The sequence below is a fragment of the Suncus etruscus genome, chromosome 17 (assembly GCF_024139225.1).
Source record: "Suncus etruscus isolate mSunEtr1 chromosome 17, mSunEtr1.pri.cur, whole genome shotgun sequence".
Classification (NCBI taxonomy): Eukaryota; Metazoa; Chordata; class Mammalia; order Eulipotyphla; family Soricidae; genus Suncus; species Suncus etruscus.
Genome location: NC_064864.1, coordinates 37,002,442 through 37,246,234, shown reverse-complemented (window position 1 = coordinate 37,246,234; position 243,793 = coordinate 37,002,442). Strand labels below are relative to the sequence as shown.

Here is a 243,793-nt window from a genome sequence, read left to right as displayed (position 1 = left end):
TCCTGGCTTTGCGGTCAGAAATTGCTCCTGGCTTGGGGAACCATATGGTACTCCGGGGATCAAACCACAGTCTGTCCTGGGTCAGCTGTGTGCAAGGCAAATTCTCTACCACTGTGCTATCACCCCAGTCCCTCAATACGTTACTTTTAAGCTGGGTAATATCTGCCATTCTACAACCCTCCATGCTTTTTAAGTGACTTAAAATCACAGACTTAAAATCACATCTCCAAGAACTTTAACCTTAAAGTGCCCGGTCATCATGCTCTCTCAGCTCTTTGTACAGGGTTTTTCTATCACTTAAAAGCCTGCCCTTGTCCTTCAAATACCACTCTCCCTACTGCACCCAAATGTAGCCATTTTTTCAGGGATCACAAGAGCAATGCTCTATGTGGTAACACTGGAAACTGAGCCAACAGACCTTTGAGGCCACAAAATGGAACTGCCGGTGGAGACCTCCAGGAGATCAAGATGGTAGAGGTCATCCCAGGCAGCCTTGACCAGGCCTGAGGCCAGGGACTTGCACAACTCAGAAAGCCCTGGTGCCTCTCACTGCCTGAGAAAAGAACAGACCCCAGGCCAGAATCTGTGGTCTCTGAGCTTTGTGGACACTGGTGGGGAAAACCCCAGGGCTCTGAGTTTCAGCATAGAAGGAGAAGCCCGCCCCCTTGTGGATATCTTGGAGGTGGCAAGGTGAGAAAAGCACGCGAAACCCCGCCAGAGATTTTCTATCCCTGCTGCCGTTGCACTTCTATTGACCTGCGAGAGCCCATCTGGATGGCCACTCGCAGAAGAGTGAGGACAGAGGACACCGGGAGAATTAAGAGAAGACCCTGGGTCAAATTGCCAGGCTCCCCAGAAAGGTGGGGAGCAGTGTGACAGATGTTGAGAAAAGAGAATTGGGAGAGTCAGGTCTTCAGAGAAGACCTGGGTGGCCTCAGTCACTTCCAGCCCTTCTCTAACTGAGTTTTTCATCCCCCTGATTTAGCTTGCTCAGGAGGCTTTCCCAGGCCAGTCCTGAAAAGGGTCACCCCTTGAAGGTACTCACAGCCCTGAGGAAGGAAGAGAGGAGTTCAAGCAGTAGCACAACTTACCTGTGGGGAGAGACAAAGGGCAGCCCCTTGTCCAGGTGGGCAACTGATTCAAGGCCCCAGAGAGCCCAGTGCCTTCCAGCTCTGTGCCATAATCAAGATCTCTCATGTCCATAATCAAGAAGAAATGTAGAAGCGATTTTCTCCAGAAATTCACCCCCTTCCTTTGATGTGTAGACACTGAGACACCGACCAGTCACTCCGTGTCCAATATGGCAGAGGCTCTCAAATAATACCTCGGCCTCAGGCTCACCCACCTCTAAAGAGCTCATACAACACCCAGCACATTAGTCAAGATTGTGGGTTCTTTGGGGGGGGTTTGGTTTTTGGGTCACATCCAGCAGCATTCAGAGGTTACTCCTGACTTTAAGCTCAGAAATCGCTCCTGGCAAGCTCAGGGGACCTTATGGGATGCGGGAATTTGAACCACCGCCTTCTGCATGCAAGGCAAATGCCCTACCTCCTTGCTATCTCTCAGGCTCCCAAGATTCTGTTTTTGTTTTTGTTTTTGGTTGTTTTTTTTTTTTGTCCTATTTCACAATAGGATCTTTTTTTCTTTTTATTTTTCGGCCACACCCGTTTGATGCTCAGGGGTTACTACTGGCTAAGCGCTCAGAAATTGCCCTGGCTTTGGGGGACCATATGGGACGCCGGGGGATGAAACCGCGGTCCTTCCTTGGCTAGCGCTTGCAAGGCAGACACCTTACTTCTAGCGCCACCTCACAGGCCCCCAAGATTCTGTTTTTAATGCGTTTTCTACAGTACCCTGTAAACAATAAGTAGAGTTGGGCTAAATGTCGCTATGAGAATTGCAAGCCAGGTTCTTGGTCCAGGAGTTCTCAATTGTGCTTCCATTAATGCTCTCCAGATAGAAAATAAAGGTGGGCTCTAAAATTTGAAGGACAAAAATGATTCTGGTCTCATCGCATTCTCATTGTTTCTAGAGACTCTCATTCATAGAACCACCAAAAACTTTTGTTTTTAAAAGCCAACTTTCCTCTTGAAAAATAAAAAAGTGGGAGTAGAAGATAATTTTATTGAAATGCTCTGAAATGACCTATAATGAACATGGGGAACAGAGGTGCTCTTCACACACCACCATATCCTAAAGCTTTGACTGAACTAAATCTTTTCTCATAGTATATTTTAAAAGACATTATAAGGTTATTGCGAAGGTGTCAATTATTATGTAAACATCCCTTAAAAATCAGGAAACTCCAACATTAAGAACCCAAGTATTCCCTAAAAAGCTAAGTTCATGTAGACCATGTAACTCTAATTGTAGGCAGAACTCTTTGCAAAGACCTATTGGGACCACCCACCAGGTGCTGCCATTGCCAAATCCTAAAATTGAAATAAAAATTTAAAGTCCAAAACCTACAAGCCATCAGAGGGTCAGTAAGCAGATTGTGCCATTTCCAAACCAAAACTGTGCTGTTTGCAAGTCCCCAGGGCCAACCTTTCTGGATGGAGTCTGGCCTTCCCTTCGGAACATGGCCGTGCCAAGATCAGAAATGTGACAAGATTGGGCTTTTGTGGAGGTTAGCCAAGGTTCACAGGGTCATGACTGGGCCATTTTATCAGGCATGTCAGGCTCACGCCCTATTGCCTGGCACAGATAAAAAGTGTTATCTTGTCAGTCTGCTAAATCTACTCTTGCCTTTACTCTCAATACCAAAAGCCTGAATTCACTTAGCTAAAACAGAGACTAGCCTCTCAAAATGCCTTTTTCTTTTATAAAGCTTTTGTCAAGAAAACATGGCCAGGATTTCTGATCTGATGTGAAGTGATATCTTCATAATCAGAGTGACAAGCTTTGGGGCTAAAGCAATATAGTACATTTGGGAAAGTGTTTGTCTTGCCTTGCATACTGCTGACTTGGGTTCGATCTCTGGTATCCCTGAGCACCTCCAGGACTAATTCCTGAGTGCAGAGCCAGGAGTAACCTTTGAATACTGCTGGGTATGTCACCCCTCCCCCAAAATACAGTGACCAGCTTTGTCTTTTTCAAAATCTGAACTTGAGAAAGCAATGCTGGCACCACATGACAATGTAGATTTATCATTTTACTTGTTACAAATAAGTTTTTGGTGGAAAGTTGCTATATTCGAGTGGAATAATTTTCAAAGTAATATAATTTAAAAGTCATCCTTTCCGGGCCCGGAGAGATAGCACAGCGGCGTTTGCCTTGCAAGCAGCCAATCCAGGACCAAAGGTGGTTGGTTCGAATCCCGGTGTCCCATATGGTCCCTCGTGCATGCCAGGAGCTATTTCTGAGCAGACAGCCAGGAGTAACCCCTGAGCACCGTCGGGTGTGGCCCAAAAAACAAAAACAAAACAAAAAAAAAGTCATTCTTTCCTAAAAAAATATCATACTCAAAAATCTAAAATTAACTTGGATACACTTTTTAATGAGTAAATATAAATGATCATAAATGTAGGGTTCCAGAGTAAAAGGATAAGACCACACAACTGGAATAAAGTTTAACACTTTAATCCATCTGCCAACAAGATTCCCCAGCCTGGCCAGCCAGGGGCCATCCCCTGAAGGAAATGAGCCCTGCCCAAGGCCATAATGAGGATTATATAGGGAAGGGATATAGGAAGGTTCTAGCTTTCTGATGATCCTTAAAGTAATTGGCTGTCTAGGGTTATCTTCCTACTGCTCCCTTGACCTTCCCTGATAGGTTACCTGGTACAGCCAGGTAGACTGACGTGGGGTCTATGGAAATAGGCTCACAACATGTGGTCCTTACAAAATGGTGTTTCTCCCTGCTCGGAACCTAAGAAGCCTGCCATGTGCCTTTTACAAAATGGCGCTCCTCCTTATTCAGAATTCAGGTCCCAACAATAAAAATTAATAAAAATTATCTTTGGACTACTGTAATATACATGTCTCCTAATAACGGCTAAAAGGAAAAAAAGTTATGTAAAAATGAGTAAACCCTGGGTCCAGAGTGATAGCACAGTGGTAAGGTGTTTTGCCTTGCATGTGGATGACCCAGGACAAACCTTGGTTCCATCCCCAGGGTCTCATATGGTCCCCCAAGCCAGGCATGATTTCTAAGTGCAGAGCCGGGAGGAACCCCTGAGCGTCACTGGGTGTGGCCCCAAAACAAAACAAAACAAAACAAAAGAGTAAACCCTAAGCCCTGAATGTAGACATTTAGAAAATCTGGCTTAGCTACAAATATCAGAACTGTATAGGGCCAGAGAGGAAAGTATACCAGGTAAGTCACTTGCTTTGCACATGTCCAGCCTGGGTTCATTCCCAAATACCCCATTTGGTCTTCTGAGCCCATCAAGAGTGATCTCTGAGTGAAGAACCAAAAGTAAGCTGTGGATACAACCAGGTGTGGCCCCCAAACCCAAACCAACAAACTGAAAAGTTGTGCCCTTAACAGGAGTCTAAGATGCAAGATAAGCACCTTCAGATTGTACTTTATTTGAAAATAATACAAATTTATTATTATATTTAAAGACTGTGGGACCATACTAGAGTCACATAAATACTATCATATACATTTAGAAATTAAATAGAATAAAAATCAATGTGGTACTATGTACTCCTATGTACACTTCAAGTGAGTCTGAGGTCGCTGCACTCTCACCCCTCAGATTTCTCCCTGGAAAGGGGTGAAGCTGGCAGGGAGATCATTGACAGGGCACATCGTGGGACTGGTCTTCATGGTAGGGGGTCCATTCAGGAGCTGCCAGTCACAATGCCTCGCCAGTTCCACCGTAAATATTTTGAGGAGAATTTTTGCGAACTCTTTTCCTACACAGCTCCTCAAGCCTCCTCCGAACGGAATAAAGCTGAACCTGGAGGCAGCTTCTGGGTGGAGCAGCAGGAATCGGTCAGGATTAAAGTCCTCCTTGTTGGTAAAGATATCCGCCACTTCATGCGTATCACAGATGCTGTAGATAACATTCCAGCCCTTGGGGATCTGGTATCCCTGCCGAAGATTATAAAGGCTCAAGGGTTGACCAACTAGAAGTGAACTTTCCACAACAAAAACCACGGTCCCAATGCCCTGGGAGGTGTAGGAGTTTAAAAGGTGAGGGGAACAGATATTCAGGTAGCTGAATGGTGTATCCACAGGGGGCAGGACCATGTCAGCAAAAGCATAAGGACTTCTAGCCACTGCACAGGGAAACAAGGGAGGTGTAAAACCACAACAAAAGAGGGGGAGGGAGGCAGAGAACTTTTAACTTACATTTAATTCAAACGTCTTAAGAGCAACCCGAAACCCTCCTGGAACCGGGGGATTCAGCCGAAGGGTCTCTTTAATAACACACCCGACGTATTTAAGCTGTTCCAAAATTTCCATATTCAACTTGTTGCCTTGATTGCTCTTATAAAGTAAACCCTATCAAAACAGGCAGACAGAGGTGAACGATTATTTTGTGCTCCAATAAAGTCAGCTTTCCAGTTGTAAATAGGGCAGCCTAAATGCAAAGGACCCCATGGTGGGAGAGTGGAAGGGGAGGCTATTAGTGACCATTTGCCTCACCCCTTGACTCAAATCCACTATTTACAACACCAGGAGAATCTGCTCCCTCCACCACTGACCTAATCACCACCACCACCACCACTCATTCTCCACTCTTACTGCCTAGAAGTCCTCTAGTCACACCCTTAGATACGCAGGTCTACATGGGGTCAGAAGTGGAACCAACCTATCAGTAAATCTCCAAGGTTCAGTAAAAAAGTGAAGAAAGGGTAGTAATAAAAATGCACTCCCTGTCCTGGGGGAAGACCTGTTTACTAGTCCCCCCCCACCCATTCCAGTCACAAAGTGAATTCTTTTATTTATTTATTTGTATTGGGCCACCCACCCTTGGCCCTGCCCCTTAGAAATCCTGGACAAGGCAGCCCAAGCACACTTACTTCCTGGGAGCGGTGCTAAGCAGATTCACTTTTTAGCTAAAGGAACTCCCAGAATCCTCCTACCTTACTCTTGAGCTCCTCTCGCACTTTCTGAAGGACCTCAGGGTAGAGACCCAGGTAAGTGATCAGAGAGGTAGCGGCGCTGGCTGTGGTATCATGCCCTCCAAAGAGGAGTTCCGTGGAAGTTTGCTTTAGTGCCTAGGAATGAAGTCACAATTACACTTTGGACAAGTCTTGCATTGCAACTTAAAAAAGCCAACCCTCAGATACAGCCGAGGGAAGTAGAATGAAAAGCAGAGTGAGAAGGGCAAAACATTTATTGGAAAAAGCCATGGAGAGCAACATTTATAAACAAAATGCCAAGTCCTGTAATTCAATGAGAGCCGATGGAGCTAAGACCCTTCTCAGCAGGGAACTCCAAGATTAAACTCATTTGGGTTAAATGGCCAGGCGTGATTAGCATTTTATGAATTCCAACTTTCGATTAACCACCACATCCCCAGGGCTGGTTGGTGGGTAAGTTCCCTAGTTGCCTGCGGCTCCTTCCATCTCTTTCCCCGACCAGTGGTCTGAACTTTCCTGTTGGGGTGCCATCTTCTAAGTCTGGACCCAACTCCAAAAAGCCCGCGGGACCAAAGTGTCCCACGCCTCTGCCGAAAGCTGCGCTCACCTGCATGTCCAGCCTCTCTCCCTTCTGCCACGAGTGCTCGATCAACAGCTGCAGCACGTCTTTGTGGGTCCCGCCCGCATCCGCCGCCCGGAGCCCGCAGATCTTGGAGCGAATATTCTCCTCGATGCGCGCGTGGATGAGGTTCCGCGCTTTTACGCCCTGATCGCCAAGAGCGCGCGGCCAGTGAGCGAGCGGACAGACGCCTGGCCCGCGCCTCCCCCGGGGTCTCACGCTCCCTCCGCACCCTGCCACAGCCGCCCTTACCCGGTACAACCCGCTGAAGGGCACATCGATGGGCAAGGAGAAGAGGTTGCGGATCATTTCCTCGAAGGCCTCCACCAGCTCTTGCTCGGCGTCCCCGCCGCTCGCCAAGCCGGGCTCGCAACCCAGCAAGATGCGCATGGCGATGCGGAACATCAGGCGCTTCACCTGGGGGTAGACCAGGAGGCCACGCTCGCCGCAGCTCAGCCACTGCTCCAGGCAGCTGCCCACTTCCTCGGCAATCACGGGCACGTAGCACTCGAGAGCCTCGCGGCTGAAGGCCCGCATGATCACCTATGATTGATGTTCCCAGGACGGAGAGGGTTAGAGCCGGCGCCACCCGCCGCGCGCTTCTTCCAAACCCCGCAAATCCCACTTTCCTCTCCTTGGGGAACAGAAAAAGAAAACCCAACTCGGTTGGAGAGGTTCCTGGCTCACGCCATCCATCCTCTACCGACCTGAATTTCTCCCCACCCGCGCTCCCTGGTGGTCCAGGAGACGCCACCCGCACCCTCACCTTCTTGCGCTGCTTGTGCAAGGAGTCGTGCAGGCTGGAAAGGCAGCCGGAGCCCAGGATGGTGCGCACAGACGCCGGCCAGTGCACAGATACCAGCCGATGCTCCCCGAGCAAGATGCGCCGCACGTTGTCGGCGCCCATCACCCGCACCGTGGGCCGCCCGAACAGATGCGTCTTGTAGATGAAGCCGTATTTCTTGCGTTTCATCTGCAAGAACTTCCTTCGCTGCGCGAGGAAAGCGGGACGAGAGAAAGAGGCGGACCTGAGAGGGGGTGCGGGGGAGCACTACCCCTCCGTCTCAGTCCAGATCCTCACTGTCGTCACCTCCCTCCCGGGGGGACGTCTACCCGGGTTTCAGTAGAAGCCGGGGAGCCGAGCCCAGCTCTCTTACCTGCAGCACCATCTGCAGAGTTTCTCCAAAAAAGGGGAAACCCATGGTCCCCGGGGGCAGAGGGAGGGCGCAGCTGCGGTCCCGGCTGCTCACGCAGTACAAGTCCCAGAGCTTGACCGTCGCCACGAAGAGCAGCAGCGGCAGCACGAAGGTGCAGAGCGCGGTGGCCAGCAGAGCCGGGAGCCCCATGGTGCGCGCCTTGGCCTCCCGCGCCACCTGCCGCCGTCTCCAACGCGGCGAACCCCGCCGCGCGGCCGCTTTATAGACGGCCCAGGTTGCTGCCCACGTTACCTTGGTCAGACAAATTAGTTCACCCAAAGTTCATCTTTAATTGCGGGTTGGGCCCCTGACTCCTCCCCCCGCGAGGCACTGCCCAAAATTTTTAACCGTTTGTTCCGCGCTCAGGCAGCGACGGCGGTGGCACCTCTGGCCTTGCTTGGAGCGCGCCTCCTGAGGCGCAGGACTTGGAGAGCTCGCTTCTCCCCAGCCAAGGTGTGTCGGGCTCCGGGACCTTGCCGGCGCGGCGGGAACTCCCGAGCTCTGGGGCTTCTTGATGGTCCCTTCGAAATTCTTCCCAATTACTTGGTTTGGGGTGGGGGGGGGTGGGGGTTAGCCTAGAGCCTAGACTGAATTTTCACTTAGAAGCCCCAGGGCTCCATTTCACCTGCCCGGGAATCATGTCCTGGAATGGTGCAGCCGCCTGAACCCATGAGTACCAAAACTTCGATCTAAATGAAAGCAAAACTCAGACCTTCCCCTTCAGAAGTGTCTTTTTTTTTTTTTTGGCACCCCCAGACAGGAGCCTTGTGGAACCCAGTGCGCTCCTGTACCCCTTTTAACACTGCCACGGAGGCGCACTTAAGGACATGAGAGGGTCACAGGGCTACTGGTTTATTTGAGATTAGCACCTGCACTTTGGATTTCATCCATGGAGGCCAAGATTTGAGCCCTCTGGGCCCAGCTGGGGAGAGGGGAAAGGGTTTCTTTCTCGGCCCTAGTAGATACATTCTTAATGTCTGGGCCCAACTGCCTGCTTGAGGGAAGGCACTTCATGCCCCATTTGTGTATGTTTTGGAGTAGTTTTGAGTTTCCAACTGTGGCCTCCAGTGACAGTTCCTAGGCCCTTTCCCCTGCAGTTCCCGCTCCCTTACCAAAAGCTGTCCTGGGCTCTTGGAGGTTCTCACCCAGTTTGACACCAACACATGTGGAGATGCTCACTGTGTATGAAATCGGGGCCACTGGGGACCGCTAATGGGAGTGTTGGGGGATTCCCACAAGGAAGCACCGGCGTAGGGGACCTGCTGGGCTGCGCACCTGGTTCTAGCAACGCCATTTCGCAATCTCGCGGCGCTGGAAGCCAGGCAGATTGGGGGTGCTTTCGTTCCCCGCGGAGCCAGGTCTCTACTAGCCTCGCTGCACGTCTGTGAAAACGTTGCTTGGAGAAGGAATACCCGCTTCCTTCAATACTTGGCCTTCAGGGTTACAAAGACAGGAGAGACGGAATACTGTCCGCGTGGAGCCTCCGAAAAATTCAGTGCCCCAATCGCCCCGGGCAGGGGATCCCGCAGATCCTGGGCACAGACCCAGAAGGGTCTCCCCCGCTCAGCTCTTTCTTCCAACGACTTAGGCGCCTGTCGGAAGCCGACCTGAGCGCCCGCAGGAACCAAGGCAAGATGCGCTGGAGGTAATTCTCAGAAATCCCTCTTCTGCCCCCCTCTTCTGGATTGCGCCTGGCAGCCCGCGCGGGCGATCGGGGGCGTGACCTGGGGCCCTGTCCCAATCCTTGGGGCTGACCTGCCTGTGACCCCTGCAGGCCGGACCATGACATCTCGATGAACTCCGCAGGGCCACCTCGCCAAGTTCAGCGGCCGCCGGGTCACCAGCGAGCTGGGCCTGCGAACTGGAAAATGCCACGGGCGGGGTGCGCCGGGGGCGGGGGGCGCTGCGGTGTTCTCATTGAGCCCCGCGGGGGCGTGGAGCGGGAAGGATGAACCCGGAGAGGGAAGATCATGGAAGCGGGGGAAGGGCCCCCCCAAATCACTAGCCTCCCACGAACTTTGATCTAGAAACTTTGCCCGGTTTTTTGGATGGTGGTGGGCGGAGAGGAGGGTGGTTGGTTTGCTGGAAAACAAAATGTTTCCAAGATGTTTACAAAACAGCTTTCACTGGGCTGGGGTGCAGAGGGCTCCCCCAACGGTGTTTTGGGGTGACTGCGTTTGTTTTTCTTTGGCTTTCGCCGGTAGGGGAAATGAGCAGCCTTTCCCCCCTCCCCTTAATTCACTTTCAACCGCTTCCCAGCTCAGAAGTGTGTATTGTCTGCTCAGGATTCTGGACTTGTTGTGGCCTTTGCTTGGGGTACCCGCACCCATTACTCCCGCTGCTTTCCTTCCAAAATTGGCACCCCTTTGAGAAATCTCCCTACCCACCTTAGAGTCTCCATAGGAGTCTCCAGCACTTTTGCTTTCCAGGCCTGCTTTCTTTCCCCCAATGCTCCACAGGAACGCATTCTTGCTCTTTTGTTTACTACCTGTTTATTGTGCTTCTCCTCAGGGAGCAGATCCGGCTCAAGGAAGGTCAGAACTAAGGATTCCTGACACCTGGGAGGGAGAGCCACTATCTCCATAAAGGACCTAACAAGCAGGCTGGGTGTGAGCGAGGGTGGAATGAAGTTGGAACTGCCCCCTAGAGGCCCTAAGCGCAGTGCAGACCCTGTGAGTACAATCCAGGGGAAATCAGTATCTTGTAACCCATGACCCCATCCTAGCTTCAGACACATTTCTCATCCACTTTAGAATCTACCCCAAGAGAGAATCCTTCCACCATTTCAGCCAACTTGGAGAGTCTTTGGCCAAGATGTCGCCTCTGAAGTCTCCCTCATGAGAGCCCCTAGGATAGACCTTGGTTCCACTGGCTCTGGGGCCTGCAAAGCCCAACGCCTGGCACCAGTTGGCTGTGGGTGATGAGTTGTGGCATATGGAGATTATGGCGAAGTCAGCCCAGCTTAAAGGGGCCTGCTGTGCTCGGGAGCTCCCAGCCCTGCCTGGGATTGATACTCCCTCTACTCCTCTGGTCCCAGGAACCACCTTAAACCTAAGGTCAGGAGGGCATCTGCTTTCTTTTGGTTCACTACAGGGTCAGCTAAGCTCTGGCTTAACGGATCCAGCTGCGACCTGTGCGCAGGTGGGTCATGGCGCTGGGGGTTGTTGGTTTGGACTAAAACACTGGTGAGAACTTGTTTTGGAAAGGTCCTGAAAGAGAAGTCCTGTGGGACAAAGGCCAAAAGGCTGATGTGGTCACACCCAGAGGCTTGAGCAGGGAGAGGGATGGAGGTGATTGGGGAGAACAGACCAAGAGCCAAGCAACCCTGCAGTGGAGTCTCTACTATTGAGAGGCATCTCCCTACAATCATGCAAAAGGACAGACAGCCCCTCCCCCCCCAGTAAAGCATTCTGGATTTTGCTCCGAGTTTATTGCTGTGGTGGGGCCTTACCCCAGTAAACATCTGTCCAGCTGTCCCTTTTCTTGGCTTCCCCATTTGAGACACAAAGACTCCCTCACTCCCAACAATCCAGCCTGGGAGATCTCGAGCCATCTGTTCTCCTCCAAATAAATATGAGTAAACGTGTTCTCAGAGTAGGATACCCACCCCCCAAGACGTGGCCTGCATAGACTAAAGCTGTGGAACTGTCTGGAGAACTGGCGGATGAAATGACGAAGTGGCCTGGGCTTATCAAGTCCAGCTCAGCGGAAAGGCACCTTCTGATCCAGCCCCCCAACAACTCGCCGGCCTTGGCGCGCGCGCATCTCTGGTGCGGGGTGCGTCGGCTCTGCTCGCGCTCCTCCTCCCGGAGCGCAGTCTCCAGCAACTTTGGGGAGGGTGCGATGCGATGAAAGGAAGGGCGGGCGAGCCCCAAGTTGACCCGGGGAGCCTCGGAGCGTCTGGGTAGCTCGGTGTTGCCGCCGGCCGCGTCCAGTCCCGCAGTGCGGCGGGGTCAGTGGCGTGCCCCGTCCCGCGCGGCGGCGGGAGCCAGCCGGTGGAAATAGAGCCTCAGGCCGTCCACCGGGTGCACGATGGGCACCGTCTGCATGGCGGGGAAGGCGGGCGTGGCCAGCTCCCAGCGCGCGGTGCGCACCAGCTCGACCGTCAGCAGCTGGAGCACGGCCTGCGCGAGCTCCTGGCCCAGGCAGCTGCGCGCGACCGCCGCCGAACGGGATGTAGTGGAAGCGGCCGGCGGTGCCCCGCGTGTCGTCGCCCGCCGCGCAGAAGCGCTCGGGGTCGAAGCCCTCGGGCGGGCTGCGGTACACTGCGGCTGTCTCGTGCGTGTCTCGGATGCTGTACATCACGCTCCAGCCTTTGGGAATCTGGTAGCCCTGTGAGGGAACCCAGAGAGATCCCTGACCACGGGGCTCCTGGCGAGAACCCGTCAGACACCCCACTCCACCCCACTCCTGGTCTTATGACTATCTCTGGGCACAGACAGGGAGGGATAGGGGGTTAGAGGACTGCTCTGCCTTCCAAACTGGTGAGCCTTGGCCCAGGGAAGGGGACTCGCGTCTCCAAAATTCCCCTTTTTAGAGGGTCACACCTGGTGGTGCTCAGGGGTTACTCCTGGCTCTACACTCAGGAATCATTCCTGGCAGTGTTCAGGAGACATATCCATATGGAATATGGGGTATTGAATTCGGGCCGGCCTAGTGCAAAAATAAGCACCCTGGACTCGCTGTACTATGTATCTGGCCCCTGAAATTCTGTGTTTTTTGGGGGGAGGCACACTCAAAGGTGATCAATACACACTCTTGGCTCTGTGCTCTGGAAATTACACCTGGTAGGCTCAGGGGACCATATAGGATGCTGCAGATTGAACCCAGTTCTGCTTATGCAAAGCAAGCGCCCTATAGATGATGTATGATTCCCTTGGTCCCAAAATTCCACTCTGCAATGCTTCAAATGAGAGACCGGTGCCCATTTGGTTGCGAAAATCTGAATAATGGATCTGGTATGTATTTCCGGGATCAGTCAATGTGACCTAATATCTCATTATTTATATTTCAGTGTTTTCTTTCCCTTTTTTCTTCTGACCATTAGGAAGTCTAGATTCTAGTCTTGTACGAACTATCTGCCTGTACCTGGGGAAAGGACAAAAACCTGCCAATCCACACCACCCACATACATGCACAATGGTCAGCTAAGCCATAAAGCTCTTCCTTTTTGTGTGTGTGTGTGTGTGTGTGTGTGTGTGTGTGTGTGTGTGTGGTTTTTGGGTCACACCTGGCAGTGCTCAGGGGTTATTCCTGGCTCCAGGCTCAGAAATTGCTCCTGGCAGGCACAGAGGACCATATGGGATGCCGGGATTCGAACCGATGACCTCCTGCATGAAAGGCAAACACCTTACCTCCATGCTATCTCTCCAGCCCCATAAAGCTCTTCCTTGTACTGCACTAAATCTTGCTTCTGTGCTTCTCACCTATCAGCACCACAATACTCAGCCACCTTCTAACAGAGTCTTCCAAGTTGAGAAAGAGCTTTCCTGCCCCTTTGTTACCCCACACCCACTTCCCATCATTTTTTTTTGTTTTATTTTGATACCTCTTCTTTCCAGCCTTCACCAGTACTGGTGGCTGGTGTCTCCTCTCAGGCAGATAGAGCTTCTGGGGACAAAGTAGGAAGCTCTCCCCTCTCCTGTTCCCACCCTGCAGGCCTGTTTCCCAGCCACCCAGAGGCTAGACTCTGCAGCATCCTTAGATGAAGTCTGACCTCTGTCATTCAGTATGGCACAATCTGAAGCATCAGTGAATCAAATCTCCTTGCTTGAGGCTGTCCAGTTTCTTCTGATATACATTCCCCCACCACAGAGGCCCTAACACTCACTCCTCCGGTTCGGGGATCTCCAAATGTTTTGGGATCTTCCAGCCTGAGACTACATTTATGCACACCACTTGGGATGAAGTGGTTGGTTCTAAGCCCCTTCCCTCCACAATCTCTTCACAAATGTGCCTTCAATATTTGGGGGCTTAAAATAAGCTCCAGCAAGTTAGTCTGGAGAGGTAGCACACTAGTTAAGGGGCTTGGCTTGCATGTAGCTGACCAGGTTTGATCACCGGCACCTCATATGATCCCAGGCACCACCAGACCTAATCCCTGAAATTAAGCAGGAATTAGCCCTGAGCATTGTTGGGTGTGGCCCCAAACATAAAAAAAACATCAATCTTGGAAAAAGGAGGTGGTTACTCTGGGGACAGAAAGATAGTGGCTACAGTTCAGGCAAGTGTGCTCAGGCAACAGCAGGCCCTCTCCCCAAGAGTGAACAGAGCCTGCACTGAGGAGGGATTGCCCAAGAGATGGAGCCAGACCATGACTTCTGCCCAGTGCAAGCCAGATTGATCAGACCCCATTCCCCTTATTTCATTTCTTTCTATCCCTGGCCTCTAGTCCCAGATATACTGGGTGAGTGACCATAATCATCACCCATTTGTTGTTGGAGTCACAGACATGAGGGGATGGAGGGAGAGTTGTTCTGCTTTCCACCAAGTGTCAATGTCTAAGTAGGAGTGGAGGGTTCTTATGGGCTCACCAAGGAGACCCAACCTTGATGCAAAGCAGTGCAACAAGGTTTGACCCATTTTTGCAGCTGGTAAAGTAGAGGCTTGGAAATGGGACAAAAAGACTTGGATGTTGTAGGGACCTAGCTCCGGAGGCCCAGGGTGGGTGGCCTGAACACTTACATCCAGCTCAAAGGTACACAGCGCTGTGCGGTAGCCCCCAGACACAGGGGGCAGGAGGCGCAGCACTTCCTTGACCACACAATCCACGTAGTGCAGGCGGCTCAGCACAGTAAGGCTGAGGTCCAGCTCGCAGCCGCAGTCCCAATCCGACTGGAGCCCTGCGGCACCCCCTGTGGGCCCAATCACACAGCTGCAAGCAGGTTCTAGCCCCTGCACCTCCAGTTCCTGCTTGATCTTAGCGATGGCTGCAGGGTGCTGCAGGAGCAACAGGACGAGGGATGTGCTGGCACTGGCTGTTGTAAAGAAGGACGCAAAGAGGAGCTCCACAGCTGACTCCTGAAAGACAGTCCAGACTGATTAATGCATCATTGTCTCATGGTGAAGGCCCCAGGATCCCCACAGCTAGCAAGCTGGCAGCATTGGAGGCCCTGTATGAGCCTCCAGACTGGCACGTGATGGTCATAGAAGTGGGTACTCTCTGTGTCCTTTGCCTGCTGGAGCAGTGCCAGTGGGGACTAAACCTCAGTCTGTTCTGCCCAGGAAGGAGTCCAGAGCTTTATCTCTGGGCTCTCAGCCCCCCAATTCCCAGTGTGTCCTCCAGGCTATACTAATCTTTATTTCTGGAAATTCTTTTATTTTTGTTTTTGTGTTTGTTTTGGGGCCACACCCGGTGATGCTCAGGAGTTATGCCTGGCTATGCACTCAGAAATCGCTCCTGGCTAGGGGGACCATATAGGATGCCAGGAATCGAACCAGGTCCATCCTGTATTGGCCACATGCAAGGCAATTGCCCTGCCACTGTGCTATCACTCCAGCCCATATTTCTGGAAATTCTTAATCATTAACCATACTTAACCATTCTATGCTTATCCCTGTTGTCTAGAAGTGACACAGGCTGTGTTCTGTCTCCTATGCCTGGTGGTAAAAGTAGCATTTTGTTCACTCTTGTGCTCCCCGTCCCTGCATAAATGCTGGCACTAAAGCAGCTTCTAAAAGTTGAGGAATGGAATGTCCTGGCTCAGAGTTACCTTTCTATTCCTGTCTGGGCTAAGATGGAGAGAAGGGACAGAGCCCCCTAGGAACTTCATAATCTCCCTTGGAAAGGGGAAGTTCCTGGCCTGCCCCAATGTCTAAGCAAAACTGAAGCATCTTCTGAGAAGAAATGAAGATTGGTCCCCAATCCACCTTTCTTTTTCTTTTTCTTTTTTGGGTCACACCAGGCAGTGCTCACGGGCCACTCTGGCTCTACACTCAGAAATCGCTCCTGGCAGGCTTGGGGAACCATATGGGATGCTGGGTCTCAACCACCATCCTTCCACATGCAAGGCTAACTCACTACCTCCATCCATGCTATCTCTCCGGCCCCCAATCCACCTTTCTAGGCTGGCTGGTGGCAGGAGGGGAAAAGGCCCAGGTAAAACAAAACATGGGAGTTGTTTACAGAAGGAAGGACCCCATTGCTACCCCACCTCTCATCTACACTCTCAATTTGGATTCTCAAGCAAGTCCCAGGGATGTAGTCTAAAGCTTCTCTTCGTGTAGCCACTGCATGGGCTTGACTGGTCATGCAGGTGCACAGTGTCCACCGCAGTCAGTCAGAGGTGGGTGGTGACAAGATAGCTTATGGAAGGAGTGTATTGATTTGGGGAGGAAGAGGAGCACCCCAAAAAGAAGTGAATGTGTGCTACAAGCTTTTTGAGTTTATAAAGAAAAGAAGTAAAAAGGTTTCCTAGTCAGGGGATAGCAGAAGCAAAGCATGGGGCTCAGAGAAGGGCCAGAAGAGGAGCTGTTTGGCTGGAATCTGCAAGGAAAGACCTGAGAATCAACCTTCACCTCTGCTCCTGAGAGCGATGGCCCATGGCCAGGCCACAGAGCTAGTTGGAGTACTGAGTCATGACTGGAATTCAGATCTCTTTGCTCTCACCCCAAGGTGTGCCTGTGGAGATGCAGCCCATGGACAGAGAAGAAATGTGGAAGGGCAGAATGGAAGCCTGCCACCTACCTTCAGCTCCTGCATGGAGAGCTCACCTCCCAGCTCCCTAGTGCTACGGATGATCATAGCCAGGGCATCACCTGGCTCTGTAGCCTTGTCTTCCAGAAGCTTCTCTGCAATAGCCTCCTCCAGGTGTTGATAGAGCTGGTCCCGTGCCCGGATGCCCTAGTAGGGTTAAGGGGATTTGTGGGGAGAGGAAGGTGGAGCAAGAAAGCCCAGGGGCCCATGGCTTGGCATCTACCCCAGCAATTTCTGGGGGCTGCTGTTCTCCGGAAATCCTGGTTTTAGCCATTGAGCATCTTAGCTCCTTGCCCTGGCTCATGGCAGGGGATCAACATATGCTTAGGTATTTATTCTTTATCCCCATCTCTTGTTTATCATAAGCCCTCTTGGAGGCAAGGGTGGCAATATTCTGAGAAGAGGAGGATGAGGCTGAGAGGTCCTGAGATTGTGCCAGATTACACTGCAGTCAGTGCCCATTCATATCTAGCACAAAGCCCCATGGGGTTGGGGTCTGTGCTCTTTTCCACACTAGGCTCTGGAGGGGGACAGTGGACAATGGAGCAGAGAGATCACCTAACACTGCCAGCAAAGTTCTGACTTAGATGACACCAATAGATGTTCTAAACACCTAGTCTATGAGAAGGGGTAAGATGGAGGCACTGCTCCTCCAATTCAGAATCGAAGTAAGACATAGAAGGAGGAGGAGGAGGAGGAAAAAAAGGAGGAAGAGGAGGGTTATTTTGGTTTTATAATTGCTGTGTGCTCTTGGGTGAATCGTTTAACCTCTCTGACCTTCAGTTTCTTCCCCCAATAAAATAAGACTATTTACATTTTGCAGGCTGCAAGATTTAATCAAGAAGCAAATCAATTTGCCGGTAAATATGCCAAACTTACTTTTTGTTTAGGTAATTGAAAACCAGGTCACAGTACCGAAAGAAGCCCCATCTCTCTTTCTCTCTGGGGCGGGAGAAGACATGGAGTCTCCTAAGTGCGCCTAGTGGGGCGGGTTGCTCTGAAGTCGGAGGGGCGGCGGCTCTCAGATCCCGAAACTAACAGGTCAGCCTGAACCCCCGGCCAGCCTGCACCCAGCCCCCTTCAACCAGGGCTGGCGCCAGGCTGGGCCCCGAGGGCGTGTCCGCGCCCCCTCACCCCCAGTCCTACCATAAGTTCCGCAGCCCTTTGGAAATTCCAACCCAGGATTGCAGGTTGGGCCCAGAGAAGCCGCTTTAGGGAGCGTTTGGGCCGGACTGGCCAAACGCCCGCCCCCAAGACCCAAAGCCTGGAAGCCACGGGCTAAAGATTTGGAGCAAATCCCAGCAGGAGAGGCCCCGAGAGGGCCTGTGGCCCGCAGCAGGTCGCACAGCGAATGAGAACAGCGTGCCAGCCTTGGCGCAACACCCCCTCTCCCAGCCTCTTCCCCCCATGGGCCATGCCTCCCTCCTCTCCTCGGGCAGAGGTGACCATCCGCACTGGGGACCCTACACTGCGTGCGACAGGGGTCCAGGATGTCGTTACCTTGCGCAGGCCGCTGAAGGGCACGTCGAGGGGCAGCGAGAAGAGATTCCCCACGAGCTGCTCGAAGGTGCGGGTCAGCTCTGCGCACTGCGCTTCGTCCAGCCGCAGCCCGAGTAGGATGAGTGCGGCCATGCGGAAGGTGAGCGCTTTGGCCGCCTGGTAAACCACCACGGGCGCGCCCGTCGCGCACCAGGAGCGCACCTCGCGGCGCAGAGCCCCTTGCAGGCGTGGCACGTAGCGCTCCAGCGCCGAGCGGCTGAAAACGCGCGCCAGGACCTGTGGGAGCGGGTGGGTGGGTGGGTGGGGGGCATCAGCCCGGGTTCAAGTCCCGCTCCCTCTTCCCGCGAGTCCAGAGGAGCCAGAAGGTCCTTTCGGTCCCCACCATCTCCTCCAAGTAGCCTACATTCGTCGTGATAAGTGTACTCGCCATTCCATTTAGCTCTCCAATGGACACAGCCCCTCCAGGTACTACCTCCTCCTGGCCCCTTTCCAGATCTGAGTCCCCAATGCTTTCGATAGCATTATAGGCATAGAAGACAGGACGCAAGCCACTGACGGAGATGGTCCGTGGCCGCCTACTGGTTAGCCTGGGGTTCCCGCCTGGTTCATTGGGACCTGCAACTGGCCCTCCCCGGGTGCGCCGGCCGGAGCAGCGGCTCTACTGTCCCCTGGGCAGTCGGCCTCCCCGCTTGGAGCTCACCTTGCGCCGCTGCCGGTGCGGCTCGCCAACTGCGCCCAGTAGCGTGTGCGAGCCCAGGAGGATGTGCGCACTCTGCGGCCACTGGCTGCGCACCAGGCGGTGCTCGCCCAGTAGGATGGTGCGCACGTTCTCGGCGCCGCTCACGCGGACCACCGGCCGGCCCAGCAGGTGCGTCTTGAACACCGGCCCGTAGCGCTCCCGGCGGGAGCTGTGGAAGCGCGAGCCCTGAGTGGCGAGGCGGAACGGGGAGGGAGGGCTGAAGGCAGCAGGGTCTGGCCCAGTTCCCTCACCCCTCCAAACCCTGAGTCTCCACTCCTTCCTGCAGGCCGGCGCCCAACTCCTTACGGGGCAATCCCACAGGGGCCTGGCCACGACCCAAGGAGCACAGAGAGTCCGTCCGGGAACTCCTGTTCCCATTGATGAGAGAAGACACTGTCGCATGATAGTGACAAGCTCCTTCCCCCAAACCCCTCCGCACCACTACTTCAACCCAATCCGCTTTGTTTGGGGCCGCGTTTAAATTGTTCCGCCCCACCCCCAAATAGGGGGCCTGGAGCGATAGTACAGCAGGTAAGGCGTAAGGCACTTGCCTTGCAAGCGGCCAATTTGTATTCGATCCCCAGCATTCCATAGGATTCCCCAGAGCCCGCCAAGAGTAATGCAGAGCCAGGAGTAAATCCTGAGGATTGCCGGGTGGGAGTCAACCCCCTCACCCTCAAATTATTCTGGGAAGCATCTCGACCATAAACGCCCTGCTCCCCCCAGCGAGGAATCGGCCGGGCAAAGGCGGATAAGTGGTCTGGCTATGAATCCTCCAGCATAAGAGCAAGAAGAGCCAGATGGGGCCTCTTAGAGCCCAGGGAAGAGGGACGGGGGTAGGGGGAATGACGCTGGACGCTCACCTGTACTAACCAGTGCAGCGTTTCACCGAAGAAGGGCCAGCCCATGGAGCCCTTGGGCAAGGGCAGGGAGGACGCCGGGTCTCTGCTCAGCGTCCAGCGGAGGGTCCAGAGGTGCTGGGCCAGGCTGAGCAGCAGGCAGGCGCACAGAACAGCGGTGCCTGCCGCCCCCAGCACGGACAGGCAGCTCAGCACCCAGGGGAGCATGGCGAACAGACCTGGACTAAGTCGCTCAGGGCTCGAGAGTTGGAAGGAGGCCCTGATGGCGCTCAGTGCTCATCTGAAGGTCCGTCAAGGGCCTGGTGTTTGCGGACCCACACCGGTATTTTTAACCTCCAAGTTGGTGCAAGGCCGCAGGACCACGCGCCTGTATGGAACGTGCCTTGCTCGACGGCGGCCCAGGACTTTAGGAGAGCCTGTGAAGACTCCGGGGCCAAATGACAGTTCCCAGTACCCGGCCTCGGAGGCCCTCCCACCACCTCCCGGGCCAGCACTCCTCTGCTAGGAGCAGGAAGGAGGGCGAAGAAGGAAGCACCTCGCAGGCACTGCCAACCTAGGCTGGAGACCCCCGTCCCAACCCTCTTTATCGGCTCCCTCCCTAGGGACTGAGCCCCATTCGCACCCGACGCGCCCATGCATATTTAAAACGCGCCACGCGGAGGAGTGATTGGAGGCGGTGGGCAGCGGGCGCGCCCCGAGGGGTCAGGGAGAAGGGAGTGGCAGCCCTGACACGCCCCGCTCGCATCCCTGGGCGGGGCGTGCGCTTTCGCACCCCGAATCCTCGGCCTCACACTAGAGCTCCACGGGTGGGCGCACCGGGCGCCCCTCGAGCCCCACCCTCCGGCACCGCCCCTCCGGAACTCCAGGATTAAGGGGGGCTTCTCCTCCTTTGCTCCGCTTTTCTTGTTGGGGCTTTGCCACGTTCCGCGCCAGCTCTGGCATCGACTGCGCCTACACCTAATACCCCACATTGAGCTGCTCCAATCTGTCCCCATCTTCAGATTCTCGGAATGACCACTTACATAATGAAGATCCTTCCAAGGGTTATAGTGTCATCATTCCCCAAAGTTGCCCGAGACACCCAGAACCCGTAGGAGCAAAACACACTGGGCATCCCTCGGGCATCTGGGGGGGGGGTCCGATTCGTCCCGGGGCCACACCCACTCTCCGGCTGTCGGTCTCAGGCTGTGGGTGTCCGTCTGTGGTTCCTACTGTGCTGCAGCTCTCCCGTGGCCCTCGAGCATGACTGTTCCACCAGGTTGGGGGTGTGGGGAGCTGGTACTGAGAAGTGCGCAGCCCACAGAACCAGCGCAGGGGAGGGTCTGTACTGGTCGCTCCCAGCAGCCGGTGCCAAACCAGCTCTTGGAAGCCGGGACTAGTACCCGGAAGGTAAGGCACGAAACCGTCTTTGAAGGGCGCAGACTATTCACTGCACCGGTTGTGTGTGTGTGTGTGTGTGTGTGTGTGTGTGTGTGTGTGTGTGTGTGTGTGTGTGTGGCTGTGGGTGGGGGTGTGTGGTGGGTGGGGGTGTGTGGTGGGTGGGGGTGTGTGTACATGCGTGTGCCTGTAGAATTCCCACATTCTTCCATGTGGAAGTTTTTGTTTTCAATACGTTTAGTAGGATATAGAGATGGTCAAGAAAATAACTGCTTCTCTGTTTTGGTGACATTAGGGAATACTAACTTTCTGCGGCAGCAGATGTTTTAAATCAAGACGCGCTGAATGGATGCAATTGCAAAGCATTTTCGACAGCTTGCTTAATCTTTTTAATTTTCCATCACAAAAATCAAAAAAAGTACATAGAATTCTTTACAGTTTTGTTTTTCTTTTTACAGAGTCAACTATAAGGTTCCTATAGGCAGAAATCCTGAAAATGCACAAAGGCGCTTTCTGCCCAAATACGAGGAAGAGTAAGGATAAGGCCGAGGCTCCCTGTGGATGGCGGTAATTTACACAAAGGAAAATGTACATTCGCTTTAGGCTGCGCAGAGTTCATTTGGTTTGGCTTGTTTCCATCTATGATAGGTAGCGAGACCTGCTGTTTGAAGAGAGTAATCTGACCCCACTGCTAACTTCTGGGTGCTGGAACGTTCTAGCCTGCGAGCTGCGCCTGAAGCAGTAAGCCTCACTTGGGCCCTGCTCTTTCTTTATTTTTTTAAATTGGAACCAAACCAAGCCAAATAAAAAAAATCCTACGATGGGGTTAGCTACAAACTATATACTTTAAAATAGTGCCTCTAATAAACAGAAACAGTCTTGCATTTTAGGGAAGTTACACACCTTTTCTTCATATGCAGAAACATGAAATCAAACCACCCAAGAAAAACAAATCATTCCCATTTTTGGGGGGCTAAATCGTTTGAGTTTAGGAAGAATTAGAAATTTTAGTCTATTTAAATCAGACTGTGGTGAAATTAAAGCTAGAGGAGCACAACAGTGAAATACTTGCAGATTTCATTTCAAAACCAAATGCTAATGAAAACAAAAAACTCAACTCTAAATATTAAAACAAATTAAATGTATGGGGCATGTTTTTAAATTATTTAAATCCATTTTATACACGACTTTTTATGATTTATATATTATATATTACAGTTTTGCCTTTTGTCCTTAAAAGTCAAAAAATTAATGTTACATTTTCCATATATAAAATAGTATTCGCTTTTTAAAAATTCATACAAACTGTATTTGTTATTGTTTATTTGCGCTCTCGTCGGTGTCTTTTTTCCCTACTGTATTTCTGAATTCTGAAAACAAATGATGTATCATGACCAGTCCCAGTGAGAAACTAGTGTGGCATCACGGGTTTGGTGTCACAGAGTGCAAAGCCACGCGAAGTCTACGTGTGCTGGGACATACCATTCACCAAACTTCTCAGCTGCTTCACCACTGTCTCTATCAACTTCTGCTTGTCTCGATCATTCTTCCTGAACTGAGCAAATATATTGTTTTTTTTGCTAGTATCCTTCATCCTAGGAAAAGAGGTGAATAAAGAAGTTGTATAAAAGAAAATTAAAAGCTATGCTGTCACAAATCAGATGTCTTGGTGTGCTCTAAACCAGTTCTCCCTAATCCTCTGCTTCAAAAAATACACTTAAAAGAAAACAGGTATTCATAAAATTACAGAGATAGGAACCCCACAAAAAGCAGCTTTATTTTCATCCCCTCTGAAGTAGTGTTTTGGCATTAGTATGTGAAGTGAAAGTATGTCAAGTTTTCTAGTATTGTACTATTTCCTTTTTTCTTTTATTTTTCTTAAAATTTTTTACAATTTTTAAATTTTTATTTATTTAATATCTTTATTTAAAAACCATGTTTACAGACATGATTAGAGTTGGGTTTCAGTCATAAAAAGAACACCCCCTTTTCTCCAGTGTAACATCCCCATCACCAATGCCCCCATCTCCCTCCCCCCCAGACATGGCTTTCTACTTCCTTCACATACTGACATTGTTATGATAGTCCTTAGTGCAGTTATTTCTCTAAAAACCCATAGATGCACTATTTCTTAATCTAAAATATATGCTACAATCCATACTCTATAGACTGGGACTCATTTACAGGAAGATAAAGGAAAAGGAAAAACACATTAGACACTATATAGTACTTTTTTACCCCGTTGTCTTCTCAAACTAAGTAAACCGTGGTTAACTGAAATGTGGAAAAATAATATTTTTAATTCAAAAATGAAAAATTTGAATAATGGTACTTGAAATGAATGGGTGAAACACAAATCTATTAACATAACAAAGAGGGAAAGTAACATCTAAACTTGTACTGTTATTGTCAGGATACATCAGGCAATGTCTTGCTGTATTATTTTCTTATGAAATTATTATTATTTTTGAATCACATAACTTCTCTATCTGGAAGAGTCAAAGTATATACTGGTAGACTTTAATTCTATGACAAACATCCCAACTCCTTAGTCACGTTACAAAATACTTTACTTTCCTGCATTATATTTAAATATACGTAAAATATTTTAAGTCTATTCTATTTTTTTTAAGTCTATTCTCATTGTACCTTACTCATGCCTCCAAAACCATGTCTTAATATTTCTGTTTCTCTTTTTTCCCTTATTATTACATTTTTGTTATTTTCTTATTTCATTTTTGTCTTTCTTGGGTAACCATTTCTAAGGCCAATTAAGCCTCCATGGTGGATATAATAGGGAAAAATGTTTTGTTCATCTCACATAAACCCACAATGACATGAAGGGCAAGAAGAAGGTTAGCTTTGGTCATTAATTTGAACTGAGCTTTTAGGCTCCATCTATGTTTCTGTTACGATGAAAATCTCTAGTTCTTCAAGTATCACAGGATCACAAAAAAGTAAGATGTTAGCAATAAACATCATTTTCAGAATATACGTACTTTTCCAAAAGAGTAAGGGCTGTGTTGGGATTCACCCGAAGGTACTTAGAGGCTGGCTGTCCGTAGTCAGCTAGGTAAGTTGACCAATCCCAAACCATGAACAAGTCAAGGAGCTAAGTGAGGAAATTAAGGAAAAGGTTAGAACAACTTTATTTTTTTACAACAACAAAGTATTACCCCAGCTAACACATATATAAAGTATATACCATTCTTGACCCACTTAAATGCTCTGCTTCTTCAATGGAACGAAACAAGAAACGTTATTTTTAAACTCTAATAACAACTCAATGAAAATAGCATATTCTATCTTTTCACTTTCAAAATTACTAAAATTAGAATAAGTTGCTTCTTTGATCAAATGGTTGCACTTTCAGAACACTAAAATAATGAAAACAGTATTATTAACATAGTAACACACACTGATTGAGACAACTTTTATGCATTATACAAATTGTACTTGGATAAATTTAATAAATAAAGCTGGTGCTGCTAACTAAAGAAGTTTAAAGAACTCAAATTGAGCCTTTTTCCTTCGAGGTTAAGTATGTTTACCTTTCAAAGAAGCTGTTTGCACCTAGACTTTTCCCAAAGTAATTTAAACCAAAAGCTCAGATAATCTCAATTAAGTGCATTAAACAACCTCTGCTGGATTCTGCCTGGTGAGAGATCCTTGGGAGTATTATGAAACGAAGGCTTCAGAACTCTGCCTGTTAACTCTGGGTTGAGTATTTTGTATAAATAAACAATAACAAAAAAAAAAAGGAAATGCTCTTGTTTTTCATAGTGTTTTAAAATTATCTATTTGCGTTATAATCTCCAGTTAGAATTGATGTCAAATATAGAAGTAATCTTTTAAAAGCAATGCCAGGCCTAAACCAAAGCACCCAACTCTCTATCCAACTTTAAGCCCCTAATCCCCTTTAAACCATTTAAAACCAACTTCCTATCCCTATTTGAATGGTTTCAGAAAGCTAAATGCTTCCTACCTTCCTTCGTTTTTTTTTGTATATTCTTACCTTTTTGTTTCAACTTTGTATGTAAGGAGTGTATTGGTTTTGTTTTCTTATGGAATATTTCCATTTACCCATAGGATATGTGAGCTAAACCACTGACTTAAGAAGAATAACACTTCTACGGTGATTCAAACTTAAGGAAAGGTTCAGGAAACTAGCTCTTCCTAAAAGAGGTTAAGAGCCTTGTCTGAGTCTCCCCATCCAATTGTGATTAGTAGAGATTTTCTTACAAAGGAAGAACATTCTACAAGGAAAATATTCACTACTAGAATTAAAAGTTATTTTATTTTCTTTCAAATAAAATGAGTTGAATCAATGGGAGGGAAATGAGAGTCTTCAAAGAATATTGAAGAATGCACTGACTGAAAAAAAAAAAGCTGTGCATTTACTTAAATTTTTTAAATTTTTGACTGTTGCTTAGTGACCAGCACATTTTTCCTTCCATTCACAAGAAGGAAAAGTTGAGAGTTTAGATGATGAAAGTATAAGTTGTTACAACTTCTCTGGAATGTGGTTTTTGTCATACTAATAGCTTCATCAAAACGGCTACTTCCTTTGACCCATTAATCCTATTTCTAGGAACCTAACTTGAGGAAACACTAACAAAGGAAAATAAAAATGCATGCATCAAGATACTAACCTTAAAAGTTTTGTGTTATCAAAAAACTTGAGAAAAAAACCTGAAATCACCTTACATCAAAAATCAAAATGTTAACAGTAAAAAAAAGCCTACCCAACTATAAGATGGATGCCATAGAGTTATTAAATTTGTTTACACAGATTTTAAAGTGGAAGATATTTATAACTGTTACTACTAAAATTACACAAAAACAGCAGGAGAGATAGTATAGCAAGTACGGCTTTGCATGTAGCCAAACTGGGTTCAATCCCCAGTACCGCATAGAGTCCCAACCATTCTCAGAAATGAACCCTGAGCAGAGCCAGGAGTAGTTCCTGAGCACAGCAGTGTGATCCAAAACCCCATAAGTAAATACACAGAATTACATAAAGCCCCAAAACACATTAGAAGACAATCTGAGAAAATGTCAAGAATGGTTGTTATTTGATGGTGGAATAAGCATGGTCTTCTTGTCTATTTTCATATTCCATAATAAATACATGTGAATTCTAGAGCTGGAAATAATGTTCAGATATGAGTGTCTGGGCATGTGCATAGTCAACAGAAAAGAATCACTAATATACAAATCTTCCCTCCTCTTCAACAGGCATTAACCATATGACCTTTGAAGACACTTTAAAAACACTTCTTTCGGAAGGCCATTGCAGTAGCACAGGATAGGGCATCTGTCCCCAGAATCCCATAATGCCAAGCTTTAATGCCAGGAGTGATTTCTGAGTGCAGGGTCAGGAGTAACCCCTGAGCACTGCTGGGTGTAGTCCCAACCCACCCCCAAGTTCATATTCTTGACTTTTTCTTAAAAAACTAATTCCATTCCACTTCTCTTCACTGTTGTCTTTTTCTCAATGAGTGTGTGGTTTAACTAGAGGAAGATGTGGAGGGCCATTCCAGGTTGGGGACCATGTGGTACTGTAGTTAACACATGCATGGAGAGTGTTCCAGTCCTTTGACCCACTTCTCTGAGCCCCCAATTTGTTGTTGACATGCTGTGAGCATGTGAGAGGTCTCATACACATACCTGACAATGGAGCAAATACACTTTAGCCTTGGTGCTCTAAGAGAGGCAGGGGCAAGACCCTCAGCTCGTGCACTTGGCAGCAGTGCTCACTGTGTTGTCACTTCCTTGATTGCAGAGTTTGGAAACATGCTTAATAGAGACTACACTCTTAGTTGAGGTGGTTCAAGTTAGAGTTTCATGTTTACAGGGGTTGCATTTACATATACAGTGCTCACATAAATACCTATCAAAGGGTATACTTGCTGGTCATGGGTCTGCACATTTTTTCCTTTGTGGCTACAACCAACTGTGCTCAAGGCATACTACTGAATCTGTACTCAGGTTCACTCCTGAGTACTTAGAGTTCAAACGTGGAGCTCAGGATAGAATTTGGGTCAAAAGCATGCAAGGCAAGTGTTGTATTCTCTTTTCAACCCTTGGCATGTCTAATTTTATTTGTGGTGCTGACACACACCTGGTTATGGCATAGCAAAAATCCCGTGATACCAGGGACCACAGTGAGCAGAGTGCCAAAATTTCTCAGTGCTTTTAGGATATCAAGGATTTAAATTCATGACCAATTGCTTTGCAAAGCAGGCACTCTAAGTCACAGTCTGTCATTCCTTTTGTTCCTTAAGTGCAATCACTTTTTCTCTTGGGCTGATATACCTTGGAGTGGGAAAGAAGCAATTCATTTAATATAAATCTACACCAAATCCAATTATGAATACAGAACAGGTTCTCAGAAGGCACAAAATGGGAATTTAGTTTTTTGTTTCTTTTTGGGAGATACCCTGAGGTGGTGCTCAGGAATCACTCCTAGTGGGTGGTAACACCAGGTAGAGGGGTTCAGGGGAGGGTAGCTGGTAGGGCTCAGGGGATTAATATCATATTGATGCTAGGGAATAAACCCAGGTCAGGTGCATGCAGGGAAGCACTTTACCTGCTCATCTCCAAACCATAATTTTTTAGCTACAGTAAATAATATACTAATTCTCACATATGGTCAGAAACCCATATGCAAATCTCTTAATACTAGAAATTGCAAGAACCAAAATATTTAATCTACTTGCTCAGAGAAAGACAAATCTAATCGACATGTCTTCAAATTTATTTTATTTAATTTAGTTGGTTTTGGGTTTGCGTTTTGGGTCCCAACTGGTGACACTCAGGGGTTTCTGCTGGCTATGCACTCAGAAATCGCTCCTGGCTTGGAGGACCATATGGGACACTGGGAGATTGAACCGCGGTCCATCCTAGGTTAGCATATGCAAGGCAAACACCCTACCTCTTGCGCCACAACTCCAGCCCCTTAATTTAGATTTTTTTTTTTAACTTTTTTGTCTTTTGGGTCGCATCCAGGACTACTCAGCATTTAACTCATGGCCCTGCATTTGGAATTAGTCTTGGTGGTACTTGGGGTACCATATGGAATTCCAGGGATCAAACCCAGATTGGCTGCATGCAGGGCAAATATTCTACTTGCTGTACTATTTCTCCAGCCCCCTTGCATTCATATTTATACTAATTATATACTATATAAGACTGCCCATATATGTATATAGGTATTTACATATATACAGTTAACTTGTATTAATATCGGAAATCTGTGTGCTTGTCCAGTGATGGCAAAGAAACATACTGCAAATGTGGTTAAAAGAATATTGGATTTACATTGTACTTGGCATCAGCCTTATAGGATTGAACAAGTAAAATCCCTGTCCTCAGAGTTTACAAGTACGGAAACTATGGATATAGATAGAAAACAAGGAATCAAGTAACCTTTTAATGTTATCGTGAAGAAAGTATTAAGGAAAAAGAGCAACTAATAAAATCCTAGTATGTGACAGTAATTCATGTCAAAGCTATTATGAAGCTAGTATTAAGAAACTACTGACTCTAGGGATATACCCTAGGAACACAAAAATACAATACAAAAATTCCTTCCTCACACCTATATTCATTGTTGCACTATTTACAATAGCCAGACTCCAGAAACCACCCAGATACCCTTCAACAGATGAATGGCTAAAGAAACTGGTACATATACACAATGGAAAATTGTGCAGCCATCAGAAAAGATGATGTCATGAAATTTTCCTATACATAAATGTACATGGAATCTATTATGCTGAATGAAATAAGTCAGAGGGAGAGAGGTAGACACAGAATAGTCTCACTCATCTATGGGTTTTAAGAAAAACGAAAGACATTTTTGCAATAATCCTCAGAGACAAAGAGAGGATGGCTGGAAGGTCCAGCTCATGACATGAAGCTCACCACAAAGAATGATGAGTGCAGTTAGAGAAATAACTACACTGAGAACTATCATAACAGTATGAATGAATGAGGGAAGTGGAAAGCCTGTCTAGAGTACAGGAGGAAGTGGGATGGGGAGGAGGGAGATTTGGTGATGGGAATGTTGCAAGATGGGGTGTTCTTTACATGACTGAAACTCAACTACAATCATATTTGTAATCAAAGTTTAAATAAAGATATTAATAAAAAAAGAAACTACTTACATTGGTAATAACTTCTGGCTCATTATTCTTAGCCCATGAATCCAAAGGCTCTCAACTACAATTTAAATTTTTTTGGTTGGTGTTTGTGGCCCACACCTGGTGGCGCTCAGGGGTTACTCCTGGCTCTGAGCTCATATATCGCTCCTGGCAGGCTCGGGGAACCATATGGGATGTTGGGAATCAAACCAGGGTTGATCCTGGGTCGGTTGCATGCAAGGCAAATGTCCTACCACGGAGGTATCGCTCCGGCCCCCTCAACTACAATTTAATAGTTATACCTCAAAGGATACATGAATGAAGGTTGAGAATGATGGTTTTAGTAAGCATACTACTTTACCACTCAGATTTCTCATTTCCAAGACTGTAATTTTTCCAAGCAAATAAAGCTGCATATAATAGATCTAAAATACATTCGAAACACAATAGTTATTAAGAAATAATGAACTTGGGGCCGGGAAGGTGGCGCTAGAGGTAAGGTGTCTGCCTTACAAGCGCTAGCGTAGGACGGACCGCGGTTCGATCCCCCAGCGTCCCATATGGTCTCCCCAAGCCAGGGGCGATTTCTGAGCTCATAGCCAGGAGTAACCCCTGAGCATCAAACGGGTGTGGCCCAAAAACCAAAAAAAAAAAAAAAGAAATAATGAACTTAATGGTATCAGGTCATTATTCAAGTTTACTTAGGAACTTTTCCCTCGAAAATCAGCACTCTATTAGTTACCTCATTGGGGAAGGGGAATGGTTGAACCACGCCCATTGATGATCAAAGGCTAGTCCCAGCTCAAGTGATCAGAAGTTGTTCCTAATGGTCCTTGTGGAAATATGTGATACTTGAGCATTCTATATGTATGTGCTTCAGCCACGTGAGCTATCTCCTTAGTTCCATTATAAACTACTTTGGTTTATGTTAACAGTTCTGTGAAAAGGACGAGTGTTGGTTTAAAAGCAAAGCAGGCGAGGCAAGTAAAAGATATCAAGGGTATCTGCATAGGAAAGGAAGAAGTCAAGCTTTCCCTGTTTGTAGATGACGTGATGCCATATTTAGAAAATCCTAAGGACTATACAAAGAAGCATCTAGAAACAAGAGATTTGTATAGCAAAGTGTCAAAGTACAAAATTAATATGCAAAAACCCACAGCTTTTCTGTATACAAATAAAGTAAAAGATTAAATAAAAAAAATTCCATGGGGCCGGAACGGTGGTGCAAGTGGTAAGGCATCAGCCTGTGCTAGCCTAGGATGGACTGCAGTTTGATCCCCCAACATCCCTTATGGTTCCCCAAGTCAGGAGCTATATCTGAGCACATAGCCAGGAGTAACCCCTGAGCATCACCAGGTATGCCCCCCCCCCAAAAAAAAAAAAAGAAAAAAAAATTCATTCACAATTGTACCTTAGAAAATCAAGTACTTTGGAACCAACTTAATGGTGAGAGATCTATAAATGATACTCAGAGGCTATTTCTGGCTTTGTCTGTTCTTGAGAGTGACTTTTGGGGACTATGTGTAGAGGTAGGGATACAAACCAAGTTGGTGAGATGCAAGGCAAGCACCTAAACCCTGGTATGATCTCTATAGATCCATGAGGGTGATTTTTAAAGAACTGGACTGTACTAGAGCCATATAGTTGGAAGGGGAAGGGAAGAGGAAGTAGTGGCAAGCACAACCAAGGACACTTTTGTTCCACTCAGAGACACTGTTTTGGGGACTGACTCTCACATTCAGTCAGATTTTTCAGAATGAACTATGACCTTAATGTCAGAAATAAATTGTGGAAAAACCTCACTTTCCTATCTCCAGCTACTGTTTCTTTTATACAGCACAGCATGAATGATACATATTATTAATTATATAAAATCACAGTCTTGTAGATAAACAAGAAGACATGATCCCAGCAAATGAATTCCTTAGTTAACATATATTGCTGAAATTCAAAGATGTAGATCAAACATAAAGAAAAAGAAAAATCATCAAGATTAACCAAAAGCAACTTTCCAGTTACTTATTAAAGGATAAAGCCAAGCATATTATAATAAAAATTACTATTAAGTTCTTTAAGTGGGTTTGTTCCAATAGTCAAGTTAAGTAATTCCTCCTTAAATCCTTTTGGGAAGTAAGCAAAGTATGGATCATATAAAAATGAATAACAAAATAATGTGCCTCAATTCTTTCTCATCATGATTTATAAGATTACCTAAAATTAGTATCCTAGCCTTCTGTTTCTAACCAAGGATTCAAAAATACCCTTCAGAGCTAATCTGATAACATACGGTGGACGTATGCCAATATTTGTGAGTTGAAATTTTCATTTCCTCAGTTCTCCTTATGTAGGCCAGCAAACAAAAAGATTCAGAGTAAGGAAAGAAACAGTTGCATGGGTGGTCCCATTTATGCTCAAAATAGTTGAATCACTTTAGAATCACTGAAGAATTCGTTTGTGTCAAAGCATTTAACTTGCTGACAGTTTCCCATCCTAAGTCTCACTCTGGACTACACAGGGAAGAAACCTGGGGTCTCAGACCTGTTGAGACCACTGTGCAAATGACAGAAAGCATCTAGGCCTACTTAAAACCATTCTATGGAACTCTTGAAATGACTTTTTGCCTTTGTAACAGTGAACCCAGAGTGCCAGGTCATTTTTTCCTTGAATCTGGTTTAGCTTTCTTTGTTTTGGGTCTTTTGGGTTTTGCTTTTGAAGCACCTCAGGGGCAGTGACCCAAAACAGAAGATAAATAAAGTTAAGCCAACCTCAAGAGAAAAGCAATTGGGGATACCAGGTTTGCTTTTGTAAATGTGAACAGTGACCAGGGGGCTAGGGTCAACCTTAGTCCCCCAAATTCCCCTTTCCAAACATCAAATCCACCTGGGACCTGGAAGATGTGGTACAGATTCCAAAGGTAAAATCAGGACATCATTTTTTCTTTTGCCTACAAAAAATCAAAAGGGCAAATGTTCCTAGAATGCTTTAGAAAATTCAACAACAAATCCTAAACCAAAATGTAGTTTTCAGGAAACAATAGGAGTAATTAAGTAATTGAGAGTCCAAAATTATTTAATTTTTTACTAGATCAATTTTTAACAAAACTTTAAAACACTGTAGTTACAAAATTGTTCATGATTGAGTTTCAGGCATACAACATGCTTCTCTCTCTCTCTTTCTCTCTCTCTCTCCCATTTCTCTCTTTATTTTCCTTTTCAATACTGTGGTCTGTACTATTGTTAATGAAAGGATACTATGCATATCATTTTATCTCTTTTCAGCACCTATTACTTATCCAGAGTGATCAGTTCCAACTATCATTTTATAGTGACCCCTTCTCTATCCTAACTGCACTGCTTCACTGTTTGTGACAAGCTTCCTACTATGAACTGGTCCTCGTGGCCCTCATCTATAATTGTCTCTGGTTATTATTACCATACTATTTTTTTATTTTTGTTATATCCCAAAAATGTTGTGAGATTATTCTATATCTATCCCTCTTCCCCTGACCCATTTCACTCAGCATAATACTCTGTATATCCATCCAGGTATAAGCAAATTTCATGACTTTATAAAATCCTTTTTGAGGGCCCAGAGAGATAGCACAGCGACGTTTGCCTTGCAAGCAGCCAATCCAGGACCAAAGGTGGTTGGTTCGAATCCCGGTGTCCCATATGGTCCCCTGTGCCTGCCAGGAGCTATTTCTGAGCAGACAGCCAGGAGTAACCCCTGAGCACTGCCAGGTGTGGCCCAAAAACAAACAAACAAACAAAAAAAAGCAACAAAAAAAATCCTTTTTGAAATGGTGTTGAAATCAAATGATGAGCTCTGCATGATTTTTAAAGAATATGTTTTTCCTGCTTCCCAACTAACTTATTTCTCCATATGGAAAACTCCAGGCAACACAGAGGCAAATTTCAATAGCAGCTAGAAAAGACCTGAACAAAAAACAGTAAGAAGTCATTTTGTGCTTTCACTGACTCCATTTATTGCCCTCCGGAGTTCAGTGCTCCCAGGTTAACTTTGGTCCCCAATATGCCAGGCCACTAAAACATAATCTGCCCCTCAGATGTCCCATTTGCCAAATATGTTCTTCACCAGCCTACAGCCCATATCTTTGTGAGCAGTAACTCTAAGCGATTTGTGCAGTTAGAAAGTTATTTAAAGGCCTTGGTCTTTTCCAGTCACTTCACTGACTATCATCAACATATAGATCATTCTGAAATTATCTCTTTTTTATGGTAAGCTATGGAGAAACCCTAGGTAAGTACTATGAGCATTTGAAATTCAAGGGGAAAAGGGAGCAAAGAGTAAAACTCACACAATTGGGTTTATCTGCATTTTGGGATCATAGTCATGGCTCTAATGACAGACAGATCAATACATATATGTGATTTTTGTGGTACTTTATTTTATTTTTGGTTTTTTTTGGGGGGGCATACCTGGGAAGGCTCTAGGGTTACTCCTGGCTATGTGCTCAGAAATCACTCCTGGCTTGGGGGACCATATGGGACCCCAGGAAATTGAACCTTGTCTGTCCTAGGTTAGCCTGTGCAAGGAAGATGCACTTCCACCCCGTGCTTTCTTTATTAAAATGGATTTCATCAATGAATACTTGATTAATAATCAAACAGGATATATCACAAAAACAAATATGCTGCTTCAACTTTCCCATTCCTATGAACAATCATATTAAATTCCTATTTATTTTTTTTAATATGGAATGCTTCACGAATTTGCATGTCATCCTTGTGCAGCGGCCATGTTAATCTTCTCTGTATCATTTCAATTTTAGACTCTGTGCTGCCAAAGTGAGCACCTATTTAGTTTTTAAAACTTTTTGTTGTTGTTTTTGGGCCACACTCGGTAGCGCTCAGGGATTACTCCTGGCTCTGCACTCAGAAATCACTCCTGGTAGGTTCAGGGGACCATATGGGATGCTGGACCCATATGGTCCGAATCCGGGTCCATCCCAGGTTGGTACGTGTGCAAGGCAAACACCTTAATGCTGAGCTATTCTCAGACTCCATGTTTTTAAAACATTTTATTGATCTCCTTTATTTTCCCTTTTTTTTTTTTTTAGTTCACACCCAGCATCGCTCATTGGCCAGTCCTGGCAAGCTCGAGGGACTATATAGGATGCCGAGATTCAAACCACCATTCTTCTGCATGCAAGGCAAACACCCTACCTCCATTCTATCTCTCTGGCCCCTTCCCTTTTGTGCTCAGGGGTTATTCCTGGCTCCATGCTTAGAAATTGCTCCTGGCAGGCACGGGGGACCATATGGGACGCTGGGATTCGAACTGATGACCTCCTGCATGAAAGGCAAATGCCTTACCTCCATGCTATCTCTCCGGCCCCTTCCCTTTGTTCTTATTGTGAAGATCCAAACTTGCACACTCTTGGTTTTGGTGCTCATGAATATTTTGGTGGCAGTGTCTATCCAAGTAGTTTATCCAGCAGGTTATCTCTTTGGCAAATAGTGTCCACTGAACAAATTTCTTGAGTTCACTTATTTCTTTTCTTTTTTGAAGGGGTGGGGGGGGTCAGGGCTTACTCCTATCTGGGCTCGAAGGATCATGTGAGGTGGAGTGGATAGAACATGAGTCAGTCAAGTGCAAGTGCCCTATTAACTGTACTACCCCAAAATTATTTTGTATGCCTTCTTTATTTTCAATAATACAGTATAGTGCTTTCCTCCTTTCCATTTGCTTTGTAAGGATCTTAGAGCTAGAACTTGTTTTACTTAATATTTATCTTTCCAATTGGATCGTTGCCTGGAATATTAGTATGTGCCAAGAAAATAATGCTTAGGAACTACACATATCTTTTAGCACAGAATTTTATGTCTACACTGAATCACATAGTACTTACTAAAAGGATAGCCTTACATGGTGACTACTAATAATAAGGAGCTCTGAATATTTTGGTAATACTCCATAATTATTCTGAAAGTTAAACACATTTAATGGCAGATTTAACATATGCTATAGAATGCACTATAATATTTCACAACCAAAGTTCTGCTCCTGAGATTATCTTTCATGAACGAGTAACACCACCATCCAACTAGCAAATAAACATTCCCAGGTCATACACTGAGCTTTCTGACCAAATTTATTACACCACTTGCCTTACTTACATAACAGGAATTATGTGATGACTCCCCAGTAAAGCTCAGACCTCCAATAAAGCACACCTTGAAGCTCATGATGAAAGGTATTCACCTGACTTTCAGTTCTCTATTATGAGTAATTTTGTTTCACTAAAGCTTTGAAGAAACAAGATCTGCTCGTATGAATTAACTTTGGAAGAATTTTAACAACAAAGGCAGACAATATGAATTAGTCAATAAAGAAAAATTGCATGCCAACATGGCTATTTTCCACAGTGCAGTTGTTTGAACAAAGAAAAAGGAGAGTAAATTATGGTTTCTCTACACACTCCTTTACAGTGTGATTGTTAAAAAAAAAGAACAAAAAGGGGGTTTGGAGAGATAGCATGGAGGTAAGGCATTTGCCTTGCATGCAGAAGGATGGTGGTTCGAATCCCAGCATCCCATATGGTCCCCCAAGCTTGCCAGGAGAGATTTCTGAGCATAGAGCCAGGAGTAATGAGCATTGCCAGTGTGACCCAAAAACAAAACAAAAGAAAAACTAAAAAAAAGAACAAAGGGGAGAAACAATCTTAGAACAATTTGTAAGAACCTAAGGGGATAGTTCAATCTCCAATGCCACCATGATTTTAAATTAGGCAAATAAAAAGTCCAATAGCTAACTCAATGGCTCAAAATGGCCTGCCTTGCACTTTGAGTTTTATGCCACCTATACATGCCCATCATGGTCCCTGCAGCTCTGGTGAGTCTATTTTGCTGTGACAGTGTATGATCAAGCACCAGAAGACAAGTGTGTGACCTAGATCAAGAGCCACAATTACAGGATGTTGTGAGTTATACCAGGAATGTGACACTGTAGAGTGCATTTAACACCACAACAACCATAACACCACAATGACCACAGTAAGTGATGCAATCAGAGCCTGAGAAAGCATAATTTAAATGAAACTTATATGGACCCCTACCAAGTCTCACAACCACCACATGGGCACCCAATAATCATAACAACAACAAGGGGAATATATGCCAAAAGAATCAATGAGAGAAGAAAAGTTAGGAGATTCTAACAGCTAGGTTAATTTAGTCTTCAATAAAACTTGTCCTATGTTTTATTATAAAGTTTTAGGAAGCCAAATCATATCTCTCTCTCTATATATATATATATATTTTTTTTTTTCCATCAAATACTGACTTTTGAAAAAACAAAGCTGAACTAAAGTGAAACCACAATATTCCAGTTCCCAAAGACAATTTATCATGCGAGTCATTAAAATGGAACTCAAGCCTATTGATAAGAGATGAGACAAATTAAGACATTGGATGCCAACAGTTTAAGTATGAAAAGGGGGCTGACTAGCTCTATAATACCTTGAAAGGCAGTGATAAGAAAATATGTTAGATTAAGTCCTGGTAGAAATCTTTGATGAAGGGACGGGAGGGATAGCATGAAGGGAGGGTGTTTGCCTTGCATGCAAAAGGATGGTGACTCGACCCCGAGCCTGCCAGGAGTGATTTCTGAGTGTAGAGACAGGAGTAACCCCTGAACATTGTCAGGTGTGACCCAAAAACAAAAACAAAAAAAAAAAAAAAGAAAGAAAAGAAATCTTTGATGAAGTGAAATAAATTTCAGACATATACTTTGTTTATTTAATTTTTAAAGATCTTATGTCCTAGAAAATAAACATAAATCCTTCACTATTTTTGCCTTAGATTTGTAAAAGAAGACAGAGTACCTTCGGAAAATTATTTTAACAATATGAAAATAAGGAAGATCTTTGTGGTCTCCATTCAAGAAGAATAGTATAATACTTAGATAAATACTGACACTTAGGGGACTCAGGTCTTCTTGCTATCTTGCATATCTTTTTACAGATTTTGGAATCTTTCCTCAAATGAGTTAAAAATACATGGACTCATTTACTTTTCTAGAATCTAAAAAAGCCTCATTTCTCTTATGAGAGACAATTTGTTAACCCCTAATTATCCAGCTACTTCCAAGCCTAATAGTACATGTAATTACTTTTCTTAGCTATAAAAATTTGGTCCACAAATATGTCAGCACACTTACTGCTTACTCTGCTTCAAAAGATAAATTTGTTTTCTACCCGCAACCTCGGGGCATAATTAAATATGAAAGAAAGAGCAGTTTTCTCACTACATTGGAGCTTATTCACTAAAGTAGGAGTAAAAGCATGTGGGCTGACTTTGGGGTCTGAGTGCTTAGGAAAATATTTCTGGGACAAAGGACAAAGACAGCGCTGATAATGACAGATAGCCAAATGAACACAAACTTAGTTAAGAAGCGTCTATTAGTAATTAACTTTTGGCATCACATTTTCATGATAACCTACAGCAGTCAAATACAAAAAGAGAAACTAAGTAAAACGAGCTTTTTTTAGTAAGAACTTTTCTTTTTTTTTAGGGGGGGGGGTGCAGGTCACACCATCCAGCAGTGCTCAGGTGTTGAGGCTTTGCACTCAGGAATTATTCACAGCAGGCTGGGATCTTTGGTGGGGGTACATCTAGAATGCCAAGGATCAAACCTGGGTTGGCCTCGTGTAAGCCAAATGCTCTACTCTCTTTACTATTGCTCTGCCCCCAAGAACTTATTTTCTTGGGAAGAAAAATAAAATCAGCAGAACAGAACGGATTGTGATCCAGGTCCTACCACCCTGGCATGATATGACCCTAGTCTATGGAAGTACAAGAAAAAATTCCTACCTGACCTCTGGATAACCTAAACAGGAAATTAGGACATTTCTAAGCAAACTAGGCTGTGTCATCCTGTTAAGATAATTGTTTCCACTGACACTTTGCATAAACATCTTATTCTGGGCCTTCAAGAGGGAACTCCAGCTTTAGTGTCTCTTCTTTGTAATACAAAAACCAGTCCCTGGCCTGGTGACTGCCAACACAATTGAGGAGGTAAAAAGTTGGCTGATAAATAAATAGAACAAAGAAGGGGAGAGAACAATAAATATACAGGTAAGAACGTGGCAAGTATTCTTTAAGTATTTAGAAATTACTTGGAAATAATTTTTAAAAGGACTATCAATCTTACCAAAAATCTGGGGAATATTCAAGAAAATATTCAATGACTTAAAGGAAATATTCAACTATTTATACACTACAATTTAAAAACAAAAATTTCCCCTACAATAAGTATTTATTTTTTATTTGATCATTTTCTTTCTCTCTTGCCTTTTTTTTTAATTGAGGCACCATAAATTACGATTCTGTTAAAAGAAGTCACTATTCTTCCACCTTCTGCTTTTCCTCCTTTGCAAACTCAATTCTGTATGCTGACACTCATGTTCTTGCTTGTCAATCCCTTCTATGTTTTGATTCCCTTACTATGTCCCAGGATCATTTTCAAATACTTGATATTTAGTTCTGATAGTTAGGAAGGGTTAGAAATCAGCACTGTTTGAGAAAAATCAATATCCTTCAATGTTCCATCTAATCCCTAAGAGTGTTTATATTTTACTAGGATAAGAAGAGTAGTTTCTTATGACACCAAGAGTTTTTTCTATCAATATCTTATAAATTTCCCTTTCAACTCAGCTGTTTTTAATCAAGCAACTTTCCCTTTAAATTAAGCATATAAGGAAGTTGCAAACTCTATGAGTTCCAACTTGTTTCTATAAAATGAAATGATTGTTTGCATTTGATAAACACTTCAGTACTAAAAACAACAAAATAATATCCATTCTTTGCATTCAAGGAGCTAATAAATGTAATAGAGAAACAGTCACAAAACTCAATAATGAACTAGCATGATAACTACATTGGTAGTTTATAGATTATTATTTCGATCTTGCTGGACATGGAGATGAGAAGTCAGTTTAAGGTTTTTAGGTGGCAATCAAACTGAGTCTTATAAAGAGATTAGCCAAAGGAAGGGTAGTGATTACTTTAAAGCAAGAAATGACACATCCTTAGAAAAACACAAGGATAGCCAGAGATAGCTCAGTGAGTTGAGCTCATATTTGCACGCAGGAAGGTTCATGTTTAATCCCTAACTGCACAGACCCATGAAAAACATCAGGAACAACCCTTAAGCATAGAGTATAAGTAGCCAATGACCACTTTCAGCATGGCCCAAAAGAAGGAAAAAGGGAGAAAAGAAAGAAAATACACAAAGATGAGAAACAGGAGTGCTGGAGTGATAGTGAAGCAAGCAGAGTGTTTGCCTTGCACACAGATAGCCTGGATTTGATTCCCAGCATCCCATACAGTCCCCTTGAACACTATCAGGAGTAATTCCTGAATGCAGAGCCAGGAGGAACTCCTGAGTACCACCGGGCATGGCTCTCAAAAAAATATATATAAGGAACAGTTGTGCTTATGGGAAGTGTCTGGCACTTTCCGTGTTGCTAAAGTGAAACGTGAGGAAGAGAGAAATATAAAACAAGCTAGGAAGGAAAACATGGCTGGGCTATTAAAAAGAATGGCTGTATTTCATCTTTAAGAAATTGAGGGGGGGGGTCACTGAAATGTTATATTTTATTCCCTCCCTTTTTCTCTTTCCCCTTGTTGTGATTAAGGGGAGATTCCATGTGCATGTTTGCATATACTCACTCACTCACACACACACACACACACACACACACACACACAGACACAGTTATGGTGTTTGCTGGAAGTTGAACGAAGCTTGCTGAGGTATGCACTGCTTTCTTGTAGTGCTTCAACACATGATCAATGGAGTTGCACTCTAACTGTTGTCAACATGCTATGGCTATACTACTTGCAAGATGAAGGTCGGTAGGGTGTCACTACAGTGTTCACACGCTGACTTACCAAGAGACTCTAATATCTGGCCATGGCACTGGTACAAGCTTGCCGATAATCATATTCCTTTATAGTGCTTATATACACCTAACAATGGAGTGGTCATAAAGCGACCTATGGCATCAGGGATGGCAGAACACAAGGGCTTTTAACTTAAGACCCTCTACTTGTAGTGCAAGCTTTCTACCCTATGCTATTTGCGAATGAAGGAAGAGAGATCAGTTAATAGTACTGGTCACATAGAATTTGGGAACTAATCCTGTTGAATAATCTACCTGCTAGTTAGATATAAACACAAGGCATATAGCAATTTGGGCCAGAGACCTGAGAAAAGTCAATGAGTTTACCCAAGCAAAGGGTATAGAGAGCAGTGTTTTAGTTTGTTTTTTTTTTTTTTTTTTTTTTTTGGTCACACCTGGCAGTGCTCAGGAGTTACTCCTGGTTCTACACTCAGAAATCGCTCCTGGCAGGCTTAGGGACCATGCTGGGATTTGAACCACCATCCTTCTGCATACAAGGCTAACACCCTACCTCTATGCTATCTCTCCAGCCCCTAGAGACCAGTGTTTTAAGAGTGGAAAATTCAGGGACACTAACTTTAGAAGGAGAGAAAGGAAACCACAAATAAAATAGAAAAGTAAAGTTAAAGGGAGTACAACTTGTGAAGAAGAGAGTGACCTCAAGAAGACACATGTAGAACAACAACAAAGAGCTTGCATCAGACTCAGATTCATGGTGAGTGCAAACCACATGGTAGACTGGCAAAAGCAGCCCCAACAATGGTATTGTGGCCTACCCATTCAAACAAGTCAAAGGCCAAGTAGGTAGAAGTTTACAAGGCCACAAATAATATACATTCTCCTGAGACCTCTAACATTGACAGTGACATAGAAAAGAAGCACCTGGGGCCAGAGAGATAGCATGGAGGTAAGGCGTTTGCCTTTCATGCAGAAGGTCATTGATTCGAATCCCGGTGTCCCATATGGTCCCCCGTGCCTGCCAGGAGCAATTTCTGAGCATGGAGCCAGGAGTAACCCCTGAGCGCTGCCGGGTGTGACCCAAAAACCAAAAATAATAAAATATAAATAAAACTTAGAGCAGAAATTAATGAACTGGACATTCAAAATAAAAAAAAAAAAAACAATCCAAAAGATTATTGAAAGTAAGAGTTGGTTCTTTGAAAAAACAAAAAGCAAGATTGATAAACCACTAAGACAGGGGTGGTGAACACGCGGCTCTCGAGCAACATGTGGCTCCCAGCCAAAATTAATGCGGCTCTTTGCCTCTTATCATTATTTTGTATACTGTGGCTCTTTACCAAGTTTGGATTTTGTTCTGTTGCTTCTGAGGAGGGACCTCTGAAGAGAGATCTCCGAGCGCGGAGTCCCGCCCCCAGGCTGCGTCATCCCGTCTCCCATCCCTCGGAAACAACTGCACGGGCCAGCGAGTGGGGCACCCGTGTGTCATATGTTGGGTAACATCTTGCCATTAGTTCTTAGTGTGGAGGAACGCAGCACACCCTCACCATCACTGCAGGATCTTGACCCTCACTCAAAATGGCAAAATGCAATATGTGTTTAATAGATTATTGTTAAAATTAGATGCTTTTGTGTGAGTGGTTGTCTGTTTTGGTAGGTCACTGTGTGGTGTGGCTCTCTGACTCTCACAGTTTAAAATTTTGGTTCTTTGTGTCAAACTTGTTCGCCAGCCCTGGACTAGGAAGAAACAAAGAGAGAAACTTAATAAAACCAAATCAAAAACTGAAAAGGAGGACACTGCAGCAGATACTACAGAGAATCAAAAGATAATCAGATTACTTTGAGAATCTTTATGCCACAAAATAAGAGAACCTGGAAAAAAATGGATAAATTCTTAATACTCCTAAAACCTCCCAAGGATGAACCAAGATGATCATGAATACCTGAACAGACTGATCACTATTGAGGAAATTAAAATGGTAATCAAAAGGCTTCCCCAAAACAAAAGCCTAGGCCCAGATGGATTCAGTAATGAATTCTTTCAAAACTTCAGAGAGCAGGGATGGAGGGAGGACAACACTAGTGGTGGCAATGGCCCTGATTCATTGTCACTATGTACCTTAAATATTACTGTGAAAGATTCATAATTCACTTTGATCACAATAAAAATTATTAAAAAAAAAGAAAAAATATATTAAAACAAAGCAACATCTTGTCTGCAATGTAGACAATTGGTCTACATTGGTTCAGGAAAAACTGTATGTCTATATGTATAACACATATTAATAAAATACAGAGAAAAGACAGAGAGAAAAGAAAAACTTTAGAGAGGACTAACTGCCAATCTTTTTCAGGTTCTTCCAAGATACTGAAAAAATAGAAACATTCCCAAAGCGTTTTTATGAAGCTAACATCACTCTGATATAAAAAATAAAGACATCATTAAAGAGATTTATAGGCCAATATCATTGATAAACATAAATGGAAAATTCTTAATGAAATACTAACAAGTAGAATCCAACAACTCATCAGGAAGGTTATATACCATGACAAAGTATGATTCACTCCAGATATTGAAGGAGGTTTAACATATGGATGTCAATATATAAACCATATCAATAAAAGAAAAAATAAAAACCATGTAATCACAGCAATAGATTCAGAGAAAGCATTTACAAGGTCCAGCATCCATTCATGGTAAAAACTCGCAACAAGTTGGTAAGTGGAGGAACTTTCTGCGAGATAGCCAAAGCCATTTATCACAGCTCTAGCAAACATTATACTCAATGGAGGAAAACTAAAAGCCTTTCCTCTGGGATCTGGCACAAGACAAGGTTGCCCCCTCTCACAATTTCTATTCAATATAGTACTGAAAGTACTTGTCATAGCAATTAGGCAAGCAAAGATATTTAGGGTATCCAGAAAGGAAAAGAAGTCAAGCTCTCACTATTTGCAGTGATATGATACTATATTTAGAAAATTCTAAAGACTACCAAAAAACTTCTAGAAACAATTGATTAGCATATCAAAGTGGCAGGCAACAAAATTAATACACATAGTACATGGCTTTCCTATATACAAATAATGTTAGGGAAGAGACATTTAAAAAATATCTCATTCACAATTGTGCCTCAGAAAATCAAGTGCCTTGGAATCAACCTAACAAATAAATACAAGAACTACATAAACAAAATGACAAAATACTATTTCAAGAAATAAATAGTGAGAACATGGGGAAATGGAAACATCCCTTACTTATGGTTTGGGAGGATTAACATCATTAAAATAGAAATACTCCCCAAAGCATTGTACAAATTCAATGCAGTTCCTATAAGGATACCCAAGATGTTTTTCAAAGAAATAGTTCAATCAGGGGCCGGAGAGATGGCATGGAGGTAAGGCGTTTACCTTTCATGCAGAAGGTCATCGGTTCGAATCCCGGCGTCCCATATGGTCCCCCGTGCCTGCCAGGAGCAGTTTCTGAGCACAGAGCCAGGAAAAAACCCTGAGCACTGCCGGGTGTGACCCAAAAACCACAAAAAAAAAAAAAAAATAGTTCAATCTGGGGCCGGAGAGATAGCATGGAGGTAAGGCATTTGCCTTGCATGCAGAAGGTTGGTGGTTTGAATCCTGGCATCCCATATGGTCTCCTGACCCTGCCAGGAGTGACTTCTGAGCATAGAGCCAGGAGTAACCCCTGAGCGCTGCCCTGTGTGGCCCCCCCCCAAAAAAAAAGTTCAATCTCTTCTGAAATTCATAGTGAATTTATAAACAATAGAACAATAAACCTTCACGAATAACTAAACCACTCCTTGGGAAAAAGAACATGGGACGTCACCTTTCCCAACTTCAATCTGTACCACAAAGCTGTTGTAACTAAACTACATAGTATTGGAATAAAGACAGACTCTCAGATTAGTGGAACAGAATTAAAATCCTGAGACAGATCCCTAGGTATACATTAATGTTTAATGAAGGAGTAAAAAATGTGATGTGCAGCAAGGAAAGCCTCTTCAACAGGTAGTGCAGAGATATCTGGTCAGCTGTGTGCAAGAAACTGAACTCAGACCACTTGCTGACACCCTGCACAAAGGTCAAATCAAAATGATTTGAAGACTTTGATATCAGACCTGAAAACAAAAGGTATAAAAAGAAAAAATAGACAGAACTCTTCATAATATTGAAGCTAAAGGTATCTTTAGGGATGAAACACCACTGTCCAAGCAAATAGAAGCAAAGATTCACAAATAGAACTATATTAAGAAGTTTCTTTACCTCAATAGAAATGAGGACCAGAATACAAAGACCACAAATACAGTAAGAGAAACAATTAACTGAATACCCAGGTGATAAAGAATTAATATCTAAGATATACCTAAGGCACTAGTAAGTGCCTTACTTACTTACTAACCCTATCAACAAATGGGAAGAAGAGATAAACAGATATTTCCTCAAGAAGAAATCCAGATGGCCAAAGGCACATGAAAAATGTTCCACATCATTAATCATTAGGGAGATGTAAGTCAAAACAACAGTGAGGTATCATCATCTCACATCATAGTATGACACACATCAAGAACAAGTGCTGGCCGGGCGGTGGCGCTAAAGGTAAGGTGCCTGCCTTACCTGCGCTACCCTAGGACGGACCACGGTTCGATCCCCCGGCGTCCCATATGGTCCCCCAAGCCAGGAGCGACTTCTGAGCGCATAGCCAGGAGTAACCCCTGAGCGTCACCGGGTGTGGCCCAAAAACCAAAAAAAAAAAAAAAAGAAAAAGAAAAAAAAAAAGAACAAGTGCTGGCATGGATGCAGGAAGAAAAGGAACTCTTGGGGCCGGGCGGTGGCGCAAGAGGTAAGGTGCCTGCCTTGCCTGCGCTAGCCTTGGACGGACCGCGGTTCGATCCCCCGGTGTCCCATATGGTCCCCCAAGCCAGGAGCAACTTCTGAGCGCATAGCCAGGAGTAACCCCTGAGCGTCAATGGGTGTGGCCCAAAAACCAAAAAAAAAAAAAAAAAAAGAAAAGGAACTCTTATTCACTACTGATGGGAATGTTGACTAGTCCAGCCTTTATGGAAAATAATAAGACATTCCTCAAAAAACTAGAAATTGAACTCCCATATGAAACAGTAATAGTGCTCCTGGGAATATATACTAGGACTCCCAAAACACAATTCAGAAAAAGCATCTGGATTCCTATGTTGATTGCAGTACTATTCACAATAGCCAGACTCTGGAAACAACCCAAGAACCTGAGGACAGACAAGTGCATAAAGAAACTGGTACACAATGGAATACTATGCAGCTGTTGAAATAAACAGTCATGAAATGTGCTTATATATGGGTAGATATCGGGAGTATTATGCTGAGCAAAATGAGTCAGAAGAGAGGAATAGACATAGAATAATCACAATCATTTGTAGGATATAAAATAATATGGTAATACCCAAAGACAATAAAGACAAGAACCAGAAAAATGATCCATGGTAGGAAGCTTGAAACAGAGAGCAGGGGTACAGTTAGAGCAGAGAAGGGACCACCATGACAGTAATAGTTGAGAATGATCACTCTGGAAAAGAACTGGGCTGAAAGGAGTAAGCAATATCAATATCTGATTTTAAAAATTCTAAGTATTATAATAATTACTAGAAAGGAAGATAAGTGAAGTATACATGGGACCTCTCTGAACTATATATTTCTTGTGTCTATAAATTTCTTAAAAGTAAAAATGATTCAGAGGTACAGGCTTGTTAAGGTGCAAATGCTACAGATCCCAGTTGGAGCCCTGGCGCCACAAGGTACCCCAAGCACTGCCAGTAACAACCCCCTTGAGTGGTCCAAGTGTCCCCTCTCCAAACAGTGATCCTATACTGTTCAGATTATATAATGTCTGCTTGTTTTTTAAAAAGCATCTTTGAGGCTGATTTTCCAAGGACGACATAGTTTTAACCTTTATTTTAAAAATAATTACAAGAATAGGGTCAAACATTTTAAGTCAATAACTGAATACTAGCATCTGTTAAATAAATACTTGGGAGTACATAAACTTCCAGCATACTTGAGCAAAAAGGACAAAAGAGCAACTCACTTGAGTTCAAACTAATCGTTTATAATCTAGGCTCTCCCAAAGGGCAGCATACTTTTCGAATATCTGGATCCTAAGGTAAACTTTGAAATGCCTGGTCTTGTTATATTCAAGAGTAAACCCAATACATCTTCCTTTAATTCTTTAGTACTTAAAATGAATTTAGAATTGTCAGAGGAGAAAATGCTTGCTGGAGGAGCTGTGTGAACAAGCTTGTTGTCCTGCTACTGTAGCTACTCAAGAATTCAGATACTACAACTCTGGCAAATCCTATTAATACTTTAAGAAGTCAAAGACTTTAAAACTTCTAAAGAAAGTTCCTGTGAAGAAGTCACAGGAGCAAGTTTAAGCAAGCACAGTGTGTATACAACAGAGTAACAAATATAATACAAACAAAAGAAGATTTATTTAATTATAGTGGAAATAATTGTTATTTAAAAGTATCTTCTTCCTCATCATAAAAGAATAAACTGGACTAGTGGCAAAAGAATTGTATGTTATGATGCATTAAGATTAGAAACAGAAGACAGAAATTTCAAAGTCAAGTCCTGGCAGTCGCCCAGTCTCTGTGTCAAGAATTATGGCCAAACAATTCCTTTATAACTTCCAAGGCTTATCCATGTCCCTGTAGGTAGTTGTTCATTTTGAGTTAAATATAGTATATATTTATCAGGGTTTTCCTATCTTTCTATGAGGACATTGTATTTGATTTCTTTCCTGGACTTTGCTACCATTTGGGGATATGGTAAGTAGGGGTTATCTGACCCTGTAGAATGTGACCGTTGGTGGGGGGCAGCAGAGGAACTAGAAGGAGAGTGCGGGGCACCTTTCTTTTCATACTGTGAAAGTGTCAGCACTATATTCTGGTGGCTCACCATGATGGAGAGCAGTATTGTTATTCTAATAAGTACAGAGAAGGAATGGCAAGCTCCCAACGGATCCCTAATTAGAGCAATGAGGATTAAACATGCCATGAAGAAGGTGTTTCCCAGAAGCAAGCTGTACATTTTTACTCACAGATTTCATGAAACCACAAGAAAAAATTAGCTGAAAAAGTTCAGGAAATAATTACTCAGTGTCATGTAGTAGTTATTATAAGAAACAGAACTCCATTCTGTGTATAAAAGAGCTAATATGATGACTTTGTTGGTATCCATGAAGATTTCTTACAAAGCAGTGTTCTGTTACATACACTAGTCAAATATTTCGCTAAGTTTCTCCTCACATTCCTGAAGTTCTACCCTTTGGTTAAGAAATCTTCTAGGATGCCAGAAAGATAATACAGGAGGTTAAATGCTAAACTTTTGTGTAGCTGATGCCAGCTGGAATTCCATGCACCACCTATGGTCCTGAGCACTGCAGGGGTTATTCCTGAGCACAGAGTCTGGCTGGAATAGCCCCTGAGACCACCAGGTGTGCCTCCAAAATAAAAAAAAAAACATAATTAAATCAGATGGGACAAGAGAGATATTACAGGGGCTGGCTAATGTGTTTGCCTGGCATGCAGCTGATCCCACTTCAATCTGCAGCACCAGAGATGGGCCTTAGAGCACTGCCAGGGTCACAAAATAACTTTTAAAAATGTGTTCTTTGGCGAAGGGCACATCCAGCAGTACTTGGGGGTTACTCCTGGTTCAGTGCTCTGGAGACCATATGTGGTACTGGGATTTAAATCAGGGTGGGGTGTATACAAGGCAAGGGCCTTAATCTTTGTACAATCTCTGGTCCTAAAAATGAATGTTAATATAAAATCAAAGAAGCAGTAGCAGAAAAATATATATAAATATATATTTATGTGTGAAACACCTCCCTAGCCTGGTAAAGAGAACTTGTGGTCAAATAAAACAGATCAATTGAACAAATTAGCTTACTTTCTCTCGTGCCCCCCCCCACTTTGTTAATTTTGTTAGGGGGCCATATCCAGCAGTGCTTAGAACTTACTCCCTGCTCTGTGCTCAGGGATCACTCCTGGCAGCACTTGAGAAACCATATGCAATGCTGAAAATCAAACAAGACAAGAATACACTGTACTCTCAGATTCCTCTTTTAATAGGTATTTACACCTAAGTTAACTTGTAAACTAAACTAAGTAAACAAACATTTTCTGAAAGAAGGATCATAGAACTTTCTTCCTGTACAACACTTTATTACTAAATACTTCTTTTGGAGGGTTATACACAGCAATTCTCAGGGCTTACTCCTGGCTCTGTGATCATGGGTCATTCACAGTGGGGTTTGGGTCCACATAGGGTGCCAGCAATTGAACTCGGGTCATATACAAACAAGGCAAGCACCCTGCCCACTGTTCTCTCTCTGGACCTCTAATACTAATTTCTTTGTGAAAATTTTAGATTTGTTGTAAGGTTCAAATTTTGAAAAATATTAGATTTTCTATTTTACAGAAATGTGCAATTATTTTAAAAAAAAAGGCGCATCACCTAAACTTCTTTTTTCTTCTCTTTTCTTTCTTTTGTGTGGAGAGAGAGAGAGAGAGAGAGAGAGAAGAGAGAAAGAGAGAGAGGAGAGGAGAGGAGAGGAGAGAAGAGAGGAGAGCGAAGCGAGAGAGGAGAGAGGAGAAAGAGAGAAAGAGAGAGAAGAGAGAGGAAAGGAGAGGAGAGAGAAGTGAGAGAGGAGAGAAGAGAGGAGAGAGAGGAGAGGAGATAAGTCATCCTACACTTCTTATTAATAGGAGATTATTTATATCACAAAAACTTAATTTTTCCTATTAGGATATCTGTCCTTTTAATTTTCTCTCATTTCATTTATAATATATGCATGCTATTAGTAAGGGATAAAAGTCACAGTATATCCTTTCTCTCCAAGTATGCATATAATGACTTTATAATAAAATAAACACGACAATTCACTGAAAACCTGACAACTCTTAGGATTTGACTTTCACATGAGCTGGTATTTTAATTTCCCACTAAATCTTTTCCTTTGTCATGAGCAATCCTGTGTTACCATTTTATGCTCTTAAAAAACAAGTTATTCTTTATGATGGTTTGCTGAAGCTAAGTAGCATTAATTCTTTAGTAATTATCATCCTTTATAAGATTCACTAAATTACTTTTTAAAAGGAAATTCAAACAATTATTTTTAAAATTCACTGTTTCTATCATATTTTATTATTTTTATTTAAATGTTTAAGATTATTTAGCTACTGATCAGCATATCTGCTTTCTATGCTAGCCCTCTATTTTAATTATGTAGTTTTAGGAATCCATAGATTAATATAATACAATTGTGATAAAAATAAATTCAGTGTTTTATTTTTTGTTTTTTTTTTGGGGGGGTACGGTTTTGGGTCACACTCGGCTGCACTCAGGGGTTACTCCTGGCTCTACCCTCAGAAATCGCTCCTGGCAGCCTCGGGGGACCATATGGGATGCCGGGATTCAAACCACCGTCCTTCTGCATGCAAGACAAATGCACTACCTCCATGCTATCTCTCTGCCCCCCCACCCCAGTGTTATTATTTTATTTATTTATTATCAGTTTTGGTGCCACACCAGGCTGTGCTCAAAGCTTACTTCCGGCTCTGCACTCAGGAATCACACCTGGAAAGTTTGGGGAACCATATTGCGGTACCAAAGATTAAACTTGGGTTGTGCAAGGCAAATTAAAATTATTTATTAAAAGTTAAGAAGGTAGTTCAAAGGAGTTGAACACATGCTTTGCATGCTGGAGCCCTGGCTCAATTCCTGGTATTACATGGTTCCCCAGTACTGAAGGGATGACTCCCAAGCACTAAACCGAAAGGAGTCCCTGCACACCACTGAGTGTAGCCCCAAAACAGTTTAACTTTTCTGATGTTCACTCAAGCATACTAAAAGTACTTGGATTTTGTCTTCTACCATCTTGGGCCTCTTCTAATTTTGTGTGATCTTTATCTAATATCTTCTATATATGTACAGATATATGTATAATATAAACTTAAGTCATTATTTTTTTAAATATATTGATCCAGAACTATTCAAAATTCCCATAAAATGGTGCCAGAGGGATGGAGTGATATCACAGCATGTAGGATATTTGTTTTGCATGCAACCAACCCAGGTTCAATTCCTGGCATCCCATTTAGTCCCCAAAACTCCACCAGCAGTAATACCTGAGCACAGAGCCAGGATTAAGTCTTAAACACAGTCGAATATATGCAATCCCTAAACCCAAAAAGCTGAAAATGAACAAAATAACAAGCAGACAAACTATATTTCTTTAAAACAGCACTTCCTAATGTATGTTTCACAAAATATAAATCAAAATGAGTAAGGGAAGTATTGTGTGGTAAGTTTGGGAAATTCAGTTCTGTAGAATCTTTGATTCTAATTCAGTTTAATCTTCAGTTTAATTCTAATGTATATGGAGGTCTCTTATGAAAAGATTAGAGTATAAAGTACTTTTTATAAGCAATTTTTTCTCATTTGGAGAAAACCAGTGCTACTGGAAAAACACTTTGGAAAATACTGCTTTAGGAATGTAATGAGAGACTGACTAACATTCTTTGGACAAGACTGTTTCATTAGTTTCAAACCTACTTAACTGCACTATCATCCAACCTGTCTATACTTTTCCCTGTTGTCTAAGAGATTATCAAGATACTGTCAAATGCAGCAATACTATTTTACCAGTTTAATTATCACAAAGTGAAATAGGACCAGAGAAAGAATATTAGGTTTAGTGAACCATGGGTACTTAATCTACTGTGAGACTTTTGCTCAATAAGAAGCTATGAAAATGAGAAATTCTTTAAACGTCTGCTAAATTAGCATTTTAAAAAAAGTTTTGGTGATTTAAAAATCTTTATGGGGGGGCCGGGCGGTGGCGCTGGAGGTAAGGTGCCTGCCTTGCCTGCGCTAGCCTAGGACGGACCGCGGTTCGATCCCCCGGCGTCCCATAGGGTCCCCCAAGAAGCCAGGAGCAACTTCTGAGCGCATAGCCAGGAGTAACCCTGAGCGTCACAGGGTGTGGCCCAAAAGCCAAAAAAAAAAAAAAATCTTTATGGGGTCAGGTAGACAGCTCAGAAAGCTGGAGTGCATAGAGCTCTTAAGCTCTGGTACTAATGACCCCCAGTGCTCTACCAAATATATCCCCAGGGGGCCCCAGCACCAGTGGGTCAAAGATGGAGATCAACTGATGTCTTAGAGCATTTCTCTGATAAATGTAAGGCTGTGAGTTCAAATCCTTGTGCCACTGTATGCAATGAGGAATTCTGACAGACACACTGGGAATCCCCTCAGTGAAGGGGCAAAAATAAAAGTAAGTAGTTCCATAAATAATCACTGTATTATGTATTATATAGCCTTATAAAAGGAATAGATTTTTAAGTTTGTCATACATAACCAAAAGAATGTTAAAATATTTATCTGAAATCAATTTGAAAGATCTTTCACAAAATAGACACAGTAAAAGGAAACTGATACAGACCAAAATCAAAATTAGTAACTTGATTTTAAAACTGGGAAATAGAATGACTGGATATTTTTTGGATAAAAGTTTATATATGAATGGCACACCTCAGTGTATTATGTTCCAAGATCAATCACACCTACCAGAGAAATCACTTTTTAAAATGTGTACACATCAGTCATGTTCACACAGCACACGGAAAATTGGCATAATGTAGTGTTTTATTGCTAATCTTTCACCTGGTATATGGAGTCAGTGTGCTTTAATATATTGTTGAGATAACTGGCTTCCATTAACAAGCATGTGATTGGCAGGATGCTAGTCTTCTCACTCACAGGTCTGCTATTTCCTTTTCTTAGAAGAGGGCAGTTCTGATGATCCATCTTTTAGCTACAGTCTCTCATTGAATCCCAATTCTCTTGCCGTCAGCTTTGATATGGCTCTAACTTTCCTCTTGTATCAGCTCATTCTTGTCATCAACTCCTCTATTCAGAACAGCAAATATCAGGAGTTTGACCTCAGGGCAAAGTCCGGGTGGGCAGGTAAAATTTGACCACTGGACCTACTTCCTAATCTTTCATACCCAGCAATTCATGAAGCAGTATCAAATTCAAACTAAAAAACAGAAGCATGACCCCTTATAAGTACTATGAAAAGGGCTCTTTTGCCTTTCTAAGTATACTTGAAAAGAACTGTCAACCACCCTATTAAGACAGAAATGGATCACAGACTAGAAAAAAAATAAAGGAAAGTGCCGAAATTCAACTGCAATGTAAATAAAAGTGTTAGCACTCTCTTTATGCTTGATGATATACTACTTCATATAAAAGTGTTAATATGTCAAGAAATCTCTATAAAGACAGGAACATAAAAACAATACAGAAATACTAAGGTATTTTTATTCAAATATCCACTGAAAGTTGTCACAAAAATCTTAATATTGCATCATATGAGACTTTGGTTTTCAAAACTAATTTTATATTTAGCCAGTTACCATATTTGGCATTTACTCACTTAATGTTTATAAACTAATATGAAAAATATATATGTGAAAATAACTTATCCTTATCAATTGATATTAAATTCAGACCTCTGAAACCATAAAATTCAAGTTCTCATAGCGGTTCAGAATCTAAATACAAGAATTATTTGAATCTTATAGTCTTAAAATACAAAAGTACAAAAAAGAAAGTATTTTTAAAAGAATAATATTAAAATTTAGTAAATTACATCTTAGGCACTATTTCTGTTGAGGTGCAGAAGTTTCTCAGCTTAATATAGTCCCATCTGTTTATTTCTGCTTCCACTTGTTTCCTCCTTGAAGATGCCTTTAGGCTCAATGACATATAGTGTTTTACCTATGTGTTGTTCTATGTATCTTATGGTTTCAGGCCTGATACACAAAAGTCACCCACAGAATGGGAGAAACTATTCACCTAATACCCATCGCACAAGGGGCTAATATAGAAAATATCCAAGGTACTGATAGAACTTAACGAGAGAAAAAAAAACATACAGCCCCATCAAAAAACGGGCAGAAGAAATGAACAGACACTTCCTCAAAGAAGAAATACAAATAGCCAAAAGACACATGAAAAAAAAAATGCTCCACATCATCTGGGAGGTGCAAATAAAACTACAATGAGGTACCATCTCACACCACAGTGACTGACACACATCACAAAGAACAAGAACAATCAGTGCTGGCTGGGATTTGGGGAGAAAGGAACTCTTATTCACTGCTGGTGGGAATGCCCTCTACTCCAGCCTTTATGGAAAACAATATGGAGATTCCTCAAAAAACTCTGAATTTGAGGTCCCATATGATCCAGCTATACCACTCCTAGGGATATACCCTACAAATACAATTCAAAAATCTCTTCCTCTCACACCTATATTCATTGAAACACTATTTATAATAGCCAGACTCTGGAAACAACCAAGATACCCTTCAACAGATGAATGGCTAAAGAAACTGTGGTACATATACACAATGGAATATTATGCAGCCATCAGGAGAGAAGAAGTCATGAGATTTTCCTGTACATGTATGTACATGGAATCTATTATGTTGAGTGAAATAAGTCAGAGGGAGAGGGATAGACACAGAATAATCTCACTCATCTATGAATTTTAAGAAAAATTAAAGACGTTATTGTAATAAGGCCCAGAGACAATAGAGTTAAGGGCTGGAAGGGCCGTTAGGACCAGCTAACAATTTGAAGCTCACCACAAAGAGTGGTAAATACTGTTAGGGAAATAACTACACTAACAACTAGCATGACAATGTTAAAGAATGAGGGAAGTAGAATGTCTGTTGCGAATACAGGCAGGGGTGGGGAAGAGGAGGCATTGGTGGTGGGAATATTGCTTTGGGGAAGGGGAGTATTCTGTTTATGAGTGAAACCCAACTACAAACATGCTTGTAATCATGGTGCTTAAATATTTATTAATTTAAAAAATTTAGTAAATTAAAATAGCATTATGAAAAAATGACTTTGAGAACCTCCCCGTTTTTTGTTTTGGGGACACACCTGGCAGTGCTCAGGGCTTGCTCCTGGCTCTTAGTACTGGGATCACTCCTAATAGGGTTTGGGGTACCAAATAGGCTGCTGGGGATCTAACTCAGGTTGGCTGTGTTCAGGACAAGTGCCTGAGACCTTTTGTGATAGAAAAATTAGTTCATCACGTTTTTTTTAATCCATTAGTTACTTCAGCTATATATTAACTGCAATCATTTACAATTGTTTTAGTTTCATCCAGATAAAATCTTTCAGTACTTTTTTGTTTGTTTGTTTTGAGAGGGTCACACCCTGCGGCGTTCAGGGCGTTGCACTTAGAAATCACTCCTGGCAGGCTCAGGGATGCTGGGAATCGAACCAGGGTCTGTCAGGTGTTGGCCATGTGCAAGGCAAATGCTCTACCACTGTGCTATTGCTCTGGCCCCAAAATTTTTTAACATATTTAATATATTTAATAATTCTAAATGTTTCCATTTTTTTTTTTTTGGTTTTTGGTTTTTGGGCCACACCCGGCGGTGCTCAGGGGTTACTCCTGGCTGTCTGCTCAGAAATAGCTCCTGGCAGGCACAGGGGACCATATGGGACACCGGAATTCGAACCAACCACCTTAGGTCCTGGATCGGCTGCATGCAAGGCAAACATCGCTGTGCTATCTCTCCAGGCCCAAATGTTTCAATTTTTTATTCACTTAAAAGTCTCTTAAAAATTACATTGTGGGGCTGGAGGGTAGAGCCAGGAGTAACTCCTGAGTGCCTCCATGTGTGCCCCCCATCCAATAACATTGAACTGAAAAGACAATATAGCAGCTAAGGCACTTGTCTTGCATTCAGATTACCTGGGTTTATCCCTGGTACTGCATTTGGTTCTCCAAGCACAATCAAAAGTGACCCTTAAGCACAGAGCCAGTAGTAAGCCAGAGCACCACTGGGTATAGTCCCAAACAAACAAAACAAAACAAAATTACATTAAATGAGCTGGAGAGATAGTACAGGTGTTAAACTCTTGCCTTTCACAGAACCAACTGCATTTGATTTCTGGTTCTCCAAACTCTGCCAAGAGTGATCCCTGAGTGCAGAGCAAGGAGTAAGCCCTAAATGCTACCAGGTATATCCCAAAATATTAAACAAACCACAAAGACTGAAGATGCTTTTCAATATTTATAACTACTCCTCAATAGCACTTCTATAGGAAGGTCTACATTTGATTAAAAAGTCCACTTTGCTGTCAAATGAGGATTGTACTTGCAGGAAGAAAGTACCTAGGATCAGTTTAATCTGCACTGTGCTAACTACAAATCAAGGAACTAAATCTTCACCATTTCCTTTTTTCACCCTTTTCCTTTCTATTATATTTGAAGTAACGTAGCTACAACAGTGTTTATATTCATGCTAATGGTATACGTAATTACTGTCCTTCCTCCACCACCAAAGTGCCCAAAGAACATCCTACCTCTGTCCTATTGTCACTACTAATCTACTTCTTCCTTGAATCCAACAATTTCATAAAATATATACTATTAAGAATCCAACAATTGGGACTGGGGGTTAAAAAGAATCCAACAATAATATTACAAACTAGTTAACTATATAAATTCAAACAAAACAGAATTTTCTCTATTTAAAATTTTCTGTGAATAAATTATGAACCTTTCTTGACATATGATGAAATTGTTTAAGACAAATTTTTTTTAATAATGAGAGATGGGCCATATCCTTGGCAGAGCAAAAGGTCAACTCTTGGCTGTTTTCAGGGGTTATTCCTATGGGTGCTCAGGGGACAATATGCATTTCTGGGGATCAAACATGTCAGCAAATGCAATGTAAGAACCTTAACCCCTGAATTATCTCTCTGGCCAAAATCAGGTTTGTTTTCTTTAGGTGGGGTTACACTCAGCAATGCTCAGAGGTTACTCCTGGCTTTGCACTCGGGAATTACTCCTGGCACTGTTCAGGGAACCGTATGTGATGCCAGTGAGTGAACTTGGATTGGCTGCATGCAAAAAAAAATGTCCTACAACTGTATTATCATTTGGCTTCAAAATTACTTTTTATAAACATGAAATAATATTTAATATTTTCATCTGGGTTTTTGTTAAGCTAAAAATACCATCAGTCAAAAATGCTTTGAAGTGTATTCAATTAACCTAATTTATCACACATCAAAACTTATCCTTGCCTAACTCTAACAAGCCTGGTTGGGCAAAAATCACCAAACATAAAACTTATATTGAATATTTAAAAAATTCATACATTCCATTGAATACTGAAAGTGAGAAGATGCCTGTGAGTATTAGTAGCAGCTGTTTCCCCCATGATCATGCTGTTGCCACCTATTCTTCTGAGAAAGAGTCATACTGCAGAGCACTAACCCAAGAAAAGGTAAAAAAAAAAATGAAATATGGTTTCTACTGAATGCATACAGTACTTTTGCACCATAGTGAAGGTAAAAATCATAAGTTGAAGCAATGTAAATCACAAACTATCAGTATTCATACATAATGGGACCTAGCTTGAAATTACAAACTTTTTTAACCAAAGAACATACGCTTAAGACCCTTTAACAGGAAAACTCACTCTTATAAGTAGTCATAATTAAACTGAAAAATGAATGATACAACTAAACTTATTTTCAAATTTGAAAGGTTTCCCCTTTTTTTGTGTGTAATAAATCATCTTGTTCAAGGCTGCAACAGAGAGATTTCCTTCTGAGGACTAATTTTGTAGACTGGAAATGCAAGGCAGGCAGAATGGATCATCTTAATTTTGGAGGAGACACACCTGGCAGCATGCAGGGGTTACTCCTGGTTCTTTGCTCAGGAATCACTCCTGGCAGGCTCAAAGGACCATATGTGATGTCAAGATCAAACCTAGGTTGGCCTCTGCAAGGCAAGAGCCCTACCCACTACGCTTTTGCTCTGGCCCTATCATCTTCATTTTCATCCCCAATTTACTAAAGCAAATCATTTAGTTTATATAAGAAAATAATACTTTGTTAGCATAATATATGATCACTAATTGCAAACAAATAAATACAAATATATTCCATACATTCAGTATGTTGCTGGCAAAACTGGAACCCAAGTGGCTTTTTTTAGTGCTTTTTATAAAGATGAAACGAGGCCCCTTTAAAAAAATACTTTAATTACCACTTACCTGTAAACAGGAAATATAAAATATATTATTTCCTGCCTATCAAGGGGGAATACTTGGGAATGGATGGGAATCCAGGACAATTGTGGAGAGCATTTTTACATTGGTGGTGGGATTGGTATTGGAACATGAGTGGCAGAAACACATGTATTATGTGCAACTATGCAATAATGGACTTTAAATAAAGTAATTTATAAAAAATAAAAGTATATTAAGTCCTATTAAAAAACAAAAGACATGTTAGGGCCAGAGTGATACCACAGCAGGTAAGGTGTTTGTCTTACACGCAACTGACCCGAGTTTGATCCCCAGCATCCTATATGGTTCTCCAAGCCTGCCACCAGTAATTTATGACAATGGTGCCAGGAATAACCCGTGAGCATCACTCAGTGTGGCCCCCAAACAAAAATAAACCAAACCAAGAAAAGCAAAAGACATGAAGGTATACCATGTGTTTTCATATGGCTATATTCTAAATTCTCCTAAACTGGGGAATAAAGTTTTGCTTTTCTAGGAGTTCCACAGGATGAAACTATCTCCTATTATTTTTGAATTTATTTAAAGCAAATAACCAGTAGACAAAAGCTCACAAATACATACTGAACATTGGATTAAAACTGGAGCAAAGGGGGCTAGAGAGATAGCATGGAGGTAAGGCATTTGCCTTTCATGCAGAAGGACAGTGGTTTGAATCCCGGAATCCCATGTGGTCCCCTGTGCCTGCCAGGGGCAATTTCTGAGCATGGAGCCAAGAGTAATCCCTGAGTGCTGCCGGGTGTGACCCAAAAACAAAACAAAAAAAACAAAAAACAAAAACAAAAAAACTGGAATAAAAACATTTTGTTGAAATCAGGTTCCATAACTGCTCAACCTGGTCCTTTTTCAAACATCACTGTGGTAGAATCCATTCAAATAACTGGTTGAACCCTGTAGGACAGTCACTTCCAACCCACATAGGGATGGGGTTATCAAGAGACCAATATAACAATGGTTTCAGTTTCATCTCTATTTGGTTTTTCGTGACAAATGTAGTCAGTTCTGTTATCAACTCCAGCATTTCTGAGCTCTCTAACTGGGATCTACCCCTCCATACTCTTGTGCCTCCCTTCTTTACTAAGATTCTTAAACCCAGGATTACGAAGGGAAAGGAAAAGAAAAAAAAAAAAAAAGAAAGAAAGAAAAAAATATATAAGGGGGCTGGAGCCATAGCACAGGGGTAAGGGGTTTGCCTTGCATGCTGCCCATCTAGGACAGATTTGATCCCCTAGCGTCCCTCATATGGTCTCCCAAGGCAGAAGTGATTTCTGAGTGCATAGCCAGAAGTAACCCCTGAGCGTCAAACAGGTGTGACCCCCAAAACCAAACAAACAAACAAACAAAAAATATATATATATAAGGGGAAAAATAAAGAAAAGACTAAAAAAATAAGGTCCTTAAGATGATTAAAAACAGGTAACTGGAAAAAACAAGACAAAATAGATGTCAGTAATAAAATTAATAGAAGAGATAAAAATTAATTTTATCAGTATTACATTAGTAGTAATAATTTAAAATAAATAAAAATAATTTTTGACCAGAAAATAATTGTTAATGTATAATTACCATCTCAGAATTATTTTATTATTCTTTCTAGAGGCATACAGAAAACTAGTAAGAATAGCAATTTACCATTAATATTTTATGCCAGAAGTTCCCCTCTAGTCTGTTAGATTTAACTTGATAGTAATGTTGTATTAAGATTTATAAAGTAATAACTAAAAATTTCATTAAGCAAAAATAGGAAGTTATTATTGACTCATATGCTTAGCACGCTATGACTAAGTTAAATATTCACTGATGAGAATGTTCCATGAAGTAGCAGCACCGAATGAACATTGGGCCAAATTTATCATATTTATCAAATGTATATATTCATCAAAAATGTATTTATCAAAGAATCAGTTTCTGAAGGACAAACAAGCATTTCTATAGCATAGGAAAAAATGCAAAAGAAAGCAACAAATGAGAAGTGCATAATTACATCTTACTTGTCTGAGGTCAATGAATGCTAGTTGCAGGGTATCCCCTTGGAATCCTGGCACAGGCTCAGAGCTGGCAAACACTAATTGAAGGGGAAAAAATAATGAAATCATAGTGATAAAATATGTAAGAGAGTAATTAATTTCTACTCAAGATTATACATAGTTATACAAACACATAATCATGTCAAATGAAGACTATTTATAGCCTTCAATTCCCCCTCTCCATAACCAATACCACAAATATTTTAATAATTTTAAACTTATAATCTGCCATTTAATCACTGTAATCTTTAATTACAATACATTTAGGATGGTTATCCTACCATAAAATTCGGCATTAGTAATATACATCAATCAAGGAAAGTTTTCTCTTTTCTGCCTTAGTTAAATGATTATAGGAGCTTTTTGAAACTATACCAGCTTCATGGCTGTCAACATATCTAAAACATTTGCTCTATAAAATGTCAACACTGGTTAAAGCAGTAATAGACAGGAAGTAGGGTTCCCATGAAGACAACAGGTAAAACAGTGGGTTTGAAGTAGGAAAATGAAGAGGCTAGAACAACAATGTCTCACTCCTGCTTTAAGGTTAGCTTTTTCAAAAGGAATCCTAGTTCTTTAAAAACTAAAATGTGAGGGGCTGGAGAGATAGGATGGGCGTTTGCCCTGCATGCAGAAGGATGGTGGCTCGAATCCCAGTATCTCATATGGTCCCCCAAGCCTGGCAGGAGTGATTTCTGAGCATAGAGCCAGGAGTAAGTCCTGAGCGCTGCGGGGTGTGACCCAAAAACCAAAAAAAAAAAAAAATCACAAAACTAAAATATGAGCTGAACTGATAGTATAACAGGTAGGACTTGCACAAAGCTGACCTGGGCTCAATCCCAGCATCCCATATGGACCCCTGAGCACTGCCAGGAGTAATTCCCGAGTAGTGTCAGAAGTAATCCCCAAGTACCAAATGATGTGGTCCCCAAACAAATAAAAATAACCTAAAATATACTTTATGACAAGATTGTCATACATGTCAAAATATACATCTCAAATAAATACATCTCGAAATACTTTTCTACTTAAAAAAATGTAGTACTAGGAATAACAAGGCTTGGTAAGAAGTAAGCTATTCTAAAATTAGTTATCTGGAAGATAAAATGATCCACAGAAGAGCTAGCATTTTACATACACATTTCTGAGTAATAAAACCTGCAATTATCCCTTCCCATTAGTATTTCAGTTTCTTACAGAACATTCTAGATTCTCCATTTGTAAATTTACCTGGGACAGTATTTTATAAACCATTTAATTTTACAGCTTACAGATTTTGAGGGGAAATAACAAAATTAAATCTATACTTTGAATTCTATATAAAATATAGTTCAGATTACAGGGGTCTCAAACTCAATTTACCTGGGGGCCACAGGAGGCAAAGTCGGGGTGATCCTTGAGTGCAAAGTCAGTAGTAAGCCTTGAACATTGGGGGGTGTGACCCAAACAACTAAAACAAAACAAAACAAAAAAAGATTCCTCTAGAGCAAGGCCACAAAATGCTGTACGGAGGGCCGGCCGTGAGTTTGAGACCCCTGGTTTAGAAAAACTCAAAATCAACAGAATAATAAAGACATAAAAGACTATTTGACATTGGAGAAAATGAAGAGATTATTTTTTACTTTTTGATTTTTGAGCCATACCTGGCAATGCTCAAGGCTTTGTATAGGGGTCACTCCTTAGGGGCTCAGTGGATCATATATGTAGTACTGGGAACTGAATTTTGGGCTGGCCATATATAAGGAAAATGTCTTACCCACTTTCTATCTCTCTGCCCCTACCCCAAGAATGAAGAATTTAAAATTTTATTCTTTTCTGTTGTTTATATTTAAGAGGGGCTAGAGCAGTGGCATGGAGTGGTAAGACGTCTGCCTTGCCTGTGCTAGCCTAGGAAGGACAGACCATGCATGGTTTGAGCCCCCGATGTCTCACATGGCCCCCAAGCCAGGAGCGATTTCTGAACGCACAACCAGGAGTAACCCTGAGTGTCACCGGGTGTGCCCCAAAATAACAACAACAACAACAAAAATATTGTGTTTTATTTTGGGGGTACACATAAAAATGCTCAGAAGTTGCTCTGGCTCTGCAGTCAATTACTTCTGATAATATGCAGGGGACTGTTCAGGTCAGCCAGGTGCAAGGCAAATGCTCTACCTGCTGTACAACCTGTTTCCTCTTCTTCCCCCATCCCACCTTGTTGTGTTAAAATGATCATCTTAAGCAGTTCTGGTGTGATTTTGGGATCTTAATATAAAATCACAACACTTCTTTTGTCTTATTTTTTTCCCTTTTGAGTCCACTAAATGCTATTCAAACTTTCTCATTTTTCCAGATCACAATTCTTTTTTGTTTGCTTTATTTTGGGAACATATCCAACTATTACCAGGGCTTAGACCTGGCTTTTCATTCAGGGATCAAACCTGGCAGACTCGAAGAACCATATAGGGATTGATCCCAGGATTGAACCAGATCGACCGCTTTCAAGGCAACATCCTATCCTGCACTATATCTCTCTGGCCCTAGATCACCATTAAGAACTAATATTATTCCATTTATAATCCCTAGGGCTACTATAATATTGGCTCATTTTACTTACATGAAATAGTTTGAAATACTATATAGTTTAAGTTTATATGTCTACATTTGATGATTTCATGCCTTCTTTCTCGAAAACTAATAAATTTTTACTTCCTGTTTTCTTACTTATATAACACTATCTTTTTTGTTTGTTTGTTTTGGGGTCACACCCAGCAGCACTCAGGGGTCACTCCTGGTTCTATGCTCAGAAATCGCTCCTGGAAGGCTTGGGGGACCATATGGGATGCTGGGATTTGCACCACCATTCGTCCTGAATTGGCTGCATGCAAGGCAAATGCCCTACCGCTGTGCTATCTCTCCTGCCCTATAACACTATCTTTAATCTTCTTGATCTAGTAAATCAACTAAATAATTACCATAATTATGTCTAATTAATTAAGAACAAATATAGCCTAATGAAAGTCTCTGACATATATCAGGTTAACAGGTCTTATCCATGTTTTTGAGTAAATTTGCCTTCTGAGCATAAAAAAATCTTTTGAATATTTAGAGGGTCATTCTTATTTCATAGTTCTCTACCTGGTTATTAAGTAAGATATTATCCCAATGATTATACTATCCTCTGGAAAACTAAAATTTACTCAACAAAATCATGAACCTTTTTACCTGGATATTGTCTTTTAATATAATGATCTTTTATACTGAGCATTCTCTGAGCATAGTCCAGATAAATGAGTAATCGTTTTCTCTAGTTCCTAATAAAATTTTATTTCAAGTACTTCTATCTCCAGAAATTTTATGCACTTTTGTAATCTATCCTTTTTCTTCATCCTCACTTCCTTATTTAAAACACATCTTATGGATGTGAAAAATAAAATCTTAGTTAACCTAATCCAACAACATATCAAAAAAATCATACACGTCAAGTGGAATTCATCCCAGGGATGCAGGATGGTTCAACATATACAAATCAATTAACATAATGCACCACATTAATAAGAAAAAAGTTAAGAACTATATAATCATATCAATGAATGCAGAGTAACTTTTGACAAGATCCAACATTCAATCATGATAAAAATCCTCATTAAAACAGGGGTGGAAGGAACTTTCCTAAAGATAGTAAGGACTAGGGTATAACAATCCCACAACTACCGTATTTGCTGGCGTATAAGATGACCCCCTAATTTTGCAGTTAAAACATAGGTTTAGGCCTATATTCATTGCATAAGACAGAACATCTCTATGCTACAATTGTATATACTACAGAGAGCCAATCACAACAAGCAAAGGTTCAAAGGTTATACTGTCATAGACTTCCTCTCTGACTCTGGCCAATCTGAGCAGGCGTTTGACAGTGTAAATTCGGGTCCAGAACACTGTCTAATTTGCATGCATAAAAAGCCTGCTTGGATTGTATTCTTGGTGCAGATTTTTAAAAAGGACAGAACTAAATATGCAAGCCAAAGTCAACAACAATGGAATCAAGAGACAGAAACTCTAACAACCTAAACTTTAAATGGGACTGTTAAGACTGGAAGGCAGAGGGTATTGGTTGGGATACACTCTAGGAACATGGTGGAGGGAGATCAACATTGGTGGTGGGATTAGCCCTGATTCTTTGTATGTCTGAAACCCAACTATGAAGGACTTTGTAAATCACAATGATTTCAATAAAATTAAATTAAATTAAAAAATAAAATGCATTCAGTCCTATTTGCTTCTATCTACTAAACAATCTCAATCTGAATCTGGCTCTCATTCAAGTTATCATCATTCCCTATATGGATAACAAACATACTTTTTTTAATGAAAATAATTTTTTGTGTGTGTGGTTTTTGGGTCACACCCGGCAGTGCTCAGGGAAAACTCCTGGCTCCATGCTCAGAAATTGCTCCTGGCAGGCACGGGGGACCATCTGGAAAGATGGATTTGAATTGATGACCTTCTGCATGAAAGGCAAACGCCTTACCTCCATGCTATCTCTCTGGCCCCAAAAATAATTTCTTTATTTAAGCTCCACAGTTACAAACTTGTTCATAATTGGTTTTCAGCCATAAAATGCCCAACCCCCTTCACCAGTGCAACTTTCCCGACACCAATGTCCTCCATTTCTCTCCTCCTCCATCCCCTGCTTGTCTTTGAGACAGGCATTGTAATTCTCTATCATTATTTTGGTAGTTGTTGGTGTAGTTATTTCTCTAACTGTACTTAACACTTTTTGTGGTAAGCATCATATCATGGTCTGGTCCTTCTGGCCCTGATCTCTATAATCTCTGGGTATTATTACTATACTGTCTTTTATTAAGAAACACACTTCTATTTTTTTTTTGTTTTATTTTTGTTTTTTGTTTTTGGGTCACAGCTAGTGGCAGGGGTTTTGTTTTGGGGTCACAGCTAGTGGCCAGGGATTACTCAAAAATCGCTCCTGGCTCGGGGGACCTTATGGGATGACATAAATTGAACTGCAGTCCACCCTGGGTTGGCTGTGTGCAAGTCAAATGCCCTAACACTGTGCTATTGCTCTGGCCCCAAGAAACATACTTCTATCTGCTCTCCCTACTTCTTGTGAGCTTTTCTAACCACTTAGTGTGGTTTGTGCTATTTTACAATATACAACATATACAACATCGATCAATGGTTTCTCCATCTCCAAAATAAAAATGACTAAATGTCCTATGGCTTTTCACATCCTCCTACTATGGAGGCAAAACTTTCTATACCAAAGTACCAACACTTCCTTAGATTTGTTGTCTTTTGTTTCTTTTTCTTTAGTATCACCGATTCTTATACCTTATACCTATAGAGCACTTTCCCTTTTCTATCCCATAGGAAAGCTCTAACTAATCCTTTCATTAAATCGTCATCTTCAGAGGAAGACTCCCATTACCTTTTTGGTTGGTGTCGATCCAGGTCTGTGCTATGAATTATAGCACAGAGAAATTATGGTTACTATAATTTCCTAACACCAGCACCCATCTTGCTATCTAGTTATTATTTGAGTCTTCCTGACACACCATGAGCAACTTGAAAATAGTGAATGTGATTCATTTCGATAGTCCTATCGGGTGTAGTGTTCGAAGGCCAGGACCCTGTAAGTCCTTGAAGGCACCAAAGGCCATACTGAAATGCTAAGTGATGCCAAGGAACAATCTCAGAGTTTGGCTTGTGCTGGTCATGAGCTCTGCCACTCTGCATATCAACTCCATATTTTATTTTATTTTATTTTATTTTGGTTTTTGAGTCACACCCGGCAGTGCTCAGGGGTTACTCCTGGCTCTAAGCTCAGAAATCGCTCCTGGCAGGCTCGAGGGACCATGTGGGATGCTGAGATTCGAACCACCGACCTTCTGCATGCAAGGCAAACACCTTACCTCTATGCTATCTCTCAGGCCCCATATTTTATTTTTTGTTATTGCTTTGGGCCACACCTGGCTGTTCTCAGGAATTATCCCTGGCTCTGTATTCAGGGATCACTCAGGGGACCATCTGTGGTGCTGGTGATCAAATCTGGGTCAGCCACATGCAAAGCAAGTGCATTACCCACTGTACTATCTCTCATTCCCAGCTTCCCCCAATTTATTTCTAATAGGAAAATATTCTCTTCCAGTCCTCAATCAAAACATGTGTACAGGTTGGTTCAGGGGTCTTAGAAATTACTAAGAAGATAAACTAAATACTTATCCTGATAGGAGGATAGAAAATCTTCCTGAAATTAAATGTCAGGGAAGTAAGTACTTTTGCTTGTTATTTTTAGGTGACACCAGTTATGCTCATGACTTACATCTCTTTGAGTGTTTAATTATTACTCTGGTTGTGCTTGGGAGCACCATATGCAGTTCTGGGAACAGAACCCAGGCCACGAATCCATGTGCAAGAAAACCATCCATTGTACTATTTCTCTGACCCAGGAGGAGTAAGTTCTTGAAAAATTTTGTCCGAGGCAGTTATCTTTACTGCAAAGTAGTCAATATGAAGTATTTGGAAAATATCTACATTGCGTAGGAAGGACTGTCTATGGAGCTAAGAATAAAGTATGCCATGAAGCAATAGAGAAAACAGTACAAAAGATGGACAATACTGAATATGAAGAGAGTAGGCTCCAGTCTTAGATTGTATGTAGATGACAAGGCAGAACAAATAAAATGAACAGATTTTGTAACTAAGATAAATAACTAAATATGAATAAAAACGTGCATACTAAAGTTATTATTTCTTACAATCCCATTTCTAGCAATCTAAGGATTTACTAACTAAAACTTTTTGACTAGGCAAAGGAACTATGTTATGTGGTCAATATGTGCCATAGAAGGGATGACTAAGGGCACCACCTAGTGGTTTACCTGGGGTGAAGAATTCATGACTGGTAGTAGGGGGTTGGAAATACCTACTGGTTTCTAGATTTTTATTCTGTTCCTGTGGCTGGCAGTAGTGGAAAATGCAAGCATCTGGACCAATTGACCCTCTATGTTTGTCACCCTCCATTTATATACAGTATCTAGTCTTCTCCCTTTCTTGGAATTAAACACGGGCAAAGTAGCATTAATATGACAACTTAAATACCATTAAGTTATCTGGCACAAACTCAGGTAAGCAAATAGTATTGCAATATTTTTCTCATACTATCCACATAATTTTCTTTCTTTTGGGGGGGAGGGGAACATACACAGTGGTGCTCAGGGTTTTAACTGGTTCTGTGCTCTGGGATCACCCCTGATGGGGTTTAAGAAAACATATGTAGTGCCTGACCAAATCAGGGTTAACTGTGTATAAGGTAAGTGCCCTAACCACTGTACTATTTCTCTGGTCCCTCACCAAAATAACTTTCTCTGAATCCTTTTACTCTGAGTATATGCCTTTGGCAAGGCTAGAATAGATGTTCTGTGGTGTGGTCAGAACATCAATTCCAAACCCAGAAAGATGTATCACCACTTTTTGCCCCGAGTTAAATCTTTTTGTTTGGGGATTTACCCCCCCCCCCACCCTGCTCCAAAAAATTAAATGTTTTCTTTTGTTAGGGAGCCACCTAGCACTGCCAGGGCATACTACTTGCCTTGTGCTCAGTGATCATTTCTGAGGTACCTGTTGCACCATATGGGTGTCAGGATCAAACCCAAACTGATCATATACACGATTGCTCCAGCCCCTGAGTGGGTTAAGCCTTTAGTCGAAAAGAAAATATAGGGGGCCGGAGAGATAGCATGGAGGTAGGGCATTTGCATTGCATGCAGAAGGATAGTGGCTTCAATCCTGGCATCCCATATGGTCCCCTGAGCCTGCCAGGAGCAGTTTATGAGCATTGAATCAGGAGTAACCCTTGAGCACTGCTGGGTGTGACCCAAAAACCAAAAAGAAAATATTGGGCCAGAGTGATAGTCAGTGGATAGGGCATTTGCCTTGTACACAGTTGATCTGTGCTCAATCTCTATATGGTCCCCAAGTCTACTAGGAGTAATTTCTGAGTGCAGAGCCAGGAATAACAACCCCTGAGTGCCAATGGGTTTGACCCCCATACAGACAACAACAAAAAAGGAAACATAGGAAGACTTCACACCTAGAGATTCACCATTTAGCTATACTATCTCTCCCAAAATTTAAAGATCCATCAGATTTCATCATTTTCACTGACAAAAGTCAAGCTCTTTCATTCTTCTTCTCCCTTTTATGTGTCAGGCTGTTTCTTTTTTAAACTTTAAAATATTATTTAAATATCATTGTTTACAAAGTTATTCATAATCAGTTAGTAGCTTTGGGCATTCAATGTTCCAACACCAATCCTATCACTAGCATGATCTTCCATCCACCACTGTATTCACAGTTTCCCAGCACTCCATAGGCCTCACCAATAGAGTAACAGCTGCTGAGGAAAGAATCAGCGAACTCAAAAGATGAGCTGCATAATATCTCCAAACAACAGCAGAAGATGAGTAATAAAATAAATGAACAGATGGCAAGATAATTTTGGGATGAATTTAAGAGGAATAACTTAAAAATAATCAGCATCCTTAGGGCCAGGAAGACAACCCTTATGAAGAAACAAAGATATAATTGCTGAGAAGTTATCAGAACTGAAGAACTGGAGATCACATGTACCCAATTCCTGTGCACCCAAAAAGTACCAGCTAAAAGAGAAACAAATAAAAATTACTCCAAGAAACATCCTAATCAGAATGATAGAAACCAAAAAGAGATAAAATACTGAAAGTAGCAAGATCAAAGAAGGAAATCACTTACAAAGGAACATCCTTAAGATGTACAGAAGATTTACAAAAGCAAACCTCTAGGCATGAAAACAGTGCAAGGCAAATGCAGCTACTGCTGTGCTAAACACTCTAGCCCATCCCATGACATCTTTAAAATAATAAATTACACACCTAAAACTCATATGAAAAAAACAGAACTCCACAAATAGTTAAAGCAATCTTTGGGGAAAAGATGGGAGGGGCCACTCTTCCCAACTTCGAAATGTACTATAAAGCAGTAGTCATTGAAATAGCATGGTATTGGAAATAAAATAGGTCCTCAGGTATATGATCAATTAATCATATTCATAATTAAGAAATATGAAGGGAACTGGGAAAAACTGGTCATAAAATGAACTCATGCCTTTCTTTAATGCTGTGCACAAAAGTCAAATCAAAATGGATTAAAGACCTTAAACCATAAGGTACAGAGAAAAACGTAGGCAGAACTTTCCAAGACACCAAAGCTAAAGCATCTTCAAGGATGTTTCAACATCAGTGATCAAGCAAATGGAAGTACAAATGGGACTACATTAAACTAAAAAGCTTCTGCCCCTCAAAGGAAAGGATGACTAGGATACAAAGACTGCCCATAGAATGGGAGAAATTATTTGCCCAATACCCATCTGTTGAGGGATTAATATCTAAGGTACATAAAAACACGGCACAGAAGAAGACCTGCTGTGGAATTCAGACTCAGAAGAAAGCAAAGAAACTGAAGAAACAGATGTTCCTGCCAACTGGGACACTGACAAAAAATTAACTCGAGGAGAATGGGAACAACTCTTTAGTGTATCTGATGATAAATCTGACTTTAAAGCATTTTAAATAAATATTGTTACCAGTAATTTTATTTCGGTATCGTGTTTATACCAGTTTATGTTGTCAATAAATGATTTTTATCATGGCCGCACATGTTCATGTTCAACAACTTTTTTTGTCAATTACAATACTTGGCCTGAAACAAAATTTTATACTGATTTTTTTGTTTGTTTTGTTTTGTTTTTTGTTTTTTTGGGCCACACCCGGCATTGCTCAGGGGTTACTCCTGGCTGTCTGCTCAGAAATAGCTCCTGGCAGGCATATGGGACATATGGGACACCGGGATTCGAACCAACCACCTTAGGTCCTGGATCGGCTGCTTGCAAGGCAAACACCGCTGTGCTATCTCTCCGGGCCCTATACTGATTTTTAATAGAAAATTAGGGGTGCTTGTTATACATGGGTGTGCATTATACTCGAATAAATACGGTACCTATAAGATTCTGAATAATAAGTCTAAGTCAATATTACAAAAAGGTCCATGTAATGCGGCTCTCAAACAGTTCCTGGGGAGCTGAGTGAAAGAGAAGTTGCTTGGGTCTGTGCACAGAGCTCCCAATTTAGTGGATCTAGACTGAGAATTTGCATTTCTAATAAGTTTCTAGGTGACAAAGTTACTGGTCTTCTGGAAAACATGTTTTGAGTACAAGTGCCAAAGTACTCTATTTCACAACAAAAATGATGAGATTTAATTCACTTTACTAACAACCTGTCTAAGAATACTTAGAAAAGCGTGCTTATAAAATCATGATATTAAATCTTTATGTAAAAAGGCTAAAGAAACATCTTAACATTTAATATAGATAATCTAAAAAATATCTCACAATATAAACCAATCATACAAGTATGAGATAAGAAAAACAAACTGAGCTTTATTTGTTTTTTTTTTTTTTGTCCACACCCGGTGGTGCTCAGGGGTTACTCCTGGCTGTCTGCTCAGAAATAGCTCCTGGCAGGCATGGGGGACCATATGGGACACCGGGATTCGAACCAACCACCTTAGGTCCTGGATCGGCTGCTTGCAAGGCAAACACCCCTGTGCTATCTCTCCGGGCCCAAACTGAGCTTTATTAATAAAGAAAAAGAAACAATATATTTCTCTCTCTCTCTCTCTCTCTCTCTCTCTCTCTCTCTCTCTCTCTCTCTCTCTCTCTCTCTCTCTCTCTCTCTCTCTCTCTCTCTCTTTTGTTTTGTTTTGGTTTTTGGGTCACACCCAGCAGCACTCAAGGGTTACTCCTGGCTCTATGCTCAGAAATCACTCTTGGCAGGCTCAGGAGACCTGGGATGCCAGGATTCGAACCACCACCCTTCTGCATGCAAGTCAAATGCCTTACCTCCATGCAATCTCTTCAGCCCCAGAAACAATATATTTCACAGTGTCCAACTATATATTATACATTTCCCCACATTTGGTATTTCTATATTCAACTTTGGCTATCAGATAATCTAACCATTTTGTAAAAATAAATTGCTTCTAATGTAAAACTGTTATCACATGAGAACAACACAAAGAACTGTTTAAATATGGTCTTTAGAAGATTCAGATGGTTTCTAGAACAGCTCTCATTTAACTGGTGTGTGGATGAGGATTTGTTTTATTCTGTATGAATCTAAGTAAAAATGCCATATGTAATCAGATGACACTGTTAAGGAGAGGAGGGGAAAGAGGAGCACTGAAATCTAGTTTACATTCATTTGAGAAGTCATATGCCTTTGCACAGGTAAAATCCAGTTAGAAAAAAAGATCAGTTTTTTTTTTTTTTCCATTTATAAAAAAGGTAGAACTGGGGCCGGTGAGGTGGCGCTAGAGGTAAGGTGTGTCTGCCTTGCAAGCGCTAGCCAAGAAAGGACCGCAGTTTGATCCCCCCAAGCCAGGGGCGATTTCTGAGTGCTTAGCCAGGAGTAACCCCTGAGCATCAAACGGGTGTGGCCCAAAAAACCAAAAAAAAAAAAAGAACCATGGTAGAACTGGGGCCAGAGTGGTAGCACAAGTGGTAAGGCACCTGCCTTGCTCCGAACTAGCCTAGGGCAAACCCAGGTTCGATCCACTCCCCCCACTCCTGCCGCATCCCATATGGTCCCCCAAGTCAGGAGTGATTTCTGAGCTTATAGCTAGGAGTAACCCCTGAGTGTCACCAGGTGTACCCTCACCCCCCCCCCCCAAAAGGTGGTACTCTGGAAAGCTCTGGAAGACTTTTTTCCTTGTAGTAGAAATACGTTTTCTAAATGCTCCACATCACTAATCATCAGGGAGATGCAAATCAAAACAACTATGAGGTACCACTTCACACCACAGAGATTGGCACACATCACAAAGAATGAGAACAAGCAGTGTTGGCAGGGATGTGGAGAGAAAGGAACTCTTATCCACTGCTGGTGGGAATGCCACCTAGTTCAACCTTTATGGAAAGTGATACGAGATTCCTCCAAAAACTGGAAATTGAGCTCACATACGATCCAGCTATACCACCCCTAGGAATATACCCTAGGAACACAAACATACAATACAAAAATCCCTTCCTTACACCTATATTCACTGCAGCACTATGTACCATAGCAAGTATTCACTGCAGCACTATTTACCATAGCAAGACTCTGGAAACAACCAAGATGCCCTTCAATAGATGAATGACTAAAGAAACTGTGGTATATATGCACAGAATATTGTGCAGCCATCAGGAGAGATGAAGTCATGAAATTTTCCTATACATGGATGTACATGGAATCTATTATGCTGAGTGAAATAAGTCAGAGAGAGAGAGAAAGACGCAGAATGGTCTCACTCATCTATGGGTTTTAAGAAAAATGAAAGACATTCTTGCAATAATAATTTTCAGACACAAAAGAGAGGAGGGCTGGAAGTTACAGCTCACCTCATGAAGCTCACCACAAAGAGTGATGAGTTTAGTTAGAGAAATAACTACATTGTGAACTATCTGAAGAATGAGAATGTGGGCCCGGAGAGAGATAGCACAGCGGCGTTTGCCTTGCAAGCAGCCAATCCAGGACCAAAGGTGATTGGTTCAAATCCCGGTGTCCCATAAGGTCCCCCGTGCCTGCCAGGAGCTATTTCTGAGCAGACAGCCAGGAGTAACCCCTGAGCACCGCCGGTGTGGCCCAAAAACCAAAAAAAAAAAAAAAAAAAAAAGAATGAGAATGTATGAGGGAAATAGAAAGCCTGTCTAGAGTACAGGCAGGGGTGGGGTGAGGAGGAAAGAGATTTGGGACACTGGTGATGAGAATGTTGCACTGATGATGGGGAGTGTTCTTTACATGACTGAAACCCAACCACAGTCATGTTTGCAATTAAGGTTTTTAAAAAATGCAATAAATGATTTTTACAAAAAATAAAAATAAAAAAAAGAAATACATTTTCTAATTAGTACAACAGATAATTCAAAGCTCTTTAAGAGAAGTTTAGAGGAAGCCATTTAAGCTCAATATACAAACCTAAGGGCCGTAAGATGGGCCAAAGCATGGAACACACTTTGTATGCGGGATATGTGATGCCTGATATCATATGGTCCTTCTCCAAGCCAAGACTATAAGAGAGCTCCAAGGACCATTTAGAGAGTAGCTCCTGAGCACTGCTGGATCAACGTATGGCTGGATGTATAGCTAAGTGGTTTAAAGATGTCTTGAAAGCAAACCTAAGGTTCTGAGCTCAATCCGTGGTACTGCCACAAGTACTGATCTCAATTCTGCTGATTCTATGTGAGTCTAACAGTTGTGCTGTCTGTGCTCCCTACATTACAAACTATGTATGGCCACACTGCAACCAGGTGTGTATAAATACCGCAACAGAGAAGTGTGATCCTGATGAACAGTACAATTAAAAAAACAATAAATAATAATACAATTAAATAAAACAATACAATTGAAATATGTGCAAACAACGCAGCCAGGGATTATGGTCAATGGCAAGCATGTGTGTGAGTATTGCAGTAATCTCATGAGTACACAACCAGAATGTGCATGAGTACAACTGAAGTGTGTGACCCCTGGTGAGCACCTGTGCATACACAACTGAGAGAGTATAGCCATCAGTGAACACTATCAATGTGTGACACTGAAACCTAATATGCAACCCCCAGCAAGCACCACAACTAAATATGTGTGTACCACAATCAGATATATTGATGCCAGTCACTGGTAATAACATCATCTATAGTAACAAAGGAAGATGGGAATAGAGTACATATGTGTCTTTCATCTATGTATATAGAGTGGTATACAGTGGAATGGTATAGAAATGCATTTTCTGAAGAGCAGCTATTTCTTCAAATTAGATGTTAAAGACACAGCTGGACAACTACTTCTTAGGATTATTTTAGAGAGGATTTTAGAGTATTATATAAGTGTGTCATATATATGTATATAATAATATATATATATACACTATTCTAGTGGTGTAAAACACAAAAGATTTCCAGCTTCCTGTATTTTAATACCTAAATTACTTGCCTATTCTTGCCTATTCTTTTTTTTTTTTTTTGGTTTTTGGGCCACACCCAGCGGTGCTCAGGAGTTACTCCTGGCTGTCTGCTCAGAAATAGCTCCTGGCAGGCACGGGGGACCATATGGGACACCGGGATTCGAACCAACCACCTTAGGTCCTGGATCGGCTGCTTGCAAGACAAACGCTGCTGTGCTATCTCTCCGGGCCCCTACTTGCCTATTCTTAACATATCTCAGTTGACTACTATGGCATTCAGACACCTTCTTTTCACAATTCATCACGTATTCTACTTTTCTTCCTCTCTAGCTAGCTGAAGTCTTCCCTTTCTTGCCCCACTAAATAGAAAATATATATACTTCATTAATACAAAAATAAACTTTATATTTAAAATATTTTTTCTAGATTTAAATAAACAAAAACCCCTACTTAGGATAAAAACAACATTCTCTTAAATTCATTACAGAAAGCTGTTTCATTTTTAAGCGATTTAATCACTAAATCTTGAGTGGAAAGGCAGATCATTCTGTTATAGCAGAAAAAAAGTGCAGTAAATTTAAAAAATATATTTTTATTTGTTCAGTGATTTCTGTATGCCTAATACAAAATAAATTAATTAACACAAGGCATAATCTTTTTTTTTTTTTTTTTTTTTTTTGGTTTTTGGGCCACACCCGGTAACGCTCAGGGGTTACTCCTGGCTATGCGCTCAGAAGTTGCTCCTGGCTTGGGGGACCATATGGGACACCGGGGGATCGAACCGCGGTCCGTCCAAGGCTACCGCAGGCAAGGCAGGCGCACCTTACCTTTAGCGCCACCGCCCGGCCCCTACAAGGCATAATCTTAAAGTGAACTGAATTCTCTTGTGTGACTTGTTTTTGAGTTTAAATGTCACTCATTGCATACAAAAAGTGTCAGAAATACATGAAGTCTATATCAGGTTAGGTCTATACCTCATATTTAGAGTCTTTCTTGGGCTCTTCCAGATTACTTCATTTAGAAAATACTAGCATATTAGGAATAGGAGCAATAGTACAGTGGGTAGGGCATTTGCCTTGCACATGGCCAACTCGGGTTCAATCCCCAGCATACCATATGGCCCTCTGAGCCTGCCAGGAGTAATTCCTGAGTGCCACAGGGTGTAGTTCAAAAACAAACAAACAAAAAATTCTAGCCTTTTAATGGTAACTTTATTTAGGTGAAGCTAGGAGTTGAACCTAGAGCCTCACACCTGTGACACATTCAATCTACCATTGATACACCTCCCTGGGTCCAAAAGCAGCTTTCTATAATTCAACCAAAAGAAGTAACTCCCATGGCAGGACAGAAAAAAGATTCTGGGTTAAATCTGCCTGTCTCTTATACTTATATACCTGTGTACTTAGGTCAGCCCATCTTGGAGATAGTATGTGAACTAAGAGAAGATAAAAATACAGGAAAACAATGGGCAGTGTGGAGAGAAATGAACACTGGTGCAAGTTATGGTGCTAGAATAATTTATGCATGACACCCCACCAATTTCAGACAGTATGGTAAATCATGGTGCTAAAAAATATTAAAAAGAAAGCAAAGAGGAGCCGGAGAGATAGCACAGCGGTAGGTCGTTTGCCTTGCAAGCAGCTAATATAGGACTGACTTAGTTCAAATCCCAGCATCCCATTTGATTCCCCGTGCCTGCCAGAAGAAATTTCTGAGCACAGAGGCAGGACTAACCCCTGAGTGCCACCGTTGTGACCCAAAAACCAAAAAGAAAGAAAGGGAAGGAAGGAAGGAAGGAAGGAAGGAAGGAAGGAAGGAGGGAGGGAGGGAGGGAGGGAGGGAGGGAGGGAGGGAGGGAGGGAGGGAGGGAGGGAGGGAGGGAGGAAGGAAGGAAGGAAGGAAGGAAGGAAGGAAGGAAGGAAGGAAGGAAGGAAGGAAGGAAGGAAGGAAGGAAGGAAGGAAGGAAGGAAGGAAGGAAGGAAGGAAGGAAGGAAGGAAGGAAGGAAGGAAGGAAGGAAAAGAAAGAAAGAAAGAAAGAAAGAAAGAAAGAAAGAAAGAAAGAAAGAAAGAAAGAAAGAAAGAAAGAAAGAAAGAAAGAAAGAAAGAAAGAAAGAAAGAAAGAAAGAAAGAAAGAAAGAAAGAAAGAAAGAAAGAAAGAAAGAAAGAAAGAAAGAAAGAAAGAAAGAAAGAAAAAGAAAGCAGAGAGCTTCAAAGTAACTAGAATAAAAATGCAATTAACTTAAGCTAATGTAATTATTTTTGCTCCCCCCCCCTTTTTTTTTATTTGCAGTTCTAGGGATCAAATCCAGAGTCTGTACTACTGAGTTAAGTTTCAGGTCCTTACAACTTGTTAAAAGCTATTGTCCCCTCACATTTCCTTCTTATATTGGTACATTGTTGGTAGAAACGATATGATACATTTTGAAGAGCAATGAAAATGTATCCCTAAGACATATAAAATCTTAAAAAAAAATGTTATCTCAATTTTTAAAAATGAGTCAAGGGACTGGAATTAAATAGTGGGTAGAGCACATGACTGAACAGGGTTGATCCCCAGCATCCCATATGGTCCCCCCAGCCTGTCCGTACTGATTCCAGAGTGCAGCACCAGGAGTAATCCCAGAGCATCGCCAGATGTGGCCCAAAAACCAGGGGAAAAAAGTCCGTATTTTTGAAAACATAAAATAAGTATCATATACTAAAATTATATTTTAAGAGAGTAGTAAATGTTATTTTTTTAATTTGACAAAGTCGGAAAAGAAAATAAATTCTCTAAAAAATTCTTTTTTTTTTTTTGGTTTTGTAGATAAGAATTTTTCTCCTTTTAGCAGGGAATAGCATTTTTGGGGGAGCAGCACTCAGGTGTACTCGTCTGTACTCCTGGCTCTCTGCTCAGAAATCATCTCTGGCAGGCTTGAGGGACCATATGGGATGTTGGGATTCGAACCACCATCAGTCCTGGGTCTCTCCGGCCCCAGGAAATAATTTTTTAAATGTTGAATTTATCTTTTATGTGTCCTAAGAACCTGATCTTGATCTAAGAACCTACATAATTATTTCTTCTAATGTCAGATCACAACAAGAAGGTAAATATTTAATATTTACTAAAAAAAAAAGTCACTCCTTCAGTAGCAAGCTAACATTTAATTTTTTTAAAAATACTTTTCATGGAGAATGTGATTTTTGCAGAAAATGTAAAATTTTTCTTGCACAAATATTTCATAATCCTTGTTCACCACTGACTTTCAATTTATCAACAGAGATGCCTGATAGAAATGTCAGCTAAAGATTTTCAGCATTTAATCAGTGTTCCATTCACTTGAAATCATGCTTGGAAACTTCTCTGTATATTCGTGTCCTATATTTAGAGTTATAATTTAGGAATAAAACTCATACCCAGAAGCACATATTACAAGGATAATAATTAAATAACACATCCAATTTTGAAGCTAGTTAAAGTCAACAGTAGATTATGGAATCTGTTTAACCTCATTATCTCTTTTTTTCATTTTGGTTTTGGGGACACACCTAGCAATCCTCAGGGATTACTGCTCTGCACAGAGCGATTACTCCTGGAGGTACTTAGGGCACCATATCAAGTGTCAGGGATTGAACTGGGTCAGCTGTGTGCAAGCCAAAGGTCCTACCCAGTCATTGCACAATCTCTCTGGCCCCCAACCTCTTAAAAAATCACATGGGAAATACATGACAAAAGTAAGTATTTCTAAAAATTGAAAGAGAAGGGGAAGAGAACCAAAACTTCAGAATAAAAAAGAAACTTAATTTGAATTGCAGGGTCCAAAAAGGATTCTCCCAATAAGTATATTCAATATTACTAACAAGGAAAGGAAGAATGCAAACTTAGAATGGTTCCAATCATTATAACCAGTATTTGAGTGAGCACTGGCAGAAAACAGGAATGTCCAGAAGAGGATAAAAGGAGAGGTGGGTGGGAGAGGAAGGAAACCTATTTAAATATCTGTTTGAAGTGACATTCCTGCACCTCATTCTATAGGCCCTAAGTTCATGTGAAGCTACGCTATCTGCCACTTCCTGAAAGAAAGGTGCTTCTAAGAATGCTTAAAGTTAAACTGCCTCCTTTTGAATTAGCTTACCAAATAACAGCCCCCCATATAATCTAAATAAAGATTCATAGACATACACAAGACTGAATTTAAAAGGTACTTACATTCACACTGTATGACATCTAAGTTAAACTGCTGAACAGCTCCCATGCTTATCTGCTTCAGCTCACTGTCCAGAAGCATCTGCATTAGAGATGTTGACAGATGTTGACAGGCTGACATGCAGGCAGTTTGAGCAACTTTCCCCTGTTCAAAAGAAATATGCAAAACCAAGAAAATAAAAAAAACACAGAAATACACTATGAAGTATCAGAATTATCAGTATATACCTAGAATTAATTCTGTTGCCTTGTCAGGTACAATAGTGATGAATTAGTCTTTTTTCTTTCTAGAGAGCTGCTATGCCTTTTCGCATAAGGATTAAAATGAATATTCTTGCTTACTTTTCCTTTTCAGGACAGGATGGCATTAAAACTCTAACTACACAAGAAATGTTTAAACATAAGAAAGAAAATCATTACTATATCAAATCCTTGAACTGTCAAATATTTTATTATCTGTTTTAATTTTAATATTATTTTGTACTGCTGCGATCAAATCCAGACTCTCACAGAAGCAAGGCATAACTACTACTGAACCACATCCAGCTCTCAGGTATTTTTAAATGTGCATTAAAATAGATCAATTATGATATAAAATAACTTGTATGGATTGAAGAATATAGCTCGGTGGGCTAAACTGCATGTTGTACATGTGTACAGATGGGAACTTCAAGTTCAATTCGATCCCTTAGCACTGCCTGAAGTGACCCCTAAACTCTAAGTTGGGAATAGCCTCTGAACACCACCAAGTGTGGCTAAAACAAACAAAAAGCACAATAAAAATTTATCATTTTGATAGAACCTTTTATTCATATAATGTTCTTCAAGGTAGTCTCCCAATATAATACTGTTAACATATATTAAGCTCACAATAATGCGACTGGTAATGATTGACTTCCATGATAGGATTCAAAGGCTAATGAAAAAGGTCAGAAATAATGGCTTCTTATATGTTTGTCTTGGGGTCACATCCAGCAATGTTCAGGGATTACTCCTGGCTCTGCACTCACAAATTACTCCTGGCTGGCTTGGGAAAACATATGGGATGCTGAAGATTAAATTCGGGTTGGCCATGTGCAGGGCAAACTCCCTACCAGCTGTGCTATTGAACTGACCCTTAAAATAATGGTTTTTGAAAGATGCCATGTTTTATTTCATTTGTATTAGCATGTTTTATTTGCTTCATTTATATTAGAAAATATTTACTTAGTAATATTTGATAATTTTGTCCTACTTGTGACAAAGGTCAAGAAAGTCTCATGAGTAGTATTTCCTACTTGTGACAAAGGTCAAGAAAGCCTCATCTGGGGCATTGATGATAGGAATGTCACATTGGTGAAGGGAGGAGTTCTTTATATGACTGAAACCCAACTACAATCATGTTTGTAATCAAATTGTATAGATAAAGACATTAATAAAGAAAAAAAAAAAGAAAGTCTCATGAATGGTATTATCACACCAATATAAATGCTGTAATAGGCTGCTAAAAATATTTGCAAAAATATTTGCAAAAACTGACCTGTTAGAAAAGGAAGCTCCTATATATATTTTCAAGATGTCTTTTGAACAATATTTGTTCACTATGTTGTACATTTAAAGTCAGACTAGAAAACAACAGCTTGTATGAATGAGGCTTTAGAATTTAGACATAATGCAAAGTGAAATACTGTGTATCTGAAATGGAATGTCAATTTCTCAATCAAAAACTTTAAACACAAAAGCAGATGCAAACAATATATTTGACAGATACTGATGAACTGCCAAAAAGGAATTTAACGAACAATGCAAAGCCCAGCATGCTTCAAGATTCCCCCAAACCCAAGGGGAATTAGTCTGGGGAGACATGCAGTTCCAGTCCCCAAGCAGAATAATGTCAATATGAATGGGAAGGGGAAAGGCAGAAAAAGGAGATACCCATGGCATGTAATTTAATTATAATAGGCTTGAGACTTACTGAAAATGTGACTCTGATCTAATGGAACAGTTAGTGCATTTTAGTTGAATGTACTTCTCCATCAGTTCCATTTCCTACTTATATTACTACATATAATTTTATTTTAGTAACACATACTTTTAAAATCCCAATAGTTGCTCTTTATTGTTTATGTGTATTAAGTACAGGGTTATTCTTAAAGATAGAAGTTCATATATTTGTAAAATACTTTATAAATCTTCAAGGGCAACACATTCTTTTTATAGCCCCAAACTAAATTTACATCAAATGTTCTTTAAACCTTAAAAATAATCTATTTAAATTTATATCAAATGTCCATTAAATCTTAAAAATCTTTTTATGTCCATTTCCTAAAATAAAATGTGCATATTCTTAAATTTGCTCTGCTACTTATTTTTAGATGGCTATTTTTTATGCTCCAAAACTTTGAATATCCAAGCCTTACTAGTTCATTTATCATGCCAGCCATGAGTAAACATCCCTTCTGGAAAACTACTATTGTTGATATTCTTAATGATCTATCATTTTTCAGAACCAAAGTGGTCTAATAAACACCTTTATAATGATCAATAAACCATTTTTATTAGAGATGCTCTGGTTTTTTAACATTACAACAAGGCCAAAACAATTAGGTAAAGTGACTAAAAAGTGAAACAAAACACCACATTTCATAAATTTCCACCACTAGAAATTTCTGCTGGTCCCATCTGAAAAATTAATTGAAACAAATATGGTTATTCTCTTTAACAATACAAAATTTAGTAAGTAAAAACATCTGCCCAAAATTTAAAGGTAACTATCTTTTTTTTTTAATCATGTTCTAACATTTTGTTGAAAAACAACTGCAGAGAGAGGAGGAAAAAAATCCTTAGACAAACTTCTTATATTTCAAAGGAACTTGTAGAAGAGAATCTGCTGACATATTAGATCCTTTTTGCATTACCCCAAAGCTTTTCTTTTAAGAACAATTGTGGCAAAGAGACATTTGGCTCCTAGGAAATTCCCAAAGGGTCAACCATATGCATCTTTCTATGGCACCTTCACAGCACTGCTCTCTGGATCCATGTCTCAAAAGCAGCTTTCATCGTTTACTTGTGTGTCAGTCAATATGATTTATGGACTGCATTCAACAAAGTCAAAGCATATAGAATGAGAAATATGACTACAATCTGCTAATTTGTTTTGTATTGAGCCACTTAAGAGTCAAAGACCTAATGTCAGACTGAGACCAGCAACACAATTAACCAGTCGGTGACAGATTCATCCATCCTCCCTGCCAGGCTGTGCCAATCAAAGACAGCATGAGGCAACATTTGGTGAAATCAGTAAGAAAACTCATTCTCTGAGTAACCTATGTGAGCTCTTGATTGACACATTTTGAATTTAGTTTGTGGAACACAGCCACTCTTAACCCAAAAGTCCCTCAATGCAAGCTGTGAAATAAGGCTTTTAATGCCAATCACAGGAACAATAAACCACAAATCACCAAGGCTCAGTTTAAAAGGAATCAAAAAAACACATCTGTTTATATGTCAAGTCAATTTTTTAAAAAAATTACTATTATAGATTAGGCTTAAAGATAGCCTGCTTTTTTTGAAATATCATAGAATAACATGGTAACAAAAATACAACACATTTTATTAGACTATGGACCCGAACTGTTTTGGTTTCAAAGAAATGTTTTTATAAATCTACTTTAATAGTAGGAGAAATGTAGAAGACTTAAAAACTAATTTGACACATTTAAATTTTCATTTGAAGTCTTCATTTCTGCTTCACCATTCTCTTATTTCAAAGATCTAATAAAAAAAAGGGAAGGTCTGATTTCAAATGCAATTATTCGAAAGCATTTTTCAATGTTGCTTTCATTTTCTCAAATACATTTAAAAAATGTGCTCTTGAAAGCACAACCATTCTTTCTGTACTTGCCTACTTTTTCTTAATATTCCCAGGAGAGTCTATTTTCCTTATTTATATATTCCCATAAAAGGTTGATTTTGCTCAATAAACTTTTTGACTTAAGTAAAAAGAAACAGATTCAGAAATATTGTGCATTGCATTTGTTTTTTAAATTGACAACAGGTTTTGTCGAATGGTTATAAAGAATTTCACCAAAACATAAAAACCTGAAATATGGAAATTTTTAATACTACATCTAACATTGGTACGTTAGCATCAATTGTAACTATATATGGTTTCTCAAAAATACTATGTTTTTGGAGTGATTTAAAGTTGCAAAATACTGTTAAATTGTACAAACGCAGAAACTTTTAGTTTCTGAGCTTAGATATAAAAATTATGAGACTATTAAATAGTTTTTTCAAAGAGAAGGCAAAAGAGTAAGGGAAGTATTTTTGATGAACTGGCTAGTTATCTAAAGAGCTAAGACTTAGTGCCTTTGAAATTACAAAGTCTGAAAGAGTGAGTCCTTTCAATCAAATGTGAAATAAATATTAAACCTAGAAATAAATTTTTAACTGAAATTTTTTTCAAAAGGATGTGTTAAACTAGATACTCAGGAGGCAATTAAAAGGGCAAAGCTCTTTTATCTGGGATCAAAGAATTTCAATTTAGGGAGCACAGATTTAGTTAGAAACCCAAACTGGATCCTGAAGAGAAACAAAGTTAGTTTTTAATGGGGATTGGAAGGGGTGGGAGAATAAGAAATGGTCAAGGAAAGGTGTTACAAACTAAACATGCTGAGGTGGAGGGGTCAAGAAGTAAAAGCTCAGTTTTATTAGTCCTTTCCAAATAAGTTATTCCAAAACTGGGTCCTGTTGGCTTTCTGGAAGTTAGCAATTTCGTTCAGTCCAAGGGTTGCTCTTCGCTTATTTATTCTAGGACACTCAGCTTCACTCGGGGGCTATTCCTGGCTCAGTGCTCCAGGGTTTGATGGAGCTCAGCAGTGCTGGATATCAAACTGAGATTAGCCATATGCAAGGCAAGGACACTACCTCCAAACATAATTCTGGCCTCTGATGTAATTTAAAAAAATAAAGCAAATTTTTCTGTCGCAGATTTTTATCCAGCTCCATTTTTAAACGTCTCTAATCATGTAAGACTGCTAATTGAAAAGTAAGCATTTTAATTTAAGAAAGCAATAGTACAGCAAGCAGGGAGGTTGTTTGCCTTGCATAAGGTCTACCAGGATTCTATCTCAGGAAACACATATATGGCCCTCCAAGCTCTGAAAAATAGAACCAGAGTCAGGAGTATGGTGAGACTGCCGGATGTGGCCCAATACAAAAATAAAAACATAAATATCAAGATGAATCAAGAATATAATTTCAGCACTAAAAGACAGGTTTTTGAGATTAATTCAAACTCACTCTAACACCAAAATCTTGCCTCAAATACCTCTTTTACACTTCTCTGTTCCTCTCACACTGTCTCTCTGTCTGCATCTGAGTAGCTCTAGCAACCAGAAAGACAGGATTATGTCATATTAGCCACCACTTCCTGAGTCAGTTATGAATTCCCATTTCCCCCATTTTTAAATGTTTCTCCTTTGTTCTAATGATTCCTGATCAAATATTATGTAAGTAGAGCAAAGTAGATAAACCTAGCATTTCAAAAGTTATATTTAGGTTCTAACCAAGAATGACCCTAAAAGTCTACAACAAGTAAGGCATCATCTTCTCAGGCTCTGAGCAGTTGAAGCTCTATAAAATGGGGTTGGGGGAAAGGTACTCATAGACCAAATATAAAATCTTTCCACTTAAACTTGGTTTTACTGTTGTTGATAAAATGTAACTCTCATTACTGGTTGTTTTAAATTCTACCATATAACAGTTTCTGAAACAAATCCAAAAACTATACAGTATTCTCAAATATAGGTATCCATTAAGCTTTGGAGATAATACTGGTCCAATGAGGTAGTACAAGGAACAAGGCACTGCCTTGCATGCAGCCAACCACAATTCAGTTTTCATTTTTTTCCTTTTTTTGTTTTGTTTTGGGGTCAATTTTCAGCAGCACTACCAGGACTGATCTCTGAGCACAAAGCCAGGAGTACGCCCTGAGTACTGCTGAATATGGCCATAAAACAAAACAAAAATATGTTTGGTGATTTTCTTGAACAAAACTCAAGGCTGGGAGAATAGGGTTGGGAGAGATATTATTAGAGTCACTTGAGATAGTACCTGGGATAAGACTTAGAAATACAGGAAATGTATCAAATGAAGGAATTATATATATATATATATATATTAGAACAAAACATGCTTATATATAATTATATATAACATATAACAAAACATATATAGTATATTATAATAAAATAATACACAGAAAAAGTTAAGAGAGTACTATTTTTTCCCTAGAGATGATACTGAAAATAACATTAAACAATACTGAGAGTAAAGAATAAATTAGTATGGACATTAGGTTTTTTTGCAAATGTTCTTTGCTTCCAAAGAATTGACAGAGGCATTTAAGCTCAATTCAATTTCATTGACAGAGAAAATATTGAAAACAAAACGACAATTTCCCACAATACAGAAAGTATCCTAAATGAAAGTTATTAAAATGTTCTTCATTTTCTGAATTCCTCCTAGGATATAATTTTTTATAAGATTTGGCTGACATGCTCCTTTGGTAGGACTTTGGTTAGCTTTACTTTTTTCTCTTTATTTTTTGCGATAAAGCACCTTGCAAAAAATTTTCTAAGTTTATATCAGCATCTTGGCCTTGTACGTTACCTACTCACTCTACCTGGACTTGAAACCATCCTATGAGTGTACTAAGTTTGCTCCACTTCTTCCTTCAGGTCTACCTTTCCCCTTCTCTTTCACCCCCCCCCCCCAATAAGAAAAATAACATGTCTTGAACATCACCAGATCCTGGCTGATATATGGAACTTCTGATTCCAGTGCCTTTCCCGACAGCTTTTTCCTTTTCCAATAAATCAGACATCCTTTAGTTGTCTTTTTCCTGATCTGAATAAAATGTTAATTCCAACTCAAAACACTTTTTTCCACATAGTTCTCTCTCTTTATCTGTTTCTGTTTCTGTCTCTCTTCCTTCCTTTCTTTACCTCCTTTCATTCCTTATTGGCACCTGGTACTAAATTATGATTAATTATGCTGAATGAAATGAGTCAGAGAGAAAGGGAGTGACATAAGAATAATCTAACTCATTTGTGGAATATAAAAATAAAAGATGATATGGTAATAATGTCCAGAGACAATAGAGATGAGGGCCAGGAGGACTAGTCCAGGGCAGGAACCTTATGACAAAGAGCCGGGATTGCAGCTAGGGTAAAGAAGGGTCCACTATGACAATGATCACTCTGGACAAAAACAGGATGCTGAAAGGGGATAAAGTATCCCTTCATTCAAAATAGTGCAAACCACAGTGTTAAAATGGGGAGGAGAGAGAGAGAGACAGAGACAGAGACAGAAGAGGGAAAGGGAGGGGGAGAGTGGGAGAAGGGGAGAGAGAAAGAGAATGAGAGAAAGCGAGAAATGCCTGCCCAAACAGGCAGGGAGAAGAACAAGAGAAATAACTGGGACACTGGTGATTAGAAGCAAGCACTGGTGAAGGGTGGTTACATTGTTTGACTGAAACTCAACAAAGAACAATTTTGTAATCACAGTGCTTAAATTAAATTAAAAAAGTATTTCTGTAGTTGGAAAAGTGATTTTCAAATAAAACTGATTTTATTAACAAAAAATATGACATGGTATATGCTTTTTCTCATTTTTTTTTTTTTATGAATCTTCCAGTTCATGCTGGTACATTGTTCACAAAGCCTTCACCAATACTATAGTGGATTTCCTCTAGAGTTGTCAAAATGTCACGTTATAGGGCTGGGGAGATACCTCAGTGGTTGAGGTCTAGGCTTTGTGCATGAACAGAAATTCGAGCCAGAGAAATAGCACAGTGGTAGGGCATTTGCCCTGCATGCGGCCGTCCCAGAACAATGGTGGTTCGATTCCTGGCATCCCATAGGGTCCCCTGAGCCTGTCAGAGGCAATTTCTGAGCACAAAGTGAGGAGTAACCTGAGCGCCACTGGATGTGACCCAAAACACAAAAAAAAAAAGGAAAGAAAAGAAATTGGAGCCTGATACCCAATATTGCATGCCCACCCCCCAAGTGAAATCCCCTGTTGCCACATCTCCCTCCAGCACCACCAGTCCTGAGCTGTACCACTGGGCTGAGCACTGAACCATCTGCATGGAATAGAATATTGCTAAACCTCCTAAGTACTGCTTATCAAAAACAAACAAAAAACAAACAAGAATAATAAAGTATTTATAACTTTACATGCTATATACACACAAAAATACTGCATTTATGTATGTACCAACAACTAATCCAGAGATCAATCACTGTTAGAAACAATAAAACTCATTAAGCTTTCTAGACAAACAATTGTCCTTGACGAAAGCCTTGGTTGTCACTTTGCCCCACTGCCAAGAGTTCCTATCCAGCATGTTGCCCTGTCTCTTGATTAACTGATCTTAAAGGGCAATGGAATGGGACCTTCACAGTTGCACATCTCCATAATTAGTCGACAGGCTGAGAACTTCATTTTAATTATTTGCATGTGCAGCTCTGTGACCTTGTTACTGATGGAGTGGTCAGGGTTTGTAGTTCTTTCCTAATCTACTAGGTGTTTATTAAAACACATTTTGTTTACATCCAAAAGCCTTTATTGCTACACTTCTTCCAAGCCCATCATGATCACAAACGATTCAAAACACTGTTTTCCACAATTTGATACTTACAACTAACAAAATAGAACTATGAACAACTTCTAGAAACATTAATTTTATTACTACTTAAAATTATTGAAGTTAGAAAATTTAATTAAGTTCCTTTTCTTTCATTGTAGTTGACGAAAAGTGGTGACAAGAGTGTTTTCATTCATGCTTACAATATTTGTCTGGTTGCCTCTCCTCCGACACTAAAGTGCCTAGATGGCCCCTCCCACCGCTGTTCTGATATCACTCCAACTTCACTTCTCACCTCCACAAAGTGCCTTACCTCTAGTACTATCTCTCCGACTCATAGTTTTTATAACTTTTTAAGGTTCATTGCTTTTTATAATCCATAACATAACTGTATTTGCTTCCTAAATTTAATTATGGTTTAGATAACATACTTACAATAGTTTTAATCTTTATGCTTCTAATGCATACCACTTCCTGACCTCACTACCACCAAGTGTCCAAGACTCATTACCAATGTCTCCGTCTTACATCCAGTCTAACTAATTGAATGTGATTTATTTGAGTTTAGGGGTTATCCTCCAAAGTACTGAGAGTTTATACCTGGCTCTATGCTGAGGGATCACTGCTGGCAGTGTTTGGAGGACCATAAGCAGTGCTAAGTAATCATATCGGGGTCAGCAGCATGCAAAGCAAGTACTTACTCTTGTACTCTCTCTGGTCCTAAACATAAATTTTTCCAAGTGCCACTTCCACCAAATTATTTTAATCATAATAAAAAATAAAGATATCTCTTCACAAATAGAAAACTGTACTCAATCTATGATCCTGGAGATACTTAGGATAAGCCATTATATACTGCCACATACTGTTTTAATATGACTTAAATTACTTAAGATGACACATCTTATTAAAATACATTTATCCCCTAAGAAAGGAATTAATAAGCCAATGTTTAAAAAAAAAACAACACTGGCCTCAACTTAAATATGCATGTAAAGTCCTGCTGAAGTTCTGCTCCAAAAAGACAGTACTATGACTACTTCCTTTAAGATTTTAAGAATTGACACTTCACAGCTGCCATCATATAAATAAACAATGGTCCCTCTTCACAGTTTCCTTACAAAACTCAAAAGAGATGGAAGTCAATCTGCTGAAACTCATGGGTACACTGGTCTTCAGGCTAAAAGCTCTAAGGACTCCTTTGGAAGGGACTAGGCCAAGAGACCTCCCAGTTCCATTGATCCTGAAGTTTTTAGAGCATGCAGCCACATATGTGACCAGGTGACAACTCTAAATTCCACAAGGATACTACTGGCTGGATGTTCAGGAGCCACTTGGGGCCACTGCTTGGGGCCATGCAGTGCCATGAATCAAACCTGGACTTCATGCATGCAAAACAAGCACTTTAAGTCCATTGAACTATCTCTCTGGTCCTGTAAATAATGTTTGAGATACATAAAATTCAGTCAAAATAAAATTTAGCTAAAATTTAATAACTTAATTATAGTCAGTCAACATTTAACACAGGTGCCAGAGTGATAGCACAATGATAGGATGTTTGCCTTGCACGCAGCCAATTCAGGACGGATGGTGGTTTGAATCCCAGCATCCCCTATAGTCCCCAGAGCCTGCTAGGGGTGACTTCTGAGCACAGAGCCAGGAGTAACCCCTGGGCATTTTTGGATGTGACCCAAAAAACCAAAAAAAAAATTTTTTTTAACACAAGACCAATAAATTCATAGGATTTTTGATCACATTATGTAATTTTATAAATTAACATTGATAAATTAGAGCAATATTATCTGTTGCTATATTTTAATATACAAATGTGAAAAATCTATTTTAAACCCATGATTTAATTACTGTTATATTTTAATTTGATAAAGATTTGAGGTTATATTCAGTTTCCTATCTATAATTGAAAATTATAATCCTTATATTTTTAATTCAGTTCTTTCTACTATTACATAAAATAAAATAATGGCTTTGGCTCTACTCGTCCCTACTAAAGTTCTCCTTTAAAGTTTTCAGTCAAGACAACTTCATACCTATGAAGTTTCTCAAAAAAAGTGTGAACCACAATAAAAGAGGGCAAAGATCAAAGAAAATACAAGGTAAATAAGGTACCAAAATAATTAAATTTATGTTTTTATTGAGACTTTCATGTATCAATAATGATGCTCAGACAAGTGCAATAGCAGGAAGGGCATTTGCCTTGTACACAATGACCTGGGTACCGGTCCCCAGAACCATATAAGGTCCCCCAAACATGAACAAGAGTGATCCCTGAGTGCAGAGCCAGGAGTAAACCCTGAGTAGTACTAGATATGACCCCTCCCCAGAATACAAAAAGCTAGTATTAATCAGAGACCATGAGGATTATCTAATCCCATCACTTTACCCCAAAGAAAAGGAAGGAAATTATTATTAAAAAGAAGGCAGACCACGTCTACTCCAACCTTTATGAAAAGCGATATGGAGATTCCTCCAAAAACTGGAAATTGAGCTCACATACGATCCAGCTATACCACTACTAGGGATATACCCTAGAACACAAAAATACAATACAAAAATCCCTTCCTTATACCTATATTCACTGCAGCACTATTTATCATAGCCAGACTCTGGAAACAACCAAGATGCCCTTCAACAGATGAATGGCTAAAGAAACTTAGGTACATATACACAATGGAATATTATGCAACTGTCAGGAAAGATGAAGTCATGAAATTTTCCTATACATGGATGTATATGGAATCTATTATGCTGAGTAAAATAAGTCAGAGGGAGAGAGAAAGATGCAGAACGGTCTCACTCATCTATGGGTTTTAAGAAAAATGAGTGCTCACTTCGGCAGCACATATACTAAAATTGGAACGATACAGAGATTAGCATGGCCCCTGCACAAGGATGACACGAAAATTCGTGAAGCGTTCCATATTTTTGCAGGAATAAAGTTATTTTATATATAACTTGATTAAATGCTGTAAAATAAAAAAAAGAAAGATGAAAGACATTCTTGCAATAATTTTCAGAGACAAAAGAGAGGAGGGCTGGAAGTTCCAGCTCACTTCATGAAGCTCACCACAAAGAGTGATGAGTTTAGTTAGAGAAATAACTACATTAAGAACTAAACTGGGCCGGCGCTGTGGCGCTAGAGGTAAGGTGTCTGCCTTGCCAGACACCGAGGTCGGACCACAGTTTGATCCCCCAGCGTCCCATATGGTCCTCCAAGCCAGGAGCGACTTCTGAGCGTATAGCCAGAAGTAACCCCTGAGCGTCACCAGGTGTGGACCAAAAAAGCAAAAAAAAAAAAAACCCCAAAAATCAAAAAACAAAAGAACTATACTAACAATGAAAATATTTGAGGGAAGTAGAAAGCCTGTCTAGAGTGCAGATGGGGGTAGGGTGGGAGGAGGGAGATTTGGGACAATGGTGATGAGAATGTTGCACTGGTAATGGGGGGGGGGGTGTTCTTTACATGACAGAAATCCAACCACAATCATGTTTGTAGTCAAGTTGTTTAAATAAAATATTATTTTTTTTAAAAAAAAGGCAGACCAGGGCCCGGAGAGATAGCACAGCGGTGTTTGCCTTGCAAGCAGCCGATCCAGGACCAAAGGTGGTTGGTTCAAATCCCGGTGTCCCATATGGTCCCCCGTGCCTGCCAGGAGCTATTTCTGAGCAGACAGCCAGGAGTAACCCCTGAGCACCGCCAGGTGTGGCCCAAAAACCAAAAAAAAAAAAAAAAAAAGGGCAGACCAAATCAATGCTTTTTCTTCCCATCCACAAATTTCTAGCTCAAAGAGCAAGAACATATGCCATGTATGCAGAATCATGGGTTCAATCTTCAGCACAAGCACCTCTGTTTGTGACTCCTGAGCTTGGAACACCACCAGGACTAACTCCAAAATAAAACACAAAAAACAAAGGGAAAGACAATACTCAAGCTAGGAATTTGGTTAATAAAATAACACGAATTAAATTATAAAATAAAGGTGAGAATAAAAATTTTCTAATTTGAAATATTTTATACTTACAGGCAAATGAGTAAACACTTGAAAAATGCTTCTCAAAAAATTAATTAAATCCATTAAATAACCACTAGCTCTTCCATCTGGCTCAGACATTGTCCAATCATAATCAGCAAGCTGAACAAATTCATCAATTTTTTGGTTAAGTTTAGTATATATTTCCCCTTCTGCTGCATGCCGGGCATCCTGAGAGTGATAAAATAATAAGAAACAGAAACGTAATTAAACAAGTTTTTTTAAAAATCATCTTTATTGTGACCACAATGAATTATGAGTCTTTCACAATAATATTTAAGGCACATAGTGACATTGAATCAGGAGCATTCCCACCACCAGTGTTGTCTTCCTCTCTACCCTGTTCCCAGCATGTATCTCATATTCCCCTCTTTTGCCCCCTGGACTGCTAGTTTAACTGTTCCCCCTCTGTGTATAGCTTGTTGAAGATTGGGCATGAAAATAAAAGGAAACTATTGGTTTTGTTGGTAGGCAAAATAATCCCAACCTTAATATCACTGCCTTTGTGTTTTTTTGGGCAGAATAATTTATATTACTAATTCAGAATTGTTCTCACAGATATAAAAAGACCCTTAAAATAATGGACCAGATGGAAAACCATGAAATTATATTAATAATATTACAAGTGTAAGATGCCCCCAAATACAAATCCGAAACAAAGGTGTTCCCTCTTTAAACCCCTTCCTTTGATATGTAAAAGCCCACTGGATAGGTACTTTTGTCTCTCGACCTTCCCTCTCCTGGTGAGTATGGATATAATTAAAATAGTCAGTTTTGTCTGGGTGCTCAGAGACACCATGAGCAAGAAGCCACTCTGAAAGTCACTGACTCCTTGACTTTCCTGACTGGTTTGGTATATTATTTCTTCACCACTACCCTGTTTCTTCAGACTCAGCTGTGTGGGGTTTAGAAATACAGTGCCTAACTGATGAAAACTTTACAAGAAAAAAAAAAACATCTAATCCCATCAAAAAATGGGGAGAAGGGGCCGGGCGGTGGCGCTGGAGGTAAGGTGCCTGCCTTGCCTGCGCTAGCCTAGGATGGACCGCGGTTCGATCCCCCGGCGTCCCATATGGTCCCCCAAGAAGCCAGGAGCAACTTCTGAGCGTATAGCCAGGAGTAACCCCTGAGCGTCACAGGGTGTGGCCCAAAAACCAAAAAAAAAAAAAAAAAAAAAAAAATGGGGAGAAGAAATGAACAGAAACTTTGTCAAAGAAGAAATACAAATGGCCAAAAGGCACATGAAAAAATGTTCCACATAACTAATCATCAGGGAGATGTTAATCAAACAACAATGAGGTACCATCTCACGCCACAGAGATTGGTGCACATCACAAAGAATGAGAACAAGCAGTGCTGGCAGGGATGTGGAGAAAAAGGAACTCTTATCCACTGCTGGTGGGAATGCCGTCTAGTCCAACCTTTATGGAAAGCAATATGGAGATTCCTCCAAAAACTGGAAATTGAGATCCCATATGATCCAGTTATACCACTCCTAGGGATATACCCTAGGAACACAAAAATACAATACAAAAATCCCTACCTCACACCTATATTCATTTCAGCACTATTTACAATAGTCAGACTCTGGAAACAACCAAGATGTCCTTCAACAGATGAATGGCTAAAGAAACTGTGGTACATATACACAATGGAATATTATGCAGTCATCAGGAGATAAATCATAAAATTTTCCTATGTACATGGATGTACATTGAATCTATTATGCTGAGTGAAATAAGTCAGGGAGAGAGAAATAGATGCAGAATAGTCTCACTCATCTATGGGTTTTAAGAAAAATAAAAAACATTCTTGCAATAATTCTCAGAGACAAAAGAGAGGAGCACTGGAAGGTCCAGCTCATGACATGAAGCTCACCACAAAGAGTGATGAATGCAGTCAGAGAAATAACTACATTGAGAACCATCATAACAATGTGAATGAATGAGGGAAGTAGAAAGCCTGTCTAGAGTACAGACGGGGTGGGGTGGGGTGGAGAGGAGGGAGATTTGGGACATTGGTGATGGGAATGTTGCACTGGTGAAGGGGAGTGTTCTTTACATGACTGAAACCCAACTACAATCATATTTGTAGTCAAGGTGTTTAAATAAAGATTTTAATAAAAACATAAAAATACAGTGCCTAGAGTGATCTCACAATTCATGAATGTTTATTTTACAACCAACAAAAAGACTATACACCAAGCTATGTAAGATATCAAACAAGAAACATCATGAAGCAATAAAAGGCTGTTCCAGCACAGCAATAATAAACCAACTTTATATATATATATGTAATATGTGACACCTATAATTGAAATAAAAAAGTTGAACTTGCTATAATTCTATAGACTTGAACAAATATAGTGAAATGTGTCAACTATTCAAGTATTATGCAAATAATTTTCACTATCCTGAAACTGTTCTATGCTGAATCAGTTCATTTCTTTTCACCCTTCTCCCAACTCATGACCACCACCAATGTTATTACTATCTTCGTAGATTTGCCCTTTTCTGGGATGTCACATCATTGGAACATGCAATATGCATTTAATAACAGAACCTTAATAAAAGGTACTTAAAGTTCTTTCATGTTTTTTTCTGTAGTCTTATAGCTTATTGTTTATCAGTAATATTTATCCTGCCTGGTAGTCTCGAGACATACAGAATCCACAGTTTTTAGTTATAACTGTAACAAATATTGCTTTTTTTCTTTGTTTCCCTTCTTTTTCTCCTCCAGTATTCCCACTCATTTTGTAGCAGTTCTATAATCCTTGACTAGTCTGTTTTTCCTGTTTCATTTTCTGTTTCGGAAATTTACATCAATATACTCCTGCTCACAGATAGTCTCTCCTCAGCCAATTCCAGACTAGTCATGGACCTACTTTCATTTCTGTTACTGTTTGATCTCTAGTATTTCTTTTTGAGTTTTTCCTATATTTTCCATCTCTCCACTTATATTCATTAAGACATGCTTCTGGAATTTTAACTTTCAGGCTTGTCCACTAAGTCTTCAGTAATTTTTTAGTTACAGTTCAGGTTTTCCCTAATCTAGTTTTGTTCCAGCTCCAATAAACTGCGATTGTCAATCTGGGACCATATCTGGATATAGTAATCTCATTATGAGAAAGACTTATGATCTTACTTTTCTAAAAGATTAAAGAACAGTTTTCATTAATTTTTTCAATTTTTTCAGCTTTATGCTGATCAAGACAAAGTGACATTTCTTGGCTCCTTATATTACCACACTGGAAACAAGAAATTTTCACTTTTCAAAAATTTTCTTAATCTAATTATATATTTATAATATAATGGCTGTGACAATTAAATTTCAATAATTATTATTGTTATAAATCATAATACAATCAGAATCATATTTCCTCAAGACACTTAAAAGTGATGAGGTACTGATGGGGCTCAAAGGAAAAGTATTCTTGAAAGTATTAGACCAGCAAAGATTCATGGATTTAAAGTTAATAATCCCTAATACCAATGAAAGAGAGGGATATTTCTTAGTATACAGATATTTTTTTTTTTGGTAGTTGAGGGGACAGAGTGGTTGGGGCCCCATTTAGTTATAATCAAGGCTCTTGGCTCTATACTTAGGAATCACTTCTTGTGGGACTTGAGGATCATATGGTATGCCAAGAACCAAACCCAGGTAAGATGCATGCAGAGTAAGCAACCTGCCTACTATACTATCACTCCAACAACTCAGTATACAGATTTAAAAGGTCTTTACATTCCCTCCCCTTTATTCTTTTGTTTTTGTTTTTTGTTTTTTGGGCCACACCCGTTTGATGCTCAGGGGTTACTCCTGGCTAAGCGCTCAGAAATTGCCCCTGGTTTGGGAGACTATATGGGACACCAGGGGATCGAACAGCGGTCCTTCCTTGGCTAGTGCTTGCAAGGCAGACACCTTACCTCTAGCGCCACCTTGCCGCCCCCCCTCCCCTTTATTCTAATGTAACTCTTTTCAATTAGAAGAATATAAGTTAGTCTTATATTAGATTCAAATAGCTCTCATTGAGGGCCCATGTTAATTTGCTATAACTGAGATACTCTTGAGGGCAGGAACCACTAATGGTACCTCTTGTATCACTCAAGGATTTAGAAAAATGGAAGATTAACAAGATATGCAACATAAAATCAAACACTTTTTAAGTACCTGTGAGGAATTTTATTTTTTTGAGAGAAGCAAGTAAAGATGTGGGTAAAGGGATCATGTAAGTGTTTATTTCCATAACCATTTAGAAACTAAATAGTAAAATGTTTTGTACAGACTAAAATGAAAAAGGAAAACAGGTTAGGTAATTCATGCTAAAGTCTATAATAAAGACTATGCTTTAATCATCCTTGTTAAAAGACAACAGCCTAGCTATTCACTATGATTGAAAATTCCTGCCACTTCACTCACTAATTCACTTCAAAATGGATTTAGTAATTTTCCTATTGTTTCCTCTTACCATAGGCAAATTACTCTTGAATTTATCAAGATAAATTCCTCTTAAAATAATCTCAAGGTAGAAATGAATATTTTATTTTTACATAATACTGAGTTAAAACATCCCTTATTCTTATGTCATAATAGAAAGGGTTCCTGAATTCTTGTTAAAACAAAACACACACTCAAAGATAAACTGCTTTCTGTACAGAATAAACTTGATTTCATTATTATTATTATTTGGGGGGGGGGGTTTGGGTCACACCCGGCAGCACTCAGGGGTTACTACTGGCTCTACGCTGAGAAATCGCTCCTGGCAGGCTCGAGGGACCATATGGGATGCCGGGATTCGAACCAATGACCTTCTGCATGAAAGGCAAATGCCTTATCTCCATGCTATCTCTCCGGCCCAATCATTATTTTTTTTTAATATGGAACCCTTCACAAATTTGCGTGTCATCCTTGCGCAGGGGCCATGCCAATCTTCTCTGTATCGTTCCAATTTTAGTACATGTGCTGAAGCGAGCACAGAATAAACTTGATTTCATTATTTACAAGAAAACTAAACAAAGGGTATATACTATGCCTGCTATGATTTCGACTACATATCTACAATCTGAAGCACCACTGCTGAAATCAACCAAAGAACTATAGTTTCTTTTTTTATTTATTTTTTATTTAAACCATTGTTATTTAAAAAGTTATTCACAGGACCTGTTATACTGGCAGACTGGAGGAAAAAGGATGATAGCTGGGATACACTCTGGGAAAATAGTGGAGGAAGGTAGAGATTGGTTGTGGGATTGGCCCTGATTCATTGTATGTCTGAAACCCAACTATGAAGGACTTTGTAAATCACAATGATTTCCATAAAATAAAATAATTTTTTAAAGTTATTTATAGTTGGATTCTAGACATTTAAATCCCACTACCAATGTCACCTCCCTCCACTAATATTCCCAGAGTCTATTCCACGCCACCACCCACTACCTCAGTCTACCATAACAGGCACCTTTTTAAGTTTGGTTGTTAAAGTTTGGGTCTCATGATTTCATTGTTGTTGACTCTCACTTGGGTATTTAGAGAACTATAGTTTCTAAACATTTTTTAACAAGAGAATGACTATAACAAGTATGGCTCCAATATTCCTTATCTAAGTATTATTCATGCTTTGACCTATAGCTAATAAGAAAAACTGCTTGAAGATCCCAAGGTAAGACAACACATCTTGATCAAAATATATAGTAAACATAGCAAAGTTAATGTCAACAGTTAAATACATATAACTCTTGCTTTTAGTAAATCCTTTTTTTTTGGGGGGGGGGGGCACCCGGCGTTGCTCAGGGGTTACTCCTGGCTGTCTGCTCAGAAATAGCTCCTGGCAGGCATGGGGGACCATATGGGACACCGGGATTCGAACCAACCACCTTTGGTCCTGGATCGGTTGTTTGCAAGGCAGACGCCGCTGTGCTATCTCTCCGGGCCCAGTAAATCCTTTTTTTAAAAAAAAAATTTAGGGACCAGCGTGGTGGCGCTAGAGGTAAGGTGTCTGGCTTGCCAGCGCTAGCCTAGGACGGACCGTGGTTAGATCCCCCAGCATTCCATATGGTCCCCCAAGCCAGGAGCGACTTCTGAGCGCATAGCCAGGAGTAACCCCTGAGCGTTACTGGGTGTGGCCCAAAAACCAAAAAAAAATTTTTTTTTAAGAAGGGATCACACCCGGTAGTGGTCAGGGCTACTTCTGGCTATGCACTCAGAAATCACTCCTGATGGGCTCGGGGGAACATATGGCTTGCTGGGGATTGAACCCCATCAGCTGTGTGCAAGGCAAGTACCTTACCTGCTGTACTATCACTCCAGTCTAGTACATTAAATCCATTCCTGACAGTGTGTGGATATGGGTCATATATGGGCATGAGAACAAAGAACAGTAAAGAAAAAAGAAAAGAGGTTGGGGCTAGAGAGTACAATTCAGCAGGCACAATGCTTGCCTTGCATGCAGCAGACCCAGGTTCAATCCCTAGCAACCCATATGGTCCCAGAGCCCTGATAGGAGTAAGCCCTAAACACCCAAAGGCATAGAGGGAAGGAATAGGAGTAGGAAAAGGAAGTGGAGGAACCAAGCAGTTGTGGTAAATATAAAGAACAAATCTTTCCATTCTTAAAAATTGGGCTCTGATATGTAATAAGGCAATATTTATTTTTCCTCTAATCATATCCAATAAAGAAAACCTTACATTTATCTACATTTGGTGATGGTGGGGGGATTCAACCCTAGCAGCGTTCAGGAGTCACTTCTGGTTTGACGTGACTAGATGTGGTTGTGGGATAGAGTATACGTATATTGGAGCCAGGAATCAAGTCTAAGTCAGCCACATGCAAAGCAAGTACCTTACCCACTATACAACCCACTATACAATCTCTACAGCCCCTATCTAATTTTAAATTTGTGCACATAAACGAACAAACTGCATGATGCAATATAGCTATAATTAAAACATTTTTTACTACTTTTTACTTCATTTAGGGTTTTTGGGGACCACACTTGATAGTGCTTAGGCCCCACTCCAGGATCTGCATTTGGAAGTCACTACTGGCAGTGCTCAGCTAGACACGTGATGCTAGGAGTTGAACTGGATCTCCCTCATTTTCAAAGCATACACTCAGCCTGTTTAGATACCTCTATAGTCCCCTTTATCCAGTTGTAATAAAAACTGTAAAATGCAAGAAAAGAACTGACATTTATCTAGTCACTACAGACGATGATTACCTACAATTCCCCATTTTAGGAATATAACAGAATCTAGTAAATAATGAAGATCACTTTATTTTTAAAATATTGCTTATAATAACTGAAATAAACACTTTGGGTCAGATTTTCACCTACCTTAAAAGTAGAAAGTCCGTAAAGTCGTGTGGTATGAACAGTTTCCTGAGAAATATTTGTAATATTAGTTATAAAGTCCTCAAGGTATTTACAAGCTTGTTCCAGGTGTGTGGTGTTTATGATAATTTGCACTAGCTAAAAAACACAAAACAAATCCAGTAAAGTGTAGGTTACATGTACACAAAGCCATTTGTTTTTTAAACTAGGATTATCACTTCCAGTAACGCTACCATTTCTGCCTAATTATAGCATTATAGGATACACTGCTTATCTGATTTCAAAAGCCAGTTGCAATACTGCTTAGGTATGCTATCATTAAAAAAAAAAAAAGAAAGGGTCTAACTGCTCATTAATTTAAAATAACTTAAAAATATGTCTGCATATCTGTTTTAACATTTTCAACTATTTATTGTTGCCCATGTAAACCTCTTTTCCTACTTGGCTGACTTTTATTTTTATTTTGTTTTAAGTTTTGGATTTTTTTGGTCATCACAAGTTGTGCTCAACACTTACTGTTGGCCCTGTGCATGAGGGTCACTCCTGGTGGACCACATGTAATGTTGGTGTATCAAACCTTGGTTGGCCACACACAAGACAAATGCTTTATTCATTAGACTATCTTTCCAGTCCAATACTTTTATTTTAAAACAAATTAATTCATATTAGTAAAATTAAGATACAAAGCTAGTTTCATAGGGTGACATATAACAATAACTTTTTTTTTTTTTTTGGTTTTTGGGTCACACGCGGCAGCTCTCAGGGGTTACTCCTGGCTCTACGCTCAGAAATCACTCCTTGCAGGATCGGGGACCATATGAGATACCGGGATTCAAACCACCATCCTTCTACATGCAAGGCAAATGCCCTACCTCCATGCTATCTTTCCAGCCCCAATAATAACTTTATTTCTATTTTCTCTTGTTTTGTTTTATTTTTTGCCTTTATTTGGGGGCCAAGCCTGGTTGTGCTCAGGCCTTACTGCTGGCTCGAGGCTTCAAGATCTTTACTCAAGGATCTCTCTTAGTGGGGCTCAGAAGACCATATGGAGGCACCAGGAATTGAATACAGGGCAGACACATGCAAGGCAAGTGTCTTACCAACTATACTACCTCTCAGGTAAAAATAAAACTTAATTTCTATTATGGTATTACAAAATAAAATATAATATCAAAATGATATATTTACTATAACAAAATACTTAGCTATAAGTATCTTCATAACCTACCTCTGTCAAACCTATATGAGGTTTCCTAATAAGGTTCAGTAAACAGCTGCTCAAAGTTCTGGTCAACAACAGATTTGTTGATTTTCTGAGCATATCGTCTATTTCTGTTGAGCTTTAAAACAAAGGCTGATGTTATAAAAATTCTACAAGGGTACAGATTATTAGCTTCCTAAATAATTTATTATAATCTACTAAAATAATTGCTCTTCTGCATTTCTTTTGTTAAATATATCACACAAATTTATTAAATCACAAATTCAATTTAATTTCACAAAAAGCATTTTCAATACAATAAAATGTTCATTTATGTCATGATGTAAATGTATTTGGTTAAACCATTAAAATAAATCCATGAGGTACTTGATATAGAAAATATATTCTTGGGGCCAGAGAGATAGCACAGCAGTAGGGCACTTGCCTTGCACTCAGACAACCCAGAACAGAGGATGATTTGATTCCTGGCATTCCAAATGGTCCCCTGAGCCTGCCAGGGGCAATTTCTGAATGCAGAATCAGGAGTAACCCCTTAGCATCACTGGGTGTGATGCAAAAAACAAAACCAAAAAAAAGAAAATATACTCTTCTGGGTTATTTTTTGTTTGTTTTGTTTTGGGGGCCACACCTCTTGATGCTCAGGGGTTACTCCTAGCTCTGCACTCAGAAATTACTCTTGGCAGAGATTGGGGGACCGACCAAATGGAGTGCTGGGCATCAAACTCAGGTTGGCCACATGCAAGGCAAACACTTGTACTATTGCTTCATCCCCTCTCTTTAGTTTTGGGGCCAAAAGCATTGCTTGAAGGACACTCCCACCACTTGAGGGATTGTACAGTATAGAGAATCAAACTAGGAGTTTATCTATAATGTTACTGATTTTTGGAACATATAGTGAAGTACTTATGTCATTGTTTCTGGGTTGTACTTTAAAAGATTTTAAGGAAAAAAAAGCATGACAAAATGCTTAATTTAGATGCTGAGAACACAGAAGTTTCACATTATTTGTGTCTACTTTTACAGATGATTGAGATTTATATGGTAAAAATATATCATCAGAATAACAGATATATAACCCTAAGATGTCATTTAAAATCTGTAACAGACCTTGTTGTGAGATCACAGTCAATTAAATAGTCATAAAACAAACCAGCCAGCTCCATAAACTCACTCTGTTCTCAAAAGAGAAATAAACCAAGCCATGAAAAATCATGGGTACACTGTCCATGCAGCTGAAAGCTGGCAATCTTGGGAGAAGAGGGCGAGCTAAGTCCCTGCCTGATACATGCCTGCTGCACTCCTCACTCATAATCACCACTTTATCTATAAGCCCTGCTTTATCACCCCTCTACAACTCTCTATGGAGACACCAATCTGATCAAAACTCTGGATGTGCTGGTATTTGGGGTGATACCACCAGGACTTTTTCCCTCTTTACCAACCCCTAAACCAGCCTTCTTGTACTTTCAGAAGGATAGGCGGTCAAAGACATGTCCATAAACGCTGTGGTATCAATAATAGTGCTTTGATATCCTGGGTCATGTGACCATGACAACTTCATTTTTTTTAATACTGTCACTCCCATAGGGACATACCCATTTAGATGCTAATGTGTAGCTGAAGTCACTTAATATTCAGAAAAAAATGAAGTAACAGAATAATCAGCTAGCAACAAGAGGTTGCTAAATTTTCTGCCAATGCCTTAATAATCTCATTGGAGATTCAATAATTTTCACAAATGTGCTTATCACTGTACTTTTTTTTTTGGTTTTGGGTTTTTGAGTTTTTGGGTCACACCCAGCAGTGCTCAGGAGTTACTTCTGGCTCTACGCTCAGAAATCGCTCCTAGCAGGCTCAGGGGACCATATGGGATGCCAGGATTCGAACCATCGTCCTTCTGCATGCAGGGCAAATGTCCCACCTCCATGCCATCTCTCCAGCCTCTGTACTTTTTTCTTCTTTTCTTTTCCTTTCTATCATTTTTAAAATAATTTTGCTCTTATCTGCAAACAAATGTATTATAATAAAATATGTCAACTATGTAATATATGCTTTGTAAAGAAAGTAAATTTTTAAAAAAGTCATAAAACATAAAATAAAGAATTAAATAGCTATAATAAAGATCTACTTCTTATCAGCAAACTTACCTCCGATGTAGTGACTCTGAAAATTTCAGACTGGCGTAAATAAACTCTTTAACTTGACTGTAAATATGAGGCACTGATTCAGACATGGGAAATTTCTTTGGGAAAGATTGCTATAAAAAAAAACGTTGATAATAATTTTGAAACTTTACAAAAGACATTCTACTAACTTAATATGTAAAAATTAAATGTATTTCATATTTGAGTAAGTAGAGTACCTGTGTTAGAAGGTTAATTGTTATAGTTCTATATAATTGTGTTTTTCTACAACATATTTTGCCTTATTTTTATGATTTTAAAGGTGAGCAAAATATGTCTGAAGATAATAATGTGTTGCTCTTCCAAATAATTAAAATGACCTGATAACATACCTCCTGATGTACCACCTGGTAACATACCTAACTCACTCCCAATTTAAGTTCTGCAGAATACTAAATTTGAGAACTTGTTTTAATGACATTAATAACAAAAAAAACTTGTTTTAATGACAGTAATAACAAAAGATAAATATTGTTTTAGTCAGAGTTTCCACTAAGATGGTACTGTTTAATGACAGATTTTTGCATGTATGTTCAACTGTACTTTTCATACTTCACACTGAAAATAGTAAATTAAATTCCTCTTAATTTCACCATAGAAATAATAATACCAATGTTTTTCTTTTTTTTTAGAAATTATAATATCAATTTTAAATTTATAAAACAGCATTCATTTTTTTCAAATAGCAAAACAAAATTCCACATCAAAAGAAGCCCCTCACATATGATGATGTGTCAGGTTAATTTATTATGTGTAGCAAGAGATATACATTTTTGTTTGTTATGGGTTTTTTTGGCGGTCTCACCTGGTGATATTCAGAGGTTACTCCTGGTTCTGCATTCAGGAATTATTCTTGGCAATGCGTGGTGAACCATATGGGATGCCAGGTATTGAGCAAGACAAGTAAAGTGTGCAAGACAGACACCTTACCAACTGTACTATTATTCAGACCCCAGTATAAACTTATTTTTCTAGAGCAATCTTGAATTTAAAATGAGCATGTACCTTTTCAAGATCTGGATCATGGAAGGGAAATTTGCTGATGACTATTTTATATTCTTCTTCATTAACAACAGGAATAGGACTATAATTATCTTCTTCAAAAATGTCCCTGTTATGGAGAAAAAATTAGAAAATTTACTATTGGAAATTACATCAGCAAAGTGGTAAAAGACTACTGCCTCCCAAAGGAAGAAAACCTGTAACAGTTAAAAAAAGTCTGTGTCAATGAAAAATCCAAAAAAGAAAACTTATTAAACATGCAGAATTTTACAACATTACACCAAACAAATCTTGTCCTTCAAAACTCATGTGCAATCTTTTCTTTCCACTTATTTGTTTTATTTATTTTTTATTTTTGTTTAATTTTGGTTTAGGTTTTTGAGACACTGTCATCTATGCTTATGGTTTTCTCCTGGCTCTGTGCTCAGGGATCCCACCTGACAGTGCCTAGAGGAGCATACATAATGCCAAGGAACAAAACACTGGTCAGCCTCAGCAAGGCTTTCTTTTTTTTTTTTTTTTTTTTTTTTTGGTAGTTTTTGGGTCACACCCGGCAGTGCTCAGGGGTTACTCCTGGCTCCATGCTCAGAAATTGCTCCTGGCAGGCACAGGGGACCATATGGGACGCCGGGATTCGAACTGATGACCTTCTGCATGAAAGGCAAATGCCTTACCTCCATGCTATCTCTCCGGCCCCGGCAAATACCCTTTCTATAGTTCCCACTTGCATGTCTTGTATCCCCTTTGCACTTCGGCTTTAGTTTTCTAGTGTAGAATAATATCAAGATGATAGAATGAGCAATTTGTCTACAGCAAAAAATAAAGCTCTTGAGAGGAAGATTATTCCAGTTTCAGTTATTAATAGGTTTAATTCTTAAGTTAACAAATTTAGTGTTTTCTATATGCTTAGTCTCTTAACAATGTTGTCTAACGTGCTTAATGAACTAGCCATGCAATTCTTTTTCCCATGATGACAGATGCTGGGAAGGTAGAACCACAAATACAAATAACCTGTTTTTGAGACCACTAGACTATGTACATAAAAAAAGTAAAATTTTGGGCATTTTTATTACTGTAGCCTAATTCAATCCAATCTAAAATGTTTTCTATCTAACCACAGTATTTATTAAGCACTTGTTCATTCTTGGATAAGGAGTGATGAAAACTTCATTCTTTTTTTTTTTTTTTTTTTTTTTTTTTTTTTTTTTGGTTTTTGGGCCACACCCGTTTGACGCTCAGGGGTTACTCCTGGCTATGCGCTCAGAAATCGTCCCTGGCTTGGGGGGACCATATGGGACACCGGGGGATCGAACCGTGGTCCTTCCTTGGCTAGCGCTTGCAAGGCAGACACCTTACCTCTAGCGCCACCTTCCCGGCCCCTGAAAACTTCATTCTTTATGAAAATCACAAGATCTCTGTGATGCCAGAGAGCTAGTAGAGTGAGCAGGGCATGTGACTTGTACCTGTGAATGTGCCTAGCATGAGGCTGACCTGAGCTCAATTGCTGGCATCATGCATGGTCCACCCAATTTCTCCGTAATTTTGAGAACTGATGTGGTTAAGTTCCAAATTGCTGTTAGGTTATTTAATACATATTCTTATTTCTTCTCATTGAAGTTTACTGATACCTTTTTCTATCAGAGTTTTTGGGTGGCCTAAATATAAGATCTGAAGACAGACTTTCTTTTTTCTAAAAGAAAGAAAAATAAGAGAGAAAATTTTTGACTATTTTAAAAGGAGCGGAGGCTGGAGGGAGTAGGACACTAGCCTTCCATGCAGGCAACCCAGTTTCGTTCCCTGGCATCCTATATTGTTCTCTGCGCACCGCCAGGAGTAATCCTGAGTATAAAGCTAGGAGTAAACCCTAGAATCACTGGATGTGGCCCGAAAACAAACAAACAACAATATAATACAAAAAGACAGACATTAAAATACTGTTCTACTGGCAAGTTGTTAAAGCAAAACTAATTTTCCTAAAATAGTTACTTTAGGATTTTTAATCCAGTTATGTTATTTATAAAAATAGCATTTTACTTAAACAAAATTTAAGTTATCATTTTTCTCTAATACTAAATATATTTGAACATTTCAGCCTTCTAATTATCTAGTTATTTGCTAAAAAACAGTAACAAAACCAACCATCAAGATCAAAAAGTAGTACAATTGAATCAATTAGAAGAAACAGTCATTATTAAAAAGAATGACAATTCTTCAAAAACCCAAGAATTATTTACCAAATACCCACAATTATACTTCTGGGTATATTCCAAAAAAAAAAAAACTGAAAATAGGGGCTGGAGAGATAGCATGGAGGTAAGGCATTTGCCTTTCATGCAGAAGGATGGTGGTTCAAATCCCGGCATCCCACATGGTCCCCCGAGCCTGCCAGGGGCAATTTCTGAGCATGGAGCCAGGAGTAACCCCTGAGAGCTGCCAGGTGTGACCTCCAAAAAAAAACAAATAAAAATAAATAAATAAATAAATAAATAAATAAATAAAACCTGAAAATAAGGACTCACACAGGTATTTGTAGACCATCAGCATTAATTACATGAAAACAACCCTAATGTCCCCAGACACTTGGGAGGACAAATGGGTATATAAATTTTGGTAAATAGAAATAATACATCAGTCTTAAAAAGGAAAGACATTCTGATACATGCACAGTAAAATTTCAAGACAATATACTGAATTAAATAATCCTGACACAAAAGAATAACTTATAATTTTCCACTAAGATGATGTTTCTAGTGAGCCCATTTTTAGTGGAGACACACTAGAATGGTGACTGCTTGAGAGAACGAAAATAATAGGGAGTTGCTTAATTGGTAATTTCAGACTGAAAAGATAAAAGTCTAAAAATATTGTTGGCTGTTGTAATAATGCCAATCTACCTAATGCCTCTGAACTGTACATTTATAAAAGGCTGAAATAATAATGTATTCTGTACATTTTCTTATAATGAAACTGTAAAAAGTATATTTATTTATCAGGCAAAGTAGATAATTTTAACATTTGACAAGCTTTTTTTAATATTAAGGCATCATGATTTAAACTAACCTGAAAACTCCAGCCCATTTCTTAAGCAAAGTTTCATTATATTGATCTCTTATGTCAAATAAAAGATCAAAAAGTCGGTTTACTGGAAAGCCATAACCCTGAAATACAAAAAATAGAGTAGATAAGTAAAGATAATCTTTTTTAAAAAATAAAAATTCTGGGGACACAAGAGAATCATTTGGAAGTGAACAGATAGTCACACTAACTGTATTTAAAAAAAAAAAAAAAGACCCTTTTGGGGCCAGAGAGACAGTATAGCAGGTGAGGTACTGTGTCTTGCACGTGATCTATTTGAGTTCAATCCCACCATCCAATATGCACCCAAGCATGATTAGGAATTATTCCTTAGTGCAGAGTCAGGAGTAATCACAGATCATTGCTGGGTATGGCCTAAAAAACAAAAACAAACAAAAAAATAGATAAAAATAAAAAAGGTCCTGTTACCCTCCTACCCTGTGGAACAAATAGTCTACAGGTTTTGGGGGCTGAAATATTTTTCCATTTCTTCTTATCCTTAAATTGGGTTACACTGTTAGCCTGTAAAATGTATTACAAGTAAAAAAGAAGGATTATTCAAACAGTGAAAAGCCCTTTCACAATTATCTATGCCCTATGGCTGCCTCTTTCAGTCACTCTTCTCACTGCTAAACAAAATATAGCAATCTCACTATACTTACCTTACTCCTTTACCAAAGCTATTCGGCCATAATAACATTATCTCCTCTATGTAAAATTACACCATTTCCAGGCCTGAAATATGGCTCCAGTGGTAGATTATATGCCCAGCAGCACGTCTCTCCCCAAGTAGTGTCAGGTTTAACCCTGGTAGCCCTCAAGCATAGCCTAAAGTGACTGTTGTGGCCCTCAAACATTGGCTGGAAGCAAGCCTAATCCCCTAAAACTGTTGTCTATATGTTCCTCACACTCTGAAATAAAAAGTTTAACTTAATTTAAAACCCTCACTCTAGTTTTTGGTTACATTTTTGAACCACACCCAGTTACTGCTGGTTCCTTGCTCAGGGATCCGAAATAAAAAAAATTAATTTAAAACTCTCACACTGTATGCCCCAGAAACAGGCTGGGGAGAGAGCATCAGGGGGAGCGAGAGAAAAACTGGGGACACTGGTGGTGGGAAAGGTGCACTGGTGAAGGTTATTGTACATTGTATGACTGTAACTCAATCATGAACAACATTATCTTTGGGAGGGGGCCAAACTGTATTATGAACAATCTTGTAACCAAGATTAAATTAAAGGTGTTTAAATATATTAAAAAAAAAAACTCACTATTTTTTGGTTAAATTTTGGGGCCACACTCAGAAGTACTCCTGGCTCTTTGCTAAGGGATCATTCCTCAAGGAGCATTCATTCGTTCAGGGACCATGAGGTACCAGGAATCACACTGGCAAGGCAAGCAACCTAATTGCTGTATTACTATTTTAGTTTATTCATTTAACATTTTTATACATTTATCATTTTATTCCTTCTTTTGTTCATTAATCATTTTTAAAAATTTAGGCACCATCTATCATTAATGATAGAATTCCATGAATAACATAATCCAGCAACACAACCTTCACAAGGGTGTCCACTTCCCTGCACCACTGTCCCAGTGTTCAATCCATACCCAGATACATTACCTCCACTTCCCTTCCCTATGTGAAGCTTCATACTAAAGACCAGTTCTCAGTTTCTATTGTCTTTGGGTATCTGTTATACTCTTGTTTTAATTCTTTATATCCCACTCATGAGAGAAATCACTGTTTGTTTGTCCCTCTCCTTCGAACTTCACTTGCATGGTACTCTCTAGATCCATCCACGTAGCAGCAAATTGCATGATTTCATCTTTTCCTAAAACCAACCAGTATTCTGTTATGTATGTGTAATATAGATATTTAGTCATTTATGTTGTTGGACATATTATGGATTCTTACGTTGTTTCCAGAGTTTGATGATTACAGATAATGCTGCATAGGATCAGGAGTAAAAATGTAGTTTTTGTTTATTTGTTTTTTTTGCAAGGGGCCTACACCCAGCAATGCTCAGGGGTTATCCTGACTCTACCCTAAGGAATACTCCTGTCTAGCTCAGGGGACCATATAGGATACTGGGATCAAAACAGTTCAGTTATATGAAAGGCAAGCATTCAAAGAGATGAAATTTCTGGGTTATATGGAAGCTCAATACTTTTCTAAGTGTCTACATTGTTTGCCAAAAGGGTCCAGCCTCTCTTTAAAAAACAAATTTCAGTCATGCTCTAAGTACTTGGAGTCATTTTGGAGGTGCTAAGGGAACTATGAAATACCAAGGATCAAGCATGGTTCAGCCACCTGCAAGGCAAGCTCCAACCCCTGAATTTTTTAAAAATTACTTGATTTAAACACCACAGTTAGAAGGTTGTTCACAATAGAATTGTTTTTTCCCCCTACAATTACAAAGCTGTTCATTATTGAGTTTCAGTCCTATGGAGTCTAACACCCATACCTTCACAGGTGCACATTCCCTCCACCAATGTCCCCAATTTGCTTCCCACCTTCCCTCTCCCCTTCTCTAATTCCTTCCCCCTTAATCAACCCCTGCCCCAAGTCTCTGTGGCAGACATTTTTCTTCTCTCTCTTCCTTTTTTTCCTTATTAAACACTGTGGTTTGCAATATGATTATTGAAGGGGTATCATGCATATCATTTTATTTTCTTTCAGCACCCAAATCTTGTTCAGTGGTAATTTTCAACTATCATTGACATTAGTGTAGTCTTTCTCTGCCCTAACTGTATTCCTCATGTTCTTTGTGACAACTTTCTATGATAGACTGATCTTCCTGGCCTCCTTCTCTATTGTCTCTGAATATTATTACAATATTATCTTTTATATAAGCCCCATAAATGAGTGTTTATCCTATGTCTATCCCTCTCCCTCCGACTAATTTCACTCAGCAAATACTCTTCAGACACATCCACATAAAAGCAAATATCATTACTTCATTTTTTTCTAGCAACTGCATAGTATTCCATTGTGTATATGTACAACAGTTTCTTTACACATCCATCTGTTATCAGGCATTTGGCTGTTTCCAGATTCTGGTTATTGTGAATAGTGCTGCAATGAATATAGGAATAGAGAGGGCTTTTCTGCGTTGTGTTTATTGCTTTTTTTTGTTTGTTTGTTTGGTTGGTTTTTGGCTTCTAGATATATACTGGATCATATGGAAGTTAAATTTCTTTTTTTTTTTTTTTTTTTGTGTGTGTGTGTGTGTGTGGTTTTTGGGTCACACCCAGCAGAGCTTAGGGGAAACTCCTGGCTCCATGCTCCTGGCATGGAGGGGGACCATATGGGAAGCCGGATTTGAATTGATGACCTTCTGCATGAAAGGCAAACGCCTTACCTCCATGCTATCTCTCCAGCCCCAGAAGTTAAATTTCTAGTTTTGGGTTTTTTGGGTTTTTTGTTTGTTTGTTTGTTTGTTTTTGAGGAATTTCTACATTGTTTTCCAAAAAGGTTACATTAGTCAATATTTCCACCATCAGTGAATGATTCTCTTTCTCCTCACATCCCCACCAGCACTGGTTCTTTTGTTCTTTGTGATGTATACCAGTCTCTGCAGTGTGAGATATCTCATTGTTGTTTTGATTTGTATCTCCCTGACAATTAGTGATGCATAGCATTTTTTTCATGTGCCTTTTGGCTACCTGTATTTCTTCTTTGAGGAAATGTCTGTTCATTTCTTCTCCCCATTTTTGGTAAGATTAAGATGTCATTTTTCCTAAGCTCTACCAGTTCCTTATATATCTTAGATATTAACCCATTACGGATTATTATCAGATCAGAATTGGATGAATACTTTCTCCCATTCTGTGCGTAGTCTTTGTATCCTTGACATCATTTCCTTTGAGGTGCAGAAGCTTCTTAGTTTAATGTAGCCCCTTTTGTTTTTGTTTTTGTTTTTTTTTTTTGGTTTTTGGGCCACACCCGGTGACGCTCAGGGGTTACTCCTGGCTATGCGCTCAGAAGTCGCTCCTGGCTTGGGGGACCATATGGGACGCCGGGGGATCGAACCGCGGTCCGTCTCCTAGGCTAGCGCAGGTAAGGCAGGCACCTTACCTCGAGCGCCACCGCCCGGCCCCGCCCCTTTTGTTTATCTTTGCTTCCACTTGCTTGGTCAATGGTATTTTTTCCTTGATGATGCCTTTAGTGTCAATGTCATGAAGAGTTCTACCTACATTTTCCTCTATGGACCTTATAGTTTCAGCTCTTATATCAAGGTAAAGGACTTTTGTGCATGTTGTTAAAGAGGTCTGGGTTCACTTTTCTGCATGTAGTTGACAAATTTTCCCAACACCACTTGTTGAAGAGGCTTTCCTTGTTTCACTTTATATTTCTTGCCACTTTATCTAATCAGATTAATTCAGACAGGCCAGGGTAACCAACAAAAGTATACAAGTTCTATCCCATTCTACACCAGGGTCAGACCACAAGATTTCCCTGATCTAGATTCTGGTACATAGTGGGTGCTCAAAAATGTTAAGTAAATCAACAAATATTCATGATTAATCAATTAATATTTTATGCTTAATAGGCAATAGAGCCAGAAAGATACATATTAAAAAGTTTAAGCAGCAACGTGTTTTTCTGATGCTCCTGTTGTCTGAACATTGCCCATTATCTATGATTCTCATAAGAGTTCCTTGGAACTCCATTAAATAATCTAAATTCAGTGTGGGACTTAAAGTGCTAGCCTAAAAAGAGTTTTGTCATGGTTTAACCAAGAGTCAAGGAGGTTCTCTTGCATCAGAACATAAATCAATGCTACTACTTTCATCAATAAAGTTTCGCTTTAGACTGAGCTAAACTTTGTACTTAGTTGATTTACCTTATGACAGGTTTTTGCCCATATTAATTTGTAATGCTCAATAGAACATACTCAAGAATACTTTATATTGAGTCATTAAGAATAGAAAAATACCCTATTAAGTTGCCTCAAAACTGGATGCAAATTAAAGAAGTTTCCTACCAAAAGTTACCTTATGAAGAGATCAGTATTGCACATCTGTCACAAGATTGAGGAAAATGAAAATTTTTTAAACCTCACATTATTCTAATATAACAGAAGCAGACATACAAATTAAAAATGTTAACAGATAATAAAATAACCTACTAAGGGAGTTTAGAGAACCTTGTTCTTATGGTTAAGAATAAAGAATAGATAGGGCTAAAGAGACAGCACAAGGATTCAATCCCTACCACTACAAGACCACCAGAGCATCACTGGATATGGCGTCCCAGAGGTCCCAGCACTGCAGGATCCAAAGAGCATCGCCTTCTTGAACAATAGTACTGAACTGCTAGGAGTCCCTAAGCACCATATATTTGTGTAATTCAATATAGAACCAAAACCAAACAAACACAAAATCAAAAGAGAGTGGCTTTAAAAATACTAGAGAAACTGGGTGATACTGACATATAATCATCTGGCAACTGTTAAGTTATTGCCATTTATCCATAATAAAAATATATGAATGGGGCCTATATTCTGTAACACTGTAAGTGTTCAAATAATTACAAATTTAATGTTATCTTATTACTCACCTGCAGAGTATCTGCAAATATGACTATGAGATTCTTCAGCTCCAGAACCAGATCAGGGTCAGTGCAATAAGACTGGGGTAGTCGAAAACAGACACGTATGAAAATTGAAACACAAACAAATAAATTCAAAGTTATTTAGTGAGAAAACTAAGAAGTAAAACCTGAAACGTTTTTCTATAATCTTCCAGACTTACGGTGAATTTAAATCTTGATTATTAAGATCTATAATTGTTTTATTTTTACTCAGTAAAACTTTAGTTAAAACAATAATGCTAATACTTCTAAGACTTTAGATTTTAAGGAACAGTTATTTAATAATGAAAAATGGGCTTAATGTATAAGACACACAATTTTACTTTCAAATATTGATTTATTCTCTTATAAAAGTTCTACAATAATACTTCTCTAATATAAAAATGACTAAATAGTTTTAGTAATCTGTCAAAGGAAAAAGATTAATTTCAATGTGAATAAATGTCATTCTATCCTCATAAGAGCATTTTCTAAGAATTGAATGTGTTATATTTAACACAGTATGTTTTATTTGTTATCATTAAAATTATAGAAAATGTAATCTAAATATAAACCATAACATAACACATTATTCTTTATTACTGTTAGACAAAGTTTTCATCACTGGACAGTTAACTAAGAATCTATGTTCCTGATATATTTAAAATATATCTATCTATATATTTTTGAGCAGAGTGTAGTATTTGTACCACACCCAGCCACACTCAGGACTTACTCCTAGCACTGTGTACAGGGATCATTTGTAACAGTACTCTGGGGACTAAGAATCAAACTCAAGTAGGCTGTGTGCAAGGCAAGCAAGCAATTTACCTGCTATACGATCTTTTTGGTCCTCAGATAATCTAAAGATCACATATGCAAATAATCCCTTAAATATCTTTAAGAACTATTCTTTTTTTTTTTTTTTTTTTTTTTTTTTGGTTTTTGGGCCACACCCGGCGGTGCTCAGGGGTTACTCCTGGCTGTCTGCTCAGAAATAGCTCCTGGCAGGCACGGGGGGGACCATATGGGACACCGGGATTCGAGCCAGCCACCTTTGGTTCTGGATTGGCTGCTTGCAAGGCAAACGCCGCTGTGCTATCTCTCCGGGCCCAAGAACTATTCTTGATAATAAAATTATAAACAATTATTATAAAATTTTGTATGAAGTATTAACATAAATTATAAAATTGAGAAAAAACTCTATATTAAATAATTAATTTAAATTATCTTTATAATATAGTTACACTGCATTATTTCCACACAAAAATGATATTAAAAAAACACTTCATAATTTTAATTTTTTTTTGAGTGGTGGTTGGGCCACATCTAGCAGTACTCAGGAGTATTCCTCATTCTATGCTCAGGAATCAGTCTGGTAGTATCCAGAAAATCATATGTTCCAGGTAGCAAACCTGGCCAGCTGTATGCAAGGTCTTACTTAATACACCATCTCTCGAGGCCGGAGTGGTGGTGCAGAGCAGTAAGGTGTCTGCCTTGCCAGCACTAGCCTAGGACGAACCGTGGTTCAATCCCCTGGTGTCCCATATCGTCCCCCAAGCCAGGAGCGATTTCTAAGCGCATAGCCAGGAGTAACCCCGAAAGTCACAGGGTATGGTCCAAAAACAAACAAACAAACAAAAATGCCATCTCTCCAACCTGATTTTACTTGCATTCATTAAAAAAAAATTTCATTATGGGTCAAAGATAGTTCAAGGGGCTGAAGCACGTACTTCAGCCCCAGTACTGCAGGCAATTGCCCAAAAGAAAAAAGACAAATAGAAATATCTCTCATTATATAAAGGATCAATCAAATGAGTTCAAATTCTGACAATTGAGTATTTTTCTTTTTTTTGGGTGGGGAAGGCTCACACCCAGCAGTGCTCAGTGGTTATTCCTGGCTCCAGGCTCAGAAATCGCTCCTGGCAGGCTCAGGGGACCATATAGGATGCGGGGATTCGAACCAATGACCTTCTGCATGAAAGGCAAATGCCTTACCTCCATGCTATCTCTCCGGCCCCAATTGAGTATTTTTCAAAAAAATTTTAAGTGTTTAATTGCAATCAAATGATAAACACTGAAGGACAAGGTCTCTTTAATTTTAACAATGGAGTTTATTTTGTAAACAAAAATAAGAACTATCATTATAAACGTGTCATTTTACTTTTCAGTGAATTATTGAAGAGGTCAGTTGAAGTCAAGGAGACACAGTTAATTATTTTTATTTCCTACCAGGTAGGACTAAGAACATCTTAGGAAACCCTGATCAGTTGCAAAATCGCAACCCAGTATCACCAGGCAAACAAAACCCTGACATGATTACTTCCTAATCTGAATAATTACCAAAGGAAAAAATGGAGACTGATGTAGCCTTCTTATGCCTTTAAGTAATTTAAAATCCTTCAAGTAACAAAATTAAAATTTAGTAGCATAAATGATCAGACTTACTGAATGAGCTCTAAGGACAGCAATTATCTTGGAGAGTGCCATATTCCAAAGTTCATCCGTATATGCCCTGGTTACTAAACCTTTGGTTACATGTAAAATGTGATCTTCCACCACAAAGAACCTAAAATATATTAACTGTCAGCATAATGTTTAAAAATTAAAACTCAAAGAAAATAAGTTGACATTGAACTTAATATAAAAACAAGTTGTTTTCATATTAAATACTTACCCTACAATTTGAGTGAAATATCTTCTATAGCCTTCAACTGTTTCATGCTTTAGATGAAAAATTAAAAATCATTTTGTCAATTAAATACAAGTATCATAAAAGTTAACTTCCAAGTCACTATAACATTATTAATATATATGGAACATCTGCTATAAGCTATGCCTATTTTTAACCAAAAATACCTGATTTAAAAAAAGCCTTACCCCATGAAAATAGCATTTATAAGGAAAAAGAAAATAACACTACGTATGACGTCAGAACTTTCTTCTCATAAGAAGTTCAAATAACTATCATTTCTCACTCTACAATCTAATCTCTCTCATTTAATCTCATGCTTTTCCATTCACTTAGGTTTTTCTGTTCTCTTTGTTTTATGGTCTGCTATATTATAGTATCTTACATTACATACAATAAAACATTCTTTCTCAAATAGTTTCTATGTATTTTCACAAACATGCCTATTCATGTTATCCTTTCAACTAAAATAAAATAGTTCTCTCTTAATTTGTGTCCTGATTACATAATCTACTAGATTCTTGATATCAAAACATTTTGTGTTCTGTCAAGAGTTTAGAATTTGGGGAGGGGTGGGATGAGTGGACACACTCAGTGGATCTTGGGATAGTATGTGGTGCCAGGGATTGAGCTAGAGTCAGACACATTCAAGGAAAACACTTATACTATCTTATATTACTTATATTATACTATCTCAAGTCCAAGAATTTAAAGTTAAAAAATTCCGACTAGCACCATTAATTATTGTTACAGTGAAATAAAATGCACAATTTGTCGAAATGCCAGAAACTATCATTTGCTGACAATGTTGCAAAGGACAGGGGTTGGAGTCATAACCAGCAGTTCATATGCAAAGTAAGCATCTTAACCCCTGTACTATATCTTTTGCCCTTCCTGACAATTCATAAAGTAAATTTCTTTTTGTTTGGTGTTAGGTTTGGGGGACACATCCAGTTGTGTTCAAGGCAGGAGTAATCCTGGCTCCACATTAGGGATAATTCGAATAGAGATTCATGTTGAAGAAATTTCTGGAGCTAAAAAGTGACACTGTACCAATTTAAAATTTTCAGGTAATTACCATACTTGACTGGGGTTGCAATACCAGTCTTGCTTGTTTCTTTCTTTGTTTTCGGTAATAATTTTCAAATGTTTCCTCGTCACCCTAAAAAAATTAGCAGAATAATGAAAATAAAAGCATAAATATATATACACACCCCACTAAAATAGACAATTACTTCCTTAAAAATCACTGTAAAAATTTTTAAGATGAAATATAAGAACTATACAGCATTTCATACTGAATAATCACAAACAAGTTTTGACAACATATTCAAAGACAATAATTGTTTTGTTGTTGTTGTTGTTGTTGTTGTTGTTGGAAGGAAGGAAGGAAGGAAGGAAGGAAGGAAGGAAGGAAGGAAGGAAGGAAGGAAGGAAGGAAGGAAGGAAGGAAGGAAGGAAGGAAGGAAGGAAGGAGGGAGGGAAGGAGGGAGGGAAGGAGGGAGGGAAGGAGGGAGGGAGGGAGGGAGAGGAAGAAGAAAATAAGGAGGGAGGGAAGAAGGGAAGGAAAGAAGGAAGGAGGGAGGGAAAAAAGAGGGAAGGAGGGAGGGAGGAAAGGAGGGAAGGAAGGAAGGAGGGAGGGAGGGAAGGAAAGAGGAAAGGAAGGAAGGAGGGAGGGAGGGAAAAGGGAAGGAAGGAAGGAAGGAAGGAAGGAAGGAAGGAAGGAAGGAAGGAAGGAAGGAAGGAAGGGAGGGAGGGAGGGAGGGAGGGAGGGAGGGAGGGAGGGAGGGAGGGAGGGAGGGAGGGAGGGAGGGAAGGTGGGAGGGAGGGAGGGAAGGGCAAACTACATTTAAAATAAAACAATTTAAAATCTTCTATATTATTAAATGTAGATACAAGAGATACATACTTTTAATAAAAATACCAACATTTTTTAACTTAATAGTTCAGATATACATCACAAAAAAATCAACATATGATGTTGTACATTAACTTTACCACTAAAAATCTAATTCCACCCTTTACTAGACTATATGATATAACCTCTGGGCACACGACTATATAAAGCCCATTGTTGACGAAAATGTTAAATCATTCATGATTCTATGTATATGTGTATATGAAAGTCATGTGCCACATTAATAAAAAATTTAAGTCTGCAACAGAACAGACCATATAAATGATAACAGGTGCTATATATAGCTGGGAGTATAGGAGGTTTTACCATTTAGGTTAGTGTTAATAGTAGTCTTTGAAGTTCCCACATCAAAACTGCCTAATGACAAACTTCTCAAGAATATAACCCTCAAAAAAAAAAAAAAAGAATAGAATATAACCCTCTTATTAAGTAATGCAAGAGTGTATTCACAAAAGTATAAACATAAAGAATACTTACCAAAACAGAATAAATGTGTAAACATCGGTAAACTGGGGAAAAGTCAACAAGATCCTGAACAGTTAAAACCTGGAAAATAAAACAATGCTTTATTTATTTATTTACTGATTTTTTGAAAGTAAAATGAGTTTTTATTCAGAAATTCTCTCTCTCCTCTCTCCCCACCTTCACTTTCCCCCATACTTCCAGGAGACCTGGCAGCTGAGAACATGTTGTTCTTTAAATAAAGTAAATTTAGAAATATAAAAAAATATTTAAGAATCATTCAAGTGCTCTAATATTAATAGACTTTTAAATAACTTTTAATCAGATTAGGATATCTTGCAGTGGTCCTCAAACTATGGCCCGCGGGCCACATATTGTATTTGTATCTGTTTTGTTTCTTCATTGCAAAATAAGATATATGCAGTGTGCATAAGAATTCATTCATACGTTTTGTTTTTACTATAGTCAGACCCTCCAATGGTCTGAGGGACAGTGAACTGGCCCCCTGTTTAAAAAGTTTGAGGACCCCTGTCTTAGAGTATTCAACACCAATTAAAAAAAATAAAAGGTAGCTATCCAGAGTTAATCTTAGTGGCAAAGTCCCATCATGAAATTAAATGTTTGGTACAAATAATTAAAATGAGAATTCATTAGATTTAGAATTCATTAGAAACCTTTAGATTTACACTTTTACTGGTAATTACAGTTGAACATATAGGTTCACAAGTGTGGCTTACAAAAAGAATCTGCACTATATTCTGTTCATCTATCAAAGATGGAATTTAATGTTTCAGATGACTCCGCTGTTCCAATAAATCATTACCAATTTGTCTACATAATTCAGTTTGCACAAGAAAAGAGTTCAGAGTCACGGCGATGAGTACTCAAAAACATGAATTCAATAATAAAGAAAATCCATCACCTCCTCTTCATTTTCATCTTCTTCCTCAAATGCATGCTTCAATACAATATCATTCCTTTCTTCTGGAATTATGCCATTTACATGCATTTTCCTCCCAAATTTTATATTATTTTGCTTCTGGAGAATAGTAGTGAAGGTTTTCTGCTGCTGTGCCTATTAGGGCAAATACAAATTTTCTCAAAATTGTTTATGGCCAAAATTCCTTCAAATTTTTTATTTTATTATCCTTTTAATGTCTGCAAGCATAAATATATGTCATTTGTTCATGATTTGTGCTATTTTCTTTTCTGAAGTGTCTTACAGGATTTTATCAGTTTTTGTTGAAAAGACTAGGAACCAGCTGTTAGTTTTGTTGACATTCTTGTATATGTGTGTTTATTTATTTATTTCTGATATAGTTCCACTGTGGTCAGAAAACATAGTCTACATTATTTTAATTTTTTGAAATGTACTGATATCTGCTCTATTAACCCATTCTATGAACACATTCTATGAACACATTCTAAATCACAGTGTATAACACTATATATGCCAGGATTTTATTTATCTTATTTTAAATATTCTATGTATGGAACCGGAAAAATAGTACAGTGGGTAGGGTGCCTACCTTGTATGCAACAGACCTGGGTTCAACCCCAGAAACCCAAGGACTCACCTGGAATGATCCCTGTGTGCAGAGCCATGAATAAGCCTGGAGCACCACCAAGTTGTCTGACCCCCAAAAAAGCCTATAACCTTGGGTCAGAGAAAAAGCTCAAAGGACTGAGCACATACTTTACATGCAGGAGGCACAGATTTGCTTCCCAAACATCCCCAGGAGTGACTCCAGAGCACTGTATCAGGAGTAGTCCCTGAGTATTGCCAAATGTGACCCAAGAAACAAAATGCCTACTTTGATATTAATATTGAAACTTTGGCAATATTTTAATTAGCATATGCATGATTTATGTTTTCATCCTTTAGCTTTAACCTTTCTATACATTTAGTGTAACTCTTTGTACAAAACATCATTAGAGATTTGTAAGAACATATTAATACCACATTTATATAGGGCAGTAATTTTTTACTCGATCATATATCTGTGTACCTACCAAGTATTTTTAATATAGTCAGTATTTAAGAGATGGGGCACTCACTAATTAATGTTGCTAAGAAGGTCCAGGGGCCCTCATGTTACATCCCTACCAGCTAGATCATCAGGTCAATGCAAGAGTATGAGGATGCAATTTTTGCTCTGCCCCTGCAGTTCTAGGGATGTAGTGCTGGGGGATTCCAGAGCCTTCCAGCAGTATTCGGGCATGAGACAGTGAGAATTGAATGTGGCTTAACCCCTGTATATCTCACTCACTCACAAACTAAGTGTCCTTTAGTTTGCTTTTTTTTTCTAAACAAACATTGTCCTTTTGAAATCCACTTAGGTTATTTCCATTTTTGCCTGTTATGAAGAGAATTGCTATGAACACTGGAAGAATATGCTTTCACTTCTATTTCATAAATAACTAGGAGAGAAACTACTAAGTCCAGAAGTGGATATTAATATATAATAAGTGCCAATTCTTTTAAATACTTTTTCTTTTAGCTGTAAGAACTGTTAATTCAAAGATAACAAGAAAGCAATTTAGAACTTCATATTACAGGTACTCACTTGCCTTTATATATGCTACTTTCAGTTAATTTATTTTAATTTTTTTTTTTTTGTTTTTTGTTTGGGGGCCATACTCAGCTTATACTCAGGGTTGGCACCTGATTCTACACTCAGGTATACTCCTAGAGATTTAGAAACCATATGGGACTCTGAGGATTGAATCTAAGTCGGCCATGTACAAGGCCAACCTAACTCACTGCCTATGTCTCCTGTTACAATTTTTTATAAGCAAATTTGACTGTTAGTAAAGTTCACATAACACCATATCGATGGGAGATTGCCAAGTCAGATCAACTAGTGAGGGAGCAATAAGTTTAGGTTTGACTGACTTCATTTAAATAAAGAATAACTTCACACCAAAAGAAAACATTAATAAGATCTACTCTACAACAAGAATCAGGAAAGATAATGAGATAAAAGTAAACATAAATAAGCAAATTACATAAATAAAAAGTAAACCATGGCTAAATTCAGTAATCTAAATAAGTAACATTAAATTAAAATCCTACTTTATAGATCTTACCTGTTTCATAGCTGTTTCACCTATTTTGTCAGAATGTTTTCGAATGCTTTCCAAAAAGTCTTTCAAGTCAGACATGGATATTTCTTTGATATCTTCACGCAATTTAGGAAGATTTTCTATCATTAGCTGGCAAAATCGGTATTGTCTAACTTGGGGAAAATACACATTTTCTAACTGTTCCATTGTTTTTAGAGCAGAATAATACCTGTGAGAAATTTTTTTTAAATAGAGAAAGTTCTGTTAATTTTACAAATAAATTCAAATAATCAACCCTATAAGTCCTATCAAAAAAGATATTGTTCAATAAAGTAAAATTATATTTCATTCCAGTTACTAAATATAAACCATATATAATTTATATAAAATACACTATATATTTATATATTTTATATGTAATAGTTCAATTTTTTTTTTTTTGGTTTTTGGGTCACACCTGGCTCTCTATGCTTAGAAATTGCTCCTGGCAGGTTAGGGGGACCATTTGGAATGCCGGGATTCGAACCACCGACTTTCTGCATGCAAGGCAAACGCCTTACCTTCATGCTATCTCTCCGGCCCCAGTTCAAAAGTTCTTAATTAGAATATTGTCCTCAGATATGTGATTTCATATACATATATAAGATATGTCTTATCTACGTTTGAGGGCAGGAGAGATAGTAAAGGGCTTGTTAAGGTTCTTTCCCTGCCTGCAGGGAAAATAGCAGAACACTACATGATAACGTTATGTAATTTTCATGGACATTACCAAAATCACATGTTGATTAAGTTCACCACTTAAAGTCCAATTCAGCTTATCATAAAATGTTCTTCAGAAAACGTATCATCTGGAGAACACAAAAAGTAAATAGAAAAGCTATTTCAGGGGCCGGAGTAGTAGTGCAAGCGGTAGGGCATTTGCCTTGCCACACGCTAACCTAGGACGGGCCGACCACAGTTCAATCTCCCGGTGTCCCATATGGTCCACCAAGCCAGGAGCAATTTCTGAGCGCATAGCCAGGAGTAACCCCTGAGCATCACTGGGTGTGGCCCAAAAACAAAAAAAAAGAAAAGAAAAGCTATTTCACCAGTTTATCTTATAGAATTGGTTGCTTTAGTATCTACTAGCCTCATAAACAATGTCCTCATTGTAATAAAAGTTAACAAAATATATAAATAAGCAAAAAACATAGATCCATAATTAAAAGAAAAAAGTAAATAGAAGTATAATTAGGGGCCCGGAGAGATAGCACAGCGGCGTTTGCCTTGCAAGCAACCGATCCAGGACCAAAGGTGGTTGGTTCAAATCCTGGTGTCCCATATGGTCCCCCGTGCCTGCCAGGAGCTAGTTCTGAGCAGACAGCCAGGAGTAACCCCAGAGCATCGCCGGGTGTGGCCCCAAAACCAAAAAAAAAAAAAAAAAAGAAGTATAATTAGGCGGTCTAGTTTGGAAAAGCTCTAAATATCTACCAAAGAATTGAGTAAAAAAGAGTCAACAGACATAATGAGATTCCTTATGTTTTAGGAATTCCTAACACAGAAATATAAATTATAGCAAAGAATCTAATAAAAATGTTAAAAATAAAAAACTAAATGAGAATAAAAAAATGTACACGGAAAAATGAAAAAGAATGTAATTTAAAGTAGTTTATTGATTGCCAGAGAAACAGTGATGTTTAAAATGTTTTAAGTTAAAAGAAAAAAAAATGTTTTAAGTTTGAACAATTTTCAAGCAACTTTAAAAAATGAGTAAACAGGACATTTAGAAAAGAAAAGTAATTTCCTCTTTGTTTATTAAAAATTAAGTATCCCAATACATTATATATAAATCTTACTCAAAAGATTTGTCTATATTCTATCTTATATTTCTTTGCACTTAATTTGATTAGATTTTCATCTTGTTAATTAGTACTAATAGTGAATTTTCATAAGCCTTTATTTAGTCTTATTTTATATATATCGTTAATATGTATTGTAATGTTAGATTCATGTCCATATGTGAATGTTCAAGTACAAATAGCAATACCATATGTTTGTTGGGAAAAAATTAAATAAGCTTGTCAGAAAGGCAGGTTAAGGTTGGTTTTTGGGCCACACCCCAGAGATGCTCAGGGGTTACTCCTGGCTATGTGCTTAGAAATCGCTCCTGGCTTGGGGGACCATATGGGAAACCCACCGGGGGATCAAACCTCCATCCATCCTAAGCTTGCACCATTGCTCTGCCCATCCCATGTACATTTCTATAAACAGAGTATGAATCCAGAGAGACAAATCATTATCCACCCTTGAACACAACATTAACAAACTGGCTACTTCAAATGTCTTCATTCCTATGCAGTTATATTTGTTCTCATTAATACTCTGAATCTTTGACAGCATTTATAAAGAATAAGGAATCACAAAGGATTAAGAATTATTCTGAGAAAATTGTATGAATGAATAAATTAAAAGTAGTAAGAAAAACTTTCAGCAATCAAAAAGAATTTTTATCAAAAGCAGATTAGGGAATTGACAGTATTGAATGATACTGGGTCTTGGACTACAAAATTGATATTACCAAGCAAGGGAGAAAGTAGAGTGGGAAGAATGACAAAGGATTAGAATTTACAAAAGAATATTGGTGAAGGTCTTGAACACTTGAGTGGTGATAAGGTATAGTAACTGTGCATCAAAGCCATAAATATTAACACTACTATAAACATGTGACCTAAACTATAAACTTTTTTTAAAACTTTATTAGGAAAGAAATCAACTCACCTTTTTGCATTCATCTGTTCTTTTAGCTTACTGTACATTTCCAGCACTGCAATGAAAAATATGACTTATTTTAGCTTCCAAAATGAAAAAGTAATTTTGAGGTTAAAAGAATTAATGCAGGGAAGAATATAATTTAAAGTCACTAATTTTCTCTATACTAGAAATAAATTAATACTTTAATACCTACATCACTGAATATTTATCACACATATGTTAATACATTATAATTTAATGTGGAACACTTAAATATCCTGAATCCTATACAGTAACTATGACATTGAACAATAAGCTATTTATCTTATTCCAAAACTTGCTAACATCTTTTTCTGATAGAATTAAAAGTGTAGACTTGAGCTATTTCAGAGGGAAAGTAAGCAACAATGAAAATGATTTGATTTTTAACCAACTGAAAAGTAGCATAACTACACTATGACTCGCTAAACAAAATTTTACACTAAATCTACAAAGAAAGAAAAATCTTATCAGAGGATAAATTGTAAATAATACCACAAATAAATATAACAAAATCCTTCTTTATTCATTTCTATTAAAGGTCAAAAATATAAGTATTATGTAAAACTATTAAGCTTCAACAAGATACTCTGACCCCAAAAGAGATTTTACTGTAACTAAGGCTATTAATATGATCTTTAGCAAAATTTCAGTGTCAAAAATAATTATTATTGGCTCAGCAAGCCACTCATATTTTCTAGTGAAGTTTTTTTTCTCAGATTTTTTACCCTCTTACGGCTATTCTCCAAGGGTTTTCAAGTTCACAAAAATACTTTTAACAGTATTAAAAGGCATAAAAAGCTGGTTCTAACTCTGTGAAGCTAATGTATACAGTATTTTTATCACAGATCCTATGTAGTAAGGCAATAATGTTCATATTTTGCTTGTTTTTCAGCCATACCCGGTGATGCTCAGGAGTTATTCCTGGCTATGTGCTCAGAAATCGATCCTGGCCTGGGGGACCATATGGGACGCCAGGGGATCAAACCACAGTCCATCTTAGGCTAGCAAGCACGAGGTAGCACCTTACACCCTGTGTCACCGCTCTGGCCTCAATATTTTTATACTCATTTTTCAATCAAAGCATTCATGTACAGACAAGCAAAAAAGAGCCTAGAAACTATTCTGGTAAGTATAATTCTCCTTTGAAGTCTTTTGCTTCAACAATTTATGTAAATTTAAGTAAATTCATATCTACCTTAAATAATTTTACTATTTTATTATTTTTTCTTCATTTTTAGAACCATGATAGACAATTACTGAATTTCAACTAGATAAGAGAATATTTCATCAGGTCCAGTGCTTTGACAACTAAAATAATAAAAATGTTTTCATATAAAAATGCTTTCCTTAAAAATAATCAAGCAGACTAGAGCAATAGTACAGTGGGTAGGGTATTGGCCTGTAGCCAACCCAGGTTTGATTTTCAGCATCCCATATGGCCTGCCAGGAGTGAGCACAGCTGAGTGTGACCCAAAAAACAATATATATATATAAAATCAGTAAAATGTTTACATTATGACTTCTATGTTCCCATAATCCTTTTCACTTAAGAAGGAATTAGGCAACTATACATAATTGATGGTTTATCTATCTTTATTAATATAGGTGGTAAGATCCTTTAGAACGAGAACTATATAATTTTCCACCTTATACTTTCAATATCATGCCTGACACAAAAAAATATGAATGGACAGTTAAAGAATAAATGCTTGCTCTTCAAGCTCATGTTCTCCTTTGATCATGTATCTATGTTTGTTTGCTGTTTCTTTGTTTGCCTAGTTCCACTCTAAAGAAGCCGTATTCTCTTTTATGTTCCTTTGTTGTTGTTTAACACGTATTTCTTTATTTCTCCCCCCTCACATATTTCTTTTAAAAAGATAAATAAAGTAATAGATGGAAAGATATCATAGAGGGTAACAGAACTGACTTTCACACAACTGACCTGAACTTAATCCCCATAGAATCCCCTGAGCATAGCCAGGAGCGATCCCTGAGTACAGAGCTAGGAATAAGCCCAGAGCATACCCAGATGTGGCCCAAAAAGCCTACAAAACAAGACTAAATGGAATAAAGGAAACAGTTCTGAATATGGTAATTAAGAACACAGTATTTATAGGAAATCATATTGTCCAACCTTGAAATCGAAGATAGAAGTATTTCTATAGTTCAAATAGGCCCACTAGAAGAATAAACTAATTTCTGTTCTTTCTTATTTTAACATCAGATTTTTAGATATATTACTATTCGAGGATAAATCATTCAAATTTAGATTCTGTCTTTAAAACTAATTATATCTAATAGTGACAAAGAGCTCCTTTTAAACATTGCTATAAGGCAGTAAGTTTCTCAATGTCCATGCTTTACCATTAAATAAAAATTTTATCGAAACAAATGTAACAGACTGGTTTAACTCACCTGGAAGGCATAACTGCAATTTTTCTATCACAGTTGTGATATTCCTCTGCTGAATTCTACAACGAATAATCTCTTCTGTTTGAACTATAACCTTATAAAAGAAGAAATGTCCATATTTTTAAATTCACAGTTGAATTGAATCCACATGTTGAGCATCAAAAAAAAATGTATTGTTTTCTCACCTCTTTTCCAGCTTCTTGAAATCTTTGGTTGGTATCAGTAACTTGTACCTTAAAAATAATTTCATCTTAGTTAAACAGGCATAAAACTACCCTAAAGTAACTATTCACCCTTGTATTTAGATCATGCTTCCTGAGAAAGTTAGAACAAAGAAATGCAAATTCAAATTAACTCTGCAGCTTGAACTTGAACTTTTGATTGAAAAAGGGTTTTGTTAGCTTCAATTACTTAGTTTCTTTTAACAGATTCTGTGGCAAACTTCTCAAATTTTCTCAGGATTTTTGAACTTGACTTGCTTCTCGAAGTCTGTCAAACAAATCAAATCACTGACCCAATTGACCACTGGTCCCTTTTTGACAACTTCAATAAGGTCTATGTGCCATTTATTGTCTGTAGAAAATGGTGATTGCATTTTATGGTAATTAAACATTCATACTTTGTCAAATGCAAACACTGGGTGGTTGATTACCATCAAACATGGAAATCTCAATCCGCAGCAACATTTTAATGCTGCAGGTGCAGGCAAGGCTAAGCCCTCAAATTTCCCACATATTAAGTGCCTCATTAGGTCATTATAGTAAGGAACACATTCTGGTTTCTTAAAAGTCTCATTAATTTCTAAATAAAGATGCTCAGTGACCTCATTGATGCTGTACTTAAGTCTCTTGTTATCTGAATATCCTTTACATAATGTTTTCCTAACCATAATCTTTGGTGAACCACAGTCACTCTGTCAGCTAAGCACCCCAAATGTAAAGAAAAATATGATCATTCTTTCTTAACTAAATATCTTGTATTCTGACTGAAAAAATTCATGTCTGGATTAATAACATTTTGCTGTGTGGCAAAGGATGTATAAATCATATATCACTAACAAGCTTTAGGAAATGTTTCTAGATTATCAAATAATCTTTGGGAAAATATTTCTAGTAACTAATTATAGCAAATAGCATTTTAGTAATATTGTAGGCATTTCTTAAATTCTACACTGCAACTGAGACCTTTCACTAAATAGGTTCATTTCCCTGAATGCAAAGAAATCTTAAGTTTAATGCATTACTTCTTTTCAAAATAAACCAACTGTGTTGAGAGCATAAGGTGCATTCCCAAATTTTATAAGTGGTATATCTACTTCTTAAAAGTGGTAAATCTAATAGTGATATAAACATATATGCTGTAAATTAATAGTGGAGTGATTTTTCCTCACTTTTTAAAAATGAAGTTCTTGTTCAAGGTTATCCTGAGTTTTTAACTAAATTGAAAATGATGCTTGAGTGAATGTAACAAAGATAATAATAAAATTTTAAAACACATTTTACCTTCAGTTTTTCTGCATCAGTCCTTACTTTAAGGAGTTCTGTAATAGCATCCACAAAACCCTGATGGTGAAAATTACACATCTTTTCAATTTCCTTGTCATGATTTCGTATACATGCATCTAGCTTTTCCATAAACTTTTTGTGTGCATTTGGTTGATCATCATACACAGACCTGTATGTATAAAAATAGAAAGCTAACATAAGCTTGCCAGTTCACCAAAATTTATTATATATGACTTTTACAACAGCTTATTATCTAAAATAAAGTTTCTGCCTGGGTAAACTGGGTTGAAAGTACTTTAGTAGGGGGCTGGGGGCGGGGAAAAAAAAAAAGAAAGTACTTTAGTAGAAATAATTCAAGTAAAAATATTTCATTTCTTCTTGAACACATTTAAAGTAGATCAATTCCAAGTCCTCTAGATGAACCTTTTCATCTGAAATAAGTCTTTATGATTTTAACACCCTGGTACCCAAAAGGAAACATTGGGTGAATGTTTCAAGAATGAACAAATTTTTATAGCATTTACTACATGCAAGAACATGTTCTAAGTCTTTTAATCTCCATTACAAACTTATTCAACGTGTATTGCTATTACCCTTGCTTTATAAATAATGATAAATCATGCAACTGCCATAAATTCTTCAACTACAAAATGACAGAAACAAGACTCCTAATAGCCTGGCTTCAGAATTTATATTCTCAAGTATGGGACAGCACTGAAGTCAACACAAGGTTGTCTAAACATGATACATACATTCTAACTGTATCTCAGCTCATGTTCTTCATGCTACATAGAGAGGCCACCCTCCTCCCCACCTAACTATCAAGCAGAGAAAATATAACCTTAGTCAAAGAGAGATTTGGCCTACAGAACCTGGGAAGGAACATTTGGAATGTCCTATTTGAAAGACGTCATTCATTATTTACTTGTTATCATAAAAAAACATAAAATAATAAAGCATAAACAAATACTTGAAAAGAAACAATAGTTATTTCCAAAAGTCCACTGCATGTGATGCCTTGCTCTAGCTATTGATACAAAAGTATGAAGAAAAATAATTTCAGAACAAATGCATCCTGTGCTAGTAGAAACCAATAGCTTATGGGTGCTTTATTTTGGTAATGAAAGAATGAAATCCAAGGCCTTATATAGGTGCAAAAAAGTACTTTACCACTGAGCTATAGCCCTGTCCTTCATAAACAATCTCAATAATAATAAACTTTCTTCTTTCAATTGTTCTCTAGAATGTTAATAACAACTGGCCATTCTAATCAAGAGTTAACATTTGAAAGGTGATAAATTTTTCACTCGCCCATATCCTCTTATTTGTAGTGCTCCATATGTAAATGATAAAATCTTCTGCTTGCAAACTGTAATGATAATCAAAAGCACTTCATATGTAAAATAAGTTTTAAGACATGAATTAAATTAGAGACAGGAAAAATAAAATGAATTAGGCTGCACTATTTTACACAAATTTGAAATTTTGCAATGAAAAATGCATAAAATAATCAAAAGCATCGTTAAAGATATTTTAAGTTCACTTTTCTGCCTTGATTCTAATTTTCCACATCAAAGTATAAAATGTTGGTTATACAGTATTTGATCATATGCTACATCAAGCTTATTAGAAATTCTATAAGGTATTTCAGAAATGCCTGAGATTATCTTATTATCTTGAATTACATGGATAGAGCACCGCCTAGTGGTAGTAAAACATCAAAAATAAAATGTTAACATTCAGTGGTTAAAGCTCTGGCCCTGCAATAACCACCCAAGCTGGATCCCTGCCATCACATTTGACTCCCCAAGCACCACCTGGAATGAACACTAAGCACAGAGACAGGATAATTCCAGAGCACAGAAAAAAAATGTATTACTATTTGAAAATTAATGCCTTATTGAACTAAAAGACAGCAGAGGAATTTAGGTTCTTTTACACTTCAGAAAGATGCTATATTCTAGTAGTAACATAGGAATATATTAATCATATTCCCATGATTTTAAAGAAAATAATATATATGATGGAGGACAACACTAAAAATATATGTGAAAAACCTTTTCTTATGAATAATAAAATTGAGTTAAGATATTTAGGATACAAAGGCTAACCATGAAATGAAAACTATTCACCCAAAACCCATCTAATAAGGGGTCAATCTCAAAAATCTACAAGGTACTGACAGAACTCAATAAGGAAAAAACATCTAGTCCCATCAAAAATAAATGGGGAGGAAAAAAATGAACAGACATTTCCTCAAAAAAGAAATTCACTTTGCTTTGCATGCAGAAGGACAGTAGTTCGAATCCTGGCATCCTATATGGTCCCCTGAGCCTGCCATGAGTGATTTCTGAGCATAGAGCCAGGAGTAGCCCCTGAGCGCTGCCGGGTGTGACCCAAAAACGAAAGGAAGGAAGGAAGGAAGGAAGGAAAGGAAGGAAGGGAAGGAAGGAAGGAAGGAAGGAAGGAAGGAAGGGAAGGAAGGAAGGAAGGAAGGAAGGAAGGAAGGAAGGAAGGAAGGAAGGAAGGAAGGAAGGAAGGAAGGAAGGAAGGAAGGAAGGAAGGAAGGAAGGAAGGAAGGAAGGAAGGAAGGAAAGAAAGAAAGAAAGAAAGAAAGAAAGAAAGAAAGAAAGAAAGAAAGAAAGAAAGAAAGAAAGAAAGAAAGAAAGAAAGAAAGAAAGAAAGAAAGAAAGAAAGAAAGAAAGAAAGAAAGAGAGAGAGAGAGAGAGAGAAAGAAAGAAAGAGAGAGAGAAAGAGAGAGAGAAAGAGAGAAAGAGAGAAAGAGAAAGAAAGAAAGAAAGAAAGAAAGAAAGAAAGAAAGAAAGAAAGAAAGAAAGAAAGAAAGAAAGAAAGAAAGAAAGAAAGAAAGAAAGAAAGAAAGAAAGAAAGAAAGAAAGAAAGAAAGAGAAAGAAGAGAAAGAGAGAAAGGAAGAGGAGAGAAAGAAAGAAAGAAAGAAAGAAAGAAAGAAAGAAAGAAAGAAAGAAAGAAAGAAAGAAAGAAAGAAAGAAAGAAAGAAAGAAAGAAAGAAAGAAAGAAAGAAAGAAAGAAAGAAAGAAAGAAAGAAAGAAAGAAAGAAAGAAAGAAAGAAAGAAAGAAAGAAAGAAAAGAAAGAAATACATGAGCCAAAAGGCACATGAAAACATGCTCCACATCACTAATCATCACGGAGATTAAAACAAATCAAAACATCAATGTGTTACCATCTCACACCACAGAGACTGGCAACATCACAAAGAATAAGAACAATCAGTGCTTGTGGGGATGTGGGGAGAAAGGAACTCTCATTCACAGCTGGTGGGAATGCCGTCAAGTCCAGCCTTTATGGAAAACAATATGGAGATTCCTCAAAAGACTGGAAATTGAGCTCCCATATGATCCAGCTATACCATTCCTAGGGATATACCCTAGGAGTACCAAAAAGAATACAAAAATGCCTCCTGCACATCTATATTCATTTCAGCACTATATACAATAACCAGTATATGGAAACCACCCAGGTGCCAGACAATGATGAGTGGCTAAAGAAAATGGTACATCCACACAATGGAATACTATGTAGCTGTGAGGAAAAATGAAGTCATGAAATTTGCCTATACATGGATGGACACTGAGACTATTATGCTAAGTAAAATGAAATAGAGGGAAAGGAATAGACATTAAATAGCCTCACTCATTTGTGGGATATAAGAAAAAAAAACAGTATGGTAATAATATCCAGAGACAATAAAGATGAGGGTAGGGAGAACAAGCCTATGATTAGAAGCTTGCCACAAAGAGCAGTGAATGCAGTTAGAGCTCTAACCATCAAGACTCCTACCATGACAATGATAGTGAGAGAGGAAGACTGCTTGTCCCCCCCCCCCCCAAAAAAAAAGAATGCTGTCCCACAGACAGGCAGGGGATGGGGTTGAGTAGGGAAATGGGAGACATTGGTGGCAGGAAAATCAAACTGATAAATGGTGGTGTATATTCTATGACTGAAACCCAACCACAAACACTTCTGTAACAATGGTGCTTAAATAAATCATATAATAAAATGAAATAAAAATTTAAATTTTAAAAAAAGATATTGTCAAAAAACACATAATATCCTTATCCTATTTTAAGTATCTATTTTCACTGTATCTTGCAAAAAGAATATCCATCACAACTGTGCAGAAAAGAAGCAGCATTAGACCCTGAGAAATAACATTTTTCATTCATTGTCTTTTACTGAAATAATGCCTATATTTTGAGGGGGGGAAAGGCAACATTTCAAAGTACTCAATTCAAACTTCCCTAAGTTTCTTCTATTTTTCTAGAGTATTAGAGTAACTTTTCTGGACAAAGTTAAAAGTGTCTTTTATCTCAGAATCCTCTTCTACAACAGAATGGACATACTGACTGAAGAACCACAGAAAAGCAAAGGGAAGACCTATGCAGAAGAGTGGTGATAATAGTGGTGATAGATTTAATAGAATAGAATAGAATAGAATAGATAACAGTGGTGATAATTTACCTATAATAGCAACCATTCAATACCATTTGTTGTTTTAATAAATGTCAGTGCTTTCAATCAAACAACAAATGAAGCAAGAAAATGAACTTCAAAACACCAGAATACTAAATACAGAGATACTATTCAAAAATCCCTGTTATTGTTAAATACAACATTAAAAGAAATTACAAAAAAGGCTGATCAGAAATTTTATAAAGCAAGCTATTAAATCCATCCCATCTAACTGAATGGTATACAGTTGGTATTCAACTGAAAGTTTTCTTTTTTAAGTTTTGCTTTTATTGTGTGGGAGGGCATACTCAGATGTGCCTAGTTCTGTGCTCAGGGATAACTCTTTAAAAGGAGTGCTGGGGACTGAACTTGGGTCAGCTACATGGATAGCAAGTGCCTTACCCTATATTATCTCTCTGGCTCCCCAAAATAGTTTTAAAGTCCTGGGGTGTAACTTAGTAAAATGCATACTCTATTTGCATGAGACCTGGGTTCAATCTCTGGTCCCAATATGCCATCTATCTTTAATATAAATGTGAACAATAATTAATTTTTTCTCTTTACTAGCCTAATTATTCAAGGAGACAGGACCTAAAAGAAGTGGCTTCATAGCCATTTTGAGATAATGTCTCTGGAGAGGTAGCTTTGGGCAAGGTTAGGACTGCCCTAACCCACATAATATGGCAAAGCAATACATGATTTCAGAGGTTAGAAAGTCAAGTGATTTCCTCCAGACACTCTGAGGAAAGCCATCCAGCATGCAACAAATCTGACCCTCTCAGGGCTTTCTACTAGAAAGGTCATACGTGGCCCAGCAGGTGCCAGCACTAAGTCGTCTGTTGGCCATTCTAGTCAAGCCTGAGAGATTCTGGCTTGAGCTGCAAGTGCTGCCTGCTTCGTTCCTAAATAGAGGGGTATATGTGTGAACATAAAACAAATTATTTGGACATCTGAACAAAAATAAACACAAGATCTTTTCCAAAGTAATTCCTTTTTGCTTTATCTCCACTTTTGGCACTACTAATTTTGGTACTACCTTTAACTTCTTTTTTTTTTTTTTTACCCCCAATGGGAATCTCCTCCCATATGCTTCAGTTTTAAACTTCCTTTAAAATTCAGCTCAGGGGGCCCAGAGAGATAGCACAGCGGTGTTTTCCTTGCAAGCAGCCGATCCAGGACCAAAGGTGGTTGGTTCGAATTCCGTTGTCCCATATAGCCCCCCAAGCCTGCCAGCAACTATTTCTTTCAGGCCACACCCGTTTGACGCTCAGGGGTTACTCCTGGCTATGCGCTCAGAAATCGCCCCTGGCTTGGGGGGATCATATGGGACACCGGGGGATCGAACCACTGTCCCTCCTATGCTAGCGCTTGCAAGGCAGACACCTTACCTCTAGCGCCACCTTCCCGGCCCCAGGAGCTATTTCTGAGCAGACAGCCAGGAGTAACCCCTGAGCACTGCCGGGTGTGGTCCTCCCCCCAAAAAAAAGTAAAATTCAGCTTCAGGAAAGTTCATTCAGGGTTAATTCAGAACCACCAACCAGATTGGGTAGTAACTTTTTCATTACCTGAAACTGTTTTACTCCTCTTTTGGAAGGTCTATACTATCTTGTATTTACTTGTATAACTCAGTGATTTTATTCTCTAATTACTTATTTTATTTCTTTTCATTTGTTTTTTATGACAGGAATCAAAATAAAGACATCACACATACAAAGTATATGCTTCACCCGAGAAGCACATTCCTGGCCCATATTTTATCTTGTAAACTACTTTAAAGCAAAGGCGCCAACTGTTTTTAATTCTATGTACTTCCATTACTACATTTAGTCTCTGGATCACACTAGCTATGAAGATGCAAAACAACACAAACTGTGAATTTTAAAAAAGGAATACATTCACTAGAGGGCACCCTTCGCCAAAAAGTAACCTGCGTTCTCCCTTGAACAGCATTGCTTCTCTGCTTTTGCCCATTTTGAAGAAAATCATATTCTTTTTAAACACGTATTCCTCTCTTCCTCTTCTCTCTCTTATTGCTTTTGTTTGTTTGTTTGTTTGTTTGTTTTTGGGCCACACCCGGTGACACTCAGAAATTACTCCTGGCTGTGCACTCAGAAATCATTCCTGGCTTGGGGGACCATATTGGACACCCAGGGGATCGAACCATGATCCATCCTAGGTCAGCCTCGTGCAAGACAAATGCCTGACCACCACACTCCGGCTCCACCCTCTCTTTTTTCTAAATGAATTTAGTTAAATAAAATAAAATAATAAATTGCTTCAATTTAAAAAAGTAACCTCTAGCTAGCAAAAGATGATGTAAATTCCATACTCAAGCTGATAAAATTACCCCTACTTTTAAAATCTTGTTACCTATTTCTTTAAAGAAATGGCTTAAAAGAACTATGAACTGTAGGAGAAACATAAAAATTACCTAGCAATCCAGGTTCCAGTAAAAAAAAATGGGTACACTTTTATATTTTACTAGTGTCTGATACATAGGTTTTTAGATATTGAAAGAATGCATATAAATATTTTCTAAAGAATACATTAAAGTCAGTGTTTGAACTTATAATAAACATATTGAAGTTAGTATCTTAGATCAGAGAGTCCCAAACTTATTTGGCCTACCCAGCACCCTCCTGGAAATCTACCATCTATAAATAAATAATCAGGAACTGCATTAGTTACTCCTCCAGAATTTTTCTAGTACCCCTGAGGTGTGCCCACTACTTTATATAAAAACTGGTAGAGGGGCCGGTGAGGTGGCGCTAGAGGTAAGGTGTCTGCCTTGCAAGCGCTAGCCAAGGAAGGACCACGGTTTGATCCCCTGGCATCCCATATGGTCCCCCAAGCCAGGGGCAATTTCTGAGCGCTTAGCCAGGAGTAACCCCTGAGCATCAAACGGGTGTGGCCCGAAAAAACAAAACAAAACAAAAAAAAACCTGGTAGAAATTAGCACTGATTCCTAAATCTACAGAAATTGAACCTTAAGGGCTGGAGCTATAGCACAACAGTAAGGCATTTGCCTTGCACGCAGCCAAAACAAGATGGATCCCAGTTTGAATTCCGGCATCCCATATGGTCCCCTGAGCCTGCCAGGAGTGACTTCTGAGTGCATAGCCAGGAGTAACTCCTGAGCGCCACTGGGTGTGACTCAAAAACTAAATAAACAAAAAAAATTAAAAAAAAAAAAAGAAAAGAAATTGAACCTAAAGGCCAGGAGATAATACATGTATTAGGGCACAAGTTAGGATGTTCTTAGACAGGTTCAATTCATGATATCAAATGACCCCTCCAGACATCAACAGGTGCACACATAGAGGCCTCCAGTATCACTAGGGCGGCCTGAGCACTATTCCATCCTTAGACACTTGAACTGAACCACTGGCATGGTTGGTTGAGATTTGTCAGTGGGATCCTTGGACCTCTTCAAGTACCATTTTGGAGGATCCTCCCCAAAAAGGTTTGAAGGACTGGAGTGCCTACTTTATATGTGGGAGACCCACTCAACCCCATCACCATATGATCCCGGTAGCATACCAGAGGGGCCAGAACGATAGTAGAGCAGATAGAGCATTTGTCTTGCACATGGCCAACCCAGTTTAATACACAGCATCCCATATGGTCATCCTGACCATGTTACTGCCTGCAGTAACACCCGAGTTCCACCACTCTGGCTAAAAATTCAACCTCCAAAATAAAACCAAAACAATAGCACCCTAGTGCATGGCCCCAAGCATCCAAAAGAAATTTATATCAGTCAATTCAAAGATCTAAATAAATAAAATATCAAGGTCAAACAAAAATGTATTTTATCATGTCAATCAATGCTGAAATCAACAAATCAAAGATTTATGATTTGTGTTACATAGCTTATGTGAAGATAATGTTGAAGGAAAATTAATCTAAAGTTTCTAATATAATTATGAGTTTTCTAAACTTAAACTTACCTCTAACCTATACAACATTAGCAATATTTGTTGGAGGGTTCTTTGTTGTTTATGTGTTTTGTATTTTTGACCACACCCAGTTGTACTGAGGGATTACTCCTGGCTCTGAACTCAGGAATTATTCCTGGAGATGTGCAGGGGACCATATGGGATACTATGGATTGCATCAGGTCAACCACATGCAAGACAAGTGCCCTACCTGTTGTACTAAGTTAAGCAATTCAATTGCCAACTCCTGATGATGTTCAGGTGAATGGAATTCAGTTCTTTGATCACTTGCAACTGACGACTTAGTGAAAAACATTGGCTGTATAGTGCTATGTAGTTGCCCCACCTGATGTACCAGGTTTCCAGCTCCAACATTAGCAATTTTATGGAAAGAAATATATCAAGTAAAGCAAATGTTTAAAAAATAACTTTTTTAAAAGGTCATATATATAAATATGTTCTGAAATATAAACAGAAATATACTCAATTTCAAAAATATATTTAAAATGAAATCCAGATGTATATGTATTTAATTCTAATGCTAGAGGAATAGATTCCAAAAAAAGTTTAAATGTACAAATAAATATTTAAGTTTAATTTTTGAAAAAGACTAAGGATTTATAATATATTACATGTCAGAAGTAATATGGAGGAAAATTAAAATTAACCATCCTGGTCTCAATTCCCACTATCAATTTGACTACACAAATTCCATTTCACAGATTTACAAGACAGAAAGAAGAAAGCAAAAGTTAAGAAGAGAGATTAAATTTTGCATATATTGTCATAGTTGATTTCAAGAATCAACTAAAGAAGAGGATCAGCAATTGATTTTACCCCTATCTCAGAGATGAGGTAAGTAAAGTTTAGAGACATTAAAAGACTTGCTCAATACTTTGTACCTACTAAACCATCAGAGTCAGATATGTAAACCAAGCCTTGGATTCATAACAAGGGGTGGAGAATATTATACAAGAAAAGTTAAAGATGCTCACTACAATTATAGATCCAATAGGGCCAGCAAGATAGTACATCAGTAGGGCATTTGTCTTGCAAGTGGCCATCCCAAGTTTAATTGTCAGAATCCCGTAGGATCCCCCAAGTCCCACCAGGGATGATCCCTGAGTGGAGAACCAGGAATAACTCTGAGCACCACCGGGTGAAGGTCAAAAACACACAAAAAGGCCAAATATTTATCTGCCAAAATACTAGTATTAGTACTATTAAACTTTTTGGCTTTTAGTTTGGCTTTTTTGTTGTTTTCTTTTAAATTTATATAATTATACTACATGCTTCCAGAGTATCTTTGCATAGCAATGGCTCTATCAATGACACGTCTTAAAATTATGCTCATTAATATGATAAAGTTGGCAATAATATGACATCAGTATCACAGACCATCAGAAAATAATTATAAATCTTCATCCTTAGTCATGACAAAGGCATAAGACAAAAAAAAAAAATACCTGCACACAGATTCTATTTGCTTTGATCCACTACAATGGGACAAGAAGGGGTGAGGAGACCAGCAAAACTTTTTTTTAAATAGGAAAAATATGAATAAAACAGGAATAAAAGGAAAAGTGAGAAATGATGGTGTTTCCTCCCACCCCCCATAATTTTGAAGTGAAAAAAGGCATAGAAAAAATAAGCAAAAGAAACTAAAGATTGGACTTGGTAAAGCTACTGGAGGTCTGTCTCTAGTAATGTACTGATAAATTTGTATTGTTTCACAATACAATACATGTAAGTTCATTTCAATTATCTCAGCTTCCTCTTACCCAGTACAAGTTCAAAATATAGGACCTTCCCTCTCTGAGCATGGTGCTGGCAAATACTTCCTGCTCCCAGTTTTAATATATGACCCTCCCTAGTTTTACTCTTCTTATAGTTATTTTAAGAATGTTTTGATATCATAGCTTTCTTGTCTGGAGCTCCAAAATTGAAAATAAAGCATAAAGATTAAAAGGCTCAGTGCCCAGAAGAACTGTCTTACAGTACCTGCCCTGTAAATATGCAGTTACAATTGCAAATGCCCAGTGTCCATTTCTGCTGTTTGAGCCTGGCAGTTTGGGTATTTGTCATCTCTGATGCCACAAGCAACTTAGACAACAGTCAAATGTATGCGAGCACCACTAAGGAGTGTACCCCTCAATGACCTCATTCCTATTAAAAAGCATGAGAGCATCAAGAAATGTAAGCAGAAGTATGATCTCTGGTGAACATATGTGTGAATACTGCAGTGACCACAGGCGAGCACCACAACCTTAACTTGCAGCCTCAAGTAAAAGAATCCAGAAATCATGAAAAAATATCACACCTAAATGAAAGCAAACTATGACAAATACCACAGCCAAAGGTATGGGCACCGAAACGCCCAGCAAATATCTCAACTGAAAATAGGTGCATATCATCACACCAACGATAAAGGAAGAGAGGAACTAAGAGAGAGCTCACAGGTCTGGGGTACATATTTTGTGTGCAGATCTGAGTTCTATCCCTTCTGCAGAGCTCCAGGCCAAGAGTAGCCCTTGAGAATTACAAGGTATGGCTCCCAAACCAAGAAAAGATATAAAAGAGAGGCCGGAGAGCTAGCACAGGGTAGGGCATTTGCCTTACATGTGGCTGACCAAGGACGTACCTGGGTTCAATCCCTGGCATTCCATATGGTCCCCCAAGCCAGGCACAATTTCTGAGCACATAGCCAGAAATAACCCCCTGAGTGTCACCGGATGTAGCCCCGCCCCCCCAAAAAAAGAAGAAGAAACAAACAAAAGAAAAAGTTGAGTGAATTAAAAAGTAAAAGACGGGGGCAGTATAGATTCAGAACTATAGAGTAATCTCAATGAGCTAGAGCACACACTTTGAGTGCTTACTAGGTTCAATCCTAGCACCACATGTTTCCCCTACACTGCCAGGAATGACCCCCAAGCCTCAAATGGAATCAGCCTTAAACACTTATGGGTATGGCCCAAAAACAAATGAAAAGGATACAGGGACTACAGAGAGAGCACAAAGGTTATAAAGGATGTATAACCTGGCATGTAGCATGTAGCCATGGCCACTGCAAGCCTTGTTTGAATCCGGGTACTGAATATGGTTCCTGGAGCACCACCAGAAATGATTCCTGAGTATAGAGTCAGATGTACCACTAAGCACTGCTGGGTGTGGCCAAAACCAAACACTACCCTCAACTCACCCCCCCCCCCAAAGAAAGTATTAGAAGTGTTCACATTATACTGCATGACTGAGTTCCATGGGCTATCAAGTAGGCCATGTGCAAGGCAAGAATCCCACCTTCTGTACGATGGCTCAATTCAACAAGCTGGTTCAAACAGATATACTTTTTCTTTTTTTTTTTTTTTTTTTTTTTTTTTTTTTTTGTGGTTTTTGGGCCACACCCGGCAGTGCTCAGGGGTTACTCCTGGCTCCATGCTCAGAAATTGCTCCTGGCAGGCACAGGGGACCATATGGGACGCCGGGATTCGAACCGATGACCTTCTGCATGAAAGGCAAACACCTTACCTCCATGCTATCTCTCCGGCCCCCAGATATACTTTTTCAAGAATGTCTTCGTTGGAATTGAAAGACAGTGCATTGCAGGTGATTGGAAGCTACAGACTGTTACTCTCCTTCAAGGTCAGAGAGATACCCAGAAACTCAAACTTCAGAGCAAAAAGAAAATTAAGGAGATCAAACCTGGACTCCTACAGGCAAATCCACTCCCTGATTATCTCACCAATCCCTTTCTTCCAGTATGTGAAGAAGTATAACTGCCTTAAGAATTTTTCAAGATACACTAAGAATCTCCCACATTTCAGGGCCGGAGTGGTAGCACAGTGGTAGGGCATTTGCCTTGCACGCTGCTGATCCAAACAACCCGGGCTCGATCCCTGGCATCCCATATGGTCTCCCGATCCAGGCGCAATTTCTGAGTGCAAGAGTAATCCCTGAGCACTGCCAGGTGTGGCCCCCCCCAAAAAAAAAAAAAAAAAGAATCTCCCACATTTTTTATTCTTACTTTAACTTATGTCATCTGGGTATTGGCACACAAAAAAAAATAAATAAAAAGGCACAAGCAACCCTTGACAAGACAACCATGCACAAAAACACACACACTTTTTTTGTTTATTTATTTTGGTTTTTGGCCACACCCGGTGATTCTCAGGGGTTACTCCTGGCTCTGTGCTAAGAAATCACTTCTGAACACTCCTGATAGGCTCAGGGGACCATCTGGGATGCCGGGGATCAAACCTATGTCTGTCCTGGGTCGACTGCATACAAGACAAACTCCCTACCGCTGTGCTCTCTCTCCAGCCTCACTGCTTATTTTATTTATTTTGGTTTTTGGATCACACCGGGCAGTGCTTAGGGGCTAAATCTATCTAGCTCTGCACTCAGAAATCACCCCTGGCAGGCTCAGGGGACAATATGTAATGCCAGGAATTGAACCATTGTTTGTCCTGGGTTGGTCACATGCAAGGCAAACGCCCTACAGCTGTGCTATCTCTCCGACCCCGCTATTTATTTATTTTTAATAATACTTTATTTAAGCAGCATGGTTACAAAATTGTTCATACTTGAGTTTCAGTCATAGATTGTACACCATCCTTCACCAGTGCACTTTTTACACCATCTATGTTCTGGTTTCCCTCCCACCTATCCCACCTGTCTCTGGGGCACTCAATTTATGTCTGTCTGTCTCTCCTCTCTTCCTTTCTTCTTCACTCTCTCTCTCTCTCTTTCCCTCCCCCTCCCCCCTCTCTCTCTGTGGTTTGCACTATTGTTAATGAAGAAGTTCCATGCATATCACTTTCTCCTCTTTCAGCACACAGTTCTTATCCAGAGTAATCAGCTTCAAATATCATTGTCATAGGGACCCTTCTTTGATTTTTTTTTGTTTTTTGTTTTTTTGGGGCCACACCCGGCGTTGCTCAGGGGTTACTCCTGGCTGTCTGCTCAGAAATAGCTCCTGGCAGGCACATGGGGGACCATATGGGACACCGGGATTCGAACCAACCACCTTTGGTCCTGGATCGGCTGCTTGCAAGGCAAACGCCGCTGTGCTATCTCTCCGGGCCCATAGGGACCCTTCTTGACTCTAAATGCAATCACCACTCTCTGGCAAGACTCCTACCATAAACTGGTCATCCTGGCCCTCTTCTCTATTGTAACTGGATATTCTCACCATACTATCCTTTATTTTTCTTATATCCCACAAATAAGTGCTATTATTCTATGTCTGCTCCTCTCCCTCTGACTCATTTCACTCAGCATAATAATCTCCATATCCATCCATGACTTCAAAATTTTCATGACTTCATTTTTCCTAATGGCTGCAAAGAACTACACTGTGTAGATAAGCCACGGATTCTTTAGCCATTCATCTGTTCTAAGGTACTTGGGTAGCTCCCAGATTCTGAATATTATAAATAGTGTTGCAACAAATATAGGAATGCAAAAGGCTTTTATTCCTGGTGTTTTTGGGTTTCTAGGGTTTATTCCCAGGAGTAGGATTGCTAGATCACATGGAAGCTCAATTTCTAGTTTTTTGAGGGCTATTCATATTTTCCAGAAGAACTGGATCAGTTGACATTCCCACCAGAAGTAAATAAGATTCTATTTCCTGGCATCCAGTACTGGTTCTGATGACAGATTATGTTCTTTGTGATGACACATACACATTTCTTAAAATGATAAGGCATTTAAAATCTCATCTGATCAGTATCAAGTTTTCACAGGTTTTTTTTTCAACTGAATAGATTACAGGCATAAATAGAAATAATGATTATCTCAGCCCTAAAACCAAGCTTTCCATCTGTGCCAAGATTTTAAAATATAATAGGAAATATTACCGTGAGATAATTCATACATGAGCTAAAGTTTACTAATAGGCTAAGAAAAATAGTATATTCCTTAAACAATAATAAAACTAACAGTAATCATAATTACTACTTCATTTTTACACACTTTTACTTTCAAAACATCAAAATACTGTAGACATGTAGAGGAAAATATAAATATAATGAAGTATAAACATAATCCTTGGTATCTGAGTAAAGTAGGTATTATGATGTAGCTGCTGTAGATTATGATATAGATTAATTTCTAGAAATTTTAGCAGGGAAAAAGTAATAAATTTAGAATCTACTTTTTAAATTATAGGAAACTGGAAAAGATTTGTTTATAGAATATTCACTTTCTGATATTTTCCCATGAAATATTTCATTTACTTTACCACATGAGCTATTTGTTAAATAATACCCAGGTGCTTCCTCTCATTCAATTGAAGACATTCTATCAATGTCAATTCTGTCAACATTCTGTCAAGCTTTATTTTTTTTAATGAAAAGACTAGAACCATCATTTTAAAAAGAAAAAAAATGGTACAACTATATCTTTGTGAATCATACAACTATCAAAGCATTAAAATCAACCAAGGCAAAAACACATGTTTCCTATCTTCTGATGCTGAATTTACTTGCTTTGCCTCCCTCTACATCAATTTCTTTAATTTGTTATCTTGAACAGTATCCTGTTTCCATGCATAGCAAAGAGTGCACAGTCTGTTGGTTAACATTACTTCCTACAAGGACTGACATTCTGTAATAATGGCAATAACACTTACTGTAATTCTGGATAACAACACAGTACAATGATTGTTGATAGGCATCCTCTAACAGTGGTCCTCAAACTATGGCCCACGGGCCACATATTGAATTTGTATCTGTTTTGTTTCTTCATTGCAAAATAAGATATATGCAGTGTGCATAAGAATTCGTTCATAAGTTTTGTTTTTACTATAGTCAGACCCTCCAATGGTCTGAGGGACAGTGAACTGGCCCCCTGTTTAAAAAGTTTGAGGACCCCTGCGAACCCTAACTTGATAATGAGCTAACACAGATTTGCAATAGATTTCCTCCTTCCTGTTTTTACACTCCTGGCCGAGAAGATTTTTCTTCCTGTTGACTTTTGTGCTACTTGGTAAAATGCAAAAGATGAAAAACAAAACCACCCAATACACAAATTTAATTTATGTTATAGCAAAAAACTGAATTGTTAAATAAATTTTAATTAAAAATTAAATAGCACATTAATAAATGTAGATGTAAACTACTCCCTCAGAAGACTTTAAAACATTAAGCAAAAATATTTTTTATTTAAATAAAAACAGTGAAGGGTAGATCTAATGTGCAATCCACTTAACAACTTAAACAATGAGTCATATGCCATGCACAAAAGCCAAATCAAGATGGATATTATAATATATATGCTAATATATAACATATACTGTATATAAAATAATAATCTATATAAAGACCTTTATATCAGACCTGTAATATTGAGGAAAATGTAGGCAAAATACTCCATGACGTTGAAGTTAAAGGCATCTTCAAGGAGGAAACATCACTGATCAAGCAAGTGGAAGCAAAGATAAATAAACCGGACTACTTGAAATTAAGAAGCTTCTGAATGCACCTCAAAGGAAATGGCAACTAGGATACAAAGACTACCCATGTAATGGGACAAACTATTTGCCCAGTACCCATTTGTTAAGGGGTTAATATCTAAGATATATAAGACAGTAGTAGAGTTTAGCAAGAAAAAAACATAACCCCATCCAAAAATGGGGAGAAGAAATGAACAGACATTTCCTCAAAGAAGAAGAAATACAGATGGCCAAAAGGCAAATGAAAAAAATGCTCCACATCATTAGTCATAAGGAAGATGCAAATCAAAACAACAATGAGATATCATCTCACACCACAAAGACAGGAACACATCACAAAGAACAAGAACAACCAGTGCTGGAGTAAATGCGAAGAGAAAGGGACTCTCATTCACTGCTGGTGGGAATGTCAACTGGTTCTGCCCTTTTGGAAAATATAAATATTCCTCAAAAAAAAAAAAAACTAGAAATTGAGCTTCCATATGATCTAACAATACTACTACTAGAATACTACAAAGACACAATAAAGAAAGCCCTCTAAATTCCTATGTTCATTACAGCACTATTCACAACAGCAGAATTTTGAAACATCAAAGTGCCAAAGAACAGAGAAATGACTAAAGGAACTGTGGTAAATCTACACTATGGAATACTATGCGGCTGTTAAGAAAAAAAAGTCAAAAATTAAAAAAAAAGTCATTAAATTTGCTCAGACATGGATGGATCTGGAGGGTATTGTGATTAGCAAAATGATGCAGAGGGAGAGGAAGAGAAATATAATCACACTCATTTGTAGAATATTAAAAAAAAGACAATATGCTAATAATATCTATAGATATTAGAGATCAGGGCCACGACAAAATTCATAATAGGAAGCTTGCCACAAAATAGCAGGGGAGGGAAGTTAGGGCAGAGAAAGGACCACTATGACAATCATAGTTGGAAATGATCACTCTGGCTAGACAAGAATTTTGTGCTTAAAAATAAAATGATGGGCCCGGAGAGATAGCACAGCGGCGTTTGCCTTGCAAGCAGCCGATCCAGAACCTAAGGTGATTGGTTCAAATCCCAGTGCCCCATATGGTCCCCCGTGCCTGTCAGGAGCTATTTCTGAGCAGACAGCCAGGAGTAACCCCTGAGCATCACCGGGTGTGACCCAAAAACCAAAAAAAAAAAAATAAATGATATGCAAGATACCCCTTCAGTAACAACACTGCAAACCACAGTGTCTAAAAGGAAATAAAAGGAAGGGAGGTGGGAAGAAAAATGTATATGGGTAGGGGAGAAAGGATGGTGGGGGGTAGGCAGGAGAGAAATGGAGACTGGCAGAGGGAAATGTGCATTGGTAAAGAGTGTTATACATTGTATGACTAAGTCATGAACAATTTTTTTTAGTCCCACCCGGTGGTGCTCAGGGGTTACTCCTGGCTCTGCGCTCAGAAATCACTCCTGACAGGCTCAGGGGACCATATGGGATGCCAGAATTTGAGCCACCATCCGTCCTGGGTTGGCTGCATGCAAGGCAAACACCCTACTGCTATCTATGCATTCTTTTCAACAATTTTTTTTTGTTGTTTTTTGGGCCACACCCGTTTGATGCTCAGGGGTTACTCCTGGCTAAGCGCTCAGAAATTGCCCCTGGCTTGGGGGACCATATGGGACGCCGGGGGATCGAACCGCGGACCTTCCTTGGCTAGTGCTTGCAAGGCAGACACCTTACCTCTAGCGCCACCTCGCCGGCCCCAACCAACAATTTTTTAATTGTAAAAAATATCCCAACTGTATTCTGAACAATCTTGAACCGTGGTGTTTAAATAATTTCTAAATAAATAAATAAGTTATATGATCTACAGAAAACTTTACAGGAGTATTAATCTACAATTCCTTTACTACAAATTTACTTCAGGATTGTTCTCTCTACATAAAAGTGATATACGCATAACACACTGCAGTAACAGTACTACAAACCACAGTAAGAAGTTGGTGGGGAGGGCTTAGAGAATAAAATATTTGCTATAGAGGTAGGGTGGGTGTATGGAACAGGATGGAAACTGGGAACACTGGTAGCACAAAATAAAGTAACAAAGCAATAACCACACCATGGGTTGTGGGGTGGAGGGGTTAATCAAAAAAGCTTTCACTTACAATTTGTGAACTTTCTACTAAACGAAAATTGTCTGGATATTGCCACAAAATGAATTTTCCAATTCGATCCTGCACCAATCACTGCAAGGCTGCTCGGACTGCCTCTCTAACTCTGCCAATCCAAGCAGGCTTTTGATGCATGCAAATTAGACAATGTTCTGGACCCGAATCTACACTGTAAAAAGCCTGCTCAGATTGACCAGAGTCAGAGAGGAAGTCTATTACAGTATAACCTTTGAACCTTTGCTTGTTGTGATTGGCTCACTGTGGTACATACAGTGGCAGCATAGGGATGTTCTGTCTTATGCAGTGAATATAGGCCTAAACCTATGTTTTAACTGTAAAATTAGGGGGTCGTCTTATACACCCAGCCGTCTTATACACAGGAAAATACAGTATCTTTTGGGGTGGGCAAGAGGAGTTATCACTGTGTTCAGGGCTTACTCCTGGCTCTGCAACTCAGGGATCATTCCTGGCAGGGCTAGAGAGATAACAATGATGCTGGGGGTCAAACCCAGGTTGGCCACATGCAAGGCAAGCACAATAACTGATGTTTGATCTCCATCCGATGGATTGTTGTTGTTTTTAATCCACTTACTTCATTTTCTAAATTTAATTATCCCTCCTTTTTTTTTTTAGGGGTTACTCCTGGCTTTGCACTGAGAAATTACTCCTGGCAGGCTCAAGGGACCTTATGGGATGCAGAGAATCGAACCCAGGTCAGCACGTGCAAGGCAAACACCCTGCCTGCAATGCTATTGCCCCAGTCCCTACTACTTTCTTTCTCTTAGCAAAATCACCTCAAGTTCCTACTGTTTTGCTAATTAAAAAAAAAAAGTGCATTTGGTTAAAATGCACTTTTTCTTAATAGCTGAGCAGTATTCCCCTGTGTATTGGGTCATTAATTTTAGCAATTTTAGTGGAGTCTTTAGGAGTTTCTATATATAATCCAATATCATCTGCAAATAGTAATAGCCCCATATTTCTAATTTGGAATCCTTTTTCTTTCTTTGCCTCACTTGCAATGACCGTAACTTCTAGAGCTGCATTAGGCTGAGAGTGAATACTCATCTTAGAAGGATAACTTACTATTTTTCACCATTGAGGATTAATGTAAGTTAAAGGTTTCTCATTTATTACCATTACCATGCTGAGGGATGTTCCTTCCACTCCCCATTTAATAATCATTTTTATCACAAACAGATGGTGAATCTTGTGATCTCCTCTGCATATATTAATATGATAATTTTCCTTTGCTTTTGGAGGGTGTAGTGTACTCATTAATTGAGCTGTGTACAGTGAACCAGCTTTACATCCCAAAAGCAAGTCCCACTGGTAAAACTTGATAAACACATATGATCCTTAGATATATATAAGGATACATATTATATATAATTCACTTTGCTAAGATTTTCTTGAAAATCTCTACATCTATGTCCATCAGGGATAATCTTTAATTTTCTTTCTCCTTTTCTTTCTCTCTCTCATCCTTTCTGTTACTGTTGTTGTTCTTAAGTGTTCCTACCTTCAGAATCAATATAAAACCAGATATAAAATGTGCTTGGTAACATGCCCTTCTCTTCTATATTTCAGAAGAGCTTAAAAAATACTAAGTTGGGGGCCAGTGAGGTGGCGCTAGAGGTAAGGTGTCAGCCTTGCAAGCGCTAGCCAAGGAAGGACCACGGTTCAATCCCCGCGCGTCCCTATAGTCCCCCCAAGCCAGGGGCAATTTCTGAGCGCTTAGCCAGGAGTAACTCTGAGCATCAAACGAGTGTGGCCCGAAAAACCAAAAAAAAAAAAAAAATACTAAGTTGTATTAGTATTCATTAATACTAGAAGTCACTAGTATTACAATTCGTATTAGTACTAGAATTCACTAGTGAAATCATTTGGCTTTGAACTTTTGATTTGGATGAGAGATTTGATTATTGTGTTACCTTTCTTGCTTGAAACGGTGAGGTTTTGGTGAGGTTTTGTTTCCTCCTCCATCAGTCCTGTGAGATTTTAAGATACTAATAATTTACCCACTTACTATAGATTTTCCAATTTAACATATAAACTTGTTCAAAATAATCTTTTAGTGTTACTTATATCTGACATCTTTTTTATTTTTTTATTCGAGTTAGAGGGAGGTCTCTATAGATTTTCTCAAAGATTTGTCAATTTTATTTATCATTTCCAAGAAACAACACTTTTTCCAATAATCCATTTTATTGTTTTCCTGAACTGTATCATTAATGTCTGCCCTGATCTTTTCTTGGGGATGTTCCTAAGCAGTGCTCAGGATCTTCTAGAACCAACCCCTAGCAATATGAGGTCAACTGGGCCAGAGAGTTCAATGTTCTGGCCAAGCAATGCTGTGCTGTTCTGGCCCAGTGCTACTATGAACCACAAATGCCACCAGACTGAATGCTCAGGGGCCAACAGAATGATGACCAGTGATATTCAGGGAACCAGGCAGTGCTAGAAATTGAACTACGAGTTTGCATGTGTAAAGCAAAGATTCCTGACTCATCTGCTCTAACGTTTTATAGACCCTTTCTTTACTTTGTTCTTTTCTGGGTTATTTTTTACTTTAATTTGTGCAGTTAGATTTACTTAAGATCCTCCTTGTTTCTGATGCATATCTATACTGGTATAAATTTAACTTTAGTCTTAATTTTGTGCCTTTGGCCTAATAGTTTGTGCCTTTCTTTTTCCATTTCCAGAATTTTTAATTTCTTCTTTGATTTCCTGAATGACTCAATAGTTATTTGGTAACATGATTTTTAGTTTCTAAATGGCTGGCTTCTAGTTTGTGTTTTTAAGTTTTCCTTTCAGTGTGTAGTGCCAGGGGCTAAACCCAGGGTCTAATATATGTAAGGCATCATAAATACAAGGAATGTTCTAGATAAGAGTCCCTCATTTCACTTTTATACTGCTGTGATATAAAAAGACAGCAGATAAATCTTCAATTTTTATGAATTTACTGGTATTTGTTTTATGTCCCAATATCAAGTCTCTCTTGGAAAATATCCCACCGTGTACTTGGGAAAGACATAAATTCAGCTTTCTGAGACAAAGAGCCCTATTAATGTTTATTAAGTCATCGGGTCTAGCTCCTTGTATAAGACTGCTGAGCACTTATGTTCTACCTAGTTAATCTGTGCAATTATAAAAACAGGGTATTAAAATCACCAACTGCTAGTATGCTGCTGTAAATGTCTCTCTTTAGGCCTCTTAATAAATTACCTTTTCTATTGTGATGCACCTTCATTTGATGCATACAAGTTAATGGGAGTTTTAGGTCATCTTGAATAGATCCCTTAATCATTACATACTGGCTATTTCTGTTATCTAGCTACCTTTTCAAGTGTAACACTTATTTTATCTAATTTTATCTAATTATGAGTATGTCCCTGTCTTTTGGTTTGGTTTGGTTTGGTTTGGTAAACAAAACTGGTGATCAAGTACCATTCAGGGATAAGTGACTGAGGGTTGCTCCCTGAGAAAGTTCAGGGAACATGTTAATTGGGAATCAAGCTTAGGAATCCCAACATTGCAAAGCCTGTGCTTCATGCTTTCAGCCATCTCCCTGGCCTTGTCTCTAACATTTTTAAACTAACAATTGCCTCTGGGAATGTTTTCCAGCCTTGATCTTGAGTCTAATTTTGGTGCTAAAGTGTCCCCATAAACAGCAGGAGGATAGCTTTTGTTTTGTGATCTATTCTATCACTGTGCCTTGATAAGTTCAGGCCTTTAGCATAATTACTGATAAGAGTGTTTAATGTCATTTTCCTATGTGAAGTCTAAGTGTTATTGTCATATGTCTAAGCTGTGTTGTACTTCTTTTATTCTTATGACCTATCTTTGCAAGGTGAGAATTTGGGCCACACGTGGTGATTTTCGGGTGCTATTTCTGACTTGGTGCTCAGGAGTGCTTACTGGAAATATTTCAGGAGACATTATGTAGGGACTAAGAAGTAAAACTGTGGTTGCTAAGATATAAAGTGTCATTTACATATGCAAACAAGTTCTTATCTAATAGATATAGGAACACACAAATTTTGTAATGCAAAATTTGGGGTCTTACACCCTGAACATTATCATAATAACTTGGCTTAGGCCTCAGAAGAATGGGCATTGTCCATTCACCCTGAACCATGGATACCATCTACGGAAACAACCATGGTTGTCTATAACATCACCAGGAAGCAAACCTCTACCAGGGAAGACCCTATCACTGCCCTGGCATCGACTTACTCCAAAGAGGGTTCTTTTAATACTTAACAACAACAACCTGTTTTAAGGCAAGGACTCTCCGCATTGTCCTCTAAAGGTGAGGTGAAACCAGAGGATGCTCCACATCATTCTGACTTCTATGTAGGATATGCACAGAAACCAGGATCTCTAACTACAGAAACCTGACATCAACAACAGCGATTGTGCAAAAGAAATTTTACTGAGATCACAGAGAATGCTTGGAGCCCAGAGTTGGTCTTATGCCAGAATACTTCAGGGGTAAGGTCTCCCTGTATTTAGGCCAAGGCTTTTCCTTTGTATTTCTCCCTATTTTGCTGGGACTTTGCAAACTACAATTGCCATTCACATGCCTTTTTTTTTTTTTTTTTTTTTTTACTGTATTTCTTTAACTTTTAACCTTAAAAAAAAAGAAGCACTTACTAAACCTCTGCTATTGCATTAATAATGAGTTCATTGGTGATACAGTAATTTTCACAAATATACTTGTTACTGAACTTTTTCTCCTTTCCTTTCTCTTCCATTTTTTTAGTTTTTCTATTTTCTTTTTTTTTGGGGGGGGGTTTGGTTTTTTTTTTTGGGTCACACCTGGCAGTGCTCAGGGGTTACTCCTGGCTCTACGCTCAGAAATCACTCCTGCAGGCTCAGGAAATCATATGGATGCCGGGATTCAAACCAGTGACCTTCTGCATGAAAGGCAAATGCCTTACCTCCATGCTATCACTCCAGCCCCCTATTTTCTATTTTTTTAATGACTTTGCTTTTTGTCATCTTGAAACAAATGTATTACGATTAGTTATCTCAACTATGTGATGCATTTTCTTTAAAAAAATTTTTTTAAAAAAGGGGGAAAAAGAATGTAAATCTTAATCTCTATACTATCATTCCAGTCCTAGATAACTATTTTGTATGGTTATCTGGTTCCATCTGTCTCTTCTTAATGCTACCTAAGTATCTCTGTGACCTTTAAGTTTATATATAAAATATTAAGCTTCTACACTCTTTTAATTTAAAAGCAAATACCTAATTTTGAGTTCATTCTAAAATTGGAATTCATTCTAATTCTGACATTTTAGATTGTTAAAGAATCTTGCTATTTCCAAGTAAGATTTCTTATTTTCTTTCATAGAAGTTACCAAGAATTTCTTGGAAAGCCAGCTTAATGGAATTAATTTTGCTGTATCTGTCTGAAAAGCTCTCTAGTCTTTATTCAAGTTTTGAAGGAGAATTTAGCTTGAAAAATATTTTTGGCTGTGGGGCTGGAGACATAATATAGCAGTTAGACTAGAGCAACTGACTTGCATACAGCCAACTCAAAGCCCTACATAGTCTCCTGAGCACTGCCAGGTGTAATTCCTGAGTGCAGAGCCAAGAGTAACACCTGTGCATCAATCACTACATGTGGCCCAAAAAAACAAAACAAACAAAAAAGAATATTCTTGGCTAATTTTTTTTTTTTACTCAGAACTCGGTATATGTGATGTCGTTTCTTTTGACCCAAAGAGTTTCTGCTGGAAATCTGCTAAGTGTCTTATGGGTCTTCCTTAAGGAGTTTTTATTTTTTCTCTTGCTTCTAATATTTTGTCTTTAGTTTGTTTTTTACCAGTTTAATTATAACATGTTTTAGTGTGTATCTCCTTGGACTTATTTTGTTTGGAATTCTTTAAACATTCTAGGTGTAGGGGCCGGAGAGATAGCATGGAGGTAAGGCGTTTACCTTTCATGCAGAAGGTCATCGTTTCGAATCCCAGCGTCCCAGATGGTCCCCCGTGCCTGCCAGGAGCAATTTCTGAGCACGGAGCCAGGAAAAAACCCTGAGCACTGCCGGGTGTGACCCAAAAACCACAAAAAAAAAACATTCTAGGTGTAGCTTAGTCTAAGACCTCTTTCAACTTGTCTATCAGTTCTTTTACAAATTCTGTCTCTTTTATCTTTCTCTTTCTGGAATTCCAATGATGTGATTGCTGTTTCTTTGACACTCTCATATAGCTTTGATGTTACCTCACTTATTTTAATTTTTTTTTCTTCTTTTACAGGTCTTTGTAAAAGGTTACCTATGCTTCATCTTCATCAATTCAATTCTAAAATTTTCTCATATTTCCTCTCAAACTTTGTCTTTCCTATTGACCTTTTCACTGGGCATCATTAGGACTGTTTCTCTGACATCTTCAGGTACCTTGCATAGCTCTACTGTTTTTCCCAGGCTCTGTTCTGATCCACTGAATGAGAGTTCTTTCTCTCCGTTACTTCGTGAACTCCACCAGGGCCTATGTGGGAGCTCAGAGTCTGTGGCCAAGTAGAACTAGCGAAAAAAACAGTAATTCACACCTGGATGTGCCTGTGATAACAAGATTAAGTGAACCCTGTCATAATTGAGGCTTCACAGTCCTCTATACCTGACCCCAGAGGTGGTGCAGGATTTAATGAGGAATTCACAGTCACTAGTGTCTGATACAGACATGGTACTGAGTTCCAGCAGGTCTAGAAAATAAATGATCAACAATAACTGTCACCAGCTGTCCTGACAAAGTCAAGCAGGCCTTCAGTAGTAACCAGTAAGTTTGAAGTCACATCTCAGGCTAATGCCAAAATGCTCTAATCACGCAGGCCCTAACGTTTCTGGGAAGTCACTACTAGATGTGGGACACATTCCAGGGACTAACAGAAGACACGCTTTTCTGATGGTATGTAAAACAGAGGGCCACATCTAGCAACAACCAGATTATTGTAGTCTGATTATTGTAGTCAGATTATTGTATCTGAGGTAGTTGTGTGACAATCTAATTTGAGTATGAGCAGCAGACATATAGCAACTACTATATATGTCTAGGATCACAAAAACACAAAACGGTGGAAGCTGGAGATTCCATACTGAGGGCAAGTTAAAGACAGAGTGCACTTCAGGGATAACAAAGAGCAAAGACGGATGGTTGAGTGCTGGGGGAAAGAGGGTGCACATAAAGCCATGGGGCACATGCTAACTCTATGCTTGGAAAGGTCTGTAGAAAGCAGTCAAGAGGGTGTGAGTAGCTTGCTAGCTAGCAGTCAGCTATGGGCTACCAAGGGCTGAGTCTATTTCTCAGAGGTAAAAGCAGGCTTAATGATTGTCTCTCGGGCTCAAGTTAGCTGAATATTTACTATAATCAACTGCAGTCTGCAGTTCTGCTCAGGAATTTGTCCTTGGGGGTTGTTACTATGGCAACTGCAGGCTAAAATGGTGTCTACCAGTTCTTGCTATCAACTAGACTGTGAAAGTTAGTCCAACATGGCATCTGTTCAGGACTCTGATCCCTGTAAAGGCCCTAGTTTCTTGTCTCCACAACTTGGGTTAAAGTATAATAAGAATATGGGATTCTACGGGCTGGAGCTTTGGTGCAGTGATTGGGCATTTGCCTTGAATGTGGCTGACCCGGAATGAATCCGGGTTCAATCCCCAGCATCCCATATGGTCCCCCAAGCCTGCCAAGAGAGATTTCTGAGCACAGAGCCAGGAGTAGCCCCTGAGCACCACCAGTGTGACCCCATAACCCAAATAAATAAATAAATGTTTTTTTTTTAAAAGAAAAAAGAAAAGAAATCTCTTGATCACAGTTTACTTACTGCTCCAGATTGGGGTTTCCTTTTTGCTGAATGTATCTGTCTATCCCCAACATTACTAACAGCTGTTAATTCGATGATTGCTAGCAGGTTCTGTTAACTTCATTTCTGAATCTACCTTTATGAATATTAATTCAGGTTTTGGTGATGCTTTGCTATGACCACGGAAGGAGACAAACACTGGAGCTTCCTTATATTCTATCCTGGTACCATGTCTTTCCTTTATTCATTGTCAACTTTTGTTCTTTACATATCTTAGGTATGAACCTTTGGTGAGATGTATGATATACAAATACCTTCTTATAATTAAGGGCTGTCTTTTCATTATGTTGGTGTCTTCTTTCCCTATTCAGACACTTTTAGATTTGTTGTAGCCCCCTTAATTATAGCTTTTGTTTCCCTTGCAGTTGCAGTTAACTCCTCCAAAACAACCTGAAAACACAAAGGTCATGCTACGGAATCACCTACATTTTCATCAATATATTTTACAAACTCAGGTCTTATATTCAAGTCTTTAACCCCCTTTTTTTTTTTTTTTTTTTCGGTTTTTGGTTTTGGAGCCTCACCTGGCGGTGCTCAGAGGTTACTCCTGGCTATCTGCTCAGAAATAGCTCCGGGCAGGCATGGGGACCATTTGGGACACCAGGATTCAAACCAACAATCTTGGGTCCTGGATCAGCTGCTTGCAAAGCAAACACCACTGTGCTATCTCTCCGGCCCCAACCCCTTTTTTCTTAATTAGCCAAATATGTAGTTTTAAATTATCATTTATAGAGCCTGCTCTTAATTTCACTGATGATTTATGCTGACTTTTTCTTTTCAATTACATACTTATTTCTATTCTCTTTTTTAAATTTCCTTCTTTTGACTAATATCTGACTTCATTTTCTCTTATATCAAGTTAACAAATCTATTTCTTAAAAAATCAGTTAGGTAGGGGCCAGAGAGATAGCATAGAAGTAGGGCATTTGGGCCGGGCGGTGGCGCTAAAGGTAAGGTGCCTGCCTTGCCTGCGCTAGCCTCGGACGGACCGCGGTTCGATCCCCCGGCGTCCCATATGGTCCCCCAAGCCAGGAGCGACTTCTGAGCGCATAGCCAGGAGTAACCCCTGAGCGTTACCGGGTGTGGCCCAAAAACCAAAAAAAAAAAAAAAAAAAAAAAAAAAGAAGTAGGGCATTTGCCTTGCACACCCAGGATGGAACTGAGTTCAATGCCCAGCATCCCATATGGTCCCCCAGCCTGCCAGAAGCGATTTCTGAGCACAAAGCCAGGAGTAACTCCCGAGTATGCCAGGTATAGTCCCACCCCACCCCCCAAAAAAATCAGCAAGGTAAGTTTTTCATGTTGCTGTTGACAGCAATGATTATCCAGTTCTTCATACTGATGGAATTGCTTGCTGTTGTGATGATTGGTGTTGAGATCTGAATTTGTATTCCGTGTCTGCTTTATTGAGTATGAGGTCTATATGGAGTTCACCAGCACTTCTATCAGTAAAGTTAGTCAAAAACCGAGACAAGAGTGTGACCAGAAAAAAAAAAAAAAAAAACTTTTGACCTGCAGCAGTGGGAGCAGCTGAGAGCTCTGGGCAGCTGTGGATTAAAAAGCTGATGTGAGTTGAGTGCGCCCAGACAAGAGTAAGGCCACTCTGTTTTGCTCTGTGACCATACATTTCATCTAGTAAAGAAACCTCACGGGCCGGGCGGTGGCACTGGAGGTAAGGTGCCTGCCTTGCCTGCGCTAGCCTAGGACGGACAGCGGTTCGATCCCCCGGCGTCCCATATGGTCCCCCAAGAAGCCAGGAGCAACTTCTGAGCGCATAGCCAGGAGTAACCCCTGAGCGTCACAGGGTGTGGCCCAAAAACCAAAAAAAAAAAAAAAAGAAACCTCACAACAACACATAATAAAACAGTGCCACCACACTTAGTGAATAAAGATGAAGGTTTTGAAGACTTAACTAATATTAAGCACTTACATAGCCTCTCTGATCAGGACTTTAGAGAGGAAATGTTAAGGATGCTCAAAAGATTCAAACCATGGAACAGTCAAAAAGACTCAAGAGAGGGGCCAGAGTGGTGGTGCAAGCATTAGGGTGTTTACCTTGTACGCTCTGACCTAGGATGAACCACAGTTCAATCCCCCATTGTCCCATATAGTCCCCCAAGCCATGAGTGATTTCTGAGCACATAGCCAGGAGTCACCTAAGTGTCACCAAATGTGGCCCAAAAAAACAAAACAAAATAAAAGAAAAAGAAAAGAGACTCAAGAGAATATGAGAGGGGCGGGAGAAATAGCATGGAGATAAGGCGTTTGCCTTTCATGCAGAAGGTCATTGGTTCAAATCCCGGCATCCCATATGGTCCCCTGTGCCTGCCAGGAGCGATTTCTGAGTGTGGAACCAGGAGTAACCCCTGAGCACTGCCGGGTGTGACCCAAGAAACAAAAAGAGAGGGAGAGAGGGGGAGAGAGGGGGAGAGAGAGAGACAGAGAGACAGAGAGAGAGAGAGAGAGAGAGAGAGAGAGAGAGAGAGAGAGAGAGAGAGAAAATATGAGAGTAGGAATCAGAAAACTTAAAACAGAAATAACAGAACTGAAAATCTTGGTAGGCAAAATAAAAAGCTTACTGGAAAGAATTACCAGCAGAGGAACAGCTGATGATAACAGAATCAATGAGTTCAATGATGAACTGCATAACACCTCCATTCAATAGAAGAATTTGGAAAAGAGCATTAAAATAAACAAACAGAAGGTAAAAAAAAATCCTTAAAATAAATGAGCAGACAACAATAGACCTTAGGAATAATTTAACTGGACCAACATAAGAATCATTGAGGTCCCAATGAAAATCCATAGGAAGAAGCAAGAGTCAAAGACATCATTGCTGAGAGAGGGTTTTCCAAACTATTCTCAAGATCGACTTCAATGGGAATTTATTATTATAAACAACCTTGTATCCATAGTATTTAAATAATAAAAAGTGAATTTTTAAAAATCAGCATAATGGGGCCGGGCGGTGGCGCAAGAGGTAAGGTGCCTGCCTTACCTGCGCTAGCCTTGGACAGGACCGCGGTTCAATCCCCCGGCGTCCCATATGGTCCCCCAAGCCAGGAGCGACTTCTGAGCACATAGCCAGGAGTAACCCCTGAGCGTCACCGGGTGTGGCCCAAAAACCAAAAAAAAAAAAAAAAATCAGCATAATGGGGCAAAGAAATAGTATAGTGGGTAATATGCTTGCCTTGAACACAGCTGATTCTGATTTAATGTCCAGCACCACACAGCGGTGCCCTTTAAGCACTACCAGGAGTGATTGCTGAGCACAGTGCCAAAAGTAAACTCTGAGTAACATTGGATTGAATCAAACCCTCCTCAAAACAAATCAGCGAAACAAACCACCCAATAATCTAATCTGGGAGAAAAGGGCATGAAATAACAATACACTAAATTAGAATTGATTGATATAAAATTATCAAAATACAAGTTAATCGTCCTTAAATAATATATTTACACACTTCTGTCCAAATAAATTTGAGAAAGTAGGTGCTCTAAAATAAAAATAACTTACTGATTCTCTAAAGATAAAAAAAAAATCTAAAACAGACTAATTATCCAAGGAGAAATGAAGAAATTAAAAGACTCTCCTAAAGTGGGAGCAATAGTACTTGTACTGGTGTTGCACAAGGTTGACCTCCAGCACTCATGTGATCCTCCAGCACCTTCAGGAGTAGTTCTTGAGTTCAGAACCAGAATAACCCCTAGAACCACCAGTTGTAGCCTCAAAACAAAAATGTCTCTCTCCTAAATAAATACAAGATCCAATCGCACTAACAGAGTAATTCCAACAAACCTTTAAAGATCAAAGATCGCTGGGGCCAGAGAGATAGTACAGCAGTTAGGATGCTTGCCTTGCAGGAAGCCAGCCCAGGTTTGTACTTTGGCATCCCATATGGCCTCAGAGCACACCATTCCTGAGTGCAGAGTCAAAAGTAATCCCTGGGCCCGGAGAGATAGCACAGCGGCGTTTGCCTTGCAAGCAGCCGATCCAGGACCTAAGGTGGTTGGTTCGAATCCCGGTGTCCTATATGGTCCCCTGTGCCTGCCAGGAGCTATTTCTGAGCAGACAGCCAGGAGTAACCCCTGAGCATCGCTGGGTGTGGCCCCCCCCCCCAAAAAAAAAAAAAAAAAAAGGTAATTCCTGTGCCCCATCAGGTATGGCCCAAAAGTTAAATAAAGAATATCTTGGGGCTGGGAAGGTGGCGCTAGAGCTAAGGTGTCTGCCTTACAAGCGCTAGCCAAGGAACGGACCGCGGTTCGATCCCCCGGCGTCCCATATGGTCCCCCCAAGCCAGGGGCGATTTCTGAGCACATAGCCAGGAGTAACCCCTGAGCGTCAAACGGGTGTGGCCCAAAAAACAAAAAAAAAAAAAAAAAAAAAAAAGAATATCTTTATTTAATCATATCTATATTTAATTATACTATACAAAATATAGAAAAACAAAAACAAAACTGTTTACTTAATAAAATGTGTATAACATTGGTTCAAAGACTTGATAAATAAAAACTACCAAAAAAGGAAAACTACAGACTTTTCACTTTTGAATACTAAACCTTATAAGCCATACTACAAAGAAAACCCAAAAGTCTACTAGAATAATTTATCCTAACCAAGAAGAGATTATCTACAAAGACAAAAATATTCAAAAGAATGAAGCTTCTCAGTCTTTTGGCTAAGATCAAGTATAGTATCTGTTCTTATCAGTTTAATATCTGATACATCGTCTATCCGACGACAATATATTAAATGGATTTTTGGCACTAGGAACTGGAATAGGAGCTTGCTCCGTACATTCCACGCATCGACCTGGTATTGCAGTACCTCCAGGAACGGTGCAAAGAAAAATATTCAAAAGAAGATGTATTAATAAATTCAACCACATTAATGAATCAAAGGGAAAAATATTGTATGTCCATCTCCAAAATGCAAAAAGGACCTCTAATACCTTTAAGATTAGATCAGAGATGTCTGATTTGTATATCCTTATCTCTACTATTCCTTTCCACTCTTGTAGATAAGATTATAGAACAAGGTTATAAAGGGTACAAAGCTCTAGATACTGTTTTATGTAACTGGTTTTTGTTTTTGTTAGGGGGTCACAACCAGACCTCTGTACTTAGGAATCACTCCTGGTAGGACTCAGGAAACCATTTGCAGTGCCAGGGATTGAACTGAGATTGGCCTCATGCAAGATAAGTGCCTTAAATCCTGTACTATCTCTAGCACTCAGAAAGGCTTTTTGCCTCTGTGTAATAAACAATTAAAAATTTAGAGGACAAAGGAGAGTATAAGGCTAGTATTACACACAGGGTGCTTATCTTGTACAAGGCAGACCCAATTTCATTCTTTGGTACTACAAATGTTCCCCAGCTCATACAAGGAATGAACTCTAAGTGCAGTGCTAAAAGTCCTGAGCACAAGGAGGTATGGTCCAAAAACAAAACAAAACAAAACAAAACAAACAATAAAGATAATATAGGCCCTTGCATGTGACCAACTCTAGTTCAATATCTGGCACCATATAACCATGAAAACCACCAGCAGTGAACCCGAAATAGAGCCAAGAGTTTGCCCTAAGCACTGCTAAGTGGAACCCAGTTACCCCTGTTTAAGCCAGCTTCTAAAAAGCCCTAAATGTTTAAATTTTTAAATCTCTTACATTATCTTCTGTTCTGAATAGCTTGCTTTTTTCCTAAAGTACTTATAAAAATGTAATACTTATAAAAAATGTAATACTCCACATGTGCAGATCACTGAGCCACATCTCTAGTCATTTAAGTAACAGAAAACCTTGATATTAAATAAATATGTAATATTTTATTATCAAAATTTTTGTTTGCTTTGGGGCTAGACTTGATGGTGCTCAGGTCTTATTTCTGACTCTGCACTCAGGTATCACTCCTGGAGGTGCTAAGGGGGCTCATCTAGGCTGCCGGGCATTTAACCCACATCAGCCTAAAGCAAGGCAAGGGCCTTACCCTTTGTACAATCATCTCTCCACCTTCTAGTTAACTGTTAACTACAGAAGAATCTGAGATTATATTCTTTGCTTCTCATTTTTTTGAATACTATAGATAAATTATAGTTTGGGGACACATATTAATGACAGTGTTCTATTTGTGCGGTCAAAGAAGGTATAAAAGGGATGGGAGATTCTGTTTGTGTAAGAAGTGAGTGGTATGCTATGTGTTCAAGAACTTTGTTGGTCTAATATTAAATCATCTTCTGTACACAAGAGAATTATCAATAAGCCACTACAGTGTTAATTGTGAAATGTAAATTTGCTACTTTGGGTAAAAGTCAGAATCACTGAGCCAGGAAGACAAGTAGAAGAGTACCTGGCTTGAATGTGGGAGACTTTGAGTCAAACCCTGGCTTTATATGGCATTGCATGGCACTGTTAGCCTCAGCTCTGAAGGGTATGCCCCTAGTTAATAAATAAATAAATAAATAAATAAATAAATAAATAAATAAATAAATAAATAAATAAGAATCCTGAAAAACTACAGTGGTTTAGGTTATATGGGTCGAAGGGCAAGCAAAATAGTACAGGAATTAAGGAGCTTGCCTTGCATGAGTCTTCCGTGGTAGTGGCTCTGGTTAGATCCCCAGCACCACAAATAGTCCCCTATGCACTGCCAGAGTTCTCAGGAACTGTTCTCAGGAACAGCACCTGACAACAGTTGGATGTGATCCAAAACAACAACTAAAGATTATATAAAGATCAACAGTGGCAGGAAAATACAACTGTGTGTGTGCTTTTTTTTTTTTTTCAAGAGAAAGAAATGTAATTTTTGTCCTTAAGCAATAGCTTTCACAATGTTTTGTTCTCTTGTGAAAGAGAACTCTATACTGAGAACTTCACTAATTTTTCTTGTAAGTAGATTATAACTATAAATTTTATTGCACTAAAAATAAAAACGGAAATTTTTTCAACTATGTAATACCTTTTCTTTATTTTTAAACCTATTTTGTTATTTACAATAGAGCAAACCAAATGTTAATTGTGTACAGTAGACTATTAAGTAACAAAAATTTACACATTCAATAGTAGTCCTATGTACAAAATTAGAACTGAATAACAACAAATGTTGATTAATATTTATTAATTGGTTCGTTTCAAAACAGGAATGCTGAGTTCATGCTATGTGTAAGTATATTCCATTACTGGGAAAGTTTTGACTTTGATCAAATAATCCTCACGTAAAAGTACTCTAAAATACATAGCTTCAGCACAGGAAAGGGCTCAATGACTAACGAAGTGTGGAAAATGAATTGCTTTCGCCTTTGCCTGTAAAACCTGAGTTTGAAAATAAGCTATAAAGTATGTTTAAAATTTAACATTGCTCAGTTTTATTGGCCTTGCTTCCTTGTTTAACTGGTTAATGACTGGCCTATAATGTGAAAGGTTATCCTTTACTTCTGTGTTATTTCTGTGTTAAGATTATTGTTTTGTCAGAGTACTTTTCTGTGCTTTCTGTAAACATTATTATATTCTTGTTTTGTTTTATTTTGTTTTTGGGCCACACCCAGCGGTGCTCAGGGGTTACTCCTGGCTGTCTGCTCAGAAAAAGCTCGTGGCAGGCACAGGGGACCATATGGAACCAACCACCTTAGGTTCTGGATCAGCTGCTTGCAAGGCAAACACCGCTGTGCTATCTCTCAGGGCCCAAACATTCTTATATTCTTTTTTTTTTTTTTTTTTTTTTTTTGGTTTTTGGGCCACACCCATTGTTGCTCAGGGGTTACTCCTGGCTGTCTGCTCAGAAATAGCTCCTGGCAGGCACGGGGCACTGGGATTCGAACCAACCACCTTTGGTCCTGGATCTGCTGCCTGCAAGGCAAACGCTGCTGTGCTATCTCTCCGGGCCCCCATTCTTATATTCTTATTAATCAATAAAACAAAAAGTTTTCTCTCATTTATAAAGCTGAATTCTTCTTCTGTTTTGTTTTGGGTTTGGGCTTTGGGGCCACACCCTGCAGTACTCAGGGCTTAGTAGGGCTCTGTGCTGAACAATTACCCCAGGGGACCATATGAGATACTGGAGATTGAACCCAGATCTGCCATGTGTAAAGCAAGTGCCATATCCACTGTACCATTGCCCTAGGCCAAAATAATTTCCTTGTTAAATTTTTTGGGTTCCATTTCTACTTTGATTAAACAGAAAATCAAGTATTACTTCTTCAGTGAACTGATTTGCATGACTGTTTTGATATTTTGCTTTCCAAATCTGGACACTAAAATAGAAAACAGAAAGTTCATGATTTCTTGTTTTGGGGAAAAGAGTTTAAAAAATACTAATTGATGCTCAGGAGCTACTCTTGATGCAGGACTCAGAATACAATATAATTCCAGGGACTGAAATGAAGCTTTCAATATGTAAAGCATGAATGCCTGGAACTCAACAGACTGCATACAAGGCACTATTTGCCTACAGAAGGCTCCTGTTTGATCCCGAGCACAATATGGCCTCCCAAGTACAACCAATTGTGGCCTCAAACAAGACAAAATAAAAAGCATATACTCTAGCCCTTTGCTGAACTATCAGCCCAACCCCTCAGGTATCTTTTACACCTAAATGTTGTCTTTCAGAATTCCTTGAAGAATCCTGAAAGGATATTTATTCTCCCAACATACAAAAAGGGAAGTCAGAAATAATTAAGTTTGATGTGGTGGTATTGTATATTGCAAATCCACTAATTCTGATCCAAGGATGAATTTGCTTATATTTGCTTATATAAATTGCTTATATTCATAATTTTCTTATGAATTGCTTATATTGAAGTCATGTCTAGATGCCAACAGAAAGCTTGTGCTACAGAAATTTTCTCAATGGTAGTTGTCTTGAACACCATTGGCTCCAAAGTATAGTGAGGAGAAGGAAAGAAACAGTGGAAGAGGAGAAACACAAAAGCTTATATTCTCTTTTATACTTCAGTGACCTGCAACAAGGGATACAACTGTTTAGATTGAACAAGTATTCGATTAACTGCTCTTTTTATAGAGGTCTATAATAATGTTCTACTGCTTTTACCCACAGAAACAGGTATAGAATATGCTTGGAAGTCATGGCCTCCCACTACAGTGTTCACTATTAGAATGTTCTAGTGTTTTAATTTTAAAATATGTCTATAACAGCTCTTTAATCTTTTTGTTCACAGTGGTTCTTGGAGATATGAGTTGGTCACCCTAGTTTCACATTACTGTTCTATATTAGACTCTAAATATTGTGCTCATTATAATAATGTCTTGACAAATATTCTAAACTATTCATTTTCCATTTACTTATGTCTGCTAATGTGATATTTTTATGTCCACAGATATGATTGAATAGGCAATTGCATGCCACAGAATCTTGCTACAGTGCTCATTCATTGAGTATGCTTTACCATTTTTTTTTGTTTGTTTTTTTGGGCCACACCCAGTAACGCTCAGGGGTTACTCCTGGCTATGCGCTCAGAAGTTGCTCCTGGCTTGGGGGACCATATGAGACACCGGGGGATCGAACCACAGTCCGTCCAAGGCTAGCGCAAGCAAGGCAGGCACCTTACCTTTAGCGCCACCGCCCGGCCCCGCTTTACCATTTATTTTCAGTTCAAGCTAAGTTATTATTATATCAAATGCTCATGTTTTTAGTTTGCTTTCAGGAAAGGAACCTGGATGACCAAAACCCATTAGAAGATACTTCATGGTGTAGACTCCTTTTACAGTGTTCAATACCATATGCTTCACATTCTGGACTTGAAAATTATGATTGTTTTAAGAATGCTCTATGCACAATCTAACTCAGGAAGACTTTTTTCTGGTAAGCAAAGTTTACTCTCACCAATAATGATTTGCCTAGGAATTGGAAAACCTTTCCATCTGACCTGATGGCTTTATATTTTTAAATCTCTGACCCATTCTGCTGGGTCAGTTTTTCAACTGCAACCTATGGATCAATCTTCATTGTCTGTCTATGATTGTGTGTGTGCATGGTAGACACATATATGTCTGTCTAATGTCCGCCTGTCTATGTTATATATAGCTTTCCCCATTATATATAGCCCTTCCATTTCCCTCTCTCCTGCTTACCATTTTACAAATCTTTTTCCAACCTTTCACTTTTCACCTGATTTGTTATTTCTCCCTACTTAACCTTTTTTACCCTCTATTCTTAGCTCCTCCGGAACCGGAAGGTTCCTCCCATTGCCAAACTACTGCCAGCTGGCTCCCAAAAACAAAAGGACAGCCACATAGCCCTCCTTGCCTCAGACTGGGAAGATGTTGCCACCGCTGATGATGATTTGCTCTCAGTGGCCCCTTTTCTCCCACCTCCCTTTGCTGTCGATTGTTTCTCACTACTAGATTTGGCTCTTTATAGAGACCCTCAGCTCTAGGAAATTTCCTGATATGTAACTGCTGAGAGCCGATTTTCAGACCCCACAAGATCACATCACAGGCTGAAGCTGTGTTCTGGATTTTATCCCCACCCTAGACTATTTCAAAAGACTGAAAGGGGATATATATATATACATTTCCTTTGCATATTTCTTTAGGTGTTTTTTCTTAATAGGTATAATTCTTATTGCATGATTCCTTATGTAGATGTAGTTTTCCCAACCCCTTTTTGGATGTGTTTAATAGGAAATTCTAGTAGATAAGGTTCTCTTGGGTTCTGAGTTCATGTTAGAACCAGGCTATAGGAATTGTTTAGCTTGTGATTTTTACCCCCGTATGCACCATTGTGGCATTGTTTCTTTTTGCATAAGTGCATTAAAATGGAGAAATATTACATTTAGAAAAAAGTTCTTAACTAATACTGAAAGGAACTCCTAAATTTTTTATTGCAGGGGGGGATTTTCACCCTGAAATTTGTCAGAATGACTTGACTTAGGCTTCAGTTGATTGGCTATCGGTTGTTAACTTCCAAACCTTGGGTCCCACCTTTGGAACTGGCGTGGTTTTCTGCACCAGCACCAGGAATTGAACTTCTACTAAGGAAAAGTTTGAATGCTGCCCTGGCACCTACTTGCACTAAAGTGGGTTCATTTGACACCCTGATGACTTAGAAAAAGCAACAACTTGCTTTCAGGATGGATGTCCCTGCCTCGCCACCTAACGGTAAGATGAAACCAGAAGGGGCCGGCGAGGTGGCGCTAGAGGTAAGGTGTCTGCCTTGCAAGCGCTAGCCAAGGAAGGACCACGGTTCGATCCCCTGGCGTCCCATATGGTCCCCCAAGCCAGGGGCAATTTCTGAGCGCTTAGCCAGGAGTAACCCCTGAGCATCAAACGGGTGTGGCCCGAAAAACCAAAAAAAAAAAAAAAAAGGTGAAACCAGAAGATGCTTCATGACTCACTGACTTAGACATATAATCTGTGCAAAGAACCAAAGTCTCTGATTACTAAACAACAACCATGACTGAGGAGAACTTTAACTGGGACCATGAAGAAAGACTTTGGGGTTAGACAACTTAGTATGCCTGGAGACTATAATTGATCTCTGTAAGATGACACCCATTTTTTTTGTTTTAAACAGAAAGGGTGGAATTGTAAGATGACACTCAGCTATTAACCCAAAACAAAGGCAGTCCCCCAGCTTCGTCTTTCCCTAAATCTTTTGACACATAAAGCCTACGTGGATTACTCAACCTCCCTCTGTTGGTGTATGGATACTGATTTAATAAAGAAAGAGCAGTGCTGGCTAGTGGGTCAGGCAGATAGTACAAGGTGAAAAGCCATGTATGCCATTATTCTTTCCTGACTGGCTTGTATTATTAATCCTTCACGGCTACCCTCCTTCTTTTTTTTTTTTTTTTTTTTTTTTTTTGCACCGTTCCTGGAGGTACTGCAATACCAGGTCGATGCGTGGAATGGACGGAGCAAGCTCCTATTCCAGTTCCTAGTGCCAAAAATCCATTTAATATATTGTCGTCGGATAGACGACGTATCAGATATTAAACTGATAAGAACAGATACTACACTTGATCTTAGCCAAAAGGCCGAGAAGCGATTACCCTCCTTCTTTAGACACCTGTGTGGTTGTTATAAATGCCTTGGGATGATCTCACAACGTGTGGATTTTATTTTACAGGTCTTATGGCAGGATGCTTCATGGGTAGGGACACCTTGTTTTTAGGCCAAAAGTTTTTTCTTGCTATTTTCCCAAACTTCTGCTGCACGTATATAACTGTTACTCCATTTTTTTTATCTCTTAGATAGGGGCATTTCTGCGTGTTTTTTTTGTTTTGTTTTGGTTTTGGTTTTTGGTTTTTGGGCCACACCCGGTAACGCTCAGGGGTTACTCCTGGCTATGTGCTCAGAAGTTGCTCCTGGCTTGGGGGACCATATGGGACACCGGGGGATCGAACCGCGGTCCATCCAAGGCTAGCGCAGGCAAGGCAGGCACCTTACCTTTAGCGCCACCACCCGGCCCCATTTCTGCGTTTTTCTACAAAATTAAGAAGGGGGAAGAAAGAAAGGATGGGTGCCAGGGACCAAGTGGTCTCAGGTGCATTGGTGGAAATAAAAATGTACAGAACTGGGGCCGGGAAGGTGGCGCTAGAGGTAAGGTGTCTGCCTTGCAAGCGCTAGCGTAGGACGGACCGCGGTTCAATCCCTCGGCGTCCCATATGGTCACCCCAAGCCAGGGGCGATTTCTGAGCGCATAGCCAGGAGTAACCCCTGAGCATCAAACGGGTGTGGCTCAAAAGCCAAAAAAAAAAAAATGTACAGAACTAAATATTCAAGCCAAAGTCAACAACAATAGAAACAACAATAGAATCAAGACACCCAAACTGTAACATTCTAAACTTAAAATGGACCTGTTTTCCTGGCAGGCCAGGGGGCAAAAGGATGCACTTTGGAAACACTGGTGGAGGGAGGTCGAGACTGGTGGCGGTGAGATTGGCCCTGATTCATTGTATATCTGAAATCCAACTACAAAGGACTTTGTAAATCACAGTAGTTTCAATAAAATAATTTTTTATTTATTATTAAACAAGAAGTCAGCTATATAGTAGTACAGCAGAGAAGGCACTTTCCTTACATGCAACCAGCCCTAGTTTGATCTCCAGCACTACAGATGTCTCCTGAGTATTTTTTAGCACAGAGCCAAGAGTAAGCCCTGAGTTCTGCTGAATGCATTTCCCCATATGAATTTAAAAAAAAAAAAAAAAAAGGGTAGCAGTCCCATGAAAATCGTCTTGTCTGCCAAATCATATGTCTTCACTCCCCTAGCATGATGTTCCAGCAAAAGGGCCTCTGAATGTGCAGGTCAGCAGCAAATCAACTTTCCACTCCTATAAAATGAATATCTTCACTAAACTTGGATTTAAGTTTTTCATCTTAACTTTGCCTAAAACAAGAGATTACAATATCATTTATTTGGGGTATATTATTTCTTCAGTAGTCAATTAAAAGGCATGTTCCTCTATGCTACAAGCTTGTGACATATCATAAATTAGGGCTAAAGAGGCAGTGGAGAGTATAGGGCATTTGCCCTGCACAGAACCAACCTGGGTTCAGCCCTCAGCATTCCATATGGTCTCTAAGGAATAACCAGGATTCCTGAGTAGAGATAGAGGAATATGCTCTGAGCAAAACTGAGTGTGGCCCAGAAACAAACACACACACACAAAGAAACTGAAATATCATAAAGTATAATTTCTACAGTGACCCTGTGTTAAATAAATTGGCAAAGATTCTCAACCTCTGAATACAATTTACTACTGTTAGTATTAAAAAAAAAATGGAGAGTTGCCAAAATTTTAAGAGAAGCTCAGTCTCTGTAGGTTAAATTTGAAACAGTAAAAATTGCTATAAAGGGGCCAGAGTGATGACACAGCAGGTTTGATGTTTGCTGTGCAGGAGGCCGACTCAGGTTCCGGAACATTCCTGGCATCCCATATGGTCCCAAGCTTACCAAGAGTGATTTCTGAGTGCAGAACCAAGAGTAGCCCCTGAGCACGCCAAGTGTGGCCCAAAAGCCAAAAAAAAAGTATAAAATAAAATATCTCAAAATTTGTACTCTTGCGGCAGAGTGAGTAAGGTACTTGAAGGTACTTGCTTGCCTTGCACATAGCCAACCCATCCCGGTTTAATCTCCTGAATCTCCAATAGTTCCAAGAGCACAGTTAGGAATGATGCCTGAGTATAAAGAGTATGTCCTGAGCACATCCAAAAGTAGGCCCCCAAAAAATAAATAAATAAAAATTAAAAATAAGACTGTACTAAATTAAAATTAAAAATAAGATTGTATTCTTTATGGAAAGTCCCTATGTTTTTGTCAATTTATGGGAAGTCCCTAGTAGCATCAGTAATGTTTTCGCTTATCAGAATTTTTGAATAGTCATATGCTAAAACTGGTAACATTAGGGGTCGGAGAGATAGCATGGAGGTAAGGTGTTTGCCTTGCATGCAGGTCGGTGGTTCAAATCCCAGCATTCCATATGGTCCCCTGAGTCTGCCAGGAGCGATTTCTGAGCATAGAGCCAGAAGTAACCCCTGAGTGCAGCTGGGTGTGACCCCAAAAACCAAAAAAAAAAAAAAAAAAACTGATAACATTAAATTCTCATCCATTCTGATACTATTAGCTACAGTAATAAATTAGCCATATTAGCTTAGTCATCTACACAGTCTTGTTTTTCTTTGAGGCTTGCAATATCAGGAGATAAATTATAGACAAGAAAAAGAGCAGTAATGCCAAAGGCTGGGGCAAAAAGGATGAATAATAAGTGACTGCTTAGTGGAAATAAGCTTTCCTTTAGTACTGACAAAAAAAAAACGTTTTATAATTTAATAGAGGAGATGGTTGTACATCACCACAAATGTACTAAAAGATTACCTATAAAAAGATTTATTTGGGAATTTATGAAAGTTACCTCTAAAAAACTTTAAAAGAAGCTTCCAGAAGTCATGAAAGCTTCTCAGTGATACAAACATAAGTTGGAGGGGGCATTTAAAAAAAAAAACAGCTGAGAGTGGGAGACAGTACAGAATCCAGGCATCAACTTCCAGCATCCTGTGGTACTCAAACCACTGCTGAAAACTGTCAGGTGTGGCCATGAAGGCCCTCTGCACTAAAGAGATAATCTGGATATATCTCAGGTACAAACTCTGAGCTGCAACACATCCTCAGATCCTTGTGCTGAACTGACGGCCTGTTGACTGAGAAGCACAGCTAGGAGACCCTGAACCTCCCTAGTAGGGTTCCTCCTCAAAAAAAAAAAAAAAAAAAAAATCTTAGGGGCCAAAGAGATAGCATGGAAGTAAGGCATTTGCCTGGCATGCAGAAGGTCCATGGTTCGAATCCCCTGAGCCTGCCAGGAGTGATTTCTGAGCGTAAAGCCAGGAGTAACCCCTGAGCGCTGCTGGGTGTGACCAAAAAGAATAAACAAAATCTTTAAGTATCTTAGGACTTTAGGGCATATACCAATGGAAAAAAAAATGTACTCATGAAAATATAACACAAAGCACCTAACAATGATGTATACCTGAAACCTAAAAAACAAATTGTAAAAGTATATGATTTTAAATAAAGAATGTTGTCGAAAAGAAAATCTAAATTTAGAGAGAAAAAAAGAAGTTTGTGGCCCATAGCCCAATACACTTCCTCTTTGCACCCCACCCCTCACCTCAACAGGATAAAAGCTTCCTTTGTGTGGGTGGGGCTAAAAAGCAGAACTTCCTCTCTTGGCTACAAGGTTTCAATTAAAGGTTAAAAAAAAAAAGGCAGGCAATCCAGCATTGCTAACCCACCACACCCTCTCTCCTTACCTCACTCCTACCACTTCACTCCTACCACCCACCCCTACACAAATCTCTCTCCTTTCTCTCTTTCTTTCCTCTCTCTCCTTTCTCTTCTCTACTCTCTCCTCTCTTTTCTCTCTCCCCTCTGCACTCTCTCTCCTCTCCCTCTCCTCTCTCTCAAAGCTATTGTCTGTAAATATTATTACTACACTATCATTTTCTTATACCCCACAAATGAGTGAGATTATTCTATTTCTATCCCTCTCTCTCTGACTCATTTCACTCAACAAAAGTCTCCATATCCATCCATTTATGATTAAATTTCATTATTTAATTTTTCATAACAGCTACATAGAATTCCATTAATAAGTATTGGGGGAATAGTTTCTTCCATTCCGTAGGTAGCCTAGTCACTGTTTGTTTAAATGCAGAAGCTTCTCAGTTTAATGTAGTCCCATATGTTTATCTTTGCTTCCAATTGCTTGATCAGTGGTGTTTCTTCCTTGAAGATGTCTGTAGCATCAATATCAAGAGAGTGTTCTGCCTACTTCTTCCTCTATGTAGCTTAGGGTTTCAGAATTGATATCGAAGTCTTTGATCCATTTTGATTTGACCTTTGAGCACTGTGTTAAAGAGAAGTGTGAGTTGACTTTTTGGCAGGCAATTGACCAGTATTCCTAGCAATACTTGTTGAAGAGGCTTTTCTTGCTCCACTTTGTATATCTTGCTCTTTTATCCAAAATTAATTGATCATAAATCTGTAGGTCTATCTCTGAATATTCAAGTCATTCCACTGATCTGAGGGTCTGTCTTTATTCCAATAACATGTTATTTTAACGACTACTGCTTAAAAGATAAATAGGAAGTCAAAATCGTAATATAAAAATCCCTTCCTTACACCTATATTCATTGGCTATTTACAATAGTCAGACTCTGGAAACAACCAAGATGCCCTTCAACAGATGAATGGCTAAAGAAACTGTGGTATGGGCCCGGGGAGATAGCACAGCGGTGTTTGCCTTGCAAGCAGCAATCCAGGACCAAAGGTGGTTGGTTCAAATCCCGGTGTCCCATATGGTCCCCCGTGCCTGCCAGGAGCTATTTCTGAGCAGACAGCCAGGAGTAACCCCTGAGCAACGCCGGGTGTGGCCCAAAAACCAAAAAAAGAAAAAAAAAAAAAGAAACTGTGGTACATATACAAAATGGAATATTATGCAGCCATCAGGAGAGATAAAGTCATGAAATTTTCCTATACATGGATGTACATGGAATCTATTATGCTGAGTGAAATAAGTCAAAGGAAGAACACAGAATAGTCTCACTCATCTATGGGTTTTAAGAAAAATAAAAGACATTGAAATAATTTCCAGAGACGAGAGCCGGAAGAGCTGGATCAAGACATGAAGCTCACCACAAAGAGTGGTGAGGTTAGAGAAATAACTATGCTGAGAATTATCATAACAATGTCAGTGAGTGAGGGATATAGAAAGCCCGTCTTGAATACAGGCAAGGTGGGAGGGAGATAGAGCATTGGTGATGGGAAGATTGCACTGGTGAAGGGGCGTATTCTCTTTATGACTGAAACCCTACAATCATGTTTGTAATCATGGTGTTTAAATATATTATTAAAAATATGATTACACTTTGAATTTCTATAGTATCAGAGGTGACATCCCCCTTTCATTTATGATTCTCTTTATTAAGCTTCTCTCTCTCTTTGTGAGTCTTGCCAATGGTTTATCGATCTTGTTTTTACAAAGAATAAGTTAATTAATTTCTGCTATGTTATATATTTTCCTTCCTCCTGCTTGCTTTTGGCTGAATGTATTGGTCATTTTCAAATTCCTTAAGCTGTGCCATTAAATTATCATGTAGGCCCTTTCTTCCATTCTGATGAATGCTTGTAAAGCTAGAAACTTTCCTCAATACCGCTTTTGCTGTGCCCCACAATTCTGATAATCGTGTCTTCATTTTCATTTGTTTCCAGGAATCTTATTTCCTCTTTGATGTTGTCTCTGACCTACTGATTGTTTAGTAGTGAGCTGTTTAATTTCCAGGTGTTAAAAGTTACTTCTCTACATTTATAATTCACTATTTTTAGTGCATCATGGTCTGAGAAAATAGTAGGAATAATTTCTATCCTCTTGATTTTATGGAAGTGTGCTTTATGACCCAATATGTGGTCTATCTTGGAGAATGTCTTATGAGCATTAGAGAAGAATGCCTATCCAGTTGTTAAAGGGAATCACGAGTCCTATATATCTTATCTACTAAGCCACTCTTCCATTTCTTCTTTCAAAGCCAGGATATCCTTGTTAAAGTCTAGTCTGGCTGACCTATCCATGGTTGATAGGGCAGTGTGAAGTCTCCCACTATTATTGTGTTGCTACTGATGCTTTCTTCAAATCTATCAGCAATTGTGTTAAGTATTTTCTAGCCCCTCATTGCATGCATATATGTTTAGGAGTATGATTTCTTCACGGTATACATATCCCTTGATTATTAAGAAATGTCTGTATCACTCTCATAAATTTTTTAAGTCTAAAGTCTGTGTTGTTCTGATATTAGTATATCCACCTCAGCCTTTTAAAAGTTTTTTGCGTGAATGATTGTTCTTCAACACTTAATTTTGAGTCTATGTTTGCTCTACTTAGATATGTTTCTTTCAGGTAGAAAAATGTTGAATTCAATTTTCTGATCCTTTTTGCCACTCTGTGGCTCTAAACAAGGGCATTTAGTTTATTGACTTTGAGAGATATGATTGTTATGGAAATTAGTGTTATTTCTTGGTAGGGGGTTGGTTTATTGGTTCTGCCTTCCCTTAAAATAGACCCTTCCAAGGTTGGTTCTGAGTCTGTAAAGATTCTGAGCTGCTGTTTATCTATGAAGCTGTCTATCCTTCCTTTAAACCTGAATGAAAGTCTGGCTGGAAAAGTACTATTGGCAAAGCATTCATTTCACTGAATTTTGTCACTATTTTTTTTTTTTTTGAATTTTGCCTTTAGCCTCGAGGGTTGATTGTGATGAATATGTTGTAAATCTTAAAGATGTTTCTTTATATGTCCCTTTTTGAATTTCTACCTTCAGTATTCTAAATATATCTGTGGTTTCAAAGATTGTGTCTTGGGGTGCTTTTCTTAGGGCCTCTTTTAGCTGGTACTCTTCAGGCATACAGAATGTGACTGCATGTACTCTTTAGCTCTAGGAATTTATCAGAAATGATGTCCTTGACTGTTGAGTCTTCATTGGGGTTTTTTTTCCTGGGTTACCGGGACTCCAATCATTTTCATGTTGTTTCTAGTGAATTTATCCTGGAGTTCTAGTGTCATCTGCTCACTTGCTTTGAGGACTTTTTCAATTTCCTTTTCATTTAAGGCCTTTCCAACCTCTTGTTGAATGAAGCTTGTAACCTTGATCCAATGCCCTTTTACCTAAACTTTCTTTGGAGATGTTAATCCCACCTGGATGATCAGACACGCTCACACCTGAGAAATCAGCTGACTCTGATGAAACTTTGACTGCTTGTAAATTATTTCTCCACCGTTATATTGCATCTTCAGACCTGCCAGACAAAGGGTTAGAAACACAGTGCCTGGGTTGACCTCACCCAACACATGGATTTTATATTTTATATGGTCTTCAGCAGCTCATCTTCCAGCTCATTAATTCTGTCCTCAGCAGCTATTACTCTGCTGGTGATGTCTTCCAATGTTTTTCACTTTACCTACCAAGTTTTTCAAACTAGCTATTTCAGTTTGAAGTTTTCTCATTTCCACTTTCATGTCCTCTTGAGTTTTATTTGTGGTTCGTTCAGTTCATTCCATGGTTTCTTTGAATTCTTTGAACATCCTCCACATTTCCTTATAAAGTCCTTATTAAAGAGGACTTTAATAAATGGCCAGTATTTGTTGGGTCTTCAAACTACCATCTTCATTTCTAAGCATGGTGGGGTTTTAACATTGTTTCTTCACTGTGACCTTTGCAGTGTGGTGTTTACATGCTGGCTAGGTTTCACAGACTAAGAGGAATGTGTGGCCACAGAGTAGAGCAGCCATGCTCTTCTTGTTGCACTGGTCTTGTTAGATCTGTGTAAGTGGGCAAGGCATACTCATCTTGCAGCTGCTTGCATGACAAAAACAGATCACCAGTTGTGCTGGTCTCATCAGGTCCAGGAGAAGGCAGGCAGGGTGCCCTCACCTCGGCAGTCTTGCCAGGTCCATGCAAGCAGGTGAACTGCTACTCCTGCAGTTGCTTGTGTCATTGGTATTTTGATGGGAATTGCACTGAATCTGAATAATGCTTTAAGCAGAGTAGTGATTTCAACTATAGTGATTCTTCCAAACCATGAACACAGAATATTTTTCCCTTTCATGATGTCCTCAGTTTACCAACTCATTCTACCTCTTGATTGTGAGTTCAAATGATTGAACTGAGATTAATATGAAGAAATTTACTGCCATCATTTCACAGAAATTACACATTTGGTGTTTGTCTGGTCTTTTAAAGACCATTTAATGTTTCTTGCGAAGTTGCTTTCAAGACAGTTAACTTTAGTTGCTGCTTGTCAATGAAGTTTTACATCATCCCTTCAAGTCTGAATGATAACTAATTGGATAGTTTTGTTGAGCTGTTTATTTCATTCAGCTTGTTTACTATATTTATACCATTCTCTTCTGGTTTATAGAATTTTATTTAAAATGGGTGCTAAGAATCTTATGGGAGATCCTATGTACCTAAATTACTTCTTTGATCTTGCTGTTTTAGGATTATTTGTCTTGACTTTTGACATTTTGATTACAATGTGTCTTATAGTATTTCTATTTGTATTTATTTCAGCAGGAACTCTTTGACTTCTTAACTCTAAGTGAGTGCAATACTCTAAACAGAGAAATTCTTCTAGTATCAGTGACCAATAGCTCTTTCTCAATTCCCCTTTTCTGTCCTTTAGGGGCAACTATGACTCATATTATTTCTTTTGAACTTATCCCATCATCCTCTGATACGTTGCTGATTTCTTTCCAGAATTTTTCTATCATTTTTTTAATTGACAAGTTTCTTGCATCTTATCTTCATGCTTACTAGTTCACTCTTCGGCTCTGTCACTCTGATACTGAGTCCTTCCATTAATCTTTTTATTTCATCTTCCACACTCCAGTTCTATTACTTCTGACTGCAGTTTTCTCATACTTCTTTGTATTTTACTGGAAAACGCATGTTCATTTTTTTTGTAACTCATTAAAAATCTTTATTAAGAATATTCTGAATTCATCATCTGAGCGGTTGTAGAGTTGGTTGGTGCTGGATAAATCTTATGAACTGTTTTTTTTACTCATTAAGTTTGTTGGGCTTCTACACTTCTTCACTGTATTACTGAGCTCTGAGGGCTATGAGTAGAGGTCTTATTTTGTACTTCCCAGTACCTCAACCTATACCTCTTGCTTTAGTCCTTGGATTTGACCCTCTGCCCTCCAGTTTTTTGACTGAGCTTGTTCTGTAACTAGAATGCTAACTGCCTGAGCTAGGGAGTAGATAGGCTTCAGGGTGGGCAGGGATAGGAGGAGTTGCAATCTTTCGATAATATCTAGTGCCATACCTTTCTACTTGAAGCACTAGCAAGTATAGACTTTTCTTTCCTGGAAATCTTTTGGGCACTGAATAAGTTTTTGAGTTAGGTTTTGTGTGGGTAAAAACTATAAATGAGACATAATACTATATTTAGAAAACCCTAGACTCTACCACATTAAAAAAAAGTTAAAACAGGGGCCGGGCGGTGGCGCTGGAGGTAAGGTAAGCCTTACCTGCGCTAGCCTAGGAGACGGACCGCGGTTCGATCCCCCGGCGTCCCATATGGTCCCCCAAGCCAGGAGCGACTTCTGAGCGCATAGCCAGGAGTAACCCCTGAGCGTCACCGGGTGTGGCCCAAAAACCAAAAAAAAAAAAAAAAAAGTTAAAACAAATAAAAAAGAAAACCTCCTAGAAACAATAAACATGTACAGTACAGTGGAAGTACATTAGTGAGGGATGCCAACACTGTGATAGTGGGTATAGTCTGGGAACATTCTATGCATGAAACTCTATCATTAATAGTACTATAAACTGTAGTGTTTAATAAAAATGAGAAGGGAGGAGAAGGATGGAAATGAAACCTTAGAGCTGGAAAGATAGCTCAAGAGATAGACTACATACCTAGCAATTTGAAATGTCCTGAATTCAATTTCCCATTACCACATGGACCTCAGAGCACTAATAAATGTAACCCTATTGGCCCCTGAGTGCCTTGGGTAAGTCTTAAAAAAGAAATTTTTAAAAATCTACTACTATATTGGGGTTAGAGAGATAGCATGGAGGAAAAGCGTTTGCTTTGCATACAGAAGGACAGTGGTTCGAATCCCGGCATCCTATATGGTCCCCCAAGTCTACCAGGAGTGATTTCTGACATAGAGCCAGGAGTAACCCCTGAACGCTGCCAGGTGTGACCCAAAAACAAAACAAAACAACAAAAAAAAAAACCTACTACTATAAAAATGAGCAAGCTTAAGTGGAACAGACTGGATCAGATAAGATAAAACATCTTAAGCCCCATAATATTGCTAAAAACAAGAATAACTAGTCAACAGTTACTGGAGTCTAACAATTGGATATAACATCAATAGGGACTGGTTTACAGAGACAGCAGGAAAACCGTCGCTGCTAAATCCACAGTGTCTATGTACATGGAAAAGTCAATCATGTGAAATATCATAAAAACAAATAAAGCAGAAATTCTTGAGTTGAAAAGCAAAAGATAAACTTTGAACAAACTGTTTAAGTGAAGCAAAATAGTTTTTGTTGAATGAAGTTTACTTAGAAAGATGTGAGGGGGAAAGAGAAAAATGTGTGTCTTTAAGAGAACTTACAGAGGGGCCGGAGAGATACCATGGAGGTAAGGCATTTGCATTGCATACAGAAGGACCGTAGTTCGAATCCTGGCACCCCATATGGTTCCCTGAGCCTGCCAGGAGCAATTTCTTTTTTTTTTTTTTTTTTTTTTGGTTTTTGGGCCACACCCATTTGACGCTCAGGGGTTACTCCTGGCTATGCACTCAGAAGTCGCTCCTGGCTTGGGGGACCATATGGGACGCTGGGGGATCGAACCTAGGTCCGTCCTAGGCTAGCGCAGGCAAGGCAGGTACCTTACCTCTAGCGCCACCGCCCGGCCCCCAGGAGCAATTTCTAAGCATAGAGCCAGGAGTAACCCCTGACACTGCCAGGTACAAACAAACAAAAAAACAAAAAAGAGAACTTACAGAGGCGAGGGGCAGAGACAGTATAGTAAGTAGGAAGCTTGCTTTATATGTGATCCACAGGCATCCCATATGGTTCCCCAAGCTCTACCAGGACTGGTCCCTGACCAAAGAACCAGGAGTAAGCCCTAAGCATCACTAAGTGTGTCCTCCAAGACAAAATTTAAAAAAAATTAATGGGGCTGGAGAGATAGTACAGTAGGTTAGGCACTTGCCTCGCACCTACCTAACCTAAATTTGATCCCCAGGATGCTATATGGTCCCCCAAGGCCTGTCAGGAATGATTCCTGAGCACAAAACCAGATATAAGCCCCGATCACTAACTACTGAATGTGGCTAAAAAACAATCAAAAAAAAAAAAATTTGAGTGAGAGGGCCCACAGCTTCTATAGAATGGAAAAAAAAAAAAACAAGCATAAAGAGAAATAGAGGGGCCGGAGAGATAGCATGGAGGTAAGGCATTTGCCTTTCATGCAGAAGGTCGTTGGTTCGAATCCCGGCATCCCATATGGTCCCCTGTGCCTGCCAGGGGCGATTTCTGAGCATAGAGCCAGGAGTAACCCCTGAGCGCTGCCGGGTGTGACCCAAAAAAAAAAAAAAAAAGAGAGAAATAGAGACAAGCAAGCAAGATGTGTTCATGAGAGAACACAGTCTTGAAATGCAAGCTTGAACAAAAATTGATTTAGGGACCAGAGAAATAGCGCAGCGGTAGGGTGTTTGCCTTGCATGCTGCTGAGCCAGGACAGACCTGGGTTAGATCCCCAGAATCCCATATGGTTCCCCAAGCCAAGAGTAGCCCCTGAGCATCACCAGTGTGGCCCAAAAACAAAAACAAAAATTATTGATTTAAAATAAATACTTTAATTAGAGGATCTGAACAATAGATGTGAGTTATTGAAAGGATTAATAAATTATGCAATCCAAAGAACTGAGAAAAAATGATAAAGAAAAAAATTCTATGTCTGTCTTGTATTAATGCTATTAATGGAGTCCACATTTCTGAGGACTCCATTAATAGCATTAATATATGATAGACATAGAATTGAAAAGAGCAGAAAAAATACTTGAAGAAATATATTAATAATTGTCCCACTAACTTGTCTAGAAACAAAAGAATCAAGTCACTGGAACCAAGAATTTTTGTTTTGTTTTGTTTTGTTTTGTTTTTGGGCCACACCCCGGCGGTGCTCAGGGGTTACTCCTGGATATCTGCTCAGAAATAGCTCCTGGCAGGCACGGGGGACCATATGGGATGCCGGGATTCGAACCAACCACCTTAGGTCCTGGATCAGCTGCTTGCAAGGCAAACGCCACTGTGCTATCTCTCCGGCCCTAGGATCCAAGAATTTTTTAAAAGTCATTTCTATAGGAACTGGAGAGATAACATGGAGGTAGAGAGTTTGCCTTGCATGCAGAAGGTCGGTGGTTCAAATCCCAGCATCGCATATGGTCCCCCTAGCCTGCCAGGAGTGATTTCTGAGCATAGAGCCAGAAGTAACCCCTGAGCGCTACCGTGTGACCTCCCCACTAAAAAAGCCATTACTTTCAACCATACATAATAGAGGGTTATTAAGAAACACCATCAATAATTGTAAAGATAATCTAAAGAAACACACCAATGACTTACTTAGATAACCTAGAATAAATGAACAAATTTCTAAAAGTCACAAGAATCAAAAACCTAAAGAGATACAATCATTATTCAAAATCCCTCAACAAAGGAAAGCTTTATGTTTTCACTGATGAACTCTACCTAAAGTTTAAAGAATTAACAATGATCCTTCACAAACTCCTCCAAAGAAGTTGAAGACACTAACTCTTCCTGTGAAACCACTATTATTCTGATACCAAAACCAAATAAGATATTAAAAAAACTCTAACAATATCTTTATAAATAAAAAACCTCTAACAATATCCTTATAAATACAGATATAAATAATTTATAAAATATGTAATTTATAGTTTATAAAATTATATAAATAATAGATATAAATACAGATATAAAGAATATTCAATTAAATATTAGCAAACAAATCCAATGTCATAATAAAAGGATTCTACACCATGAACAAATGGGTTATACTGTCTCAACTCCTACATACAAAGTATGTACACCAGCCCTTGTGTTCTCTGTTCCTCTAGTTGCAAATTACATAATCCAGTTCTTTCTCCCCATCTGTAGCTTATCTTTTCATTTCCTTAAAGTGTCTCTAAAGAACAAATGTTCTCAGTTTGATGAATCCAACATTAATTTTTTAATTTTCCACATGCTTTGGGAATAACAGCTAAGACAGTTGTACCTAGTATAGTCATGAAGATTATCGCTTATCCTTTCAGTTTTGTATTTACATTTTTGACATATGCTGAATTAATTAATTTCTTTTTATTTTTAATCTGCTAATTTTGAATTAATTTTTTTTCTTATTTTGGGGCCACACCTGACTGTGATTTTTTATTCCTGGCTCTGCACTCAGTGATCATTCCTGATGGACTCAGGATTCTTATGGGGTGCTGATGACTGAACTACAGCTGGCCACATAATATGCAAGCAACCAACCCACTATACTATCTCTTCAGATGTTGATTTAATTTTTGGAATTTTGGGATTGCTTTTAATATGAAGCCTATTTAGGGAACTAAATCAAAACATTGAATCTTCAGATCTGTGAATAGAGTATATATAAGCATTTCTTTAGGTCTGCTTTAATTTCAACCAGCTGTCATGCTCAAGCTTCTCACATCTATGACATGTTCACACCAAAGTATTTCAGAATATTTTGTACAGTTTAAAATTTTTAATTTGGGGCCAGAGCAATAGCACAGTGGTAGGGTGTTTGCCTTGCACATGGCTGACCCAGGACGAACCTGGATTCCATTCCCAGCATCCTATATGGTCCCTCAAGCGATTTCTGAGTGCATAGCTAGGAGTAACCCCTCAAGCATCATTGAGTGTGGCCCCAAAACCAAAAATAAATAAATAAATAAATAAAATAAAAATTTTCATTTGAATGTTCATTGTAAGTATATGAAAATCTAATTCAATATGCTATATGTATTTGGAATCCTCCATTCTTGTTAATCTCACCAATCAATTGGCTTTTCTATAGATTTCGGATGATTTTCTCTGTAGACACTTTGCAAATAAAGGTTTTCCCATCTAAACATTTTCCCTTTGTTTTTGAACTGTTTAAGACTTACAGTACATTGCTGAATAAAAGCTCGAAGAATGATTGCTCTCAATTACCTTCTGATTTTTAGGCAGAAAGCATTTCATTTTTCACAGTTGGTTGCATGTAAGATGTAAGGTTTTTATAGATGCACTTAAGCTCCTTCCTGCTGCTGTTTTGAGACCAAGATCCTTGAACACTTGTTTACAGAGCTGGGGCAGATGAGAATCACATACTTGGTTGTGGAATGAATTATTGTTAGCACTCACCAGGGGTTATACACTTGGTTGTGGTGCCAGTACATAATGGCTGTGGTGCTCACACACATATTTTGGTTGCAGGTTTTTTTCTTTTCTTCTTTTTTCTTTTCCTTTTTGGGAATTCCCAGGAGTGTTTAGGGATCCATGGAGTGCCATGTAGTGTTTGTTTCTCTCTTTAAAGAGGAAAGATTTCCTGGGGTACTAAGTACCCTTTCTTTCTAAAAGGGACATGATAAGCCAAATAATTTTGGAAACTACTGGAGCCAAATCAACATGCTTTCTTGAAATAAATCCCAAATGATCATGATATTTTATACATTATACTTATAACTTGTTAATTTTTTATAATATTTAATTTATCTTTTCTAAACTGTCAAATTTATTAGCATGAAATTCCATCATTATCTTTTTTTTGTTTACTGTTGTGAACCATACCAGGCAGTGCTTGGGGTCTACTCCAGACATAGTATTCAACGGACTATAAAGAACTGAACCTGAGGTTCCCACACACAAAGTATTCACTCTAACCTCTGTGCTGTATTTCGTCTTCTTAACATTTCTGTAGATTCTACAGTCAAGTTAATTCTCTCATTCCTGATACTGCTATCATGAGTTGGTAGTTCACAACCATTAGTTTTCGCTCTAGACATATATAATTTTTTTTTTTTTTTGGTTTTTGGGTCACACCCGGCAGTGCTCGGGGTTACTCCTGGCTCTACACTCAAAAATCACTCCTGGCACGCTAGGGGGACCATATGGGATGCAGGACTTGAACCACCATCCTTCTGCATGCAAGGCAAATGCCCTACCTTCATTCTATCTCTCCAGCCCCTAGACATGTATAAATTTTATTGATCTATAAGAATCAAGTTTGGGTTTCACTGACTTTTCAATTATTTTCCACTTTTCATTTCAATGATTTTTACTTTGACCTTTCTCTGGTTCACTGATTTCATTTATTCTTCCTTTTTAAGTTCTTTATGTTAGAAAATAAGGTTATTAACTGAAAACATTCCCTTTCAGTAAAAAATATATAGTATCGAGGCCAGAGAGATAGTTCAGTGGGTAAGGTGCTTGCCTTGCATGTGGCCAACCTGGGTTCAATTATCAGCATCCCATGTGGTCCCTTAGCACTGTCAAGAGTAATTCCTGAGCCAGTGCTACTAGTAGCCCCCAAACACCCTTGAGTGTGTGTGTGGGAGAGAAAGAGAGAGGAAAAAAATATGTAATGCCAACATAAAAATTCTTGCTTACAGGAAGGCAGGTAGGTAGGAAATTAACATAAAGGGAAGGTCATACTGGTGGTGGGACTGGTGTTTGAACATTTAATACCTGGAATGAATGCATTATGAACAACTTGATAAATCATGGTGTTACAGTAAAAAATTTTTTCACTGGGACAAGAGAGAGGGACGGGGTCCAGAGTCGTACCCCACCTTACAGCCTATCTTACCATCCCCTATTTTTCTCACCCTCCTCCTATCCTTTTTTGTTAAAATAAAAAGCATTGAAGCTGTAAAAAAAAATTTTTTTTCATTCCAAAAAAATAAACCAAAGAAATGTTCAGTGCTATAAAATTAATCTCAATATTACTTTAGTTGTAACCTACAAATTCTGGTTTGCTTTCATTTTGTTATTGTTTTTTTTCTTTTGGTTTTTGGATCTCACCCAGCAGTGCTCAGGGGTTACTCCTGGCTCTATGTTTAGAAATCACTCCTGGCAGGCTCAGGGGACCATATGAAATGCTGGGGTTCGAACCACCGACCTGCATGAAAGACCTTACCTCCGTGCTATTTCTCCAGCCCCTGGTTTACTTTCATTTTATTCAATTTAAGATACTTTCAAATTCATCTTTTAATTTCTTCTTTCATCTATAGGCTAGGCTATTTAAATGCCACTTAGTATCTAAATATTTGAAAATTTCCCAGATTTTTATTATTAATTTCTAATTTAATTAATTATAGTCACATCAGGTACTCTAAAACTTATTAACATATTTCTCATTTAATTACTGGTCTCCTCCAAGAAGCCAGATCTGACAGTGAACCAAGTAAAGATTAAAAAAAATAAAGATCAGGAGATCAGAACCATGGCAAAGTGGGTAACAACATTTGCCTTGGACCCAGATTTGATTTCTGGCATCTCATCTGGTCTCCTGTGACTGACAGGAGTGATTTCTCCGAGCTCAGAGCCAGGAGTAATGCCTGACTATGTCTGGGTGAAAAAAAAGAAAAAGAAATCAGGCTGAGAAAGTCTGCCTTTGAAATGAGTAAATAGCAACATAGGTCCTTAAGTGAGATAAAAGATAACCTGAGAAAAAATAATAGAAGTCTTAAATATGGGGCCAGGAAGGTGGCGCTAGAGGTAAGGTATCTGCCTTGCAAGCACTCCCCCAGCATCCCATATGACCCCCCCAAGCCAGGATCGATTTCTGAGCGCATAGCCAGGAGTAACCCCTGAGCATCAAACGGGTGTGGCCCAAAAACCAAAAAAAAAAAAGTCTTAAATACAAATATTTATGAATGAGTTGATATTGAGATATGCTTCAAAATAATGCATGGTGAGAGAGTTCATGAGAAAAAAAATTACATAAGATTAGCCAAAAGTTGAGTTGAAGTTTGAGAAAGGTTAATGGTGCCTTTTTACACTGTTTTATATTTCAAAACATTTTCCTTTTCCCATAGTAAGAGATTTCTAATTTTAATGTTAGCCTTTCACTCAGTGAAACCTAGAAAAAGATAGTTATAATTTATATATGGTTCAAGAGAAAAAAAGTGTTAGCAATTCTTTCTAGGTGTGTATGTATAAAATTTGCTTATAAGTGAGAGATGACAAATATACATATTAGGTTAAGTCCAAATTACTAAATTCACTGAAGAAAAGACCATAGATTTGGGCTGATATCATAAGCAGGATGTTTTTAAAGTGACTGCAGGAACCGTCCCTCTTAACCCACCCCCCACCTTTTCATTCTTCTCTGGAAGCCAAAATCACACCCCAAAAACTAAGTCAACCTATCTGTATTTGGCCAGCTCCAAAGACTCAATATATTCTTGAAAAAGATGTAAACCAAGCCATGAAAAATTATGCAGCTAAAAACTGGCAATCTTAGGAGAAAAGGTGGGCCAAGTCCTCACCCTGCCAAATTCACACCAGCTACACCCATCACCCACAATTGCCACCACCAAAGCCCTGCTTCAACACTCCTCTATGGCTCCCTGAGAGACACCAATCTGACCAAAACTCAAAGCATGTATGCTAGTTTTTGGCCTAACATAACTAGAACTTTTTTTGGAATGAGTGTAAGCACCCTCCCCCTGCCTTCTCATACTTCCAGAAGGTCTGGCAGCCCAAAACATGCTCCACAAAAGCTGTAGTATCAGCAATAATGCTTAGAATTCCTAGACCACAGGGCTGCATTCACAGCTCCATACATATAACAACTCCAATGTTTTTAATGCTGTCATCCCTGAAGGATCACACCACTTTAGACACCAGCATGTAATTGAAGCCACCAAATGTTCAGAAAGAAAAGAAGTAACAGAATGATCAACCAGCAATATGAGCATACTAAACCTTTTGATAGTAACTTAATGGCCTCACTGCAAGATATAATGATTTTCACAAATTTTCTCTTGGCTGTACCTTTTTTTCTTTTTTCTTTCTTCCTTTTTCCTTTTTTAATAATTTTTCCCATTTACCTGGAAACAAATGTATTATGATCAACTATGTCAACTATGTGATACATGGTCTTTAAATAAAGCAGCCTATATATTTTTAAAAGGTCAGGAGTCTCAACGAAGGAAAGTGACATAACAGTTGAACAAAAGAAAATACTATAAATACACCTTCTATTTGTTATACAAATATCTTAATTAGGGGATGGAGCAAAGTATAGGCCAGGAAGTTTGCCTGTGCATGAGTGATCTGGGTTTGATCTCCAGCACCCCATATGTTCCCCGAAACTGGGAGAAGTGATCTCTGAGAGCAGAGCCATAAGTAAGTCCTGAGCATTGCCAGGTATGGTCCAGAACTGTGTGAGCGTGTATCTGTATGTATACAAATATTTCCTTTATTTATTTTTACTAAGTTAATTACATTTTTTTTCTTCAAGAATCCCAACTAGCACATTTTCCCAAGATAAATAAAATATCTCCTCCGTAACCAAAACTTTTTTCCAAAAATGAGCCATTCTGGGGCCGGAGAGATAGCATAGAGGTAAGGCGTTTGCCTTGCATGCAGAAGGATGGTGGTTCGAATCTCAGCATCCCATACGGTCCCCCGAGCCTGCCAGGAGCGATTTCTGAGCGCTACCAGGTGTGACCCAAACCCCCCCCCCAAAAAAAATGGGCCATTCTGATAACTATCATTTAGTTTCACTATATACAATGCAGTAAAGAAAATAAAGCTTTTTTTAATCTATCATTTGTCTTTCTTTTTTGTTTTTGTTTTGCATTATGTTTGAGGGCCATACCCAACAGTGCTCAGGGGTTACTCTTGGCTCTGTACTCAGGAGAATCCCTACTGGCAGCTCAAGGGACCATATGGAATGCCAGGGATTAAACCCAGGTTGGCCGCATGTAAGTCAGGTGACGTACCTGTTCTATCGCTCCGGCCCTTCAGCCATTTCTCCTTTCTATAGTGCTTTATGAAAATAATTACGCTGAAAATTAAATTTAAGAAAATATGTTATACCCCTGGCAATATACCCCAGGAGTAAAAATACACAATGCAGAAAAGCCTTCTGCATCCCTATGTTCACTGCAGCACTATTTAAAATAGCCAGAATCTGGAAACAATCCCTAAGTGTCTAAGAACATATGAGTAGATAAACTGTGATACAAATGCACAATAAAATACTATGCAGCTGTTAGAAAAAATGAAGTCATGAAATTTGCTTATACATGGATTTTATGCAGAGTTTTATCTTGAGCAACATGAGTCAGAGAGAAATAGACACAGAATAATAGCACTCATGTGTGGGATGTTAAAAAAAAATAGTAATAATATCCAAGGCAACAGAAATGAGGGTTGGGCCCGGAGAGATAGCACAGCAGCGTTTGCCTTGCAAGCAGCCGATCCAGGATCAAAGGTGGTTGGTTCGAATCCCGGTGTCCCTATGGTCACCCGTGCCTGCCAGGAGCTATTTCTGAGCAGACAGCCAGAAGTAACCCCTGAGCACCGCCGGGTGTGGCCCAAAAACCAAACAAAAAAAAAAAAAAAAGAAATGAGGGTCAAGAAGGGCCAGAAAGGCCAGCCCATGTTAAGAAGCTTGCCATAAATAGTGGGCAAGTGCAGTGAAGGCAGAGGAAGAACCACTATAACAATGATACCGTATTTTCCAGCGTATAAGACGACCCCCTAATTTTGCAGCTAAAACATAGGTTTAGGCCTATATTTGCTGTATTAGACAGAACGTTCCTGTGCTGCAACTGTATGTACCACAGTGAACCAATCACAACAAGCAAAGGTTCAAAGGTATACTGTAAAATAAGCTTCCTCTCTGACTCTGGCCAATCTGAGCAGGCTTTTTACAGTGTAGATTCGGGTCCAGAACATTGTCTAATTTGCATGCATAAAAAGCCTGCTTGGATTCGCTGAGTTAGAGAGGTGGTCCGAGAAGCCTGATTGGTGCAGGATTGAGTTGGAAAATTAATTTTGTGGCAATATTCAGACAATTTTCGTTTAGCGGCATATTGAAACATTTTCCGGGATATACTCGGCGTATAAGATGACCCCCAATTTTCGGTTGACTTTTTTTGTTTGTTTGTTTGTTTGTTTGTTTCAAAAGTCGTCTTATGGGCCCGGAGAGATAGCACAGTGGCATTTGCCTTGCAAACAGCCGATCCAGGACCAAAAGGTGATTGGTTCGAATCCCGATGTCCCATATGGTCCACCGTGCCTGCCAGGAGCTATTTCTGAGCAGACAGCCAGGAGTAACCCCTGAGCACCGCCGGGTGTGACCCAAAAAAAAAAAAAAAAAAAAGTCGTCTTATATGCCGGAAAATACAGTAATTGGAAATGATCACTTTAGACCAGAACTGGGTGCTGAAAAGAGATAATGTGATATGTACTAACAATATTGCAAACAACAGTGTCTAAAGGGGAACAAATAATGGGGGGAGACAGAGAGAGAAAATAAAGAAAAAATGTTTTCCACAGAGGTAAGCAGAGGAGAGGGCAGGGAAAAGGGCGGGAGACTAACTGGGAGCATTGGTGGTGGAAAAAATATACAATAGTGAAGGGTATTACACATTGCATGGCTGAAAACCATTAACAATGTTGTGACTGGGGAAAAAAAAACACATTATGATCAACCTTGTAAACCATAGTGTTCAAATAAATTTTTAAAAATTAAGAAAAAAGAAAATGAGTTCTATCACTGAACTTAATATGACAAAACATTTATCAGTTCAATGTTAGAGATCCGACAAAACTGAACAAATAGGCAAGGCCCTAGGATTTCCTGAGTTTTCTGGGCATCTAAACACCCATCCCTCTCCATCTGCAAATAAGAAAATCATGATCCAGTGAAATTAACTGTGTTTTTCTTATGACTACAAATTTCCTAAGTAGTAGAACTAGAGGTAAACAATAACCCAGGTCTCCATACTTTCAATACAAAATAAATTTGCATTATTATAACTTTCACTGCCTTTCCCAATACCATAGCCACAGATCCACAAAACCTCCATACCTCTTCTAAGAAGTATATCCTAAAAAGGATATAAGCACAATGTGGCCCAGATTCCCTAAGTGATTTATCGCAATTTCTCAACACTTCAAAAGATAGTACCTTAAACTCTAAGGGCACTTTTTTATGAGGGTGGGACACTAGATTGGGGAGACACTAGCAGCTGTGCTCAGTGCTTATTCCTGGTAGTATTGGGGGGGGGGGGTGCTAAGGATCAATCTAGGTTAATGTACTGGGCCTTTAAGCAGGTGCTATAAACCCAGTCCTACTAGCTGTCTGGCCCTACTAATCAAATGAATAACCACAATGCCCGTAGCGCTGCATTAATGAGTAGGGACACAGGCATTCTGTCAAAAACACTCATTACCCGGTCCACTGGGTCCCTGACCCATCATGGTTCGGCCTACAATTTTTTTGACGTGAGGTGGTCCAAAAGCTATATGCATCCAGCAGAACTGCAGTATTATACCCTCTCCAGACTTGCTCAATGACAGTGAGCCACAACTTCCATCAGTACTCCATCAATATTTATTAGTACTTCCATCGATATGCCTCAGTACTCCATCTATATCCATCAATACTTCCATCGATATACGTCACCGCCATTAGCAGGCTTAAACAACTGATACTCTCCAGTATTACCTACCGGTGACCCACATCACTCAGCAATGCACTGTAGTTGAACCGTTCAAAAATATTCATCAGGCCCAGAGTTCTTCCTGCCGGATAAGTTAATGTTGAGAGCCCACAACAAATTCTACCAGATAATCAACACCTTTATTCCGAGATAGAATTGGTGTTGGATCATTTCACCCAATGTGTTTTCTGGACACCTTTCAGGTACGTGATATCCTTCCCTAGCTGAGGAGTTGCAGGTAGATATATTTTCGACTTAGCATGTTTTCAACCACGGTTTGTCTGGAAAAAGTCTAGGAAGACCTGTATTATTATTTCTTTTTTTAAGGCTGGCGATCTGATGATGGGAATACTGCACCAGTGAAGGGGGGTGTTCTTGACAGGACTGAAACCCAAATACAATCATGTTTGTAATCAAGGTGTTTAAATAAAAATATTAAAAAATATATATAGGGGTTAGAGAGATAGCATGGAGGTAAGGCATTTGCCTTGCATGCAGAAGGACTGTGATTCGGATCCCAGCATCCTATAGGATCCCCCAAGCCTACCAGGAGCGATTTCTGAGCATAGAGCCAGGAGTAACCCCTGAGCGCTGCTGGGTGTGACTCAAAAAACTAAATATATATAATATAAATGAATAATCTGAATATAAAAGGGGAATGAGTGTCCAAGTAATTCATTGAACGTTGGTAAACAAAGTAAGTCAAAAGCTTCCATGTCCGATATGTTCCTGAGAAGCAGCAGCAGCAGCTCCAGCCCACGCACCCCGCTCCCTGCTGGCCTGGAGGGAGACTCGAGGTGCTGGCTGGCTTCTCCCGCTCAAGTTCAAGTTCAAGTTCAATTCTCCCAGGCCAGCAGCGGCTGCAAGAGCAGCCCGGGGCCAATTCTCGGTCTGGAGAGCCCGAGTGCCAGAGGAGATCCCTGATCGGAGCTTCGGGGGCCGGTGCGCATCCTGGGATCCCCCCGACCCCGCACCCGCACCCGCACTCAGGGACGCCCGGGCAGCCACACCCTCCCGCCCCAGCGCGGTGACAGCTCCGGGCACCCCGAGGGGCCGCGCCGCGCCGCGCCGACAGGTGCAGAGTCTTCCGCTCGCCAGCCAGGGGCCGCGCTTCCGGTGTGCCACAGCCCAGGCGCCGCCACCAGCCCGCCCGTCAGGAGCGTCCGTCCCCGCCGCCCCGCACGCCTCGGCGCCCCACCTGTCCGTCCGTCCGTCCGTCCGTCCGTCCACAGGGCGGCTCCGCGCGGTCGCCCCCCCCCCGTCCCCTCAGGGCAGCCGGAAGCGGGTCCCCGCGTCCTCACGTCCGGGGCGACGGGGACTTTACCGGAGGGTGGGCCCCACGCAGGCCGTGTCGGTGCTCTCGATCTCCTGTAAGATCCGCTCGTGCTCCGGGACGGGGCACGACGCCTCCGAGCTCTCCGCCATCTTGGCTGGCTGCAAGAGGCAGCCCCGGCCGGCCGGGCGCGGCGCCGAGCGCGCACCGCGGGGGCGAGCGGCCGGCGGCGCGAGCGCGGTGGGCGGGGCCAATAGGAGAACGGGGTGTGGTAGTGGGCGTGGTCTGTGGTTGTGGGCGTGGCTGCTGGGTGGGGCCGGGCCGAGGTGGGCGCGGGACAGCAGCCTCAGGTGCTACCAGCGGCGAAGAGCGCAGATCTCCCCTCCTTCCACTTGTCCTCATGGCTTTCTAAGTCCTGGCCTCTTAAAAAATATATAATTTATATATTTATATATTTTATATTTATTTTATATTTTATTTTATTAAACATTTTATATTTAAGTATTAATATATTATAATAATATGTAATGGTTATATATCATATGATACTATATTATTTATGTTATATATAATTATATAATATATTAAATATATTTTATATATTTGTATTCTATATTATGTATTTTTATTAAATATATTTATATAGGGGGATTTTTTTTCTTCTTTTTATTTGTGCTTTTCTTTTTTTTTATTATTTTGGGCAGCATACGGCGATGCTCAGGGTTTATTCCTGGCTCTACACTCTGGAATTATTCCTGATGGGCTGGGTGGGAGGGGTAATACGAGAAAATAAATAAATAAACTCCTCAAACCTGCCATTGTTACAGTTCTGTGCTTAAAAGTTCAGCCAAGGTCTCACTGGGTGTAAATGTTCTATTTAAGAAACTCTGGGGGGGGGGGGCTGGAGAGATAGCATGGAGGTAAGGCATTTGCCTTTCATGTAGGAGGTCATCGGTTTGAATCCCAGCGTCCCATATGGTCCCCTGTGCCTGCCAGGAGCAATTTCTGAGCATGGAGCCAGGAGTAACCCCTGAGCACTGCCGGGTGTGACCCAAAGACCACAAAAAAAAAAAAAAAAAAAAAAGAAACTCTGGGGAAGAATTTATTTTCATTTTTTTTCTAACTTCTAGAGGCCTCCAACATTCCTTGGCTTAGCGTCTTAGTCTTTGATAGCGTCTTAGTCTTCAATATAAAGGACAGCAGTTGGAGTTGGAGTGATAGTACAAGATAAATAGGGTAGAATAGGATGCAAGGGATAGAATTCGGGTTGGTTGAATGCAAGGCAAGCAACCTACCTACCACTGTTTTAGCTCCAGCGCCTACAGTATAGTTCATATCTTTCATACAGATCTTCTAAGGATACCTTAGAAATAAGGAAAATCTATCATTAAATAATCACCCTTTTTTATGGTGAAAGCTACAGATTCATTTAATAAGGTGTTTTGATATACTTGGGGTAGCTGAGAAAATGAAAAATGTGAATTTAACTAATGCAACTCAGTATTTGGTACGAAGATTTCTTCTTTTGGAAATGGGAGCATTAGTTAGCAAGTGTAACTGCTACTCTAAGTAGATTCATGTCCCTACCTGCAGGAAGTCTAGAGAAACCCATCAACTTAGAAATCAAACATGCCAGAAAGATTAAATGATGAAAAATCAAAACAGTATGCAGATATATGTGATGAGCAACATGCGTTTGCATTTTAAAATCCTTGAACCTATTGTCCAAAGTATCTGAGATAAGGAAGGTGGACGCTACTGAGATCAGTGAGCACCAGCGAGATGAAACGAGAGGCACTAGGGTAGAAGAGTCCTATTTAATGACATGTTTGTGGATAGAAGTAAAAGTTTTTCGGATTAAAGCAGGAGCTGGGGATAATTAATCATTAAAAGTGTGCATACTAACCTTCTAAAGGACAACTATGTTCTGGTCTAGTAATCTGTGACTTTGACTTTCCCTTTGAGTCAACCGAGCTCTTTATTCTCCATCTGCAAAACTTCACATCTTCAATGAACTTTCACTAGAACCCACATCCGTCCTCCTCCAACAAAAGTAATGATCGGTGGATTTGCATAATAAATAAGAGCTTGTGTTTCCTGGCTCCTCCACTGCTTTGCTGAGTGACAATGAACAGAGAGCTCCTCCCTTTTATTCCATTTCTAAAAAACATGCATGCAGTGTCTGTCTACTGCTTATTACTATTGCATTCACTTTCTATTGTTGCTATAATAAGTGGCCACAAATTTAAGAGTTTAAAACAATTCAACCCTGAGAAATAGAATTCCTGTCTCAAAGATAGGCAGGAGGTGGGGGGAGGATGGAAATGGGGGCATTGGTGGTGGCAGGAAGGTTGCATGGTGAAGGGGGAATGCTTTTTATGACTGAAACCCAACTGCAAACATATTTGTAACCATGGTGCTTAAATAAAGATATTATTAGAAAATTTTAAAAAAGGAAAATAAACACCTCAAACCTGCCATGTTACAGTTCTGTGGTTAAAAGTACAGCCAAGGTCTCATTGGGTGAAAATGGTCTATTCCAGAAACTCTGGAGAATAATTTATTTCCATATTTTTTTCCAGCATCTAGAGGCTTCCAACATTCCTTGGCTGATAGCATCTTAGTCTTTAATAGCACAGCAGTGGAGTTGGAATGATACGTATGGGTAGGTCTTTTGCCTTGCATGTGGCTAGCCTGAATTTAATCCCCTGCATCCCATGTGGTCCCCCAAGCATTTACAAAATTAATCCCTGAGTGCAGAGCCAAGAGCAACTCCTGAACACAACTAGGTGTGGCCCCAAACTTTAAAAAAAAAATCTCAGAAGAATGTCTGACTAGTCTTCCATACCCTCTGCTTTTGATCTAAGTAATAAAACTTTGTTCTGAAGATCCCACATAATTATAACTATATAATTCTTAATAATCTACTCTTTCAACTGAGAAAACTTCATCAAAAGCCTTTTTTTTTTTGTCTTGATTATAGAGGAAAAACTGTTGGAGATATATAGGACAATACAAAAACAAAAAAAAATCGATCTTCCTAAGTTCACCTCCATTCACCTCCACAATTACACTCAGTTTTCTTGAGTTCAAAATGACTTTTTCCAATTTTGTACAATTCTTCACAGAGTTCTTCAAATGGGTGAAAGAAAGCTGGTGAGGTTTTGAAAGCAAATTATGTTGAAACTCTGAAGACACTGAAAAGAATTCAGGACGAGAGAGAAAGGAATATTCCTTTTCAATGTAGGCATTTAATTAATCTGGCAACAATTAGGAATGAGAGCATATTAAATTGTGAAAAGTTAGTTTCTTCACACGTATTCCTTATATATTAACATTAAATTATAAACATCTCATAATGTGCTTGTATTCTGTTACCTAATATTACCTACTGCCCACATCTATCCAAATATTCAGTGTGAGGAAATAATGCATATTTTTGTGAGAATAGTCTGAGAGACAGTACAAATAGGGTACTTGCATACAGTCAACCCAAGTTTGATCCCAGAACTCCATATGAGCCTTGAGTCTTGCCAGGAGTGATCTGCGAGTACGGAGCCAGAAGTAAACCCTGAACACTGTCAGGTGAGGACTCTGCCTCAAAAAAAGAGGAAGTGAAGATCATGGTGAAGGGTCACAGGTACATGGAAGGTGGGTGATATGGTAATATAGAAGTGTGAATTCTATTCTTCAAATATATGCAATCTTGTAAGCCAATAAGAATCAATAAAATAAATGAATTAATTAAATAAAACTTTAGATTAAGTTAAGTTTTATCTATGATAAAACCATAAATGAAGTCAGTATTTATAGAGGTGCAGAAAAGGGATTATGGGGTATAAAGCCACACAAGGGTTACCCCCAGCTTATGCTCAGAGGTTACTCCTGAAGGTGCTAAGAGAACCAGGTGATTGCACTTGGGCCTCCTATAAGCAAGTCCAGTGATTGGCAACCTTTTTTTTTCAACTGAGCCAAATCTCTCCAAAACCAGGATTGAAATTTATTTTGCTTTTTTTGTTTGTTTGTTTGTTTGTTTGTTTTTGGGTCACACCTGGCAATGCTCAGGGGTTATTCCTGGCTCTACGCTCAGAAATCGCCCCCGGCAGGCTCGGGGAACCATATAGGATGCCGGGATTTGAATCAGCGACCTTCTGCATGCAAGGCAAATTCCTTACTGCTGTACTATCTCTCCGGCCCCTCGAGCTGTATCATTTAAGTCACAAGATTCGTCAACTGCTATTGATAAAGCTGAAACCACTTTAAGATCATCAACTTGTTGGTTGGTTATATTGGAAGACATTTTGGCTGTTCTATCCTTCACTGTTTTAGCAGACAATGGCAACTCTTTAATTTTTTTTAGAATTTCTTCTTTGTTCTTAAAATTCTGAATAACTCTTCTGATACACTTATAAAATATTGTTTTATGTATTTGCCATCTGTATATGGTTTACCTCTCTTAGCAATTTCTTGACTAACCGCAAAACTTGCAAAAGTAACATAGTTGGAAGATTGCACCCAGTGATTAAACACAGAACTTGATTTTTCTTGACTCTTCAGAAGTTCCTCAACTGCTTTGTTCCTTACATCACCAACAGGATATTTATTACTAAAGGACAAGTGCTTTGTTGTAAAGTGTCTCTACAAATTAGATTTTTTTGTTATGCGCCAATTTTTCTTTACAAATAAGACAGGGTGGAAAGCCATTTATGTTCTGAAACGCGAAAGACTCGGTCCATTCCACTTTAAATTCACGGTTTTGTCTTCCATTTTTCGTTGTTTTTTCTTTGTAGCCATGTCAAACAGGGCACCTATAAAAATGTTTCATTTTAAAATAAAGCCACCAACACCAAACCGGCATCCTTAATCACATAAAAGAAGTAATATTGGATGACACACTGTTATGGGGACCTTTGTCGATGACGCACTGTTATTTATCTGTGGAAGATGCACTGGTATTTATCGGTGGATGACGCACTGTTATTTGTGGATGACGCGCTGTCATTGGGGGGGGGGATCTGTGGATGATGCATATATGGCATCTTATGTATGTGTAAATAGTATTATAAAATTAGTGGGGCTCATCATGGATGTTTTAAGCAGGGTTCACTCAAATAGTCCGCACCTCTACTGTTATATATTGACCTCAGAACCTGGCTACTAACTTATTTTGCTGGCTCCTAGATTTAAAAAAATGCGTGAAGCTCTGGCTCACAGGGCCCTAATACAAATATTGTCCCCACAGGGGAGGGGTTGGGGCGGGGTCCAGGCTGGACAGTGACTCACCAGGCACCACGATGCAGCCACTGACCCACACAGGGCTCTCTCCTCTGTTGCTCCTCAGTCTGTAGAGCAGAGAGGATGCTGCCTCAACGCCGCGGAGCCAGACAGAAAGTCACGCACCCCCATACCACATGACCCGACTGGAGCTGTGTGGAGCCGACCGCCGGGGCTGCACACAGGGTGGGCACTGACAGAGGCTAGGAGCAGAGTCCTGACTCCTGGAGCGGCCGCCCGGCACACAGAAGAGCCACATTAAAAGTGTAAAGAGCCACATGTGGCTCCCAAGCCGCAGGTTGCCGACCACTGAGCAAGTCCAATTCTTACATCTGTTTGTTTGTTTGTTTGTTTGTAGTTTTTGGGTCACATCCGGCAGTGCTCAGGGGAAACTACTGGCTCCATGCTCAGAAATTGCTCCTGGCAGGCACGGGGGACCATATGGGAAGCCGGATTCGAACTGATGACCTTCTGCAGGAAAGGCAAATGTCTTACCTCCATGCTATCTCTCCAGCCCCCAATTCTTATATCTGGACCCCAGCATTCTGGCCCTGCATAGCATCTCTTTTTGCACTCAGAGGTTACTCCTGGCTCTGCACTCAGAAACCACTCCTGGCAGGCTCTAGGAACCATATGGGATGCTGGGGATTGGCCGCGTGCATGGCAAATGCCCTACCTGCTGTGCTATTGCTCTGAATTCCATAGCAAAATTTTTTATTGACCAGTCCAAAATTGAGTTTTTGTTTCCTCAGCTCTCTCTCCAATCACTGTGGTACCATCACTTAATGTTATCACATCCTAAGTGTAGGCTCAGCTGTTAAGAGGGTAAAATAAAGGGGGCCAGGAGTTAGCATAGTACGTAAGACACTTGCCTTGCACACAGCCAACCTGGGTTATCCCTGGCATCTCATCTGTTTTTTGTATACCACGGGGGGTGATTCCTGAGTGCAGAGCCATGAGTAACTTCTGAGCACCATGGGGGAGGGGGGGTTTAAAATAAACATTTAAAAATTTGAATGTGTAACTGAAACATAAGAAGCAAGAGCATACTTTATACCTCCTTACAAGAAGACTAGAAAGCCAGTTCTCTGCAGAAAATGGGAGGCTGTTTTAGCTTAACTGGATTGCAGGGCCAGAATTCCTTATTGTGAGGAGAAAAGCAAGGTAAGGCATGGCAAGAGAGATAGTATAGCACATAGGACACTATCTTGCATGCAGGAGACCAGGTTTGAACCCAAGCACTGCACACAGTTCCCTTACCCTTGAGCCCTTCCAGAGCAAAGCCTGAAAATTGTTGGGTGTGGCTCAACCCTCTTTCCCCACCCTAAATCAAGATAAGGAGAGCAATATATATCACAAAAGCCAGCCACTTCTTTGGTAACAGTCTCCAAATTGGGCAACAGTTACCTGGATATTCACTCCCAAGACCTTGTTCCCTTCTCTTCACTAACCCTATCTGTCCAAACCAATCCAGCTCCAAATGTCAGACTGTGTCACAGCACTCTTGCCTTGGTCCTCCTCACTGAAGGGCCATTTCCACAGGTGCTCATGAGGATTACCTCACAAAACAGTGCTAGTTTCCTCATAAGTCATGATGAAAGGAAGTCCAGAGACTTCTGAAACGTTCTTGCTGGTTCTTTCAATGTGACTTCAGACAGTTCTGTAAAAATTTAAAGCTAAGTGCCATAAATAACTAGTTATGTAAATTTGAATTATGGACATGGTAGAGCAAACATATAAATGTGAGGAACCTACTAGAAGGCTCTGAAATGAAGAATTTCAGTTAAAGGTCAAAATAAGAACTATAGTAGTTATTCATTGAACACTATTTCCTAAGCTCTTCTCATTATCTCCCTTATCCTTACAAATTTTATGGTAATTAAATTAGCACAAATTGTACTAAAATCTAACTTAACCCTATGGGGATGCTTTTACTCTTTCCTAGTAAAGTAGAAGAAATAAAACCTTAGAGAGATTAAATGACTTACCCAAGGTTACACAAGTGACAAGTTAGAAAAGACAGAGCAATTGGCCTATCTTGTTTATCCCATTTATTTCAAACATGAATAAATAAACCAAGGGAGCTGGAGAGATGCATGTTAAGCTACTTGCCCTGTATGCAGCTGACCTTGGCTGATCCCCAGCACTATATATCGTCCCCAGGAGTGGTCCTTGAGCACAGAGCCTGGATTATGTATGCCCTGAGCACAACCAGGTATGACCCGAAAGCCAAGAATAAATAATAAAAATTTAAATCAACCCCCAAAATGTTCCAATGTTGTTTTACTTAATGCATTAATATTTCATCAGTCTGATCTGAAAGGTGGGGTTTGGGGTAACCATAGGCTTAATGCAGGTGTCTACTGAGTAATTTTTCATATTGTGACTATCGATATCCAGAAACCAACCTACTCACACCCTTTCTTCAGAACTGGTAGGAGAGAAAGTATTCACTAGGAAGACCAGGACAGGAGACATGCCGTGCCCGGTATGAAACTAAACCAAAGCATTTAGCCTGTAAAATTCACTCTTAGTGGTTAATGACTTACATACACTTCAAACTACACAGTAGAGTAGAAGGTTTGAGAAAGCCTCTCTCCCTCTGGAGGCTACAGAATGCAGCTGCTTATAATTGGCATTTAACTGCTTGGGTTCAAATTTCAACTCATCTCCTTCTCCATAGCAGATCTCAGTCTCAGGAGAGTTAAGTAACTTGTTTAAACCTCAATTTCCTCAAATGTGAATTCAGGACAGGAACAATTCGTTGTTCCGTTCATTCAGTGGGTGGAGACCAAAGGAGAAAACGGATGGTAGTGTTTAGCTTAACATTCAACCAACATTCACACTGGAGACTGGAATTATGAGGCATCTGTTATTAAACCAGAAAGCCCAGAATTTAAATTTTTCTTTGATAACATCAAAATGAAAAGCAGACACATAAATGTTCTTCTTGCTAACTATTAACAAAATATCTTGTTTGGATCCAGGCTCTGAACTTGAATCTTATTTTTCCCTGAATGTTCAATGAATGGAAAGAGTCTGAAATTTGTTTCTTGTCAAGGTAGAAAAAGAAATGCGACCTTGTCTCTAGGTAAGACTGCCCTGGAGTGAACCCCCTGATCATGCTTCTAAGTCAAGCACCTCTTCCTTGTCCTTGGAGGTCATGCTTTAAGTCAAGTATAATGTGTATAACAGATCTATGAGACCAGCTTCACCTGCACTAACAATTTTGTTCCCTATCTAGCTCAGTTAACATTTTTTAATGAATGATCTGGAGTCTAGGGACAGTTCATTGAGTTCAAAGAACTGGAGCACATGCTTGTACACTTGAGGCCCCAAGTTTGATCCCTGCGACACTGGGTGTGGCCTTTGTGGACCCCAGCATCAGTGGACCTGAGCAACAACAGATAACAGGCAAAGCACAGGTCAGATCAGAGGTTCCTAGGGCAATATTGTCTGGTGTCCTGAGGACTACCTAGAAGTGGCCTTCCTCAACCCCTAAAAATAAATGATTCACATTCAAGTACTTCTAATGTTAAGCTTAATGTTATAAAATGTGTCTCATGAGGTAAAGTACATCTGTATGAAAGCATTTTAACCTCCTCAATCCTGGGAACCTTATAGCAAATCCCTGGTCTCCAATCTCCTCCAGAATTCACTAATTCACTATTTGACTAGTGTCCTGAGCACAACCAGGTATTACCCCAAAGCCAAAATTAAATAATAAAAGTTTTAATCAACCCCCCCAAATGTTTCAATGTTTTTTTACCTAATTATAATTCATATGTTTCTTAAATATATGGTCCCTTTATATTTGATAATAGAACTTCACCAAAATGCAAAGTATAACAATCTCTCTGGCACTGTCTTTGAGGCACTAACCTAGGTGTCTTTGAACATGGCATGTCAGATGCACGCCTCTTGTTCTGTTGGTGCAGTGACACCTAGTGGCCATACTAGAGAAAGAGAATTTGAAAGAAACCCAGTCAGAGCACGTAGTCCTACTGAAAAAAAAAAAAAAAAAAAAAAAACTATGTCCCGAAATTCCTGTTTCCATAAAGATCTAGAGCTCATGGTGGAAAACAATAGAAGGAAATATGAAATTGAAGCAAAATAAAATCTATTTCTTCTGAAATACGGGCCAGTCCTCAGAGAAATTTACAGGCAATTAGCCTTGAGTTCTAGTCATTCAAGTTAGTTGTTTTGATGTTTATTGCACACCAGATTCTATCTATGTTAAGCACTCAGACAAGGCTAACTTAATGGTGTGTGATTAGGCAGTTGCACTTGGATTAATTACAACAAGATGATCTTGTAATCGACTGTAATTTTTCAATAAGGAGACTATATTTTTTTTGCTATATTTGGATCTTGCTATATATACAACATGGTGCAAGTTCAACAAATTGTCAATCTAGCCCTCAAAGTCCTGAAAATACCATTAGTTTTATCATACCAAAGATAAACATTTTTAAATATATTAAATCTAAAGAGCAGTATTTTGGGAAGAAAGGACAATATTAGGGATTGAACGCAGAATGCATGCAAAGTCCCTCCACTGAAGGGAAGAGCAATATGTATATATGTATATATATATATATATATATATATATATTTTTTTTTTTAATTGAGTTCCAGTTTCCTTCCTTTTTGATTTGTTTTGTTTTTTAGTGTTGGCTTTGAGGTCTTATTTGGCAGTGATTAGGATTTACTCCTAGCTCTAAACTCAGGGATCATTCTTGGTGATACTCGGAACCAAATGGAAAGCCAAGATCAAACCTGGGTCAGACGTGTGCAAGGCAAGAATTAACCCCTGGCCTATACTAATTTTCCAGCCTCTGTCTTCCTTTCTTTCTCTTTTTCCTTCCCAACATAAAACACCAAGTATTTTCTCTTCTTTTCCTTCTCAAATGTTTTCCTGGTTTTGTGTTTGTTTGTGGGCCACAATGTGGTGCACAGAGGCACAGATGCATACCTGGCTCTGAAGTTGTAGGGTTCATTCCTGTTAGTGCTGGATGTGGCATGCATCACTGGGAATCTAAACTGTGCCTTCCACATGCAAAACATATTATCAGTCCACTAGCATCTCTCTGGCCACTCATTGTTGGTTTTTCTTCCCTCTCTTTTTCTCACTTAGTTTTTTATTCTCTTTTTCTTACTCATTTCCCTACTTACTTTTTGTATATTGTCTTTTGCCTTTTCCCTCTCCTCTCAATTGTCCTACTTTTATAGTTTGTTTGTTTTGTTTTTGGGGAGGCACACCCATGACGCTCAGGGTTTATTCCTGGCTATGCGCTCAGAAATCACTCCTGACTTGTGTGGACCATATGGGACGACGGACGATCAAACCGCGGTCCATCCTAGGCTAGCGCTTGCAAGGCAGACACCTTATACCTCTAGCGCCATCACTCCGGCCCCGTACTTTTATCTTTTATAAAAATGGCTTTTTTTTTTTTTTTTTTTTTTTTTTTTGTGGTTTTTGGGTCACACCCGGCAGTGCTCAGGGGTTATTCCTGGCTCCAGGCTCAGAAATTGCTCCTGGCAGGCACAGAAGGACCATATATGGGACGCCGGGATTCGAACCGATGACCTCCTGCATGAGAGGCAAACGCCTTACCTCCATGCTATCTCTCCGGCCCCAAAAATGGCTTTTTTAATGTAACTAATGTTAATTAAATCACGGTAGCAATAATGGTAGCAAACAGTACTCCCTGGCTACGGTTTGCTTAATGGCATGCGTAGTAGACTCACTCTTCCTCAACCTGTTTCATTGTTCTTCGCAGTACTTGTTACCATTTTTGAATTTCCAGATCCCCATCACTACAGACAAGCTCCCTGGGAGCAGAGAATTTCCAGATCCTGGTCTTGCTATATCAATAGCAGACTGCTGCCCACAGTCTTGTAGATATTCAATAAACATTTATTTACTGAACAGCAGAAAAAAATGAGTACTTGTTGTGTGTGAGTCATTGGTTTAAATCCATTTTATGCCAAATCCCTGTTATCCTTTCAAGAGATCTATTAGTAATTCTAGAGGTGAAACTTGAACACATCCCCTTCCAGCTTCGGAGCTTATCCACTTAGCCACTAAATAAACAAAGCCAGAGGCCAAAGAGATACACAAAAGGTAAGGCACTTCCCTTGCAGTCAGCCATGATTCTGATCCAACTCTCTAACACCACTTAATTGTCTCCAGATAATTGCCAGGGGCCACTCCTGAGTATAGAGCTAGGAAGAATCCCCAAGTATCCCTGAGTGTGATTCAAAAACAAACCAAAAGAGCACACACACACACACACACACACACACACACACACACACTAAAAAAAAAAAAAAAACTGCCTTCCTGGTTAAAATATTTAGTCCCCTACAAAATTTTTTTCAACCTCTACTTCTGTTATATTTAAGATTGAAAAACTCTGCCATGGGCCCGGAGAGATAGCACAGCGGCGTTTGCCTTGCAAGCAGCCCATCCAGGACCAAAGGTGGTTGGTTTGAATCCCGGTGTCCCATATGGTCCCCCGTGCCTGCCAGGAGCTATTTCTGAGCAGACAGCCAGGAGTAACCCCTGAGCACCACCGGGTGTGACCCAAAAACAAAACAAAGCAAAATAAGAAAAACTCTGCCACCAAACTACATCCCTGGGGCCAGAAGAGCAGTATTATTTTCAGTAGTTTCCAGTTTCCCTCTTTTTCTCTCCTAACATATAACACCATTTATTTTCACTTCTTTTAGCTCTTAATTTCTTCTCATCACGTTTTGAGCCTGCATAAAGTAGTTAAAACCTAACAGTTACAGACCACTCTTATCAAGATGTCAGGCTTTTCTGAAGTGCTGTAGACTTGACAGCACTTGATATGATCAGACCCATATTATTTCTCAAAATTTCTCTGGACTTCTTTCTATTTATGGGGAGTGGTTTGGGCCACATTAGGCAGTGCTCAAAGGCTACTCCTGATTCTATGATCACGAATGACCCATGGCAGTTCTCAAGGAACCATATAAGATACCAGAGATAGAACTGGTGTTGACTTTGTTCATGGTGGGCTCTTTAATCCCTGTATTATCTCTCCAGTCCTTGTATCCCATTTTATATTCACATATAAATATGGCATATTATATCACTCTCATTAGAGATTAAACAAATGTAAATTTCATGCCATTATATTATCATAGAAGCATTAGTGAATATGACTTGTAAAAGGATAGTCTCGCTCCCTTATTACACAAGCAAAATAAAATTTTGTTATTCAATAGTCCCACCTGTTAAGTCTTCAAGATGTTGTCAGTATTAATTTCTATTATCTATAGCAATGTTTCTTGACATTTTTTCTGGCTGTGATGTCTTTTGTATCTTGTTTGTCTTGTGGTTCCTTTCCCCCATGGTTGGCACTCTAACCTTCTGCCTTGTTGCCCCATTTATGTGATTTTCATCTGAAGCCCCTTTGGAATATACTGGGGCCCAAAAAAGAGATCATATGGCCTCCAGTATGGAAACATTGCTCTAAAGTACAGATTTAAATTAAACTGAAATATTTATATTCCAGATGTAATAATAATCTATATTTATTGAGCATTTACAACATACTGAACACTTCATACACATTTTAAATGTTTACTGCAATCCTTTTAAGAGTTTCAGAAATTAGGGGCCGGAGAGATAGCACAGCGGTGAAGCATTTGCCTTGCATGGAGAAGGATGGTGGTTCGAATCCCAGCATCCCATATGGTCCCCCGAGCCTGCCAGGGGTGATTTCTGAGCATGGAGCTAGGAGTAACCCCTGAGTGCTGCCGGGTGTGACCCCCCCAAAAAAAAACCCAAAAAAATAGAGTTTCAGAAACTAGGCAAGACCAGACAACTAGTAAAATGTAAAAGACTTTGATTTTAATGTACTTAGTGAACTAAGATTTAATGTAAACCTCATATTTCTGAAGCTAAAAACAGCAGGAATATTCTAGGCTGTCTATAACTACATTGAACTAATTTTGTGTTTCATTATGTAATTCTAAGATTTTTTGTGAATATAATTTAGGTTTTTAGTTATGGTTTTCAGTTGTTTTTAACATTTTTGCCCTTTCCTAAAGGCATGTTATTTTCATCCCAAAAATATAATGTCAAAGAAATAACAATATCCTGTTTGCTCTTAAGCTGCTAAAACCTCGTGGCCAGTTTTTGGAAAAAGTCCCAGGAGTGTCTGTGAATACAAGAGTAAAACAATTATGTTACCATAAAACAATTACAAAAATTTCTTCTGGTACGTCATCTTGTACAATTCCCTTTTCCTCCTATTTTTTTCCAACCCTCTTCAGGGCTTTCTTTGGACATGTCCCCTTTCTTTACCTCCCACCAAATTTGCACAACCAATCAATGTGTTCATGATGTGTATGTTATCTCAGGCTCAGCTATAGCAAACACACATGCTGTGACTTCTGAACCCAAATGATTCAGACTAGCTGTGGCATCAGAACCTGCCCTAAAAGATTTGGGGGAGGGGTGGGAGTGGGGACAGATGGGGATATACTTGGCAGTGCTCAAAAGTCACTCCTGGCAAATTAATTACAGATGTCAAGTTGAGATATGGACAAGCCCCAAGCCCAGAATAGGAATATGAGCCACCTGTTCTGCCCCTCCATCTTTGGGATGCTTAGCACCCCATGTTCAGCATCCCAGCATCATTAACATGTTTAGGGGTGCTAGAGAAAGTACAGCAGGTAGGATAATTGCCTTACACAGATTTGATTCCTGGCATCCCATATGGTCCTCCAAGCACCACCAGGGGTAATTCTTGAGCACAAAGTCAGGAGCAAGCCCTAAGCATTGGAGGCATGCTCCAAAAACAAACAAACAAAAAGATGCTCAGGGGATACTGATAATTCAGTTCTTGGGTGGTTCCTGGTGGTGCTCAGGGAACTATGTAGGGACAGAGATTAAACTTGAACTTTCTGCCTACAAACCATGAGCTCACTGAACTCTCTCTACCCTTTGTCCTAAAAGTCTGCAACACACTTGCAGGCCCTTATGATGTTTTATGATTTCAGGTGATATCCTAATCTGAGTCAGGATCCTTTCCAACCTCATGCAACCTGATTGGATGAAGACTGACACTAGGGAATTCTAGTTTAGATATTAATATGGTGAACACTGCTAGTGCCCTCTTCTCAAACCCTAGATACCATCATTGATTTATCAGAATCACCCTCTCAACACAAGAATTCCAGTAACAGTAGCAGCAGTTGAACTGATATGCTAACTAGAATCTAATGATTATTCTTATTCAGGGAAGTTGGTCATGCTGAATCAGGTTAGCACTAAGAACTATAGTTTACTTCAGAAGGCGCCAGAGGGCCATTAAACTCTCTTGCCCCCTAGAAGAAGTTGGCAAGGAACTGGTGCATCCAGGCCTAAGGGAGGGACTGGAATTTGTGTTAGAAAGTCTAAAGTAAAATGAGAAGCCAGGGAGCCAGAGAGATAGCACGGAGGTAAGGTGTTTGCCTTTCATGCAGAAGAACAGCAGTTCGAATCCTGGCATCCCATATGGCCCCCTGAGCCTGCCAGAGGCGATTTCTGAGCATAGAGCCAGGAGTAACCCCTGAGCGCTGCCGGGTGTGACCCAAAAACGAGAGAGAGAGAGAGAGAGAGAGAGAGAGAGAGAGAGAGAGAGAGAGAGAGAAGAGAGAGAGGAGAGAGGAGAGAGAGAGAGAGAGAGAGAGAGAGAGAGAGAGAGAGAGAGAGAGAGAGAGAAGCCAAAGGAAATTATTAGTGTCCTAGGGAAAACAGTGATTCCATGTCCCACCTTTCCAGTGACTTTCAACCCACCAGCCAACAGAAAATCTGCTAGCCAGATTTTGAACACACACACACACACACACACACACACACACACACAAAGTCAGGATAAGACAACACAAGCACTCTCCCTTGAAATGATTGCTCCTTTATATAAATATATATTAGATTTTGAGTCACACCCGGCAGCACTCAGGGGTTACTCCTGGCTCTCTGCTCAGAAATTGCTCCTGGCAGGCTCAGGGGATCATATGGGATGCCAGGATTTGAACCACACTGTTCTTCTTCATGAAAGGCAAAAGCCTTACTTCCATGCTATCTCTCTGGCCCATGCTCCTTTATATTCAATACTAAAATTTGGGGCTGGAGTGATAGCACAGCAGGTAAGGTGCTTGCTTTGCATGTGACCAATCAGATTTTATCCCTAACATCCTATATGGAAATCAGAACACTGCCAAGAGTGATTCCTGAGTCTGGAGCTAGGAGTAAAACTTGAGCACCACAGGGTGTTGCCCAGAATTCAAATAAATGATAAATTTAATGATAGGTCTTCAAGGATGGAGAAACCCTGTATCTCTTAGGCCAAGGGAATTCCTTTTCTCATCTCCCCAATATTTATTATGCCTATGCAAAAAAAAAAGCACAAATTAATTTTTTAGTTGTTATTGTTTTTTGTGCTCTATTTTGTGGTTATTGTCTTTATTGCTGTGGTGCTTTTCAGGTTATTTGTTTGATTTTTTTGTTTTGTATTGTTATGTTTTTCCTTTTTTCCCTTTTTTTTTTTTTTTTGGTTTTTGAGGTCACATTCATTTGATGCTCAGGGGTTACTCCTGGCAAAGTGCTCAGAAATTGCCCCTGGCTTGGGGGGACCATATGGGATGCCCGGGGATGGAACCACAGTCCTTCCTTGGCTAGCACTTGCAAGACCTTACCTCTAGCGCCACCTCACCGCCCCTCCCCTTTCTTCTCTTAAATCAATATGTATATCCTCTAGAAGGACTCCTCCTGTTTTTTTGCTTGTTTGATTTTTACCCCCCCCCCACTTTTTTTCTTTCTTTCAAACAGAACCACATAACTTGAACCATATAGTTCCACTTCACAAATTGAGGGGGAAATAATGGAGGGTACCAAGATCAAACAGTTTTATGAGCATTGAGTAGAAATAAAAAATTATCAGACTGAGGTACCAAATCCAAAGCCAATGACAACAGAATTGATACCCAATCTGCAACAAGCTAGACACAGAGGGGACCACTCACACTAGCAGCCCAGGGGCCAAAAAAGGGGAATATGGAATGCATGCTGGGAACAGGGGTGAGGGAGGACAACATTGTGGTGGGAGTGCCCCTGATTTAATGTCTCTATGTACCTAAAATATTACTGTGAAAGATTTGTAATCCACTTTGGTCAAAATAAAAAACTATTAAAAGGATAAATAAATAAATTAATTAAATAAAATAAAAAACTATTACACTGAGAACTATCGTAACAAAATGTGACTGAATGAGGAAAGTAGAAAGCCTATCTAGAGTATAGGCCTGTGTGGGGTGGGGAGGAAGGACACTTGGGATATTGGACATGGGAATGTTGCACTGTGAAGGATTGTGTGTGTGTGTGTGTGTGTGTGTGTGTGTAAACACATATATAAATCAAAAAAAAAGAAAAGAAAAGATAAGGACTCCCAATTCTTACCACAAGCTGTGTTCTTTACACTGTATAGAAAGAGGAGGTACAGTAAATGCACCCCATATACACCTCAACCCAAGCCCTTTGCCTGGTCTGTATTGTGAATTGGGAGACAAAAATATTAAAAAGAACTATTAAAAGGAAAAAATTTAATGATGGAACAATAATCCCATTTAATACAGAGAGTCAAACCAAGGAGTCTAGAAACATTTAGTTCTAGTGCACTATTTCTCCAAAACAAAATAAAGGGGAAAGAAGACACCTCAAGGACCCATTGTGGGGTTCAGACAGAAGACAAACTAGTCCATCTGGGAAAAGGTTGCTCTCGAAATAGCCAATGTGAAGTCGCAGTAGAGTAGGGGCATGGGAAAGGCAACCAGGCACAATGAAAGAGAAGGCCAAACCACTGGCAGTTCCCCAGATCATAGTTACCAATGTCAACAACCTCTTCCCAACCTCTCAGAGGGAGGGGACCCATCTTCCCAGACCATGTGTGTTGCTGAGTGTGTCCAGAAAACTAGCACACTCAGAAGAAGAAAAATTTATCGCTTGTAAGTAACTTTCCTACAAATTTAACTCAGAGTTCTGATCACAGGACTTGTTAGGGAAGTAAATTGCACCTGGCATCACTGTGAACACTGGCCTTGAGAAGGGCAACCCAGATCTCTTTCCTGAAGAATACAATGTGCTGGGAGAGGACACAAAGTCTTGTAGGAGTTGACAAGAGTGAATGTTTGTGGAAATGAGGCCTTTTTCCCATGACAGGGGGAGACCAGTGGAAGTACTCAATCTCACTCCATCTATGCACAGAGCCCAAGAATGAGCTCTTCTTTCCCAGCCCATCTTCTGAGTCCTAATTCTATCTTCACTGGCCATTCCAGACCCTCACAGCAGGCCTCTGTAGACTGGCTGGCCAGTTTGCTGCTAGCTGAACCTTTTTCCCATTCCCTATGCCTTTAGAACTAAGGAGCTCTTAAAATATGTCTGCCTTATCTTCTTCTTTGGAAATGATGACTTTCTCTCTGGACTACCATATTTTCTTTGCCTCACAAGGTCACCATTAGCTCAGAAGCTCAAATTGCTTTTATTAATATTTATCTAGTGACTAAGTGGCAGACATAATGGAAGCTTCTGCACAGAGTTTTGGAAGGTTAAAATGAGTTAGGAAAAATGGCTTTTATTTCTAGAGTTTCAAAGGTTGGGTCAACCTCCCATTGGTTGGAGGATAAAGATAGATTTCAAAGGGAAAGAATATTTGAGATGTGCCTTGCTTGGTGGGTTAGTTGATAGTAAGCAAGGTCTGAGTGCAGGAGAGGGAAAGAAAAGTAAATTACCACGAGCCTTAGGAGGAAGAAAGTTTCATACTATCGTCAAAGAGTAAACAGTCTAGCTTAGTCAAAATGGAAACCTTGTCTTTATTTTCCAATTTTCATACTTGACCACAAGAGCTTATATGTTCCACTGAGCAGGGAGATAAAATAGTGGACATTGGAAAATCGATGATGGGTGCAATTATGGAAAGGTATTAATTACTAAGTCTAAGAAGTTTTTGTCCAATAAATGATTAGAGGAATAGATTGGAAAAACTAATTTGGGATATTACCTCAAATAAAATGTTGCTCCAAGCTTTAGAATAGCGTTGATGTAGTTGGTGCAACCTATGGAAGAGTAAGTTCTTGATTCTGTATTGTTACTCCCAAGCAAGGCTAGTGGTGGGCATTATCAAGTCCTCTGAGATTGGCAGTCACAGGGCAGCACCTGGAAGGATATTTGTGTAATCTCCATTCTTGGGGATAAATCTAGGAGAGGTCTTTGATTGCCAAATGCTGAAGATATTTGGGGCAATATGGGGGTGCAAATGAAGCTTAAGGAAGCTGGCACAATGGTTCAATGGACTGAAGCACAGCTTTGTATTCTGGAGTCCCAGATTCCTGCGATATTGCCCAGTCCCCCAAGTAGTGCCAGGACTTACCCTTAAGCACTGAGCTAGGAGTAGCCCCCAAGTACTGACAAGTACTGACTCAAAGAACAAAACAAAACAAAACAAAACAAAAATGAAGGTGCCAGAGTAGTTATAATTGAGTTACAATTTTTGACACCTGTGTCTACACATTGGCAATCCAAGAATCAGCCGGTAGATAGCAATGACTGACTATGTCCCAAACATTACCAGGGACCCTCTGAAAAGCTTCAAAATGTATTTAATGCAAAATCAACATTCAATACTGAAAGAAATGTATTCCTACTTAAACTATATGAATTTATTTCAGGGCAGCTCGTGGCCCGAAGACCTTTCTGCCTGAAAAGATAACACCTGCCTGCAAATCCTTTCACTCCATCTCCAAATATTAGTCAGCAAATGTTTATCAATTGTCATGGTCTCATCTCTGCTTGCAGTTCCCTTCTCATACTGACAGGCCTGAGATACAGGCAGACAGAATTCAATAGGAAAAGTTTCCCTTTTATCCCAGAAATGGCCTTTCATTTGACCTTGTTCAGAAATTAATCCCAATATTAGCAAAGGCTCCATTTTTTTTTTTTTTGGTTTTTCAGGCCACACCTGTTTGATGCTCAGGGGTTACTCCTGGCTAAGCGCTCAGAAATTGCCCCTGGCTTGGGGGGACCATATGGGATGCCGGGGGATGGAACCGTGGTCTTTCCTTGGCTGGCGCTTGCAAGGCAGATACCTTACCTCTAGTGCCACCTCGCCAGCCCCCAAAGACTCCATTTTAAATATTAAGTGGAAATAACACTAGGACATATCCAAGAGATCCCCATTTCACTGAGAACTCGACAAAGCAAATGCTCTTCCTTTTCTCACAACTCATCTTCGCCAAAATTGATTTCACTTCTCTAATTGTTCTCTGTGTTCCTCATAAGTGATAGTTTAAAGAAAATAGCTGCCAGCTCATGTAAAGGGAGCTTAAAAATATATTCAAAGATGTCAGGAAACCCCCCTTTTTGGGGGGCCTTTTAAGATATTTATATTTGTTTAACCTTATGGTGATTAATCCAGAAACAAATAATGCCCCTTCAAAGGAAGTAGATTATTGAATTATTGTCATTCTCAAAGAATATGAAAAGCTTGAAATCAAATTAGAGATAGAAAGAATTGAAATTTGTTTTCAAAATACACTTTTACTCTGTTACAAAGAAAACATAAAAGACAGGGGGAAGGACAGCCTTAGGTCCCCTAAAGACCTGGGCTCAATTCCCGGCATCCTATATGGTCCACCGAGCCTGCCAGGAGCGACTTTTTAGCACAGAGCCAGGAGTAACCCCTGAGTGCTGCCGGGTGTGACCCAAACAAAACAAACAAAAAGAGAATAAAATGTAGAGGGCAGGAATGATAGTACAGTGGGTAGGACACCTGCCTTGCACGCAGTCAATCCAGATTCAATTCCCAGCATCTCATACGGTCCCCCAAGCCTGTCAGGAGTGCTTTTCTGAGTGCAGACCAGGAGTAACCACCAAGGACAGCTGGGTATGGGCCAAAAACAAACAACAAACAAACGAAAGAATAAGAGAAATAGTATACAGGAGGTAGGGAATTTGCCTTGCACACAGTCAACCCAAGTCTCAATCCCCTGAGCACTTGAGCACAGAACAAGAAACCCTGAGCACCATCAGGTCTGTAACCTCAAAAGAAAAAAAATAAAATGTAAAGACAAAGGGCTCTCTACCTTAAAGTAGCTTCAATGGGCAGCTCAAAAGACTGGATCTCAGCCAGGACATTCTCATACGTTTGATCAGGGTCTTCCTCCAACATGGCTCCACATGCCCTTGATCTTCCCGTTGCAGTCATCAGAGTTTGCGTGCAAAGCAAGTGTGATTTATAAAAGAAACATTGTTTTCCTTATACTGATTCTAAAGGTTCTCTGTGCACCCGAAGTAGCTGCAAACACTGAGCTCACGATTTCACTTCATGCTATCAAGATTCTCGCTTCTAAGAATGTTTCACAGCTGTTGCTGTCCTGTCTCCACTTATAACATTTTACTTATTATTAACCTTGACACGGTTCATAAAGTTCTTGACAAATGTCTGCTCTATTTATTCACTTGTTTCTCAAAGACAGAGCAGTAAACCTAAGTCAGAGAACCACTTAACTCTACAAAGTTATTAATTGCAATTGGTTTGTCAGAACAACCTAGTTTAATATTATTTATGCTAAGCCAGGAGATGTGGCAGCACTTGCTTTGCATGTGGCAGGCTCTGGGTGCAATTCCTGGTACAGGTGGGTGATTCCTTGATTGCTGCAGAGAATAGCACCCCAGAACTGAGCTGGGAGTAGCATCACTCCACCCCAGCACTGCAGGTGGTGGCAAAACAAGCAAAAAAAAAATTACATGATGAATACACCATTAAAGTCCCACCCCTCAGCTATCCCTGTGTTTATACCCTTACCCACAAGCCTAAGGTAGCATGTCCAAAAAGATGTTACTTTTTTTTTTTTTTTTTTTTTTTTTTTTTGCTTTTGGACCACACCCAGCAGTGCTCAGGGGTTACTCCTGGCTCTGGCTCAGAAATCACTCCTAGCAGGCTCGAGGGACCATATGGGATGCCAGGAATTGAACCCAGGTCTATCATAGGTTGGCTGCATGCAAGGCAAACACCCTACTGCTGTACTATCTCTCTGGCCCAGAATATGTAACATATTAGAGGTTCAGTTTGAGTTCACTGGGGTTTGTCCTTGGCCCCCTATCACTTTGCTTCTCCAGCCTCCTCACTAGGATTTTGATCCTGTTAGACACTCGTTCCTTCTCTGTCAAGTACTCAGGTGTAAACACTCCTGAAGCCAGTTTGAAACTAACTCCCATTATTCACTGCCTCTCGCTGAGTAAATTTATCAGATCTTTCCAGAAAAATAGATTTTGGATGTGTGTGGGGGGGGGTCACACCCAATGGTGCTCAAGGGTTACTCCTGGTTCTGTGCTCAGAAATCTCTCCTGGCAGGCTCAGAGGACCATATGGGATGCTGGGATTTGAACCACCAACTATCCTGGATGGGCTGTGTGCAAGGCAGACGCCCTACCACTATGCTATTACCCCAACCCAAAAAAATAGATTTTGTGATTGTTTTTGGATAAATCCTGTGGTCCTGGAGACCAGGGGGAAAGGCAAGGCTATTCCAGAGCTGGGAGAGGAAGGCATTGCTCCCAGTGTGCTCGAGGATCATGTGATACCAGAGATCGAACTTAGAGCTAATGCATGCGAATGTGCTTGCTCCAGCCTTTAGAGGTGTCTCCCCTGGCCCCCAGATTAGACCTTTTTTGTTTGTTTGGGGGCCATATGCAGCAGTGGTCAGGACTTATACCTGGATCTGTTCTCAAGGATCATTCCTGTCAGGGCTCCAAGGACCATGTAAAGTGCTGGGGATCAAACCCAGGTTAACTATGTCTAAGACAAGTGCTTTGATCCCTGTACTATCTCTTCAGACTTCAAAATAGATTTTGATGGAGAGAAAAGAACGCAAGAAGATACCAGGCTGTTAAGGGGATAAGTTGCTACTGAGAAGAAAAAGTTGAGAATGCAGAGGCCCAAAATAACCAGAGAAAATGCAATTTACAGTCAAATCTAAAACGGTCTAAAAATTTCAATGGGCATGTACTTCTCTTTATCTTTGCATTTCCTCAGCTTTAAGGTTGACTTCACACTTTAATTCCCAGTACTAGAAAGTAGGTATTTAAAGGTGTGGGTAGTGATATTTTTTCCATTTAATTATTTCTTAATCTTACTCTGAAAAAGTAATTGACATTTGTATCCTACTAGGGAAAAAAAACTGTTTCTATAACTACAAGGCATCTTGTATAAATTACCTCAGTTTCTCACTTTTCCTTGTAGCCAGATCCTTGCCAGGACCTATTTGTGAACTAATGTTCACTGGTACCTGTGACTGAGCTGAGCTTGGGACTTCTGTTCACCACAAAAGATGAGCTGAAGTGACCATCTGAGATTCACAGATTTTTTTAATCTTTTTTTTTGCATTTAAGTTATTTACTTGTCAGCTGATTTATATAAAGCAGAATGTCTATTTCAGATTAGTATTCCTAATAACATAGATCACATTTTTATTCCCAAGAACTATTTATTGAATAAATGATAGCAAATTCTATAAACTAAGATCTATAACCTCTTTCTTGAGAGAAAATATTAATCCAGAAAGGCAAAGTTCTGACAATTCCAGTCATTGAACATAGGTCTGTGATTCTATTCACTCTTAAATAAATATGAAATAAATCTATTCACCCTTAAATATCAGTTTTAATAATTATTCTTCTCCCCATTACCTCAAAATATTTTTAATTTTTTCATTTTTGTTTATGCTTTTGCTCTATACCTGGCAGTACCCAAGTGCTAGGAGTTACTGCTGGCAGTTCTCATTGTACAATCAGCAGTAATCAGGAATCAATTCTGGGCCTCCTGCATATAAAGCTTGTGCTCAGCCTATTAAACTAACTCTCCAAGCCTCAAATTTTCATTTGTCAATTTTTCTAATTCAAAGAAGAGCTACATACAGGCTACATACAATGCTAAATTATATACCTTGCATTTTATTCACCTGCTACTAACATTTTGCCACATGCAGGTTCTCTCAGGATTAGAGTAATAGTACAGTGGGTAGGGTGCTTGTCTTGCATGTCAGTAGCGAGGTCCCATTTTGTCCTACCCAGAGTAATTCCTAAGTGCAAAGGAGTATCCCTTGAGCATGGTCAGGTGTATCCCAAAACAAAACAAAAACAAAGAATATTTTGCTTTCTCTTTGTTTATTCAAGGGCATTTGATCACGTATACATACGCTTTCAATATCTACAGTGAGAAAATGGCATTGACTTAAATAGAGTACTTTGTGGATAGCGTAACACTACTCTGAAAAGCAGTGCAATTCCAGACTACAAAAGCCTTGGTGGCAGTTACTACGTGACCCGTTTTCTACCACATGACATTCATCATCCAGTATCTTTTTGTTCAGTCTAGCCCACCAAGGGAATCAAGACTTTGTAATGTGGTTTCCTCTCTCCTCCTCAACCCTACCTCCACCCACTCCATTCTTTTCACTCCTCCCACTTCTGTTCAGTGAATTTTCTCTCTGCTTCTTACTTTCTTCTAAGCTGTGTTAAGACACAGCAACAACTTCCTGTTTCCACTGGCTAACCCAGCATCTTCCTTTGATTCAAAACTTTCCTTGAGTGCCATTTCCTGCCGGAAGTCCGCACAGATTGATAGGACAGGAGAGGCTCCCCAAAGTAGCAGCCAGAAAAACAACCTCCCTTCTCCCATAGCATTGACAACAAATTCACCAAATAAGGAAAAGAAAAGGAGGAAATGGACATTTTTTTAATAGCCGCATTCCAAGATGCCCATAAAAGAGTGTGACTGCAGTATTCCCCAGCAGAATCTTTAACCCCTACCCCTAGCCGCAGCCCAAGTGGTTTAGTTAGGCTCTCTCTCTACAGCCATTTTTTAAATTGTGCCTAGGTCAATGGTTCTCAAGCAAGAGATTTTTATCCTTCTCAACTCTGTCCCCAGGCAATTCCTGGAAACATTTTGTTTTGTTTTGTTGGGAAGTAAGGGAGTGAGTGGCAGTACTCAGGGCTTATTCCTGCCTCTGTGCTCAGAGCTCTCTCATAACAGGGCTCAGAGTGTCATACTTGCTGTTCTGTCTCTTTAATCCCTGGAAACATTTTTGATGATCAGAATTGGAATTGAATACTACTGACAATCAGTGTGTAGAAACCAGAGATGCTGTTAAATGCCCTACAGTACAAAGCACTGTACCAAAACACAAAGAATTAACTGGCCCAAAATACTGATAGTACCTCGGGTGGGAATATTGCCTTTAGCTGATTTTTGGAACATATTAGCAGGTTCTCATGGGAGTCTTCTATATAAATTGTATTACCAACTTAATTTTGAATCTAGAATCAAAAGATTATAGTTTTCTTCTTACCTCAGGAAAACAGTAATCACTAGCTGTGATTATAAATTGACCCAGAAGTTCTAAACAATTTGATAAAATAGGATAAATAGGGTCTGGAGAGATAGCTAAAAAATTTATAGCATATGCTTTTCAGGTGGGGACTCAGGTTCAATCCACAGTACTCCAGCGTCCCATGAGCACCACCAGGATTCCTCAAGCACTAAGTCAGATGTGGTATAAAAGAAAGAAATAAAAGAAAGATGAAGAAATAGCAATAATAGAATATGAAATTATATACATGGGAAAAAAACTAATAAATGTCTATATATTAGTAACCAATTAGGAAGTGAAATATATAATTAGCAACTTATACAGTAGCTTCTGAAGCACATCAGATATTAATTGGGCTTAGGGGTCAATTAGCTAAAGTGTCAAAGTGTCATAAGGAAGTCCAGAGAGCTCAAAAGGCAGAGCACATGTTTTGCATACAAGAGGCCAGGGTTTAATTTCCAGGTCACAGGTCCCCAAGGAATCCCTGAACACAGAGCCAGGAGTAGCTCCTGAGTACCACTGGGTGTGCCCCAAACCCAAACCTACCAAACCAAAATAATAAATAAATAAAATAAGGAAGACAATTTTCACAGTTCCAGAAATACAAACTGTGAATTACCAAACCCAGGGAGGTCAGAGGTCATCCGAATTCAGGTTTTGTGATGCCACAGGAACCTTCAAAAGAAAACCAGTAGATACCAAGGTGTGGGGATTCCTTGTTCATTTATATATCTGTTATGTTTTAGAATTTGTGGTCAAATCTGCTCTTCCTGCCACCTGCCATGTACGAGGCTGCTTCCTCCTCAGCCTGACTTGGTACAGAACCCAGGAACCCCAGCCAACACTATGCTGATGCAGGATGGTTCTCACTTCCTACTCCAAACCCCTCAGCATGGCCACATCCACCCACTGTGTGAGCTGCATTTCACATGGTTCACTCTTCCCCACCTGGTCTTTCTCTGCCTGCAACCAACCTTTCTTAGTCCTGCTTTGTTTCTGAGGGCTGGGTCACAGCAGCTCTCCACCTCTTCCTTCTTCTGTTATAATCTTCAGAGCCAGAAGAGGTTTGTCCCCACTTGATTCCAATCAATTCCCAGCATCAGCTCAAGCACCACTATCTTATCTCTTAACCAAATATTCAAATGTTCTAATGTCATCAAATGTATAGAAAATAGAATTACGGGTACTGGAGGATGTGGACAAGGGGTAAAAGAAGTTGGATGATTATACTAATATTTCACATTTGCAGGATGAAAAGAGTTCTGGAGGTGGCTTCTACAACAGCATGGAGATAATCCAATTTCAATTTACAAGCACACACAGGCATGAATACACATATACCCTCTAAAATCACAGTCTTTTTGAATAGAAAAATCACCCCATAAGCCCTTAAACTCTAACTATGGAGATTCCCCCTTCCTTTCCCTTTGCTATTGTCATTGTAGTATCTGTGTGGGGCTCACTGTAGGGGCTCAGCAGAAGTAACACTCCAGGATACAGTGAAATATCTTTTTTTTGTTTTTGTTTTTGGGTCACACCAGCAGTGCTTAAGGGTTACTCCTAGCTCTACACTCAGAAATTGCTCTTAGCAGGCTCGGGGGACCATCTGGGATGCTGGGGTTCGAACCACTGTCCTTCTGCATGCAAGGCAAACACCCTACCTTTATGCTATCTCTCTGGCCCTGGTGCAATATATCTTGAGCCACGGTGCTGGCCTACACCTGGCTGCCGTGGCCCGGAGACCACATGTTCTGTGGCAGTGTTCATTGTCAGAACCAAACTTGGTGCATGTGGGTGGCACAGGGGATTCAACTCTCACCAAACTCTCATCTTTACACTTGCAAGACAGATGTTTTTTCCACTGAGCCATCCCGTAGGCCCCAGGAGATTTTTTTTTTAACTGACATGTCCATATTAGTAGAACAGCAAATAAAAGGCACATCTCAAGATCCTATAATCTAGTTATCTTCCAGTTCAATACTCAGACTTAAAATGTTCTAACTGTACAGCACCATGACTAGCATCTTTAATGAGCAAACATAGACCTCAGTCAAACCCAATAAATGTACTTGGGGGTCTGGGAGATAACACAAAAGGCTAAAGTGCAGACTTGGCACGCTAAAGCCCTGAGTGTGAACCCTGACACCACATGATCCTGAACATTACTGGAAGCTACTCCCGAGCACTAAGCCAGGAGTAGCCACTGACCACAGTCACATGTGATTCCCAAACAAAGCAAAACAAAAAGAAGAAATGTGTTTTTTAACCAAATGCCTACATAGCAATCTGATATTGTTCTAAGCACTTTATGTATGATAATTTAACACACAATATCCCTTTGGCAGACTATTATCTTCTTTTCATAGAAGAAAAATTGAAGCAAAGTGAAATTATTAATTTGTTCTGGGTTGCTCAGTTGTTAAGTGGCAGGCTTGGTTTCAGAATTAGCTCTTAACCACTTATAAGAGTTATGGTTAATGCTGGTAAGGCATATTTCAAAGGAGGAAAATTCTGGGGTTCAAAGATGTGGTTCAGTGATAGATCACCTACCTGGTAAGCATGAGATTCAAATTTGAGCCCCAGCCCCAGCACTACCCCCACACCTGACTATGAGCTGAGCAGTGCCTATGTTTATAATAAGTACCACAACAAAGTTTGCTGTCTCATGCCAGTCTCAGCCAAGTATGTGTGAGCACATAACCAATTGTGTGACTCTCACACATTAGAGTAACAAAGGGAAGAGGAAAAAGGGGAAATACCAACTCCTCACCCATAAACACGGGGCAGGAGAGAATTTGAAGAGTTTTCTCTTGCCAACAGTATTTAGATTAATGTCAAGTTTTGCAGTTGAACTAAGAGGTAAGAGTTTTCATCCACTTAATACTCAATACCTACTTTAGAATTGTTGGGGGAGGGGCCCGAAGAGATAGCACAGCGGAGTTTGCCTTGCAAGCAGCCCATCCAGGACCAAAGGTGGTTGGTTCAAATCCCAGTGTCCCATATGGTCCCCCATGCCTGCCAGGAGCTATTTCTGAGCAGACAGCCAGGAGTAACCCCTGAGCACCGCCGGGTGTGGGCCCCCCCCCCAAAAAAAAAAAAGAAGTGTGTGTGTGTGTGTGTGTGTGTGTGTGTGTGTGTGTGTGTGTGTGTGTAGCTTACAGTCCATTTTGGAAAGTAAATTATTTAGGTTTTGTTTGTGGGCCACATCTGGAGATACTTAGGGTATCTGGAGATACTCCTGACTCTGTACTCAGGAATTAGTCCTGGAGAGATCAGGGAGACCATATAGGATGCCAAGATTGAACTAGATTGATCACAATGCCAGACAAGCACCTTACCTCCTGTGCTATTGCTCCGGTCCCAAGCAAATTACTTTAATTTTATCTTCTCAGATCCCATAAGAGAAACACACATGGACTACTGTATGTAGACCAATTATTTTCTGTCATGCCCACTAGGAAGAAGAAAACATTTTTCGCACCCCCCACGCAACTGTAAATAGTATCTTTATTAAAAAAAACACTTTAACCTGCAAAACAAAAAATATATAAAATAATTTGAGCTGAATTTTTAATCAGAGGTGATGTCTGGATTAATGACTACAATGAGCACGTTTTGCAATATATAGCTTTCGAAGTGGGGTTTGAAGCTGGACACAGCAACTCTCAGCTCCAGAGACACACAGAGACATAAACACAGGGTTTAGCTTGTTATGATAGTGTTTGCCGAGGTCAAATGCCCCCCCTTTACTCAGCCTCGCGCCCCCTCCCCCCCGTGGGCGCACCACACTATTTGAGAACCACTGGTGTAGACACAAAGGAGGACCATCTAATCAGCTTTAGAGAAGGGGGAGGGATATGAGGCTTAAAATAAATTTTCAGATAATGCTAAAATAGTAGAAATTTCCCAAGTGAAGTAATAAAAGAACAACAGTCTTTCAAGACAGATAATCTCATGAGCAAGGAAGTGGGAACAGAGACTATTACTGTAACCTTTGGTCAACTATGCGATATGGTTGTTGTCTAGGCATCCTAGTGATACACTGGCAACAATGCAGAGTACAGGGGGGAGGTTATGGCTCAACTGAATTCTGCATCCATCAACCAAGTGAGAGATTTTTCTTTAGTAGAGATGCATCTTTTGGTAGAGATCAATAGACTGCATCCAAAGGAGACTGTGATATGTTCAAATGTCATTTACAGATCATTTCTCTACCATAAGTCCCACATTGTGCTAGATTGTGGCATTTACACAAAGATCAATTTCACAGACTCTTATCTTGAGAATCATCTACCTGTCTTCCCAGGGCTGAGTCTCCCCAGGCCCCATTACTTCTCTGACCTCAGATCCTATTTCTCACCTCTTTCCGATTCCATCCCAGCTATACCATTCTTCTTTTTATAAAATGACTTTTTTTTAAAACACTGTGGTTACAAGGTTGTTCATAATATAGTTTCCCCCCACACACAGTTACAAGATTGTTCATGATTGCATTTCAGCAATCATGTACAGCACCATTCACAAGTGCACGTTTCCTGGGACCAATGCCCCCAATTTCCTTCCCACTCTTCCCGCTACCTACCACTGTAGCAGACATTTTTCTTCCCTCTCTCTCCTTTTTGTTCTTTTAGTCACTGTAGTCTGCAGTATTATTAGTGAAGAGGTATCATGTATATCGCTTTATCTCCCCTCAGCACCTAGTTCTAGTCCAGAGTGATCATTTCCAACTATCATTGCCATAGTGCTTCTTTTATGCCCTAAGTGCACTCCACCACTATTAGTGGCAAGCTCCTATCATGAAGTAGTCTTCCTGGCCCTTGTCCCTATTGTCTTTGAATATTATTACCATACTATTATTATTTTTACATCCCACAAATGAGTGATATTTTCTATGTCTATCCCTATTTCTCTGACTTATTTCATTCAGCATAATACTCTCCATATCCATCCAGGTATAACAAATTTTATGCTTTCCTAACAGCTGTGTAGTATTCCATAGTATAGATGTACCACAGTTTCTTTCTTTTTTTTTTAAATAATATCTTTATTTAAACACCTTGATTACAAACATGATTGTGGTTAGGTTTCAGTCATGTAAAGAACATCCCCCATCACCAGTGCAACATCCCCACCACCAATGTCCCAAATCTTCCTCCTCCCCATCCCACCCTCACCTGTACTCTAGACTGGCTTTCCACTTCCCTCATTCATTCACATGGTTATGATAGTTCTCAGTGTAGTTATTTCTCTAACTGCACTCACCACTCTTTTTGGTGAGCTTCATGAGGTGAACTGGAACTTCCAGCCCTCCTCTCTTTGTCTCTGAGGACTGTTGCAAACATGTCTTATAGTTTTCTTAAAACCCATAGATGAGTGAGACTATTCTGTGTCTATCTCTCTCCCTCTGACTTATTTCGCTCAGCATGATAGATTCCATGTACAACCATGTATAGGAAAATTTCATGACTTCATCTCTCCTGATGGCTGCATAATATTTTATTGTGTCTATGAACCACAGTTTCTTTAGCCATTCATCTGTTGAAAGCCATCTTGTTCCACAGTTTTTTGATTCACTAAACTGTTCTCATGCACTTAAGTAGTTTCCAGATTTTGGCTGTTGTGAATAGTGCTGCAATAAACATAGGAATGCAAAGGTCTTTTCTGCATGGTGCTTTTGTGCCCATAGGAGTGGTATTGTTGGATCACATGAAAGCTCAATTTCTAGCTTTTTGAGGAATATTCATATTGTTTTCCAAAAAAGGAAGTCAATATTCCCAACAGCAGTGAATAAGAGTCCTTTTCTCCCTGCATCAGTATCAGCATTTTTTTTCTTGTTCTTTTTTATATGTGTCTGTCTAGGGTTTGAGATGAGAACAAAACAGGTTCCCTTGCCATCTGAAATAATCATTCATTTATCTAAGAAAAAATTTAGCCCTCTTAGACTAAAAAGATCCTAGAAAATCACACCCAGTAACACAAAAGGTCTAAACAGCACTCAAAATACAAACAGGAATGACCTTGTAATTCCAGTCCTTGCATAAAGCTGGGAGTGGGGTCCTAGTGGGCAGTTGCATTGTTCTGCACAAGACATGCACAGTGCCATGCTTTTACTTTTTGTTGTCAAAAGAAAATATTTCCTGGGATGGAACTCAGGGTCTCACACATGAAACACACTTAGTTTCCCACTAGCCATATTGGGATTTCACACATGTAGGACCTTCAGAGAAGAGAGACAGTGTCACGTGGCTTTCAAATGTCTCATGGAGATAAGTGTTACTGTAAGAGAAAGCGATGGGGACCAAAAATAAAACTTCTTTAGATATTCAAAGTAGGGAGGGTACTCACAACCAATGGGAACCCATTACCAAAAAGGTGATGTGTGGATTCTCGAAGAATAGGTTGCTTGCTAGAAACCAGGCAGAAGTGAAGAAATAGAGAGACCAGTCCTCTCTGTTATTTGGCTAGTGCTGCTAGTAGACTCACAGCAACAAACAACAAAGGCCACCACAAATTAGGTGATCAATAAATACTTGTTCAATAAATAATTTTGACACAACAGCACAATGCTTTGTAAGTAATGGGCAACTAAATAAATATTTAGTCATAATATTACAGTTTATCTTACAAGCATGATATCACAGCTTATAAAAATAGTGAAAAGTTTAGTTATATTGTTATTATTTCAATATTAAATAACTATCTTTCAAGATAGTTAATTTTATAATTAGAACATCATTATTTTGAACAAATAATGTCACTTGTTACTTGAAATTTTTCTAAAAGGAAAATCTATGGAATCTAAAATTTTGGTTCCACTTTACCACTTTATTTATTCTTTTTCTATTTCATCTTAAAATTAAGAGCCTGAACTAAGACAGATCTCTGAACACTGCTGCAAGAGTAACCTTCCAGGTATGGCCCCCCAAAAAATCTAGGATGTAATTCTTTTATTATAATTTTTGATATTTGAATTGATTTTTAGTCTTGAAAAATATCATTCTTGGGCCGGTGAGGTGGCACTAGAGGTAAGGTGTCTGCCTTGTAAGCGCTAGCCAAGGAAGGACCGAGGTTCCATCCCCCAGCGTCCCATATGGTCCCCCCAAGCTAGGGGCAATTTCTGAGCACTTAGCCAGGAGTAACCCCTAAGCATCAAATGAGTGTGGCCAAAAAATATCATTCTTTAATAATACATTTTTTTGGGTTTTGGGTCACACCTGGAAGCGCTCAGGGGTTACTCCTGGCTCTATACTCAGAAATCGCTCCTGGCAGACTCAGAGGACCATATGGGATGCCAGGATTTGAACCACCAACCTTCTGCATGCAAGGCAAATGCCTTACCTCCATGCTATCTCTCTGGCCCTGAATAATACATTTTTTATATATAAATACATAGATTTTTATTTACTAAGTCACTGTGAATTACAAGGTTGTTTCAACCTTGATCCCTGCCTCCTTTTCTGGTGAGGCAGCACAGAAGACACCAGTGAACATAATCTCTCCAGGGCCCAAATGCAGTAAGATGTCCCCCACCCAATAAACGTGAGGGCAGATTCCTGCCGTGTGTTTGGGCACAAAAGTATCATTATAAAGGATTACTGCCTTAATCCCTGCCTCCTTTTCAAATGAGGCAGCACAGAAGACACCAGCAAATATAATTCTCCAGGGTCCAAACCCAATGGAGCCAGAGGAGCGCATGGCAATGGGGAAATATGCAGGACAACCCCATGTATAGAGAATGAAGATGCCACCTCTGATGGCCCAAAACGTACCAATAAGCTAGGTATCCTCTCAGATACAGTATTTAGAGAAGAAATATGTAGGATGTTCATGGAGCTTAAAGAAAGCATAGTTAGACGTGAAGGAACACAAATAAGAATCAAGAGGATATGAATATAGAAATCAGAAAACTTGGGACCGGAGAGATAGCATGGAGGTAAGGTGTTTGCCTTTCATGCAAAAGGTCGGTGGTTCAAACCCTGGCATCCCATATGGTCCCCTGAGCCTGCCAGGAGCGATTTTTGAGCGTAGAGCCAGGAGTAACCTCTGAGCACTGCCGGGTATGACCCAAAACCCAAAAACAAAACAAAAACAAAAACAAGAAAGCAAGAAAGCAAGCAAGAAAGAAAGAAAGCAAGAAAGCAAGAAAGCAAGAAAGAAAGCAAGAAAGCAAGAAAGCAAGAAAGAAAGCAAGAAAGCAAGAAAGCAAGAAAGAAAGCAAGAAAGCAAGAAAGCAAGAAAGAAAGAAAGAAAGAAAGAAAGAAAGAAAGAAAGAAAGAAAGAAAGAAAGAAAGAAAGCAAGCAAGAAAGCAAGAAAGCAAGAAAGAAAGAAAGCAAGAAAGAAAGCAAGAAAGCAAGAAAGAAAGCAAGAAAGAAAGAAAGAAAGCAAGAAAGAAAGAAAGAAAGAAAGCAAGAAAGAAAGAAAGAAAGAAAGAAAGAAAGAAAGAAAGAAAGAAAGAAAGAAAGAAAGAAAGAAAGAAAGAAAGAAAGAAAGAAAGAAAGAAAGAAGGAAAGAAGGAAAGACGGAAAGAAAGAAAGAAAGAAAGAGAGAGAGAAAGAGAGAGAAAGAGAGAGAGAAAGAGAGAGAGAAAGAAAGAAAGAAAGAAAGAAAAAGAAATCAGAAAACTTCATACTGAAATAATAGGTCTGAAAAAGTCGGTAGATGAAAGGAAAACCCCAATGGAAAGCCTCTCCAGTGGAGTAACAGCAGCTGCGAACAGAGTCAGTGAGCCAGAGGATGAAATGCAGAACAACTCCCTACAGCAGAAGAGATTGAAAGAGAACCTTAAAGAAATAATCAGACAGTGGATAAACAATTCAAAGAATGTGAACAGGTGAAAATAGAAGTCTTTGGTAAATTCAATAGAAACAACATAACTTGACACTGTGGTTTACAGTATTGTAAATAATACATTTTATCATTGGTTGTTCTTTTTGTTTTTGTTTGGGGGGCACCCCCCCCCCCGGCACCTCTCAGAGATGGCTTCTAGCTTTTCACTCAGAAATCACTCTAGCAGATTCAGGGGACCATATGGGATGCCAGGACTCGAACCCAGGTCAGCCTTGTGCAAGGCAAATGCCCTACCAGCTGTGCTATTACTCTAGCCTCAAAATAATACAGATTTTAAATAATTAAGAGAATAATTTTTTGCAATCATCCTTTTTTTGGGGGTCACACCCAGCAGTGTTTAGGGGTTACTCCTGGCTCTATGCTCAGAAATCGTTCCTGGCAGGCTTGGGAGATCATATGGGATGGCAGAATTTTAACCACTGTCCTTCTGCATTCAAGGCTAAAGCCTTACCTCCATACTATCTCTCCGGCCCTGCAATCATCTTTTAATATTTTATACAACTCACACCTTTTCCCATGTATAATATCTTAGAGGACATAGTGTTTCTGTGAATATTTTCGTGTTTATTATTCTATATGATCCACTAGTCTCTGGAATATGCCATGGTTTTGTACATCTCTAAGTTTTTCTATGACTCCTCCTTTATCTTGTATACTTCCCCCCAAGCTTGTTTCCTTGTCTATAGCATGGAAATAGTAATATTTCTGGGAACAGAGCGGTAGCACAGGTAGTAAGGCGTCTGCCTTGAGTGCACTAGCCTAGGATAGACCACAATTCGATCCCCCAGCATCCCAGATGGTCTTCCAAGCCAGGAGCGATTTCTGAGGGCATAGTCAGGAATAACCCCTGAGTGTCACCGGGTGTGACTCAAAAACAATAAAAAAAATAGTAGTATTACTTACCTCCTCTGGTTATTGTGAAGAATACATGATCCTTAAGTGCACTTAGGTTGTTACAGACTCTGGGAACAACCAAGATGCCCTTCAACAGATAAATGGCTAAAGAAACTGTGGTACATATACACAATGGAATATTATGCAGCCATCAGGAGAGATGAAGTCATGAAATTTTCCTATATATGGATGTACATGGAATCTATAATGCTGAGGGAAATAAGTCAGAGGGAGATAGACAGACGCAGAATAGTATCCCTCATCTATGGGTTTTCTATAATGAGAGGAGGGCTGGAAGTTCCAGCTCACATGAAGCTCACCACTAAGAGTGATGAGTGCAGTTAGAGAAATAACTACATTGAGAACTATCATGACAAAGTGAATGAATGAGGTAAGTAGAAAGCCTGTCTAGAGCACAGGTGGGGGTGGGGTGGGGAGGAGGGAGATTTGGGACAGTGGTGGTGGGGATGTTGCACTGGTGATGGGGGGTGTTCTTTACATGACTGAAACCCAACCACAATCATGTGGTTTAATCAAGGTGTTTAAATAAAGATATTAATTTAAAAAATACAAAAAATTTCAGCTGTCATTACTAACATTTCAAACCAGATTCAAATGTAACCTTTTTTGTAGAGAGTAATTTGATGCTAACTTCCTTTAACTCTATTGACCATGCTTTTGGCAAAACAACTTATTCCTTAGTAGTATCGATTTATCAACTTTACTGAACTCTGAGCTACAGAAAGATAATGAATATGCCTTAGGCACAGCTTAGATGCTCATTGGGTAGTTGCTGAGTATTTTAGAATAAAGAGACCTAAGCTGGAATAATGCAAACAATAACACTCTTAGAAAGAAATATCATTATTTTCCTGTTTAATGTTTATTGTTTCCTGTTTTTTGAAACCAACATTTTTCCAATTTAACATGAAAATTAACATAATAAAAAATATTTTCATTAACTATGCTCATTTGTCTTCATCTTTAGACATATCTGAGATTTTTTTAAGGCAAAGGTATCAGATCTACCACCTTCAATGTCTTTTTCACTGTGTTCTTAAAAAAAGCAATTGCTGTAATAGAAACGGTACCACCAAGTAAACAATGTTTGAAATATTTGGCTGAAAGTGTAAACAGTAGCTTTAAAAAAAATCTTTTCTCACATAAATCTAGCACATTTCATACTTGTTGATACAGAATCAATTTGCAGCATTATTTTTTATGAAGCTAGATTATGGCGCTATCTAGTGGTCAATTTTGGGCATGTATTTCATTAACACTAGTTTAAACTCTGCTAGACTTAATTTTTTTCTACTGGCAATGTAAAAACTCACCACAAATCTAGTTCAATAATTTGTTCAATGCTTTCAAGTATTTTAAGCATCTATGGGTCATCACACCTCCAATGATCTATCCAGATCTCCAGAAGAATTTGGAAGGTCAAAGATATGACACTAGGCCTACATAACTGAGCAGCCAAAGATACCCTTTTCTTCGGTAGAAAAACCAGAGTCTTTGCAGCCACCAGTCAGGACACGGATACTAGCTTGTTAGGGTCATGTTATGAGAAGATAACTGTGACCCCACTGAGAATTTATTGCTTTTTTATTTGTTTAGTGTTTGGATCATAACTGGCAATGTTCAGGGCTTACTCTTGCCTTTGTGCTCAGGAATTACTTCTGGAGGCGCCCGGAACCATATGAATGCTGGGGATCAAAACCTGGTCAACGTGTGAGGCAAGTACCCACTGTAATATTGCTCCAGCCCATTCCCTGAGCCTATTAAAGTGTTATGGGGTGTCAGTGGTCAGCAAGGCCCTCCTCCACATACTTTTAAACAATCAGTTTCTCCCCCCTTTTTTGAAACCAAACAAGTCCACCAAAATATGGCTTCAGGCATAAAATAGGAAATAGTACTCAACAAACGGAAATGTTTTGCTTTAAATACTGAAGCCATTTGTTTACATTAAGAAATAGTTTGCATTCAATGCCTGTAATTGAAAAGAAACATGAATCATCATCAGTCACAATAAGGGCATTTTAGAGATAAGAAATAAGCCCTCTGAACAATTGTATTAAATATGAACCAATCTTCATGGGAGCTTTTGCTGAGTCATTTTTCAGGAAGTAGGCTGTCCAGAGAGATTTCTACCGGAGAAACAATCGACAGTATTTTCATATTAATAACCTCCAGTTACTTTATTGTTCTCCAAACTTTTGTTAATGAGTATTTTCCTGTTTAGTGAAAAAAAATCAATCAAAAGACAAAGCCTAATCTGAGTTATTTTTGATGCGTTTAGGGTTCTTTTCTTTTGTAAATAATATTAAATGTATTTAAGTAGGGATTCTGAAATATCCTCACTCACTTAGAATTTTTTCAAGAAGAAATTTTATTCTAAATATTTTAACCTTATTTTCAACATTTGGGCAACTACCAGTGGTGCTGGGGTCTTCTAGCACAGAGGCTATCTAAGGAAACCATGTCACGCAAGGAGTCAACCCTAACATGGCGCTGTGCATGCCAGGCATAAGCTCCAGAGCTTCAAACCATCTCCTAAACCCTTTATAAAAACATAAATGCTATAGTGTAAATGAGATGCAGTCCTTAAGATGGCTCCAAATTATCGTTTGGTATTCAAATTTTCCTCCCAGTAACCCCAATGTCTCTGCTTGTTTAGATCCTCTTCTTAACTCCTTCAGAGATTTTCTCAGTCATCTTTTAGATAAAGGACAATCACTGTAGCTCTTGGAGACCAAATAGAAGATGAGGTGGTTTCTACCAGGGCCCCTCAGAGAACTCTCCCACAAGTCCGGGAGCACAGACAAGATCTAGGCTCCCTGGAGAGTCCTGAGCAGGAGTCCTCAAACTTTTAAATAGGGAGCCAGCTTACTCTCTCAAACTACTGGAGGGCTGGACTATAGTTTAAAAATAGTTATAAAAAATTTTCTATGCACTCTGTACATATCTTATTTTGAAGTAAAAAAAACAAACACGGGAACAAATATAATATTTAAAATGAAGAACAATTAAAGTTAAAGCAACTAATTGACTTGCATTTCATTGAGAGCTATGGGCCTGCTTTTGGCAGGCCATAGTTTGAGGCTCCCTATGCAAGACTGAGAGGAGAAGTAGAGAAACAGAAAGAAGTGGAGGGATTGGGAGAGTGTAGTGTACGTCCCACACATGTGCACTGCTGGCCAAGGGATGAGTTGGCTGCCAAGCAGGACTGGCAGCAGTGGCAAAAGCACCACTTGAAAATGTTCTCAACAGGCCACATGTGGCCCGTGGGCTGTAGTTTGAGGTCCCCTGCTCTTGAGTGTAAACATTTGGAGGCCCTGTTCATACTCACACCTGCACCCCACTCCCAACCCTAACTACAGGTTTTATATGAATTTATGTTAAGGGACTAAAGTCAACTACCAATGGAAGTAAAATGTTAAGTAAGATCTTTACGTAGCCCATTAGTATAAATAATGATCATGCTTGCTATCTTTATTTACTGCAAATCCATCTCCCACAATCTGTCCCTACACCTTATCTTCATAAGAGAAAAACTCCTATCTTATAGATTTGTTGGGGAAGAGCAGATTAAAGCAGATAAGATATTTACACAGTGGCAGCATTCAAGAAGTTTCTAGAGAAGTATGAATGCACTTGTTTAATAAGAAACAATATTAGACAAAACTGCAGATACATTATTGTTTTTTAAATCAACTTAGTTTATTTTTATGTTGAGTAGCACTGTTCTATTTTTTAAAGGTGCACCCATGTAGATGTTTCTCTAATGCATAATGATTAGTGTGTTGAAAACGTGACATAAAAAATTAGGAGACTCCAGTGTCCATACACTGATTATAAAGTTATTTCCTGTGTACTGTTCTTATATTGTTAACATACTCATTTTCTTTGAAAAGGAACTATTAAGGGCATAAAGTGAACTACGTCCTTGAAAAGTCACAGGCCAGTAGAGAGATGTTTTGTTTATTCTAAGCAAATTGAGAGTGAGGGAGAGGACCAGAGAGGGAAGGTCTCTGCAGTCCACACCTAGCCTGACACTTGCATAGTTGGGAAAATTCTATGGACCTCAGGGTCTGACTTTGAGAGCTCTCTTCAGATACAGAGTACAGGTGCACTGTGATACAGCTCCCTGTTACATTGGAACAACTAGGAATCATTCCTTCTTTTGAGGGATGAGGGGCATCTAGTTTGGGGGCTACACTCAACTATATGCTTAGGGATTACTCCTGGCTCTGTGCTTAGGTATTACTCTTGGTGAGGCTGGGGAGAGCACCTTACCTACCTTACACCCTATCCAGCCCCACCAGCCCTTCCTATTAGAATCCCAGAACCTTCTATTTTGTGACTAATCCCACTTATGTTTCCCCTACTTGCTCTCTACAGGCTCCTGGAGTTTGCTTTGAGGTTATGAGACATTTCCCGCCCAATGCTAAAAATCTGTCCTTGGGAAATAGGAAAAGCTGCTCTTTTCTGTGCTTTTCCTTTTCTCTTTTTTTTTCTTTTTTGGTTCTTGGTTTTTGGGTTACACCCAGCAGTGTTCAGGGGCCACTCCTGGTCTATGCTCAGAAATTGTTCCTGGCAGGCACAGGGGACCATATGGGATGCCAGGATTCGAACCATTGTCCTGCATGAAAGGCAAATGCCTTACCTCCATGCTATCTCAAGCCCTGATTCTTATGCTTTTTCTTCACGACTCACTACTTTCTCCTTCTCAGCTACTTTTTTTTTATTAGTATGTCTCTTCAATGTAGTTGTTCCACAGAAATATGTCTTTGAATATATTTATTTCTTACCAGCTCTGGCTACTTTATTTTGTTCATTTGTGTGTTGAAAAACCCCAAAACTCCATTTATAATTGTGCTTCTTTCCTAAGCTTCAAACTGTGTTTTTTTTAACAACCTCATGGAATCTCCACCAGAATATCTGATCCATCCAGTATCAGATATTCAACATGTCTAAAACTGAACTCAAAGTCACGAAGATAACACTAGTGGTAGAACAAATGCCTACCAATGCATGAGGACCCAATTCCAATTCCTGGCAGCTCAAGCACTACAGGGTATATAATCTGCAGTTATTGGCACCCAGAACTGCTGGTTTTGGTCCCAGTGGTCCTAGTGGATCCTAAGTACAGAGTAATTTAGGGACAAGCTTTGCTGGAGTGACCCTGGTCCTGAGCACTGCTAGTTGTAGCCCTTTAAATAAAAGCAGGATAAAGGTAACAGAGAGACAATGGTGGAGGGTTGTGGGCTCTTAGATGGTGCTGAAAATACAATAACTTAACATCAATTCAGTCATTTTACCTAAACCCATAACTTTAAAACTTTTAATAAAATTGAAAAAAGTGTTAGAGATAGCTCCATGGGTGATGAATGCTTTTTACTTCTACCACCATTGGGAAGTACTCAAGGGATAGATCTAATTTGAATCTTCGGGTCATTCCTAGCAGTGTGAGGGAAGAAGTACTATGCTAGGTATGACCAAAATACAATTAAAAATAAAGAATTCAGCATCCAGCGCAGGACCCAGTCCTACACCTGTCTGTAGAGGGTTGGCTCCAGCCACACCTCTGCCTACCTCGCTGCCCCTGTAGATGTCCGCAGAAGAGAGATTTTAGCCCTTGGACATGACTGCAGGGCACAGTAATGCCTGTCTTCAGGACCTGTGACTACTTAGGATGGAACCCTGGTACCTGTTCAGAGGTCGTCTCGGTGGGCTGAGAATTCAGCTTTGGTTTCTGCAAACAATACATCAAAGAAGTGAACCTCAGTTGCTGAGAACAAATGGAGGCATTTGATCCAAGGAGCTAAGTTGATGAAAAATTGTTTTATGAAACCCAAATTTTGGCCTGTTTTCACATTTCAGTGTGTTGGAACACAGCGTAATAAATGGTGAACATATTGTTTATGATAAATAAATAAATAATTCAACATTTCTCTCTACCTTAATCATTTTAGAATAGCAAAATATCATCAACTGTGGAGCTTAAACAACAGCTATTTAATCCTCACAATTCTGGAGCCTGGGGAGATCAAGCCTGGCACTTTCCATCTCCAGGAAGAGCCCATCTGATTCCTAGGCCTCTTGTTTTAGTAGGCCCATGGTGTAGGCCAGGACATGGAGGGCTGATTGGGTCCAGTGGTGCTGGGAGTTTCCAGACCCACACCCACTGGTGCTCAGGAGGCCATATAAAGTTGGGAGTCAAATCCACTGCCTCCAGAATGTTAGGCAGAAACTCTAGCCCTTTGCACAGCCTCTCGGCCTTTTCCTAGTCTATTAATGGCTGTCTTCTAAGCACCAAATGACTGAAGAGAGCAATCTAGTGTCTCTTGTATAAGCATGAGTGCACCGTATACAAGAGTAACCTCACAATACCATAACATGGGGATCTGGGGTGGGATTTAGGCGTCAATATAGGAATTTTGAGGAGGGAGACACACACATTAATTCTGTAACATTCTCCTCCCATTTTAACCAGCCTCCTTAGCCCACCTACTCTCAACAATGTTCTCCTCGGAATAAACATTCTCACTTTCCCAATAGCTAGTTCTTTATTTGGTCCAGAGACATACACTTAACTATGAATTTCCTGATGGCCAATTCTGAATCTTATTCACTTTTGTTGTTCTTGGAGCATTTGGTACAGAATCCCATATATAAAAGACTTCAATAAATGGATTTGTTATAATAATTAATCAATTAATCTCATTTACGCATTCTTCTCATTAAAAAGCAAATATACTCAAAAAAATTTAATCAACCATTTAACGCTGCAAAAGGAACCCACATATTCCCAAATAGTGACATAATTCTTTCTCCACTCTTTCTTTGTCTTCAGAATTCCCATTATATTCTATCACTTTTTTTTGGATTGGTTACCACTCAAATATTTTGTCTAGCTCACAAATGTTTATGACTATATTTTGTTTTAAAATGCCTGGCACAATCTGGCCACTTACAAGGACATCTATTGTGGAGTAAAAACTGAGCAGATGACTAATTGGAATTCCTTCACTTCAAACACTCTATGATAAAAAGAAAAGTTTCCATTTATACCAGGTTTTACAGGGTTATGGTTCAATAGGTGATCTGTATGCTTCCTTTTTCTTTGGAAACACATGTGTTCCTTTGTTTCTCAGGAAGTAATCATCATGTAGCCATGGAAATCAACAAGTGCAAAGGAAATGTTGCAGGAGAATAATGAAGCCAACCAACTTCACTCCAGAAAAGTTAGTCACATTCTAAAATAATTAAAATGCAACCATCCCAAACCCTAAGGGAGGTGTTAATTTTGCCAGTATTTTAACATAAACCTATACAATTATTGTGAATAGTGAAACACTTGACATTTGGCCCTGGTTCCACATGGTCCCTCAAGCACTGCCTGGAGTAAACCTAAGCACAAAGCTTGGGACAGTCCTCTTCTCCCACCACAGACCCCCTACCAAATAAAAGAAAGTAAAAAAGAAATGAAACCTGGATCCCAGAGCCTGAATATCAAGATAATTCAATATGGTACATGCCTCTGAACATCTTTACATACTTGTAAGATTTGACTGTTTGGTTTTGTTTTCTTTTTCTGTCTCCTTAAGTAAGTCTGTATTTTGTAGCCTTTGTAGTAGAGTTGTGATTTGGAGGTTTATCTGCTGTTCTATTTTATTTTATTTTATTGTGATTCTCAGAAGATATTCCTGAATCTGCATCATCAAAGATGGAAACAACATTTGCTGAATACAAGACAAGTGCTTTACCTATGTCTTAAGTCCATGATTTTGGAGGTTTAATACAGCTCTATAATAAGAAAAGTCAAAACTATTATACAATCTCTTAAAAGTCAATAGCATTATATCAGTAGAATTCTGATATGAGGGACAATGCTATTCTTCTTTTTTCATAGTAAATTTTATAAAGTTGAAATCTTTATAAAGATCCAAGGGTGTTTTTGTATGTGTGTTACAGGGTCAGAGAGAAATCTCTAGCTACTGGAATACATGTCTAGCATATAGAGGGTCCCAGGTTCAATCTCTGGCATTGCATGCCTATCAAGGATATCTCCTCCAGCACTGCTGGGAAGGTCCCAAATCAAAAACAAAGTATGTGTTACACAGAACATTGTCTTGTGCTGTTTTTCAGTCAAAGAAGTTAAACTCAATAATACTTTAATTTTTACTTATATATTAAAAATAATAGGACTTTATTTAGGAAAAACCTTTTGGTCAGCTTTGTTACATGACCACATCTGCTTATGAAGCTGAGAAAGATAGCTTCTGTTCAGCCGTAGTGCCATTTTAAATGTAGTTAGGATTCCACCACTAAAGAAACTGGAGAGTAAGAGTGTATGACTCTAGCACAGTTAGGTAACAGTTGCCATCACCAGCAATGAAGAGACAGAGAAACAGCAGTGTCCAAACAAAAGATCAGAATCTTCTAAGTAGAAGAACAATTAGGTTTGAGTCTCAGCTCTGCTACTTACCAACAGTAGCAGAAATAGCCAGACCAACTTAAAGCTTGATTTAAGAGAGATGATGCTAAGAGGTGAAATTAGAATTACATTTTGAAGAGAGATCCAATAAAATTCGTTAATAGTTTAAATGTGAGTTTTTTCACACCACCCTAAGACTGGAACACATCACAAAGAACAAAAACAACCAGTGTTGTCATGGATGTGGGGAGGAAGAGACTCTCATTTACTGCTGGTGGTCAACTTGTCCAGTCTTATTGGAAAATAATATAGATATTCTTCAAAAAAACTAGAAATTGAGCCACTCCTACCATTATATCCTAAAAGCCTCAAAACACAATGCAGAAAAGCCCTCTGCATTCCTATGTTCATTACAGCACTATTGACAATAGCCAGAAGCTGGAAGCAATCCAAGTGCTTGAGAACAAATGAGTGGATAAATAAACAGTGATACAGCTACACAATGGAGTACTATGCAAATGTTAAGACAAATGAAGTCATAAAATTTGCTTACATAGGGATAGATCTGGAGGGTATTATGCTGAGTCAGAGGGAGAAGGACAGACATAGAATAACCTCACTCATTTGTGGGATATAAAAAATGATAGTATGGTCTTGATATCCAAAAGCAATAGAGACAAGGACCAGTCCATAATAGGAAGCTTGCCACATATAGCAGAGGAGTGCAATGAGATCAAAGAAGGGAACACTATAACAATGGTAGTTGTAAATTACTATTCTGAACAAGAACTGGGTGCTGAAAGTAGATAAAGTGATATGAATGATACCCGTTCAGTAACAATATTGCAAAACAAATGTATAAAAGGGGAAAAAAGGTAAGAGGAGGAGGAGAAGATGATGATGATGATGATGAAGAGAGGAAAAGAGGAGGAGGAAGAGGAAGAAGAGGAGGAAGAAGAGGAAGAAGAAAAGGAAGAAGAGCAGGAGGATGGGAAGGAGAGGGAAACTGGGGAAATGATGGCAGGAAATGAACACTATTTTTCTTTGGTTTGGGGGCCATACCGTGACTTTGAGGGATCACTCTTGTCTCTGTACTCAAAAATTACCTCTGGCCAGCTCAGGGGACTATATGGGATGTCTGAATCAAACCCTGGTCAGCTGCATGCAAAGCAACTCCTATCCACAACTTTTAACTGTGTCGCATGTTGATTTAATGTTTTTATTTTAATTAAATTAATTTTCAAAAACAATCAAAGCAAACAGTTCCTTAATTATTGCAAATGTGTATTTTACCTCTTTTGGGAGGGAGTTTTTGAGTCATACTTGACAGCACTCAGGGGTTACTCCTGCCAGGTTTGGGGGCCTTTAACAAGACAAATGTCGGTGGTCGGGTGGGGAGGAGGGAGACTTGGGACATTGGTGATGGGAATGTTGCACTGGTGATGGGTGGTGTTCTTTACATGACTGAAACCCAAACACAATCATGTATGTAATCAAGGTGTTTAAATAAAAAAAAAAGACAAATGTACTACCTGCTATGCTATAACTCCTGCCCTGTATTAAACCTTTTATAGACCTATTACTAATAAGCATAGATACTGTATTCCTAATCCTTCTACTTGTGTTGTGAACATGGGACAAAATTGCCTAGAAAATATCAAACAAGCTAGATCTTTGGGTCATGGCAATAGTATCCCAAGAGAAAGCAAGCAATGACTTTTACACTTAGAATGGCAAAACGATGGAAATTCATTTTAACTTTTATGTTCCTGTGACTGGAACAAAAGTTTAGAATTGGGACCAAAATGATAACACAGTGGTTAGGGCATTTACCTTGCACGTAGCTGCCCGGGTTCAATCCCTGGTATCCTGTATGTTCCCCCAAGCTGGCCAGGAGTAATTTCTGAGCCCAGATCCAGGAGTAACCCCTGAGAACCACCAGGTATAACCCCTTCAAAAAATGTTTAGAACCAAGTTAATTTTATGCCTAGAGTTAAAAAATGTAAGTCCGGGGCCGGGCGGTGGCGCTGGAGGTAAGGTGCCTGCCTTGCCTGCGCTAGCCTAGGACGGACCGGACCGCGGTTCGATCCCCCGGTGTCCCATATGGTCCCCCAAGAAGCCAGGAGCAATTTCTGAGCGCATAGCCAGGAGTAACCCCTGAGCGTCACAGGGTGTGGCCCAAAAACCAAAAAAAAAAAAAAAAATGTAAGTCCCAGGGCCGGGCGGTGGCGCTAAAGGTAAGGTGCCTGCCTTGCCTGCGCTAACCTTGGACGGACCTCAGTTCGATCCCCCGGTGTCCCATATGGTCCCCCAAGCCAGGAGCAACTTCTGAGCACATAGCCAGGAGTAACCCCTGAGCGTTACTGGGTGTGGCCCAAAAACCAAAAAAAAAAAAAAAAATGTAAGTCCCAAAGATTACTTAACCAGAGTCGTCTTTGGATGAAAGCCTCTTTCAATTCAATTTGAAAAAATACATACACACATGTATGTATATATATATATATATATATATATATATATATATATATATAACAGTATATATAAAATATTGTAATAAGGTTTTTTTGAAAAGCATATATTTTTGTACTCTTGGGAGAAAAATAGTATTCTGTTCAAAAAAATGGGCTTGGAGGCTGAAATGCATGTTTCCCCATCATATCATGGCTTCTTATAAATGCTCCAATTATCTTTCCTATATATATCAGGTGATGACTGATGCAAGAGTATTGTTTTTTTACTTAGAGGAATCAAGAGGCATTATTATTTTTGTTGTTGTTTTAAAGGAGCTAGTTGTAATCTTTGAAAGTGCCTTGTGGTACATGTACAGGGGAATTTTCAAGTCCTAAACTGAAAAAGACAAAAATAGATAGTTGTAACTCACAGTGCTTGCTTTCCCACTGTGTGCTTGTATGTCAGGGTGTTTGTATGGCATCAGTTGGCCCAGGTTCTTTTTTTTTAGTCCCAATTTTTTTGATTTTTTAAGTCAATTTATTTAAATAAAATGTACCACATAGTTGTCATAATGATCTTAATACATTTGTTTTAGGATGACAGAAAGAGAAGTTACTAGAAAATAGAAAAAACTAAAACATATAATAAAATGATAATAATAATATGGAAAAAAGAAAGAAAAGTTCATTAGCAAGTATATTCGTGAAAATTATTGTATCTCCAGTAAAGCCATTATTACACTAGAAGAGGGTTTAGTAAGCTCCCCTGCCTTGTTAAGGCAGGAGATACAAGAATACACTAAAAAAGATGTGTGTGTGCGTGTGTGTGCGCGTGTGTGTGTGCGTGTGTGTGTGTGTGTGTGTGTGGCAGTTGTTTGCATAGGCACAGCAAAATATGGGAGAAATTGGAAAAAAAAACCTTTGACCTATGAATAGGGAGACTTTACCTATGAAGCATTCTGGCATAAGACCAACTCCAGGCTCTAGGCATATTAGGTTGTTCAACCCCATAGTCATTGTCGATGGTCCCAATAAGAGCTCTTCACCATCATAGTTGTTGCTGTCAGGTTTCTGTAGTTATATGTCCTGGTTTCTGTACAGATCCTATGTAGAAGTCCAATGACATGTAGCTTCTTCTCGCTTTATCTCAGCATTAGGTAGCAATGCAGAGAATCCTGTCCTAAGAAGCAGACTGTTGTTGTTACCAAGTTGTCAGGGCGTTGTAAGGACCTTCTTTGGAGTAAGTCGGTGCCATGGCAGTAGGAGGCCTTCCTTAGTAGCTTTTTTTATTCCTGGTGATGGTGTAGAAAACTGTGATTGTTTCCAAAGATGGTGTCCATGATTCAGGGGTGAATGGTCAATATCCGATCTACTGACTTCTAAGCCAAGTCACTATGCAGTTGGCCCAGTTTCTATCCCTGATAGTCCACCAAGCCCTGTGACAAGTGATCCCTGAGAACAGAGAGAGGAGTAAGTTCTGAGCACTGACAGGTATGCCTCCCTCTCAAAAAATATCTACAACTTAGGGTCTTGCCTAATACTAGCCCCCCCCCCTTTCTTTTTTTTAGATTTTGAGTCCACACCCAGTAGTACTCAGGGCTTACTCCTGACTCTGAACTCAGGGATCATTTCTGTCAGGCTCAGAAGATCATATGGGATGGCAGATATTGAACTTTGGTCAGTCATGTGCAAGGCAAGTGCCCTCCCTGCTGCACTATCATTCTGTTCCTGAGTTTCCCCCATTTAAATCTCTTCTACCCCTCCAAAATAAATATGTCTTTTCATTCTCAACCATTGACCTGATACAGAGAAAATGACTTCAGAATGTGAAATCAAATAAATTTTGCTCCTGAACTTCAGATTTTCCCTCACCACCTGCCACATTTTCCAAGTGATTAAATAAAGATTCTAGAGGGTTCTCTGGTATGGCAGAAGGTCAAGCGAAAGAAGGCATTTCGTATTTCTATATCCTGTAGAGAATTACACATCAGAGTCAGAAATCTATTGTATTCATTTTCAAGGCAAGGTCATAGGCCATGTCATTTTTAAAACTGCAAGTTTGCTCTTCCTAGATTCCCACTCTTGCCTGGATATGGAATGGAGCTATAAATCAGCGTCTTTCTAGTCAGGCTCTTTAAAAAAGAACAATGAAAAAACCAACACTTTGGACATGTACAAGAAAAGAGAAAAAAATAGCCTCAAATCCAATATCTTAGGAAAACACATTTTTTTTTCCGTGTTGGATGCCTATGTCCAGTCTTTCCAGTTAGTAACAAATAAATGCAACTCCAAGCAGCTTTCCTTTACTGACAATATCAAAAAACATCACAAACATAACAAAATCAAAAAAGAGTATTTGTATAAGTAATGCTAAAATTCTTTATATTTCCCTAATTCTTAAAGCAAAATTTTAATTAGTATCTAAAATGATGACTTTATCAGGCATTTTCAATTTTTCTTTTACTTAAAAGTCTCTAATCACAAATTTAGAATTTCTAAAACCTTTATCTTCACTAAGAAACAGGAACCTGAAGTAAATAATATGATCAATTAATAGCCTTTTTTATCCCCTAGCAATAAATATCAATTCGACAGGATTTCTGAATAAAGGTACATTTACTTGACTATTCAAACCAAATCAGATGTGGTTAACTTTTTTTTAAGTTTTAAAGGATATTTTTAAGATATAACAAATACTAAATATTGGCCCTCTTTCTCTTTTCAGTCCAGTCCTACCACTTACAATGTAAGTTACCCTTCATAAATCCAGATCCTATAAAAGATTGAGCTAAGATTATAAGGTAAAGTCTTGCCTTCCAAGAATGAAACTGAAATCAGAATGTGAGTTTAAGATAATCAGCCTGTGAGTTTAAGAAAACCTTAATGGTTCTTTGAGTGGGGATTTGAGATTGAGTGATATTTAATGCACCAAACTGTCTCGTCCTTGTTTGTGGGGATTAGTTTAGAGTTCATTGTGTTGATTGACTTTTGAAGATTAGATAGTTGAGTTAGGCTCCTACTGACGATGTAAATGCTTCTGTGTTTATTGACTGTCTGCAATCATTATCAAAGACTTTGAACACAATCAACACCTTGTAAACAGGAATCCCATTATTCTGTGGTACTGATAAGATTTACTGAGGATTCAATTATTTTTATGATTGATCAGGTAAAGATATTATTAATACAGTACACAAGAGCATGATAAATGAGTATGATTTAATCTACAAACTTGCCCTTTTATTTTGATTGGCAACTATAATCTTTTGCTTGTAGATTGTAGAAATAATTCTGTGTTCTATGTTCTGTTTATTTCAAAAAGATTCTTTAATTCATTTTAGTGTGCTCCTGGAATTTCTACTAACTTTCCAAAATCTGAGGAGGATGTGTTTTAGAAAGATGTCTTAAATTTTTCAACATATGGGCCCGGAGAGATAGCACAGCGGCGTTTGCCTTGCAAGCAGCCAATCCAGGACCAAAGGTGGTTGGTTCGAATCCCGGTGTCCCATATGGTCCCCCGAGCCTGCCAGGAGCTATTTCTGAGCAGACAGCCAGGAGTAACCCCTGAGCACTGCCAGGTGTGGCCCAAAAACAAAAATTAAAAAAAAAAATTTTCAACATATGAAAAAATTTTATGGCTACAATATTAGTTTGGGGATATTATCAGTCTATTTATTGGATGATTGAGGCCTTCATTTTATAATGTTTCTATAAAATATAGAAAGTCATGCAGCAGATGCATTGCATTTGACCATAGGTACAAATCTGAAAGATCAGTTGTATTTTAATTCACAGTTGAATAATCTCTATTGGGAATGCCATTCAAGCATCCCTCTAAACTTCCAGTCAAATGTATGAAGAGAGCAGGTGAGGAAAGTGAAAAGTCCCTGGGAAGCAAAATAACATGGCTTTCAGGGAAGACGATTTTAACAGATTTCAAAGTTTACTGCAAGCAAGAAGAGTCCTGCTTGAGGAAATATATGCTAATACTTAAAAGAAAGTAAAAAGACAAAATTGGGATTAGACAGTTTGGCCTCGGTGAAGCAGAGAGGATGCCATCTTTCCTTTTGACTGTCTTTGATTGCCTCAAAATAAAACAGAAATTGCTTAAACACAAAACACAAAATCTTCACAATGAAGCCCAAACACACATTAACAGCCTTGGCTCCAAACCTTTGATCCTAACCTTCATGCTTTTGTCTTTGCTTTGTCTTCTACTTCTCCACCTCCTGATTGCAACTGTCACCTACTTCCTCATCTCTTCACCATGAACACTCACATGCCAATTCTTCTGTGATGCCTTAACAAGTACCCACATACATATTTCTAACTTCTCCATATTTGTGGATTTGGCATTCATTTCTTGGTATGTCTGGTTACCCCACAACTGTAAACCCTTAGAGGTCAATACTTAATCTTACTTATTATAATGACCCCAAAATCTAGTCCATAATATCTATTAATACATCTATAGATCAAACAGAGAAGAAAGAAGGAAAACACAGATCTAAGCCTCTGCTTACACACCCATTTACTCACTCTCTAATATGAAGTGTACACATCCATCAGAAACCAACTGTCTTTTTGAAGACTTCCCTGATCAATGTCTTCCACCTCTTTAAACACCCATTGCACCTAAGTGAGAATTGCACAATTGACACTTAAAAGACTGTGTCCTCATCTTAGTGGTGTTTTCATATCTATGTGTTATATCCCCAAACACAATCAAAGAACTCTGCATCACCTACTGGAGTTATTCCTAGAGTTGTTACCTGCCAAGCCTTTGTTGATGGAAGAAGGGAGGGGAAATTGATTTTGACAGGTTTACTGAAAAAGGGGGGTACACTCAGAACAGCCCAGCCAAAGACAAAAGTCAAGTAAAAAAGAACAAAAGCAAACTGATCCCTGAATCCTCTAGTACCTCAAAAGATAACAAAATTTCCCAGGTTTTTGGAGAGAAAAAGAAAGAAAGAAAGAAAGAAAGAAAGAAAGAAAGAAAGAAAGAAAGAAAGAAAGAAAGAAAGAAAGAAAGAAAGAAAGAAAGAAAGAAAGAAAGAAAGAAAGAAAGAAAGAAAGAAAGAAAGAAAGAAAGAAAGAAAGAAGAAAGAAAGAAAGAAAGAAAGAAAGAAAGAAAGAAAGAAAGAAAGAAAGAAAGGAAGGAAGGAAGGAAGGAGGAAGGAAGGAAGGAAGGAAGGAAGAAGGAAGGAAGGAAGGAAGGAAGGAAGGAAGGAAGGAAGGAAGGAAGGAAGGAAGAAGGAAGGAAGAAAGGAAGGAAGAGAAAGAAAGAAAGAAAGAAAGAAAGAAAGAAAGAAAGAAAGAAAGAAAGAAAGAAAGAAAGAAAGAAAGAAAGAAAGAAAGAAAGAAAGAAAGAAAGAAAGAAAGAAAGAAAGAAAGAAGAGAAAGAAAGAAAGAAAGAAAGAAAGAAAGGAAAGAAGAAAGGAAGAAGGAAGGAAGAAGGAAGGAAGGAAGAAGGAAGAAGGAAGGAAGGAAGGAAGGAAGGAAGGAAGGAAGGAAGGAAGAAGGAAGGAAGAAAGGAAGGAAAGAAAGGAAGGAAAGAAAGAAAGAAAGAAAGAAAGAAAGAAAGAAAGAAAGAAAGAAAGAAGAAAGAAAGAAAGAAAGAAAGAAAGAAAAGAAAGAAAGAAAGAAAAATAAATAAAGAAGCAAAGAAAGAAAGAAAGAAAGAAAGAAATAAAGAAAGAAAGAAAGAAAGAAAGAAAGAATGAAAGAAAAGAAAGAAAGAAAGAAAGAAAGAAAGAAAAAAAGAAAGAAAGAAAAGAAAAAGAAAAGAGGAAGGGAGCAGAGAAGTGGGGAGGGAGGGAAGAAGGAGGGAGGGAAAAGAAATAGGAAGAGAGAGAATGGGAGGAGAGGGAAGGGAAAGGGAAGTAGAGGGGAGGGAGGAAAGGAAAGGGGGAAGACTATTGCACTTAAATTAAGGAAAGTCCAAGCACTGGAAGTAGGAGAAAAAACAGGCAAGAATATCATAATAGGAAGAATTTATGAGTACCAATTTTGTGTTGTTTCACAGTCATTTTTTTAAGAAAAATAACATCTTTATTGATATGTAATCCAAACACTATAAGATTTATTCATTAAAATAAACATGGCTGTGTTTTTATTGTAGACACCAAGTTCTGTAGCCAACAGTACAATTTTAATAATTTTAGAATATTCTCACCTCCAGATAAACTCCCGTATTTATTATTTGTCACTTCTTTTATACTCATACCACTATCCTCTAACCCAGTCTCAAGCCCTAGGTCACCATTTATCCACTTTCTGTTTTTACATATTGGCCTCATCTGTACGTTACTCTACTTGGGATCTCACAACATCTTCTCTTTTATGACTAATTTCTTTCTTTCTTTCTTTCTTTCTTTCTTTCTTTCTTTCTTTCTTTCTTTCTTTCTTTCTTTCTTTCTTTCTTTCTTTCTTTCTTTCTTTCTTTCTTTCTTTCTTTCTTCTTTCTTTCTTCCTTCCTTCCTTTCTTTTTCTTTCTTTCTTTCTTTCTTTCTTTCTTTACTTATTTATTTATTTATTTATTTATTTATTTATTTATTTTGGTTTTTAGGTCACACCTGGTGACACTCAGGGGTTACTCCTAGCTACCTGCATGGTAAAGTATATTAAAACAAGGTTTTCCTCCCAAAGAGTATATTATTGTGTGCATATGTGACATTTTATTTATTTTGTTTTATTTTTGGTTTTTGGGTCACACCCAGCAGCGCTCAGGGGTTACTCCTGACTCTATGCTCAGAAATCACTCCTTGCAGGCTTGGGGGGGCCATATGGGATGCCGGGATTCGAAGCACCATCCTTCTGCATGCAAGGCAAACACCCTACCTCCATGCTATCTCTCCGACCCATATGTGACATTTTAACCATCCATTCCCTAGTTGGAGGACATTGTGGTTAATTCTTGACAAATATTCCTTCATTTATTCTGCAGAATACATGTGGAACATAGGTATGGGGGCCTCATTTCACAGATAAGTCTACTAAGGCACAGGAAGGTTTGTCACCTTGCCTCTTCATGGGAAAATATCTCTGAAACTGAATTCGACTTTCCTGAGCCAAATGCCTCTATGTTTAATGTTTAAAACTACCTGTTTTTTGGCAAACCTAGATAATGAGATAAAGACCCTACCAATTCCCAAAATTCTAGGCATCATAGTTGTTGCACCATCTTTCGGGAAAGTTAGTGAGGTTTTTTTAAATATGACTATTATGAGACCTAGAACAAATAATATGGATTTCTGATGGTCTTGAATTTGAACTCCACATAGTAGTTTTGTAATTTGGAGCAGATTGTTTAATTTCTCTGAGTCTGCTTCCTAGCTTGTAGATTTGGGTGATTAAATGGATTGCTATACAAAAGCTTCCCAATCTATAGTCAATGCATCAGTAATTATTAAAAAAAAAAAGACGAATTAAATACACATATACACTTCTCTTGTGGGGACATATGTGAAGAGTTAGTGTGGCAGTGGGGAATCCAGGCCGAAGTCTCCAGTAGTAGGCTGACAGAGATAAGGTTCAGGAGCTCAGGTGAGAGTTCAGGGCTAGAGATATAGATTTGAAGGTTATCAGTGTGGTGGTGAAGGTTGAAGCTGTGACAATTGTTTCAGCAGAATCACACAGAGAATTAAAAATTGAGTCTAATGCATGAGCCTGGGAAGCTGGGCAAGAGAAGAAATAAGAAAGAGAAAAAAAAAAAGACATAAAAACTTCAGGAGGGGTTATGGCACTACTAAAGTCACATTTGACTTTGAAAGCCAAAGAATAAATTATACACGAGAAATTTACCAGAAGTGGAGGAAATGGCAGTTATGGTGCAGAACAATTTTCAGTAATGAGGAGAATAAACTACAACATTTACTGGTCAGGAAGCCAGTGGCTTCCGTAAATGTCCAGCTTCTTTCAGTCACTCATTCCCTGACTTCTTCAAGACTCTTCAAATACCTGCAGAGCACAGACCTTGCACTAAGCCTCTGAGAATACCTGGACTGTGCACTGACCATGAAGTAAATAAGAAAGTTCTGTGTTCTGAGATCCATTTTTCCATGTGTCTGTTGGCCATCTGTTGACCTTCCTCAGAGAAGTGTCTGTTTATTTCCTCTCCCCCCCCTTTTTTTTGATAGAGTTTTTAGGTTTTGTGGAATTAATCTTTTTTTTGGGGGGTCACACCCGGAGGTGCTCAGGGGTTACTCCTGGCTCTGTGCTCAGAAATCGCTCCTAGGCAGAAGTCTCCCATATGGCACAAAAACACCAAGGGGAGAGTAAATGAACGTGAAAGGAATCTACAGGTAATCCCATGACAATATATTCCAAGGGTAGAGAAACCCTGTATCTCTTAGACCAAGGGGATTCCCGTTTCAGATGACCCCAATATTTACTGTGCCTATGCAGGGGTGAGGGGGAAGAGACAAAAAACACTAAATAATCCTTTTTTATTTTAATTTTTCTATTTTTTATTATTTTTTATCTAGTTTTTGTCGATTTCCTTGTTTTGGGGTAGATATTGAAGTAGTTGTCCATTTTTTTAATTATATATTTACTTTTTTTTCTTCTTTTCTCTTCTTCCTCTTTGCGCCTTGTTATATTTCCTATCTCAAGACCATGGCAACTATGTGGTACATACTTTTATTGCTGCAGTGCTCACTGGATATCTTAATTGATTCCTCTTTTTGAACTGTTGTGGTGTTTCACCTTCTTCTTTTCCTCTTCGTCCCTCAAACCAAGGATGAGAGCCTCTAGAATGACTCTGCTCATAGTCGGCATAGTCGATTTTTACCCCCATTATATTACCTTTCTTTCCTCAAACAAAACCACATAACTTGAACTTTCTAGTCCCACCTCTCAATTAGAGGGGGCAGTAATGGAGACATCAAGACCAAACAGTTATAAGACCACTATATAAGACCATAAACTAGACCAAGCATTCTAGCAGCCCCTGGGGGGGAGAGTGGAGGATATGGGAGGCAGGATGGGAGCGGTTGTGGGAGGACAATTCGGTGGTGGGAATTCCCCTGATTCAATGTAAGTATGTACCTGGAATATTACTGTGAACGATATGTAAGCCACTATAATTAAAATAAAAATTATATTAAAAAAAAAAAAGAAATCACTCCTAGGCACGAGGGACCATATGAGATGCTGGGATTGGAACCACCATGTGTCCTGGATTACCTGTGTGCAAGGCAAATGCCTACTGCTGTGCTATCTCTCCATCCCTTGTGGAATTAATCTTGTGAGAACTTTGTATATTCTAAATATTAAATTTTTATCTGATGTGTTGAGTGCAAAAAATTTCTCCCATTCATTAACTGTTTTCTAATTTAAACCCATGTTTCTTTTGCCATACAGAAACTTTTTAATTTGATGTAGTTCCATTTATTTAAGTTTGATGCTATATCTCTTGCCATTGGCATACTATCATCAAAGACTTTTTTTAATGTCTAAGTCTTGAAGTGTTCTGCCTATGTTTTTTTATCAATGAACTTTATGGATTCTAGTCTACTCTCAAGGTCTTTAATCCACTTTGAATTGAATTTTCTGTAAGGTATGAGATACGGATCAATCTTTAATTTCTTAGACGTGGTTATTAAATTCCAACATCATTTGTTGAAGAGACTGTCTTTATTCCATTTCAAATTCGTGGCTCCTTTGTCAAAGATTAGTAGACCATATACTTGGGATTTTTTTGGTTTTTTTTTTTAAACACATTGATTACATACATGATTGTGTTTGGGTTTCAGTCATGTAAAGAACACCACCCATCACCAGTGCAACATTCCCATCACCAATGTCCCAAGTCTCCCTCCTCCCCACCCGACCCCCGCCTGTACTCTAAACAGGCTCTCCATTTCCCTCATACATTTTCATTATTAGGAAAGTTCAAAATGTAGTTATTTCTCTAACTAAACTCATCACTCTTTGTGGTGAGCTTCCTGTGGTGAGATGGAACTTTCAGCTCTTTTCTCTTTTGTGTCTGAAAATTATTATTGCAAGAATGTCTTTCATTTTTCTTAAAACCCATAGATGAGTGAGACCATTCTGCGTTTTTCTCTCTCTCTCTGACTTATTTCACTCAGCATTATAGATTCCATGTACATCCATGTATAGGAAAATTTCATGACTTCATCTCTCCTGACAGCTGCATAATATTCCATTGTGTATATGTACCACAGTTTCTTTAGCCATTCATCTGTTGAAGGGCATCTTGGTTGTTTCCAGAGTCTTGCTATGGTAAATAGTGCTGCAATGAATATGGGTGTAAGGAAGGGGTTTTTGTACTGTATTTTTGTGTTCCTAGGGTATATTCCTAGGAGTGGTATAGCTGGATCATATGGGAGCTCGATTTCCAGTTTTTGGAGGAATCTCCATATCGCTTTCCATAAAGGTTGAACTAGACGGCATTCCCACCAGCAGTGGATAAGAGTTCCTTTCTCTCCACATCCCCGCCAACACTGTTTATTCTCATTCTTTGTGATGTGTGCCATTCTCTGTGGTGTGAGGTGGTATCTCATCGTTGTTTTGATTTGCATCTCCCTGATGATTAGTGATGTGGAGCACTTTTTCATGTGTCTTTTGGCCATTTGTATTTCTTCTTTGTCAAAGTGTCTGTTCATTTCTTCTCCCCATTTTTTGATGGGATTAGATGTTTTTTTCTTGTAAAGTTCTGTCAGTGCCTTGTATATTTTGGAGATTAACCCCTTATCTGATGGGTATTGGGTGAATAGTTTCTCCCACTCAGTGGATGGCTCTTGTATCCTGGGCACTATTTCCTTTGAGGTGCAGAAGCTCCTCAGCTTAATATATTCCCATCTGTTAATCTCTGCTTTCACTTGCTTGGAGAGTGCAGTTTCCTCCTTGAAGATGCCTGTAATGTCCTGGAGTGTTTTGCCTATGTGCTGTTCTATATATCTTATGGTTTTGGGGCTGATATCGAGGTCTTTAATCCATTTGGATTTTACCTTCGTACATGATGATAGCTGGGGGTCTAAGTTCAATTTTTTGCAAGCGGCTATCCAATTGTGCCAACACCACTTGTTGAAGAGGCTTTCCCTGCTCCATTTAGGGTTTCCTGCTCCTTTATCAAAAATTAGTTGATTGTATGTCTGGGGAACATTTTCTGAGTATTCGAGCCTATTCCACTGATCTGAGGGCCTGTCCTTATTCCAATACCATGCTGTTTTGATAACTATTGCTTTGTAGTACAGTTTAAAGTTGGGGAAAGTAATTCCTCCCATATTCTTTTTCCCAATGATTGCTTTAGCTATTTGAGGGTGTTTATTGTTCCAAATGAATTTCAAAAGTGCCTGATCCACTTCTTTGAAGAATGTCATGGGTATCTTTAGAGGGATAGCATTAAATCTGTATAATGCCTTGGGGAGTATTGCCATTTTGATGATGTTAATCCTGCCAATCCACAAGCAGGGTATGCGTTTCCATTTCCGCGTGTCCTCTCTTATTTCTTGGAGCAGAGTTTTATAGTTTTCTTTGTATAGGTCCTTCACATTTTTAGTCAAGTTGATTCCAAGATATTTGAGTTTGTGTGGCACTATTGTGAATGGGGTTGTTTTCTTAATGTCCATTTCTTCCTTATTACTATTGGTGTATAGAAAGGCCATTGATTTTTGTGTGTTAATTTTGTAGCCTGCCACTTTGCTATATGAATCTATTATTTCTAGAAGCTTTTTGGTAGAGTCTTTAGGGTTTTCTAAGTAGAGTATCATGTCATCTGCAAACAGTGATAGCTTGACTTCTTCCTTTTCTATCTGGATTCCCTTGATATCTTTTTCTTGCCTAATCGCTATAGCAAGTACTTCCAGTACTATGTTGAATAGGAGTGGTAGAGAGGACAGCCTTTTTTTTTTTTTTTTTTTTTTTTTTTTGGTTTTTGGGTCACACTCGGCGGTGCTCAGGGGTTACTCCTGGCTGTCTGCTCAGAAATAGCTCCTGGCAGGCACGGGGGACCATATGGGACACCAGGATTCAAGCCAACCACCTTAGGTTCTAGATCAGCAGCTTGCAAGGCAAGCACCACTGTGCTATCTCTCCGGGCCCATACTTGGGGGTTTGTCACTGGA

The 243,793-nt window shown here is 39.6% G+C and overlaps 3 protein-coding genes and 6 non-coding genes across 9 annotated transcripts; 3 read left to right on the top strand and 6 right to left on the bottom strand.

Annotated features, from left to right (window-relative positions):
* Positions 1-4,513: 4,513 nt before the first annotated feature.
* LOC126033846 (cytochrome P450 26A1) lies at positions 4,514-8,042 on the bottom strand. Its single transcript, XM_049790878.1, has 7 exons — positions 7,819-8,042; positions 7,428-7,652; positions 6,914-7,204; positions 6,650-6,808; positions 6,043-6,177; positions 5,306-5,458; positions 4,514-5,044 (listed from the first exon to the last, which is right to left on the bottom strand). Exons 1-7 carry the CDS (start codon positions 8,005-8,007, stop codon positions 4,703-4,705), a joined length of 1,494 nt encoding a protein of 497 aa, XP_049646835.1. The 5' UTR covers positions 8,008-8,042; the 3' UTR covers positions 4,514-4,702.
* Positions 8,043-11,810: 3,768 nt separating this feature from the next.
* LOC126033404 (cytochrome P450 26C1) lies at positions 11,811-19,858 on the bottom strand. Its single transcript, XM_049790396.1, is given in 7 exon segments — positions 11,811-12,014; positions 12,016-12,189; positions 14,542-14,877; positions 16,544-16,699; positions 18,053-18,328; positions 18,753-18,977; positions 19,655-19,858. Coding segments are annotated over 7 exon segments (1,575 nt in total).
* A 1,535-nt stretch (positions 19,859-21,393) lies between these two features.
* Positions 21,394-186,554, bottom strand: EXOC6 (exocyst complex component 6). Its single transcript, XM_049790835.1, has 22 exons — positions 186,407-186,554; positions 125,401-125,572; positions 124,084-124,131; positions 123,902-123,992; positions 121,472-121,517; positions 118,739-118,943; positions 116,571-116,723; positions 115,664-115,732; positions 114,347-114,430; positions 113,254-113,300; positions 113,025-113,145; positions 110,565-110,636; positions 104,984-105,081; positions 101,927-102,032; positions 100,886-100,995; positions 98,745-98,856; positions 97,520-97,654; positions 90,181-90,360; positions 77,512-77,653; positions 59,250-59,323; positions 24,028-24,140; positions 21,394-22,623 (listed from the first exon to the last, which is right to left on the bottom strand). Exons 1-22 carry the CDS (start codon positions 186,505-186,507, stop codon positions 22,491-22,493), a joined length of 2,412 nt encoding a protein of 803 aa, XP_049646792.1. The 5' UTR covers positions 186,508-186,554; the 3' UTR covers positions 21,394-22,490.
* On the bottom strand, positions 33,885-33,991 carry LOC125995408 (U6 spliceosomal RNA). Its single transcript, XR_007490943.1, has one exon. It is a non-coding gene; the product is annotated as a U6 spliceosomal RNA (small nuclear RNA).
* LOC125995323 (U6 spliceosomal RNA) lies at positions 88,982-89,085 on the top strand. The gene has a single exon (XR_007490866.1). It is a non-coding gene; the product is annotated as a U6 spliceosomal RNA (small nuclear RNA).
* On the bottom strand, positions 95,058-95,161 carry LOC125995339 (U6 spliceosomal RNA). Its single transcript, XR_007490880.1, has one exon. It is a non-coding gene; the product is annotated as a U6 spliceosomal RNA (small nuclear RNA).
* Positions 155,964-156,154, top strand: LOC125995178 (U2 spliceosomal RNA). The gene has a single exon (XR_007490761.1). It is a non-coding gene; the product is annotated as a U2 spliceosomal RNA (small nuclear RNA).
* LOC125995169 (U2 spliceosomal RNA) lies at positions 163,115-163,305 on the bottom strand. The gene has a single exon (XR_007490751.1). It is a non-coding gene; the product is annotated as a U2 spliceosomal RNA (small nuclear RNA).
* Positions 186,555-203,091: 16,537 nt separating the features above from the next.
* Positions 203,092-203,220, top strand: LOC125995633 (small nucleolar RNA SNORA51). The gene has a single exon (XR_007491126.1). It is a non-coding gene; the product is annotated as a small nucleolar RNA SNORA51 (small nucleolar RNA).
* Positions 203,221-243,793: the final 40,573 nt, after the last annotated feature.

Coding starts and splice junctions, on each gene's coding strand:
- EXOC6 (XM_049790835.1), bottom strand. CDS start 186,507: ATGGCGGAGAGCTCGGAGGCGTCGTGCCCCGTCCCGGAGCACGAGCGG. Junction 121,518..123,901: donor ATTGCAGTTATGCCTTCCAG/GTGAGTTAAACC, acceptor TTTTCATTGCAG/TGCTGGAAATGTACAGTAAG. Junction 110,637..113,024: donor CTGTCCTTAGAGCTCATTCA/GTAAGTCTGATC, acceptor CGACTACCCCAG/TCTTATTGCACTGACCCTGA.
- LOC126033846 (XM_049790878.1), bottom strand. CDS start 8,007: ATGGGGCTCCCGGCTCTGCTGGCCACCGCGCTCTGCACCTTCGTGCTG. Junction 6,178..6,649: donor GAGAGAGGCTGGACATGCAG/GTGAGCGCAGCT, acceptor CTTCATTCCTAG/GCACTAAAGCAAACTTCCAC. Junction 5,459..6,042: donor GAGAGGAGCTCAAGAGTAAG/GTAGGAGGATTC, acceptor CTGTTTTGATAG/GGTTTACTTTATAAGAGCAA.